General features: G+C 54.5%; 18 protein-coding genes, 1 long non-coding RNA gene, 1 other non-coding gene and 1 pseudogene across 39 annotated transcripts; 8 read left to right on the top strand and 13 right to left on the bottom strand.

The window, feature by feature from the left end:
- The first annotated feature begins 1,797 nt into the window (after positions 1–1,797).
- On the top strand, positions 1,798–22,632 carry BRSK1 (BR serine/threonine kinase 1). Of its 2 annotated transcripts, XM_066271006.1 has the most exons (19): positions 1,798–2,188; positions 3,621–3,715; positions 3,838–3,923; positions 5,683–5,823; positions 8,897–9,013; positions 9,095–9,128; positions 9,219–9,287; positions 9,582–9,728; positions 10,196–10,227; positions 10,540–10,710; positions 11,183–11,280; positions 11,457–11,616; positions 11,836–11,896; positions 12,368–12,737; positions 13,116–13,164; positions 13,248–13,371; positions 13,899–14,097; positions 18,510–18,599; positions 22,016–22,632. In XM_066271006.1, the coding sequence occupies exons 1-19, from the start codon at positions 2,053–2,055 to the stop codon at positions 22,171–22,173; spliced, it is 2,337 nt and encodes a 778-aa protein (XP_066127103.1). In that variant the 5' UTR covers positions 1,798–2,052; the 3' UTR covers positions 22,174–22,632. The 2 variants fall into 2 exon arrangements, with proteins under 2 accessions (XP_066127103.1, XP_066127104.1); XM_066271007.1 differs by lacking the exon at positions 1,798–2,188 and having other exon boundaries at positions 3,838–3,927.
- Positions 22,633–22,768: 136 nt separating this feature from the next.
- TMEM150B (transmembrane protein 150B) lies at positions 22,769–38,548 on the bottom strand. 4 transcript variants are annotated; one of them, XM_066271009.1, is made up of 8 exons: positions 38,512–38,548; positions 36,342–36,614; positions 30,452–30,525; positions 30,226–30,285; positions 30,071–30,138; positions 29,583–29,710; positions 27,075–27,258; positions 22,769–23,227 (listed from the first exon to the last, which is right to left on the bottom strand). In XM_066271009.1, exons 2-8 carry the CDS (start codon positions 36,342–36,344, stop codon positions 23,028–23,030), a joined length of 717 nt encoding a protein of 238 aa, XP_066127106.1. In that variant the 5' UTR covers positions 36,345–36,614; positions 38,512–38,548; the 3' UTR covers positions 22,769–23,027. The 4 variants fall into 4 exon arrangements, with proteins under 4 accessions (XP_066127106.1, XP_066127108.1, XP_066127107.1 ...); XM_066271011.1 differs by lacking the exons at positions 36,342–36,614; positions 38,512–38,548 and adding an exon at positions 31,448–31,571; XM_066271010.1 differs by lacking the exons at positions 36,342–36,614; positions 38,512–38,548 and adding an exon at positions 30,988–31,124.
- Positions 38,549–47,531: 8,983 nt separating this feature from the next.
- On the bottom strand, positions 47,532–47,667 carry LOC136332515 (U2 spliceosomal RNA; annotated as a pseudogene).
- An 11,617-nt stretch (positions 47,668–59,284) lies between these two features.
- On the top strand, positions 59,285–66,921 carry KMT5C (lysine methyltransferase 5C). Of its 2 annotated transcripts, none has more exons than XM_066271005.1 (9): positions 59,285–59,345; positions 61,378–61,602; positions 61,749–61,914; positions 62,229–62,338; positions 62,942–63,105; positions 63,212–63,231; positions 65,180–65,316; positions 65,421–65,590; positions 65,750–66,921. In XM_066271005.1, exons 2-9 carry the CDS (start codon positions 61,493–61,495, stop codon positions 66,298–66,300), a joined length of 1,428 nt encoding a protein of 475 aa, XP_066127102.1. In that variant the 5' UTR covers positions 59,285–59,345; positions 61,378–61,492; the 3' UTR covers positions 66,301–66,921. The 2 variants fall into 2 exon arrangements, with proteins under 2 accessions (XP_066127102.1, XP_066127101.1); XM_066271004.1 differs by lacking the exon at positions 59,285–59,345 and adding an exon at positions 59,817–59,953.
- Positions 66,922–72,518: 5,597 nt separating this feature from the next.
- Positions 72,519–74,280, bottom strand: COX6B2 (cytochrome c oxidase subunit 6B2). Of its 3 annotated transcripts, XM_066265239.1 has the most exons (5): positions 74,154–74,245; positions 74,009–74,062; positions 73,394–73,516; positions 72,764–72,864; positions 72,519–72,655 (listed from the first exon to the last, which is right to left on the bottom strand). In XM_066265239.1, exons 3-5 carry the CDS (start codon positions 73,497–73,499, stop codon positions 72,602–72,604), a joined length of 261 nt encoding a protein of 86 aa, XP_066121336.1. In that variant the 5' UTR covers positions 73,500–73,516; positions 74,009–74,062; positions 74,154–74,245; the 3' UTR covers positions 72,519–72,601. The 3 variants fall into 3 exon arrangements, with proteins under 3 accessions (XP_066121336.1, XP_066121335.1, XP_066121333.1); XM_066265238.1 differs by lacking the exon at positions 74,009–74,062 and having other exon boundaries at positions 74,154–74,280; XM_066265236.1 differs by lacking the exons at positions 74,009–74,062; positions 74,154–74,245 and adding an exon at positions 73,637–73,846.
- Positions 74,039–79,041, bottom strand: GARIN5B (golgi associated RAB2 interactor family member 5B). Its single transcript, XM_066266638.1, has 12 exons — positions 78,892–79,041; positions 78,574–78,728; positions 78,233–78,494; positions 77,978–78,002; positions 77,609–77,673; positions 77,416–77,522; positions 77,278–77,303; positions 77,035–77,180; positions 75,350–76,914; positions 74,745–74,790; positions 74,154–74,240; positions 74,039–74,062 (listed from the first exon to the last, which is right to left on the bottom strand). The coding sequence occupies exons 1-12, from the start codon at positions 79,039–79,041 to the stop codon at positions 74,039–74,041; spliced, it is 2,658 nt and encodes an 885-aa protein (XP_066122735.1).
- Positions 79,042–81,503: 2,462 nt separating this feature from the next.
- IL11 (interleukin 11) lies at positions 81,504–83,805 on the bottom strand. Its single transcript, XM_066265235.1, has 4 exons — positions 83,782–83,805; positions 83,503–83,589; positions 83,213–83,374; positions 81,504–81,942 (listed from the first exon to the last, which is right to left on the bottom strand). The coding sequence occupies exons 2-4, from the start codon at positions 83,530–83,532 to the stop codon at positions 81,772–81,774; spliced, it is 363 nt and encodes a 120-aa protein (XP_066121332.1). The 5' UTR covers positions 83,533–83,589; positions 83,782–83,805; the 3' UTR covers positions 81,504–81,771.
- A 5,320-nt stretch (positions 83,806–89,125) lies between these two features.
- On the top strand, positions 89,126–92,018 carry TMEM190 (transmembrane protein 190). The gene is made up of 5 exons (XM_066271003.1): positions 89,126–89,259; positions 89,941–89,976; positions 90,261–90,386; positions 90,476–90,560; positions 90,650–92,018. Exons 1-5 carry the CDS (start codon positions 89,136–89,138, stop codon positions 90,870–90,872), a joined length of 594 nt encoding a protein of 197 aa, XP_066127100.1. The 5' UTR covers positions 89,126–89,135; the 3' UTR covers positions 90,873–92,018.
- Positions 92,019–92,100: 82 nt separating this feature from the next.
- On the bottom strand, positions 92,101–97,056 carry TMEM238 (transmembrane protein 238). The gene is made up of 2 exons (XM_066271000.1): positions 95,833–97,056; positions 92,101–92,226 (listed from the first exon to the last, which is right to left on the bottom strand). Exon 1 carries the CDS (start codon positions 96,635–96,637, stop codon positions 95,840–95,842), a length of 798 nt encoding a protein of 265 aa, XP_066127097.1. The 5' UTR covers positions 96,638–97,056; the 3' UTR covers positions 92,101–92,226; positions 95,833–95,839.
- Positions 97,057–98,249: 1,193 nt separating this feature from the next.
- Positions 98,250–100,859, top strand: RPL28 (ribosomal protein L28). Of its 2 annotated transcripts, none has more exons than XM_066271002.1 (4): positions 98,250–98,378; positions 98,738–98,826; positions 98,926–99,049; positions 100,602–100,859. In XM_066271002.1, exons 1-4 carry the CDS (start codon positions 98,303–98,305, stop codon positions 100,808–100,810), a joined length of 498 nt encoding a protein of 165 aa, XP_066127099.1. In that variant the 5' UTR covers positions 98,250–98,302; the 3' UTR covers positions 100,811–100,859. The 2 variants fall into 2 exon arrangements, with proteins under 2 accessions (XP_066127099.1, XP_066127098.1); XM_066271001.1 differs by having other exon boundaries at positions 98,362–98,384.
- A 9,606-nt stretch (positions 100,860–110,465) lies between these two features.
- UBE2S (ubiquitin conjugating enzyme E2 S) lies at positions 110,466–115,443 on the bottom strand. Its single transcript, XM_066270998.1, has 4 exons — positions 115,188–115,443; positions 114,411–114,558; positions 112,169–112,359; positions 110,466–110,886 (listed from the first exon to the last, which is right to left on the bottom strand). Exons 1-4 carry the CDS (start codon positions 115,188–115,190, stop codon positions 110,557–110,559), a joined length of 672 nt encoding a protein of 223 aa, XP_066127095.1. The 5' UTR covers positions 115,191–115,443; the 3' UTR covers positions 110,466–110,556.
- TRNAA-GGC (transfer RNA alanine (anticodon GGC)) lies at positions 113,573–113,648 on the bottom strand. Its single transcript has one exon. It is a non-coding gene; the product is annotated as a tRNA-Ala (tRNA).
- Positions 115,444–122,666: 7,223 nt separating the features above from the next.
- SHISA7 (shisa family member 7) lies at positions 122,667–139,883 on the bottom strand. Of its 4 annotated transcripts, XR_010730552.1 has the most exons (7): positions 139,752–139,883; positions 134,517–135,238; positions 133,063–133,217; positions 131,563–131,628; positions 130,899–131,045; positions 126,043–127,476; positions 122,667–125,043 (listed from the first exon to the last, which is right to left on the bottom strand). XR_010730552.1 is itself a non-coding variant. In XM_066270995.1 (6 exons), exons 2-6 carry the CDS (start codon positions 135,185–135,187, stop codon positions 126,824–126,826), a joined length of 1,692 nt encoding a protein of 563 aa, XP_066127092.1. In that variant the 5' UTR covers positions 135,188–135,238; positions 139,752–139,883; the 3' UTR covers positions 122,667–126,823. The 4 variants fall into 4 exon arrangements, 3 of the variants coding, with proteins under 3 accessions (XP_066127092.1, XP_066127094.1, XP_066127093.1); XM_066270995.1 differs by having other exon boundaries at positions 122,667–127,476; XM_066270997.1 differs by lacking the exon at positions 139,752–139,883 and adding an exon at positions 138,490–138,565 and having other exon boundaries at positions 122,667–127,476.
- A 217-nt stretch (positions 139,884–140,100) lies between these two features.
- Positions 140,101–149,642, bottom strand: ISOC2 (isochorismatase domain containing 2). 7 transcript variants are annotated; one of them, XM_066265230.1, is made up of 7 exons: positions 149,501–149,641; positions 144,594–144,641; positions 144,342–144,479; positions 144,028–144,237; positions 143,631–143,701; positions 143,394–143,511; positions 140,101–140,508 (listed from the first exon to the last, which is right to left on the bottom strand). In XM_066265230.1, exons 3-7 carry the CDS (start codon positions 144,474–144,476, stop codon positions 140,428–140,430), a joined length of 615 nt encoding a protein of 204 aa, XP_066121327.1. In that variant the 5' UTR covers positions 144,477–144,479; positions 144,594–144,641; positions 149,501–149,641; the 3' UTR covers positions 140,101–140,427. The 7 variants fall into 7 exon arrangements, with proteins under 7 accessions (XP_066121327.1, XP_066121331.1, XP_066121326.1 ...); XM_066265234.1 differs by having other exon boundaries at positions 144,609–144,641; XM_066265229.1 differs by having other exon boundaries at positions 144,594–144,644; positions 149,501–149,634.
- Positions 149,643–152,538: 2,896 nt separating this feature from the next.
- Positions 152,539–158,366, bottom strand: C3H19orf85 (chromosome 3 C19orf85 homolog). Its single transcript, XM_066265226.1, has 2 exons — positions 158,194–158,366; positions 152,539–152,989 (listed from the first exon to the last, which is right to left on the bottom strand). Exons 1-2 carry the CDS (start codon positions 158,364–158,366, stop codon positions 152,539–152,541), a joined length of 624 nt encoding a protein of 207 aa, XP_066121323.1.
- A 10,122-nt stretch (positions 158,367–168,488) lies between these two features.
- Positions 168,489–177,034, top strand: NAT14 (N-acetyltransferase 14 (putative)). 2 transcript variants are annotated; one of them, XM_066270992.1, is made up of 4 exons: positions 168,489–168,568; positions 174,382–174,610; positions 175,326–175,433; positions 175,955–177,034. In XM_066270992.1, exons 3-4 carry the CDS (start codon positions 175,362–175,364, stop codon positions 176,501–176,503), a joined length of 621 nt encoding a protein of 206 aa, XP_066127089.1. In that variant the 5' UTR covers positions 168,489–168,568; positions 174,382–174,610; positions 175,326–175,361; the 3' UTR covers positions 176,504–177,034. The 2 variants fall into 2 exon arrangements, with proteins under 2 accessions (XP_066127089.1, XP_066127090.1); XM_066270993.1 differs by lacking the exons at positions 168,489–168,568; positions 174,382–174,610 and adding an exon at positions 174,704–174,910.
- On the top strand, positions 168,563–174,122 carry ZNF628 (zinc finger protein 628). The gene is given in 3 exon segments (XM_066270991.1): positions 168,563–170,809; positions 170,811–171,503; positions 171,505–174,122. Coding segments are annotated over 3 exon segments (3,219 nt in total). The 5' UTR covers positions 168,563–170,767; the 3' UTR covers positions 173,989–174,122.
- An 873-nt stretch (positions 177,035–177,907) lies between the features above and the next one.
- Positions 177,908–200,129, top strand: SSC5D (scavenger receptor cysteine rich family member with 5 domains). The gene is made up of 14 exons (XM_066270990.1): positions 177,908–178,001; positions 178,528–178,554; positions 178,867–179,175; positions 179,322–179,441; positions 179,635–179,748; positions 180,060–180,368; positions 181,264–181,581; positions 181,794–181,970; positions 183,190–183,507; positions 185,027–185,587; positions 185,662–185,976; positions 186,125–186,304; positions 193,154–193,306; positions 198,260–200,129. Exons 1-14 carry the CDS (start codon positions 177,977–177,979, stop codon positions 199,687–199,689), a joined length of 4,356 nt encoding a protein of 1,451 aa, XP_066127087.1. The 5' UTR covers positions 177,908–177,976; the 3' UTR covers positions 199,690–200,129.
- An 8,223-nt stretch (positions 200,130–208,352) lies between these two features.
- Positions 208,353–213,512, bottom strand: SBK2 (SH3 domain binding kinase family member 2). 2 transcript variants are annotated; one of them, XM_066265224.1, is made up of 4 exons: positions 213,444–213,512; positions 212,282–212,554; positions 210,455–210,657; positions 208,353–209,700 (listed from the first exon to the last, which is right to left on the bottom strand). In XM_066265224.1, exons 2-4 carry the CDS (start codon positions 212,550–212,552, stop codon positions 209,107–209,109), a joined length of 1,068 nt encoding a protein of 355 aa, XP_066121321.1. In that variant the 5' UTR covers positions 212,553–212,554; positions 213,444–213,512; the 3' UTR covers positions 208,353–209,106. The 2 variants fall into 2 exon arrangements, with proteins under 2 accessions (XP_066121321.1, XP_066121322.1); XM_066265225.1 differs by lacking the exon at positions 213,444–213,512 and adding an exon at positions 213,306–213,400.
- Positions 213,513–214,307: 795 nt separating this feature from the next.
- SBK3 (SH3 domain binding kinase family member 3) lies at positions 214,308–220,583 on the bottom strand. The gene is made up of 5 exons (XM_066266637.1): positions 220,574–220,583; positions 220,148–220,323; positions 218,991–219,141; positions 218,120–218,322; positions 214,308–216,074 (listed from the first exon to the last, which is right to left on the bottom strand). The coding sequence occupies exons 1-5, from the start codon at positions 220,581–220,583 to the stop codon at positions 215,373–215,375; spliced, it is 1,242 nt and encodes a 413-aa protein (XP_066122734.1). The 3' UTR covers positions 214,308–215,372.
- Positions 220,584–233,434: 12,851 nt separating this feature from the next.
- Positions 233,435–236,001, top strand: LOC136329254 (uncharacterized). Its single transcript, XR_010730168.1, has 3 exons — positions 233,435–233,504; positions 233,858–234,038; positions 235,753–236,001. It is a non-coding gene; the product is annotated as an uncharacterized lncRNA (long non-coding RNA).
- The last annotated feature ends 3,211 nt before the right edge of the window (positions 236,002–239,212 follow it).

The raw sequence follows: 239,212 nt of genomic DNA, 5'->3' as shown, positions 1-239,212 counted from the left end.
AAAAATACAAAAAGAAAAAAAGGGTAAATGAGAAGAAAAATTACAGAACACCAGGAGTAAACCAGGACCTCTAAGGCCCTATAAAATCTGCTTCCCCTCACCCCTTTTTGTCTCACTCCTTACCCCCACCCCACCCCCTCCAGCCACACCTGGCCCCTTCCATGTTCCTACAACACCCAGTGCACTCCCACCCAGAGCCTTCACACTTCCTGTTTCCTGTCAGCACTGTTTCTAAAATACCGTGCTCAACAAACACTTCCTGTACTACCCCCCTTTCCTGCTTCAGTCTCCTCTTTAGCACTGATCACAGCCATCTAATGGACCACATATCTTGCTTGTTTCTTTTGTTTAATCATTTGCCTCATCCACTAGAATGGGAGGGCAATAGGGCAGGGATCTGAGTTGGCCCTCACCCCTTACAAACAAACAACCATGCCTGGTGAGAGTTGGCACTGAGTGGAGGTACATGGAATGGAGCTGCTTGACTAGGAAACGGGAGGCTCCTAAGTATACTTGGGGGTTAAGCAGATGCCCCCACCCATGGGTACATGATGTCAATACATGGGAGTCCTGGATGACGTGGAAATCTAGCCAAGCAGATCCATGCTCATGACCCATGGGTGTGCTAGAGTGGGGACGTACAATTATATGGGGGCCTGCATGAGAATCTAGGGGACCCTGTGGTGGGCACAGAGAATACACATGGGTCTAAAAAAAATACACAGGGCCCTCAGGGGGCTTCTGGATGTTTCTCTGTAGGCACACAGAAGATCCCAAAAGGAGACAGAGAGTCAAGCTGATTTGAAAACACCTGCCCTGGACCGGGAGGGCCTGTGGGTCAGAAAAGGAGATCTTGGTGGGAGGGGGCTTGGGGGCCTGGGGAAACAGAGTGAGTCTAGTGGGCAACTCCCCAGATTCCTTCCTTCTCTCTGCCTCTGCCTCTGCCTCTCTCTGCCCGTCAATTCGTCCCATTTCCCCCGGCACCCAGGCCTCCACCTGGGTGTGTACCGTCTTAGATTCCTTTGTCCCTCTTTCCGCCGCTCTTCGCACGTCTCCCCGTTTCTTTCTCTCCAGTTGTTTTCCGAACCTCTCCTCCCTCCACCTGTCTCTCTTTCTGCCCCCGCCCCCCGCCCCCCCGCTGGCTCTTCCACACCTGGCTCTCCGCCTCTCTGACTCTCCTTCACCTGCTCCCTGTCTCTCTCTGCCTCCCTACAACCCTCTCCCCAATCCTCTTCTTTCTCTGCTTCCCCGTTCTTTCCTTCTTTTCCGTCTCTGCCCCTCTCGGCCGGCCTCCTATGGCCCCGTCTCGTGATCGCGCCCCCGGCCCAAGCTCTGGTCCCAGCTCTCCCACCCCCCGCTCGGGTGGTCCCCATCTCTCTCGCTGCCATTTCTGTCTCTGTGTGGGACTTCACGTCCCTTTTGTGAAGCTGCATCCCTGCCGGTCGGCCGGCTGGGCATCTCTCCATCCTCGCTGCTCCGGCATCCGTCCCTCCCTCCCTGCATCCCCCCACCTACTCACCCTCCCTCCAGCTCCCAGGACCGCCCCCTGCCCCGCTCCCCACCCCTCCGAAAGGGTTAACTTTGGGGAAGGGCCCGGAGTCCCCGGATGGTGATGTCAGCGTGCGGGAGAGAAAGGACGAGGTGGCGGGGGGAGGCGGAGAGGAGGAGGAGGCGGAGGAGAGAGGGCGCGTGGGGGGGCGGGGGGGACCGCGGCCTGCAGCATCCGCCGGCCCGAACCTCAGACCCCCCCCGACGGGGGGAGGCACAGGAAGGGGGGGGCGGCCGGGAACGGGCTGGGGAGGGGGGGCCGCGCTGCCCCCCCGGGCCATGCTGACTCCCGGGGCCTGACCCCCCCGGGCCTGCCCCCCCTCCCCCAGCTTCGCGGCCCGCCGACTGGGGGGGGCCCAGCGCAGCCCCCTGGGGACCCCCGGAGAGGTGGGAGGCAGCCGGGGGGGCCGGGACGGAGCGGTCGCCGGCCCCCACCGGAGAGACGGGGCCACCGGTCGCAGGGGGGGCGGCCGGGGGACTGGTCGGGCCGGGACCAAGGGCACCATGTCGTCTGGGGCCAAGGAGGGAGGCGGGGGCTCCTCCGCCTACCACCTCCCGCACCCACACCCACACCCACCCCAGCACGCCCAGTATGTGGGCCCCTATCGGCTGGAGAAGACGCTGGGAAAAGGACAGACAGGTGAGCCAGGGGAAGGGACACTTGGGGCGTTGGGGGGCAGAGGGCGGGACTCGGGTGTTCAAAGGTCAGGCAGACCCCAGGGTCCCTCCCAGAGAAGGGACCTGGGGTCCGGACTGCCTGGTCCCCAGGATGTAGGGTTGAAAGGTCTGAGACTCTGGGGTCCTGGGCAGGACCAGGTGGAGGAGGGTCTGGACTCCTGGAGGGGACTGGGACCCAAGGGGCTCCCACCTGATTGGGGCAGAGGTTGCAGGGGCTGCCGCGGCTGTGGGGAAGGGAGGCTGGCCTGCGGCCGGGCCGGCAGTCCTGGGAGTGGAGGTACTTGGCGCAGTACAGCCGCAAGCAGGGGTGACACGCTGGAGCAGCTGCACCAGGGAAGCTGCTTCCCTCTGCACTGGCCTCGGAAGGCCCCGTGAGGATGACAGGGACTGAGGCTGGACAATGGTGTCCACAGCATCTTCCCCCTTCCCCTGCATGCTAGCGCGGTGTGGGGACCAGGGAGAGAGGTGGAAGGTGCAAAGGAGAGGCAGACACCCCTGCAGTGGCTGTGGATGGGTGGTCACCCTTCGCTGTTGCTAAACGCTGGCCACCAGTCACGGCCTTTTCCTGCCCGGTGGGGGTGGGAGCTGAACACCTGTGTCCTGGGGTTGGGTCCAGGGTCTCGGTGAAACTGAAGGCCAGGGCCCGAGGTAGAAGGAGAGAGAGTCAGACTACAGATCCTAGTGATGAGAGGGTGAAGGTGTTCCTGAGCTGAATCCCTGAGTTATGGGGAGGAAGGGGCCACACGCCTGGAGTCTGAAGGAGGAGGGTCTGGGGGCCTGGACCCCTGGGTCTGAGGGAAGAGGGTTTATTGTTGGGGTTTCCCTAGGAAGCAGCGTATCCTTGGGGTTTGCATGCTTCCAGCTACAGATGCAATGAACAGCAGATCAAAGAAGGGGACTGAGAGGTCAGGGTTTGGGAGAAAGTAGAGAAGATGATTTGGGAAGGGGACAAGTATGAAATTACATTCCTCAGGAGATGTGAACTCTCCAGAAGATTGAAGTCCAGACAATGCAAGGAAGTGGTGGGTCAAAAGGGTGGGGGAGAGGGAGAAAGTTGAAGGAGGCAGTTGAGGAAGACCAGACTATGGAGACAGAGATGAACTTACACGGAGACCCGGAGGACAGAGAATCTGGGTGAGAATCAGTGGTTGTTGTGGGTGGATGGACAGCTAGGAGTAACAAAAATTAAACACCAGGGAGTGTGGGGAGAAGCTGTGTTGTGGGCATGGCAGCTGTGGGCCCCGAGGACTTCAGGTCAGAGTGATTCAAGCCACTGCGAAACAGCCAGCTGGGGTAGGAGGAAGGGATGAGGTGGTGAGTGGGGGGCACTTAGCAGCCTGAGTGGGGGAGGGTGCTCGGGGAGCACACCCCACACCTTCAGTTCTGCACCTCAGGGCTGGTTAAACTTGGGGTCCACTGCATCACGGGCCAGAAGGTCGCCATCAAAATCGTGAACCGGGAGAAGCTGTCAGAATCGGTGTTGATGAAGGTGGGTGTGTATGTGTTAGGGGAGGGGGACACTTTGGAAATGGGGGAAGGAGAGTGGCCATTCTGACCTCTATTCTTCTGTCACCATCACCATGACCGCTGCCCCCCTCCAAAACTCCCCAGGTGGAGCGGGAGATTGCTATCCTGAAGCTCATCGAACACCCCCACGTCCTCAAGCTCCATGATGTCTACGAGAACAAGAAATATTTGTAGGTATTTATAGACACCCAGCCCCCCCATGCATCCTTCCCATGTTCCTAGAGTGGGATCTTTCTGGAAACAATGTCTAGCGGGACCTGGGGAAACTTGAGATCTCCAGGCTGGGCCTCGGTAGGCACAGTCCCTTCCCTACTGCACAGGGACACCCTCCTGTACACACTTAATCCTGATTATTCCCACACAAGACCTGGCTTGATGCTGAGGGCCCAATGGACCCCAGCGACTGGACTGCCAAGCCTGAGCCCGCCTGAATGGGGAAAAGAGGCTGATCCAACCCCCTTGCATGCCAGCTCATTTCCAACCCTCCTGAACTTCAGGGAATGGTCTATACTAGATAATCTGGATGCCCTCAGCCGGACCCAATTTACTAGGAACAGACTCCCCCGTTTGCTAGGAAATGGGGCTGAGGGACTCCTGCCCCTTCTAAACCCCAACTCAGGCATTGGAGACCTCCTCCACCCTCAACATGACTCTGGGCACTATGACTGGACATCCCAACAATGGGACTCCTTCGAAGTTCTGAGTTCCTATCTCAAAGTCAATTACCCCCTTAAGAAGGTTGGGGGTGGCATACAGCTGTCCAGGCTGCTGACAATAGGCCTTTTGTCTGGACTCTAGTGACCCAAGGGACAGCTGGGCTGCAGGAGAGGAAACAGGCCACTGCCCCACCACACAGTCCAGGGTGAACTAGCTCCAATATCCATCAGATGCTTTGGGGTGGGTTTCCCAGTCGGGAAGCTGCCAATGCCCCAGGGGCTCATGGGAATTGTAGTCCTCAGGTTTCCCCAGGTGTGGCTGTGGCTACAGGAGTTGTCACTCCCAAGGAGAGTTCTGCTTCCCAAAGGACTCAGCCTTCCAAGGATGTACAAAAATTGAGCTTTTGTTTCTCAGGGGCTTATGGTAGTGAGTGTTTTAACCTCCCAGAGACTCCTGGGATTTGGTGTCTTTAGAATCTAGGTGGCGGCTGATGGGAATAGGGTCTAGGTCCCGGAGCCTTATGGGAGTTGGTAGTTTTTCCACTTCCCTGCAGCTGATGGGAATTGTAGTCTTTTCCTTCACAGAAGTTGGCTTAGATTGGTACACACTCTGCCATGATTATTGCCAAGAATTAGTGAGAATTTGAGCTTCTTCATCCCAGAGGCTTATGGGAATAAACGGCTTGGCTTTCCAGGGGCTAATGGGTGTGTGTGTGTGGGGGGGTCTTTATTTCCCAGAATCCTATGATAATGAGGGGGTTGTCTTTACCCTCCAGGTACTAACAGAATTGCCATATCTCCTGAAAGAACTAGGAGTCAAAGTGTTTGTACTCCTGAAGTTGACATAATAGTATCTACTGCCCAGGGCAGATAGCAATTGAATTTTGGCTTCCGATAGGCTGATAGAAAGAAAGGGCTTTATTTCCTAGGAACCTAGGAGATTTGGGATCTCTGATTACTTATCTCCTAAGCACAACTATAAGTCAAAGTGTTGACCTGAATTGGACATGAGTATCTCCCTGATGCCCAGGGCTGATGGGAATTGAGTTTCCATTTCCCAATGGCTGATGGGAATTGGAGTCTCTTCCAAGGACTGATGGGAATGGGAATTCATTCTTCCCAGAAACCCATGGGAATTGGGGTTCTTTGCTTCCAGGGGCCAGTGGGACTGAGGTCTTGTGCTGGGGGTCAAGGGACTTGATGGAAGGGGAGACCAGGTTCTTTGGTCTTCCACATGCCCCTTCCAGCCCTCTGCCCACTCCATGTCCCTCAGGTACCTGGTCCTGGAGCATGTATCTGGAGGTGAGCTGTTTGACTACCTGGTAAAGAAGGGGAGACTGACCCCCAAGGAGGCCCGGAAATTCTTCCGCCAGATCGTGTCTGCACTGGATTTCTGCCACAGCTATTCCATCTGGTGAGGGGCACAACCACTAATCTGCTTCCAGTCTATGGATTCATTGTTTGGGACATTTCTTAGAATCCTATCATATGTGGCCTTTTGAGACTGGCTTCTTTCACTGAGCAAAACGTTTTCAGAGTTCATCCGTGTTGTAGCAGGTGTCAGGGCTGCATTCCTTTTCATAGCTGGGTAATATTTCATTGTGTAGATTGGCCATATCTGTTTATCCATTCACCACTTGATGGACATTTTGGTTCTTTCTCCTTTGGCCTATTATGAGTAATGTGGACATTCGTGTGCAGGTTTTGTTGTGTACCTGTGTTGTCTCTTCGGTACAGACCTAGGAGTGGAATTGTTGGGTCTTATAGTAACTCTACATTTAGCCTTTTGACTGGTTTCCAAACCAGCTGCACCATGCAACATCCCTGCCCGCAGTCTATGAGGGTTCCAATCTATACATCCTCACCAACACTTGTTATTATATGGCTTTTTTTACTATATCATTGTAGTTTTGACTTCTATTTTCCAGGTGACTGATGATGTAGAACATCTGTCCGTGTGCTTATTGGCCTTTGGTAGATCTTCTTCAGAGAAATATCATGGAGATCCTTTGCACATTTTTCATTTTTTTTTTTTTTTTTCTGAAGCTAGAAACAGGGAGAGACAGTCAGACAGACTCCCGCATGCGCCCGACCGGGATCCACCCGGCACGCCCACCAGGGGCGATGCTCTGCCCACCAGGGGGCGATGCTCTGCCCATCCTGGGCGTCGCCATGTTGCGACCAGAGCCACTCTAGCGCCTGGGGCAGAGGCCACAGAGCCATCCCCAGCGCCCGGGCCATCTTTGCTCCAATGGAGCCTTGGCTGCGGGAGGGGAAGAGAGAGACAGAGAGGAAGGCGCGGCGGAGGGGTGGAGAAGCAAATGGGCGCTTCTCCTGTGTGCCCTGGCTGGGAATCAAACCCGGGTCCTCCGCACGCTAGGCCGACGCTCTACCGCTGAGCCAACCAGCCAGGGCATCTTTGCACATTTTTAATTGATTTATCTGAATTTTCATTACTGAGTTGTGAGAGTTGTTTATTCTAGGGACAAATCTTATCAGATGTATATTTTTCAAGTATTTCTGTCCTGTCGATGACATGCTTTTGTATTTTTGTACCTGTCTTGTGAAAAGCAAAATTTTAAATTTTGATAAAGTCTAGTTGGTTGATCTTTTTTTTTTTTATGGTTGATGTTCTTTCTGTCTTATTTGAGACATCTTTGCCCACCTCAAGGTTGCTAAGGTTTTCTTCTAGAAGTTGTATAATTTTAGCTCTTGTGCATAGGCCAAGAATCCATTTCAAATTAATGTTTGTATATGGTGTGAAGTAGGGGTTGAGGGCATTTATTTTTTCATGGGCACAAGAGAGAGGGGACCGACAGGGTCAGACAGACAGGAAGGGAGAGAGATGAGAAGCATCAGTTTTTCTTTGCAGCACCTTAGTTATTCATTAATTGCTTTCTCATATGTGCCTTGGTCGGGGGGTTCCAGCTGAGCCATTGACCTGTTGTTCAAGTCAGCGACCTTGGGCTTGAGCCAGCAACTTTGAGCTCAAGCCAGCGATCATGGGGTCATGTCTATGATCCCACGCTCAAGCTGGTAAGCCTGCACTTAAGCTGGATAAGCCCGCGTTCAAGCTTGTGACCCAGAGTTTCAAACCTGGGTCCTAAGCATCCCAGGCTGACCCTCTATTCACTGTGTCACAGCCTAGTCAGGCACTTTTTTTTTTTTTGCATATGACATCCATATAAAAGATTGTCCTTTCCTCACTGACTTGCCTTCAGTTCTCAAAACAAAATATTAAATATGAACCCTTTATTGATTAATTATAGTGAAAAATGGATGCCTTCAGCTTGTCTTTTGACCTCCTCTGTTTGCACCCCTTCCTGTCTGGGATGGGTCTTGGAGATGGGATGGGGATCAGGGTGAGGGTGTCTGACTTGGGGGTAAAGCTAGGTGGTAAAAAGGCAGCCCATTTAAATTGTCAACACCTCCCTATTGACAAGACTATTAAAACCCTGACATTAAAAACACTGACCTGGCCCTGGCCGGTTGGCTCAGCAGTAGAGCGTCGGCCTAGCGTGCGGAGGACCCGGGTTCGATTCCCGGCCAGGGCACACAGGAGAAGCGCCCATTTGCTTCTCCACCCCTCCGCCGCGCCTTCCTCTCTGTCTCTCTCTTCCCCTCCCGCAGCCAAGGCTCCATTGGAGCAAAGATGGCCCGGGCTCTGGGGATGGCTCTGTGGCCTCCGCCCCAGGCGCTAGAGTGGCTCTGGTCGCAACATGGCGACGCCCAGGATGGGCAGAGCATCGCCCCCTGGTGGGCAGAGCGTCGCCCCATGGTGGGCGTGCCGGGTGGATCCCGGTCGGGCGCATGTGGGAGTCTGTCTGACTGTCTCTCCCTGTTTCCAGCTTCAGAAATATAAAAAAAAAAAAGAAAAAAAAAAAACACTGACCTCTAGGGAAGCCATTATCAATATTTAACAACCAGGATGACCCAGTTACTGACCATTTCCAACAGAAACTAGAATCCCTGGGTCCACCCTTCCCCCAGACATTAACCCTTAATATTTGGCCCCAAGGAAGATAGGGAGTGGGTCCCAAAGGAGAAATCAGTGATAAGCTTGAGGTGGCAGTATTTTTTTATTACTTAGTAAGGAAATATTTTAATATTTAAAGAGCCAGCTGAATATCAGCGACGCTTACCTCAAAAACTCTCATTTTGTGCATATCCAATTTTAGTATATGTGCTGCCGAAGCGAGCACTGCATATCCAAATATTTGTGGATAAAAGAATATGACATGTGGGGTCTCCTATAAAATAATCCAGTAGAAGGAGAACAAATATGTAAATGAGAGACCCATCCTGAGTTGATCATGGGGGAGGCCGGAGGATGACTAGGTACAGGGGGCTTCCCCATAGTCTTCTCACTACTTTGGGGCATGAATGATATTGTCTATAATCATAGTTTCCAGATGTGTCCCCCTCTGAGAGATGGTGGATGGGGCCTAGGCCTCCGGGAGACCTGAGCCCCACCTGCCCTGTTTCAGCCACAGAGACCTGAAGCCGGAGAACCTGCTTCTGGATGAGAAGAACAACATCCGCATCGCAGACTTCGGCATGGCCTCCCTGCAGGTGGGAGACAGCCTTTTGGAAACCAGCTGTGGGTGAGTCCAGACACCCCTCCTGAGTCCCCAGGGAAGGGTGAGAAGCTGGCCAGAGGCTCATGCTATACATCTCTCCCTCAGGTCTCCTCACTACGCGTGTCCAGAAGTGATTAAGGTGAGTGTGGAGCAGAGGGAGGGAGGGAAGGAGGGGAGGAAGAAGCAGGATGGAGAGGTGAATATCATGGCTGGTCCTGCTCCCTTCCAGGGGGAAAAGTATGACGGCCGTCGGGCCGACATGTGGAGTTGTGGCGTCATCCTCTTCGCCCTGCTGGTGGTAAGATGCCCCTCACCCCTGCTGCCCCATTTCAAGAACAATCCTTCCTGGTGAGAGCACAGAACAAAAAGTTCTGTCCCACCCCAGGGCTTGTCCCCTAAATATTTCATTGGTATCAGCATATGTGTGGTGGTTGGGTGGGGGTGGGGGTGTATTCACCAGCAGACCAACATCCCAGAGCGAACTATTCAGTCACAGAACTATGGGATGCTCTAGGGGTCCCCCCAAGTGGGATAGGGGCCGCTAGGAAACCCTTGGAGAACTTGGGACAGTGGCTGGTCATTCGTCACCCAGGGGGCTCTGCCCTTCGATGATGACAACCTGCGGCAGCTGCTGGAGAAGGTGAAAAGGGGCGTCTTCCACATGCCCCACTTCATTCCTCCAGACTGCCAGAGCCTCCTGCGGGGAATGATCGAAGTGGAGCCCGAGAAAAGGCTCAGTGTGAGTTGGGGTTGGGGGGGCCGGGACCGAGATGGGACAGGGGAAGGGATGGTGGGTGAGGAGGACAGAATCCCTAGGGGAATCTTGAGGATGGGTTTCCAGGACCGGCCTGTCAGTCTCTGGAGTGACAGCGAGGAAGGGAACACCCTGAAAAATCTGTCACTCCAAAAAGGGATAGACCAGGCCGGCTCTGGGAGGGCGCATGCGCAGACTTGCCCGCCCAGGCAGGATGCCACTGCACCTGAAAAGGTACCCAGCCTGGCGGGTCCTCAGTATCCTGCTCGCGAGTGTTCAAAGCAATACGCTCAATCGCCACTCGGGGGAGACATGAGCTATATTCCTGCCCTTGGTAATGAAGAGGGGGTTAGGGGGCCACTGTTAGGGACCCCCAGCACCACCCCATCAACTTTTATGGCAGCCAACTGTGACCATGCCTCACTTCTCTTCCCTACCATCCCCCCTCACAGCTGGAGCAAATTCAGAAACATCCCTGGTACCTGTGAGTATGGTGGGGGGACTGGACACCTGGCTCCCTAGGGGGAAGAAGGGAGCGGGGTCCCAAATACCAGAGGCCCCCACCCAAAGCAGGATAGCCGCAGCTGGCTAGGGAGGGGGGTGCTGAGGTTTCTGAATGACGAGAGGCGAGGTACCGGACCTCTGGGTCCTAGGGGTGAAGACAGAGGTGTAAGAGAATCAGGTCTGAGGGAGGGTGGGCGCTTAGACTCCTTGCATTGGGGGGGGGGGGGGGGAGACTGGGATGAAGGAGAGGGTTCAAGTTCAGGTTCCCTGTCATGTTTCTCCCCCTCCCTAGGGGCGGGAAACATGAGCTGGACCCGTGCTTGGAGCCAGCCCCGGGCCGCCGGGTGGCCATGCGGAGCCTGCCGTCTAACGGAGAGCTGGACCCCGACGTCCTAGAGAGCATGGCTTCGCTGGGCTGCTTCAGGGACCGGGAGCGACTGCACCGTGAGCTGCGCAGCGAAGAGTAAGACACCTGGTCCACCTACCTCCCTTGGACAACCCGCTGCGGGAGGGGCGGGAGGGGGGGGGGGCTGGCTAGGCGCAGGCGCAGACTCTCCAGACCTAGTGTCTTTCAAGTCTCACATGAAGCTGTTCCTAAAGGAACCACAAGGGGGCAGTAGGACCAGCAGGGAAAAGACAAACACTGCTGAAAAGTATTAACAGAAGTTGAGACAGATTTAGACGATGCCTCCCATAGTACTTACATAGAGTAAGTGTTCAAATGTTAGATATTATTATTATTATTATTTTGAATAAAGGGAGATTGAGATGTACACCAAGACAAAGGAACCAATCATTTTGATACCTAGCAAAATGTCACTCTATATAGAAATACTGGATGGACCAATCCCCCAGAGAGCCACAGTTGCAGGGAGTGGCTGAGACCAACCACTGGAACCTGACCTGTCCTCCTAATCATCTCTTACCTCCCCTAGAGAGAACCAAGAAAAGATGATCTATTATCTGCTTTTGGATCGGAAGGAGCGGTACCCCAGCTGTGAGGACCAGGACCTGCCTCCCAGGAATGATGTTGGTGAGAAGGCAGGATCACCCGGAGTCTAGGCCCCAGACTTTCTGGAGGGCGGGGGGGGGGGGGTCTGCAGGACCTGTGTGACTTTAGTCAAAACTCTCTCTACTCGGGCCTGAGTGTCCCCATCTGTCTGAGGGCCACGTGCAGCTGGACAAATCAGTCTTTTACTCTGCACTCAGACCCCCCTCGGAAGCGTGTGGACTCCCCCATGCTGAGCCGTCATGGGAAACGGCGGCCAGAGCGGAAGTCCATGGAAGTCCTGAGCATCACAGATGCAGGTGGTGGTGGCTCCCCGGTGCCCACCCGACGGGCCCTGGAGATGGCCCAGCACAGTCAAAGGTGGGAACCCTGCCTCCCACAGTGGGACCCTCAGTCCTGGTTGGGGAGGGAGTCAGGTTTTAACCCCAGCACCACCTCCCTGGTGCTGTGTGATTGGGCCAAGTCACCTGCCCTCTCTGGGCCTCATTTCCTCATTGTGGAGGAGTAGAGAAAGAAGAGGACGTCTGAGCTTTTTGAAACCTACCCTCCTGATTTTTTTTAATTTTCTCCTGAAAACAGATCCCGTAGTGTCAGTGGAGCCTCCACCGGCCTGTCCTCCAGTCCTCTGAGCAGCCCAAGGGTAAGGCCAGACCCCCCCACCCATGAATAGAGAAGGGGTAAGAGGGGTGAAGACCCTGTGGAGCAAAGATCGAACAGCAGAAACTACAGTTCCCGTCAAGTCTAGAGACATTTTGCCTCTTGTCCTCCAAACGGCCAAAAGACCGGAAGCCTCATTAGTATTTTAGTCCATTGGCCATTTCCACCTCCATACGGTTGGGTTTTCAGTGTGTCTTAAGTGTTTTCATTTACACATTTAACCGACGCTAAATGAGCGCCTACTGTGCCCCAGTTTTTGCTGGGTTTACAGCAGTGAGCGTGATAAGAAACGTCCCTACCCTCCCCCTAACAATGGGGATGGGAAGGGGGAGGAGAAATACTAGGATTACAAGGACGAGATCGCATTGGGCCGCCTGCGTGAGTGTGTACAAATGGGCGCCCAGCGCCTCCTGGGAGTTGTAGTCCGTCCTCACCTTCCTCCACTCCTCCGCAGAGTCCAGTCTTTTCCTTCTCACCGGAGCCCGGGGCTGGAGATGAGGCTCGAGGAGGGGGCTCCCCAACTTCCAAAACACAGACGCTGCCTTCTCGGGGTCCCAGAGGTGGGGGCGCCGGGGAGCAGCCCCCGCCACCCAGTGCCCGCTCCACGCCTCTGCCTGGCCCCCCAGGCTCTCCGCGTTCCTCTGGGGGGACACCCTTGCACTCGCCCCTGCACACTCCCCGGGCCAGCCCCACTGGGACCCCGGGAACGACACCACCCCCAAGCCCCGGCGGTGGTGTTGGGGGAGCCGCCTGGAGGAGTCGTCTCAACTCCATCCGCAACAGCTTCCTGGGTTCCCCTCGCTTTCACCGTCGCAAGATGCAGGGTACGGGGTCCTTTGTGGCTCAGGGGCTTGGAGGGCTAGCATCTGGGTTCCGGGAGCAAGGTGTTGGGACCCGGATTCCTATATCGTAGGATGAGGTGGGGGTTGTGAGCAGAGATACAGGTATTGGGTTGAGAGGAGGCGGGGCCTCCCTCTCTAAAGGACACGCCCCTTTGGTACTCTGGCTCACTTTCCCATTGGTTCCTGGAAAGCCCAACCCCAAGGGGCGTGGCCTAAGGCGGGGCAGCATCCCTTGCCATTTGGGGTTTAGCTCCTGGGCGGGATGACTGGGTCTCAATGGACCCCTTGGTTGGAGGCGACTGCTGGCCTGTGTGCTGCTCGTGAGGATGATGGACAAGTGTTGACCTCTCCCCTCCCCAGTCCCCACCAACGAGGAGATGTCCAGTTTGACGCCAGAGTCCTCTCCAGAGTGAGTGAGACAGGGAAGGTAAGGGATGGAGGGGGTTTCTCGTTCCCTTAGCCCCCTCCTGACCCTCTCACCTCCATCCACAGGCTAGCAAAACGCTCCTGGTTTGGGAACTTTATCTCCTTGGACAAAGAAGAACAGATATTCCTTGTGCTAAAGGACAAACCTCTCAGTAGCATCAAAGCGGACATCGTCCATGCCTTCCTGTCGGTGAGGGGCCGGGGTCCCCACACACCCTGGCCACCACAGAACTCCAGTTCGTAGCAGCCCCGTGGTTCACCACCATGACCCTAGCCTAACTTCCTACTACTGGGGCTCATGGGATTGTTAGTTTTCCAGCCAGAGTTGGGTTTGATCATTCTGGGAGCAGGGAGGCAAGACAGGTTTGTTGTGTCCTAGGGCCTGGAAGTGATAAAATAGGACCCTAAGTAACAATTCCCCATGTATTAGTATCCCCTGAGGACTGGTGACTTGACATTTCATATCATTTCTTTGGGAATCAGTTGCTCAATCATTCATCTTATTTAAACCTGTTCATAGTTAGGGCCAAAAACACAAATCCCAGCAGGCAATGGGGCATTCTGCTGCCTTTCCTTTTATACTGTATATTTTTTTTTTGCCCTAGTGGATGATGGGACTTGTAGTTCCTTGGGCAAAGTCAGCTGTAGGGTTGGTTTTCCATTCCCCAGAACCAGGTCACTAGCCTCACTCCCTTCTTGTGCTCCCACCTCTTTCAGATCCCCAGCCTGAGTCACAGTGTGCTGTCACAGACCAGCTTCAGGGCCGAGTACAAGGCCAGCGGGGGCCCCTCCGTCTTCCAGAAGCCTGTCCGCTTCCAGGTGGACATCAGCTCCTCTGAGGGACCAGAGCCCTCCCCGCGACGGGATGGCAGTGGCGGTGGTGGCATCTACTCCGTCACTTTTACTCTCATCTCCGGTAAGCTTCTCAGGACTAGACTGTTCCGGTGTTTAGGATGTGTAAGACATCTGAGATAGGAGAGCAGCCCAGAGGGCAGCGTGAAGTAGGAGGAGATTGCACCCAGCTAGGCCTATGTGAGCCCAATCCTCGTCCATACTCACTCATCATCTCCTTCCCCCTTTTCTCATCCACTTTTAATCTCGTAACAGGATTTATGACGTGCTTTACTCAAACGATTTTTTTATATAAATTTTATTTTCTTTCTATTTGTTTTTTTTTTTTTTCTTTTTCTGAAGCTGGAAACGGGGAGAGACAGTCAGACAGACTCCTGCATGCGCCCAACCGGGATCCACCCAGCACGCCCACCAGGGGCTACGCTCTGCCCACCAGGGGGCGATGCTCTGCCCCTCCGGGGCGTCGCTCTGCCGCGACTAGAGCCACTCTAGCGCCTGGGGCAGAGGCCAAGGAGCCATCCCCAGCGCCCGTGCCATCTTTGCTCCAATGGAGCCTTGGCTGCGGGAGGGGAAGAGAGAGACAGAGAGGAAGGAGGGGGTGGGGGTGGAGAAGCAAATGGGCGCTTCTCCTATGTGCCCTGGCCGGGAATCGAACCCGGGTCCCCCGCACACCAGGCCGACGCTCTACCGCTGAGCCAACCGGCCAGGGCCTATTTGTTTTTTTTAATTAGTGAGAGGAAGGGAGGCAGAGACAGACTCTCGTGTGTACCCTGACCAGGATCCACCCAGCAAGCCCAGTAGGGGGCGATGCTCTGCCCATCTGGGGCCTTTGCTCTGTTGCTACCAGAACCATTTTTTTATTTTTTTTTCTGTATTTTTCTGAAGTTGGAAACGGGGAGGCAGTCAGACAGACTCCCGCATGCGCCTGACCGGGATCCACCCGGCATGCCCACCAGGGGGCAATGCTCTGTTCATCTTGGGGCGTAGCTCTGCCACAATCAGAGCCATTCTAGAGCCTGAGGCAGAGGCCACAGAGCCATCTTCAGCGACCGGGCAAACTTTGCTCCAATGGAGCCTTGGCTGCGGGAGGAGAAGAAAGAGACAGAGAGGGAGGAGAGGGGGAGGGGTGGAGAAGCAGATGTATGCTTCTCCTGTGTGCCCTGGCTGGGAATCGAACCCGGGACTTCTGCACGCCAGGCCGACGCTCTACCACAGAGCCAACTGGCCAGGGCCTACCAGAACCATTTTTTAGCGCCTAAGGCGGAGGCCATGGAGCCATCCTCAGTGCCCAAAGCCAACTTGCTCTAATCCAGCCATGGCTGTGGGAGGGGAAGAGTTGAGAGAGAGAGAGTGAGAGAGAGAGAGAAGTGAGTGGCAGAGGGGTGAAGAATATGGGTGCTTCTCCTGTATACCCTGACCAGGAATTGAACCTAGGGCATCCATATGCCAGGCCAACGCTCTGCCACTGAGCCAGTTGGCCAGGGCCATCAAACTTTTTTTTTTTTTTTTGATGTATTAGCAATCACTCACTTTGCAGAGAGAAAAACTGAGCTCTAAAGAGGTAAACGGACTTGATCAAAGTCACGCTGCACACTATGACAGACCTGTGCTCTTCTTGTGACTTTTTTTTTTTTTTTCAGGGACAGAGAGAGAGTCAGAGAGAGGGATAGATAGGGACAGACAGACAGGAACAGAGAGAGATGAGAAGTATCAATCATCAGTTTTTTGTGGCGACACCTTAGTTGTTCATTGATTGCTTTCTCATATGTGCTATGACTGCGGGCCTTCAGCAGACCGAGTAACCCTTGCTCAAGCCAGTGACCTTGAGTCCAAGCTGATGAGCTTTTTGCTTAAGCCAGATGAGCCCGTGCTCAAGCTGGCGACCTCAGGGTCTCAAACCTGGGTCCTTTCGCATTCCAGTCCAACACTCTATCCACTGCACCACTGCCTGGTCAGGCTCTTCCTGTGACTTTAAGACTGTATATCAGAAGAGCAAAAACATAGGGTGCCGCTTTCAGGCCATTCCTACACCCAGAGCAGACATCACCAATCGACCACCTCACTTTTTCCTGTGAGCTCAGTCTAAGCCAATCAAGGGTTGGCACAATAGAACCACAGAAATGCCTTGTTTCCAATTCTACTTTGTTCCTGAGTTCTGATAACAAGAGATTGGAGAATTAGGGATACCTCTATTTGTTCTCCTTGTCACCAATCTTAATGTCACAACTGGAAGATGAGCTTGCTTCCAGAGTTTCTAAACCAGGCTGCTGTGGAACACTGGGGATTGTTATATTACCAGAATGAATTATGGCTTCTTTTTTGAAGACTAATAGGCAGGCTGTGGCCAGATAGCTCAGTTGATTAGAATGTCATTCAATGTGAAAAGGTTGCAGTTCAATCCCTAGTCAGGGCCCATACAGGAACAGATTGATGTTTCTGTCTCTCTCTCTTTTCCTCTGTCTCTAAAATCAATCAATAAATAAATGTTAGGCCCTGGCCCATTAGCTCAGTTGGATAAGAGTATTGTCCCAAAATGACAAGATCGCGGGTTCGATCCCCGGTCAGGGCACCCAAAGGAAGCAACCAATGAATGCATGACTTGAGTGGAACAACAAATGATACTCTTATGCTTCCCCTCTCTCTCCCTTCCTCTCTCTGTCTCTTAAAAACTAAAAAATTGCCTGACCAGGTGGTGGCGCAGTGGATAAAGCGTCAGAATGGGATGCGGAGGACCCAGGTTCGAGACCCCAAGGTCGTCAGCTTGAATGCAGGCTCATCTGGTTTGAGCGAAAGCTCACCAGCTTGGACCCAAGGTCGCTGGCTTCAGCAGGGGGTTACTCGGTCTGCTGAAGGCCCGCGGTCAAGGCACATATGAAAAAGCAATCAATGAACAACTAAGGTGTACCAACGGAAAGCTAATGATTGATGCTTCTCATTTCTCTTCGTTCCTGTCTATCCCTCTCTCTGACTCTCTCTGTCTCTGTAAAAAAAAAAACAAAAAAACAAACAAAAAAAAAAAACACTAAAAAATTAAGTCCTGGCCAAACAGCTTGGTTGGAGCATTGTCCTGGATTGCAGAGGTCGCAGGTTCAATTCCTGGGTCAGAGCGCATACAGGAGCAGCTTGATGTTCCTGTCTCTCTCCCCCAGCCTCAAAATAAATAAATAAATAAATAAATAAATAAATAAAGACATTTTTAAAAAGAAAACTAAGAGGCAGAAGGTTCTCAATTATTTATTTATTTATTTATTTATTGTGACAAAGACAGAGAGGGACAGATAGACAGGAAGGGAAAGAGATGAGAAGTATCAATTCTTCATTGCGGCACCTTAGTTGTTCATTGATTGCTCTCTCATATGTGCCCTGACAGGAGGGTTTGGGGGGCTGCAGCAGAGCAAGTGACCCCTTGCTCAAGCCAGCAACCTTGGACTCAAGCTGTTGAGCCTTCCTCAAACCAGATGAGCCCTTGCTCAATCCTGCAACCTCAGGGTTTCGAACCTGGGTTCTCCACATCCCAGTTCAACACTCTATCCACTGTGCCACCACCTGGTCATGCCAGAAGGTTCTCAATTTTAAGATTTTCTTTCTTCCCGTTGATTTTTCTTACATTTCTGGCTCTTCGTGACCTCCACTAGACATTATTAAGTAATAGAACCTATTTAAATAGAAAACACCATTACTGGCCTGACCTGTGGTGGTGCAGTGGGATAAAGCGTCGACCTGGAACACTGAGGTCGCCTGTTCGAAACCTTGGGCTTGCCTGGTCAAGGCACATATGGGAGTTGATGCTTCCTGCTCCTCCCCCTTCTCTCTCTCTCTGTCTCTCTCTCTCACTCCTCTCTCTCTAAAAATATCAATAAATAAAATATTTTAAAAACACCATTACTGTAAGTCTACCGTTACTTAGCTCCATTTACAAAACCATGGATTGATGGCTGGCCCCAAAAGAATGGGAAGGAGTTGAGTTCAAAAGAATAAGGATCGCAGACAGGGATTATAGACACGACTCCATGGTCGCTGGCTTCAGCACAAGATTCCTGACTTGTGCAAAGGGTCACTCGGTCTGCTGTAGCCCCCTAGTCAAGGCACATATGAGAAAGCAATCAATGAACAACTAAGGTGCCACAACGAAGAATTGATACTTCTCATCTCTCTCCTTCCTGTCTGTCTGTCCCTCTCTGTCTTTCTCTCTGTCTCTCTCTCTGTCCCTGTCTCAAAAAAAGAAGATTCCTGCCCTGGTTGGGTACCTAGGGTGATTAGAGCATCATCCCATTTGGGGGTTCAATCCCTGGTCAGGGCATGTAGAACAGAGCTTTCTTTCTCTCTCTCTCTCTCTCTAAAATCAATCAATACGTTTTTAAAAGGAGAGAGAGAGAAAGAAGGAGAGTTGGGTGGAGGGACTGGTTTCCACAGGGTGGAAGGGCTTTCTTTGTCCCTGCCAATCCCCAAGTCACCCTGTTTCCCTTCCCTTTCCAGGTCCCAGCCGTCGGTTCAAGCGCGTAGTAGAGACCATCCAGGCGCAGCTGCTGAGTACGCATGACCAGCCCTCCGTGCAGGCCCTGGCAGGTGGGCAACAGGGCACTGAGGGGACACTTCGTGCTGGCCTGGTGACCGAATGCTGCAGCACTCGGTGTGCAGGCGGGGCTTTCGCTGTGGAGACGTGAGCCCCCCACCCCCACCCCACCCCTGTCGGTGCTTTAGGGCCTGACCCGCAGAGCAGTGAGTAGGTTCCCGGAGAAGCGGGGCTGGCTTTGGGGAGCCCAGCCTCACCTGGGAGCACTGCTCTGTGCTCTGGGGGCTGTGGATTCGTAGATGCCAGCCTCGTCATCAGGGAGCAGAATACCCTAGCAACCAGAGACAACCAGAATTCCTAAGTAAAGCATCCTACTCAGCCCCACTCCTGAGATATGGTAGGAAAAGGGGTCCCCTAGTTCCCAGGCTGAAACGGAGCAAGCAGATAGCACGCCAGCCACAAGGCAGGAGCCCAGGTGTCCTTGTCACAAGAGAAGGCCAGCTGCCAGGGTCAAGCCTGCTCAAGAGCAGTGGTTCCAACTGGGGGCCCATTTTGCTCACATCAGAAATGACATGGTTCATATCCAGGTGTCCCAAGGGCCAGGCCATGCTCCCTCCTGGAGGCTGGGGGTCGGGGTATCTGGTCTGCCTCTCCAGAGGCTACAGGCCCAAATTCCTTTGCTTGTCTCCCCTCTTCGCAGCTGGTGACATTGCACTTTCTTTGTATTTTTCTGAAGTAAGAAGTGGGAGGCAGAGAGACAGACTCCCGTATGTGCCTGACCGGTACCCACTGGGCATGCCCACCAGGGGGCAATGCTCTGCCCATCTGGGCCCTTGCTCCGTTGCACCCGGAGCCATTCTAGTGCTTGAGGGTAAAGGCCATGGAGCCATCCTCAGCGCCCGGGCCAACTTTGCTCCAATGGAGCCTTGGCTGCAAGAGGGGAAGAGAGAGACAGAGAGGAAGGAAAGGGGGAAGGGTAGAGAAGCACATGGATGCTTCTCCTGTGTGCCCTAGCCGGGTATCAAACCCGGGACTTCCACACACTGGGCTGATGCTCTACCGCTGAACCAACCGGCCAGGGCTGACATTGCACTTCTTGAAGGTCACATCTCTTGTTGTTGCTGACCTCACCTGGGAAAGATTCTTATAAAGACCCATCAAATTTACTTCAGATAATACAAAGTGACCTCACCCTCTCTGAGCTTTAACCTTAGTCACAACTGCAGAGTCCCTTTGGCCTTATCATGTCACATAGTCCCAGTGCTGAGCATGAGGAAGTGGACATTTTTGGGGAAAGCATGGTTTACCTGACCATAGCTCCCCAGGGGACATCCGGCAATGTCCAGAGACCTTTCTGATTGTCTTGATTTTGGGGGGGAAGGGAGTTTCTATTGGCATCTTGTGGGTGGAGGCCAGGGATGCTGTGAAACATCCCGGGGTCCACAGGATGCCCCCACACCTGGCCCCAAGTGTCAATAGCAGGCAGGGAGTGGAGAAACCCTGCCACATGAGTCTCCACTGGGCCTGGATGCCTGGAGCAATCAGAATTCAAGTTAGGCCCCCTGAATCTTTCTAGACCTCGTTGCCATGGCAAGACGGCCTTAAAAGCCAGGGATTCACAAGAGGGCACACTCTCAAAGATAAAGGGCCAACCTGGTGCAGGGGGTCACCTTCTGTTCATCTAATGACATGGTTCATATCCAGTCCTTGTTGCTATGACAAGGACTCCAGCAATCAGTGAGGGTTTTTTTGTTTTTTTTTACAAAGACAGAGTCAGAGAGAGGGATAGATAAGGACAGACTGACAGGAACGGAGAGAGATGAGAAGCATCTATCATCAGTTTTTCGTTGCGACACCTTACTTCCGTGGTAGTCAACCTGGTCCCTACTGCCCACTAATGGGCGTTCCAGCTTTCATGGTAGGCGGTAGCGGAGCAACCAAAGTATAAATAAAAAGATAGATTTAACTATAGTAAGTTGCTTTATAAAGATTTATTTTGCTAAACTTAGCAAAAATCCGACATAAAGTACTTGGTAAGTAATTATTATTATATGCTTTAACTTGCTATAACTCTGCTTTATAAATTTTATAAAGTTACTTCCCTACTTTATAAATCACCATTACTGTGGAACCGGTGGGCAGTTAGAAAATTTTACTACTAACAGAGATACAAAAGTGGGCGGTAGGTATAAAAAGGTTGACTACCCCTGCCTTAGTTGTTCATTGATTGCTTTCTCATATGTGCCTTGACTGCGGGCCTTCAGCAGACCAAGTAACCCCTTGCTCAAGCCAGCGATTTCGGGTCCAAGCTGGTGAGCTTTGCTCAAACCAGATGAGCCCATGCTCAAGCTGGCAACCTTGGGGTCTCAAACCTGGGTCCTCTGCATCCCAGTCTGATGCTCTATCTACTGCACCACGGCCTGGTCAGGCAATCAGTGAGTCTTAAAGGGGCTGGTCCCTGCTAGGGGATCTCAGATACTGTTCTGGGCCCTATAGAAATTGCTTAATGAACAAACTGACAACCCCAGTCCTAGTCTAGGGAACTGTGGCCTCACCAAAACGGTGACCCCAGTCAGGTAGGTCTTATGGGTGGGGGGGGGGAGACCCCTGGGCAATCTGTTTTAGGTTCTCCAGGCCCCATGGATGAGGAACATACCCCCTAACAACCAGAGTAGTGGAAGGGAAGGGGGGACCCTCTGACTGTGACATGTGGTACTCAAATCTCTTACCTGTTGCCACACAAGCTGTCCCTTTGCAAACAGTGTTATTATAACCAGAGTCTCTGAGACTGTCGTCTCCTGAAGTCACACAACAAGGTCTTACTCAGACAAACTCAGCCTGGTTTCCAAAGCCACAAGGGCCAGAGGGGGTATAAAAGATATGACCTGGGCCCTGGCCCATTGACTCAGCGGTAGAGTGTCAGCCCGGCGTGTGGAAGTCTCAGGTTCAATTCCCAGCCAGGGCACACAGGAGAAGCACCCATCTGCTTCTCCACCCTTCCCCTTCTCCTTTCTCTGTCTCTCTTCCCCTCCCGCAGCCAAGGCTCCATTGGGCAAAGTTGGCCTGGGCATGGAGGACAGCTCTATGGCCCCATCCTCAGGCACTAGAATGGCTCCGGTTGCAACGAAGCAATGCCCCAGATGGGCAGAGTATCACCTCCTGGCGGGCATGCTGGGTGGATCCCAGTCAGGCGCACATGGGAGTCTGTCTCTCTGCCTCCCCACTTGTCACTTCAGAAAAAAAAGAAAAGAAAAAGACATGTCCTGCTCTCGGGTTGCCAGGCCTGGTTGCTGACCAGTGTCCTGTCCCCCTAGCAACCATGTTGGGAGGTTGGGCCTCAACACATGTTACCAGAGTACCCTCCCTGAAGTGTGGCAGTCTCAGGGCTGCTGAGACCCGTGGGTAGCCGGAACCACCATGCTGACTGCACAGCCCCGGAGCCCATGCCAAACTGCTTCCTCCCCCACAGACGAGAAGAACGGGGCCCAGACCCGACCAGCTGGAACCCCACCACGGAGCCTGCAGCCCCCGACCAGCCGCCCCGACCCCGAATTGACCGGCTCTCCCCGCCGAGGCCCCCCCAAGGACAAGAAACTCCTGACCACCAACGGGACCCCTCTGCCCTGACCCCAGGGGGCCGGGGAAGGAGGGGAGCCCCCTCCACCCCCCTTCCCTGCCCCCCAACTGTGAATCTGTAAATAGGGCCCAAGGAATACATAGGGAGGGGGGAGACACAACAAACCTGGCCTTGCCCTGCAGGGATGGGGCCCAGGTGGCTGGCCGTGCCCAATGTGGGGGAGGGGGTGGTTCTAGGGGGGGACTCAGGGTGGGAGCTGTTTCTATTTTATTTATTGATTAATTTATTATTTTATTTATTGATCAATCTCTCTGTGGGATGAGATGGGGAGGGACAGGGGCTGGTTGGGGTGGCTTAGCAGATCCGGACGGACAGGGCCATCTGTCCTTGTGTCCTCCCCAACAACGCCCCCTTTCCTGGGCTCTCCTCCCCCTGATCCTGCCCCTCCCCCTCCCCCCACGACCTTCTGTACGGATTTGCTCTCCGGAAGGAATTCTGATTTCGCGTGATCCTTGCCTGCGTCCATGTTTCTGATTCCGCCGGCGGCATAAAAAAAGAAAAGAAAAAGTTAATAATAACCATAATAAATACCCTTGATCAGGGATGGTTTGGCTGGCCTTGGCCTCTCGCTTCCTGGTGGCCCTGACCACAGGGGCAGGACCAGATGGCAGGGACAGAAGGGCGTGAAGATGCCAGCCAACCGGCTGTTTGCAGCCTCACCAACAAGAGCACACCGCTAGGTGTCAGGTGGGGCAGAGATGGCACGTCCCTTAAAGTACGTCCCCAAAAGTTAGTCCCCAAAGGTTCATCCGCAAAGGTCCATCTCTGAACGTTCATCCTGGGGGCGTGGAGGGGTCCGGCGATTGGCTTCCATGTCCTCAGCCAGTAGAAGGCCAGGCCTGGGTCAGAACATCTGGGTCTGCAGGGAGGCAGGTGAGGCAGGCGGTTGGCTGAGGCTGGGTCGAGGCTGGAGGCACAGTGTGCAGCCACTCACACCAGAGAAGTCCACAGCCAGGAGGCCAAAGAGCGCGAAGAGGAGCATGGCCACGGCCCACTCGCAGACGGCAGAGGCGGAGCGCAGCAGGTTGGTGTGGAGAATGACCACTTTACACCAGGGTCAAGGGCACACTGCCATGGCAAGGGTCAGCCACGGGGGGCAGGCAAGGCTGTGTCTGGGTGCTCTCCTGTGTGTGGCATGCTCACCCTGCCCCCATGGGCGTGACCTCTCTGGCTGGTCATCCTTCCCAATGGCTCCCTGACCTCTCTCAAACAAATGTCCTCTGATCCTGTCTGCATCTCAAACTGTTTCCCAGATATCTACCCCAGTGTGTCCCTTCTGTGTGTATGATGTTCCCAATATCCGGAAACAGCCTCCTGTCAGCCTCCCCTGACCCTGGCTCTGCAGTCTCCCCACTTGCCTGGGCCATTCAACCAGGCACGTTGCTTCTACCTTCCTCAACATACACAGCCCACCACCACCCACCCACCCACCAGCCTCAGGCCTGCAGGCCTCAGTTCACTCCCACACAGAATCACATCTTCCCCCTAAAATATCTTCCTCTTGCCCTGACCAGATAGCTCAGTTGGTTACAGCATCATCCCAAAGCACAGACGTTGCTAGTTCAATCCCCAGTCAGGGCACATATAGGAACAGATGGATGTCCTTACTCTCTCACTAAAATCAAACAATAAAATTTTTTTTTAAATATCTTCTTCTTGGCCCCGGCTGGTTGGCTCAGCGGTAGAGCATCGGCCCAGTGTGTGGAAATCCCAGGTTCGATTCTCGACCAGGGCACACAGGAGAGGCTCCCATCTGCTTCTCCACCCTTCCCCCTCTCCTTTCTCTCTATCTCTCTTTCCCTCTCACAGCCAAGGCTCCATGGAAACAAAGTTGGCCCGGGCACTGAGGATGGCTCTATGACCTCCACCTCAGGCGCTAGAATGGCTCCAGTTGCAATGGAACAATGGCCCCAGGTGGGCAGAGCATCGCCCCCTAGTGGGCATGCCGGGTGGATCCCAGTAGGGCGCATGCGGGAGTCTGTCTCTGCCTCCCTGCTTCTCACTTCAAAAAAAATACAAAATAGCTAGCCTGTGGTGGCGCAGTGGATCAAGCATCGACCTGGAACATTGAGGTCACCAGTTCAAAACCCTGGGCTTGCCTGGTCACGGCACATACGGGAGTTGATGCTTCCTGCTCTTCCCTCCTTCTCTATCTCTCTCTCCGTCTCTCTTCTCTAAAATGAATAAATAAATAAAAATAATTTTTAAAAAATACAAAATATATATATATCTTCCTCTTCCTGGATGCCCCCACCTTCATGACAGCCCCACCATGCACTCACGGGCCCAGAATCGCCCTAGCCAGCTCCCTCATGCCCAGGGTCGGCTGGTCACCCCCAGGCTGCTCCTATCTGCCTCGCTTGTCTCTTTTTGGCCCTTCCATGTCTGCAGGTCTGCCCCGTCCTGCCTAGATTTTTTTGAACCATTCCCTAACTACCGGAGAACACGCACCAGCTCCAGCCAGCCTAGCAGAGACACCTCTTATTGTCTGGAGCCAGCTCTGATTCACTCCTGCGAGATCAGATTAGACAGTTCATTCAAGGCTTGTGAGGCGCTCCATAAGCCCAATACCATCCCTGACCCCATGGACCTTTAAAGCAAAAGAGATGTGTCAGCACCCAAAGAAGCTGCATATCTCTGGCACTGACCTGTCCCTCCCCTGCTCACGAGCTTTCCATGGCTCCCTCTTGCCCCAAGACAGAAGCCCAAGGCTCTAAGCCCTCCCTGCCAGCAACCTCCTCACCTCCCTCCCCTCCCCCAGAGCTGAATTTTTCACCCTCTGTGGGCACACACCTGCGGTGTCCCCGAACCTCCCAACCCAGGCCCAAAGCAGGTGTTTCAGCAGAACCAGCTTATCTGCTACATCTGAGACTCATCTCTGTCGGACGTCCAGCCCTTAACACACTCAGCTGGCAGTCTTTATGGTCCATCCCCCACTTCTGCAGCTAAGGAACAGTTAAGCCCCCACAGAAGGAGGAGCCTGCAACCAAACTGGTGGGGACTTTAGAAGGGGCTGGGCTGGATCTCATCAGCAACAGGGCCCAGCAGCAGAGGAGAGAGGCTGGTTTGCAGCCGGAGTAGCCCTTCCCACCTCCTCCGTGCAGATCAGGTTGCTGCTCTAGAAAATGAACGAGTCCACTTAATACAACCAACACAGGTCCTCGGCTGATTTCTGTCCCTGGGCCTTGGGAACACCGGCATTCCCTCAGCCTTTCTTCTGTCATCGTCCCCACAGAGGGTGGCCGTCCCCAACACCGGGTCTGCAGCCCCTCCTCTCCCTCAGAGCTCTTGACCTAGCAGTGACAATCACCAATATGATCAAAGTAACTCTGAGGAAGGAGAGGCAGGCCCCCTCTTCCCTAAGAAGGAAGAAATGAAAAGAATACAAGGGAAAGGAGCCAGCAGGGGTAACCGAGCCAGCCAGTGATAAATTAACTGTATCCCATAGTTACAATAGAAAGCAAGAATAACAGGATCTGTATGTAACTATGACCAGTGATCTGGAAACTTCTTCCCCCTTGCTGACCCCACCGAAACTTTCCCTCCCTTCTCCTTGAGTCCCGGGAAACCTTAAACAGAGAAATCACATGCCCATTGCTTAGATATTGTAAAGGTATATGAACTGTAAGAAAATCAACTTCGGGGAGCCCATGTTTTGGAGCGACAAGCTCCACGTGCTCCACTGGCTTTAATAAATCCTACTTCCTTCATTAAGTTGTCCTCCTTTGATTCCTACTATAACTCCATTTTACAGACATGGGAACTGAGGCTCAGAGATTGATTTGACTCACCCAGAGGCGTGCCAGGGCTGGGTTCCAGGGTGACTCAGAAGTGAGTTGGAACTGAGGTGCCACCCAGTGGTGTGGTGGTAAACATTTAACCACCAGCTCTGATTTGTGCACTTGCCACTTCCTATGATGTAAATACTGCCAACATAGCCATTTTAAACTACTAACACTGACATCACCCAAGGTGGAGTTGAGAAGAGATACATACAGACTACCCTTGAGAGTGCATAAGAGGGATCTGAAGCCCACTACGAGCTCCAGCATTGAACTTCATGGTGGGTCTTGGCCAAGAGACTACCCCTGTCTGAACCTCAGTTTCCGGTCTTAGCCAGCATGATGCCTGGCACAGAATGGGTACCCCAAATGATTGGTTTATCATCATCCCGATATTTATTGGTCATTCACTATGTGCCAGGCACTGATATAAGCACCTCGTGGGTCTCATCTCTGTTCCTTACAACCTTAAGTTAGCTCTGTGATCATCACCATTTGATAGATGAGGAACTGAGGCAATGAAAAGTAAAAACTAAAAAAAATACAGCTGAGCCTGACCAGGCTGTGGTGCAGTGAATAAAGAGTAAGATGGGAACACAAAGGACCCAGGTTTGAAACCCTGAGGTTGCTGACTTGAGCGTGGGCTCATCCACCTTGAGCGAGGGGTCACTAGCTTGAGCGTGGGATCATAGACATGACCCCATGGTCGTTGGCTTGAAGCCCAAGGTAGCTGGCTTGAGCAAGGGGTCACTGGTTCTGCTGTGCCTCCCAGTCAGGGCACATGTGAGAAAGCAATCACTGAACAACTAAGGAGCTACAACGAAGAATTGATGCTTCTCACCTCTCTCCCTTCCTGTCTGTCTGTCCCTATCTATCCCTCTCTCTGACTTTTACTCTGTCTCTGTCAACAAGAAAAAACGAACAAAAAAACAGCCGCGCTTCCCACAGGGGACAAAGTGGTATTCCCACCCAGGCAGCATGGCCCTGGGTCGGCACTCTGTGACAACTGTCCTATAATGGGGCTGACAAAGGTGACGGCATCCATGCTAGCACAGAGCAGACTCCTTACCCATGAAGAGCCACCCCAAACCCTGCCCCCATAAGGATACTGGTCACCATGAGGAAGGTGCAGAGGCTGCAGAGGACCAGGCGGAGTGGCCCGATCCACGGGGCCCCGGGTTGGGGCAGGCTCTTCATCCGCCAGGAGAGAAGGAGCTGCAGCCAGAAGTAGAGGTGGCCCACAAACAAGGCGAAGAAGGCCCCTGTCAGGTGCGTGGCCTGCTGGTTCTTTTGCTAGAAAGGGAAGCAGGGAGAGTTGAGGGGAAGAGCTGTGGGGAGGCCACAGGGCCATGAGGCAAGGAGTGGCCCCCTGATCAACCTCATGGTCAGTGACCGACAATGACTATGCCCAATGATCGATTCATTGATTGCATTCATTGGTTATAGTCAGCTCCAGGAGAATGGTCATTTAAAGCTGTTATTCACTGCTGGGGCCTCAGTGCCTAAAACAGTGCCTGGCACATAACAGATGCTCATATATATTGGTGAAATAATTCTTTCATTCTCATCCAGTGTGTGGGAGAGCAGATATTGTGGCCAAGGAGATAAAGATCAGTTCTGGGGCCCTGGCCAGGCAGCTCAATCGGTTAGAGTACTGTCCCAAAACGTCAAGCTTGTGGGTTCCATCTCCTGTCAGGGCACACAAGACAAGCAACCAATGAATGCACAACTAGGTGCTTCTCTCTCTGTCTCTCTCTCCCTTCCTCTCTTTGCCTCTCTAAAATCATCAGTAAATGCTTTTTTTTTTTTTTCTGAAGTGAGAAGCCAGGAGGCAGAGAGAGACTCCAGCATGCACCTGACTGGGATCCACCCCGCATGCCCACCAGGGGGTGATGCTCCGCCCATCTGGGGCATTGCTCCGTTGCAACTGCAGCCGTCTTTAGCACCCGGGTCAACTTTGCTCTAGTGGAGCCTTGGCTGTGGAAGAGGAAGAGAATACAGAGAGAAAGGAGAGGGGGAAGGGTGGAGAAGCAAATGGGCGCTTCTCCTGTGTGCTCTGGCTGGAAATCAAACCCTGGACTTCCACACACTGGGCCGACGCTCTACCACTGAGCTAGCCAGCCAAGACCTAATCAGTAAATACTTTTTTTAAACTATATTTTAAAATCGGTTCTGGAATGGCAAAATTCTCTTAAACCACTCAATGGTTTTTGTTATTTATTTATTTTTGGCTTACCAACATATCGTATATATTATGGTAATATTTTAAAATATTAAAAATTTCATAAGGGGCCTGACCTGTGGTGGCGCAGTGGATAAAGCATTGACCTGGAATGCTGAGGTCGCCAGTTCGAAGCCCTGGGATTGCTCGGTCAAGGCACATGTGGGAGTTGAGGCTTCCTGCTCCTCCCCCCCTTCTCCTCTCTCTCTCTCTCTCTCTCTCTCTCCCCTCTAAAATGAATAAATAAATAAATAAAAAAAATTTCATAAGGGAAAACGTCTAAGAAAGGCTCCTCAGGGGAGTGATGTCATAGTTAAAGAAAAAGTAAGGTTGAGCACAGGAACAGGGGAAGGAGTGAATGAATGGCTATGCAGATGTCATGGGGGACCTGTGGTGACACTCGGGGGCCGTGTCTGGTCTGAACATCCTGCGGTTTCACCAGCCTCCATTCTCTCACCAGGAGAGGTTTGGAATTGGAGACATCAGTGTAAAATGAAATGATAACAGGCCCTGGCCAGTTGGCTCAGCAGTAGAGCGTCAGCCCGGTGTGTGGAAGCCCCAGGTTTGATTCCTGGCCAGGGTACACGGGAAAAACACCCATCTGCTTCTCCACTCTTCCCCCTTTCTCTCTCTCTCTCTCTCTCTCTCTCTTGCCCTCCTGCAGCTAAGGCTCCAGTGGAGCAAAGTTGGTCAAGGCGCTGAGGACCGTTCCATGGCCTCCACCTCAGGCACTAGAATGGCTCCTGTTGGAACAGAGCAACACCTCGATGGGCAGAGCATCACCCGCTAGTGGGCTTGCAGGGTGGATCCCGGTGTGACACATGTGGGAGTCTGTCTGTCTGACTCTCCCCCATCAGTGTAATTTCTCCGATCACATTCATTTATTCTGCAAAGATCTACTGAGCTTCCTAGTTAGGCACGGGGGTTCTAGAGTCTGTAAAATCTGGGTTCATATCTGAGAACCACCTCTCTGTAAGAGTTGGCCGCAAGGGACCCACCTAGGGTTCTTGTTCAGGTGGACCAAATAAGGGCAGAAATGTAAAGCCTAGTGCAAACTCAACCAATGTGGCAAACATTAAGAAAGAATAAATATGTCAAAAATTCTACCATTAACGGGATGGAAGATGACAGAGCATTACCCCCAACCCCCTAGGGTGCAACGAAATCATTATAAAGAGCCTCTCGCGAAAGCTCTGTCCGGACAAGTCTTCAAGTCACCCCGCACCACCATGGGCCAAGACCCATCAAGAAATACAAGTCCCAGGAAGCTATGCGGGGCCGAGCCCTCGAAAGAAGCAAGCCTGCGGCCCTGGAGGATCCTGGGAGTTGTAGTCCCAGACTCCACAGGCTGGAACCCCCGGCTAGGCGACGCTTAGCCCCCGACTCCGCGTCTCACCTGAAAATTGCCCACCACGGAGGTGCCCAGGGCACAGAGGAGCCCAGACCACAGGATCAGCTGGTTAAGCCACTTAGCGACGCCCCAATCCCGAAACTGGTGATAACGGAGAATGCAGATCCAGGCGGCTGAGAGGACAGGGCAGTGGGCAAGAGACCAGATCCTGGAGTTGTGGTGTGGGAGAGACTGGGGTGATCCAGGGGTGGGGGCCCTATCCCGGACTTAGGAGAGGAGGGGCTGGGCGTGAGTGGACTCATAGGTCTGAGAAAAGAGAGACTGGAGGCCCAATTCCTGGGTATGATGGAGGAAGAGGAGGCGGGAGGGCTAGACTCCTGGGTCGGAAGGAGGAGGGGCTGGGAGTCTGTACTCCCGGGTCTGAGGGAGGAGGGGCCTGGGGGCCTGAACTCTCCAGTCCGAGGGAGGAGGGACTGGGGTCCCTTGGCTGGGAGGGGCCAGTCCTTTCAGGGGAAGGTCTGGGGCATAATTACCCAAGGCAGCTCCCATGTTTAGCAGCTGACTGAAGATGCAGCTCTGAGGGGGGTATGAGCCACAGAGACTGAGAAAGATAAGGGGTCCACATGTGGCTCCATACATCTGGGACCTCCCCTTTCCTCCTTCTGAAGGCTCCCAACGCCATAAGTACCTGATATATGGGATGCCTTCCGTGAGGTTCACCGTCCTGTTGGCCACTGCAATCGCGAAGCTGAAGGAGAGGAAGACATCAACTGACAGCAGCTTTAGAGACAACTTTTCTTTCTGTTACCCACAGAAACCAGACTGCTACCTCCCTCAGACCCGGCAGTCCAGGGGGCCGCCTGCCCCGCCCCTCCTCCCTCAGAACTAGTCATCATTGAGCCCAAAACACTCACACGGTCCAGATGCTCGCAACAGCCCAGAGAGCCAGGAAGACAGGCAGTAGGGACAAGTAGCCCCACATTCCCAGCTGTGTGGAGGAAGGACAGGTCCACTAGTGAATCTCTTTCTTTCTTTCTTTCTTTCTTTCTTTCTTTCTTTCTTTCTTTCTTTCTTTCTTCCTTCCTTCCTTCCTTCCTTCCTTCCTTCCTTCCTTCCTTCCTTCCTTCCTTTCTAATCCCACTCCTCTTCTTTCTGTCTCCCTTCTTTCTCTCTCTGTCAGGTGAGGAACGAGCCCCAAGAGTCTAGGTGCATCAGATCAGAGGCCACCTGACTTTGAGGCCCCCACTGGCTCCCCGGCAGAAGTCTGGGCCTGATATAGGTGGGGTGGGGGTGTCTGCTCAGACGAGGCCAGCTCTCAGCCTGCAGCCACCTACCCTAACTTTAAATAGCCATGAACCCTCACCTTGACGTTTCTCCTAGCAGCCCTGCCCTCACCCAGCTTGTCAGAGTGGGATGTCTGCTGGAGTCTGGGTTCTGCCAGGACGCTCACCTGCCGGTCTCAGATCCGGGCTCTCTCAGTCCCTGGACTGCGACTGCCTGAGAGGTTCAGGCAAAGGAGGGCAGGGATGGGTGGGGCTCAGATAGACAGCCTTCTGAATAGCTAAAGTCCACCAGGCGGGAGCAACTTATAGGACAGTGCGTGTCAGGACCAGAGTGACCTCCCACTTTGTAGGGACCTCACCCCAAACGGGAACTTCCGGTCTGCTCAGTACCCAGGCAGGCCCCGTTAGTTTCAGGGCACCCCCAACTTCCTTCCTACCACATTATAGGTTCAGTATGCAAACTTCTCTAGTCCTTACCCCGCTGCCCCCAGACCCAGAAACCAGGATCTCCAGCTCTCTCTGGCCTTCCTACCTGGGGGGGGGGGCAGAAACCCAGGCCCCCAGGCCTTTCTAGAACACCTGCAGTCCTTTTTAGTCCCCCAAGGTGTCCAGCTGCCCAGCTCTTACTTCATGGGGACCCGGAATCGAGGATCATAGCCTGCAGTTCCAGCTCCCTCCTGAGTGCTCTTTCTGTCCTGGGACTGCAGGGTGTGGGGACCGATAACCCCGCCTCCTTCCACCAACGTGTCCCCTCTCCCTTCCTCTCTCTGGGCCCGATTCTCCACCAGTCAGCAGGGCGTGGTAGGAGGAAGGGAGACCTCAGTGGTGACATCTCCATCTGAAAGCCTTCCCAGAAAGCAGCAGCCTTCTCCACCAAGACCAGGGCTGCGCTCCCCACGAGGCAGACCTCCCCTTCCAGCTTCCCCTTCCAGCTTCCCCGTACTGGGTCCTCGAGTGTGTGGGCTTCAGGCTCCACCTGCTTCTTCAGGATCCTGGGGTCCAGGCCCCCCGGCCTCCTCCATCAGACCCACAGGTCCGGGATCCCCAAACACCCCCCTCAGACCTAGGGGTCTGAGTCTCCAGCCTCACCTCCCTCCCTCAGACCCAGAAGTCTGGGCCCTGGCCTCCTCCCTCAGACCCAGGACTCTAGCCCTTAAGCAGTGCCTGCTCCCTTAGTATCCCACCATATTTTTTTTAATTGAGGCAATATTCACAAAGCGTAAAATTAACCATTTGAAAATATACAACTCAGTAGCACCTGCACAGTGTTGTACACCCACCGCCTCTGTCTAGTCCTGGGGCTTTTGCATCTGCCCAGAAGGAAACCTCATACCCATTAAGCTCTGCCCCTCCCCCTTCCTCCTGCCCCCAGCCCCTAGCCATTACCAAACTGCTCTCTGGGTCTACGGATTTGTCCACTCTGGACATTTAAATATATATATATATATATATATATATATATATATATATACACACACACACACACACACACACACACACACACATACACACACACAGACACACACACACACGTGTGTGTGTGTGTATATATATATATGTATATATTTTTAATTGATTTTAGGGAGAAGAGAGAGAACAAGGGAGGAACCAGAAACATCAACTCATAGTAGTTGCTTCTCATATGTGCCTTGACCAGGCAAGCCCGGGGTTTTGAACCTCAGCATTCCAGGGTGACGCTTTATCCACTGCACCACCATAGGTCAGGCCAGACATTTTAAATGAATGGGATCATACACGCCCTGGCCAGAGAGCTCGGTTGGTTGGAGCTTCGTTCTGAAGCGCAGAGGTTGCCAGGTTCAATCCCCGGTCAGAGCATATACAGGAACAGATCTGTGTTCTTGTCTCTCTCTCTCTCTCCCAGCCTCTCTCTAAAAAGTAAATAAAGAAATAAAATCACATGTCTTTTGTATCTGGCTTTTCAGTGAGCACCATGTTTTTGAGTTTCTTTTTTTTTTTTTTTTTTCATTTTTTCTGAAGCTGGAAACAGGGAGAGACAGTCAGACAGACTCCCGCATGCACCTGACAGGGATCCACCCGGCACGCCCACCATGGGGCGACGCTCTGCCCACCAGGGGGCGATGCTCTGCCCATCCTGGGCGTCGCCATGTTGCGACCAGAGCCACTCTAGCACCTGGGGCAGCGGCCAAGGAGCCATCCCCAGTGCCCGGGCCATGTTTGCTCCAATGGAGCCTTGGCTGCGGGAGGGGAAGAGAGAGACAGAGAGGAAAGCGCGGCGGAGGGGTGGAGAAGCAAATGGGTGCTTCTCCTGTGTGCCCTGGCCGGGAATCGAACCCGTGTTTTTGAGTTTCATCCACATTGTAGCATGTAGCAGTGCTCCATCCCTTTTCACAGCTGAGTAAGAGCCCATCGAGCCCATCTCTTTTGGGACACAAGTGTCTGAGGCCCAGCTTTCCTTCCTCTGTGCGACACGGTTTTTGGAGCCCCCGCAACCAGGACTTCAGGCTCTCAGCTTCCGTGAGAGTCAAGATGAGAAAGCAGAGAGACAGACAGACAGTACCAATATTTCTGCCATTGGAAGGAGATCTCACCCCTGCCCTGAGTTCCCAAGCTCGAGAGCAGACACATGTATATCTGCCAGTTAAAATACAAGATGTGGCCTGACCTGTGGGGATGCAGTGGATAAAGCCTCGCCCTGGAACGCTGAGGTCACCAGTTCAAAACCCCAGGCTTGCCTGGTCAAGGCGCATGTGGGAGTTGATGCTTCCTGCTCCTCTCCCTCACCCCCAAATGAATAAATAAAATCTTAAAGAATACAAGATGTGCCCTGGCCGGTTGGCTCAGCGGTAGAGCGTCGGCCTGGCGTGCGGGGTACCCGGGTACGATTCCCGGCCAGAGCACATAGGAGAAGTGCCCATTTGCTTCTCCACCCCCACTCCTTCCTCTCTGTCTCCCCCTCCCCCCTCCCCCCCCCCCCCCCCCCCCGCAGCCAAGGCTCCATTGGAGCAAAGATGGCCCGGGCGCTGGGGATGGCTCCTTGGCCTCTGCCCCAGGCACTAGAGTGGCTCTGGTCGCAGCAGAGCTAAGCCCCGGAGGGGCAGAGCATCGCCCCCTGGTGGGCAGAACATCGCCTCTGGTGGGCGTGCCTGGGGGATCCCGGTCGGGCACATGCGGGAGTCTGCCTGACTGTCTCTCCCCGTTTCCAGCTTCAGAAAAATACAAAAAAAAAAAAAAGAATACAAGATGTGCTCTGGCCAGGTTGCTCAGCTGATTGAAATGTCATCCCAGTATACAAGGTTGTAGGTTCGATTCCTGGTTAGGACACATATAAGAATCAGCCATTGAATATATAAATACCAGATTTCCCCATGTATAATTATGACACCTTAAGTTTGGGGCCTGAAATTTAGAAAAAAAAAAGTATTATATAAAGTTATTGAACTCAAGTTTTATTCATCATAAAATTCCTACAACTCCTCATCACTGTCAAAACTTCTATCCGTTAGCTTGTCCTCATCTGTGTCTGATGACAAATCACTGTCTTCATATATTGCCTCCTCCTCAGTTCCATCTATGGCATTTGAAATGCCACAACCACTGTATAAGATGCACCCAGATTTTAGACCTCAAATTTTTCGGGGGAAAAAAAGGTGCATCTTATACATAGGGAATAAGATTTCCTCTCTGTCAAATCAATTTTTTAAAAAGATCTTGTTAAAGTAAAAATACAAGGTGCTACAGCCAACATGGTCCTGGTCATCCCCCATAAGAAGAAGAGGCTGACTAGTAATGGTGACCGGTGTGTGTGTGGTTGCAGGACAAGGTCAGGTAAAGATGTGCCTAACCAGGCGGTGGCACAGTGAATAGAGCATCTGACTGGGACGTGGAGGACCCAGGTTTGAAACCCTGAGGTCACTGGCTTAAGCACGGGCTCATCCAGCTTGAGCATGGGGTCACTGGCTTGAGCATGGTATCATAGACATGACCCCATGGTCGTTGGCTTGAGCCCAAAGGTTGCTGGCTTGAAGCCCAAGGTCACTGGCTTGAGCAAAGTGCCACTCGCTCTGCTGTAGCCCCCTGGTCAAGGCACATATGAGAAAGCAATCAATGAACAACTAAGGTGCCACAACAAAGAACTGATGCTTCTCATCTCTCTCCCTTCCTGTCTGTCTGTCCCTATCTGTCCCTCTCTCTGTCTCTCTCTATCTCTGTCACACACACACTAAAGAAGACATGTGTGAGTTTGGGAGCTACAGAAAGGCTTTCTCAGTAGCATCCAGATGTTCCCCAAAACCTGGCCTGTGAGGGCTTAGAGCCTTCGTCTGCTGGGTGATGGAGTGTGGAACCTACCAGCAAAAATAAACTGGGACCCAGAGCTCTTGATCACCATGAAGGACTTCAGACATTATCCCAAAGGCACTGGGGAGCCATGGAATGTTCTGGAGCAGGAAAGGTGGAGAGGAGCTGACACTGATGATGTGTAGACAGAAAATAGACATCATGATAATAACGATTAATGCGTCTTTGGTGCTAGCCCTGAGGTGTCTTTGTCATATTTATGGGCCAGGTTTCCTATTTCTTGTGGAAATATAATTCCTGGTGAGGTTTTTAATATTGATTTTATAAAGAGAGAGAGAGAGACAGAAACACCAATCTGTTCCTGCAGGTGTCCTGACCGAGGATTGAACCCACAACCTCTGCATATCAGTTCCTAGTTTCTTGACTAAAAAGTATATGGAATAGTTCCAAAGTTCGCACACCCAAGATAGACCCAGAAGGTCTCAAAGATTTCACCCGTGAGACCTGAGTTTGAACCCCTGTCTCCGCCAGATATGAGTTGGGTGCCTGTATGAGTTTCCTGTGGCTGCTATAACAACATACCCCAAATTTAGTGGCTGAAGCCTGACCAGGCAGTGGCGCAGTGAATAGAGTGTCAGACTGGGATCCGGAGGATCCAGGTTCGAGACTCCAAGGTCGCCAGCTTGAGCGTGGGCTCATCTGGTTTGAGCAAAAGCTCACCAGCTTGGACCCAAGGTCGCTGGCTCGAGAAAGGGGTTATTCGGTCTGCTGAAGGCCCATGGACAAGGCACATATGAGAAAGCAATCATTGAACAACTAAGGTGTCACAACGAAAAACTAATGATTGATGCTTCTCATCTCTCTCCATTCCTGTCTGTCTATCCCTCTCACTGACTCTCTCTCTGTCTCTGTAAAAAAAAAAAAAAATAAAAAAAATTAGTGGCTGGCATTTATCAGCTCACCATGCTGCAGGGCAGAGGCAGAAATGGGCCTTAGGGGCTGGCATGAGGTGTCCAGGGGGATGGTTCTTCCTGGGAGCTCCAGGGCAGAATCCTTTCCCTGGCCTTTTCCGGCTCCTGGGCACCCGACTCCCTTAGCGTGTGGCCCCTTCCTCTGTGTGCAGAGCACCTCACTCTGACATCTGCCTCTGTTGTCACATCACATTCTCTAGCAGCGAGCCCCTCTTTCACTAATAAGAACCCTAACGATGACATTGGGCTCACCCAGGGAAGGGTCATCTTACCATGTCAATGTCCTTCCTTCAATCTCACCTGCAAGGTCTCCTTCTGCTAAGTGAGATGCCATTGTCACAGGTCCTGGAGATCGGAGGTGGATACTTTGGGGGCCCTGTATTCTGCCACCTACAGTCCCCTTGGGTAGGGAGGGGCTTCCATTTCTTCCATCTGCAAAGATGGTGCGGCCAGACTTGCCTGGGTTTGCATCTCTACCTCTGCCTCCTGCTGGTGGTATGACCTGGGGCATATGGCTTCTTCTGTCTGAACCTCAGTGCCCTTATCTGTGAAATGAGGATAAGAAGAGTCACTACTGCAGAAGGCTGTGGGGCAGAACTCAGGGGCCAATCTGTCTCCCGTGCTCTGGGCAGTGTCTGATATGCCTAAGAGGTAGCTGTTGTGAGCATTGCCTTTCTCTGGGGGTGAGTGGCAAGAATCAAGTTAAGAAAAAAAAAGGCACAGTCTACCTTGGATGTGTGCCTGGCACATAATAATTGCTGACTACTGGGCGAGCCTGACCAGGTGGTGGTACAGTAGATAGAGTATTGGACTGGGACGCGAAGGATCCATGTTTGGTACTTCGAGGTTGCCAGCTTGAGCATGGGCTCACCAACTTGAGTGCGGGGTCGCCAGCTTGAGTGTGGGATTATAGACATGACCCCATGGTTCCTGGCCTGAGCCCAAAGGTCGCTGGCTGGAGCCCAAGGTCGCTGATTTGAGCAAGGGGTCCCTCACTCTGCTGTAGCTCCCTGGTCAAGGCACATATGAGAAAGTAATCAATGGACAACTAAGGTGCTGCAAGGAAGAACTGATGCTTCTTATCTCTCTCCCTTCCTGTCTGTTCCTATCTGTCCCTTTCTTTCTTTCTTTCTTTCTTTCTTCCTCTTTCTCTTTCTTTCTTTCTTTCTTTCTCTCTCTCTTTCTTTCTCTCCTTCTTTTTCTTTCTTTTTTCCTTTCTTTCTTTCCTTCTTTCTTATTTATTGATTTTTAGAGTAAGAAGAGAGAGAGAGCTAGAGGGGGAGGAGGGGAAAGAGCAGGAAGCATTAACTCATATTTGCTTAGAAACTCTAATTTCAGATTCCAGGTCGACATTCTTTTTTTTTTTTTTTTTTTTTTTTTTTTAAGATTTTATTTATTCCTTTTAGAGAGGAAAGAGAAAGAGAGAAGTGGGGGAGGAGCAGGAAGCATCAAGTGCTGTATATGCTTTGACTAGGGAAGCCAGGTGTTTGAACTGGTGACCTCAGCATTCCAGGTCAATGCTTTATCCACTGCTCCACCACACGCCAAGGTCAGGCTCTGGTGGGCGTTTTAAAATTTGTGGGTTAGTCTCTACCCTTTGTCCACTTGCAGGCTAGGAACCTGGACTTTTCTAGATCCTTCTAGATACTGGGGGGCCACGGGCCTAGCTCAGCCACAGGGAGAAAGCTGTGGCCTTCCTCAGGGGAAGATGTTGCGATTTCATGTTTAGGAAAGGGCTTCCAGTTGGGGGTAAGGAACTACTTTTCCCAAAGTGGGTAATGTGTGGGGGCAGGACAAGCAGTCCAGGGATCTAGGTTTTGTTGTCTGTAAAAGGAAGAATTGTCTGACCTGTGGTGGTGCAGTGGCTAAGAGCATGGGCCTGGAAAGTTGAGGTCGCCGGTTCAAAACCCTGGTCTTGCCTGGTCAAGGCACGTGTGGGAGTTGATGCTTCCAGCCCCCCCCCCCCCCCGCCTTCAATCTCTCTCCTCTCTCTAAAATGAATAAATATAATCTTTAAGAAATATAAATGAAAGCAAGAATTATGATGTGCCATGCCTTGAGCATGAGTTCAGGCCACAACTCACTGCTGTGCCCAGCCCCTAGGAAACACCGTGTAAAGCTAGATACTGACACCCGCGGGCACTCCAGATGACGCCGTGTATTGATTGCTGAAGACCCAGCCACCCTCCAGCTCTGGTTTGCAGAGTAAACACCTGCTGGGCCTCACAGTCTTGCTTGTGACTTCAGGTCCTTCAGGAAGCAAACGTGTCACCAGCGTCAGGAGTACAAGGAATTTCTTGGGAAGAAGCCAGGGAAAGGTAAAATGGAGAGGGAACAGGGGTAAGCAGTGAAAGCCGTCAGGCTGGTACAAGGGTCAGCCACCTGTGCAAGGAGAGAGAGGAAGGATGACGTGGATAGAAAGGGCTTCAGACCCTGGCTCACCTCGGAGAGAAAAGCCCACCCAGCCCAATGTGTAGAGAAAGGGCTCAGATTTCCATATCCGTAGAAACAGAAAGTAGGTTGGTGGCTGCCAAGGGCTAGGGGGAGGGGAACGTGATTGCTTTAATCACTTCCTCTGGGGCAAATGAACATGTTTTGGAAGGTAGATAAAGGTGATGGTTGCACAGCAGGGTGACCAGAGGAGAGGCCCCCATATTGCATATCTTGAAAGGGCTGAAGGGATGGGTTTTCTTATGTGAATTTAGTCTCAATTTAAAAAAATAAAACAGCCTGACCTATGGTGGTGCAGTGGATTAAGCGTCAACCTGGAAGGCTGAGGTCGCTGGTTCAGAACCCTGGGCTTGCCTGGTCAAGGCACATACTGGAGTTGATGCTTCCTGCTCCTCCCCATCTTTTTCTACTCTCTCTCTCTCTCTCTCTCTCTCTCTCTAAAAATGAATAAATAAAATAAATAAGCAAGCCCTGGCCAGGTAGCTCGGTTGGTTGAAGCATCATCTCAAAGTGCAGGGGTCACCGGTTTGGTCCCGTCAGGGCACATACAAGAAGAGCTCAATGTTCCTCTCTCTCTCTCTCTCTCTCTCTCTCTCTCTGTCTTTCCCTTCCTCTCTCGCTGAATAAATAAAAAATTAAAAGAAAGAAAGAAACAATGCTAGAAGAAAAAAAAAAGGATTGCCTTGCCCTGGCTGGGTAGCTCAGTTAGTTAGAGCATTATCCTGATACACCAAGGTTGTAGGTTAGATCCCCAGTCAGGGCACATACAGGAATGAATTAGTGGGGCACCTGAATCCACGTTAACACAAAAAATTAAAATTAATAAAAAAAAATTTAAAAAGAAACAACTAATGAATGCATAAATTAGTGAAACAAAAAATTGACATCTTTCTCTCTCTAAAATCATTAATTTAAAAAAATTTAAATAAAGAAAAGATTGATTTTGGAGGAACCCGATGTGCATTATTGCTGTCACCAGCACCATCCTTAGTCATTGGTTGGGGGCTGCCCATAAAGAATGTGACTTCAAACCAAAAAAATATATAGTAGTTGCAGGTACTAAACCTGGAGGCTGTCGGCCAAATGCAATCATCCCAGGTGATCGGTTGTTTCTTTCTTACATTTTTTTCTTGTTTATTGCCTGACCTATGGTGGCGCAGTGGATAAAGCATCACCTGGAATGTGGAGGTCGTCGGTTCAAAACCCTGGTGTGTCCAGTCAAGATACATACAAGAAGCAACTACAGGACAGCAGCTACATAAAAACTAGGAGTTGATACTTCCCACTCCTCCCCCTCTTTCTTGCTGTCTCTCTTTTCTTTAAAATCAAAAAATGAAATCCTAAACTAATAAATTTTTCATTATTTATTGATTTGAGAGAGAGAGAGAGAGAGAGAGAGACACCACTTTGTTGTGCCTCTTATTTATGCATTCATTGGTTTAATACTGTTTGGCCAGTATTCGCAGCTGCCATCAAAGCCGCCTGGCCAATGCGGGTTCAGGTTTGATTCCAACCGATGGTAATGAAGCAACAGAGCCGAAAACTGGTGGTCCATTGTCCTTTATTCTAGAGTTGCACTCGGCAAGCGAGTAAATACACACACTGGGCTCCAAAACCCACTAGTTCAGTGCTCATAAAGCTACTGACTCATCTGAATTTTCCTAGAATCAAAGGCTTCCACCTCACCGATCTTAATCACCTCCGTTTCTCATCTCCTTCTCCTCAATGAACTGGCTTTTAATTCCCCCATTCCGTCATTTTGGCTGCGTCCTCCACGTGGCATCCTTGCCCTGCTCCAGCCTGGGCTCCTCCTCCTTCCAAGAAAGTGGCCACTCTCCTCCAAAATGACCTCCTAGCTCCTCTTTTTAAAACCTTTTGGGGCCCTGGCCGGTTGACTCAGTGGTAGAGTGTTGGCCTGGCGTGTGGAAGTCCTGGGTTCGACTCCCAGCCAGGGCACACAGGAGAAGCGCCCATCTGCTTCTCCACCCCTCCCCCTCTCCTTCCTCTCTGTCTCTCTCTTCCCTTCCCGCAGCCAAGGCTCCATTGGAGCAAAGTTGGCCCGGACGCTGAGGATGGCTCTGTGGCCTCTGCCTCAGGTGCTAGAATGGCTCTGGTTGCAACAGAGCAACGTCCCTGATGGGCAGAGCATCGCCCCCTGGTGGGCATGCCTGGTGGATCCCAGTCGGGCGCATGGGGAGAGTCTGTCTGACTGCCTCCCCGTTTCCAACTTCGGAAAAATACAAAAAAAAAAAACCCTTTTGGCCCAAAAGCCCATCCCCAACACACATTAGCATAACCACGCCCCTTTCCAAAGCAAGAAGGCAATTAATATTATCGCCTAAGCAAGGCCATCCATGTGGGCAGCACCATCTTTAACCTGAAGGGAAGGGGGGAGGGCGCTGTAGGGAGGGAGGCAAAGGAGATGTTGAGGGGAATATGGGGGAGGGGGATGCATTCGGGATGACACTAGAATCTACGTAAACACAATAAATTAAAATCAATTTTTTAAAAAGTTAGCAAAATATTGATATATCTTTTCTGCCCGACAATTACTGTGTGTGCTCTGACTGGGGATCAAACCCTCAACCTTGATGAATCGGATGATGCTCTAACCAAATGAACTACCTGGCCAGGGCCCAATCAGTTCTTTCTGTCCTCCTTCCTTCCTTCCCTCCTTCCATTATTTCTTTCTTCCTTCCCTCCCTTCCTTCTTTCCTTCCTTCTTTCTTTTTTTCTTTCTTTCTTTTCTTTTTGGCAATAAAGAGAGAGAGAGAGAGACAGGAAGGGAGAGAAATGAGAAGCATCAACTCCTAATTATGGCACCTTAGTTGTTCATTGATTGCTTTCTCTTATGTGCCTTGACCTGGTGGCTCGAGTTGAGCTAGCATCCCCTGCTCAAACCGACAACCTTCAGGATCAAGTCAGCAACCTTGGGATCCTGTCAGTGAACCCACACTCAAGCCAGAGGAGCCCACACTCAAACCGGCCTCCTCGGGGTTTTGAACCTAGAACCTCGGAGCCCTAGGTCAGTGCTCTATCCACAGTGCCACCACCAGTCAGGCTGATCAGTTCATTCTTGAAGGGAGCACCCCCATGGCTACCATACTTGCCCAATGTTACTCACTTGCTGAGTGGAGAGTCTGAGGTCAGAACCCAGGTCTGTGACTTTAAAATCTGGTACTTTCCAATATCTGACGCTTCCTCCTCAAATACCCATCCAGATATATACCCATCCAGCCTTCCACCAAACCATCCATTTATCTGAACATGTGGTTTTCCCTTATGCATTCATCCAAGTACAATAATATTTCATCCAACTGCCCACCCACCTGCCTCTCTATCCAATCACCATTCATTCAGATCTTCCTCCAGCTCTCCAAGGCTCTATCTAACCATTCAACTGATTCTCTCACTCACCCACGTTTTTGGGTTGTGTGTGTGTGTGTGTGTGTGTGTGTGTGTGTGTGACAGAGACAGAGAAAGACAGAGAGAGGGACAGATAGGGACAGACAGATAGACAGACAGGAAGAGAGATAAGCATCAATTCTTTGTGTGGCACCTTAGTTGCTCATTGATTGCTTTCTCATATGTGCCTTGACCAGGGTCTACAGTAGACCAAATGACCTCTCGCTCAAGCCAGCGACCTTGAGCTCAAGCTGGTGAGCCTTGTCAAACTAGATGAGCCCACGCTCAGGCCGGCAACCTCCGGGTTTTGAACCTGGGTCCTCCGCCTCCCAGTCCCACGCTCAATCCACTCCGCCACTACCTGGTTAGGCCACCCACGTTTTTTTCATTCCTTAATTCATTCTATCAGTTCCTTCTCTCCACATACCCTCCAGTCTATTAGTCCTTTTAGCCAGCCACTTTCCATTGATGCAACCCACTTAATCAAACCTCTGTATCAGCTTCCTGTGGCTGTTTTAACAAATTTCACACATCTAGCAGCTATAGCCAGAAACAGAAATGTGTTCCCTAATGGTTCTGGCAGCTAATATTTTTATTTATTTATTTATTTATTTTAGTCATTACTGATTTTAGAGAGAGGAAGAGAGAGAATGAGAGAGAGAGAGAGAGAGAGAGAGAGAAACATCTATCTGTTCCTGTATGTGCCCTGACCGGGGATCGAATCAGCAATCTCTGTGCTTCAGGACAATGCTCTAACCAACTGAGCTATCTAGCCAGGGCTTAATTTCTATCTTTTATTTATATTTCTCATCTTACTCTACTGGCTGTATCTTCAGTACAGGGCTGAATGCCATAGCAAGGGACATCCTTGTCTTGCTCTTGATTTCAGAGGAAACGCTTTTAATGTTTCACCATTAAATAGGAACTTGTTCTAACGCTGGCTTGATAGTTCAGTTGGTTACAGCATCATCCCAATATGCAAAATTTGCGGGTTCGATCTGCAGTCAGAGCACATACAGAAACATGATATTTCTGTCCTTCTTCCCTTCTTTTCTCTCTAAAATCAATACATAAATTTTCAATGAATTTGTTCTAGATTTGTTTTGTTGCGGTAGAATATTTATAATAAAATTTATCCTTGTAACCATTTTTAAGTGCAGAACTCACATGGTGTGTAATCATCACCACCTTCCGTCTCCAGAACGTTTTTATCTTCCCCAAACAGAAACTCTATATTCATTAAACACTAACTCCTCATTTTCCCTTCCTCTGAGTTCCTGGCCCCCACCCTTCTCCTTTCTGTCCCTCTGAATGGGACTCTTCTAGGCACCACCTATATGTGAAATCATGTCATATTTATCTTTTGTGTCTAGATTATTTCACTTAGAAAAATGTTTTCCAGGTTCATCCATGTCGTAGCAGGTGTCAGAATTTCCTTTGTACATTTTGTTTATTCACTTATGAGTTGATGGATATTTGGTTTAGTTCCACCTTTTGGCTGTAATGAATAATGCTGCAATGAACGTTCATGTGAAAGCGTTTGTGTGGACATTATTTTCATTTCTTGGGGTGGGGGGGAGGGGTGCCCAGGAGTAGAATTGCTGGGTCGTGTGGTGACATTTTTAATTTATTTATTTTTAGAGAGGAGAGGGAGAGAGAGAGAGAGAGAGAGAGAGAGAGAGGACAGAGAGAGAGAAGGGGGGAGGAGCTGGAAGCATCAACTCCCATATGTGCCTTGACCAGGCAAGCCCAGGGTTTCAAACCGGCAACCTCAGCATTTCCAGGTCGACGCTTTATCCACTGCGCCACCACAGGTCAGGCCGTGTGGTGACATTTTGAGGAACCAGTGGCCTGTTTCCCACAGTGCCTGCACCACTGTAGCTCCCCACCAGCAATGCACAACAGTCCAATTTCTCAACATCTTCAACAAGGCTTGGTGTAATCTTCCTTTTTAAATTTTTTTAATTTTTAATTTTTTTATTCAGTGAGAGGAGGGGAGGCAGAGAGACAGACTCTTGCATGCACCCTGACCAGTATCCACCTGGCACGTCACTAGGAGGTGATGCTCTGCCTATCAGCTCTTTTTTTTTTAAATTAAAAAAAAAATTTATTCATTTTAGAGAAAGGAGACAGAGAGAGAGAGAAGAAGGGGAGGAGCAGAAAGCATCAACTCCCATATGTGCCTTGAATAGGCAAGCCCAGGATTTCAAACCGGCGACCTCAGCATTCCAGGTTGATGCTTTACCCACTGCGCCATCGCAGGTCAAGCTATCAGCTCTTTTTCGTGTGTGTGTGACAGAGACAGAGAGAGACAGAGAAAAGAGACAGAGAGAGGGACAGACAGGAAGGGAGAGATATGAGAAGCATTCTTCATTGTGACACCTTAGTTGTTCATTGACTGCTTTCTCATATGTGCCTTGGCCCGGGGCCTACAGCAGACCCCCTTGCTCAAGCCAGCGACCTTGGGCTCAAGCTGGTGACCTAGGGGTTTCAAAACTGCATCCTTCATGTTTTAGTCCAACGCTCTATCCACTGCGTCACCTCCTGGTCAGGCACAACTGAGATCTTCTTATATCTTCTTATTGCCTGAGGTGCAGGCCATGGAGCCATCCTCAGCGCTTGGGCCAACTCGCTCCAATCAAGCCATGACTGCAAAAGGGGAAGAGAGAGAGAGAGAGAGAGAGAAGCAAGAGGAGGAGGGGCGGAGAAGCAGATGGTTGCTTTCGTGTGCCCTGACCGGGAATTCAACCTGGGACATCCACATGCCAGGCTGATGCTTTACCACTGAGCCAACTAATCAGGGCCGGCTTTTTAAAATATTTTTAGCCTGACCAGGCAGTGGCGCAGTGGATAGATTGTCAAACTGGGATGCCGAGGACCCAGGTTCGAGACCCCAAGGTCGCCAGCTTGAACGCGGGCTCATCTGGTTTGAACAAAAGCTCACCAGCTTGGACCCAAGGTCACTGGCTCGAGCAAGGGGTTACTCAGTCTGCTGAAGGCCCATGGTCAAGGCACATATGAGAAAGAAATCAATGAACAACTAAGGTGTCGCAATGCACAATGAAAAACTAATGATTGATGCTTCTCATCTCTCCGTTCCTGTCTCTGACTCTCTCTCTGTCTCTGTAAAAAACAACAACAAAAATAAATAAATAAATATATATATATATATATATATATACATTTTTTTTTTTTTCATTTTTCTGAAGCTGGAAACAGGGAGAGACAGTCAGACTGACTCCCGCATGCGCCCGACAGGGATCCACCCGGCACGCCCACCATGGGGCGACGCTCTGCCCACCAGGGGGCGATGCTCTGCCCATCCTGGGCGTCGCCATGTTGCGACCAGAGCCACTCTAGCACCTGGGGCAGCGGCCAAGGAGCCATCCCCAGTGCCCGGGCCATGTTTGCTCCAATGGAGCCTTGGCTGCGGGAGGGGAAGAGAGAGACAGAGAGGAAAGCGCGGCGGAGGGGTGGAGAAGCAAATGGGTGCTTCTCCTGTGTGCCCTGGCCAGGAATCGAACCCGGGTCCTCCGCACGCTAGGCCGACGCTCTACCGCTGAGCCAACCGGCCAGGGCTATATATATTTTTTTAATTTTTATTTATTCATTTTAGAGAGGAGAGAGAGAGACAGAGAGGGAGAAAGAGAGGAGAGAGAGACAGAGAGAGAAGGTAGGGAGGAGTTGGAAGCATCAACTCCCATATGTGCCTTGACCAGGCAAGCCCAGAGTTTCGAACCGGCGACCTCAGCATTTCCAGGTTGACACTTTATCCACTGCAGCACCACGGGTCAGGCTAAATATATATTTTTTAAAAAATTGACTTTAGAACGTAAGAGAAAGAGAAGAAGGAAGAGAGAGAGAAAAATACCGATTTGTTGTTGCACTTAGTTATGCATTCATTGGTTGATTCTTTTTTTTTTTTTTTTTTAGAGAGAGAGAGGGATAGATAGAGACAGACAGACAGGAATGGAGAGAGATGAGAAGCATCAACCATCAGTTTCTCGTTGCGACACCTTAGTTGTTCATTGATTTCTTTCTCATATGTGCCTTGACCGTGGGCCTTCAGCAGACCAAGTGACCCCTTGCTCGAGCCAGCAACCTTGGGTCCAAGCTGGTGAGCTTTTTGCTCAAGCTGGCAACCTCGGGGTCTCGAACCTGGGTCCTCTGCATCCCAGTCCAATGCTCTATCCACTGCACCACCGCCTGATCAGGCATTGGTTGATTCTTGCATGTGCCCTGACCAGGAGCAAACCTGCAACCCTGGCATATGAGGATGACACTCCAACCCATAGTGCTACCCTGCCAGGGCTTATATGTCTTTTTGATTAAAGCTATCTTAGGGGGTGTGAATGAGTATCTCATTGTGATTTTGATTGGTGTGTCCCTAACAGCGAATGGTGTTGAGCATCTATTCATTACTTGTTGGGCATGTGCATATCTTCTCTGGACAAATGTCTATTCAAGACCTTTGCCAATTTTGTAATTGTCTTTTTATTATTAAGATGTAAGTACTCTGACCTGTGGTGGTGCAGTGGATAAAGCATCGACCTGGAAATGCTGAGGTCGCCAGTTCGAAACCCTGGGCTTGCCTGGTCAAGGCACATATGGGTGTTGATGCTTCCTGCTCCTCCTCCTTCTCTCTCTCTGTCTCTCTCTCCTCTCCCTCTCTCCTTTCTAAAATGAATAAATTAAAAATAAATAAAATTAATATGTAAGTACTTAAGCCTGACCAGACAGTGGCATAGTGGATAGAGCATCAAACTAAAAAACAGAAGAGACCCGGGTTCAGAACACCAAGGTCACTGGCTTAAGCATGGGATCCTCCAGCTTGAGCGTGGGGTCTCTGGTTTGAGTGTGGGATCATAGATATGATACCATGGTCACTGCCTTCAGTCCAAAGGTTGCTGGCTTGAAGCTCAAGGTCACTGGCTTGAGCAAGGGGTCATTCGCTCTGCTGTAGCCCCCTGGTCAAGGCACATATAAGAAAGCAATCAATGAACAACTAAGGTGCCGCAACGAAGAATTGATGCTTCTCATCTCTCTCCCTTCCTGTCTGTCTGTCCCTATCTGTCCCTCTCTCTGTCTCTGTCAAAAAAAAAAAAAAGATATAAATATTCAGAAAAAATTTTTTTTAAAGATGTAAGTATCTTTGTCCTGGCCAGATAGTTTGGTGAGTTACAGCTTCATCCCAAAGTGCAAAGATTGCTGGTTTGATCCCTGGTCAGGGCACATATAGGAACAGATCAGATGTTTCTGTCTGTCTGTTTCTCTTCTGTCCTGTCTCTCTGAAAAAAAGTAATAATTTCATTTATTTATTTTTAATTAATTAATTTACTTATTCATTTTAAAGGGAGGAGAGAGAGAGAGAGAGAGAGAGAGAGAGATAGAGAGACAGAAGCGGGGAGGAGTAGGAAGTATCAACTCCCATGTGTGCCTTGACAGGGCAAGCCCAGGGTTTCAAACCAGCAACCTCTGCATTCCAGGTCAGTGCTTTATCCACTGGGCCACCACAGGTCAGGCTTAAAGTAACAATTTTTTTATTCTTTATTTTATTTTATTTTATTTTTTTACAGGGACATTGAGAGAGTCAGAGAGAGGGATAGATAGGGACAGACAGACAGAAACGAAGAGAGATGAGAAGCATCAATCATCAGTTTTTCGTTGCGACACCTTAGTTGTTCATTAAACTGATAAGAACAGATACTACACTTGATCTTAGCCAAAAGGCCGAGAAGCAATCTTAGTTGTTCATTGATTGCTTTCTCATGTGTGCCTTGACTGGGGGCCTTCAGCAGACTGAGTAACCCCTTGCTAGAGCCAGCGACCTTGGGTCCAAGCTGGTGAGCTTTTGCTCAAACCAGATGAGCCCACGCTCAAGCTGACAACCTCGGAGTCTCGAACCTGGGTCCTCAGCATCCCAGTCTGATGCTCTATCCACTGCGCCACCACCTGGTCAGGCTAAAGTAACAATTTTAAAATGATGTAATTATCCTTTATAATATATATTTGAATTAGCAGTACTACATGCTTTGCAAAGATTTTCTCCCATTCTAGGAGTAATAACCCTTTTGAGGGCTCTCTCTCCTTTATACTTTTTCAATTATAGTTTACATACAGTATGGTATTAATTTCAGATGTGCAACATAGTGGTCGGTCATTTATGTAGTTTATAAAGTGATCCCCAAGAAGTCTAGTCCCCACCTGACATCATCCATGGTTATTACGATATTATTGACTGTATTCCCTATGCTGGACTTTGCATCCCCATGACCATTTTGCAATTGCTAACTTATACTTCTTTTTTTCTTTTTTAAGCAAGAGAGACAGAGATAGAGAAAGAGACAGAGAGAGAGACAGATAGGGACCGACAGACAGGAAGGGAGAGATGAGAAGCTTCAATTCTTCGTTGCAGCATTTTAGTTGTTCATTGATTGCTTTCTCATATGTACCTTGACCAGGAGGCTACAACAGAGCGAGTGATCCCTTGCTCAAGCCAGTGACCTTGGGCTTCAAGCCAGTGACCTTTGGGCTCAAGCTAGTGACCATGGGGTCATGTCTATGATCCTACACTCAAGTCAGAGACCCCGCGCTCAAGCTGGATGAGCCCATGCTCAAGCCAGTGACCTCAGGGTTTTGAACCTGGGTCCTCTGCATCCCAGGCCAATGCTCTATCCACTGCGCCACCGCCTGGCCAGGCTTATACTTCTTAATCTCCTCATCTTTTACACCCAGGCCCCCAAACCTCCCTGGATCAGAGTTCTTTAGCTGCTGTTATTCATTTAATAATTCTGCATGTCTTTTTTTTTTTTTTTTTTTTTACAGAGACAGAGAAAGGGATAGATAGGGACAGACAGACAGGAACGGAGAGAGACGAGAAGCATCAATCATTAGTTTTTTGTTACGATACCTTAGTTGTTCATTGATTGCTTTCTCATATGTGCCTTGACCGTGGGCCTTCAACAAGCCGAGTAACCCCTTGCTCAAGCCAGCGACCTTGGGTCCAAGCTGGTGAACTTTGCTCAAGCCAGATGAGCCCGCGCTCAAGCTGGCGACCTCGGGTTCTCAAACCTGGGTTCTCCACATCCCAGTCTGATGCTCTATCCACTGCGCCACTGCCTGGTCAGGCTCTGCATGTCTTTATCACACGCCAGTGAGGCGCCAGGCACTGCCCCTGACGTTGGACATTCAGCTGTGAAGAAAACAAGGGTCCCAGCCCTCCTAGAGCTAATGGTCTAGCCAGGGGGAAATACAATGAACAAATAAACAGAGCCATATAGCAGAATGTCAGACTGGGTTACGTGCTATGCAAGGTCAGCTTCACGGACCTGTGACCGACCTGCCTCACCTTGGTGCAACGTCCTGCTGTCACCATCTTAAAACTTTTCATACATTTTGAACAAGGTGCTCTGCATTTTCATTTCCCTGTGGGGCCCCCAAATAGCTGTGCAGCCAGTCCTGGGGCTAGGATGCCATGGCAGAGAAAGAAAATGGCTGGGACAGGTGGACTCCTCCAACCAGGGCCATCAGGGAAGCTCCTGCCTGAGGAGGTGGCATGTGAGCACAGCCCTGAAGATATCTGTGGGTGTAGCTTTCCTGGCAGAGATGGCAGTGGAGGCAGACCTTGACCTGAGCGGGAGTTCAGCTTCCAGCAACCATGAGACAGTATCAGCATAAGAGCAGTAAGGAAAATAGTTAAAGAAAAGATTAGAGAAATAATAGGGAGGAGGGGAGTTATTAGGACATGAGATTTTTTTTTTTTTTTGTATTTTTCTGAAGTTAGAAGAGGGGAGGCAGAGAGGCAAACTTCCACATGCACCCGACCAGGATCCACCTGGCATGCCCACCAGGGGATGATGCTCTGCGCATCTGGGTCATTGCTCCATTGCAGCTGGAGCCATTCTAGCACCTGAGGTGGAGGTCATAGAGCCATCCTCAGCACCCAAACCAACTTTGCTCCAATAGAGCCTTGGCTGTGGGAGGGGGAGAGAGAGACAAAGAGAAAAAAGAGGGGGAAGGGTAGAGAAGCAGATGGCTGCTTCCCCTGTGTGCCCTGGCCAGGAATCAAACCCAGGACTTTCACACAGCAGGCCGATGCTCTACTGCTGAGTCAGGGCCGGACATGGGATTTTAATCTAGGAGTGTATTAATTAACTATAGCCACCTAAAACAACAATAAATATTATTATCTTCTTTGCCCCTTTCCATCCCTTACGGATCCTGTGGGTCAGGAATTCGGGAGTGCCTTAAGCCAGGTGGGTCTGGTTTGGAGTCACTCTCATCAAGATGTTAATCAGGGGCCTGACCTGTGGTGATGCAGTGGGATAAAGCATCGACCTGGAACACTGAGATTGCTGGTTCGAAACCTTGGTCTTGCCTGGTCAAGGTACATATGGGAGTTGATGCTTCCTGCTCCTCCCCCTTCTCTCTCTCTATCTCTCTCTCTCCCCCCTCTCTCTAAAAATCAATAAATAAAATATTATTTTAATTAAAAAAAAAAGATGTTAATCAGGGCCGCCTGACCAGGCATTGGTGCAGTGGATAGAGCGTCAGACTGGGATGAGGAAGACCCAGGTTGGAGACCCCGAGGTCACCAGCTTGAGCGCGGGCTCATCGGGTTTGAGCAAGGCTCACCAGCTTGAGCCCAAGGTCACTAGCTCAAAGAAGGGGTCACTTGGTCTGCTATAGCCCCCTAGTCTAGGCACATATGAGAAATCAATCAATTAACAACTAAGGAGCCGCAAAGAAGAATTGATGTTTCTCATCTTTCTCCCTTCCTGTCTGTCTGTCCCTATCTGTCCCTCTCTCTGACTGTCTCTGTCTCTGCCACAAAAAAATAAAATAAAATAAACTCTCTTTAAAAAAAACAAAAGATGTTAATCAGGGCCTTGGCCAGTTAGCTCAGTCACTTGGAGCTTCGTCTGGAAGCACCAAGGTTGCAGGTTGAATCCATAGTCAGGACAGATACAGGAAGCAACCAGGGAATGCACATCTGAAGTGGAACAACAAACTCCTTCTGTCTCTTCCTCTTGCTGTCTCTCTAAAAATCAATCAAAAAAATCTTTTGTTAATGAACAACTAAGATGCCGCAATGAAGACTTGATGCTTCTCATCTCTCTCTGTACCTGTCTGTCTGTTCCTATCTGTCCCTTTCTCTGTCTCTCTCACAAAATAATTAATAAATAAATTTAAAGATGTTGTTGCCTGACTTGTGGTGATATAGTAGATAAAACGTTGACCTGGTCCTCTGAGGTCACCAGTTCAAAACACCGGGCTTGCCTGATCAAGGCACATATGGGAGTTTGTGCTTCCTGCTCCTCACACTTCTTTCTCTCTCTCTCCTCTCTCTAAAATGAATAAATTTTTAAAAAAATTAAAAAAAAAATTTTGTTTTAATTTTGAAGAGTTTTATTGAAGGAGGAGATTTGTTAAATATGCCAGCTGCATATGGCTGACATGGGGCATCTGCAGACCCAATTCGTGTGTCATTTTTTTTTAATATCAATCAGGGCATAGTTGTCCAAGCGCTTGGTAGAGATAGAAAGGTTGTGTCCAGGTTGGCTCCCTCACGTGACCATCAAATGTTGGCAGGAAGTTTCAGTTCCTCTCCGGCTGTTGGCACAGGATTTCAGTTCCTTGACTCATGGACTTCTCCATAGGGTGGTTTCAATGATCTCTGGACGTGGCACCACGCTGCCCCAGAGAACAGATTCCAGAAAGAGCAAGGAGGAAGCTACATGTCTTTGATGAACTAGCCTTGAAAGTCCCCTCATTTTTGCAATATGCTTTGGGTGACACAGCTCAGTCTGATCCAGTGCAGAAGGGGCTACAGGAAGGGGTGAATCCTAGAACAGGAGATAGTGACTAGGGGTGATCTGGGAAGCTGGCTACTAAGATGGGAATCCATTGAAGAGCTTTGAGCATGGTGATGATGGTGATGATGGTGACAATGGTAATAGCGAGGTTGATGATGACAATGGTAATAGTGGTGGTGATGATATAGATACATGTGTGTGTATATCTGCACATGCATATGAATAAGAATATATAGATATATATATCAACATATAATATGTGATACTTCTATTCAGAGGCAGATTTAATGGTGGATGCACTGGGTGGCACCCTGAACCCCGACTTCTGCAGGGCCCTGCAAAACCCCAACTTGACACTTCTTTCTAACCACACCAAGTTTGGTTTCATATGTGCAATTTTAACATGAATAGTACATGATATTTTTTATTTATTTAAAAATATGATTAACATGTATTTTTATTTTCACTGTCTCTCTCTCTCTCTCTCTCTCTCTCTCTCTCTCTTTTTAAGGGGTCCAATATTATTTTCTGTGCCTGGGGCTTCAACTGACCTTAATCCATCTCTGTTTCTATTCTATTATGATATACATTTTGTTATTGCACAAATAACACATGAAAACAGACAGACAATTCCCTCCAACTATTTATTTATTTATTTATATTTTTCTGGAGTGAGAAGCAGGGAGGCAGAGAGATAGACTCCCGCATGCACCTGACTGGGATCCACTCTGCATGCCCACCAGGAAGTGAGCCTCTGCCCATCTGGGGCGCTGCTCCATTGCAACCGGAGCCATTCTAGCGCCTGAGGCGGAAGCCACTGAGCTAATTTTGCTCCTATGGAGCCTTGGCTGCAGGAGGAGAAGAGAGAGATAGAAAGGAAAGAGAGGGGGAAGAATGGAGAAGCAGATGGGCGCTTCTCCTGTGTGCCCTGGCTGGGAATCGAACCTAGGACTTTCACACGCCGGGCCAACGCTCTACCGCTGAGCCAAGTGGCCAGGGCCTCCAACCATTTATTTTTTCCCCCAGTTCTATTGAGCTATGATTGACAATCAAAAATTATGTTTCGGTTGTACAACGTGATGATTTGATAGATGCATACACTGTGAAATGATCTCCACAATCAAGCTAATTAACACATCCATCACCGCACATAGTTACCCTTTCTTAGTATGTGCTGTGAGAAAACTGGAGATCTATTCCCTTAGGAAATTTGAAGTGCACCATATATTATTAGTAACTATGATCACTATGCTGTCTGTTACATCCCCACCACGTACTCATTGGATAGCTAGAAGTTTGTGCTCTTTGACCACCATCTCTCCATTTTCCCTATGCCTCCAGCCCCTGGGAAACACCAGTCCACTCTTTGTTTCTACGAACTTGATATATATTTTTTAGATTTCACATATAAGTGATACTGTATAGTATTTGTCTTTCTCTGTCTGACTTATTTCACTTAGCATAATGCCCACTAGCCTGACCAGACGATGGCACAGTAAATAGAGCATTGGCCTGGGACGCTGAGGACCCAGGTTCAAAACGCCGAGGTTGCTGGCTTGAGTGTGGGGTCACCAGCTTGAGCATGAGGTCATTGACATGACCCCATGGTCTCTGGCTTGAGCCCAAAGGTCTCTGGCTTGAAGCCCAAGATTGCTGGCTTGAGCCCAAGGTTGCATAATTGAGCAAGGGGTCACTGGCTTGGCTGAAGCACCCCCCCCCCCGTCAAGGCACATATGAAAAAGCAATCAATGAACAACTGTTCATTCGCAATGAATTGATGCTTCTCATCTCTCTCCCTTTCTGTCTGTCCCTGTCTGTCCCTCACCCTCTCAATCTTACAATAACAGCAATCATAATACCTTCCTGGTTCATCTATGTTGTTGCAAATGGAAGGATTTTCTTCTTCCTCACAGCTGAATACTGTTTCATTGTGTATATAATCCATATTTCCTTTATTTTTTAAAATAAACAGTATTAAAATTTTTATTTATTCATTTTAGAGAGGTGGTGGGGGGAAGAAAGAAAGAGAGAAGGGGGGAAGAGCAGGAAGCACCAACTCCCACATGTGCCTTGACCAGGCAAGCCCAGGTTTTGCACTGGCAACCTCAGGGTTCCAGGCCGATGATTGATCCACGGTGCCAACACCGGTCAGGCCAATCCATGTTTTCTTTTGCCATGCATCTGCCGAGGGGTACTTAGCTGTTTCCATGTCTTAGTACGAATAATGCTGCAATAAACATGAAGGTGCAGGTATCTCTTCAAGATCCTAATTTAATTGATTTTTTTAAAGATGTTATTCAGCCTGGCCTGTGGTGGCGCAGTGGATAAAGCCTCGACCTGGAAATGCTGAGGTCGCCGGTTTGAAACCCTGGGCTTGCCTGGTCAAGGCACATATGGGAATTGGTGCTTCCAGCTCCTCCCCCTCTCCTCTCTCTCTCTCTCTCTCTCTCTCTCTCTCTTTCTCTCCCTCTCCTCTCTAAAATGAATAAATAAATAAATAATAAAATAAATTAAAAAAAAAAGATGTTATTCAATTTTCAGAGAGGAGAGACACACAGAAAGAGAGAGAGAGAGAGAGAGAGAGAGAGAGAGGAGAGAAGAGAAGGGGGAGGAACAAGAAGCATCAACTCCCACATGTGCCTTGACCAGGCAAGCCCAGGATTTCGAACCGGCAACCTCAGTCTTCCATATCAACACTTTATCCCACTGTGCCACCACAGGTCAGGACCTGATTTCATTGCCTTTTGGATATCCAACCAGAAGTGGGATCGCTGGGTCCTATGGCCACTCCACTGTTGATTTTCTGAGGAGCCTACCTACTGTTTTTCATAGTGGCTGCACCAAATGATGATCTCACTACCCGAGCACTAGGGTTCCTTTTTCTCCACATCTTCCCTCTAATCATTTAACTTACATATATGTTAATATATGAGTTTCCCCTCAAAATATGACTCTCCTGAATTCACTGTTTTATAACAAGCCTTTCTTCCTAATAATAAGCCACATACCACCGGGAGAGCTACCCAGCCCACAGTGTCCCTGTCCCTGCAGCTTGTGAATGTGTGGTCCCAGGAAGCCACCTAGGAAGGTGTCTTTTATTTTTAGTTCGTTTGTTTAATTGAATGTCTTGGGGTGACATTGGTCAAAAACATTATATAGGTTCCAGGGGTACAATTCTATACTATATCATCTGAATATTGTATTGTGCATTGACACTTCAGGTCAAGTTTTCCTCCTGTGTCATGGAAAGGGATCTTATAAGGCTTGCTTCTCCAGGGTTTCAGAGCCTTATGGCAGTCCTCTTTCCAGGGGCTTCTGACTCTGAAGGCCTGCACCCCAGCCAAGATTCCGCATTCCTAGCCAGCTCCCGTGTGATCCACAGGGCTTCCGTGGGGGTAAAATGATTCATAGAAACATTTGTTTTCATTTTTTATTGATTAATTTTAGAGAGAGAGGAAGAGAGAGAGCAAGAAATGGGGGAGGAGGAGAGAGAGACAGGTATCAACTCACTGTTCCACTCAGTTGTTCCATGTAGTTGTGCACTCATTGATTGCTTCTCCTATGTGTCTGGGCGTGCCCTGCAACCTCAGCTCACCTGGGCCACATTCTATACACTGAATCACCCAGCCAGAGTCCGTAAAACTACTTTTAATTTTTAAATTCATTTGATTGATTTGAAAGAGAAAGAGAGGGAAAGAGAGAGAGAGAGAGAGAAACATTGATTTGTTATTCCACTTATTTATGCATTGATTGATTGATTGATTCTTCTATGTGCCCTGACTGGAAATGGAGCCTTAGTTTATCAGAAGGACTCTCTAACCAACTGAGCTACCTGAACAGGTAAAATGATTTATTATTAAACCCTTGACTGTGCTGAGTCTTGGAATCTCTATTTTCACTACATTCCCTTGCTGAGGTAACTATTTTTTCTCTTTCTCTCTCTCTCTTTGTTTCGGTTATAAATACACACAAACTCATATTTACCATTCTTATCATCTTGAAGTGTACAAATCAATGGCACTCTATACATTCCAGAACTTCTTTATCTGGAAAGGAAACCCCCATGCCCATTCTCATCTTCCATTGGCCATCATAAATCTGGTTTCCAGCTGGATGGATTAACCAGTTGTGGAAATGTCTTAGAAATAGAATCATCCCTATGTGACTTCTGGTGTCTGGCTCCTTATACCTGGCGTGACATCTTCCAGGTTCAACCATGCTGTGGCATGTCACTGTTTCTCTCCGCCTCAGACGTAGCTCTGATAGTGCTCTCTGAAGATTGAGAACCAGTTGGGTCCCATGTGCGTGATGTAACCCAGAGGTTGAGGGTCTGATGGCCAGTTATAGAACCCTTCCATCAGGAGGATAAGCAACCTCTCTTTGCTCGTCTGTAAAATGGCCCACCCTCACAGGGCCATTTGCAAAGTGACTGGCATGTGCCAAGAGCTCAGTTACGTGTTAGAAATTGGATATGCTGGATAGTTGATCCAGTCATCCATTGTTGGACATTCAGGCTTTTCCTAGTTTTCTGGGTTTAAAAGAAAGCGGAGACCCACCTCTTTATAAATATGTTAACACTTGTCTAGTTATTTCCTTAGCATAAAATCCGGGATGTGGAATTGGGAGGTCAAACTTTTCTTTGTTTGATGAAATGCTTCCAACATGCAGAAAAAGAACAGATAGTGAATACAGGGACCTCACCACTTCTTCCGGACCTAACAAACAAGAAGTGACAAATAACAGTGTCTTGTGTAGCTTTCCTGATTGCATGCTTTCTGCCCCACCCCCCACCCGCTGGGGTCACCACAACGGCTCCAGCACCTTTGTCACACCCTTGCACATTTCATTTGTGAACACGTATCCACACACAACCTTTGTTTTCTGTGTTTTAAAACTTCTGCCTTCCATATTTGACCTGGGGCGACGCAGTGGATAAAGCGTAGACCTGGAATGCTGAGGACCTGGGTTTGAAACCGCAGGGGTTGCCTGGTCAAGGTACAAACGAAGCAAATAGTAGGAGTTGATGCTTCTCACTGCTTCCTGCTCCTCCTCTCCCCTTCTCTCTCTCTATATATATTTTTTCTCTAAAATCAATAAATAAAACCTAAAAAAGAAACCAACTAAAAAACCCAACTTGCATTCAGCTATACAGACTTTTGCCCAAGTTGCTGCACGTGGTATTCCAACACCCCTTCACTGCTGTATGGTGTTCCCGGTATGAATACTCCAATATCCATTGATCCGTCCTTCATGGGATGGGTCTTTAAGCCATTTCTAGTTTTTTTCACCGTTAAAAACACTGCTGTCTTGCCTGACCTGTGGTGGTGCAGTGAATAAAGCATTGACCTAGAATGCTGGGGTCGCTGGTTCAAAACCCTGGGCTTGCCTGGTCAAGGCACATATGGGAGTTGATGCTTCCTGCTCCTCCCCCCTTTCTCTCTCTCTCTCTCTCTCCTGTCTCTCTAAAAATGAATAAATAAAATCTTTTAAAAAAACAACAACAACAGCCCTGGCCGGTTGGCTCAGTGGTAGAGCGTCGGCCTGGCGTGCAGAAGTCCCTGGTTCAATTCCCGGCTAGGGCACACAGGAGAAGCACCCATCTGCTTCTCCACCCCTCCCCCTCTCCTTTCTCTCTGTCTCTCTCTTCCCCTCCCTCAGCCAAGGCTCCACTGGAGCAAAGATGGCCCGGGGGCTGGGGATGGCTCCATGGCCTCTGCCCCAGGCACTAGAGTGGCTCTGGTCGCAACAGAGCGACACCCGGAGGGGCAGAGCATCGCCCCCTGGTGGGTGAGCCGGGTGGATCCCAGTCGGGCGCATGCAGGAATCTGTCTGACTGTCTCTCCCCGTTTCCGGCTTCAGAAAAATACAGGAAAACAAAACAAAACAAACAAACAAAAAAACCCACAACAGCCTGACCAGTGGATAGAGTGTCGGACTGGGATGCGGAAGACCCAGGTTCGAGACCTGGAGGTCGCCAGCTTGAGCGTGGGCTCATCTGGTTTGAGCAAAAATTCACCAGCTTTGGACCCAAGGTCGCTAGCTCAAGCAAGGTGTTACTCGGTCTGCTGAAGGCCCATGGTCAAGGCACATATGAGAAAGCAATCAATGAACAACTAAGGTGTCACAACGAAAAACTAATGATTGATGCTTCTCATCTTTCTGTTCCTGTCTGTCTGTCCTTGTCTATCCCTCACTCTGACTCTCTCTCTCTCTGTCTCTGTAAAAACCCTGGCATGTGCTGAGAATAGAGAAATAAACTTTAAAAAAAAACAACAAAAAAACCCACTGCTGTCTTGCCTGACCGGCGGTGGCACAGTGGATAGAGCATCAGACTGGGATGCGGAGGACCCAGGTTTGAGACCCCTAGGTCACCAGCTTGAGCGCCTACTTATCTGGTTTGAGCAAAGCTCACCAGCTTGGACCCAAGGTCGCTGGCTCCAGCAAGGGGTTACTTGATCTGCTGCAGCCCCAATGTCAAGGCACATATGGGAAAGCAATCAATAAACTAAGGTGTCCCAACGAAAAACTAATGATTGATGCTTCTCATCTCTCTCCGTTCCTGTCTATCTGTCCCTATCTATCCCTCTCTCTGACTCTCTCTCTCTGTCACTGTAAAAAAACAAACAAACAAAAAATAAAAATAATAATAAAAAAACAAACAAACAAAAAAAACCCACTGCTGTCGCTAGCCATCTCGGGCTCATCTTTTTGTTCACGTTTGTGAGAGTTTCTCTGTGGTGCACGCCCGTGAACCCAAGCGGTAAACCTCAGATTCAGACAGGCGGATAGGACTTTTCTGAACAACTCAGGTTGGCAGAGAGTTTCTGCTGGCCGGCTCTTTCTCTGTGGCTGAGACTGCTTCTCTCCTCTGGAGCTGCGGCCAGTTTTTCTAGGGGGTGGAGCACCCGGGTTTGGGGTCTCTCAGAGCTGAAGGTAATCCCAGCTAAGAAAGGAACAATACAAACAGAGCGTGGAAGGCTGGGGAAGGACACCTGGGAAGGTGTGAAGAAGAACCCCCTCAGGGAGGCAGCAGTGTGTGTGGTCTTTGTTTTCTAGTTGCTTGCCTGAGGCCCAGAGAGGGCTAGCCACCTCCCCTACGACACAGAGCGATGGCACAGAGAAACCGTCTACTCCGTAAATCATATATACTGTATAGCAGTCAACCAAACAAAGACCGCCCGCTCCAGGCGCGGAGTTTATTATTCTGGGCGTAATTACGATGCATGGCTAATTATGTTTGCCTCTCGGACTGGAAGGAGGGGCGCGCGGTGATACTAATTCAGGAAGGGGGGGTGCCCCATGGGAGGGTCCCATAAATCAGGGCTTTCTCCAGAGCTTCTCAGTCTGCTTCTTTCCGACCCGCTCACCCACAGAGTGTTATTGTGGGTACTCCTGAAATTAAAAGGGGTATAGGGGGGGAGAAGGTGATCCAGCAGGGAGAGTGAGAGCCCTTTGTACCCGGGGTAAGGTTGTCAATAAAGTTTTGTCGCCTTGGCAACCGCAGGCCTCTCGGGGCGGTGGGGCGGCGAGGCGGGGCGGGGCACGGAGGTGCGCGCGCACTCACCTCCCCGCTCGGCCCTGCTCTCCGCTTGGCGTGGATTGAAGGTACCTTAAGAAAGAATAGGGAGGGAGGTCGCGACTTTTTTTGGTAACGGGCGGACATCTAAGCCAATGGAAGAATGAGCCCTTTCAAAGCAAGCCAACCGCATCCAAGTCCTGGAGCAGGCGGAGCTCGCCTTCTTTCCACTTGGACCCAAATAACCTGACCCGCCAACCCGAAAGACGGGGCTTTGGGCCAATGAGGGTGCCGACTTCGGGTAGTGGGCGGGGGTTACGTCTCCATGGTAGCGTCGGAAGGACAACCTCGGGAACCAACGGCGGCAGTTGGCGGCACGGAGGGGCAGCGCGGGCGTGGCGGGGTTTTGTCGGGGTGGGGGCCCGCCACTGACCGGGTTTTGTGGGGGCGGGCGGAGGAAGCAGAGAGGAGCTCCGCCAATGGGAGAGGCGCTAACGCCACAGCAACCGAAAAATGGCAGCGGCGTGGGCCAATGGCAGGCCGCGGTGGCCGCGGCGGGGCGGGCCCCGGGAGGCAGATGGGAGGCGAGCCGACCGAGTCTGAGGATTGCTGGAAGAGGCGGTGGGAGGTGGTAGAGGCGGTGGCTGCGGCGCGGTTGCCTGAGAAGGAGGAGGAGGAGGAGGAAAAGGAAAAGCGGGTGAGGGGCGGCACGGGACCCGATGTCTGCGCGCCCTCTCGGCCCCCGCCTTGGCTCTCGGTCACCCCCAGCCTGGACTGTCTTTCCGCCGTCCGGCCCGGCAGGCACCTCGTGTCCAGGCGCCCACGTTTCCCGGCCCCTAGGCGAGCGTCCTGCGGCTCCCAGCGCGCAGCCGGCCCTGTGCCTCCTTACCAGGCCCCTCCCGCAGCCTGTGCCTTCCCGGGCACCCTTCCTGCTCCAGTCTCTTCCCTGCATCCCCCCTGGACTCCCAAGGCCCTTGCCCTGCACCCTCCCTGCTTACCCCGGTCCCTGGGTACGCGTCTGCTTCCCCCAGTTCCTCCCTGGACCCTCCCTGTCTACCCAGGGCCCTGCCTGGGCCCCAGGCTCTGTCCTCGCGGCCTTCCCACGCTCTTCCCGGGGTCCCCAGGACTTCTTCTCCTGACCCCCTACTTCTCCAAACCCCTAGTTTCTGGGTCCCTAAGCTGTTTATGCCATCTCAGGGCCCTCCCTGGACCTCCACGCCCCTCTCTGTTTTCTCTGCCTGCACCCCAGGTCTCCCATCGGGTTTTCTTGGCCCCGCCCTGGGTTCCACCACCTGTGTCCCCCCTTGACCGCCGCCTCCAATCCCCTCCGTACGGCTTCGATTTGGTCTCTCTCCGCCTTGGCTTCTGCTTCTTGTCCCAGCGCCTTCCCGCAGCGGGCCTTCCCACCTGACACCCCCCTCCCGCCCTCCTGTCTTTTCCAGACCCCCTTTTCCAGCCGCCTAGCTCCCCCTTACTTGTCGTCCCCCATTGACTCTCCCTGAAGCGCCGTGGGTGTGGGTGCTCAGCAGGCCTTTCGTAGACAGGGTTTAGGGGTCTTGTTTTGCTAACTCTCTTCTTTATTCCCTTTTTTTCTGTATCTGTTCTGCCTCCCCATTTCTGTTCCTTTTCTCTCCCTTCCACCCCACCCCACCCCACCGCTCCTGCTGTGTCCTCCGAGTCCCTCCCTTCCCCAGAATCCTTGGAGAGGGAGCAGGTGCTGGGATCCCTCCTCCGCCTGCCTCCCCACCTCTCCTCTGGGCTGCCTGGGGCTCCGCGCAGGGCCTCCTGACAACTCCCCGGCCGCTGGGGAGGTGGAGCCTGTGGGGGGAGGCCTGAGGGGCGGCTTGGCTTTTCCCTAGGTGAAGGCCAGAGCTGGAGCTGAGCCTGTTGACTCCCAGTTAAGCCTTTGGGGTCATCCCGGACTGTCAGTCATAATCAGCCTTCCCGTGTGTGTCTGTGAGCTTTGGGTGTATGGTGCGGACATTGTGTCTGTCCTCCAATGAAGAGCACCCCCACTTCTTTGGGGGCCTCACCACTGCCGTCAGAAGGACTCGTTGCATTTCCCCTGCCCTGAGAGCCCCATGACGTCAGTGTGGCATTCCCCCCCCCCCCCATGTGCAGATGAGGAGACCGAAGGGCTGGACAGAGTCCCCAGCTGCTTATCTGTGGCTCCCCGCAGCGAGCGCAGGCCCTCCCCACCCTCGGCGGAGGGAGGCAGCATGATCCCTGGGGCACCATGGGGCCAGATAGAGTGACCGCCAGAGAACTCTGCGAGAACGACGACCTCGCCACCAGCCTGGTCTTGGACCCTTACCTGGGTTTTCGCACCCATAAGATGAATGTCAGGTGAGGCTTCCCCGGGGCAGGGTGGACCGAGGGCTGGAATTCCTTCCCTTCCAGGAGAAGCCTCCCCATGGCGGGTGGGGGCGGCCCCGGGGAGGCCCCGAGGGAATAGGCCGAGGCCCGGGACCCAGGCATGCCCTCTCCCCCAGCCCTGTGCCCCCATTGCGGCGACAGCAGCACCTGCGCTCAGCACTGGAGGCCTTCCTGAGGCAGCGGGACCTGGAGGCTGCATACCGGGCCCTGACGCTGGGAGGCTGGATGACCCACTACTTCCAGAGCCGGGGCCCGCGGCAGGAGGCTGCCCTCAAGACCCACGTGAGGGCCCCCCTCCCCCACTCACCCACCCACGTGTTCTCTCCCCTCACCTCAGGGCCCCTGGTACTGTGTCCTTCGCGCAGTGCAGCCCTCTGGGGCTCCCTGACGTCCTAACTATTGGGGGACCCTCTGAGACTGGGCTCAGAGACTGCTAGGAGAGCAGAGTTGGTGGCCCGAGAGGGGAAGTGCATTCCCCGAGATCATGCAGCAAAGTCAGTGGCAGAACAGGACTGGAGCCCAGGACAGACAGAAGAAAGGGTCGAGGACCACCCTGCCCCACCACCTCACCCTGCCCACACCCTCACCTCCCCTAGATCTATCGCTACCTCCGCACCTTCCTGCCTGAAAGCGGCTTTGCCATCCTGCCCTGTACCCGCTATTCTATGGAGACAAATGGAGCCAAGATTGTGTCTACCCGAGCGTGGTAAGAAGCTGGAGCTCCTGATGGGGAGGCTGGGAGAGACCTCTGTCCCTTCCCAGGGAGGAGGTGCCCATGTTCCTGCAGAGGAGGAGGTAGGGCCTGGCCCTCACACCATGCCTGTGGCCCCTGGGCTGGGGGGGACTGCCTCAAAGCCAGCACTGTGCCATCCTTTCTTGACTGTGACCTGACTAACCCCTGCCACATAGCAGGTGCTGCCGGGCAGGTACAGGGCAGGAAAGTGAGCAGGTCGGCTCCAGACAGCACGCAGTGCAGAGTGGACACACAAAGACTGACCAGGGCTGCTCCAAGCTTCGGTAGCTGGCCAGGGGATTCTGAGTGTTTAGGGGAGACAAGCTGAAGCTGGAACTCAGAGGATGAGCTGGGGGTGGGGATTGTCTTGTGGACAGAGGCTGTCTGTCAGCGGCTGTCAGGGCTGTTGAGTCCAGGGGAGACAATGCAGGGCGTCACCTGTCTGCCGCACATGGCCGGGAGGGGAAGCCCTGCCTGGTCTGGTGTGGAGATTAGGGAGGCAGACGGCCCAGTCCTGGCGAAGGTGGTCAGGGAGGCGCCAGCTCACAGGCCATGGCCGGCGGGGCCTCTTGGCAGGAAGAAGAACGAGAACCTGGAGCTGCTAGTGGGCTGCATCGCGGAGCTGCGGGAGGGCGACGAAGAGCTACTGAGGGCCGGTGAGAACGACTTCAGCATCATGTACTCCACTCGCAAGCGCAGCACCCAGCTGTGGCTCGGCCCAGCGGCCTTCATCAACCACGGTGCGGGGGGTGTGGCCCGGGGAGGGGGCAGGGCCGGGCCCTAGCCCTGCTGCGCGGGGTTCACAATCTCTTCTCTTCCCCTGCCCCCACCCTGCACTGTCTCCAGACTGCAAACCCAACTGTAAGGTGAGACCTGCTCCCCCTCCCCCAGGATTGGGCACGTGGGAAATGAGGATAGAAGGGCTTCCTGGTCAGTGAATACCCGGAATGGAAAAGGTCCATTCCCACCCCAGCGGGTGGTTTACCTGCGGCTGTGAAAGGAGGGAGGGAGGGATTCTGGCTCGAGTTACTGTTGGAACATGGGTTGCCACCTGCTGGCCGAGTTCTTCCGACTCTGAACTGAGCTAAGGGTTGGGAGTTTGGGAGGGGAGGAGCGTGTGCTGATGGAGAGATAGAAAGTGACCTTACAAAGGGGAATGGAGGGCAGGACACAGAATGCAATCATGTCAGGCGGCACCGGCTAGGCCAAGGGCTGCAGTATGGGATGGGCCCCTGGCCAGGTAGGAGCCACGGAGCGTGGGCCCTGGCCCTGGACCTAACCCCATTCCGCTCCCTGGTGTTGAATAAAAAAAAGAAAGAAAGTGACTCAGCATCTGGAGGGAGATGCTCATGGGCTGCACCCCGGGCAGTGGCAACAGCCTGCCAATGGCAGGAACACGGGGCTGAGCAGCGGGAACCTGGGGATTTGTGCTTGCTGGGGTGAGGCCAGAGAACCCTGGAGGAGGGGGAGGAGGAGAGAGCCCTCCAGGAGACAGGGCTGCCCGCACAGGGTGTGAGGTCGGGAGGGAGGTGGAGATCATGGCCACCAGTTTTGTGGTGAAGCCCAGGAGAGTGGGGAATGGAGGGGAGGCAGCCCCTTGGGTGCTCCCTGCCCAGCGTGGGCCTCGTCCTGCATCTGTGGGAGCCCCAAGGCATGACAGGGTTCTGGGAGTGAGAGTTGGATTTGAACCCCAAACACGCTGTCCTCTGGCCCTGGTTTCTTAGCTGGGAGCCGGTGAGAACTTGTTCCTAGCTGGTTGTGTGAGGATCCAGGTGCACAGTGCACACGGACATTTGTCTAAAGTGTTCTGGTGGTTCTGCACACCCCCTTCCATGGATTTTGAGTGGATGCTGTGCAGCCCTGCTCTAGATTTGGGCACGGATGCTGAGTAGGACAGAACATGGCGAGGCTCTATGAGAGGCTCTGCCAAGGCAGGTGACAGCCACCTGGAGCACGGGAGCTGGCGTTAAAGGAGGGAAAGGATTTTCCTAGGCATTGTAGAAGAGTGGGCGCGTGAGGGTGTCCCAGATGGAATCCATCACCTTGGAGGGTCAGGAGGCGTGACCGGCAAGGCAACTCTGGTCTGTTGTACTCACTCCACTGGGGTCTGCCCCCATGGGAACACCCACTGGGTGAATATGGGAGCGAGGTTTTTAGAGATCCTGGCAGCTAATGAGCTGCCATGAAGAGGCTGTGTGTAACTCACGAGGCAGGAGGTGACAAGGGGCTGGCTCCAGGTAGGGTGTTGGGGAACTGAGGAGACTGGGATGCACTTTGGAGGTGCTGGCCAGTGGCCTGGGACTAGGCATGTGGGTGGCCAGGGCCACTTCCAGGGTTGTGTCAGTCTAGAAGGGACAAGCAGATAGATGGGAACCACAGCCCTTTCAGGTGGGCGCTTTGGAGACTGGAGCAGGCAGGTAGGGGCCGCAGGCAACTGTCCTGGCCTGGGGCTGGACATAGGCCTGCAGGTTTAGACATAGACCTTCAGGGATAGGAGTGGGTGCATGGTGCAGGTTGGAAGGGGATAAGGAGCAGTTAGGGCAGCTCCAGAGTGGCAGGACTTGGCTGCAGAAGCCTGGGCCAGAGCACAGGGAGCGGGGGGTGGTCACTGCAGGGCCAGGTGGGGTTAGCTCACCCTCCTGCAGAACGGGAGGGAGCCCCAGACGTCAGGGGGTCAGAGGTGGCATGAGGGGGGCAGGCCCTGGGCATAGCAGCTTCCTCCCAGGAGCTCCTGGCCACTGTCTGTCCCAAGGGTAGACCCTTGGGGCCAGGGCGCCTGGGCAGGCCAGGGTGCTGAGCGTCTGGGGCCCCCAGTTTGTGCCGGCAGATGGGAATGCAGCATGTGTGAAGGTGTTGCGGGACATCGAGCCTGGTGACGAAGTGACCTGCTTCTACGGTGAGGGCTTCTTTGGTGAAAAGAATGAGCACTGTGAATGCTACACCTGTGAGAGGTGGGCACCAGGGTGGGGGCGGGATGGGGCGGCTGGTGGGAAATGGGAGTCCCGGAGGCCGGAAGTGTGACCTCCAGGCTGCCATCCCCACCCCCCACCCCCAGGAAAGGGGAAGGAGCCTTCCGCCTGCGGTCCCAGGAGCTGCCGCCACAGCCCCTGGACAAGTACCAGCTTCGTGAGACCAAGCAGAGATTGCTGCAGAGTCTGGGTAGTGGCCGGCTCAGCCCCTGGGCCTGCGCCCACCTGTCTCATCTGCGTGGGAACCTGTTCTGCAGTGAGCACTGGGCAGGGTGCCCATCCCCCTTTCCTCAGCCTTGTCTGTCCTCCCATCCTGTTCTTTGGAGTCCCCATAAGGTGGGGGAGGGAGGTAGCCTCTGCTTGGCCTACTCACAGGGTCACACTCTCTCTCTCTCCCCTCCCTCCACCTCCACAGCTGCCTGCCAGCCCCTGCGCCCCCCGCCCTGTGGCCCCCACCCCACTGCCCCGCCGCTGTGGCTCCAGTGGCTGCCACAGACCCCGTTGTGTGTGCGCCACCGGAAACGCCGTCGCCGCAAGCCCCAACGGGGCCCTGCGCCTCTCGTCCTCCGCACTGCCCGCGTCTCCTTGCACCGGTGGGGGGGCTGTGGCCCCCACTGCTGCTTGCGGGCGGAGGCCCTTGTAGCTCTGGGCCCGGCCTCCCGTGCCTGCTGGACCCCCCAGCAGGACTGGTACTGGGCCCGGCGTTACGGGTTGCCTACCGTGCTGCGTGTGCGCCTGAGCCGAGTGGTCCCAGCCCCACCTGCCGCTGCTGCCCTCGCCCCCGCCGGGACCCCAGGCCCCATCCCTGTCCCCGTCCCTGTCCCCATCCCAGTCCCTGTTCCCATCCCCAAACAGACTCTCGCCTTTGCTCCCTTTTCTCCACCCAAGCGCCTGCGTCTGGTGGTCAGCCATGGCTCCATCAACCTGGATGTCAACAGTGATGGGCTGGACAGGACGCCCTCTTAGCCCCCACCACCTGCCAGCCCCAAGTTTTTAGGGACGCTCTGCTCTTGGACCTCTAAGAGGGAGCTGACCCTTGACCCCAGCACAGTTCTGGCCAGGGGTGGAGTGGCTTTGGAAGCCCCCTGACCCTTTTGTGACTGCTGACCCCTGAGCCACCCCCACCCCAGCAGGGAGCCCTGGCCATTGCTGCCGTACACCCCCATACCAGCCCCAGCCTCAGGAGTGAAGAAACCAGTCCCTTCTCCTGCCCAGGGTGCAAAGCCATAAGGGGTGGGGCGTGCCTGGGGTTGGGGGGCCCCCCTGGCTTCTCAAGCCCAGGCCTTGGGCAGAGGGGGATGGGGGGGGCGGGGTAGCAGTTCCTGGAGACTGCCCTTGGAAGGGAGTGGGTTTGCCCTCAGCTCTGCGGTTGTCTGAGGTGGGGAGCAAGGTGGGGGGTGTCCACAAGTCCTCGCCACCCCCGTGGGTCTCAGGGAGGCCAGGTGCCACCTCATCTTTCTCATGGTGCTAATGCTGGTGCTACTTGGGGTATGGGGGCCCCCTCCCCTCTCCCACACCAGAACGGGATGTGTTGAGGGATTGGAAGCACTTGAACTTTTTGTTTTATTAAAACCTTGTTATAAGCAACATCCTTTCATTTTGATTTATGTTTTAAGGGGTCGTCAATTAGGAGGGCAAGACCCCTGGTTGGTCTGGCTCTGTGAGACCACACACATCTCAAGTGTCTTTAGATCTAGTTCGATACCTTGATTTTGCTGTTGTATCTTAATTCTCACTTTGTGGAAGGGAATACTAACAGGTGACCATGAGCAAGGGCTGCCTGGCCTCATGGAGGGTAGGCCGTGGGACTTTGAGATCTAGGGTGGGCTGCAGGACTCCATCTACCTACTCCATGTCAGATGGCCTTGCAGACGTTTCAGTTGTTTTGTTTATTTATTGGCAGAGAGAAGCATCAACTTGTTTATCCACTTAGCTGTGCCCTTAAGCGCTTCTTGTAGGTGCCCTGGCTGGGGCTCAGCCAGGACCAGCCCTGCAAAAAAGTTGACCCTGGAGATTGATGAGGCCAGACCATGTGCCTGCAGCACCTGGGGACCCTAAAGAGAGGGAGTGAACAGTGGCGAGGCCACAGGAAGACCCTGGTGGTTTAGAGCAAGTAACTTTCTTACTTTTAAGGTTCATTTTAGCCTGATCAGCAGTGGCACAGTGGATAAAGTGTTGGCCCGGGATTCGGAGGACCCAGGTTCGAAACTCTGAAGTTGCTGGCTTGATTGCGAGCTCATCTGGTTTGAGCAAGGCTCACCAGTTTGGGCCCAAGGTCACCGGTTTGAGTGTGGGATCATAGACATGACCCCATGGTCACTGGCTTGATCCCAAAGGTCTCTGGCTTGAAGCCCAAGATCACTGGCTTGAGCAAGAGGTCACTGGCTCGACTGGAGCCCCCCCTCCCAATCAAGGCCGATATGAGAAAGCAATCAATGAACAACTAAGGTGCTGCAACTATGAGTTGATGCTTCTCATCTCTCTCCTTCTTGTCTGTCTGTCCCTATCTGTCCCTCATTCTGTCTCTGTTACCAAAAAAAAAAAAATCTGGAACCCAAATAACACAGGTTAGAAACCAGTGGTTAGGACCTCCCCACCCCAGCATGGCTGCTATTGCGAGTGGCTAATTATTATTATTATTTATTCATTTTTTTTATTCTTTATTTATTTATTCATTTTAGAGAGGAGAGAGAGAGAGACAGAGAGGAGAGAGAGATAGGGGGGAGGAGCTAGAAGCATCAACTCCCATATGTGCCTTGACCAGGCAAGCCCAGGGTTTCGAACCGGCGACCTCAGCATTTCCAGGTCGACGCTTTATCCACTGCGCCACCACAGGTCAGGCTATTATTATTATTTAGAAATGAATAGGGTGACATTGGTCAGTAAAAGTATGTAGGTTTCAGGTGAACATTACTATTTTTTTTTTTTTTAATTTTTTTTTTTTTTTTGACTTTTCTGAAGCTGGAAACAGGGAGAGACAGTCAGACAGACTCCCGCATGCGCCCGACCGGGATCCACCCGGCACGCCCACCAGGGGCGACGCTCTGCCCACCAGGGGGCGATGCTCTGCCCATCCTGGGCGTCGCCATGTTGCGACCAGAGCCACTCTAGCGCCTGAGGAAGAGGCCACAGAGCCATCCCCAGCGCCCGGGCCATCTTTGCTCCAATGGAGCCTTGGCTGCGGGAGGGGAAGAGAGAGACAGAGAGGAAAGCGCGGCGGAGGGGTGGAGAAGCACATGGGCGCTTCTCCCGTGTGCCCTGGCCGGGAATCAAACCCGGGTCCTCCGCACGCTAGGCCGACGCTCTACCGCTGAGCCAACCGGCCAGGGCACTATTGCATTTGAACTGTTGATTGTGTTGTCAACCCATCACCCAAAGTCAAATCATTTTCATTACCATTTATTTGTCTCTCTTTACCTCTTCCCACTCCCCTCCTCTTGGTAACCACTTCACTTTTATTTTTTTATTTTATTTTATTTTTTTTTTGACAGACAGAATCAAAGAGAGGGACAGGAAGGGCGAGTGATGAGAAGCATCAATTCTTCATTGTGGCACCTTAGTTGTTTATTGATTGCTTTCTTATATGTGCCTTGACCAGAGGGGCTCCAGCAGAGCAAGTGACCCCTCACTCAAGCCAGCAATCCTGCGCTCAAGCCAGATGAGCCCACATTCAAGCCGGCGACCTTGGGGTTTCGAACCTGGGTCTTCTGTGTCCTCATTCAACCCTCTATCTACTGTGCCACCGCCTGATGAGGCCACTTTTATCTATTTTTAAAGATGAGCATCCTGCCTGGTCTCTCTACCCACTAGATGCTAGTAGCATCCCCTCAGTTGTGACAAAAATGTATCCAGATACCGCCTAATGTCCCCCGGGGTGGGGGCACAGCGAGCCCCTGGTTCAGAAGCTGTGGGCAGCAGTGGCGAGATGACAGGAGGGAACACCTCCAGGACATGAACTACAGCTGAGAGTGTTTTCTGCCCTGTGCCTCTTGGTGTCAGTCTTCAGGACAATGGCTGCCCTACCAGGGTTGCTGCCCCAGCCACCCTTACAAACGGCATCTTCCGTTTGTTGCACAGAGGTTGCATAGCTTGTGTGTCTGTCACTGGGTAGATGGCGTGTCAGAGGTTAATGTCTGGACCTGGGGCCTCCAGGTGAGGCTGGGCTTGGCCTCAGGAGCCCAGCTTGGTGTCCCAAGCCCCAGGGGAAGGTATGTGTGTTCTGTATGGGTGGGTCAAGGCGGGTGAGGACCCCATCATACACGTGGGAACCAGAGAGCAAGGTAAATGGGGAAGGTGGGTGGGAGGCAAAGGCAAGAAGGAGCCCTGTACTGTGCAGGCAGGATGCCCCAAGCCCGGACCCCGCTTGTCCCCTGGGTGGGGAGGGGGGTACTCTCTGACCCTTGTGCACTGTGGACCCGGTTCAGGAGCTTCAGGACTGTTAAAGGACTCGCTCATCCAGGTGACTCCCACTCTCTGATTCAATATTAGGCACCAGAAAGGGGCCACACTGATGCTGAGTTGCTGAGTGCTTCAAATTGTTTAGATGGACAGATGCCCTAAACATCCCCCACCCCCGCCAACAGCCTCCGCGACAGCAAGACTAGACAGAGCATCCCCCAGCGCCAGTGAAACACTTAGATGAATGGACCACAGAGTACTTAGGGATTTCATCTGGGGTCATGTGGTTGGTAAGCTGCAGAGCTGGGAGTCGAACACAGCCCAGAGTTCATCCCAGGCTCAGTCTGGGAAAGAGGCAGACACCAGGGAGGCCAGACCTGCCCCCGGGGACCAAGGGACAGCTAGCTAGCCGGTGGGATGGAAGGAGAAGAGAGGGACGGTGGGAGCAAAGGGCAACTGGGTGGTTTTGTGATTCTGACCCGAAAGCACCTGAGTCTAGATGGGTAGGAAGGAGCTGGATCCAAGGGAGGGATGGCGGCAGAGGAGAGGAGGGGAACGGATAAGTGGTGGAGGGTGGCTGGGGGGGGGGAGTGCTGAGGGAGGAGGAGGGGGAAGGAGAGTAGGGATGCAAGTTGAGAGGGAGCAACTTGTGTGTTCTCAGTTTCCTCTGACCGAGGACACTGCTAGGGAACAGGGAGACATGCGGCTGGCGTGGAGGGCTCAGGATGTGGCAGCCAAGGCTGGCCCAGGACCTGCGGGGAGGTGTCCAGAGCCAGAGTTTAGGGCCAGGAGTCAGCAGTGTTGTCAGTCTAGGCGGCTGGAAGCTAGGTTAGAGGCCGGGTGGGTCTGGCTCTGGCCCAGGCTCATGCATCCATCGGGCAATGGTGGCGACAGAGAGAACAAGAGTGTAGAAATGGCCTGACCTGTGGTGGCGCAGTGGATAAAGCATCAACCTGGAAATGCTGAGGTCGCCGGTTCGAAACCCTGGGCTTGCCTGGTCAAGGCACATATGGGAGTTGATGCTTCCAGCTCCTCTCCCCTTCTCTCTCTCTCTCTCTCTCTCTCTCCCCTCTGTCTCTCTCTCCCTCTCTCTCCTCTCTAAAAATGAATAAATAAAATTAAATTAAAAAAAAAAAAGAGTGTAGAAATGTCCCAGAAGTGGTCGAGGGATGGGAGTGGGGAGGTCCCGGCCAGAGAGGGAAGGAAAGAAGAAGGCAGAGAGGGACTGCTGGCCAGCTCCAGGCACGTGCTGCTCTGGTGAGTTCAAGAGGTAGGCCATGTCTGCACAGGTGTCAGCCTGGTGGGTCCGGTGTTACCTGGGTGACCTCACCGAGCTCTCAGCTGTGACCCTGTTCTATGACTCAGCCACCTTGCCTGCATGGTGCCACTGCTTGCTTCCTTCTTGTGTTGATGTGGCCTCTGTGTGCCGGAGGCTATCGGGAAATGGGGGGTGGGGCGTTCCCCGCCTGTAGTTTCCAGGCCTGTTTGCCCCTGTGCCTACCCTGTGCCCTCATTCGACCTCTGCCTCTCAGGTCACGGTCTGAGAGAGGGTCGCTGGGGGCCAAGGTCTCGGAGTGGAGTCATCCGAGAGACAGGAGATGGGACAGCACGTGTTCAGTGTGCCCTGGGTGGGGTGATGATGGCATGGGGGGGGGGGAGAGGGACTGGATGGAGCCCATCCTTCCCTGAGCTCATCCAGCCCCTCCTGTCGTCCCTGCAGATCAGGGGACGTTGCACTATCTTGTTTGCTGCTGAGGAGACAGGTGCACACAGGTTAACCCCTGGGTGGGACGGGGCCTCTCGAGACAGCTTCAGGCTGGGGGTCCAGGCTGCCCAAAGAGGTAGACAGCTTCAGGCAGAAACAGTCGAATCTCACCCTCCCTTGTCCAGGTGTCACAGCCAGCTGGCTAAGGCAGGACCCAACTCCGTGCATGCGTGTGCGCGGTCAAGGGTCACTCAGCCTGGGGTGTGCGGTGGAGGTGGCTGGAGAGGTGATATTTAAAGAGAGGTATCTGGGATCAGAAGAAATCTCACCATTGTTGGATGGGAGGCTGGCTGAGGGCAGGCCCAGTGCCCAGTGGGGTGGGACCTTTGAGCATCCAGGAGAGGTCTGTAGGGAAATGGAGTGACACGTGTCCAGGGAGGGGTCACCCCGTTGCATGAGAGAATGGAGACAGCTGCCCCTGGCTGTGGACGGGTGCAGTAGGGCAGAGGTCCTTGTGGGGAGGGCTCTCCGGACCGGACTGACAGGGACTGAGTGGGAAATGGAGGCACATGGCAGCAGGGGTGAGAAAGAGCATGGCACAGAGCACAGAAATGATCCCCAGCTGGTGAAGGAGGTGGGAGTAGGCACTGGATGGTCCTAAAATGAGCCCCCTCAGGACTTGAGATGGGATGGACTGGCACGGAGGAGTCTGGGAGGTAGTCCAGGTAAGAGTAGGTGATCTCGAGGAAGGAGATGGAGAAATTGAGCGACAAGTAAGCATGGGGACTGAAAGGCAGGAGCACTCTGGGACTATCCTTGTGGGCAAGTGTGGACATCCAGAGAGCCTAAGGTGACCCTGGGCTGGCTGCTGCTGCCTGCTGGAGGAAGGGGAGACGGGGAGGGAGTCTTGCTTGCTCCCAGTCCGGAGAGCTGACAATCCTCCCTCCATCCCAGCTCTGATGAAGCATAGTCCTCCCCGCCCCTCCCTCATCCTCAGAAGAGTCGTGTGGGCTCCAGGGCGCAGATCCCGAGAGGACGTTCTGGGGCCCCCACGGCGCACTGGACAGATAATAAGAAAAAACAGCGGCAACAACATAGCTTTATTTGCAGCTTTGAGACTGGGGGGGAGGGGCAGTCCCTCGGAGGAGCCGCGCGCTCAGATCGTCAGATTTTGCCGGGGAAGGTCCCCTTTTTGATCTGCTCGGTCCAGCGCTGCACCTGACATGGGGCGGGAGGGAGGCAGGGGCGCAGGCTCAACTCCACCCAGCCCGGCCCGACCCCTCGCCAGAGGCCCGATCGCCGACCGGCGCCCACCTGCTCACTCACCCAACTTATGGGGCACAGCGAGCGAAACACGTGGAAGTAATACTCGCATGGCTGCGTGCTCTTCCCCCGACGGTTCATGTTCTTAACGCAGCGGTGGTAGTCTGCGGGGAGAGACTGGGCGGTGGTCACGAGACTCCAGAATAGACCCCTCCCACCTCTCCAAGATCTGGTCCTACCTCCTCCGGGCCAGGACCCTGCGCTCCCTCGCCCCGCCCCTCCCCCAAGACTCAGTCACACTTCTCTAGAAAAGACCCGACCACTAAAGACTAGGCCAAGTCGCACCCTCACCAAGGTAGGTCCCACCCCGCTCCTGGCCAGGCCCTATCTCCCTCTCTCCCTCTCTGCCGCCCCGCTACTGCCTCGGTCCCGCCCACCCCAAGCCTGGTCCCGCCCACCCCAAGCCTGGCCCCGCCTTTCCCCGTAGCCCCGCCCATCCACGGGCCGGTCCCACCCCTACCGGATAGTGCGCGCCCCTTCGACCGCGGCTCGCTCCACCTCCCACCCCAACGGTCTCTGCTCCCTGCAGGTCCGGGCTCCTCTCCTGTCCGGTCCTCAAGAGTTGGGGCGCGCCCCTTCCTGCCTCCCTGTTTCACTCCGCTCCCCCTACCCTGCCCGCGAGGGCTCACTCACCCAGGAAGTTCTGGTAGCAGTTGCGGGTCTGGTTCTGGTTAGGGAAGCGCGGGTCGAAGGGCGGCGTGGGCCATCGCCCCTTTAACGGCTTCTCCAGGTGGAACATAACAGAGTCGGTAGCTCCTGCGGGGAGGGGGGCTCCGTGGGGCCCGAGGACCGCCCATCGCTCCGACTTACACTCAACTCCTCAACCCCACCCCATCCCCCGAAGCCCAGCCGCGATCCCACCCGTCCTGTCCTCACTAGGCTGATGTCAGCGAGTCGCTGGGTGGCCTGTGCGTGTTTTTCCGTCCGGGGTGCCGCTCGTCGCTCAATCTCGAGGGTTCCAGCCCAGGAAAACCACGACCCCTCGGCCTTATTGGCTGGGAACCCGGGAACCCAGCCAATGGAACCGCTGCGCTTGGAGCAAACGGTCTGACGCGGGGGGCGTCCACGTGGACCCCTCTTTCGGCCTCCCGTAGGTCCCCACGCATGAGCCCCCCTTGCGCGCGCGCACGCACTGAGGCTCGATTTCACCGTCACCGACTCGGGCTTTTAATCTCTGCGAGGTTGGGCCACCCCACGAGCTCCCCTTCCCCCCCAATATAAAAATGTATAGGTAGCTCTGGTCTCTACCGGAGAGTGAGCCCTGCCCTGCTTCTTCCCCTAGAGCCACATGGCGCCCGGGGCCTGCGGGAAGAGCAACGGGTACGGACGGGTGAGGTGGGGGTGCCCAGACTCGGGCCAGGTTTATAGCGGGTCTGAGGGTGGCAGGGGCTACCTGGCCACGCCGGGCTCCTCTGGACACGTTAGCGACCGAGATTAAGTTCCCGTATCGTGCTACTGAGGGCTCTGGGAACCGAGCTGGCTGGGGAGAGAGAGAGCAAACACGTGTTGAAGGAAAGAAGGAGTCCTGCTGCAGGAGCGGGCAAGCCTGAACTGAAACCCGAGTTTCCACCCGCCCCCTCCCGTGCCGCCCTGCCCTTCGGAGGTGTTTGTCTCCTGCCTTAGCACTATCAAGCCCAACTCTGGACCCTTCACCCCAACATCCCGATGCACTATTTTATCTCTTCCTTTTAAGAATCTCCTCTTGTGCCCACCACGTCGCACACCTGTGGCTTCTCCCTGTCTCTCCCTTTCCAGCTAGCTCCTTGGACAGAGCCCGTCTCATATTCCGTTCTTAGTGGGTACAGTATAGTTGGAAAATACACGTCACGTAAAATTGACCATTGTAACCATTTCAAAGTGGCGATAATTACATTCCCAAGGTCCCGCAACCACAACCTCTATCTGGTTCCAGAGCATTTTCATTACCCCCCCCCCCAGCCCCATACCCTTGAAGCAGTCACTGTTTCCTCTCTCCCTCCCAGACCTTGGCAACTGCCAACTTCCTTTCTGTGTCTATGGAGTCGCCTGTTCTGGACATCGGACACAAATGGAATTCACACGCTATGTAGCAGGCAGGCATTTGGGTCTGACTTGTTTCACTGGGTGTACTGTTTTTCAAAGGTGGTGGCGTGGTGATTCCCTGCCTTCTGAGCTCCCAAACCCTGCCCCTTCCAAGTCTTCATGCCCACGTCTCCTTCTTGCTCACAACCCCAGAGGTTCTTTCTCCCCGAGAGACCTGAGCCACCTGACCAGGCGGTGGTGCAGTGGATAGAGCGTTGGACTGGGACGCAGAGGACCCAGGCTCGAGACCCCAGGTCACCAGCTTGAGCGTGGGCTCATCCGATTTGAGCAAGGCTCACTGAGCCCAAGGTCACTCAGTCTACTGTAGACCCCCAGTCAAGGCACATATGAAAAAGCAATCAATGAACAGAACTAAGGAGCTGCAACGAAGAATTGATGCTTCTCACCTCTCCCCCTTTCTTCCCGTCTCTCCCTATCTGTCCCTCTAAGTCTCTCTGTCTCTCTTTCTCTCTCTCTCTCTCTCTCTCTCTCTCTCTCACACACACACACACACACACACACACACACCTGGGCCAAGGAGTGAAGACACGCTGTTTCTTCTTTGTCTTCAACTTGTTGGCCATGTCCCTCAGAGTCTCAATTTTCAAGAGCTTGGGTATGAGCGACTTCAAAGATGGCTCTGTCTTGGCCAAGGGGCCCTGGCCAGGTGTCCCCACAGTCTCCTGAGATTCTCGGTTGGGCATCTGGGACACCCTGGCCTTCATCTTTGAGACAGGGGTCAGCGAGATGGGGGACTGAACGTCCTCCCACCTCGTTTCAGGCAGAGCGATGGGGACCTGGGAGACCCTGTTCACCTTTGGGCTACCAGGAGCATGCTGGGAGTGGGGGTGCTCTCTGGAAGGCCCCTTCCAGTCCGAGGGCAGCTTCTCCGCTTTGACCTCTGCCCACGGATGTGAAGTCTCCTCCACCCACATACCTGTGCTCCCCTTTGCCCAGGGGCCCTGCCAGAGCCGCTCCCTGACCACCACCGGCATCCGCTGTGGCGTGGCCACCTGGCTGGTGTGGGGGAGACCTGGGACCTCAGTTGACGTAGCCAACATCTGGGTGCTTAAGAGCCAGGAGGGCAGACCAACCAGTTCCGGTCTCAAGGACACCTCTGTGGAGCTGGCCACAATCATCATCTTGGCAAAAGGGAGCTCCTCCACAGAGAAGGGCCTTCTTCGCTCCTGAGACACTCCCTCCGTGGTTAGCTCCCGCGTCTTGACCAACTTCTGCTGCTGCCTCTTCACCTTAGACTTGAAGACAGGCACGTCCAGGGATTTCTCTTCCTTCATCCTGTGGAGCTTGGCCTTCAAGCCATCCACAGTGATCTCCTGGGTTTTGCCAATCACAGCCCCCTTCAACTCCTTCCTGGTGGTGTTGAAGGGTGGCCCCCGGGCCACTTTCTGGTCCCGCATCCCCATGACCTTTGTCTCCTGGGCACCCACCACCAGCACCAGCTCTTTCTTCCCTTCAGGCTGGCTTCTCTCAGGCACGTTCCTGATAGGACTTTCCACAGGCCACGTGCCCAAACTGGCAGGGTCCAAAGTCATCTGGTACTGGGTGCGTGTGGTCAGAGCCTTTTGGGGTGGGGACAGAGGTTTCCGGTTGGGGACAGGGCGAGACACGGCCTTCTGAGGACTAGCCAGTGCACGTGGGGTCTTCCTGGATGCTCCAGGGATGACAGGGGCTTTCTGGGGAACAGAAGCGAGGACTGGGGTCCTCTGGGACTGGTCAAGAACGAATGGAGCCTTGTTTATCGCAAGGGTGGCAGGGACAGAGGGGTTCTTCTGGGAGGGCGGAGGCTGCAACCTCTGCATAGAGCACAGAGGCGTGGCCTTTTCATTGTGACCGGGGATGGAAGAGTATAGGTCATGCAAGTAGATGCTGGCAGAGTAGGGGGCCTGGTGGACGGAGTGGGAGGACAAAGTGCTGGATTCCGGGTCCCTCAGGTCTCCCACGTCCCCTTGCATATCCAAGGGACTGTAGGAGCCCGGTAAGGAAACAGCAGGGCTGTTCTCCCACATAGGATGGGATGGGATCTCAAACAAACCGTCAGGGACCATCGCCCCATCAGAATCAGGTAAGGAGCCCTGCGGGTGGAAGGAGGTGAGGGGAAGGCTGGTCAGGGCCATGGGGGCCTCTCAGACCCAGGGGTCCAGGCCCCCGGCCCCCTCCTACCTTGAACCCAGGGGTTCCCTCCTCCTCCCAACCTGGGGGTTCAGGCTCTCCGGCCCCCTCCTCCCTCGGACCCCGGGGTCTGGGCCCCAGCAGATAGCTGCCTTGGAAGAGGACAGCATTTGGCTGAAGGTTCTGGAAAAGATGCTGAAGATGGTCCTGATGGTGACGGTGGGCTTCTCTGGGAGGAGACAAAGATGTCTGAGCTCTCAGGGGCAGGGTCAGAGGCAGGAGGTCATCGTTCACGTCCACGGAGGCAGAGGGCAGGGTGCGCTCACCGGAAATTCGGATGTTGGTCCGAGAGCTGTGAAAACCGAGGTCTGGGGGGGGGCTGTAGGCGCAATAGGACGGGACTTGGCTGGGTTCCCCGCCCTTCTAACTCCACCGACAACAGGACGACACGGCCCCGAGCCTACGTTTTTTCTGCAGCTTTGCCCCCAGCGCCAGTATGCTCCAGCTGCGACCAGACAAGAGGCACGGAGTCGCCCACAGCCTGGGACTTGAACCTGCGCTTGACGGTGGTCTGGCAGCGGGACAGGGGAGAGAGGGGGCCATCAGGCGGCGGCGCCCCTCGGCCCCTCGCCCACAGGCCTGCCGGGGCCTGCTCACCTTGGCCTTCCTCTGTTTCTGAGATGTCCGCATCTTGTAAGGCATGCAGGGGTCAACAGTCATGGCTGCAAAGAGAGGGGGAGACCTGAGTCAGGCTCCCCCACACTGGGAAGGGCAATGGGAAAGGATGAGAGAAGACTCCTTGGGGCGGGGGGCGGGGTTGGGAGCGTGAACGGTACTCAAGCCCGGGGGTCGAAGTTGGGAGGCGTGGGCGGTGCTCAGGCCCAGGGGGCGGGGTTGGGGCGTGGGCGGTGCTCAGGCCCCGGACAGAGGGAACAACTAACGACGATGCCAGTGCTGGGCGCCCCACCGCGCCCGGCGGGAGAGACACCGAGATGCAGCAAACCCAATGGATGCCAGAGCCTTCACCTGAACATCTGGTGTGGGACTGGTCCTGAGGACGGAGAGGGGCCAGTCAGGAGGGGCACTTTATTCCTGGCTTCCACACCTCCCTCACTACCCAGCCTACGACTCCAAGCCCCCAGCCCCTCCTCCCTCAGACCAGCTGACCCCACCCCCAGCCCCATTCCTGGGGACCCTGGGCTTCAGGCTCTCGGTCCTGGTTCTCTTTGGAATCTAGAACCATCACGGCCCTCTGGGGTCTAGTGTGATCACCGGCCCCACCTTGAGGCGCCAGGTGGAGGCAGGAGGTGCCACCTGGGCCGCTAGTTCCGTCAGGGGCGTTTTCAGAGTCTTGGGGGCCCAGAAATTGGCCGGCTCTCGGAGCAGGTTGATGAGCCGAATCCAGCGGTCAAACAGAAAGGCCACCTCGCTGTCGGGGGCGTCCAGCTCCAGGTAGTAGTAGCGGCCTGTGATCAAGCGAAGCTTCAGGCGCCAGGCGGACAGGTTGTGGACGTAGAGATGGACCAGGTCCAGCGGGATCATCCTAGCGGGAGGCAGGAGATGGAAGAGGTCGAGCAGGGGATGGAGACAAGGGTGGCAGGGAATGGGGGGGATGGAGGCACCTGGTGAGGATGAGGTTGGTGCAGTTCCTGCTCTCGGAGGGCTGAGCGAGTAGCAGGAGATCTGGCAGCACGGGGCCGGGCAGGGAGGCAGCCACACCCATGGTCAGGTGGTTGGTCTTGTGGTGCACGTACACGGGGGCTCCTTGGCTGGTCACCTGCGGGGCCAGGGGCAGGGGCTGGGACCACTCCTTGCTGCGATGCTCCTGCAGCACCTCCAGATCGAGCCCCCACCCCCTGAACCCCCAGCTGCCCCAAATGCCCCAGCTCAGGAGGTCTGGTTCTGCCCCTCTCCACCCCAGGGCGCAGGGGGTGAAGAACCTGGACAAAGTCACTCTCGAACATGGGCAGCGGGCGGAGGGGCAAGTACTCGCCCTTCTGGAGGGTCTTCTGCAGCTGGCCCAGAGTGGGGACCCACTTCGGGGGGCACGGCAGTGAGTCTAGGTGCCTGATGTTCCGAAGTCTGTTCATGGCAGGTGCAGAAAGAGGGGTCACCCAGGGCACGGAGTCAAGGTTCCAGCACCCTCCAGCCCACTGGCCCAGGCCCCCCTGAGCTCAGTGGTTCCAGGGAGTGGAGCTTGCTTCCCCAAGGTTTGACCATGGTCCTGCGGGGGTGGTCTGCCGGGTCAGGGGTGGGGAGGAGCCTACGCTGGAGGGGCTTTGTGACCTCATCTTACACAGATAGAACTCTTCCTAGGAACCCTCTCAGGGTGGGGGGCCATGGGCTCCTTTCTGCCCTGAAGATGTGGCCTGGAGTCCTGAGGATAGGGGGTGGGGGCGGGGTGGGGGTGAGGGTGAGGAGGGCTGGGGGAGGGGTGGGGTCGTGAACCAGAACACCCTGTGGCAAATTCAAAATGGTAACAAGACAAGGCCCTCTGGGAGGGTCCATCTGGGATGTTGCAAATGGATAGTTGACCAAAAGGTTTCTGCCTCTTAAGAGGGGAGTCCCGAATACAGCCCTCCGCTATGACTAATCTTTCTCTAGACCTTGAGTAAGACATCCTCCCACAGAGCCTCAGTTTCCCCCTATTGAATACGTTTGTGTCCACGGTCACAGTTGCTGTGTATTGAGTTATACAGAAAGGGGCATACCTTTTGCAATGAGCCAGAATCACAAAAGCTTCTCCCTAGCTGTGTGACCTTGAACAGGCACACCCTCCAGCCTCAGTTTTGCTCGCCTGTAAAATGGGGTGTAATGAAGGCTCCAGGAGATTCTGTCAGTCAAACCCTGCTGACTGACAGCCCAGAGCAGGCACTCAATGGACGGATGGTCCTTCCAAGTCCCTTTCTGAGAGCTTATTTGGGGGCCAGGGGGGGCGACTGGTGTTCTAAAAATAGTGTTTATTATTTTTTAATAATATGTCATGCGAAATACACAGTCACTGTAGAAATTCTGGAAAGTACAAACAAATAAAATCACCCACAGCCTGACCAGGTGGTGGCGCAGTGGATAGTGCATCGGACTGGGATGCAGAGGACCCAGGTTCGAGACCCCAAGGTCGCCAGCTTGAGTGCGGGCTCATCTGGTTTGAGCAAAAGCTCACCAGCTTGGACCCAAGGTCGCTGGCTCAAGCAAGGGGTTACTCAGTCTGCTGAAGGCCCGTGGTCAAGGCACATATGAGAAAGCAATCGATGAACAATTAAGGTCCCGCAACGAAAAACTGATGATTGATGCTTCTCATCTCTCTCCATTCCTGTCTGTCCCTGTCTATCCCTCTCTCTGACTCTCTCTGTGCCTGTAAAAAAAAAAAAAATCACCCACAATCCCAGCCCATACCTGCTACCCAGAGGCGGCCATTGTCGACATTTTGGTATATTTCCTTCTAGGATTAAACACACACACACACACACAACCATATATACAGAGAAAAACACAAAACGGGGATCACGCTGTGGTTTGCAGCCTGCTCCTTGCACATCTGGAGCAGCCCCTGTAGCACCCTCTAGTGGTTGGGGACGTTTCATCACAGGATATCTAAATTACTTCACCATCCCTCACTGTTGGACACCTAGGTTGTATTTTTGTTTTGTTTAAATATTTATTGATTTTATTTTTTAATTTATTCATTTTTATTAGAGAGAGAGGAAAGAGAGAGAACAGAGGGAGGAGCAGGAAGCGTCAACTCCCATATGTGCCTTGACCAGGCAAGCCTGGGGTTTCGAACCAGCAACCTCAGCATTCCAGGTCAATGCTTTACCCAGTGCGCCACCACAGGTCAGGCCTAGGTTGCTTTTTTTAATTTGTTGATGTGAACACTGCCATCAGGAAGACCTTCAGCTTGCAGCTTTGCCCTGTGTGAGCACTGTCGGTCAATCACAGGGGAACCGTCTGAAGCCTTCCACTAAATATTTATTGAATGCCGTCCTGGCCAGGTAGCTCAGTTTTGTAGAGCATTGTCTAGATACGCCAAGGTTGTGGGTTGGATCCCAGGTCAGGTCACACACAAGAATCAACCAATGAATGTGTAAGTGAGTGGAACAAAATGATTGATGTTGCTCTCTCTCTCAAAAAATAAAAATAAAAAATATAAAACTAAAACAATCAATAAAATAAAATATTTATTGAATGCCTATGAAGTGCTGGGCACCCGGTGAGGTTCAGAACCTGCCTTACAGGACTCAGGGTCCCTGGGGCACGAATGGTCTCCCTTCTATGGCCTTGCCCACTCAGGATCCCTCGCTTTCCATGCCCTGAGACCCTCTGTGTCCAGCCCCCAACCAACAGTTCCCCAATTGAAACAGCTTCTTAGTGCATGTATTTGACAAATTTAATTTCCCTTTCTCCATCTCACAAAGGTTTTTCACGTTTTTATACAAAAACCCAGGCCTCCTCTCCCCCTCCCTCCCCACCCTAACACACAAAAAAGTAATAGTTTAATAAATAATATATATATACTCCTGCTCGGACCCAGAGGAGTGGGGGCCAGGGAGACACTGGGACCAGACTGCTTTAGAGATTCAAGAATCTGCATCCTTACTTAGTCCCTTCCCACTGGGGACCCCTGAGTCCACCTGCCTCCCACCCACCCCTTGAAATAAATAAGTATAAATAAGGCACAGATGTCCCCGCCCAAGTCTCCTGGAGGGACTGTCTCTAACTAGGGGGAGATTAGGTGGAGGGGGGTGGGTCCTCTGGCTGCCATACCCCCAGTCCCAAAATAAATAAATAAATAAGGTCTGGCGGTGGCTCTGGGTGGTGGGTCACAGCCGAGTCTTCAGCAACAGCAAGCCCCTCACCGCCCAGTCCAGCGTCAAGTGCAGCCCCCCAAGGATTGCGTGGGCCGCCCGGATACCTCCCCAGGCTGAGGACGGTGGGGCCAGGGGTGGAGCTGGTGGGTCAGGGGGTGCCTGTGGCAGGGCCAGGCGGGACATCTGTTGGAAGAGGACAGAGGGTTAGCAACAAGACAGTGGTGCAGCAGGGGTCCAGGAAAGGGTGTTTGGAACCTCTGTTGAATCAGGTTTGGGAGTCCAGGCTGCTCATTTCCAGAGTGTCCCTGGCCTTTGGGGTGGGTGTCTGGGTAGGGAGTTTAGAATGTTGAGTTCAAAAAATGGAGGCTGAAGCCCTGCCCAGCTAGCTCAGCAGTAGAGCATTGGCCGATGTGTGGAAGTCTCAGGTTTGATTCCCAGCCAGGACACACAGGAGAAGTGCCCATCTGCCTCTCCACCCTTCCCTCTTCCCTTTCTCTTTATCTCTCTCTTCCCATCCCGAAGCCAAGACTCCACTGGAGCAAAGTTGGACCGGGCACTGAGGATGGTTCCATGGCCTCTGCCTCAGGCGCTAGAATGGCTCCAGTTGCAATGAAACAACACCCCAGATGGGTAGAGCATCGCCCCCTGGTGGGCATGCTGGGTGGGTCCCTCTGCCTCCTTACTTCTCAAAAAAAAAAAGGGAGGCTGAGCTTAAAAGGTGGGGGGGGGGTCGGTCTTAAAGCTGGGGTTCCAGGGCTATGTCCAAAGGGTTGAGGGTGAGGTCTACAGAGTCGGGGCTGAGATCCTGGTGCTGGGTAAGGGCTGGGTACCGTGGACTCAAATCTTGTGCTGGGCCTGGATCTCAGGGCTGGGGTCTTAAATCTCAAGGACTCATGGGTAAGGGCTAGGGTCTCAAGTGTGGCAGTCACAGAATTGGGGCCTGGAATTGGAGCTACAGGGTCTTTGGGGTCTGGGCCAAGGATCTTAGGGTCTTAGGTCTGTGGCTTTGGAGCTTGGGAACTTGGAGTCTCAGGGGCTCACAACCAGGTTCTGAAATCTTGGGGACTTGGTGCTCAGGGTCTGGGGTCTTATAGTTTCAGACCTCAGAGTCTAGGTTCTTGTAGGTCTGGGGTTTGCCAAGTCAGGGACTCTGGTCCAGCATCTCAGGGTCTGGGAATCTGAGAGTCTGGAGGTTCAGAGTTTCCAGAGCTCAGGGCGGGGAACATGGTGGCTTGGGGCCAGGATCTCAGCGTCGTGGTGATGGTTTGGACTGTCAAGTCTTAGGACTTCCAAGTGAGAGTTCTGGGGGTCACAAGAGAGTGGGGTCTCTGAGTTTTAGGGGTTGAGATGATGAGTTTCCTGGCAGGATTTTGTAGCATGGGCCCTCAGGGTTTCAGCACCACACGATCTTGGGGACACTCAGGGCAAGGGTCTCTGAGCAGGAAGCTCTTACCAAGAGCTGCAGCCTGCGCAGTAGCCGGTCCAGCCGGGCCTGCAGGGCCCCCAGCTCGGGCTCCAGGGTCCGCAGGGAAGGGCCTCCCGTCTTGCGCAGCCACTGAACGTGCCTCAGGTAGGAGAACAGGTCTGCCCGCAGCCTTGTCAGCACGCCCGGGAGCTGGGGACAGGGCGCGGAAAGTGTCAGGAACACCAGACACAGGCTCCCGCCAGCATCTAACCGCCCCGGGACGCCCTCCCCCACGGCTCCGCTCCCATCTCCGCCCCGTCCCTCCGCACTGCTCTTACCTGCAGGGCTCCCAGCGCCCCTGCACTCATGGCCAAGGTGGGGAGGGAGTCCAGGTTGTGGTCTCCGTCGGCTGGGAATTTGTCTCTCTTGGAGGGGGAAAGAAAAAGCTTGGAGCGGGACTCTGCCCGGCTCTGCGGGGAGGGGCGTGTCCTTTCTTCCCCTCCACAGACCTCACACTCCTCCCGGCCCTGTCTGGGCAACCCGGGGAAGCCCAGATCCCTCCCCCGATTCGGTCACTCTCCTCCGGGCCCCCGCCCATCCTCTCCGGTCTCTCCTACCAGCTGTGCGGCCAGCTGCCGAGTGTCCGCCAGGAGGGAGCGCGTCAGCAGGACGGCGCTGTCCAGCTCAGCCCGAGGGTCTGGGGAAGCCCTCGGGGGGCCCGGAGGTGGCCCTGGGGCAGCGGCTCTATCTGGCCAAAGGCTCAGCGCGACCAGGACTAGGCAGCAAACACCTGTAGGGCGGAAGAAGGCGGAGGGCTCAGGGGGAACTGGTGGTCCGAGGAAGGAGTCCTGCGTCCCAGGGCGGAGCGCCCAGGGCAGGTTGCCGGCCGGCCGGGGCGGGCTTTCCTCTCCTTCTCCCGCTCTGGCTGCCCCGCCCGTCGGAGCAGACGCGGCCCCGGGCGGGTAGACGGGCCGGGCGTCTCCCGTCCGCCCCCGGACGCCGGAATCTGGGCCCCGGGGCGGGGCATGAGGGGGAGGCACAGGCCAGAACCTGCCCCCTCCCCGGGCCCCGAGAACCCGGGCCGGACTGAGAACGGGAGAGGGAGCCCGGGCCGGAGGCCGGGAGGCCCGAGACCCTCTCCGGGAGTCCCCCCCGACCCGGAGGTGGGCCGCGGAGGGCCGGCTGCAGCGCGGGATGCCCCGGCACACCTAGCCCGGAGAGCGGGAGCCGCCGCGCTGCGCCGGGACTCAGGGCGCCGTCTCTCGGGCAGCCCATCCCCCAGGGCTCCGCCCCCAGCCTCCCGCAGCCAATCAGCGCCCCCCGGGCCGCCTCGCTCCCGCCGCACACCCCCAGCCCGCCCCCGGGCCGCTCCCGCCGCTGTCCATCCGTCCGCAGCCGTCCGGTGGCCCCGTTCCTGTCTGCACCCCTGCCTCTCTCTCCCTCGTCCTCCTCTTCCTCCTGGTCCTCACCTCCTTGGGCTCTCTGCCTCAGTTTCCCCCGTGCAGCCTCTCTGTCGGGGGTTCCCTGAGTGTGTGTGTGTTTCTTGTCCCCGCTGACTCCCTGAGGCTCCTCCTGGGCCTTTGGGGGGTCACCTCGCTGCATCTGCCTCTGTGTCTGTCTAGTCTGTGCATCTCCATCCCCCGTTCCCTCTGCCCACCCCGCCCGGGCCTCTGTCTACCCGGACTCGCCTCGCCTCTCCGCGGCTACCTACCCGTCGCGCCCTCCGGCTCTCCTGTCTGGTCTGTCGGTCCGATTCCGCTGTCTGTCCGCACCCCACCTTCCCCGCCAACGGTCCCTCCCTCCCTCCCTCCGTGTCCTCCCCCACCCACCCGGGAACGGGAACCAACTTACTGTTCATGTCCCCACAGGGCAGGGGTTCCCCGGGACAGGGGGCAGGGAGCCGGGGGGCCTTTAACCCTTCCCTGTCCTCTGCCAGGGGAGCCCCTGGGGTCAGCTGGGCCTCGGCCTGGGGCGGGGAGGCATGTGCGGGGAGCAGCCTGGGCCGCGGCAGTGAGGGAGTGCGTTCGCCTGGGGGGTTATATAGGGGGCCGAGGCGGGCGGGCGGGGGGCAGGCGGCAGGGGAGGGCGGCCTGACACATCCTGACTCACCCTCCCTGCCTGCCTTTTCCATTCAGACGGAGCCCAGCGTCCTCGCAGGGCTCACGCCGCCTTTGCTCGGAGGAGGGCACGGAACGAAAAGTTGGAAAAGTTGAAAGGGAAAGGGAGGGAGGGGGGGTGGTCGGAGAGGGGCTGGTGAGGTCATTGGCGTCCCCTCCCTCCACCTCCTCGGCCGGCTGCCGCCTGCCCGCCCGGGGCAGACACACACGGCTGTAGCGCTGCGCCCTGGCTGCGGGCGGGGGTCGGTTGCACCACGACAGGCGGAGAAGTGGGGAGGCAGGGGTGGGGGGAGGGGCACTGGGGAGATGGACTCTTTGAGGGGGCGACTCCAAGGGGCAGATACATACATACATATATACATACACACACACACACACACACACACACACACACACACATATATATATAGAGAGAGAGAGAGAGAGAGAAAGAGAGAGAGAGAGAGACTAGGACCCAGGCACGGATTCAAGAGACACCTGCACAGATGGGGTCTTTAGGGCAGAGCTGCAGAGAATGAGAGATGATGGCTCACAGCTAGGAGATAGGCTGCAGGAGCAGAGAGGACCAGGGACTCCCAGAGGAGAGGTTCTGCAGTCAGCAATCAGAGAGATGAAGGAGGCAGGAGGGATTTGGAGAGACCCACAGTGACCCCCTGAGGAAGAGGCCCGGGTGGGGGGTGTGTGTGTGTGATAATGTCTCAGAGAGAGAGGAGCAGAGGACAGAAGAGACTCACAGAGACACCAAGGCCTGGTGGCAAATCAGGAGAGGCCGCAAGACACAGAGCGAGGGAGAGCTTTTCTCCAGGTGACAGGTTGGGACAGGAAGGCAAACGAGAACCAGAGGCAGGGATATCGGGCAAGAGAGACATGGAGTCAGGCCACCGTAGAGGGGGTACCTCCGGCCACAGCCTGCGACCCTCCGTGCCTCAGTTTCCCCTGTGAAACTGTGGGTCGCTGAGTATGCACACTAACCCATCCCCCCCAGACGCCTTGGTGTGGACAGAGTTCATTCATGCAACGCACATGTTCAGCTCCTAATGAATGCGAACCATTGCTGTTTGTGCTGGTTTTTATGAAGACACTCGGGGAGATGGAGAAAAAGAGGTGGCTACCGAGAGAGACACTGATGTGGCCTGTAGGCCAGACAGAGCAAGGGTGAGGGAACCGTGCAGAGGGCGGCTCAGCGGGGAACTGAGGGAGGCCGGCTTGTTGGGTGCCCTGCAGGAATGGGAACACACACAGACGCATTGGAGGATAGAGGGGGGATTCAGGGGACAGCAATGTTGACACAGTCCCACAGGGGGTGGGCGCCAGGTGTATGTGGTCGTGGTGAGACGGGGGCTCAAGGCAGAGCAGTGGGGGACCGAGACAGAACCCATGTCCGCAGGAGCACCCCACCCTGCTGCCCCAGGTAGGCAGGTAAAGATGGAATGGCAGTGAGGAGACAGAAAAGGTGACACGCAAAGCCAACGGTCTCCCTGCAGACCCCCCTCTCTGCCCTGGCCCCCAGACTGAGCTGAGCTGGCAGGGGGGCTCTGGGGATGAATGGCAGCTGGAGTCATCCCCCACCACTAGGGGGGCAACGGCTCAGGTCCCCAGGGAGGTGAGGTCACAGCCCCCCCACAGTGGGATATGACCTCATCGCCTCAGGTAAGCACACGCGCTCTCTCTCTCTCTCAGACTGTCACGGCCACCCTTTCCACAGCCCCCTGGGGGCCCTCCCCGGCCCCTGCTCCCACAGGGACCCAGGCCTCTGACCACTGGGTCTCCACCCCTCAGGGGGCCTGCTTCCGGCTGAGTCAGCGTGGGGGGCCCGAGGCTGCGTCAGTGAGGGGAGAACTGACGTAGCCCCCCCAGACTGGCGAGGGCCAGCCAAGGTGACTCAGGCCACCAGCCTGGGGGATGGACCGGCCTGAGGGGATGGGGGACTGGGCCTGGGGCCAGCCTGAGAGCAACAATAAGGACCTGGTCATAGAAGCCCCCAGCCCCTCCCCATCCCCCTTCCTCAGACCCAGGTGTCAGAAGTCCAGGCCTTAAACCCTGGTTTCCAGAAAGGTGGGGACAAATGTGGTCCCACAGTACAATCGGAGGAGTGCTCTGTTGGGGGAGGCCAGGAGTCTGGGGCCAGGTCAGTGGTCCCTGGGCAGCTGCAGGAGGCTACAGGAGAAGGGGTGGCATTGTTCAGGACTCCTGGGTCTTCCCCACAGTTGAGGACATTCGGGACACTTGTGTGGAAGGGAGGGCAAGGAGGAGAGAGGTAGGATTGGGGAATCCTAAATAATGACAGATGACGGCAAGGAGAAACAGAGACAGGGCACTGGGTGACAAGACTGGACAGATGCAAAACCAGTGACACCCAGAGCCGCAGAGAGACAAACTTGGAGGCTGAGAGGCCAACACTCGGGGCAGACGTGGGCCTGGGGCTTGGGGCTCTGAGGAGTGGTCAAGGACACAGTGGGGAGATGCCACAGGGACCTGGGGAGGGAGCCCAGGGTCCCCGTTCATGTGCTGGCCCCCAGGCGAGTCAGGGCTGGCTGGTATGAGGTCAGCAGGTCCCAGGCTGTGTGTGTCCGTCTGTCTGTCCCTGGGGGGTCCTGTCTGGCCTCTGGGGGGTGACGGGGCAGGCAGGCCGCAAAGGCAGCCCAAACCTGTCATTAGCGGTGAAGGTGGGGCCCCCCCAATCCCAAGCCGCGGTCCAGGGCCCGGCAGCCCCGCCCCCCCACCCCCTCCTTGATCCCTGAGGAATCCCGGGAATTGGAAGTGGGTCCAGATGATGTTGACACAGGAAACGGTCAGCAGCAGCTGCCTGGCCTCAGCCTCACAACCCCTCTGACCCCCACCCCAAGGCCCCCCGCCGAGCCCCCTCTGACCTGTGTCATCTCTGACGGAGGCAGCCCAGGGCCCACTCAGCCCCCACCAGGATGTTTACAGATTACACAATGGAGTCAGCCTCACAGGGTTTCCCGCGAAATGGGGTCTAGACTCCTGGACAGTTGCCCTCAGACCCGGTCTCTGGCCCTCTCCTCCCTCAGACCAGGAGTCCTGGCCCCCTCCTCCCCTTCTCTCTAATCCAGGTGTCCCAGCTCCCAGGTCCCTTTTCCCTCCAACTCAGGAATCTGGACACAAAGACTCTCTGCTCCGGGAGGGCTGAGCCCCTTCCTCCCTGAGCTGCTGCAAGGCTGAGTTGGGGTTCACTTGGGGTGAACTGGGGACTCCATCCCAACCCGGTCCCTGCATCAACAAGATGTTTGAGGACCTTCCATTGGACCCCTTTCTCTGCTGATGGGTGGGGAGACCGGCGCCCTCACCCCTAGGCGCTGAGAGCTACCTGACAGGTGTGGTCAGACTGCTCTGGTTACATATTCCCCATCAGGGGGCCCCCCCAGACCAGGAGACTCCTGAGCAAGTGTCCGACCCCCGCTGTTTCCTTGCCCTCCTCGGTCCCTAGTTGCAAAGGGGGCCTCCCTAACAGTGGGGCTGATCGATGTTTTCTGAGCCTCAGCCCCCCCTAGCCCCTGGTTACTAGGGGGCAGACCCTGGCAACAAAGTCTCTGTGAGCAGAGATAGGCTCTGGTGCCTATTCCTCAGGTCCTGTTAGGTAAAGGGGGACAGGTTTTAATTAGGTCTCCACTCACTTTCTACTCAGGTCCCTAAGGAGGCCAGACAGACCCGTACGCCACTCCCAAAGCCCCTTCCCACCTGTGTGCTAAGAAAGCAACTCCCTAGCAACCAGGCCTGACCAGGCTAGTGTGACACTGGCTTCCTCCTTTCTTTCGGCTGAGGGGGCTCCCTAGCAACAGAACTTAGAACTCGGGAGGGCTGCGGGGGGGGGGGGGCAGGTGGGCGGGGCCCAGATGGTTGCTGGGGAATGGCCTTCAAGGTCTCTCCCCACAGAGGCCCCAGGGGTCTGGGGAGGCGACATGGTGGGCTATGGGGTCCCAGCCTTGAGTCTCTTCTTGCTGATGCAGGGCTCAGTAGGTGAGGGAGACTGAAGAGAGAGCTGAGCGCAGGGCCTTTTATTTTTCTTTTTGTATTTTTCTGAAGTGAGAAGGGGGGAGGAAGACAGACTCCTGCATGCACCCCACCAGGATCCACCCGGCATGCCCACCAGGGGGCGATGTTCAGCCCCTCTGGGCAGTTGCTTCGTTGCAACCGGAGCCATTCTAGCACCTTGAGGCAGAAGCCATGAAGCCATCCTCAGCCCCTGGGCCAACTTGGCTCCAAGAGAGCCTTGGCTGCGGGAGGGAAAGAGAGAGAAAGGAGAGAGGGGGGAGGGTGGAGAGGCAGATGGGTGCTTCTCCTGTGTGCCCTGACCAGGAATCAAACCCGGGACTTCCACAGGCTGGGCCAATGCTCTACCACTGAGCAAACCGGCCAGGGCCAGGGCCTCTTCCTTCTTCTTCTTCTTTTTTTTTTTTTTTTTTAATTTTTTTTCTTTTATTCATTTTAGAGAGGAGAGAGAGAGAGAGAGGAGAGAGAGACAGGGGGGAGGAGCTGGAAGCATCAACTCCCATAAGTGCCTGACCAGGCAAGCCCAGGGTTTCGAACCAGCGACCTCAGCATTTCCAGGTCGACGCTTTATCCACTGCGCCAACACAGGTCAGGCAGGGCTTCTTCCTTCTCCATGCAGCACTTGACCCGCTCTATTTTCCTTCACAGATGGGAATGGAATCCAGGGATTCTTCTATCCATGGAGTGAGCAGTGGAGTCCTGGGTCCCCAAGGATGGGAGGAACCCAGACTAGACTTTTGGGTCCAAAAGGGGAGGGGCTGGGGACCTAGACTCCGTGGTCTGAGGAAGGAGGGGCTGGAGGAGTCTATCCTTGGTCTGAGGGAGCAGGGGTTGGAGGTCTGGAATCCTGGGTCCGTACAAAGCACAAGGTAGTCAGCCCCGGAACTTGGCCTTGGCATCCTGGTGCTCCACGGCCCCCCCGGGGGCAGGCTCTGTGACAAAGCCCGCCACGCGTGGTTGGTACCCAGGCTGTGAAGGAAACACGAGGGACCGCGAAAGCTGTGGGGGCAACGCGGCCATCAAAAACCCCAATCTCTGTCTGCGTCTACGATGCTGCTACCGAGACGGGGTCTGCTACCACCAGCGGCCAGACGGTGAGTGCCTGAGAGACGGGGGTCCCCGGGGAGGAAGCTGGCGGCAGCGGAACTCTGGGGTCTCAAACTCTTCCGCGCACTCTGTCCAGAGAACATGCGGATCAAACACATGTGGGCGCTGAGTTGGACGTGTGCTGGCCTCCTCTTCCTGATCTGCACCATCTTCCTGTTCTGGCGAGTGGGGCTGGGCCTCGGGCGGTCTCCCCTCCCCCCCAGAGGAGCCGGCAGGAGGGCCAAGGCTGAGCGTGTCCCCTCCCGGGCAGGTGGGCCGAGAGCCAGCACATGCTGCACCTCCCAGGGTTCCTGCGGGGCAAACGCGGCCCGTCCAGGACCGTCTCAGGGTTATCCCAAGGCAAACGGAAGGGCAAAATGGGGACCAAGTCGTCCGGGGGCAGCACGTCAGTCACCGTGCCTCTGAAGAGCTCCATGGACGGCTCTGGGATGAGTGAAGGAGGCGAGGAAACGGAAGGGGAGGATGAGGGATAGGGGAGCCCCCTCAATAAAGAGCTAGCACACAGACACGTGGTCTCTTTTCTGAGAACTGGAGGTGGAAGAGACTCAGAAGCAGGGAGTGTGGGCCAGGTACACGTGCTTGGGGCTGTGACCCCAGGAAGGGGGTGTGAACTGATTGGGTCTGAAAGGAGGGATCTGGAGGGGGGGTGTAAGCGGGGAGGATGTGAACTGAGGGGACCTGCATTGATGGGGGCCCCCAGGCCGACTAGGGGGGTCTGTGCTGTGATTATGGGGGACCTGGACTGAAGGGAGTCTTCAGATGAGGGAGGGTAGCCTACACCAGGCTGGGGGGGGGGGCTGTTACAGCCAGGGGTAGGCACCTCTCAGCTCTCTTCCCACAGGGAAGACACTCCCACCAATGTTTGAGCACAGCAAGGGTGCCTGCAGGACAGGAGCCTCCCCCACCCAGCAGACCACTTCAGCTCTGGTGGAAATTTCCCCAAAAGTGCTCCCGTTCAAGACTTGTCCTGGCCCTGGATGGTTGGCTCAGCGGTAGAGCATCGGCCTGGCGTGTGGAAGTACTGGGTTCGATTCCCAGCCAGGGCACACAGGAGAAGCGCACATCTGCTTCTCCACCTTCCCTCCTCTCCTTTCTCTCTGTCTCTCTCTTTCCCTCCCACAGCTAAGGCTCCATTGGAGCAAAGTTGGACCGGGCACTGAGGATGGCTCCATGGCCTCCACCTCAGTAGAATGGCTCCGGTTGCAGCAGAGCAACACCCCAGATGGGCAGAGCATCACCTCTTGGTGGGCTTGTCAGATGGATCCCAGTTGGGCACATGCGGGAGTCTCTATTTCCCCGTTTCTCATTTCAGAAAAATACAAAAAAAAAAAAAAAATCCCACCAAAAAACTTGTCCTAACCCTGGCTCTCCCTCCCTCCCCCTCTTCTTTCTCAGTGTCAAACCCACACCAACCTCCCCTCCCTAAGTTTTTACCCCAATAGATACCTTACAAGTCTTACTTAATCTATCCCTCCATCTGTCTGGGACGGCCCCACACTAACAGAGGGGCCCAGCCAGAGGGAGGTCTGGACTGAGAGTGTGGGTCTGGGTTTGAGATCCTGGTGAAGCCAAGCTCCTATGTCCCCAGTGGCTTTGGGATTCTCAAGTGCATGTCAAAGTGACCTACTCCACTATGGCCGCCCCCCAAGACCCCCCCCCCCCCAGCCCCAGCAATGTCCCTCCCACAGAGACAAGCAGAACTGGGAGGCAGCCATTTATCCAGGCGACAGAGGAGCACAGGTAGGCATCCTGATGGCCACATGATGTTGGGGGAAGCAGCACATCTCAGTCGAGTCCTGACAGGTGGAGGTGGGGCCGTGGGTTTGTCTGCAGGAGGGAGGGCGTTGTTACTGGGGAACCCAAACCCTTGCGTTCCCTGCACCTACCACCAAGTGGGCTGGGGGAGGCAGGGAAACCCCTTCCACCAGCTTCAGCCCCTGACCCACTGGACTCACACACTTGCCCATGGGGTCCCCATTCCTCCATGTCCTGATTTACTGCCATACGCATGTGACTTTAAGTCACCGGGACACAATGATACAGGTAGGGAATGAGAGACCGGGAGAGACAGAGGCACGAAGACAGAAAGAGAAACAGGAGACAGGGAGAGAGGCTGAGACAGAGACACAGGGACAGCGGAGAAAGAAGACAGAGAGGGGACAAATGACAAAGGGTGGCGATGGGTCTGTATGGCCACTCAACTAATTCTGGTCCCAGAGTGGGAGGGGAGAAAACAAAGCCAGGACCCACAAGTCTCTCTGTTAAAATTCAAGTTCTCTGGGCCCTGGCTGGGTAAGTCAGTGGATAGAGCATCATCCCAGCATGCCCAGGTCATGAGATCGATTTCTGGTCAGGACACAGGAGAAGCAACCAATGAGTGTACAATTAAATGAAAAAATGAGTGTATTTCCCCATGTATAAGATGCACCCTTTCCCGAAAAATTTGGGGTCTAAAAACTGGGTGCATCTTATATAGTGGTTGTGGCATTTCCAATGCTATAGATGGAACTGAGGATGAGGCAATATATGAAGACAGTGATTCATCCTCAGACACGGATGAGGACAAGCTAATGGAGGGGAGTTTTTAAAGTGATGAGGAGTTGTAAGAATTTTATGATGACTAAAACTTCAGTTCAATAACTTTACGTAATACATTTTCCCCCAAAGTTTCGGGCCCTGAAATTAAGGTGTATCTTATACATGGGAGCATCTTATACATGGGGAAATACAGTAAGTGAAACAATAAGTTGATACTTCTCTCTCTCTCCCCCTACCCCCCTCTCCCATTCTCTCTCTCTCTCTCTCAAATCAATGGAAAAGTTTTTTAAAAGTTCTCTGTCCTTCATGTGCATTATATGCCAAACAGTGTGTTAGCTCATGCTTCACCTATTATACAGCTTGTTCCTTCTTTCTGAAAGTGGTTTCCTCACCTGAACCACAGAACAAAGCCTATAATTGGAGGGACTATTTTCTCAATTCTCACAAAGGAGGGCATATGACTAGTATTGTTGTGGATATAAAAAAGAAAAGTTGATTCATCAGATATAAAGAATGTTTTAGGACACATTAGGATTTTATTGTTTTATAGAATCCCCATTTGAGAAACTGATTAGTCACTCATCCATCCATTTGTTCCACCTATCCATTCACCCATTAACAAACCCAACCATCCACTCATCCATGTATTTACCCATCTGCCCAAACCACCCAGCCGAACATCCATTTACCTATCTACCCATCAAACAATCCAATACATCCATCCACACATCCATCAACCAATTCATCTACCCACCCATTAATCCAACCACATCTACCTATCAACCAACTTATCCATTCTAATCTATCCATCCACCAATTGATCCACCAATCCACCCACCCACTGATCCATACATCCACTCACTCATCCATCAAGCAACTTACCTATTCATCCATCTTACATCCATCCATGCCATCTATCCACCAACTCATCTATTCATCTCTCTATCCACTACCTAACCACCAACCCATCCATCCATCAACTGATCCATCCAACTATCCATCAATTGATCTACGCATCCACCCATCCACCCATCCACCCACCTATCCATCAACTAACTAATTCATGCATGCATGCATCCATCCATGAACTCATCCATTCATCTATCCACCCACCCATCCACCAATCTCTTCATCCATCCATCCATCCACCCACCCATCCATCCATTCACCTATCCCTCCATCCACCATTCCATTCACCTATCCATTTATCCATCCATCTATCCATCCATCCACCCACCCACCTACCAGGTTAATCATTAACCTCTGATTTCCTGGGTTCACTTTTTGCTAGGAAGTGCTAAGAACACAGACCCCAGAGACCCAGGTCACACCCTCAAGGGACTCCCTGTTGGGTGGAAGAGACAGTACCAGCACATGCAGACACAGCACTCAATGACACAAGCAATCATGGGGAACCCACAATATGAAGACCCAGAGAAAGGCAGATGCGTTGGATCTTAAAGGACAAATGGGAAGTTTTCTGTGGAGGCCAGATAGCAGTGGCACTCCTGCTGCATGGAGGACATGAACAGAGGCCAGCTGGTGTGAAAGCCTGGCTGTCCATGGTCTGAGGGATGTCATCATGACTGCAGGGAAGGCAGGAGATGTGGCGCTGAGATATGGCAAGCCCACAAGGCAGTGAGCGGCCTGGGTTTAACCAGTGGGCCATGGGGAACCACAGCAGGTCTTTGAGCAGAGGAGTGCACAGTGGAGAGTGTGTGTTTAGGAAAGCGAATAGAGGGTAGTGGGGGGATAAAGGGAAGGGAAGGAGCCTTCCCCGCACCTTGGTCTGCGCCGCCATCACTCTCCCGCCTCAGTTGGTCATTCCCACTCTTTTTTTTTTTTTTTTTTCAGAGACACAGAGTCAGAGAGAGGGACAGATAGGGGCAGACAGACAGGAAAGGAGAGAGATGAGAAGCAATAATTCTTTGTTGCAGCTCCTTAATTGTTCATTTATTGCTTTCTCATATGTGCCTTTAAGGGGGGACTACAGTAGACTGACCCCTTGCTCATGCCAGCGACCTTGAGGTCATGTCTATGATCCCATGCTCAAGCCAAGCAACCCCACGCTCAGGCTGGTGAACCTGCACTCAATCCGGCAACCTCTGGGTTTCAAACCTGGGTCCTCTGTGTCCCAGTCTGATGCCACTCTTACCCCCTCTCTTTAGACTTTTTGTCAGAAGAATCTCAGCTGTGTGCCCTTGGACAAGAGGAGGCACCTTTCTGGACCTCTGGGGACGATAAGAGGAGTAGTGACCCAGTCACACTGAGGATTAGATAGGATCTGATGCGGCAGGGGGCTGGTGTGCAGGAAGGGACATCCAAGCTAACAGTGACCTCTCCCTGATCTCCTGAGGGGTGGGGAGTGAGGGGAGCAGGGTCTCATTGGTGTCTCTCAAGTCTGCACTCATACCCATTCTCTCCATCCTCTGGGACTCTGCTACTTTCTGCTTCTCTCCTTTCTAATCATTTTATTTTTTATTTATTCATTCATTTTTATTTATTCATTTTTACAGAGAAAGAAAGAAAAAGAAAAGGGGGGGGGGAGGAACAGGAAGCAACCACTCCCACATGTGCCTTGACCAGGCAAGCCCAGTGTTTCAAACCGGCGACCTCAGCATTCCAGGTCGACGACTGCTCCACCACAGGTCAGACTCTCCTTTCTCATCTCGACCTGGGCCTGACTCTCCCCTCGCTTCTTGCTTCTCTCTCTCTCTCTCTCTCTCTCTCTCCCTGTCTCTATCTCTCCATCTTTTTCGGTGTCTCTCTAACTCCATCTCTCCCGAAGCCCCACCGTCCCTCCCTCGCCTTGGTCCCTCCCTCTTTCCCCCTGGTCCCTCCATCTCTCCGATCTGTCCCCTCCGTCTCTCCCCGCCCCGCCTCCTGGCCACTCACCTCGGGCTCACTCGGTGCCGCCGGCGCCCGGCGCGGCGGGCGCCGCCTCGAGCGTGACGAGCTGCAGGCGCACGCGGCGGGAGCCGGCGCCGGGCGGCAGGGCTGTGCGGACACCCCGCCGCGCGCCCCGGGATCCGCGCGCCCCGCGCGTCCCGGCGGCGGAGGAGGCGGCGGGCGCCGACCAGCGGCGAGAGAGCTTGCGCGCCAGGCGGGCCAGCGCGGAGGGCCGCAGGCCGTAGTCGCGCTCCAGCTCCTGGCGGGAGATCTCGATGTTGCCCGTGTACCAGAGGATCCAGCCCAGCAGGCTCAGGAAGACAAGCAGCGCACCGGAGTAGATGAGCAGGTCGCCGAAGTCGCGGCCGCGGACCTGCAGCTGAGCGAACACGCCGGTCAGCAGCGCCGCCATGCCCGCCACGTCCAGCGCCACGGCCAGCAGCAGCGCCATCCGGCAGCGGCCCAGGCCGGACGCGGGTGCGGGGGCGCTGGTCGGCGGGGACGGTGTCCCCGGCGAGGGACCTGGCGAGGCGGACGCCACGGGCGCTGCGGCCATGGCCCCTGCTTCTTCGCCGCGATGGCTCCCGTCGGGGAGCTTTCCGGGTGCCGCCCGGCCAGGGGCGGGGTCGGGGACGGCGCCAGGTGTGCCCTGAGGCAGCCAGGTCATCCGAGCCCGGGGCTCTGGGTCCAGGCCGGGGTTTCCGTGCAGGGCCTGGGGGTTACGCATACAGGCGCCCCCCGGCGCCGGCACCCCAAGGAGCGGAAGCAACACGTGGTCTACATTCGGGACGCTGTAATGGAGGCAGGGCATGGCCTTGTTCGGCTCAGCCCGTTCCCATAGGCCTTCTGGACATCCACGATGGGGACAGTGGTGTCACAAACAAGGATCAGGCCCTGGCCAGATAGCTGGGTGGATTAGAGCACTGTCCCAAAGCCCAGAGGTTACCGGTTCAATCCCTGGTCAGGGCACATACAGGAACAGCTCCATGTTCCTGTCTCTCTCTCTCTCCCTCCCTCCCCCTTCCTTTCCTCTCTCTAAAATCAATAATATAAATATTTTTTAAAATTTAAAAAGTCTGACCTGTGGTGGCACAATGGATAGAGCATTTACCTAAAAAATGTTGAGATCCCTGGTTCAAAACCCCGGCTTGCTTTGGTCAAGGCACGTATGCAAAGCAACTATTACAAATTGATCATTCCCTCTCCTCCTACCTTTCTCTCTATCCTCTATCTGAAATCAATCAATTAAAAAAATTAAAAATAATTAAAACAAAAAAGGATCAGACGCCCTCGTCTCTAAAGCGCTCTGAGACGTAAGTGTCAGCAGTCATGGGCTCTGCTGAGGGGTCCCCTCACCCTGCCGGTCCCCTGGGGCCTCCTGAGCGCCACCACCTGGCGAAGGGACGGAAGGCACAAAGGTGGACCGGTCACGGGACTCTGACCCCACCGTCAGATTTAAGGTGCTCTTGAGGGAGGTGACGAAAGGTATTGTCATTGCTTTTGTTGGGCAGGGGACTCGCCAGGTCCTCCGGCACATCAGGCCAGGCTCCTGCCCCCTTCAAGATGAGCCTGAAATGAACAAAGTCCAAACGAACGGAAAATGAGACTTCCAGGGAGTCGCATGCTTGGAAGGAACATGGGCTCCAGGGGAGAACAGGGAGAGGCAGCAAGGCATGGGGCGGGGGCCGAGCGAACAGAGATGGGACCCTAAAGGAACGGAGGAACCAAGTTGGGCTTTCCCAGGCTAGTTTCTTTTCCTCCAACTAACTCGCCCTTTAGAGGAAACCCACGCTCCCCTACGTGGCAGTCTGCGAGAAGTAAGGCCTAGCTTCTCTCGACGCAAATCTTCCAAGTTTTGTTTTCAGAAGACCCTGAAGGAGGGAACCGAGGAGGCTTCCGGCGAGTTCCGAATGTGGCCGAAAGGGACCGAGTGTTTTCGAACACACCCGAACTGGCCATGGGCCAATCAGAAAGGCGGCCACCCTCCGAAGAGCGTAGCGGTTCCGAAGATTCCCCGAGCCAGCCGTCAGCGGCAATAGCCGAGGGCTTACGAAGAAGACCGGAAGCACCGAAGACTTCGGGGCTAGGCTTCGGTATTTAATTCACGCACTCCGAAGTTCATTCGTAAACATGAAGTGCTAAAATAAATGTTTATTGAGCGCTCATCCTGTGCCAAGTGCTGAGGGGAGCAATCCTGGGGAGAGGCCGCTAAGGAAAGGAACTTGGGGGGGGGACTCTCGAGCTGTACCCAATCGGAAACCCAGTCGTAGAGTTCCGGAAACAACCGAAGGGCCCCGGAACTGGGGTGTGGGGTGATGGTGCGTCCGAGAACAAGCCCTCGGGTCTCTAGCCGGAGAGTTCCGAAGGTTTCCGAGTCAAAGTGCGACCGTATAGCGGAAGTAGACGAACGTCTCCGAGCCACCCCGGAGAGGCAGTGTCAGGTGATGATGCGCGTGTGCCCAGACAGGAAGCGGAAATGCGTGTCGGTATGAAAGACGTCGCCCCGCCCCTTGCGTGCCTCTTTTCGTCTCCGGCTACCGCAGCGAGAGGAGGTGAGAGTGAGTTCTTCCACTTGTCCGCGTGGCCGTCTAGTCTTGTCCCAGTCGGTCTTTCTCGTGGCGTCCCACGCATCCTTGGCTGCTCCCCGGGTCCCGCCGCCCAAAGGCGCCGTGGGCTTCTCACGTTCTCCCAAGCAGTTCGTTTTGGCCCCTGAGTTCCGCCCCGCCGCCTTAGGTCACTCGCCCCTCCCCTCAGCAAATCCCTGGGTGCTGACGGCCTTCGGGCTGGACGCGGTCGCCAGGTCCCCACGCACACCCTCCCCGTGTTGTCCTGGCGAGGTCCCCGGACCCGGCGTTGACCTGCCTGCGTCTCCCCTAGGACATCTTCCAGTGCCCCTTCCTTTCCCTCACAGCTGCCGCCATGTCTGCCCACCTGCAATGGATGGTGGTACGGAACTGTTCCAGCTTCCTGATCAAGAGGAACAAGCAGACCTACAGCACCGTGCGTGGGGCCCGGACGCCTGAGGTGGGAGGTGGGGGGCGCCTACGCGGTGGTCTCCCTCTTCCTGACCCCCCATGCGTTCTCCCCCCCCCCCCCCAGGAACCCAATAACCTGAAGGCTCGCAACTCCTTCCGCTACAACGGGCTGATCCACCGCAAGACGGTGGGCGTGGAGCCGGCGGCCGACGGCAAAGGCGTGGTGGTCGTTATGAAGCGGAGAAGTGGTGAGCGTGTCCCTCGGCTTGGCCCACAGACAGCAGCTCCCACCCCCCAACGGGGCAGAGAGCTGTGGGGTTTTTTTTTCTTGTGTTGGGGACAAGAATCATTCTGCCACTCAGTCGAGGATTCCTGGGGATCAGGATGTTCCTCTGCGACGCTGGCTCTCTTCTCAGCCACCTCCCCCTCCACCGTGTGAGCTGGCCGGATCTTTTTTAACCTGTTTTGTTATCTGTAAAGTGGAGAAATGAATAAGACCTGAACTGTGTGCCCTGGTGGTAGTGATTAGCATTAAATTACAGGATTGCACCGTCCTGTGTTTTTAAACAGCCCAGATGGAACTGGATGTTTCTATCTGGCTGCTGATGGGAAAAGTTAAGCAAATAGATGAGCCTCCCTCCAGCTCCCACTTGTAGTAAATGACAGATGGTCTCTGAAGCAGCAGTTTGACTCCCATTCTGTGTAGACTCAAGCACCCCCCTGCTTCCCCCTTAAAAGGCACCTTAGATATAGGTGGACCATTTTAGTGTCTTAAAGTAGGTCAGGGTGTGTTCGGGGGGTTTTTTCTTTTGAGTTGTGTGATATCATACCTGGACCACATTTGTTCTTGTGGTTTTAAGAAAAATGAATGAGTTTTTTCCCAGTTCTCCAATGAGGACCAACTTCTGTTAGGGGTCAGGGGTCAGCATCTCGGAGTCAGCATCTCATTTCGTGTCAGCAGTGGCCAAGGCCTGCCAACTCCAGATCTGTGACTCCTGTCTGTCCTGGAGGGGGTTACCCTTCCTTCTCAGGAGCACAGCCCAAGAGCCCCCAGTCACTTGCACCAGTGGGATACTTCTCACGTTTCCACACTCTGCATTCTGGAGTGTTGGGTCCTAAAAAAGTATGTTGGTCTTGGATTGTTGAGTGTGGTCTTTTCCAGACTATCAGGACTGATGTGAGCAGTTAACGTGGGCCCTGCTTGGGGGTCTTGGCTGAATTCTGGGCAGTAGAGTTCAGACTTCGCCTGTGTACCAGGCTTCCTCCTTACCCCAGGGTCTCTGTGACTCCGTCACTTCAACATGGGGGCCAGGCTTCAGCTTGGCATTTAAGACCCTTGTTCAGAGCAGATACCATGGGCCCAAGAGGGTGGGGCAGGGGGAGCAGGGTGGCTACAGTGCTAGGACTGCTCGCTCTCTGCCCAGCATGGTGCCAAGTGCCCACCTTACCTCCTTCTGCCTAGAGAGAGGCAGCCTGGATTCTGACCACTCTGCTGTTAACGTGTGTGACTTTGGTTAGACGTCCCCGTCCATTGTGTCTGCTCTCATTTCTGTAAAGTGAGGTGACGGTGAACGCTGTGTCCTGGACACAGTGATGAGGAGATGTCTGTACAGAGCCCGTGTCCTGGCCCTGATGGTTGCCATGAGAGTCCTATAGATGCGTGTGGAATGGGGGCTGCTGCTGGCCTGGGCTCAGCCATGGTGTTCAGGTCCTCAGGTGCCACTGCACCCTCACACCTGGAAAGTGTACTAAAGGCCACAGCCATCCGACTGACTTCTGGGGCACTCCCTTTCCCACCAGGCCAGCGAAAGCCAGCCACCTCCTATGTGCGGACCACCATCAACAAGAATGCCCGGGCCACCCTGAGCAGCATCCGGCACATGATCCGCAAGAACAGGTACCGCCCAGATCTGCGCATGGCCGCCATCCGCAGGGCTAGCGCCATCCTGCGCAGCCAGAAGCCCATGATGGTCAAGAGGAAGCGCGCGCGCCCCACGAAGAGCTCCTGAGCACCCTCCCACCCCCACTGCCTGAAAAGCAATAAAAGGCATCACTCAGTCCACCTCTCTAGGCCTCCTGTTTTGTATTTTTCTGAAGTTAGAAACAGGGAGGCAGACAGACTCCCACATGCTCCCGATCAGGGGGCAACGCTCTGCCCATCTGTGCGATGCTCTGTTACAACTGGACCATTCTAGCACCTGAGGCAGAGGCCATGGAGCCATCCTCAGCACCCAGGCTAATTTTGCTCCAATGGAGCCCTGGCAGTGGGAGGGGAAGAGAGAGAGAGAAAGGAGAGGGAGAAGGGTGGAGAAGCAGATGAGTGCTTCTCCTGTATGCCCTGGCCAGGAATTAAACCCAGGACTTGCACACACCAGGCCAATTCTCTACCGCTGAGTTAGCTGGCCAGAGTCTTCCAGGCCTATTTGACCACAGCCCATTGGCCCTATGTGTGTGACCCAGGCCATGTCACTATAACGGCCAGCTTGTTCCTGGGGGACCTCCATACCCACTGGTAGCAAACAAGTCAAAGGGTGTGGGGACAGGAGGGACTGTGTCCAGCTGGGGGAGCCCAGTCCCAGTGTGTGCTTTGGTCCAGCGCCCCTGCTCTGGTGGGGAGAGCTAGGAGTTGGTGGAAGTTCCTGCATTCAGTGCATTGGAGATGACCTCAGTGAGAAATTTGTAAGTACAGAGTAAATAAGTCAAATCCTCAGAATAATCTAAGATTTCCACACTGCTAGAACATGACAGCTTCAAGGCCGTAGATGACTTTTTTTGGGGGGGTGGGGGGTGGATGAGAAACTTTAACTTGTAGTTGGGTTACTTTAGTTGTTCATTGCTTCTTGTATGTTCCTTGACTGGGGGGCACCAGTTGAGCAGTGACCCCTTGCTCAAGCTGGTGAGCCTGCTCAAGCCAGCAACTTGGATTGGGGTTTTTTTTTATTGATTTTTAGAGGAAGGGAGAGACAGGTACCTCAATCTGTTCCTGGATGTGCTTTGATGGGATTGAGCCAGAGCAGCCTCTGTAATTCTGGACAATGCTCTCATCAACTGAGCTGTCCGGCCAGGGCAACTTTGGGGTTTTTAAATCTGGGACCTTAGCATCCCAGATGGATGCTCTATTTTTAGATGACAATGTTTGATCCATGAGTCTAAAGGCCCGGGATCTAGATAGGTCAGCACAGTGGGTGTGGCCAGGTCCGCCCACCTGCCCCAGTGTGTGGCCTACAAAGGCGAGACTGGTGACCATCCTGGTCTTGATTGTCTGGACCCTGTCTGTGGACACTCATGATAGGAACTTGGGGGAGGGCTGTCTACCCCTCAGGAGAGAGGTGACCCTTTTTCAACCTGAAGGATGCAGGTGATCCTGGGGTGGATGATAACCGCTCCAGGAATGTCTTACAACTTGGTGGTAGGGTCAGCCCAGGGCCCCCATTGTGCCATGGCGGCTGGTTTGGGGCTACCAGTGCCCATCTTCAACTGTCTGAAAACAGGAGACAATGACAGCTTGTGAGTCCTTGCAACCCAACCCCTGGAGAGTAGCACAGGCCCACACAAGTCAGCCAGGGGGGTGGTGGCAGCCCCAGGCTTCCTGCCAACGGGCTCCCACATCATTCAACAGCCTGTTCTTGTCTAAGGACCTGGCCTGCCAATTTTCGACCTTCAGCTAGGCTGGGAGTGTGAGCCCCTCTGTCTGTCCTGCCACAGGCTGTCTGTCTCTCACATGCTCCTGGTTCTCCACAGGAGCCCTTGGGGACCAGCCACCCCGCTGCAGGCTCTGTGGGGTCTCGCTCTGCCTCTCAGTCCCACCTCAGCCTTTCCAGTGTTCCTATCCACCCTGCTACCCCTGACATTCCTGTTTCCAGAGGCTGCCTCTTGTTATGGCGTCAGACCTCTTGGGTCTTCCTCTAAGGCCTGTCCAAAGAAGGTTCTTGCCTTCTCACCCCTTGCTTGCATGCCTCAAACCTCTTGGTGTTTCTCACCACCTGTGATGACAGGTGTTCAGCTACCACCTTGGCCCCTAGGTTGGTGGCCTTGAGCAAGTCACTAGACCTCTGCAACTGTTGTTAAGATGCAAGGAGCTAATGATCACACAGGGCTGAAGACAGAGCCTGCACATAGCAAGAGCTTCTTAATTAAGTTAGCAGAGCATAAGTTCCATGAGAAGTTGGACCTTGCCTCTATTCTTTCTGTCCATGCCCAGTGTGTAGATATGTGTGTGTGTGTGTACATGTACACGTGTACACGTGTGGAGTGGCCATTTCTCATCCAAGTACCCCAGACATTTCCACCCCACAGATGTGGAAAGAGGCTCACATGTGGGCAGGTCACCGACATCACAGGTCCTGACACATTTCCTTCGTACCAACTGTGCCGGCCACTATGCCGGTAACCAAGGATCTAGTATCAAAAGGGGATTCCCGGCCCTGGCCGTTTTGCTCAGTGGTAGAGCGTCAGCCTGGCGTGCAGGAGTCCCGGGTTCAATTCTCGGCCAGGGCACACAGGAGAGGCGCCCATCTGCTTCTCCACCCCTCCCCCTCTCCTTCCTCTCTGTCTCTCTCTTCCCCTCCCACAGCCAAGGCTCCATTGGCGCAAAGTTGGCCCGGGCACTGAGGATGGCTCTGTGGCCTCTGCCTCAGGCGCTAGAACGGCTCTGGTTGCAACAGAGCAATGCCCCAGATGGGCAGAGCATCGCCCCCTGATGGGCATGCTGGGTGGATCCCGGTCGGGCGCATTATGGAGTCTGTCTGACTGCCTCCCCATTTCCAACTTCAGAAAAATACAGAAAAAAAAAAAGGGATTTCCTGTCCCGCCCTCCTGGGGACCCTGTGCAGAGAGGAGAACCCTGCTCCCTGTCCCCATTTCCTTGACCTTGAACAGAAAAGGTCCAGGGCAAAGGACTTCTCTCAGGACCCGTGTTCGGGTTAGGGGGCCAGGACCCTAACTCCACACCCAAACGAGGAGCTCCTGACAGCCACCTCCAACCAGTCCAGCCTTCCCCAGTGAATGGACCTGACCCCGCCTACCATTCCCATGACAGTCCCTTGGCAGAGCTGATGAGACCCACCACCACCTCACTTCCCTGCACCCAGACACCCGGGGCGCTTGTACTGGCCAAGGTGACACGTTGTGGCCTGCTCAGTCAGTGCGTCCAGGACATGTGATGCGAAGGATGACAACTCTGTGAAGGAACCAGGCGGCCAGGAGCCGGGAACAACTGTCATGCTGACACGAACAGACTTCCAGAGTTGCTGTTAAGTCAAAAAAAGCAAGGTGTGGGGGGGAAAAAAAAAAAAGCAAGGTGAGGCATGCTCTGTCCAGACCCCGCCAGTGGCTTAGCGGGATAGATATCGGCCGTATTTTTCGTTCCATAAGACGCACCTAGGGTTTTAAGGAGGAAAATAAGAAAAAAAAAAATCTAAACCAAATGGTGTGTTAAAATATTTAATAAAATACCATATTTTTTGGTCCATAAGACGCACGGGCATTTTCCCCTCCACTTTTGGGGGTAAAAAAGTACGTCTTGGCCCTGGCCGGTTGGCTCAGCGGTAGAGCGTCGGCCTAGCGTGCGGAGGACCCGGGTTCGATTCCCGGCCAGGGCACACAGGAGAAGCGCCCATTTGCTTCTCCACCCCTCCGCAGCGCTTTCCTCTCTGTCTCTCTCTTCCCCTCCCGCAGCCAAGGCTCCATTGGAGCAAAGATGGCCCAGGCGCTGGGGATGGCTCTGTGGCCTCTGCCCCAGGCGCTAGAGTGGCTCTGGTCGCAACATGGCGACGCCCAGGATGGGCAGAGCATCGCCCCCTGGTGGGCAGAGCGTCGCCCCTGGTGGGCGTGCCGGGTGGATCCCGGTCAGGCGCATGCGGGAGTGTCTGACTGTCTCTCCCCGTTTCCAGCTTCAGAAAAATGAAAAAAAAAAAAAAAAAAAAGTACGTCTTATGAAGTGAAAAATACGGTAAGTTTGCTTGCCTTTGTTTGTTTTTACCCAGAAAAGTATGCAAGCACCTGGTAAGGTAGGTTGTATGGATTCAGAGAACTGGATGTTGGGGAGAAAGGACTGACTGGGAGGGAGCTGTTTCTTTGTAGAAACTTGTTTTCCTTAAAAAATTTTTTAGCCTGACCAGGTGGTGGCGCAGTGGATAGAGCGTCAGACTGGGATGCGGAAGGACCCAGGTTCGAGACCCCGAGGTCGCCAGCTTGAGCGCGGTCTCATCTGGCTTGAGCAAAGAGCTCACCAGCTTGGACCCAAGGTCGCTGGGTCCAGCAGGGGGTTACTCGGTCTGCTGAAGGCCCACGGTCAAGGCACATGTGAGAAAGCAATCAATGAACAACTAAGAAGTCGCAACGCGCAACGAGAAACTGATGATTGATGCTTCTCATCTCTCTCCGTTCCTGTCTGTCTGTCCCTATCTCTGCCTCTGTAAAAAAAAAAAAAAAATTTTTTTTAAATGTTGCTGCTTTTTGAATGGGTAACATGCACAGGGTATTCCTGGCTCTCCTTCTTGAGACATAATTGCGGCTTCTAATGTGACCTACTAAAGCAGGGGTCGGGAACCTATGGCTTGCGAGCCAGATGTGGCTTTTTTGATGGCTGCATCTGGCTCACAGACAAATCTTTAATAAAAAAAATAACGTTAAAAATATAAAACAAGGCCCCGGCCGTTTGGCTCAGTGGTAGAGCGTCGGCCTGGCATGCAGAAGTCCCGGGTTCGATTCCTGGCCAGGGCACACAGGAGAAGCGCCCATCTGCTTCTCCACCCCTCCCCCTCTCCTTCCTCTCTGTCTCTCTCTTCCCCTCCCACAGCCAAGGCTCCATTGGAGCAAAGATGGCCTATGCCTCAGGCGCTAGAATGGCTCTGGTTGCAACAGAGCGATGCCCCGGATGGGCAGAGCATCGCCCCCTGGTGGGCGTGCCGGGTGGATCCTGGTCGGGCGCAAGCAGGAATCTGTCTGACTGCCTCCCCGTTTCCAGCTTCGGAAAAATACAATAAATAAATAAATAAATAAATAATATATACATAAAATATATATTATATATATATATAAAACATTCTCATGTATTATATAGTCCATTCATTTTCTACTGCTCATGTTCATGGTTGCGGGTGGCTGGTGCCAATCACAGCTGTCCTCCAGGACAACACCAAATTTTTATTGGATAATGCGTAATGTACATGGGTGGTTATATGGCTCTCACGGAATTACATTTTAAAATATGTGGCATACATGGCTCTCTCAGCCAAAAATGTTCCCAATCCCTGTACTAGAGGTATTAAATACACACACAACCAAGGATACACACATTCTGTTTTTAAAGATTTTATTTATTGATTTTTGAGAGGGGTGGGATGTCAAGCAGCACGAAGCATCAACTCGTAGTGGTCGTTTCTCATATATGCCTTGACCAGGCAAGCCCAGGGTTTCGAACTGGTGACCTCAGCATTCCAGGTTGATGCTCTATCCCCTGCACCACCACAGGTCTGGCACGCCTACTCTTTCAAACAAAATTTAAAGGAACCAAACAGAAATGGTAGCATATTATTCACACTGTGTGCATAGTGTCATTTCTTTTACAACCTGTTCTGGAGATTGGTCCATATCAGTACATAATGAGCTTTATGTTTAAAATATGTTTACTTAAAAATAAAAATAACTGTGAAGGAAGCACCCATGTCAGCCTCACCCAGGTAAAGCAGCTGAAGATCTTCCTTCCATCTTTCCTTCCTTTCTCCTTCCCTCCCTCCCTCCCTCCCTCCCTTCCTTCCTTCCTTCCTTTCTTCCTTCCTTCCCTCCCTCCCTCCCTCCATTGAGCTGGTGGTCCTGTATGTGCCCTGACCAGGGAGTCAAACTGGCAATCTCTATGTTCTGAGACAAGGCTCCAACCAACAAAACTATTGGGCCAAGGGCTTATTTTTTATTGATTTTTAGAGACACGGAGAGAGCAAAAGAGAGAGGGGAGGAGGAAGGGAAGTATTCATTTGTTGTTCCACTCAGTTGTTCATTCTTTGGTTGCTTCCCATGTGTGCCCTGCCGGGATCAAAACTGCAGCCTTGTCCTTCTGGGATGACACTTTTTTTTTTTTTTCCTGAAGTGAGAAGCGAGGAAGCAGACAGACAGACTCCCACATGCATCTGACCGGGATCCACCCGGCTGCCGACTAGGGAGCGACACTCTACCCATTTGAGGTGTTGTTCCATTGCAATCGGAGCCATTCTAGTGCCTGAGGCTGAGGCCATGGAGCTGTCCTCAGCGCCCGGTCCAACTTTGCTCCAATGGAGCCTTCCACTTGGGAGGGGAAGAGAGACATATGGTGAAAGGAGAGGGGGAAGGATGGAGAAGCAGATGGGTGCTTCTCCTGTATGCTCTGACTGAGAATCGAACCCAGGACTTCCACACATTAGGGCCAATGCTCTACTACTGAGCCAACCAGCCAGGGCCTGGGATGACACTCTTAACCAACTGAGATAACTGGCTATGGCTGTGTTGTATTATTTCTTGAATATATAAATATGTTTATACATGTGCAGTCAGGACAAAAGCCTGTGCTATTATGTTCAAGAATGTTGAGTAATAAGATGTGTGTTATTTTAACTGTACCAAACATTTCATGCCCCCACCAGGAGCAAATGAGTGTCTTTAGCTCTACAACTGTGTCAATACTTAGTATTTGTTTCTTGTTTTTGTTTTGTTTTATAAGTGAGAGGAGAGGAGATAGACAGACTCCCACATGCGACCAGACCAGGATCCACTTGGCAACCCCTGTCTGGGGCTGATGCTTGAATCAACCCAGCTATCCTCAGCACCAGGGGCTGACACTCAAACCAGTCGAGCCACTGGCTATGAGAAGGGAAAGGGGAGAGAAGAGGGAGAAGAGAAGCAGATGGTTGCTTCTCATGTGTGCCCTGACCAGGAATCGAACCCGGGACATCTGCATGGTGAGCTGACACTCGATCCACTGAGCAAACTGCCAGTGCCTATACTTAGTTTTTTTCAGACTTTGAAACTGTTGGATTTCATAGGAGTGTAGTGATATCAATTTTGGCTTACTTTGTGCTTTCCCAGTAACTAAGGGGGGTGAGTGCCTTTTCATGTGTTTGATAGTGATTTGGATTTCAAGTGCTTTTGTCCATTTTTCTTTAGTACTTTTAAATTTTTTTCTGAGACAGAGAAACAGGAAGGAAGAGAGATGAGAAGCATCAATTCTTTGTTGAACCACTTTAGTTGTTCATTGATTGCTTTCTCATATGTCCCTTGACCTAGGGGGCTGCAGCAGAGTGAGTGAACCCTTGCTCAAGCCAGCAACCTTGGGCTTCAAGGCAACGACCTCAAGGTTTCCAGTCTGGGTCCTTAGTGTCCCAGGTCGAAGCTCTATCCACTGCACCACCACCAGTCAGGCTTTCGAGCTTTTTCTTCTTATTATTATTTTTTTCATTTTTTTTTCTGAAGCTGGAAACAGGGAGAGACAGTCAGACAGACTCCCGCATGCGCCCGACCGGGATCCACCCGGCATGCCCACCAGGGGCGATGCTCTGCCCACCAGGGGGCGATGCTCTGCCCCTCCTGGGCGTCGCCATGTTGCGACCAGAGCCATTCTAGCGCCTGGGGCAGAGGCCACAGAGCCATCCCCAGCGCCTGGGCCATCTTTGCTCCAATGGAGCCTTGGCTGCGGGAGGGGAAGAGAGAGACAGAGAGGAAAGCGCGGCGGAGGGGTGGAGAAGCAAATGGGCGCTTCTCCTGTGTGCCCTGGCCGGGAATCGAACCCGGGTCTTCCGCACGCTAGGCCGACACTCTACCGCTGAGCCAACCGGCCAGGGCCGAGCTTTTTCTTATTGATCTGTAGATTTTAAAGTATTCTTTAGATTAGCCCTTTTGGGTTATATAACTTGCAAATATCTTGTCTTACTGACTTGCCTTTCACTCTGAGCAGTGCTTGATTAACAAAAACTTGAAATGGACTTTACACAAAGTGAAATACATCTGTTTTGAGGATATAGTTTGGCAAGTTTTGACCAATTTATGCACCCATGTGACCACAAAAATCAAGACCTGGAATATGTTTATCACCCCAAAAAAACTCACCCATGCCTCTCATTTGCAGCTCCCTGATCCCAGACTGCCAACAGTCTGCTGTCAGGCATTAGTGATTAGCTCGGCCTGTTCTAGAATTTCATATACCTGGGATCATTTGGCACCCTTCTGTATGAGGCTTCTGCGGATCAGTATTTTGCTAAGTGGCATCTCATTGTAGGAACTCACAATTCCTTGACTCATTCATCTCAAGAACATTCGGGTAATTTCCAGTTCTGTTTGTTTTTTGTTTGTTTGTTTGTTTTAATTCATTTTTAGAGAGGAGAGAGAGGGAGAGAGAGGACAGAGAGAGAGAAGGGGGGAGGAGCTGGAAGCATCAACTCCCATATGTGCCTTGACCAGGCAAGCCCAGGGTTTCGAACCGGCGACCTCAGCATTTCCAGGTCGACGCTTTATCCACTGCGCCACCACAGGTCAGCAGTTCTGTGTTTGTTATTAAGGCAGCAACCCTGAAATCCATGTACGGGCTTTTGTGTAGATCTGTCTTCCTCTTTCCATTTTATGGTCATTTTTAACCTTGTGCCCTGGGGCCCAGCACAGGGCAACAAAAGTGTGAATAGTGGATGAGAAACTTAAGCAAACCGCATTTCCCATGTATAAGATACTCCCACGTTTAAGACACTCCCATGTATAAGACACTCCCACATATAAGACGCACTTTAATTCTGGGGCCCAAAATTTGAAAAAGAAAGTATTACATACAAGTTATTGAACTCAAGTTGTATTCATCCATACAACTCTTCATCACTGTCAAAGCTCCTATCCATTAGCTTGTCCTCATCTTTGTCTGAGGATGAATCCGTCTTCAACAGTGAATTCAAAAACAAGCACGAAAAAGCGAGAAATGCAAGTAAAAAAAAATCTACAGCCACTGTATAGGATGCACCCAGTTTCCAGACCCTAAATTTTTTCGGAAAAATGTGCATCCCATACATGAGGAAAGAGTGTTGTGGCCACCTCATCATGTGATTAGTCAAGAGCAAATCTTGTCAACTGGGCCCTAATCTTGTGCATTTGAGGCCTGAGGGCCAGGACCCCAGACAGCTTCCAGAGCTGAGGACAGCCCCCAGAACTGAAATCCACCATGACCTTGAAGAGGACTCGAGAAAAGAACGTGGCAGGTGGAGACCCCACCTTCAGCATGAGACCCAGCCGAGTGCCCGCTGAGCACAGACTCTTACCATGGATGGGGTTGGTTGTACTGGACCAGGGCTTGGTCACTTGTTGCTCCCAGGAACATGCTGGATCTGGTGTTGTGAGAACAGAACTTTGCTCCGCTCCAGGACAGATGGACAAAGCTCATCAGAGGAAGCAAGAACCGTGTCCTCAGACTTGTCACTGCGTTGGGCAGGCCCTAGGACCCGCCCCTTACCACCCCACTTTAGATGGGAAATGTGATGTGAGGGGCTGTCAACCCTCGCTGCCATAGAACAGAGGTGGCTGCTGAGTGCTGGACTATGTGTGGACTTGAAGGTGGGGTACCAACTGCATGAGCCCGAGGCAGAGGCTGGTACCTGGTACTAAGAGGCACAGTGGTCGCTTGCTTTTCCAACTTTATTTAGAAAAACAAATCCAGATCCCCGTGCCCCGTCCCCTCCCCCACCCGAGCCATAACTTAAATAACTTAGAGACAGAGTCGAGGGTTGGGCAGGCATGGGGAAGGGAGAGCCCACTACAGCCGCCGCAGAGCCCGCTTCTTATCCGTCTTCTTCTTAGCCGCCAGTTTCTTGTCCCGCTCGCCTGCATGCTTCTTGGCCATGGGCCCCTCGGCCCCTCCAAGGCCCCCAGGGGCCACAGGGTCAGTGGCGGAGGCAGAGGCCACACTGGCCAGGGACCGACTGGCCTCGGGCAGCCCACTGCTGGGCCCGCCGGCCCCACCGTGAATCTCCGTGAGCAGGCGGGCGCGGGCCGCGTATTCCTCGTAGTTCTCCAAAAGCAAGCGGCCTGCCTCCTCATTGAGGGCGGACTCAGGGTTAGGGTGGATCAGCAGGCACTTGATGGTCTATGGAAAGAGAGCCCAGAATTAGGGGGGCAGAGCTCAGAGGACCAGTGATCCAGGGAAGGGACTTCTCCAAGGGTCCTTAGGAGATGAAAGGCACAATCTAGGACACACGCCTGGGCCTGTTGGACTGCAAACCTCCCCTTACCGAACCACAGAAAGATGCGTAAACCCAGGGCTGTCCCTGGTTTTAACAGGGATCCCAAGGGCAGAACCACAGACTCTGGCTTGGCTGGGCCACACCAGAGAAAGGCACCAGGATGTCAAGGGCGCCCTGCCTCCACCTCCACTGACACCCCAGAATGTGCCTGGCCTTGAGCAGGCAACAGGACCAGCCCAGCCTGTAAACAGGGGCAGCACCCCAGCTCAGCATCCATCACTGATGATGACCAGGGACCCACGACTGACCCTAATTCGGACCACGACCTACAACCGGAAGCCCCTGTTGTAGCCCCCCCCCCCCCAGCCCCGGCCAAGGCTGACAAGAGTTGAGGCATGGCCCCTGCGGACCATCAGGACACCAAGACAAAAAGTTACTCTGTGAGCTCATCTCCAGTGGTGGTGTCCCCTGGCAGCCCCCACTGACACTCCAGGGAGAAGAGGGAGAGGGTTGGGGATCTGAATACCTTGGGGCTGAATTCACCCCTATGCCCTGCAGCAAACACAATTCCCTGTCCTCCCAACCATCTGCCCAAGGGGCTCATTAGAAATTCAGTTTAAAAAAATGTCTTAAGCTGTGAGGGTGTGGGAAGGCAGCAGGTGATCTAATGGTTTAAGTGGCCCATGGGGGACCACCCCTGCACTGCTCTCCCCCATTTAGACTTGACAAAAATATTCCCACTCTGGCTGGCTAGCTCGGTTAGTTTGAACATCATCCCAATAGAGAAAGGTTGCGAGTTCAATCCTGGGTTGGGGCACATACAGGAACAGACTGATGTTTCTGTCTGTCTCTCTCCCTTTCTCTTTCTTAAAATCACAAGTTCCCAGTTGGGCAAAATCACCCCTAATTGAAAAATAATGGTTCATGAAAACATTCTGCAATTACAGGGTGATGAATGAACAAACTTGGGAGACTACTAAAACACCAGCTTTATGTCCTGAGTCAACAGTGTCCTAGTACACCCACCACTTGTTTTACAGCATTGCCAAATCTTTTAATTTTCCAAAAAAGCTGGAAACCTGGATTTTTACATGAAAGCCCCCATCAACCTCAGTCTATTTTAAAAACACAAACAGGGAACAGACATCACTGGGGCGCCCAGGCCGTGGCCGGCCCAGAACTCACCAGAAGCACATGCCGGATGCCCAACTCGGCCGTCCAGTCCCTCTTGAGCACGTTGACGCAGATCTCGCCATTGGCGCCCACATTTGGGTGGAAGATCTTGGTCAGGAAGTAGCCCTTGGGCGGGGAGGCAGGGAAGTCCTTCCCCAGCAGGAGTTTCATGCGGAACAGGCCTCCAGCGTATGGGGTCCCCTCTGCAATGCGGGGCAGGGCCAGGTCAGGGGACACAGGATTCTGGGTCACCCGGGAAGACCCCAAAGTCCTATATGCATGTTCTGGTTGGGAGGCAGGGGCCCAGCTGCCTTCTCCACCAGACTGGGCATTCTGGTGGGCAGGACAGGGTTAATTCTAGGGGGCCACAGGCACCTGCCTCTGAGTTAGCCCCAACTCTGGCCCCACTTGTACCACCATCAAACCCTGGGCTCCGCCCCTGGACGCCTCTTCTCTCCCTAGTGAAGGCCCTGGTTGCATGCCCTGCCCAAGAGGCACAGACACTCGCACCCACGTTCTTCCTGGAAGAACATCTACTTGGAAGCCATGCAGGCAAATGATGAGGCAGGTTTGCCAACTCCACAGTCCTGACCTGGTCAAAAGGCCAGGGGTGCATTCGAGGTCTGTGGCCACTCATGCCCCATTCCCAACACGTGATCCATCAGCAGCCCAAGCAGCCAGCCTCTAGATCCTTGGACCGTCCCTACCTTCCTGGTCCAGCTGAAACACTTCCCTGCTCACCTTTACCAGTAGTGGTCACCCAGCCTCCAGCTTCTCCCGCCCCCATACCCTCCCACCCAGGCCACTGAAGTCAAAGTGAGCTCTGTAGAGACCTGTCACACCTGCTGTAACCCCACCAAAGCTTCCTTTCCAAACTCCCTACAGAGGTCTACAGGCCCTAAAAGATGTGCTTCCTAAAAGCCTCACTGCTCTTTTTCTTCTTTCTGTTCCTACAAAGCAGTGGTCCCCAACCCCCGGGTTGCGACTGGTACAGGTCCACAGAGAAAGAATAAATAACTTATGTTATTTCCATTTTATTTGTATTTAAGTCTGAACGATGTTTTATTTTTAAAAAATGACCAGATTCCGTTACATCCGTCTAAGACTCACTCTTTTTTTCTTCTTTTTTTGGTATTTTTCTGAAGTTGGAAACGGGGAGGCAGTCAGACAAACTCCCACATGCGCCCGACCAGGATCCACCGGGTATGCCCACCAGGGGGTGATGCTCTGCCCGTCTGGGGCATTGCTCTGTTGCAACCAGAGCCATTCTAGCACCTGAGGCAGAGGCCATGGAGCCATCCTCAGCGCCCGGGGCCAACTTTGCTCCAATGGAGCCTTGGTTGCGGGAGGGGAAGAGAGAGACAGAGAGGAAGGAGAGGGGGAGGAGTGAAGAAGCAGATGGGCGCTTCTCCTGTGTGCCCTGGCTGGGAATCGAACCCAGGACTTCTGCACGCCAGGCAGACGCTCTACCACTGAGCCAACCGGCCAGGGCCAAGACTCACTCTTGACGCTTGTCTCAGCCACGTGATACATTTATCCATCCCACTCTAAAGGCTGGTCCGTGAAAATATTTTCTGACATTAAACCGGTCCGTGGCCCAAAAAGGTTGGGGACCACTGCTACAAAGCACCTCCCCACCTTCCAAGTAGCACGTCAGCAATCACCTGAACTGTCACCCCCACCTCACCAAGTTTTCCCTGTCCCCACTCCTGATGGGGCCCCCTTCAGTACACACTCTCGTAACAACCTGGCTTACTTTGTAGAAGTTTAACAGAAACACAGTGCACTTGAATCAATGCAATAAATCACTGCAGGACGAAACCATCACACGTAGTCACTCATTATCACTGTTATATCCCGCAGTGCCGTGTCTGACAGCTGAGGCCACCAGCCAAGTCTGCCCTCCAGGTTGTGGGTGATGTTCTCACCACCTGGCACCCTCTCCACCCCACCCTTCAGGTCCTGGGGAACCTGTGCTTGACAGCTCTACACCAACCCCGGGTATGGCACTCATTAAATGCTCCCATGGAGACCAAGACTCTCTCACTTCACTTTCAGGAACACAGACAACAATTTGTCCTTTTTAGTGACCTGCCCTGCAGACTGAGCACCAGAGGCGCGCCTGTCTTGACTACCTCGTCCCCAGGTGTGGACAGAATCTCCTGTGTAATGAGAGCTTCCTGCTCCCGTCCTAAAAACGAAGAATGTAAGAAGGTAGCAAGTATGCCCCTCCCTGCCCCATTCCCACACTCACCAGGGCCCTCGATGGTGACCTGCAGGTCGGTGAGGTCCTCTTCGTTGGGAAAGACCTTGATGCCATCCGGCGGGTCCGTGGTCAGCGTCGTCACCTCCTTGTAGACCAGGCGGATGACGTGGGGGGGCAGGTTCTCCACGTTGGAATTCTGTGCACAGAGAGGTGGCTCTGGGTGGGCAGCAGAGCCACACAGGGCGCCCTCCAGGACGCTGTGGCCGCTCTCCTCTTGAACCCTGATGTCTGGTCTTGACCTTGATGTTCTAGGCTGCCAAACTCCCCTGGGTTTGCAGACCACCACCCAAAATGTTCAGGACGGGCCGTCCTGGGCTCAGAGTCCCCTCTAGAAACGACGGCGGTTCTCCAAGAGCGCTGGCGGCAGATGCTACTCTTCCTAGCAGCCCCCTAAGTCCGCTCGCAGCCTCGCATAGGCCGCCAGCGATGCCAGCCCCCCCTTCTCCACCTGTGAACCCGGCTCCGGTCCGGCGATGGCGGCGGCGCTGCATCCTTGCTCCCGGAACTCCCACGATCGCGCCACAAAGCCCGGACAGCCCTCCCGTGCAGTGCCCCGGGGACCAAGCCGGGCCTTCCCCCCTCCAAGGAGCCTGCGGGCCGCCCCGGCTCCCGCCCCGCCGACAGGAACGCCAGTGGGCCCATCTTCAGCCCAGGACCCTCAGGCTGGGCCTCCAACCCCCTTAGATCACCCGAAGCCCCGCCTCCTCCTCCGCCTCCTCCAGGGGGCCTCCCAGCGCCCCTCCCGGGCCTGGCCACCGCGCTCACCATGACTGCGGCCGACCGGGGGCGGGTCCCCCCGGCCCCCTTCCTGCGTTCTCTGCGCCGCCGGCCGGGGCAGGGGGGCCCAACTGCTGCCGGTGCGGCCCTGGCGAGGCCCCGGCGGCTCTGCTCCGCTCCCCGCTGCCTCCGACGCCTGCCTCGCACTGCGTCCGAAGATACAACTCTCCCGGTTGCCGGCCGCACGAAGCCGGCCGCGCGCGCACCGTCGCGTTTTTATACTGTCCGCAAGCCACGCCCCCTCACGACCTCGGAGCGTCGTGGCGCGACCCGTGACGTCAGCGCGTATGGTCCTCGGCGCTCGACGAGCTCGGTCCCCTATCTGTAAGCTTCGAGCAGAAGAGGTAGAAGTTGGGGAGCGGGGCAAGCACCGGGCCGACCAATGGGGACACGCGAGCGTGGAAATGGGGACCCCCGGGACATAAGGGCGCCAAAAAGGGGTAGTAGAGAGGTAAAGAACGCGAGAGGTGACTTGACTGTTGATTGGTCCGTTTGAATGAGACGCCGCCACAGTCCGGAGGATGCACTCGTTCTTACGCTCCAGAGCTCGTGCCCGCGACTAACGGTCGGCCGGAAGGCTGGGCGGGGCGAGAGCAGGAGGGACTTGGGGGGGGTTTAAACGGCTGATGGACGGCGCTCCAGCCAATAGGAACGCACACTCGTTGGATGGCGTCACGAGACTCGCACGGACCAATTCTTGCAGGAGAAGGGGATAGCGGAGAGGCGTGGCGATCGACCAATAGGAACCCTGTCCAAGCCGCATACAGCCAACGAAATCAGTTTGTTTTTGTATATGCAGATGAAGTAGCCGCGGGGTCGCCCGCGCCTCCTCCGCTGGTGGAGGGGTTGGGCGCTGGGGATCAAATCTACATTTTTCCTGGAGGTGCCATTTTGTCTTGGGAGTGACCTATGACCTCTGTGTCTCGCGTTGTAGAAGTTCCGAGACCAGTCAGGGCAGCTTTGAAACGCATGGACCCCCGTCCCTTCCGTGTGTGACCCCAGACCCTGGCCAGGCCTCAGTCACGAGTTCCCGGGCCTCAGTTTCCCCACGTGGGAAATGGGCAATGGGGATCTCTTGTGATGGCCGAGAAAAAGGAAGCATTCCAGCCTTCCTCAGGGCAGGGCTACTTCTGGGACTGACCCAGGGTTTTGAGGTCTTGAGCCTCCAGACCTCCAGCAAGACTCACCTTACCTGTCTGCAACTTGGAAGCATGGTGGTTGGGACGGCGGAGCTCCTCCAGACCTAACAAAGTCTGAAAATGGAGACCCGTGCTGATGCCAAGAGAGGAGGAGGCCACGGGGTGGGGGTGGGGGCAAGTGGCCTCACTGGCTCCTCTGAGCATGTGGGCCGCGGTGCCCACTCATCCCAGGGAGTCGAGGCCCGTGTGGCTAGTGTCCTGAAGAGACCCCTGGCCACCAGCTTCTGGGCAAGGAGACAAGATGTGGAGGCACCAGCCATAGTGACATCCAAAGTCATGGAGGCTGGGTGTGCAGACACCCGCAACCTGCCCTTCCGTCTTCATTTGCTGGACGTGGGCCATTCAGCCCTCTTTTTTGTGTGTGTGACAGGGACAGAGAGAGACAAGAGAGGGACAGATAGGAAGGGAGAGAGATGAGAAGCATCAGTTCTTCGTTGCAGCACCTTAGTTGTTCATTGATTGCTTTCTCATATGTGCCTTGAGAGGGGGGAGGGGCTACAGCAGAGCCAGTGACCCTTTGCTCAAACCAGAAGAGCCCGTGCTCAAGTTGGTGACCTCATGGTTTCAAACCTGGGTCCTCTGTGTCCCAGTCTGATGCTCCATCCACTGCGTCACTGCCTGGTCAAGTCTAGCTTCAGAAATTAATCATGTTTTCTGTTCATCTGTATTGAATTACAAAGAAACACATGCTTGGAGAGAAAGCCTCGCGCTCACTGCAGTGCTTGAAGTGAAAACAGGAGCTCTGTCCAGCCCTCAATCACTGCCACCGCCACATTCGCAGCCTTCAGGCACCTGCTCGTGACCTGGGGGGTGTCTTCCTCCCCACACGCCCTCCCTTGGCCGTGTGTGTGTGTGTGTGTGTGTGTGTGTGTGTGTACAGGAGCGGCTCAGTGGTGTTCCTGTATGGGATCACACCAGGCTTCTTTCTAGCATTCTTTGGCTGACGGGCCTTTTTGCCAGTACTGTCTGACTCACGGAGCGGCCGTGAGAACCCATGGACATTTATCTTTGGGCACAGCTGTGAGCTTTTCAGGAGGAGAAATTCCTAGAGGAAATTCTGGAAGTGGGAGCCCATGTTTGCAGTTTTGCCAAGTGGCCCTTGGCAGGGGCTCTGCCTATTTGCATAACCTTCCAGGATTGCCCACAGTCCAGGACTGCCCGTATAACCCTGGGGACGTCCAGGTTAGTAGATGAGAAAGAACTGAGTGTATCAAAACATATTAATATTAAAACTGGGGCCCTGGCCCGTGGCTCAGTGCATAGAGCGTTGGCCTGGCATATGGATGTCCTGTGTTTGATTCCAGTCAGGCCACATAGGAGAAGTGACCATTTGCTTTTCTGCCCTCCCTTTCCCCCTTCTCTCGTTCTTCCCTTCCTGCAGCCAGTGGCCCAGTTGGCTTGAGTGTGGCCCTGGGCACTGAGGATAGCTCAGTTGGCATATATCAGCCTCAGGTACTAAAAATAGCTCAGTGCTTGAGCACTGGCCCCAGATGGGGTTGCTGAGTGGATCTCTGTCAGGGCACATGCGGGAGTCTGCTTCACTATCTCCCCACCTCTCACCTAAAAAAAAAAATTGGAGCAGGGTTAAAGGGTCTGGAGGGGATTGTAGACGAGAGGTCAGGGTGAAAAAAGGAAAAAAGATGTAAGGGAGGCCAGGAAGTAAGTTTTTTTTAAATCTTGAGAAGACCTTTCCAGGCAGAGGAAGCAGCCAAGTCAATGTCCTGATACAAAAATGAGCCCTAATCTTAGCGGTCTTCAAAATATGTGCAGGGCGTGGGCAAACAAAAGGCCTCCCTTTTCATTTGCATTTCCTGCCTTCCCAGGGAGGCTGGGCATCCTTTTGAGGGTAAACGTCTCCATGTTTATTTCTGAGTCCACTCCCTGTGGTCGCTAGCAGGTCGTCTGCCCAGTGGTGGCCTTAATAATTTGCAAGCATGTTGCCTGCCCCATTCTGTGGCGATTAATTAAGAGGAACTACTTTCCCTCGTGCTGATGAGTAGAGGATAGAGCCGTCCCGTGGGATGGTCCAAGTGCGCCCTCTAGCGACAGACACACCATCTGAGAGACACATGTGGCTCTCATCTCGGCGGAAAACCCTGAAACGCCGGCAGGGACTTCGCATTGGAGAAAAACATCCTTGAAGGCACCAGGGTTTTCTTGAATGCTTGTGAGACCGGCAGGTGTAGCGCACGTTAACATTATGCAGAATATTAGCCCTGGCCAGTTGACTCAGTGGTAGAGTGTCAGCCGGGAATGTGGATGTCTCAGATTCAATTCCTGGTCCGGGCACACAGGAGAAGTGCCCATCTGCTTCTCCACCCCTTCCCCTCTTCTCTCTCTCTCTCTCTCTCTCTCTCTCTTTCTCTGTCTCTTTCTTCCCCTCCCACAGCCAAGGCTCCATTCAAGCAAAGTTGACCCTGGGTGCTGACGATGGCTTTATGGCCTCTGCCTCAGGCACTAGAATGGCTCCCATTGCAAAGGAGCAAGGGCACCAGATGGGAAGAGCATTGCCCCCTAGTGGGCTTGCTGGATGGATCCTGGTCAGGGCACATGTGGGAGGCTGTCTCTGCCTCCCCTCTCACTAAAAATAATAATAAAATAAAATAAAATAAATAAAAACATTACACAAATTAGTGCCCGATACTGGTGAGGGTAGAAGCAAATGGACGTTCTCACATGTGTGGGCTTGGCAGGGCTCTCAGGATTGTAAGCTGGTGTTGCGGAGCACAGTTTTCTTTATTTTATTTTTTTTAATTTTTTTTGGCAGAGACAAAGTCAGAGAGAGTGATAGGGACAGACAGAGAGGAAGGGAGGGAGATGAGAAGCATCAATTCTTTGTTGCGGCACCTGAGTTGTTCATTGATTGCTTTCTCATATGTGCCTTGACGGGGCGGGGCTACAGCAGACTGAGTGACCACTTGCTCAAGCCAGCGACCTTGGGCTCAAGCTGGTGAGCCTGTTCAAACCAGATGAGCCCTTGCTCAAGCTGGCAACCTCGGGGTTTCAAACCTGGGTCCCCTACATCCCAGTCTGATGCTCTATCCACTGTGCCATCGCCTGGTCAGGCAGAGAGCAAAGTTTTCAAAATGCCTCCGCCATGCCACCGGGACGGTCACCTCCTAGGTGCTCATTGTAGGGGAAACAAAGTGAGCGTGTCATGCGGTGTGCACCAAGATGTTCCTCAGAGGGCTGTGTATGGCAGTGTAGAAGGGGAGCAAATACCAAAGGCCTAGTGATGGGGACTGGAGTAACCATCACTCTTTGTATTCAGAGCGTGGACTACTCTAGAACCACCGGATATGAGAGCAAGTTTGTTGTCGAACTCACTGGTGTCTCAGAGACTCGAATGAAAGTGCTGGATCCTCTCTCCCTGACGATGTGTGTAAATACTCATTAGCAAGAGTAATGGCGACATTTGAAAAGGATCATTTGGCAAACACCGTCATAATCAGACTCAGGCAAGAGAAGCGACTCACGGAGGCTCAAAGCAGCAGGTGAAAGTTTGAAGAGGAACAAGAGAGCTACGTGTTGTCCGAGTATGTCCAGAGCACTTCCTAATTATGGACGGGAGGACGGCCCCTTCCTGATGCCCTCGCCAAGGCACAAAACTTCAACATGGACGTCATCACTGTTCGGTTCTTGACTCTGATCTTTATACTCTGGCTGTGTGAGAGAATGCCCTTGTTCTTCAAAATGTTTTTTTAGGGGTTCAGGGGTATGATGTATGTAACTTACTCTCAAATGTCTCAAAACAAAAACAAACAAACAAACAAAGACTTCTGTGGTAAGAAAACCATAAAGCCCTGTGATGAAAGGTTCACAACTGGTGAACCGGCAAAAGACCTACAGCACTTCTTGGACTTCTTCCTGGAACTGTTCTGCAAATTTGGAAACATTTCAAAATAAAAGGTTAAAAAGAAGTGGAAATAAAAGCACACGCATCCAACATCTGGTGTAGATTTCAAAAGTTGGCCAATCCGTCCCCGTCAAATGAAGAATAACAGGCCGGTCAGCTCAGTCAGCTAGAGCATTGTCCCAAGACTCCAAGTTTGTGTGTTTGACCCTGAATCAGGGCATACGTGGGAAGTGACCAATGAACGCGCAGCTTAAAGGGAACAACAGATGAAGGCTTCCCTCTCTCACACTGTCTCTCTTGCTTCCTTTCCCTGTCTCTTGCTCTAAAATAAATAAGTAAATAAATAAATAACAACAGCTGCCCTGAGACTGATCTATCCACACAGCGCAGTTTCAAATCCCACAAATGCTTCTGTCAGATCTCATCCTTGACTTGTCCAAGTGAGTATAGCCTATGTGGATCCGGCCGCTTTTTTCATGTCTGCCTGCCTGCCTGCCTGCCTGTCTGCCTTTTTCTTTTCTTTTCTTTTTTCTTTTCTTTTCTTTTCTTTCTCTCTCTCTCTCTCTCTTTCTTTTCTTTCTCTCTCTCTCTCTCTCTCTCTCTCTTTCTTTCTTGAGAGGAGGGGAGGCAGACAGACAGACTCCCCCATGCGCCTGGAGCAGGATCCACCCGGCATGCCTCCCAGGCATTGCTCTGTTGCAACCAGTGCCATTGTTTTATCGCCTGAGGTGAAGGCCATGGAGCACCTGGGGCCAGCTCGCTCTAATCAAGCCATGGCTGTGGGAGGAGAAGAGAGAGATAGAGAGGAAGGAGAGGGGGAAGGGTGGAGAAGCAGATGGACGCTTCTCCTGTGTGCTCTGACTGGGAATCAAACCCAGGACTTCCACACAGAGGCCGACACTCTGCTGCTGAGCCAACCTGCCAGGGCTAGGCTGCTTTTTTCTTGATTGAACACAGACAGAGTGGTTGACTGGCATGCAGAGGCCCCATTGAATGAAAAACACACATTTATGCCTCGGCATTGCAACTCAGAGTGGACATCAGTCACCCTACAAAAGAGAGGGTGGGATGCCAATCGTCCATCTCACGCTTGCTCCTGGGCATATGCCCAGTAAGGAGAAGGGCTGTCAAAGCCTTCACCATTTACATTTCAGCTTTATTATTATTTCATAAGAAAGTAAAAACAATTCAGAAATGCGCCTGACCAGGTGATGGCTCAGTGGATAGAGTGTTGGACTGGGATGCAGAGGACCCAATTTGAGACTCTGAGGTTGCCGGCTTGGGAGTAGGCTCATCTGGTTTGAGCAAGGCTCAAGGTTGCTGGCTTGAGCAAGGGGTCACTCGCTCTGATGTAGCCCCCTGGTCAAGGCACGTATGAGAAAGCAAACAGTGAACAACTAAGGTGTCGCAATGAAGAATTGATGCTTCTCATCTCTCTCCTTTCCTGTCTGTTTGTCCCTATCTATTACTCTCTCTGACTCTGTCTCTGTCACAAAAAAATTAAAAACGTCGCCTGACCTGTGGTGGCGCAGTGGATAAAGCGTCGACCTGGAATGCTGAGGTTGCCGGTTCAAAACCCTGCACTTGTCTGGTCAAGGCACATATGGGAGTTGATGCTTCCTGCTCCTTCCCCTTTTCTCTCTCTTTCACTCTCTCTCTCTCTCTCACTCTCTATCTCCTCTCTCTCCTCTCTAAAATGAATTTAAAAATAAAAAAGTCACTGGGGGTAGGCTCCAATCCCATATGACTGGTGTCCCTATAAAACAGGGAAGTTTGGGCACAGACAGATGGGGACAGAAGGAAGAAGACATGTAGAAGAACACCAGCCACTGCTAGCAAGCCATCAAAAGCTAGGACAAAAAGGCAGGAACAGATTTTCAGACTCAGAGGGAACCAGGCCCGTGACACCCTGACCTTGGACTTATAGCCTCCGGAATTGAGGGACAGTGTTTTCTGTGCTTAAGCTGCCCAGTGTGTAGTATTTTGTTACAGTAGCCCCAGAAAACTGATATGTTGCCCCACTAATAAAATCCCCCAGGTAATTCAAATATAAGGGGGTGCAAACAGAACCTGCCAGCAAGTGCTTAAGTGCTCAGAGGTAAGAGGCATTCTTGGGAAGAAACTGAGGACTTTTTTTTTGACAGAGACATAGAGAGAGGGTCAGATAGGGACAGACAGGAAGGGAGAGAGATGAGAAGCATCAATTCTTTGTTGTGGCACCTTAGTTGTTTATTGATTGCTTTCTCATATGTGCCTTGACTGGGGGGGGGCGCTACAGCAGAGCGAGTGACCCCTTGTTCAAGCCAGCGACCCGGGGCTTCAAGTCAGCGACCATGGGGTCATGTCTATGTTCCCACACTCAAGCCAGCGACCCTGCGCTTAAGCTGCCAACCTTGGGGTTTTGAACCTGGATCCTCCACGTTCCAGTCTGACAGTATCTACGGTGCCACCGCCGGGTCAGGCAGAAACTGAGAACTTAAGGCCCCTTCCACACACACCCCCATGCCTGACTTCTCCCTTGGTGAGGATGCAGGGAGGCAGCCCTGACCACCCAGGAGAACACTTAGGTGCCCGCCCCCACCGTGGCCACATGGGGAATCCCTACTGACCCACAAACACCCAGGTGAAAATCCCTCCCTTCCCAACAGTGACTTGGAGCTTGGGAATCAGGAAAAACATCTGTTTATTCCAAAAATACCAACTTGCAGCTCAGTGGGCTGTTCTCACCAAGAAACTGGTGGTGGGGGGGAAGAGTCTAATGTTGGGCTAGGGGTGGGTGAGGAGGGAGGCAGAGCTGGGGAGGGTCTTCTGGTCCAGAACTGTTTGTCTTCTTGTCTCTGCAGCGCCCCCCACTGCCCACTGTCAGAAGGGCAGGTGTGTGTGTGTGTGTTTATGGAGGAGGGAGACTCACATGGTGAGGTTGCAGCTCTGGGAACATCCGGGGGACTTGGCAGGACATGCCCACTTCCTCACCTCCTTGAGACCTCTCCCGCTATGGCTTATTTAAGATAAGAGGTCAAGGCCCCAGGGTCACAGGCTGACTCTGGCTGAGTGAGTGGGGGCCTGGAGGAGGGGAGGGGACACAACACCTGGAATCTAAGCCAGGAGAGAGTAAGTTGAGGGGGGGCCTACAAAAGCAGGACCTGGAGCCCCCCCCCAATTCCAGGGGCTGGAGAAAGCTGAGTGCTCTGTGTGTGTGTGTGGGGGTAAGCAGAGGTGGGGGGCAGTCTGGGAGGGGCAGGCGCTGAAGCTGGCTCCTCTGGGGGGGGGGAGTTGCAGTCTGCTGGAGGGGCACCGGGCAGGGGGAGGCCCTAGAAGGGGTTAGAGAAGCCCAGAAGAAGAGCGGTAAGTAAGCATAGCATTGAACACTAGGCCTACGCAGATAGGGCTGCCCCCTCTCCGTGTTCCCTCAGGATCTGTGGGGCCAAAGGTTTTGCAGGGATGAACTGAGGTGCCAGTATGTGGGGTAAGGGGAGACAGGAGGAGGGAATGGTCCAAAGGAGGGGGAGAGGTGCCCCCACCTCACCCTGGGGACTGGGGGAGGGGGCATGTAGCCCTTAAGAGTGGGGGGAATCGTTGCCCCCACAACATGGCTATGTACAAAGAGAATTGGGTGATAGCAAATTCGCGGAAGCCCTGGGGGGCTCCCTGGTGTGTGAGGGGAGAGATGAAGGACAGAATGCTGCTTCTCCGACTGTTGGGATGATGCAGAGCTCCACACCCCCGGACCCTCCATGCAGATGGCACCGGCAATGGCATGGCCCTCCAACTCTGCTGGTCCCAGGAGCAGGCCAGCGGAGGACAGGATTGAAGGCCCCAGGGATGTTAGCAGCTGTTGGCCTAGCCCACGGGAGCTCTGAGGAGTGTCAGACCCAAGCCAACACAGTGCTGCTTCAGGTAGAGGTCCAGGGAAGAGGGATTGGGCCAGGGGCAGTGAAGTTACCCAAGGACCGGAAAGCACCCACCTACACACACACACACACACACACACACACACTCTCTCTCTCTCTCTCTCTTTCTCTCTCTGGTGATGACAAGAGGTCTCCATGATAAGAGGTCTCCATCTTGACCCTGTCACCGATCAGAGACTTGGGCAAGAGCAATGAGTTAGGAGGGGCCTGGATGCTCTCACCAGAAGGGCCACAGGGGCCCTGGCCAAGGCCAAGTCTGTGGTGGGGTCAATGCAGGTGTCAGCTTACAACGGGAGCGAGGCAGTGAAACCATCAAGAAGGGCCACAGGAGGATGGTGTTTGTGCTGGGTTCCCTTAAGGGGAAAATGGTAGGTGCCATGTGACCCCCCAGAAGACAATTGAAACACAGTTGTCATGGTACTTGCTCCCAAGATGATGGATCCTGGAAGATAATACATGGTTGAAATGGATCCTGGGAAGTGATGACACTATTTTGGGTGTTGTGGATCCTAGATGATGTCATGGTTGTGGTGGATCCCAGCAGATGATGACACTATTGGGTGTCATGGGTCCTGGGGACACCATTGGTTCTCATGGATGCTGGGTGAGGGTGACACCATGTCTGAAGTATATATCCTGGGAGGTGATGACACCATAGCTAGGGTGGATCCTGGGGTGTGAAGACATTATGGTTGAAGTGGATCCTGCAAGTTGATGACACCACAAGTATCAGAGACTATGGGAAACAGTGGCATCATCAGTCCTAGTGGATCTTGGTAGAGGATGTTAGTATTGGCCACAGTGGATTCTGGAAGGTAATGAAATCATCGGACATGGTGAATTCTTGGAGATGGTGACATCATCAGCTGTGGTGAATCCTAGGGGATGATGAGACAATCGTGGTGTTGAATCTAGGAAGATGATGACACCATGGTTGTAGAGAATCATAGAAGATGGTGACACCATTGGCTATGGGGGAACCTTGGGAGAAGATGACCTATAGGGTCATGGTAAATCCTGGAAGAGGACGATACCATAGTTGTGGTGGGTCCGGGGAGGTGAAGACACCATAGGTCATGGGGAATACTGGAAAATGATGTCATCATTAGGCATGATTGGCATTGGACCCCAGATGCCATGACATCATGGGTGATGGGAGTCTATGGTGCTGAGGATGTTATCAGTAAGATCAATAGCAGGCAAACCCCACCCTCCCTGACACCAACAGGAGGCCAGGACTTTGTTGACAGAGGCCATGATGTCCCTAGTTATGGCAGAGAGGAGTGGCACTGGACTTTGGGACACCTATGAGTCTCTGACTCTAAGAGTCTGGTGGGCCAGGGCAGCCTCCTTGAGAGGAGAAGCCGGTCTGGGAGTGCTGTCCTCCAGGAATCACACAGGAGGTGACGTCACTGTGCAAGCGTGGGACCCAAGGCCCGACCTCTCTTTAGAGGGAGGGTCAATCTAGTGTAGATCATGTTGGGCATATTCCTGGGATCTGGGGGAAGGAGTGACCACACTACATTATGGTGGGACAAGGCAGAAACTGGTGACACCATCACAAGGGACAGCCCTCCAAAGTGGGCAGTGGCTCTGGTGATGACATCATAGCATGGGGGCAGACCCTCACGCAGGAGTGGGGGGGTCCTCATTGCAAACAACCTAGGACAGACCATCACCTCTGGGGAAACCTTTCTAGATGGGGCAGCCTCCCCAGTGATGTTACATCCTTCTGGTGACAGCTCAGGGCAGAGCACTTTCTTGTGGACTCCAGGCATGTCATGCCCTCTTATGAGGCGGCCGCAGCAGAGAGGTGTCGCATGACATCCTCTTAGAGAAGGCAGAATCTGGTGGCGCCATCACAGAAGGACTCTCACCTCTGGTGACGCACCCTCTGGAAGAGGCACAGTCCCTCCCCCATGATGTCATAGGGCAAGGCACCTTCTCTGGTGATGGCACCGCAGGAAGGAGGGGGCGTCCCTGTGATGATGTCATGGAAAGAAGGCCTTATGTCTAGCGAGACACACTTGGGGAGGTGTTCTCCCCTGGAATGTGTACCAGCAAGATGGCTTTGTAGTGATGACATCATAGAAAGAGGCATCTTCTCCAGAGGAAAGGATTTTCCTGGTAATGATGTCAAACGAGGCTTCTGGTGCCAAAGTTGATGTCAAAAGGGCAAGACTTGTTTCCACAGTGACCTCACAGGAAGGAATATTTTCTCTAGCATGACGTCATAGAACAAGGCATTGTCTCTGCTATGACGTCACAAGAAGGAAGTCTTTGTGATGATGTCATGGATGGCCTCAGGGGTAGGCCCATCATTCTTCTATGATGACCCCTTGAAAACGTTTGGTCCCAGTGTGGACATTGTGGCCAGTGATAATCTCACAGGCAGGCCTCTTCCTCTGTGATGACGTCATGGGAAGGAGGCCTGGCCTCAAACAGTGACATAGGAGGAGGGATTGTATGTATCTGCTGTGACATTCTAAAAGGAGGCCCTTATCTCCGGTGACAATTTCATTCAAAGCAGTGTCTTCGGAGGCAGCCCGCCGCCCTGACCACGGAGGGTCCTGCGCCCTGGAGTATGTGTGTGTGTGTGGGGATCCAGGCCGAAATGGGGGCCCGCGAGGTGGCAGCCCCAACGCCCCGAGCCTGGCCTCAGACAGTCACCTCGTTCTTGCTGGCAGTGCGCAGGTGTTGGGGCAGGTGATGGCCGGGGATGAACTGCAGCTGCTCCAGAGTGCCCTGGCGCTGGAAGGGCGGCCGGTGGACCAGCGTGCCCCCGCCCCCGCCGGCGTCCGCCAGCCAGGCGGGCTGCGGAGAGCCGTGCAGGCCGTGGTGGTGGTGGTGCGCGTGCAGGCCAGGCGTCGGTGGCAGCCCATGCAGCGGCGTGGGGGGTCCCCCGGGCCCCACCAGCAGGTTGGAGTGGGAGGCAGCCAGGCCGGCGGCGGCGCGGGAGGCGGGATCCGGGGGCAGCGCCGGGCTGCGCGGGGGCGACAGCAGGTGCTCCCGACTCTGGCGCAGGGCCTCGGGCGACGACAACAGCAGGTGCTCCTGCGACACTAGGCGCGCGCGCGGCAGCGTGAACTCGTAGCGCGAGCGTCCCGAGTCGCCGAGCAGGTGCTCCTGGGACATGACCCGTCGTGGGTTGGGCGCGGGCGCCAGGCCCAGCTCCTCGGGGCTGCCCCAGCCGTCCAGGCGGTAGCCACCCCCGGTGCCGGGCCGCCGCAGTGTGTGCAGGGGCAGCGTCCCGCGGGGCATCTCCCCCAGGTGCCACCGCTTCAGGTAGGCCTCGTCCAGGTCCTTCTCGGCTGGGGAGCAGGTGACAAGGCACAGAGGTCAGTCCCAGCCAGCCCAGACCCGTCCCCTTCCCCTGGCTTCCCACGCTGAACCCATCCCCCCACGGGGACTCCTGTATCACCCAGAACACTCTAGCCCAGGGGTCCCCAAACTTTTTACACTGTCCCTCAGACCGTTGGAGGACTGGACTATAAAAAAAAAACAACTATGAACAAATCCCTAGGCACACTGCACATATCTTATTTTAAAATAAAAAAACAAAACGGGGCCCTGGCCGGTTGGCTCAGCGGTAGAGCGTCGGCCTGGCGTGCGGGGGACCCGGGTTCGATTCCCAGCCAGGGCACACAGGAGAAGCGCCCATTTGCTTCTCCACCCCCACCCCCTCCTTCCTCTCTGTCTCTCTCTTCCCCTCCTGCAGCCAAGGCTCCATTGGAGCAAAGATAGCCCGGGCGCTGGGGATGGCTCCTTGGCCTCTGCCCCAGGCGCTAGAGTGGCTCTGGTCTCGGCAGAGCGACGCCCCGGAGGGGCAGAGCATTACCCCCTGGTGGGCAGAGCGTTGCCCCCTGGTGGGCGTGCCCGGTGGATCCCGGACGGGCGCATGCAGGAATCTGTCTGGCTGTCTCTCCCCGTTTCCAGCTTCAGAAAAATACAAAAAAAAAAAAAGGGAACAAATACAATATTTAAAATAAAGATCAAGTAAATTTAAATCAACAAACTGACCAGTATTTCAATGGGAACTATGGGCCTGCTTTTGGCTAATGGGATGGTCAATGTCTGGTTCCATATTTGTCACTGCTAGCGTAACAAGTGATATGACGCACTTCTGGAGCTGGGAGGCGTGCGTCCCATGTCACTGGAAGTAGTACTGTACCTGAGCGACGCCACACTTTGCAGTGCTCACGCTATATCCACTGCGCCACCGCCTGGTCAGGCCCAGTGCTTGTTTTTGAGGAAGTATCTCCCCTTCCTTTTCATCCTGTAGCAGTGTTTTTCAAACTTGGAGATGTGGCCCCTACGTGGGTTGTGAAGTCAGTTTTCTGGGTCACGATAGGCATTTTGAAAAAAATGAAGCTAGGCCTGAGCAGGTGGTGGCACAGTGGATACAGCTTTGGAATGGGACACTGAGTACCCAGGTTCAAAACCCCGAGGTCGCTAGCTTGAGCATGGGCTCATCCGGCTTGAGCGTAGGGTCACTGGCTTGAGCCAAAGGTTGCTGGCTTGAGCAATGGGTCACTTGCTCTGCTATAGCCACTCCCCACCCCCGTCAAGGCACACATGAGAAAGCAATCCAACAAATAACTAAGGAGCCACAATGAAGAATTGACACTTCTCATTTCTCTCCCTTCCTGTCTGTCTGTCCCTCTCGCTGTCTGTCACACACACACACACAAAGAAAAAAAAGAAGCAGTATAGAAAATTCTTTTTTTTTTTTTTTTTTTGTATTTTTCTGAAGTTGGAAATGGGGAGGCAGTCAGACAGACTCCCACATGAGCCCAACCGGGATCCACCTGGCACGCCCACCAGGGGGCGATGCTCTGCCCATCTGGGGCGTTGCTTTGTTGCAACCAGAGCCATTCTAGTGCCTGAGGCAGAGGCCATGGAGCCATCCTCAGTGCCTGGGCCAACTTTGCTCCAATAGAGCCTTGACTACGGGAGGGGAAGAGAGAGACAGAGAGGGGGAGGGGTGGAGAAGCAGATGGGTGCTTCTCCTGTGTGCCCTGGCCGGGAATTGAACCTGGGACTCCTGCACGCCAGGCCGACACTCTACCACTGAGCCAACTGGCCAGGGCCTTAGAAAATTCTAATTATCAGAAGGCATCCCCATAATAAGGGAATATGGTGAGTACTGGTTCATACATTTTTTTCAGTTGTGTGTATTACTGAAATATTAGTGGATGAAGTGACTTAATCTCTGGGATGTGTTTAAAAACAATTCACCAGGCCCTGGCCAGTTGGCTCAGAGGTAGAACGTCAGCATGATGTATGAAAGTCCTGAGTTTGATTCCCAGTCAGAGCACAGGAGAACTAACCTCTACACCTTCCACCACCTCTCTCTCTTCACCTCCCACAACCATGGCTCAAATGATCAAGTTGGCTCTGGGCACTGAGTATGGCTCTATGGCCTGCCTCAGGTGCCAAAATGTCTCAGTTGCCAAGCAACAGAGCAGCGGCCCCATATGGGCAGAACATCAGCCCCAGAAGGGGTTGCCGGGTGGATCCTGGTTGAGACATATGCAGGAGTCTGTCTCTTCACCTCCCTGTCTCTCGATATATAATAATGCACCAAAAGATGGGATGGAGGGAGGAAAGATTAACAAAATCTTGCTCATTGTTAACACTGGATGATAGGAACATGGGGGTTCATTGGACACTTTTCTTTTTCTTGGGTATGTTTGAAAATGCCTTCTTTTATAAAGAGAATTTTAATAAAAATTTACTTGAGCCAGAGGATATAATTGGAAGTAAGATATCAACAGATTGTGATAAATGCTTTCAAAAATGTTCTAATAACAAGTTCCAAAGCTTTCCTGTACTTAAGAATGTACAAATATTGCCTGACCATGCGGTGGCACAGTGACCTGAACATTGACCTGGGATGCTGAGGTTCAAGGTTCAAAACCCCGAGGTTGCCAGCTTGAACCTGGGATCATCGACATGACACCATGGTCGCTGGCTTGAGCCCACGGTTGCTGGCTTGAGCAAGGGGTCACTCGCTCTGCTGTAGCCCCCTGGGGTCAGGGCACATATGAGAAAGCAATCAACAACTAAGGTGCCACAACGAAGAATTGATGCTTCTCATCTCTCTTCCTTCCTGGGTTTTTTTTTTTTTTTTTTTTTTTTTTTTTTTTTTGTATTTTTCTGAAGCTGGAAACCGGGAGAGACAGTCAGACAGACTCCCGCATGCCCACCAGGGGGCGATGCTCTGCCCCTCCGGGGCGTCACTCTGCCGAGACCAGAGCCACTCTAGCGCCTGGGGCAGAGGCCAAGGAGCCATCCCCAGCGCCTGGGCCATCTCTGCTCCAATGGAGCCTTGGCTGCAGGAGGGGAAGAGAGAGACAGAGAGGAAGGAGGGGGAGGGGGTGGAGAAGCAATTGGGCACTTCTCCTATGTGCCCTGGCCGGGAATCGAACCCGGGTCCCCCCGCACGCCAGGCCGACGCTCTACCGCTGAGCCAACCGGCCAGGGCTCTCCCTTCCTGTTTGTTTATGCCTCTCTCTCTCTCTCTTTCTCTCTCTCTCTCTCTCTCTCTCTCTCTCACACACACACACACACACACACACACACACACATTACTTCATGTAATACTGGAACAGACCTAAGGGAGCCTCTAAACCTCTCGAGGTTTGTTGGGCCACTGTCCACGGTCTTGAACCTATAGGCCTAGCCCTGACCCCGCCCTTTCGCTCCGGCTCCTCCCCCTCCGGGGACTCACCCAGCCTCTTGAGGGAGGAGTAGCGGTTGAGTTCGGATTTCACAGCAGCCTCGTAGGACGGGGGCAGATGCGAAAGGTTGTGGAAGGACCGCGAGCAGGATAGCGTGGAGTAATGCAAGGAGGGGCTGGGTGGGGCGACTCTCCAGTCTGCCGGCAGAGGGCGCAGCTAGGGTGAGTCCGGCCCCTCCCTCCTTGAGACCCAGGAGTTCCCGTTTCCACAGCCTCCCTCAGACCCAGACTTCCAGACCTCAGCCCCTTTGGGGAATTAGAAATCTGGGATTCTAGCCCTTCAAATTCCCGTTGTCCAGGTGTCCCCTGACCCCCACCGCGATGTCAGGAGGCAGGCTCTTTGCTGGAGGAGGAGGAGGACTTGTCACAGGAGAGGGCAACTGGCCCTTGCTCAGCACAAGCTGGGTGCTGTGCCCCAGGCTGGGGAGGGGAGTAGACTCCTGTATCTCCCCACCAACACGGGTGGGAGAGAGACTTGACCACGTCCAGTGGGCAAACTGGGAAACCGAGGTTCACTTTGTTAACTGGCTACACTGTGAGGACAGGCTCACAGGGTCTCCCACCTGCTCTGTCCCAGGCACTAGGCTTGGGCTCCATCAAGAGGGGGTTAGGAAAGGAGCCCTGTCATCCCCACCAGCCCAGCCCTAGTCCGTACCCAGAGTGGTGCCATGGTGCTTGGGGCTGTTGACATTGAGGTGCAGGTAGTTGTGGTGCAGGTTGTCTGTAGGGACCAAGAAGGGAGGTGGCGTCACCACCATCTCCTGCTCCCCAGTGAGCGCTGCTGTCTCGGTCTCTTAGAAGGCTCCCCCGCTTACATCCACTTGGTCCCCAGCTCTGGAATCTTGACCCTGACCTGCTTCTCCCTCCTGGATCATCAAACCAGCTTTCTGGCCATTGGCCAGCCGTGTCCAAGATCAGCCCCACCATGGTAGTCTGATACCCACAGCTGCCCTGGCCCCTCTGCTGGTCGGCACTCTTCCCATGTTCTGTCATCACCCTCACTCACCCCAGGGACAGTTGAAGCCAGCAGTGGCATTTGAAGCCTGTGCAACTTGGTCCGAGCTGACATCTCCCACCCCTCCTCTCAAGCCACACTTCTCCATGGTGCCTGACTGAACCTAACTCAGTCCTGCCACAGGGCCTTTGCACATGCTGTTCTTGCTGCCTTGAATCCCTGCCTTTGCTCCCCCTCCCACCCTGCACCTTTGCCTGAAGAACTCCTACTTGCCTCTCAAAATCCATCTCAAATGTCTCTTTCTTACTGCTTCTCAAAACCAGTTCAGGCCTGTCCTTCACGGCCTGGACTATCATCCCAGCCTCTCCCCTTCAAGAAGGATATAGTGCCCCCATCTATTTCTGACTTTGCTCTAAACTCCTCTGTGGCTCCCCATGGCCCTCAGGACCAAGGTAGGGCTCCTCAGTTCAGCCTGGCACTCAAAGTGTCTGTCCACCCTCTCCCTGGCCTCCCTAGCTTGGCTCCGGCCACCCAGAGCTCCCCCATTCTGAGTGACTGCCCTCACCCTGCAGGCCACTGCTCAAGCTGTATTTCCTGGGGGAGTCTTCCTCTTCCCATCAGACAAGACCCTTTCAGCCAGTCCCAATCAAGAGTGCTTGACGCACTCACCGTGAAATACAAGAATAACAACAAGAACTCACGTTTATGCAGTGTGTTTCCTGGGCCAGGCATGGCTCTGAGCATGCTGCTCATTTGTTCATTGGGTCTTCAGAACAGCCCCAGCAGGGGGCTACCCTATGCTTGTCATCTTATGAATGAGGACAAGAGCTGGCCCCAGGACACACGGGTGCAGAGTCAGGGTGCCAACCCTAGGCGGTCTGCCCTCCCCCCCAAGTTCTAATTCAATAGTTAGGTGTGTCCTGATGTGTCGTTGACTGTTGGGTGGTCTGACGTGGGGTTTGTTATTTGCACACTGGACCCAAGAATGTCTAAACCTAAGTCACCGTGGCGTCCACAGCGCCCACCCGCGGGGTCCACGGGAACTAGGGGGGGAAGGGGTTTTCTCACTGCAGAGACTGGGAGGCTGCGGTTGGGGGCGGGGTAGGGCAGTCAGAGGTGGAGCCACCTGGATAGGGCGGGGCTACAAGGATGAGGGGGCGTGGTCAGAGGCGGCCGCCACCGTTCCCGGGTTCCACTTACCGAGGTTGGAGGACTTCATGGTGCTGTAGAGGTTCTTGGGTGTCCTCGGAGTCATACTATCCGGACCCCCGATCCCCGCGGACAAGGAGCTGCTTCGTGCCCGGTCCGGGCGGGTTGCAGGTCCTGCCTGATGCCTCAATATGTCCACCAGAGCCCTAAAGGTGGCAGAGGGATGGTCAGACGTGGCTTGAGGACCGGAGTGGAGGGAGGGACGGAGGGCCCAGCCTTCTTCCCCCTTTCTATTCTCACCTTAGGGGTAATCTGTTAACTCAGCTCAGCTGGGCTTCTCGCCTTTGGCCACGCCCCTCGCTGTCCACCCAAAGGTTCCTGGGACCACACTTCCTGCTTCCCAATTCATTCGGACCCTACCTACACCGTCCACCCTGCGGTCCCGCCCCACCCTGACTTGGGTGGAGCTCCATCCTGTTTCTTCTGCAGCCTCCCCGCCCCAGGGATAAAGGGTGCCCCATTCACCCCCAATTTTAGAGTCACCCTTGACTTTTTTCCTTTTCTTCACGTTCCTCAGCAACCTTGCAGATTCGACCACCAAGATATATCCCTAACCTGGTCACTCCTCACCACCCCCGCTCTCTCTCACTGGATCCTCGCTACGGTCTCCTAAGCAGTCTCTGGCCCCTTGCAACCTTGTCTCCTGGTGTAGCCTGAGTTCAGGACCCCTCCAGACGGTTCCCCATTACTCTCTAGCTGTATGGGCTCCTTCGCTGTCTTGCAAACACCCCGCCACAGGACCTTTGCAATGACTGTTCTGTCTGGAATGCCATTCCCACAGATATCTGCTTGGTTTGCCCCCTTCCTTCAAGTCTGCTCAGAGAGGCCTTTCCTGGCCACTTCATATAAAACAACAGCACCCCTGCCCTGACTCTTTAGGCTGCTCTATTTTCTTCGCACCTTTTTATCAATATCTAATGGTATATCGCATCTTTGTTGCTTGCTTACTATCTCCACCACTAACTTTTTCTTTTTTGGCCACTAACTTTTATGATAACAGCAGCCAACATTTTTTGAGGGCTTACCGTGTGCCAGGACGTGACATGAATCAACCCAGTTCATCTTTATTACAGTCCAAATGAGTGGGGAACATTTATTAGCCCCATGGTACAAATGAGAAAACAGAGGCACAAACAGGTTAAGCAAATTGCCCCGGGGTCACAGAGCCCACAGGCAGTGGACCTGGGATGGGATTGTGTTTTGTTTACTCCTGTATGCCCAGCTCCTGGCCCACAGAAAGTGCTCAAGAAGTATTTGTTGGATGAACGAGGCGTGAGCCTCCCCAACACTCAACAGCCAGGCGTTCCCAGGCTCTTGTGGTGGCTGCCTCCTTGGTCTCTGACAACACCCCAATCCCTGTAGTCTGCCCTCCCCGAGGATAACGCCTTCCAATTGCCCAGGCCCGCCCGCAGGCTCCCTACCCTCCTGCCAGAGCGCGCACACACCTGGGCACGTTGATATCCCGGTGCGCCCTGGGCGCACGGGACGCCTTGCTGAAGGCCACTTTGGCTCCGACGCCTACGGCCAGGGCGAAGCTGATGACCCCGCACACTACGTAGGCCGTGCTGCCCCCGGGGCCCTCGCCCCCACGCACCCCGGAGCCCCCTGCCCGGCCCCCTTCCAGCCACCCGGCCTGGCCGGGCCCGGGCCCCCCGCCCGCACCCCCGGTGCCCCCGGCCAGCGGCGGCGGCGTGGTGGCCCAGCGCGGCGTGTCGTAGTTGGAACAGGAGGCCTGCGCCAGGCGCATGTGGCGGTGCTCGCAGCAGAAGCGGTAGTGGCAGGTGCCGCAGCAGAAGCGGTAGGAGCCGGTGCTGCAGTTGAAGGTGGCGTCGTACTGGCCCATGACGTCGTAGTAGCCGTGGCAGAGCTCCGCCGGAGGGGGCGCCCGAGCAGCCGCGCCCGTCCCGCTCGAGGGGCTGGTCCTGGTGCCGTTGGAGCCCGGGCCCACTGCGTCCCCGCCACCCGTGAGGACCCCGGTTAGGCGCCGCAGGTGCGCCAGCAGGCCCGGAAGCCGGCCTGGGGGCTCCGCGCTCGTAGCGTTGGACGGGCGCGCCTCAGCGTGGCTGGCCGTCGAGGCCAGGAGCAGGAGGGTCCCGAGGAGCTGGAGGGCCGGCATGGGGCACGCAGGAGGTCGGACGGGGCCGCCAGGCTGAATGGAGGACCTAGGCTGGAGCGGAGGGTGGGAGAGAGATGTTTAGAGGTGAGGAAATGTGGAGACAGGTAGCTAGAGAGGATGAGGAAGGGAGGCGAGGGCAGGTAGAGGGATGGAGACAGAAAGGATGGGGAGGGGGTAAGAGGCATGGCCCCAACGTTGTCGGCCCCACGGGGCAGCCGAAACAGGGAGCGAGGGAAACACGCCTAAACCGGACCGGAATAGAACAGAATGACAAAGGACAACGGTGGACGGAAAGGATCAAAGGAAGTGCTGGATGGAGAGAAAAGACTGGGAAGGAGACATCAGAGAGGTGGACAAAAAAACAGGACCAATGTGACAAAGGGAGAAGGAACTGTGGAAGTGGGTGGTGGAGAGGAAGAGGTGAGATGGGGGGAGAGAGAGGAAGATGGGGAGATTGGGAGGGGAGAGGTCAGGGCCATGCGAACAGGAGGGTGGGACAGGTTAGCGGGGACAGGAGAAAGGGGTGTGGGTGTGGGGAGGAAAGGCAGAGAGAGACTGAAGTTGGGAATCTGTAGACCAGGCTGGTAGGGAGTTCAAGGTTCTCAACCTCAGCACTGCTGAGTTTTGGGGACCGATGTTTAGCAGCATCCACAAGGCAGGTGCATTAGCCTTCTCTCCCAAAGTCGTGACAGCATAAGATGCCTCCAGGCACTGCCGGATGGCTCCTGGGGCACAGTTGCCCTTGTTGAGAACCACTGGCTTAGACTCTTACGGTCCTCATTTCCCCCCAAACGCTGATTTCTTTCCCTTATCTAGATCTAGGGACTTCAAACCTCAGTATCTGTGTAAGTGTGTGTGTGTGTCTGTCTGTCTGTCTCTCTCACACACAAACTTCAAACGAGGGCACCAAAGTTCCAACAGGTCCCCTCATTCACCTGAGCCCCACAGTCCCCAAGCAGTGGAGTGGGACTTGAAACTCAGGCCTCAGGGTAGCGCCACTCACAAAACATGGATGACTTAATCCCACACAGGGAAACACTTGGTGCGCGTGCACACGCGCGCACACACACACACCCCTCCCAACAGTGGCACATGCACACAGCAGTGTGGATTCTCTCTTTTTTGTGTGCGTATTTTTCTGAAGTGAGAGGCCGGACGGCAGACAGACAGACTTCCACATGTGCCTGACCAGGATCCACCTGACATGCCCACTAGGGGGCGATGCTCTGTCCATCTGGGGCATTTCTCTGCCTTAACTGGAGCCATTCTAGCACAGAGAGGGGGGGAGAGGGAAGAAGCAGGTGGGCGCTTCTGTGTGCCCTGGTCAGGAATCAAACCCAGGACTTCCATACACAGGGCCAACGCTCTACCATTGAGCCAGCCAGCCAGGGCTTAGCAGTGTAGATTCTTTCATTCATCTCTGGCTGAAACCAAGAGGGGCTATCCTTTCTAAGGTGTGCCAATGGGTGGCATCCATCTGTGGAAAGGGGCACCCTTTTCAGACTCACACAAGGGTGCCATCTGCCTGCCGAACCATTGGTGCTGGGGAGCAGTACAGGGCCAGGGGTGTTTGCCTCATTGGCACAGACACGCCCCTGCCATGTTTGATCAAGTGTGCATGGCCAATCCTTGTTCTGTGCCAAGTCTTTCCTGGGCTCTGGATACAAATTCTCCCTCTGCTGATAGAGTTCCATTGTCCCCTCCAACTGCACACATATGCACACACACACCCAGGGAGACACAACTCCCAGCCATTCCCAGTTCTGGGGGGGGAGCAGTGGCGCACATCCTTTCAAACCTAGCAACACACCAGTCACAACAGACAGACACACACACACACACACGCGCGCGCGCGCGCGCGCTCAGCCTCTCTAGGGATGAAGAAACCCACAGCTTCCTGCTCCTGCCTCACATTTTCCAATGCAATGCAGGGCAGCACCTACTGGCGGGAAGGGGACACACACCTAGGGACAAAGTGGCCCATCCAGACACAAGGCTATAGGGGCACAAATTTGTCCCTTAGCTCACACAAAACTAAGCAGACACACAAGAGAACGTACACACACAACACAGAGCACAGGACACCCACAATGTATGTCACGGATGCAACACTGAAGGACACCCAGGGCCATCCTGATGGTCTACCTGGAGCCCCTTCACAGCACACACATACACAGCTCCACGCGGACACGCAGCCAGGCACATCTGCCTGTTTCAGCCCGGATGGGCACAAGAGACCCAAACATGATCTCAGACATCGTGACACATTTGGATCACACACAGCTCAAGAACACGGGCAAGGACCTGCCCAAGCTGGCTGCATATGAACACACAGCTGCACACATGACAGCCCCCAGTCACGCAACCTTGTGGGCGCAAACATACCCTCACCCAGTGGTGGAGATTCTGGGAGTAGGAATGTGACAACCCCCTCTACACACACACACACACACACACACACAGTCACACCCTGGCCCCCACCCTCGTTCACTCACACAGAGACACTTTTCTCCTCCACAGGTGGAAAAGAAGGGGGCCCCTGAGCCCCCCTCTCCTCATTCTCCTCACCTTGAATGCCCAGCAGCTCTGGACCAAGGTCTGGCTGTAGGTGCCCTAAACCCCCTCAGCCCTAAGAGACACAGGTGTGTGGACAGAGAACAAGGAAGCCAGCTGGAGGGAGGGGTCCCCCAATAGGTCCCACTGGGTGGGTCCTCGTTCTTCTGGAGAACCCCCTGCCCCACCTGCCACCCCGCACAGCACTTGGCCCCAACTTCCGGCCCTTAGCCCCTTCCTGACCCTGCCGGCTGGAGGTGGGAGCCGCGGCTAGGTGGGGCTAGGTGAGCTGACTCCGGAGTAGCCCCGAAGCAGCAGAGATGGAGAGGGAGGGAGCAGGACCCGGGGAGGAGGACAGAGAGGGCCAGACAGGGGGCCAGAGATCCACAGCGGGATAGAAACCCAGAAAAACAGTCAAAGCCCTTGCGCCAGAGAGCTGGGGGCTGGAGGGGGGGGGGTTCCGCATGTGGCGGCGGAGGGGAACTGAGGGTCGCGGTGGGTGGCGGGCGGGGGCCGAGCGCACCAGGGCCGAACGCAGAGAGAGGCGCCCGTGAATATCGGGGGGGGGGAGTGAGGGTGGATTTGGGGCAGGGAGGTGGAAAGCCAGGAAGAGTAGGCGGGGATCTGGGTTCAAGAGGAGGTGGACCAGCAGGTGGGAGAAAGTGGAAGGTGAAACGGAGGGGTGGGTAGGGGGAGCGGTGGGCTGGAGGATCCGGCGTTGCCTCTCCCACCCACCCCCCAACTCCCACCTCGCTGCCCCGAAGGCGAGGACTCTGAGGTAGAGACGTGAACTCTCCCCCGACGCCGCACTCGGGCGGAGTGGAGGGGGAGACCCGGTCCCTGCGGCCCCTCTCCGTCGGCCCCCCAGGTCCCTAGGCCTTGCTATCGCTTGTCGCCCTGTGCGTCCCTCCTCTCCGGTCCGGTCTCTCTCGTCGACTAACGGGATGTGTCCTTGGGTCTTGATCTTTGTCGGTGTTTCTACGCGTCTCTCTCCTCGCATATCTGCGTCTGTCCCACGTCTCTGTCTCTCGCTGCCCCCTTCCCTGAGCCTCAGTTTTCCGGGTGCCACCATTCCCCCTCCCTTCCCTCTGCTCCTCTCCGTCTGACTGTCTGTCTGTCCTGCCTCTCTGGGTCTCCCAAAATCCCCATCGCTGTCCCCCTGTGATTCTGTTTATTTTCCCAGGTTTTCTGTCTAAAGATCTGTCTTTCTGAGTGTCTCTGTGTCTTCCCCAACTCCGGACCCCCAATCTCCCTCCTGGACCACCTCTTCTCTCTTCTCTCTCTCTTCTCTCTCTCTCTCTCTCTCTGCCCGGTTTGGAGGAGCGGAAAGGGGGGGCGCTGCGGCGGGAGCTGTGTTCCCAGCACAAAATAGACTCCTGTTGCCATGGCGACGCGAGCGCGGCCTCGGAGACGCGAAGCTTCAGGCTGGGGGGTTGAGGAGAGGGGACACCTGGATCCGGAAGGCGGGGGCCGGGGGCGCAGACGCCTGGTTCCAGGGGTTCCTGGAGGAGGGAGACTGGGTCTCCTAGATCCCTGGGGAAAAGGGGCACTGGGTGCTCTGACGCTGGGGTTCCAGCCTTCTGCGAGGGGGTCTGGGGTCCCGAGTTGGGGAACACTGGTTCCCCAGTGGGGGTGGGCTGGCGGTGAGCTCTGACGCCTGGGTTCTTGGAGGACTCAAGGGTGGCCTTCTCCGGTCCCCAAGGTTGGGGGTGGGGTGCGGAACAAGGACTGCGAATCTCTCCTGGGACTAAGGAGACTTGACAGGTAAGGGGGTCCGTCAATTCCCGACTCCCAGATTTCCAAGGAGCTGCAGAATTCTGGGAGCCCCACCATGTGGTCCCCCCCCCCCGACTCCTGCATCTCAGGAGCACAGGGACCCCTCTTGGATGAAGCCGTCTGTCCTTCCTATCCGTTCATTCACCCACCTGCCTATCTCCTTCCTTCCTCCCTCCCTTCCCCAGGTCCCCCGTGCCTCAGTTTCCCCCTCCGCACCTGGTGCTGTTGCGCTCACCTCACTTTCCGAATGCGGGACCCTTGGGGATTCTGGGGTGGCGGCAGCGTGGGGGGGCCGGTCGGGGGAGGCAGAGCGAGCGCGTGTCTGCAGCCGGCTGGGCTGGGCGTGCGTGCGCCCGTGGGGGTGGGGGCGGCCAGCAGCGCGCGGGGCGACCCTGCCGGCAGCTCTGTTCGGTGCAGATGTGATCACGCCAACCCTCGCCTTTGCTTCGCGCGCGGGCTGGGGCTGAGAAGAGGCACCTCCCCATTCCCACCTGCTGGGGACCCTGCTTCCCCTCCCCCGCCCCATCCGCAGCCCCCCAGTCGCCTCCGGGGTAACCCCCCTCCCAAATCCCAGAATGGTTCAGTCCACAGCCACATCAATGTTTATTCCGCGAGTCCGGGTCCCACACAGTCTGCGAGACTTCCTCCCCCTCCCTTCCTCCCCACCACCCAGTGAAGTGGCCGGAGCCCCGCCCCACCAGCGCAGCTCAGCGAACGGCTCATCCAGCTTCCAGGAGACTGATTTGCATTTCCGGGAGCTGTGGCCCAATGGCAAGGCGGCAACCGCTTCCCCTCTCGAGGGGGCGGTACTCCCGGTGGACTGCACCACTCTTGGGATCCAAGGATGGGGGGGGCCCGGGTGACAGAAGGGAGGGGAGGTCGGTCTCCCCCTTCAAGGCAGAGTGGGGAGTTCAGCGGAAGAGGGGGTTCTGGCCTTGAAAGAGGCCGATCAACCCACTGTCCGGGGAGGGCTCTTTGATGATCTTCTGGATCTGTAGAGGGAGGAGGGGGGTGGTCAGGGTTGCCTCTCTCTTCCTCTTCCTTGCTCTGTTGGTCGCAAATGGCCAAAACCAACAACTTCCTCTTCTCAGAACTTTTCCTGGGGTCCTCCCTTTCAACACACCCACCCACCCACCAGACTTAGCTCCTGATCACCTGCTATCTTGGTGGGCTTTGCTGGCTTGGGCTGCTAAGAAGGATGGGGTTGGTCCTGGGACTTCCTGTCTACACCTCCTTAAATCATCTCAACTCTTTCACCCTCCCACTCCCCAACCTAGCCCTGGCCCTGCCCCTTAACTCCAGGCTTATTTATCCAACTGTCTCTTCCATGTCTGTTGCCACTTGACCTCTCGAAAGTTCAGTCTGTCAGTAGATGACAACCTGGGGCCCTTCTCCACTGCCTTGTCCTGGAGTCCCACATTGCACTCATCAGTCATCCCCATAATTGCCTCCAGAAAGTAAACAGAAATAAGCAGGGCCTGACCTGTGGTGGTGCAGTGGATAGAGCATGGACCTAGGAGGCTGAGGTCCCAGGTTCGAAACCCCAGAGGTCAGCAGCTTGAGCACAGACTCGCCAGCTTGAGCATAGAAGGTCATCAAAATGATCCCAAGGTCGCTGGCCTGAGCCCAAGGTTGCAGGCTTGAGCAAGGGGTCACTGGCTTGGCTGGAGCCCCCAACCTCCGGTGGTCAAGGGACACATGACAAGAAATCAATGAAAGTGATTTCTAAATGGATGCAACTAAAGTTGATACTTCTCATCTCTTTCCTGACTTTCTCTCAAAATAAGTAAATAAATAAATAAGCAGAGCCTGCATCCCCACTGCATCCACTCTGACGTCCCTCCTGACACCTGACTGGGGCCAGCTCCTCTGCACAAGCCCCTGTTACTGCCCCTCACAAAAATCCCCAATCTATGGGAAGACAGGGCCTGGCTGGCCCCTGCCTCCCCTCCCCCACACTAACCCGGCACTCTCAGTACCTGGTCATAGTCCCTGGACTGAGGAGGTCGGTTTCCCTGCCAGGCCTTTGCACTAGCTGGTCCCTCTACCAGGAACGCTTTTTGGGTAACTGGCTGCTCCTCCTCCCTTCTGGTCTCCACCTCAAGGCCACCTCAGAAAGGCCTCCCTGCTGTGCCAATCTTATTTCTCACAGTCTGTCCCTTTGCAGCTCCAGGCCGCAGTGCATAATGGAATGTTGATTGGCTATTTTTTTTTTGGACAGAGACAGAGGGAGACAGAGAGAGTCAGAGAGAGGGACAGATAGGAACAGACAGAAAGGGAGATGAGAAGCATTAATTCATTGCGGCACCTTAGTTTCTCATTGATTGCTTTCTTATATGTGCCTTGACAGGTAGCAGAGCGAGTGACCCCTTGCTCAAGTCAGCGACCTGGGCTCAAACCAGCGACCATGGGGTCATGTCTATGATCCCATGCTCAAGTCAGCGACCCCGTGCTCAAGCTGGTGAGCTTGTGTTCAACCCAGTGACCTCGGGTTTTGGGGTGTTTTTTTTTGTATTTTTCTGAAGTTGGAAAGGGAGAGGTAGTCAGACTCCCGCATGCACCCAACCGGGATCCACCCGGCATGCCCACCAGAGGGCGATGCTCTGCCCATCTGGGGCGTTGCTCTGCTGCAACCAGAGCCATTTTAGCGCCTGAGGCAGAGGCCACAGAGCCATCCTCAGCGCCTGGGCAAACTTTGCTCCAATGGAGCCTTGGCTTCGGGAGGGGAAGAGAGAGACAGAGAGGAAGGAGAGGGGGAGGGGTGGAGAAGCAGATGGGTGCTTCTCCTGTGTGCCCTGGCTGGGAATCGAACCCAGAACTCCTGCACGCCAGGCCAACGCTCTACCACTGAGCCAACCGGCCAGGGCGACCTCAGGGTTTTGAACCTGGGCCCTCCACATCCCAGTCTGACGCTCTATCCACCGTGCCACTGCCTGGTCAGGCTTGATTGGCTTTTGCTGTCACCCCAAGACTTGCCACAGTAGCTGGCACAAAGTAGTAGGTGCTCAATAAAGGCTCAACAGAACTGAGAGAAAAGGGCAGAGCTCAGGGGGCCAGAAAGGCCAAATTTAGACATGTCCTGTGATCCAAGCCAAGGGTGTGCAGCAGTGGGAACAACCTGGTCGGATCTGGGGACTAGGAAAGCCACTAGGGGGTAGAGTGGGCATGGAGGCTAGGCCTGAGTGCCAGAGACAAGAGGAGGCAGGTGGAGGGCTGCAGAAGTCCCGTTTACAGGACTGTTCTTTCTTTCTTTTTTTTTTTTTTTTGTATTTTTCCGAAGCTGGAAACGGGGAAGAGACAGTCAGACAGACTCCCGCATGCGCCCGATCGGGATCCACCCCGCACGCCCACTAGGGGGCGATGCTCTGCCCCTCCGGGGCATCGCTCTGTCGCGACCACAGCCACTCTAGTGCCTGGGGCAGAGGCCAAGGAGCCATCCCCAGCACCCAGGCCATCTTTGCTCCAATGGAGCCTTGGCTGCGGGAGGGGAAGAGAGAGACAGAGAGGAAAGAGAAGGGGAGGGGTGGAGAAGCAGATGGGTGCTTCTCCTGTGTGCCCTGGCCGGGAATTGAACCCGGGACCCCTTGCACGCCAGGCCGACGCTCTACCACTGAGCAAACCGGCCAGGGCCTCAGGACTGTTATTTCTCATTACTGCCTGGCTCCCTCCGGGCCTCACTTCACTCCAAAGTCACCTCCTCCCACACCACCCTGTGCAAACCCCTCCCTGTTCCCTCTCTATCTCCCCATGAGAACTGAGCCCCCTCCAGAGGTGGTGGCCTTCTGAGTTCCCAGATATGTTCTGCAGAGGGGGGTGGGGGTGTGCTGTGAAGACATCTGGCTGGTGTAAAGGAAGGTGGGGGTTTGGGGGCCAGTACCTCCTTGAACTTGGGGTGTGCAGCATCACCCACAAGCTGCAGAATGAGCCCTTCACTGGTGGAGAGGAAGGCACCACTCTGTCTCATCCGGGCTAGTGCCACCAGCCGGTCCACCTGGCTGCAGGGGGAAGGTGGGGGGGGGAGCTGTCGGCGCTGTGGTCCCGACACCCAGGCCCCTGGCTCCTCCCGGGCGCCCTGCCCACACCCCATGGGCACCAACCCTTGTGGGCCCCTCACCTGCGGGAGGAGCAGGCATCCACCACCACGTGGACCTGCAGCCCCCGGTCCAGAAGGTCCAGGGTCGTGTTCTGGGGGACAGAGAGAGGTCAGGGGCCAACCCCAGACAAGAAGAGGAGTCCCAGGTGAGGGGCTGGGATGCAGCGCTGGGGAGGGGGGAGGCTCCGATCAGGGCAGGAGGAACCAGGTTCCAATGGGATTCGAGGGCATGATGGGAGACCCAGGTAGGGTAGGGTCTCTAGGGAAGATCAAGTCTCAGGTCAGGAAGGGCTCAGGGTCAGGAATAGCATCATGCTGGGAAGGAGAGAGGGTAAGGAGTGAGGAAAGAGTATTCTTTGCAGGCTGGGAAGGTCTGGGTGAGAGTGGGGGTTCCCAGGGCTGAGTTGGGGGGTCTCACCAGGATGCAGGCCTGTGCCTCGATGCCGCAGAGGAGCACAGAGTGCAGCTGTGGCCGCGCATCCAGCTCCCGCCGCGCTGCAGGCACCATGCTGAAGCAGGTCTTGGACAGGGGCTGCAGGCCCTCAGCCCCCAGCTCGGGCACTGTAGGGCCCAGGCCTTGTGGGTACTGCTCTGTCAGCACGACTGGCATCTCTAGCAGCTGGGCCACCTGTGCGGGTGGTGGTGGGGGAGCAAAGGTCTGAGCCCAAGGGAGGGGTCCGGGCTGAGGGTGGAGGGTCTGGACCCCCGGTCCGAGGGCGTTGGGGCCTCTACCTTGAGCATGCGGGCAGCCACAGAGACGATCTGGGGGAAGTATGCGACGTGGCGGAACTTCTCTTGCATGTCGCACAGGAAAAGGATGGATGATCCAGGGAGGACCCGGCCCAGGCTTGACATTATAGCCGCCATGCCCTGAGGGGGCACAGAGAAGCCGGGTCAGGCGGGGTGTGTGTGGTTTCTCTGCACGTCCTGAATCCATCCATGCACTTAGATCCTGGAGGGCTCCCCAAACTCCCTTCTACCCACCTGCAGCCTTCACACCTGCTTTCTGCCAGGTCTGAAACACGCTTCTTTCTTCTTATTTATTTTCGAGAGACAGAGACAGAAAGAGGGACAGATAGGGACAGACAGACAGGAAGGGAGAGAGATGAGAAGCGTCAATTCTTCAATGCAGCTCCTTAGTTGTTCATTGATTGCTTTCCCATATGTGTCTTGACCAGGGGGCTACAGCAAAGTGAGTGACCCCTTGCTCAAGCTGGTGATCTTGGGCTTCAAGCCAGAGACCATGGGGTCATGTCTATGATCCCATGCTCAAGCTGGTGACCTTGGGGTTTCAAACCTGGGTCCTCCGTGTCTCAGTCTGACACTATCTACTGCGCCACTGCCTGGTCAGGCAACACACTTCTTTTTTAATGTGTCCTATTCAACCAGGAGGTCAATTTCCCAGGACGTCTCCTGTGGCCCTGTCCATCCCTGATATCCCAGCCTGGCTCCCTGGAGCCCCGGGAAGCCTTCTTTCTGGAAGGGTATGAGAATTTTTGCTGTCTCCCTTACCGATCGTCCCATCACATCTCAGGCTCCAACTGTGACCCTCACCCCACTCTCAGGGGGAAAGTAAGGCCTGAGTCATGATGTGACCCAAACAAGGGCCCCCTTCCAGTAGCACAGGGAGCACGATGTGATTTCTTTTTTGTTGTTGTATTTTTCCGAAGCTGGAAACGGGGAGGCAGTCAGACTCCCGCATGCGCCCGACCAGGATCCACCCGGCATGCCCACCAGGGGGCGATGCTCTGCCCCTCTGGGGCGTCGCTCTGTTGCATCCAGAGCCATCCTAGTGCCTGAGGCAGAGGCTACGGAGCCATCCCCAGCACTCGGGCCATCTTTGCTCCAATGGAGCCTCGGCTACGGCTGCGGGAGGGGAAGAGAGAGACAGAGAGGAAGGAGAGGGGGAGGGGTGGAGAAGCAGATGGGCGCTTCTCCTGTGTACCCTGGCCGGGAATCGAACCCGGGACTCCCGCACGCCAGGCCGACGCTCTACCACTGAGCCAACCGGCCAGGGCCACGATGTGAATTCTGAGGAAAAGTGAGCCACAATCTCACGAGCTGTGCTTTCTCCCTCCTCATGGTCTTGGTGGGTACAGCGGCTGCGTTCTGGGGGCCTCCAAACCAGCTCTCCCACTTGACTTCTGAAACTCAGTTTACCCAGGTTGAACAGGCAGCTCAACTACCTTCCAGATATCAGAAGGAAAGGCTGTTGCACCATCTGGTGCATTCGAGTTCAGCCACGGACCAGTAGGAGGCGCGGAGACATGCTACATCATGGGTGGGCCCTAACACGTGCTCAGTGAGAGGCTGGTCACTAAAGGAATCCACGTGTAGGACACGCCACAGGGGTCAAATCCATAGAGACAGAAGGCAGATGGGTGGTTGTCAGGGGCCAGGGGTGGGCAATGGGGGTGAACGGTGACTGCCTCATTGGGTACAGAGGTGAGTTGGGGAGAGGAAATCGTTCTGGAACTAGAGAGCAGGATGGTTGTACATCATGAAGACATACAAATACCACCTAAGTCAGGGGTCTCAAACTCGCGGCCTGCATGCGGCCCGCTGAATAATTTTGTGCGGCCCACAGACTAATCCACGAAGTTCAAAATATTTTGGATAAAATTAAGTAAGCCTGTGGATTAGTCTGCGGGCCGCACAAAATTGTTCGGCAGGCCGCGAGTTTGAGACCCCTGATAAGTGTACACTTTAAAATGGCAAGTTTTGTTGTGTTGTTGTTGTTTTTTTAGTGAGTGGAGGGGAGCTAGTGAGACAGACTCCTGCATGCGCCCTGACAGGTTTCCACCCAGTAACCCCCATCTGGGGCCAATGCTCGAATCAACAGAGCTATTCTTAGCACCCAAGGCTGATGATGCACTTGAACAAATAGAGCCACTGGCTGTGAGAGGGAAAGAAGTACAGAAGGGGGAAAGAGAAGGGGAGAGAAACACATGATTGCTTCTCCTGTGCCCTGACTGGGGATCAAATCTGGGACATCCATACGCTGGGCTGACGCTCTACCCACTGAACCAAATGACCACGACCAAAAATGGCCAGTTTTATGTGGTGTGTATTTTACCATAATTGGAAAAAGAAAGAGCAAGGGTGGGGCTAGAGGAGCTGCCTGCCCAGCATTCCTTTCACAGGGCAGCCCTGAGAATCAGAGGGTGATTTGCCCAATGTCCCACAAGGACCACAGGCTGTCTGCCTCTCGCTGAGAGCATCTGGGGCCCCGGGCTCCTCAGCGTCTCAGCATATCCCTGGGTCACGCTTGTGTCCTTGGGTCCCTGAGTTGGTGCACAAATGGGGTTCCAGCCAAGACTTGGTGTGCAGCTCCCCGTCCTTCTACAGGCTCACCCACTGATTCCTTAATTTACTTGGGAAGTGGGTGACCCTGCAGATCCGAGGGAGGGAAGGACAGCTAGGCTCACAGGGTCACGGCTGACCCTCAGAGGAAGCTGTCAAGCAGGGTGATGCATACGTAGTATTTGGGGACCATTGTGGCCTCTGCCCACCTCCCATGGCCTACCTCAGGGCCTTTGCTTATGCAATTCCTTCCACTGAGTGAATCTTTTTTTTTTTTTTTTAACAGAGACAGAGTCAGAGAGAGGGAAGAGAGGGACAGACAGGAAGGGAGAGATAAGAAGTATCAATTTTTTGTTGCAGCTCCTTAGTTGCTCAGTAATTGCTTTTTCATATGTGCCTTGACCGAGGGGCTACAGCAGAGTAAGTGACCCCTTGCTCAAGCCACCAACCTTGGGCTTCAAGACAGCGACCTTTGGGCTCAAGCCAGTGACCATGGGGTCATGTCTATGATCCCATGCTCAACCTGGTAAGCCCATGCTAAAGCCGGATGAGCACGCGCTCAAGCTGGTGACCTCGGGGTTTCGAACCTGGGTCCTCCGTGTCCCAGTCTGATGCTCTATCCACTGTACCACCGCCTGGTCAGGCCACTGAGTAAATCTAAACGTCCAACGTTACGGTACTGGTTTTGTAAGTTATGGTACATCCATACTATGAAATTCTTTGCAGCCAGGAAAAATGACAAGGCAACTCTTTAAGTAACAAAATGGAAAGATGTTCAAAAGATGTTAACAGTGAAAAACAACATCAACAAAAAGCAGAACAGTGTATAGCAATGTTACCATTTGTGCCCCCCCCCCAAAAAAAAAAGAAGGGGAAAGAAGTGTGTGTACTGCTACTATCTATGTCCACTTTCTCGGGCAGGCCCGGACACAGCAGGGACTTCAGGTGGAACGGGCCATGGAGGGACAGAGTGGGAAGATCTGATTTTCACCATGCACTCGCCTGTTCCTTTTGAACTATGGACAATGTGTAACAAATAGGTTGTGTAGCCAGGAATAAATACAATGCAATAAGAGATGTCCATAAAGTGAGGACCCAGCAAAACCGCATCTGTGGCGTTAACATTATGATAATGGCTATCTTTCGTGGGGGTGGGGGTGGGGGACACTGACAAAGGGGCACGTAGCTTCCAGGGTATGGGGGATTTCTACTTCTGGATGTGGATGACGTCTACGCCAGAGCGTTAGTTTTGTGAAAAGTGCTTTGAGCCATGCATGTATTTGTGATTTGTACGTTTTTCTGCATAGGTGGTATAGACTTCCATGAAAAGTCTTCAAAATGTAAAATAAGCCCTGGCCGGTTGGCTCAGCGGTAGTGCGTCGGCCGAGCGTGCGGAGGACCCGGGTTCGATTCCTGGCCAGGGCACACAGGAGAAGCGCCCATTTGCTTCTCCACCCCTCCGCCGCGCTTTCCTCTCTGTCTCTCTCTTACCTTCCCACAGCCAAGGCTCCATTGGAGCAAAGATGGCCCGGGCGCTGGGGATGGCTCTGTGGCCTCTGCCTCAGGCGCTAGAATGGCTCTGGTCGCAACATGGCGACGCCCAGGATGGGCAGAGCATCGCCCCATGGTGGGCGTGCCAGGTGGATCTGGGTCGGGCGCATGCGGGAGTCTGTCTGACTGTCTCTCCCTGTTTCCAGCTTCAGAAAAAATGCAAAAAAAAAAAAAAGTAAAATAAAATGGGTAGGCACCACTGGTTGCTGTGAGGCTGGCCTGGAGGCCCAGGGACGTGGGGGTCACAGAGGAGGGGATAGGACACAGAGATTCAGGTGCTGGGTGGGATTGGTTGTAGGGGACAGAAAAGGAGGAAGAAGCTAAGAAGCCCCAGGTTTCTGGTCCATGAGTGGCAGGCAGGTCCTGGGGATCAACCGGCGACTAGGACAGGGAAACTGGATTTGGGGAGAAGATGAAGAATTGGGGGAGGGTGTGTGTGTGGGAATGTGTGGAGGAGGTCTGGGCTGGCGACAGGTTTGGGGCTGCCGTGGGGGAGGGGGGGATGGCACAGTCCAGAACGGACAACTAGACGGAGGGGGGTGGGTGGACGGTTGGGGGTGGGGAGAGTCCAAGGCCCCAGGAGGCAGGGTAGCCCGAGGTGGGCGCTGGGGTTGCTTAGACCCCACACATGGCCTTGGGGGACACAGCCCTGCAGGCCGGACTTCCAAGCTGCGTGTCTGAGCCTCAGTTTCCTCCTTGGAGAAATGGGGGGGTCAAACCCACTCACCCACCTGCCCACCCCACAGGGAGGAGGCGAAGCTTGGCCCGGGATGCAGGGAGGGCGGGAGCGACACGCGGAGGGTTCGAGTCCTTGGCCAGCTAGTTCTTCGGGGCCCGGGCAGTATTCACCCTTCCCCAACCCCCCAACCTCCTAGGCTGTGGGACCTCGGCCCGGGACGTCCGGGCAGAACTTCAGTTTCCCCACTCGCGAGGCGGGAAGGTCGGTACCCCCGCCGTGCCGGGCGGGCCTTACCCTGAAGGCGCTGGGTTCGAGCCCCGCCACAGCCCCTCCGCGGGTGAGTCCTGGAGTCACTCACCTGTCGGAGTCTGCACTTCTGCCGCGCAGGTCCTCCCACTCAGTTCCCAAGGCTGTTCACAGTGAAGCAGGGTCGCGACATTTGGCCCAGCCCCTGCGCGGCCCGCCCATTCTGGCCGAGGCGCCCAATCGGCGTTCGCTCAGCTCTGTCCTGCCTGCCTCCGCCGCTGCTCCTCCCCCGACTGTTAGTCCTAAAACTGTGACTGGCCCGTCCAGGTGAAGAAAGGCAGCGCTCCCAGCCAATGGGTTGCCGTAGAGGGTGTGATGGAGGGTCCGCGGCGAGGCAGCGCTGTGAGCTCCAGGAACGCGGACACAAGTTGAGGAGGTGGGTGGCCGCCCCGCCGCGAAGTACCGACCAGACTAGGGGAGGCTGAGGTTTCAACCCCAGCCCTTCTGTCCGCGTTAGGCATAAGCTCAAAGCGTGTCGCCAGCAGCTGCTAGTTGCAAGTTGAGGTTACGCAAATCACAAGAGCCTTGCCCCAAGCCCATTTCTGTCCAGTTGTAAAAATAACTAACCAGATGTGAATCGTGATGGTTTATCTGCATTCCAACCGCAGACTGGAAGGGACCTACCCTCAGGGCGCGACTGAACCGCGACAAGACGAAGAACACCGTGGGAACGTTTGCCGGACCGATGCACCTGCTAACCGGACGCCTGCCACCTGCGCGCAGACCTGTTTGTCCCCTAGGTGACCTCTCCCCCTACCTGTGCTCGCGGAGATGGTCATCCTTTATTGGAATAGTGAGGATTTTTTTTCATGCTCTCGTGACCCCCCGGGAGTGAGGTGTTTTGTGTGTGTGTGTTTTTAATGAAATTGGTTCCAGTTCCAGTTTTATTAACTTAAAATCATGTTTGTTTGATAACCAATGTATGGAAACACAAAGAACATACATTTGCCTTTTTTTTTTTTTACAGGACAGAGAGAGAGTCAGAGAGAAGGATAGACGGGGACAGACAGGAACGGAGAGATAAGAAGCATCAATCATTAGTTTTTCATTGCACGTTGCAACACCTTAGTTGTTAATTGATTGCTTTCTCATATGTGCCTTGACTGCGGGCCTTCAGCAGACCGAGTAACCCCAGCGACCTTGGGCTCAAGCTGGTGAGCTTTTGCTCAAACCAGATGAGCCCTCGCTCAAGCTGGTGACCTCGGGGTCTCAAACCTGGGTCTTCCACATCCCAGTCCGATGCTCTATCCACTGCGCCACTGCCCAGCCAGGCACATTTGCATTTAAAATTTTTATTTATTTATTTATTTATTTATTTATTTATTTATTTATTTATTACAGAGACAGAGAGTGAGTCAGAGAGAGGGATAGACAGGGACAGACAGACAGGAACGGAGAGAGATGAGAAGCATCAATTATTAGTTTTTAATTGCGCATTGCAACACCTTAGTTGTTCATTGATTGCCCTCTCATATGTGCCCTGACCGCGGGCCTTCAGCAGACTGAGTGACCCCTTGCTGAAGCCAGTGACCTTGGGTTCAAGCTGGTGGGCTTTTGCTCAAACCAGATGAGCCCACACTCAAGCTGGCGACCTCAGGGTCTCGAACCTGGGTCCTCTGCATCCCAGTCCGACGCTCTATCCACTGCGCCACCGCCTGGTCAAGCACATTTGCCTTTTTTTAATGTTGCCTTACACATGTACGATTGTACTCAGGATGGATAGGAGACACAAGGACTCACATGAACATTCCTACTACTCAAAGGGTTAGGGCACGACCTCCCGCCGCACAGACAAGCCTCCAATCAATATTCTTCTTGATCCATTGGATTCCCCCGTGACTTCTTTCCGAGGGTACCCAACAGTCTGAGCAGAAATGATAGCAACCCAGCAAAGGGTTAAAGGTGGAGCCCCCTCAGTCTCCACGGTCTCCTCCAGACAGACAGCACCTGCCTACCAGGGTGTTGTTCACAGAAGGCAGACTGTGCTTGGAAATGGGGTGAAGAGAGACCGAGTGAGGACTTCCCATAGTTCGCGGAATAAAATCCAAATGATTCCTAGTTCAGGGTCTGCCTGTATCAACCTGTCGGACCTCACCTGTCACACTTCCTGTGCTCACTCCGCTCCAGCCATGCTGGCCTCCACTTCTGGTCCCAACTGCTCCACCCCAGGGCCTTTGCATGTGCTATTCCCTCAGCCTGGAACCCCAGACCTTCTCATGACCAGCCACTCAGTAAGTTCACAGTTTTATTATTTTCTTCACTGCACTAATTCCAATCTGAAATTGGAAATGGATCTCGCGTTTAAAAATGTATGAGTGTGCGTGACATGAGTTGGTGGCATAGTGGCTAGAGCATTAAAAAGGGATGCTGAGGAACCAAGTTTGAAACCCTGGACTTGCTGACTTGAGCATGGGATTCTAGACATGACCCTGTGGTCGCCAGCTTAAGCCCAAAGGTTATTGTTGTCTTGAAGCCTAAGGTCACTGGCTTGAGCTCAAGGTCAGTGTCTTGAGCAAGGGGTCCCTGGCTCAGCTGGAGCCCACTGCCAAGAAACATATGAGAAGCAATCAATGAATAACTAAAGTGATGCAACTAGGAGTCGATGCTTCTCATCTCTCTCCCTGTTTGTCTCTGTCTCTGTCTGTCTGTCTCTCTAAAATACAGCTGTATTCATTTATTGTCAGTCCCCTGACTTGCCTCCCCACAAATATGAACTCCACAAAGGCAGAGATCTTGTCTATTTTATTCGTGGCTGCATCCTCATCAGAGAGTAGTTGTGCCACGCATCTTTGAGAATAAGGGACAAGAGACCAGACATTCGGCAGAGATGAACCAGGGCCTCATTCGGCCTGAATGAGGACCCTGAGGAGAGGGGGCCGGGAGGAAAGAAGGAAGAGGGTGGGGGAGGGGGAGAGTTAGGAGGCAAGGGGGCATGGCTGGAAGAGGCAGAGGTGAGTAAGGCCTTGTCTCAGGTGGGAGTCTGGGCTTGGGCCACTACCTCAGAGGTTGCCAGGAGAGGGCTGGGGGCTTGAGAGGTGTCACAGGGTACCTCTGGTTTGTCTGGGGCCAGAGGTGCATTGTGATTGGGCATCATGGGAAGCAGGTCCCCCAGCCTTCAGGGATCCCCTGAGAATGGTGGACACAGGGCACCTCCCACCTGCCCACCCAGTCTCCCTCAGGAGCCATCAGCATGTCCCCTGTCCCCAGGGCATGCAGGGGCAGGGGATCGTAGGAATGCAGGGCCTGCCTGAGGTCTGGCTGGCCCACGGCATGATGGGGCAGGTCATGTGGCCCTGAGGGACACTCTGGGGTGAATGCAATGTTATCAAAGAGGTCCAGGGTGGAGGCGTCTAGGGCAGCAAGGCTCAGGCTGGGGCTGGCGTGAGGTGCCTCGGTGGGGGCCACAGCACGAGCCACCCCCAGAAAGGGGGATGGAGGTGGCGGGGGTGGTCTTGGGGTTGCTGGTTTCTGAGGAGGTGCCTCCTGGGACAAGATGGACAGGGCCAGGTGCTGGGTGGCCGCTTCAATCTTCGCAAACTGCCTGTGGAGAGATGGATGTTAGCTGGGGTGATCACGGAAGTCTTTCATCCCAGGCATGGTTTCTCCTTCTCAGCCTCCTGATTTTTTCATCTTTGTGCTAGTCTCTCTGCCCCGGGTTCGCCTGCATGAGCCGGACAGTTCCCTGTGACTCCGTTCCCAGGGAAACTGCAGAGCTGTGGGGTCTGTACCTGGCTGCACCCAGCACACCTTGGCCAGCACATTTGTGACATTTAGATTTGTTATAACCCCATTCCAACACACAAAAGTAAAAAATGTCGCCTGACCAGTTGGCGGTGCAGCAGATAGAGCATCAGCCTGGGATGCTGAAGACCCAGGTTCAAAACTCCGATGTCACCAGTTTGAGCCTAAGGTTGCTGGCTTGAGCAAGGAGTCACTCGCTCTGCTATAGCCCCCCTCCCGGTCAAGGCACATATGAGAAAGCGATCAATGAACAACTAAGGTGCCACAATGAAGAATTGATGCTTCTCATCTCTTTCTCTCTTCCTGTCTGTCCCAATCTTTCCATCTTTAACTCTCTGTCTCTGTCAAAAAAAAAAAAAATCACAGCATTATATGCAGTACATACATGGCTCAAACTTGAACAAAGTATTTTGAAAACATGGATGAAAGGCCTGACCAGACTGTGGCACAGTGGATAGAGCATCAGACTGGGACGTAGAGGACCCAGGTTCAAAATCGTGAGGTTGCCAGCTTGAGCGTGGGTTCATCTGGTTTGAGCAAGGCTCACCAGCTTGAGCCCAAGGTCGCTGGCTTGAACAAGGGATCACTCCATCTGCTGTAGCCCCACCACCACCGTCAAGGTACATATGACAAAGCAATCAATGAACAACTAAGGAGCCACAACAAAAAATTGATGCTTCTCATATCTCTCTCTTCTTGCCTGTCTGTCCCTAGCGCTCTCTCTCTATGTCACAAAAACAAACAAATGAAGGAAGAATACTAAGATGTTATGGACAGTAGAATCTAAGCGATAGTACATGAGTGGCCACCAGGTTGAGATTCTCAACAAGAACACCTGGAGGGTCTATAAAACCACAGGGTCCTGGACCCCTAAGTTTCTGGTCCTGCAGGTCTGAGCTGGGGTCTGAGAATCGGCATTCCTAACACGTTTCCAGGAGATGCCGAGAACTGGTCTGGGCGGTGTGAGGCTGCTGGTCTGGGGACTGCCTCTAAGAACCACTGCCTGGACTTCGCTGTGGCTTTGGAATGTTTTGCAAGAAAAAGTAAAAAATCCACCCACCTGGGTGGGAGGGGTCTCTCACAGGAGCTGGCCTGAGTGGATCCTAACGGGAGAAGGCGGCTATGGGTGGGAAGATGTGGGAGGAGCTTGCCTCTGACCTGGATTTCCCCTGCTGAGCCTAGGCGCCCAGGGGAATGAGCCCCCAAGCCATTCGGTGGGTGGGCTGGGTCTCAGGGAAGCGGAAGGCGGAGCGGGGCACGGGGTGAAGATGTCGGAAGATGTTATAGCAGATCCCAGCTGGCCCTGGGGTCAGGGAACATGCAGTGGGGGGGGGGCACACAGGGAACCCAGGCGGTGAGGGGCGGTTGTTAGCACAGGGTCCAGAAGAGTCAGGTGCAGGGAACCCAGCTGGATGCTGAAGATGCAGCGTCGCCCTAGAACAGTTCATGAGGAGGGCTGGAGAGGCTTTAGAAGGCCCAATTTGGAGAGACATGTATTTTCCTCTTCAGTGGTGGGTGTGTGGTGATGGCGAGCATCTTGGATGTGTCTAGGGCTGGGCATCCTGGTGGAAGAAGGTGGTGGCATGGGAGAAGGGGGTAAGGCTGGACCAGGCTTCCATTGGTTCAAATTTAGCTCTTAGACCTGCTAGGGCGAGGTCCTGGGCTGGCTGGGAGGATGAGCTAGTTACAGAAAATTGGCTCTTTGGGCTAGTCAGTTGACCTCTCTGAGCCTCAGTTTATTCACTCAAAAATGAGGGTTACTATCTACCTCCTAGGGTTGCTATGGGGGATTGATGAATTCATACTCATTGTAAATGACTATTATGAGTTAGCACTAAAGTGCATAGGACACTGTCTGGCACATGTTAAGTGTCTGATAAGAGTCAGAACACTGCCTGGCACATATTAAGTGTCTGATTAATGTGGTCATTATTCTCAACATAATCACCACCATCATCACCATCACCACCACCATCATCATCATCATCACCATCACCATCATCACCATCGTCATCATCACCATCATCACCATCATCACCATCACCATCACCATCATCACCATCACCATCACCATCATCATCATCACCATCACCATCACCACCATCATCATCACCATCACCATCATCATCATCACCATCGCCATCATCACCATCATCACCATCATCACCATCATCACCATCACCATCACCATCATCATCACCCTCATCATCATCATCACCATCACCATCATCACCCTCATTATCACCATCACCATCATTACCACCATCATCACCATCATCACCATCATCATTATCATCATCTCCAACATCATCACCATCAAGTCTCTGAGAGGCTGTCTCCAGGCAGGATTGCAAAGTGCTACGGAACATGGACTCTGACTACTTGGAGTTGTGTCCACTCACTGGCTGTGTAGCCTTGGGCAAGCCATCAGATCTCTTTGAGCCTTCTTGTCTGTTATAAGGTTAAAGACAGAACTTGCTGAGAAAATTTGTTGGGAGCTTTGAGTAACACATTGTTGTGGCCTCGGTACAGTGTACTTGGCATACAGCAAGTGCTCAAACAATGGTTACTGTCACAGGGTGAGGGAGGAGCACAGGTAGGGTGGGTGGTGTGTAAGAGGCAGGACAGGGTCCTGGCCAGTTGGCTCAGTGGTAGAGCATCGGCCTGGCGTGCAGAGGTCCCGGGTTCGATTCCTGGCCAGGGCACACAGGAGAAGCGCCCATCTACTTCTCCACCCCTCCTCCTCTCCTTCCTCTCTGTCTCTCTCTTCCCCTCCCGCAGCCGAGGCTCCATTGGAGCAAAGATGGGCCGGGCGCCGGGGATGGCTCCTTGGCCACTGCCCCAGGCGCTAGAGTGGCTCTAGTCACAACAGAGCGACGCCCTGGAGGGGCAGAGCATCGCCCCCTGGTGGGCAGAGCATCGCTGCCTGGTGGGCGTGCCGGGTGGATCCCGGTCAGGCGCATGCGGGAGTCTGTCTGACTGTCTCTCCCCGTTTCCAGCTTCAGAAAAATACAAAAAAAAAAAAAAAAAAAAAAAAAAAAAGAGGTCAGGACAGGCTTGCGTAGAGACCTGAAGGAACGGAGGTCCCCATTCACACTCCCAAAGATAGGGAAGGGCATCGTTCAGCAAAGGGAACAGCATGTGCAAAGGCGCACAGGCTGAATGACAGAGTGCTAGATGGGGAGCAGGGACTGATGAGGCCTTTGTCCTGAGGGCAGAGGGATGCCACTGGAGGTCCTTGAGCAGAAAACGGGCCAAATGCAGCATGTGGGTTAGAAAGGCCTGTCTGGGAGCAGCCAGTTCTTTGCTGCCTTCCAAACACCCCACAGTCAGGCCATGTCTCTGCACCCCAGCCCCCACCCTGGGCTGAGCTGCCATCACCCTCACCTGGTCTCTCCCTTCCACCCTTGTCCCCTACACAGTCTGTTCACTCAGCAGCCAAAGGATTCTTTCAGATCCCTGCCCCCCGTACCCCCACCCCCCACTTGCCCACAGTTTTGCTCAGAGCCCAGCTTCCTCCAGAAGCCCATGAGGCTTCGAGGCAGGTCCCTGATTCTTTTGAACCCTAATTCCGTCCCCTTTTCACTCTGCTCAGCCACATCAGCCTTCTTCTTCCTCAAGTTCCTGCTTCAGGGCCTTTGCATGTGCTGTGCTCTACCTGGGAGTCCTTCCCCTTAGCCATCCACAGGGCTCCTCTGTTCCCCAGGCCTCTGCTCACATGTCAGCTTCTCAGTCACCTGTCCCAATGACACATTACCTAATATGCTAGTCCTCTCCTAGGACACGCTCCACAGCATCTACCACCTTTAGCGTGCCACATAATTTTTAAAATTGAAGTAAAACTCACATAACTTGAAATGAACCATTTTATTTTATTATAGGTGACAGGAGGGGAGATATTGAGGCAGACTCCCTCATGGGCCCTGACAAATCCACCTGGCAACCCCATCTGGGGCCGATGCTTGAGTACTGAGCTATTTTTAGTGCCTGAAGCTGATGTGCTCACTATCCTCAGTGCCCAGGGCAACACTCAAACCAATCAAGCCACTGGCTGTGGGAGGGGAAGAGGGAGAGAAGGGGAAAAAGGGAGAGAAGGGGGAAGAGGGTTGGGGGGAGAAGCAGATGGTCGCTTCTCCTGTGTGCCCTGACTGAGGATTGAACCCAGGACGTTCATAAGCCAGGCTGATGCTCTATCCACTGAGCCACCAGCCAGGGCTAAATGAACCATTTTAAAGTGTGCAATCTAGTGCACACTGAATTTAAATTCAGTGGCATTTAATTTTTTTATTGATTTATTTGAGAGAGAGAGAGACAGAAACATGGATTTGTTGTTCCACTTAGATGTGCATTCATTGGTTGCCTCTTGTATGTGCCCTGATAGGGGAATCGAACATGCCCCCTTGGTGTATTGGGAAAATGCTCTAACCAACTGAGCTACGCGGCTGGGGTTTCAGTGACACTTAACGCATTTGAGATGCTCTGCAACCACCACCTCTAACTAATTCCCTAGCTTTTCATCACCCCAAAGCAATCACTCCTCAGTAACAGTCACACTCCCACCACCACCCCAGCCTCTGCCATCCTCTGATCTGCTTCCTGTGTCTGTGAACTTGCCTGTTCTGCACATTTCAGACACGGGCACCCACCAGACACGCCTTGTGAGTCTGGCTTCTTTCCCACAGCAGCCTGTTCGCTAGGCTTGTCCACATTGTAGCGTTACACGTGTCACGTTTCCTGGCTACTGCCCCCGGACCCCCCCCGACCTGTCCCCACTGGACAGGAGCCCATGAGGGCAGGGACAGTGCACGGCTCAGTTCCCTGCTGGGTTCACTCGCACCATGCACGCAATCAGTCTCAGTCTGCACTCGATAAACGCACACTGAGTGCTGACTGCATCCAATCCTGGGAGCCACTTCCTCTGTCTGTTCTGTCTGGGCCTGGTCTGTCCCCACCCCATCCAGGGCTCCAGCCCCTCCCACCCCGCTGTCCCTGCTACCCCCTCACCTGCAGATCTGGTTGTGCAGGAACCTCCTGTGGTTGGGCCTCCTTTTGGGGGGCCGGGTCCTCCGGGGGTGCAGAGTGCGCAGCATGTGGGCCGCCGCCCCGCTCACAAAGGCGCACAGTTCCCGGGGGCCCGGCTCGGGAACCCCAGTGGTGGTGGGGGCCCCGGGATGCATGGCCTGGGTGATCTGGGGGTACCTTTCTGCTATACTCCTGCCGATCAGAAAGCAACCACCCCCTCCCCACCAAAAAAAAAAAAAGAAGAAAAAAATCTGTGAGGAGAGAGGAGCTGGTGGCTCAGAGATGTGGAGGAAGATGAGGAGAAATAGTCTTTGCAGGGGGCAGGGTGACTCTGGACAGGAGGGGGCGGGGAGGTAGAGCCCCAGAAGTTAGGACCAGGCGTCTTTCCTGTGCTCCCCTGGTCCCTGAGTCCGGGGAGCTGGACCCTGAGGTTTAAGAGACAGTAAGTAGGTGGGTGGCTGATATAGGAAGGCAGAGAGTGGGTGGGTGGGGGGACTTTCTCCGCACCCCCCCTTAAGGGCTCAATTAGCACATAGTTGCCCCTGGGATATGGGGCAGTGTGGCCGAGGTGGTGCGGCAGGGAAAAGCGCCTGGAGATTGCCAATTAAGGTGACAAAGGCCTGGGCGGCAGGGACGCGAGGCCAGGAGCTGAGTCAACTGCTGCACTTAGTATTGAGGACCCTTAATTGGAGGAGGGGGGAGCGGTGGGAGGCTTGGGTGCTTGCTAGTAGGGGAGCGGAGACAGCCCGAGAACCTTGCTGCCCACCCACCTCCAGACGCAACTGCCCTGCCTTCCTTCCCTCCCTCTGCTCCTGGCCCAGCATTCTGGGGAAACTGAGGTTCAGAAAGGGGCTTGTTGTGTCCCAGGTCTCCAGCTAGAGGACAAATTGGCTTCTAGAGCTTGGACCCCTCGAAGCCTGCATTGCACGCCCACGTGCAGAGCCAGGGAGCAGGGGAGCAGGAAGGGGGCACCTGCAGGCTGGGCCTGTTGACTCAGGTGGGTGACACGGTGGGAGGAGGCTGTTTGGGGTGCAGCCTGGCTGAGGTTGAAGGGTGGGAGGAGGTAACACAGGCACGGTTTCCCCGAAGGCATTGTGCGGAGGGACTGTTGGGGGGCGGAGGCTGGTATTTGGGGAGGCAGAGAAGGCTGGGGCAGGCCGGAGGAGGGCCTGGCAGGCTTCTGAGGCTTCTGGTAAGGTACCAAAGAATGGAAAAATTAATATTAATAGTTTAGGAGAAAGAGTCAGGTTTCTTGCCCTCTCCTTTCTGTAGAGAGTGAGGGGAGAGGAATATGGGAGTTTCCTGGCTTGCAGAGACATGCTGTGTAGGAAACACCCCCTTTTTTACTAGGAAGCTTAAAGGGCATTTTATAATTTAGGCTAAGCATACAGAGAGATTTTTAAAATGATTTTTTTATACTTGTATGTGATTTACACAAGGTCAGGATGGCCGATAGCATTGTATTGTAAATGAAGAGGAGAAAGGAGACTTGGATTCCCTCCCTTTCCACTCCCCTTCTCAGTCAGATAACCAGGGCCATCTCCTCCACTTGAGGAGCTGGGGCACTGCTCTGTTGCAACTGGAGCCATTCTAGCACCTGAGGCGAAGGCCATGGATCCGTCCTCAGTGCCCGGGCCAACTCTGCTCCAATGGAGCCTTGGCTGCAGGAGGGGAAGAGAGAGAGACAGGAGAGGAGGAAGGGTAGAGAAGCAGATGGGAGCTTGTCCTGTGTGCCCTGGCTGGGAATCGAACCCGGGACTTCCACATACTTGGCCAATGCTCTACTGCTGAGCCAACTGGCCAGGGCCAATATATTTTTAAAATTTTATAGCATTCTGTGTTTCATTGTGGCGATGACGTATTCACAGCTGGCAGCTCTCACTTCCGAAGGAGCCCTCACCACTCCCAACTTCTCCTCCCAGCCAAAGGTGGTTTTCCACCATCGTCTTTTATAACACGCTGCTGCTAATTTTATCAGGGGATAATTGGGGGGGGGAAGAATATTTATAGTGAGCATACTTGGAAATATTACCTGTTAATAGTTAATAACCAGAAAACTACAAAAAAATATATATATCCCGGTCCCACTACTTGGAGACCTCATGTCTGATCTAAGCCTCAGTGACCTCAAAGGTCAAGCTGAGATAAGGAGGTCGCACAGGGGGAACTGTCCACGCCCATGCAGCAGGTGAGTGGCTAAGCAGAGGTAAGAGTCTTGTCAGCAGGGTCCCTGGGACCACCTCCTTGTGGTCAGGGTCAGTCCTGTGGTGGCAGCCTCCAGAGCCAGCAGCAGGCAGCCAGGGACGTTGCCAGAAGTCCAGTTACTGTGTGCTTGTGTGAGCAGCAAGGGGCAGTGAGGGCAGCAGCTCTAGGTTGACCAGATGTCTGGGGTCACCCTCCCTTGCCCAGTACCAGGAATGTCACTTCAGAGGACAGGGCAGCTGTGGGCACTGGCTGTGGGGGTGTTGGTATGTCAGACATCCGTGTCAGGGACATCATAGGCCTTGCTCATCTGTCCAGTTGCCTCCAGGGTTCTCCTGCCCCTCATCTCCTGGACTCTGCCTCTCGGCCTCTCTGATCACCACCGTCTGCAGTCCCTCCTCCCTGCTCTTCTGTTCCTTCCAGGGAGTCCTGTCCTCTTCACTGTCTCACTGATCACACCTCTCACCCTCGTGTGCCCCTCTGACTTTGAATGCATTTGTCTCTTGGCCTCTCTTTCTATTCCATCTCTTTGTCTTGGCCTGGGCAGGTCGTGCGTGTATGTGTGCGTGTGCGTGCGTGTGCATGTGTATGTGTGCATGTGTGCTGGGTTTCCTGTCCTGGTGCTCTCAGGCTGGGAAGGGAAGGTCCCTGGTCCCTTGCAAAGGGCTGGTGGGAAAAAACCCTGGGGTCTGTGGAGGATTGGAGGCTAGGCCCTGCACGGCATGGCTCCAGGGCCTGCTCACACCCACCAGCAGGAGGAAGGGGCAGTATCTACTGGCCACCTCTGTGCCTCTGTCTGCCAGGCCAGGTCTGGCACCCAATCCGGTGCCACTGGCCCTGCAGGCTCTGACCTGGGACGCTCCACCAGGGGGCGCCAACGCCCCGGGCTAGCGCTGGGAGGCCCCGCGCAGCAGTTTTTGGCCGCACTTTGGGTCCTTCTCCTCCGATCTCCCGTCTCCGGTCTTCGGGGCTGTTAATAATCACCAGCAGCTTGGGCCGCCCTCATCTGGTATGTGTAGAGGAACTGCCTTTGCAGGTAGTGGAAGCTATTCATTCACAGGCTCCTTTCTCGTATCCTAGTCCTCGCAAAGGGTGTGTGTGTGGGGGGGACAGTCATTCAACAAACATTTCCCCGAGCACCTATTGTGTGCAGAAACTGAGGGTGCAGCTGTGAGCAAGACAAGTCCCGCCTGTCCCTTCAGGACTCTGGGAAGGATGTGAAGATGCTGAGACTGCAGAGTAGTTGGCAGGCTGGGTGTGGGAGGGGGCGCTGTTTCAAATGCAGAAGCCCTCTCTCTGAGGAAGTGACCATTGTCTTGCAACCTGAGCGCCAGAGGACGTAGCCAGGAGCCTCCCAGGCAGAGGGCACTGTGGGTGCAAAGGTCCTGAGGCAGGAGCAAGCTTGACTGGAGTGAGAGAAGGAGCCATGAGAAAAGGTGAGGGCAGAGAAGCGAACAGGGGCCAGAACCACAGAGCTCTGTAGGCCAGCTAGGAGGTGGGTGATGAGGGCAAGAGGGAAGGGGAGCCTGACCAGGCGGTGGTGCAGTGGATTGAGTGTCAGCCTGGGACGCTGAGGACCCAGGTTCGAAACCCTGAGGTTGCTGGCTTGAGCGCAGGGTCACTGGCTTGAGCATGGGATCATCAACATGACCCTGTGGTTGCTGGCTTGAGCCCAAAGGTCTCTGGCTTGAGCCCAAGGTCGCTGGCTTGAGCAAGGGGTCACTGGCTTTGCTGTAGCCCCCTGATCAAAACACATATGAGAAAGCAATGAATGAACAACTAAGGAGTTACAAGGAAGAATTGATGCTTCTCATCTCTCTCCGTCCTGTCTGTCCCTGTTTGTTTCCCCTACCTCGGTAAAAGTAAAAAAAAAAAAAAAAAGGGAGTGAACAGGAGCCATGGAAGGTGTGGGGGCAGAGGAAGGGCCTAGACCAGGGGTCCCCAAACTACGGGCCCACGGGCCGCATGCGCCCGCCGCACTTCCAAAAGGGGCACCTCTTTCATTGGTGGTCAGTGCGAGGAGCACATTGACCATCTCATTAGCCAAAAGCAGGCCCATAGTTCCCATTGAAATACTGGTCAGTTAGTTGATTTAAATTTACTTGTTCTTTATTTTAAATATTGTATTTGTTCCCTTTTTTTTTTACTTTAAAATAAGATATGTGCAGTGTGCATAGGGATTTGTTCATAGTTTTTGTTATAGTCCGGCCCTCCAATGGTCTGAGGGACAGTAAACTGGCCCCCTGTGTAAAAAGTTTGGGGACCCCTGGCCTAGACTTTGGACTCTGCCCCCAGCCTCCTTTACAGGCTCCACAGTACTGTACCTGGAATGGAAGACCCCACCCCCACCACCAAATCCCCTTCCACTCTGAGGGCGGGACCCAGACAAGGCTCCTCCCTCCCTGCCTCCACCAGGCTCTGGTCAGCTACATCTCTCACCCAGTTCTGGGAGGACTTTGTTTCCATAAAATGCACTGTCAAAACTTACAGACAGATGGCAGATTCCTGTTGTCCCCAACTTAGACTTCAGAGGGGACAATTCTGTCACATTTGCTTCACATCTTTCCTTCTGAGACGGAATGTGACTGCATTGGGAGATAAAGTCTTTAAAGGGATCACTAAGGTGAAATGAGGTTGTGAGGGTGGGACCTGGTCCAATCTCAAGGGTGTCCTGAGAAGGGGAGATTAGAATACAGCCACACACCGAGGGGCAGTCACGCAAGAACACGCAGAAGACGGCCGTGTCCACAGCAAGAACAGAGGCCTCAGGAGGAACCCACCCCGCTGGCACCGTGAACTTGGATTTCCAGTGTCCAGAAATGAGAGAGAATAAATGCTTGTTGTTTAAGCCCCCCCAGCCTGGGGCACATTGTTATGGCCGCCTGGGCAGCTAACACAAGAACTGTACCACTCTGGCCGGTTGGCTCAGCAGTAGAGTGTAGGCCCAGTGTGAGGATGTCCTGGGTTCAATTCCTAGCCAGGGCACACAGGAGAAGCGCCCATATGCTTCTCCACTCCTCCCCCTCTCCTTTCTATCTCTCTCTTCCCCTCTTACAGCCTGGGCTCCATTGGAGCAAAGTTGGCCCGGGCGCTGAGGATGGCTCCATGGGCTCTGCCTCGGGTGCTAGAATGGCTCCAGCTACATCGGAGCAACGCCCCAGCTGGGCAGAGCATTGTCCCCTGGTAGGCATGCCGGGTGGACCCCGGTCGACGCATGCGGGAGTCTGTCTCTCTACCTCCCGGCTTCTTACTTCGGAAAAATACAAGGAGAAGGAAGAAGAAGAAAGAAGAAAGAAGAAAGAAGAAGAAGAAGAAGAAGAAGAAGAAGAAGAAGAAGCAGCGTACCAGTCATTCTGGGTAACAGATGACCACAAACGCAATGGCTTAAGGCAACACATGCTGATTCTCTCACACTTCTTGTGGGTTGGGAGTCCAGGCACCTCTCTGTTCAGGGCCTCACAGGCTGCAGCAAAACGCTGGCTGGGGCCCCCTTCCAAGGTCACGTGGCAGAACTCATGTCCTTGTGTCTTGGAACGCATGGAGGCTGTCTTCAAGGCCATTGGGAGAAACACTGATGCTTCTCATCTTTACCCTCTAGGACTAATTTTATTTATTTATTTATTTAGTGAGAGAGAGAGAAAGAGAGAGACAGGGAAGGAGAGAGATAAGAAGCATCAATTCTTTGTTGTGGCACCTTAGTTGTTCATTGATTGCTTCCTCATACGTGCCTTGACAGGGAGGTAGGGGGGTGGGTGGGGGCTCCAGCCAAGCCAGTGATGCCTTGCTCAAGCCAGAGACCTTGGGCTTCAAGTCAATGACCTCTGGGCTCAAGCCAGCGACCTCGGGGTTTTGAATCTGCGTCTCAAGCAAACGCTCTATTCACTGCACTAGGCCTAATTTTAAAGACGTTAGCTGATTAGATTGGGCCCACCCAGGAAATATTCCTGTATCAGTCAGGGTTCTCCAGAGAAACAGAATGAGTAGGATCTGTATGTCTCTATATCTATATTTCTCTATCTACAGAGGAAGACAGAGGTGTTATAGATATTACATTATATGTATAAATAGATCTGTTATACAGCATTGGCTCATGTGATTATGGAGGAGTCCTATGCCAAGTCCTAAGACTCAAGACAGCCAGGGCTGTAGTTGCAAGGTCCGAGAACCAGAGAGCCAGTGGTCTGTAGGCCTGAGCCCTTAGGTACACCACAGGCAGGCAACAATCAACGGCCCCACTTGAGTAGTCAGGCAGAGAGCAAATTCCACCTTCTCCCACCTCTCTATTTTGTTCCACAGATTGGATGAGGCCCCCCCACAGTGGTGCTTTACACAGTTAACCAATTCAAATGCTAAAATAAACTCAGAAACACTTTGTTGACACCCTTAGAAATTTTGCTTGTTTGTTTGTTTGTGACAGAGACAGAGAGAGTGACAGATAGGGACAGGCAGACAGGTATCAATTTCTTGTTGTGAAACTTTAATTGTTCATGGATTGCTTTCTCATATATGCCTTAACCGGGGGTATACAGCAGAGCAAGTGACCCTTTGCTCGAGCCAGTGACCTTAGGTTCAAGCCAGCAACCTTTGGGCTCAATCTAGTGACCCTGTACAGGCTCAAGCTGGCAACCTCAGGGTTTCAAACCTGGGTCCTCCACGTCCCAGTCCTATGCTCTATCCACTGCACCACCGCTGGTCAGGCTGTTTGTTTGTTTTTTATTTTTTATTTATTTATTGATCTCAGTGAGAGAGGAAGGGGAGAGAGAGAGAGAGAGGAACATCAGTCTGTTCCTCTATGTCCCCTGATTGGGAATTGACCCAGCAACCTCTGCACCTCAGGACAATGCTCTAACCAAACCCAACTCTCCATCCAGAGCCCCAGAAATCGTGTTTCTTTTCTTTTTTTTTAAAGATTTTATTTATTCATTTTAGAGATTGGAGAGGAAGAAGAGGGGAGGAGCTGGAAATATCAACTCCCATATATGCCTTGAGCAGGCAAGCCCAGGTTTTTTTTATTTTATTTTTATTTTTTTTAATTCATTTTTAGAGAGGAGAGAGAGACAGAGAGAGAGAAGGGGGGAGGAGCTGGAAGCATCAACTCCCATATGTGCCTTGACCAGGCAAGCCCAGGGCTTTGAACCGGCAACCTCAGCGTTTCCAGGTTGACGCTTTACCCACTGCACCACCACAGGTCAGGCCAGAAATCGTGTTTCACCAGAACACTGGCCATCCTGTGGCCCAGTCAAGGTGACACATAAAATGAATCGTTACACTTCTTTTTGATCAACTCAAGGTCAATTGAGTAAGAGCCTTGACTTCAAGTGCCAAAATTCCATCACCTGTGTCAGGTAACATAACCTGACCCAGGAGGAATGGCCATTGTATCCAAGGCCTGCTCATCTAGCCAAAGGGCAGGCACTTGTTATACAAGGACACAGCCTACTGGGGGGCATCACAGAAGGTGGCTGCCTCTGGACGAGGGGATGATTTAGAGTGTATCCGTCCAGGTCCATGTTTTTGTACTTAAAACAGAGGGGTCTGTGTTCCCTGTGCACTGTGCTCCCCGGGGAAGTCTGGCTCCCCCCAGGGGTGGGGTGTCTCCCCTGGCTCTGTGCCCCAGGCAGCTCCACGTGCTCATGACAATGACTATGAGACCCACCACGTCAGCCTGGGATGGGGGACAGCTCTGGAGTACAATACCCTCCCACTGACATCACTTCCTGGCTCTGTGCCTGATGGAGAGATTTCGGAGGGCCTTTGTTTACCCTCAGTGAACTGAGGATCACACACCCCTTCCATGTGGAGAGAGGCTAGGCAGCCCAAGTTGGGGCACCCCCACAGGAACCCTGTTGGGGTGGGGGTGCAGGCCAGTCCCCTTGACTCCCTCCCACTGGGGTGGCCGGTGGCATGACCCAAGACTCCTCTTGCCCCCGTTCACACTTGCGTAAAGCACACCCCTGTGTTCTCTGTTCCTCTTGTGCAGAAAGGAATCTTTTATTTTCAGTCTCTGGTCCTAGGCCTCCTGTCTTTGCCCTACACACTTCCTCTGGCTGGGCGCACGTCTTGCCACGGCCTCTAATCCTCTCTTCTTTGGTGACCGCAGGCTGTGCCCTCACCAAGGCAACAGAGTGGCCAAAACCAGACTCAAATGTCCACTGCAGAGAGAAGGGAATGGGTTGGTGGTTGTGGTGGTGGGGGGCAGGGTTCAAGTACCTAGGGGCCAGGAGCATGGGTGGGGGTATGTGAGTGGGACCTACTCACCCTGTGTGCAGGGCACACAATATGGTCATGGCCAGCCCTTTGGAGCTGGATGGTCCCAGAACCTGGGGACACATCATGGGTGCGGTGTGGGGGGCGGCTAAGAGACGTGGCCTGACAAGGGCATCATAATAAGTAAAGGTGCAGGGACCCTCTGCTCTCCTACCTCCCCTGTACCATTTGGGACAGGCAGGCAAACAGGAGCTAGCTGGGGCTTTCCTCACTACTTTGGGGTCCCCGTAGCCTGAGGCAAGGGGTGGGTGTGGGCTCTGTACTTCTGGCACACAGATGAACACAACCACCTGGGAAGGAAGCACATTCCACATCCATGCCCCCGTCGGGCATGGGCTCCTCCCTCCATCTGGAAGCCAAGGTTAGGGGGCGGGCCTGGTGTGTTGGGCAGCCCCAGATGTAAGTGGGGTAGGAGGGGAAGGGGCTACTTCCCGGCTCTACCTCTGGCGCCTGCTCCTTCTCCTCCTATCTTCCATTCTCCACCTCCTTTCTGGTGAGGGAGGTAGAAACTGAAGGGAAAGGAATGTTTTGGGTCGAGCTGGCAGCCAAGGGTTTTTAAAGGCACGAAGTCACGGGGCCTTCGTCAAGACCAGGCAGGAACAGGTCCAGATCAGCTCAGGTCAGGTCAGGACGGAGTTCTCCACTTCCCTGCGGGGCTTGGGGAACTGAGGCTGTGAAAACGCCCCCATTCAGCCAAGAGTACTGCCTGCTCCTGACCAGGCCCCATGCTGGTTGTTGGGGACACTCAGGTGGTAGAGACAGACCTGTCCCTGCTGTCATGGAACATGGATGTTCCATGCCTCGGGGGCTTCCCAGTAGCAGTTGAGAAGTGATGGACGAGGGGTAGGAGAGGGATTTCTGTTCTAAGAAACCGCATGTAGACTGGCCCTTTGGCTGCAGGGGAAGGACTTGGAGCGGTGGTTGTCATCAGGGGACATGCGGCCATGTCTGGAGACAGATGTCACAAGGTGTAGGGCTGGGGAGCTGGGCAGAGATGGGGTGCCACTGGTCTTTCTGGATGGAGGCCAAGAATCCTGCTGACCACCCTATAGGGCACAGGACAACCCCCATAGCAAAGGCTGTCATCAAGCCTAATGTCACTAATGCCGTGATGGAGAAACCCTGAGATGCATAACCCGCAAAAAAGTCGGTGTGACTGGCAGGCCGAGGCTGGTGGGGACTGAGCTTGGAAAGCAGGGAGAAGTCTTGGTCCTGGAACTCTGCAGTGTCCACTTTCCTACACAATCGGCACGCGTGCACACAGCAGGAGGCCCGAAACCGCGAGCACGTGTGACCTCTGCAGATGGCAGTCCCTGTGCTTGTTTCAAGTCTGGGAGAGAGAGCACCCAGGACGTGTGCGTGGGGGATCAGGCCATGAGTGACCACACCCTGGTGGTCGAGGTCTGTTCGAACCGCACCGTCAAGGAAGGGCTGTCTCACAGACGCGAGAGAATCAATACTAATAAAGGGGAACGCGCGACCCCGCATCTAGAACCAACTTTTGCCAGCTTTGGGCTGACCCCTACGACCGCCACCAGGACAGGGCAGTCGGGATCCGGGGGAGAACTACAACTACCAGGATTCCTTGCACCCCGGAAGCCCGGGGAAGAGCCGCGACGGCAGGAAGCCAATGGGAAGCGCGGGGGGCGAGGCTTCGGCGCACGTGGCGTCCTGACGCACCAACGGCGACGTCGGGGTTTGTGTGCGCGAGTGGCCGCTGGTAAAGGTTGGGTGCCTCGCGCTGGGGGCCGTTGGGAGGGAACGCGCCCCCGCCCCCCCCCCCTCCCCGGCCCCCACTCCTGCACCACCGCCGTAGGGGCCTAGCCTTCCCGTCGGCCCCTGGGGGAAAGCTCTGGGTCTCCGCTCGTTCCCCGGGTCGGGGCCGCAGGTGAGAGAACGAGGGGGGGACCGGCGGGCGGAGCCGTTGGGGAAGCGGCGAGCGTGTAACCGGAAGGGATGTTTTAAAGGGATGGGCGCTATTCGCCTCCGACGTTTATCGGCCGGGCCGGCTCCGCCCTCTTTAAGGGCAAGGGGCCGCTCTTAAAGGGGCGGGGCAGGTTTGGCAGTATGCGGGACCTTCCGGCTTTCACCCCCCCCCCCCCCCACCTAAGAGTGGGTTATCTCTTTAAAGGCTGGTGACAGTGTCCAGATGTTTACAGGAAAAGCTTATGAAATCCAGATGGCTTCAAAGCAGTCCCTAGTTTAGCTCAACCAAGGTGGAGCTGGGATTCCTCTTGAAAGGGGAAGCCGGTCTGATGGAAGGGTGTGGTCCGTCCTTTTGGAACGGGTGCTCTTTACTGGACAAGTCGGGCTCCCGGCTCTTCTAGAGCAGGATGTCTCTTCCTTAAGGCATTCCCCGGCTTTTCTGAAAGACACGAGCAAGCTTCCTGGAATAACTGTCTCTTGAAAGGACTTGCTGATTATATTTTAAAGAGGACTTATGCATCTCTTTAAAGGAAATTTTATGACTTGTCCAAACCGGATGCCCGCACTTTGTTCAAAGCAGGATACGTTTACTGAGTATGCTCTGTGCCAGGAGAATATTCTCGGTGCTGGGATGCAACAGTGAATAAGATGTTGCTGGGATCTAGCGGGTAGGGGCCATAGGATGCTGATACACACCCTATAGTGCGTGATATAGCCCCCTGGACACTGGTCCAGCCCCAGATCGCAACAGTGCTGAGACTGGGCAAGCCTACCTAGGAAGTAGTTAGACGGTTATAAACACTATGGAGAAAACATAAAGGCCATGAGGGGAGTCGGGGGAGGACTGATTGCCAAGTCTAAGATGGGAAGGAGTAGGTATTTACAGCAGTTTTGAGCTGCTTTGCCACAAAGGGGGCAAAGGGGTGAAGAGAAATGAGGCAGTAGCTGGAGGGGTAGGTGGGATGAAGGCTTTTTGTTTGTTTGAAAGATGGGAGACACAGCTTATGGATACACTGGTGGGAGTGGTCCAGGAGATGAGAAAACATTGATGTAGGTGGGGATTCAGGGTCCACAGCCTCAGAGACCAGCAGTGGGGAGGGGACAGTGTGGGTTCCTCAGGCTCAGCACCAGTGGCATTTGGACTGGATCCCTCTGCCCTGGGACACTATCCATGTGGAGCAGCACGCTGGGTCTCCCTCCTGGATGCCAGGAGCACCTGCTCCTCCAGCCAGCAGCCTCACAACCAGAAGAGTCTTCAGGCATTGTCCACTGTCCCCCTAGGACAGAGGTGCTGTGTCTGGGGGTCCCCAGCTGCCCCCATTGAGAACCACTGGCGTAGTGGTTGGGACGTGGTAACGTTCCCTTTTAATGGCTTTTATTTTTTCTCAATGCGAAGAGCAATGGTGGGGTCACCTGCTGAGAGCAGGAGGAAGGGGAAGGAGAGAGGTCTGAAGGGAAAAGAAACATGCAGGTATCAGCTGGGGGTGGGGGTGGGGGGATGGACCAGCGGAATGCAGATCAGGGGCCAGTGGTGTGGAGCTCTGCAGTCCATGGGCAGGAATTTAAAGGGAGACCCAAGCCTAGCAGTTCCTGCTGGGTAGTGGGAAGTGAGGAGTCAGTTGTGGGTGGAGGGTACACATAGCCAACAAGGTCAGCGCACCAGAGAGCTAGTGTAGTTTAGGGAATTTTGGTCAGGGTACCCAGAGAGAGCAGGCAGACAGGGCGGGCAGTGGCGGAGAGTGGGGAGCTCACAGAGGCTTGAGTTACTGTAAAGGTATTGAGGGTCTCGCATTGGGTACAGGTGTTGAGCCAGGGGCAGGATGCATCCTTTTAGGGAGAGGGGTTAGGGGTCTGAACCCAGGGTGCGGAAAAGACCCTGGCCTTCTGCAAGGACACTACCCATCTTCAGAGCACAGCCTTACAGGGCGGCCCAGCCTTCTCAGGCCTTTCCAGAGTCCTGGAGGAGATGGCTGACCTCCGAGGGCTGGGAACCCGCTTGTCCCAGTTTACCGGAAGTTTAACACCGGAAGTCTTATATCCTGCGGCAAATCTGGGCCACGAGGGGCTCTAATCCTGACCCCGGCATCTGCCCTTAGGATGGGCTGGAGAGATGTGCCTGCGTCTGACTAGGCAGCCCACAGGTTTGGGGTTGTGATGACTTATGTGCGGGTGGACGGGGGAGCCGCCCTCCCCTGACCCAGAATTCCCCCCCAGGTGTGATGGTCGGCTCCCACGGTGACATGGCGCCGGCCTCCACCGCGGAGGGCTCCGGGGAGAAGCCGGGCCCCGCGGCCCCGGCCCCGGCCGCCCAGTACGAGTGTGGGGAGTGCGGCAAGTCGTTTCGCTGGTCCTCCCGGCTCCTGCACCACCAGCGCACGCATACAGGCGAGCGGCCCTACAAGTGCCCCGATTGCCCCAAGGCCTTCAAGGGCTCATCAGCCCTGCTTTACCACCAGCGGGGCCACACGGGCGAGCGGCCCTACCAGTGTCCCGACTGCCCCAAGGCCTTCAAGCGCTCATCGCTGTTGCAGATCCACCGCAGCGTGCACACGGGCCTGCGGGCCTTCACCTGTGGCCAGTGTGGCCTGGCCTTCAAGTGGTCGTCACACTACCAGTACCACCTCCGCCAGCACACGGGTGAGCGGCCCTACCCATGCCCAGACTGCCCCAAGGCCTTCAAGAACTCGTCCAGCCTGCGGCGCCACCGCCACGTGCACACGGGGGAGCGGCCCTACTCCTGTGGCGTCTGCGGCAAGAGCTTCACCCAGAGCACCAACCTGCGGCAGCACCAGCGTGTGCACACGGGCGAGCGGCCCTTCCGCTGCGCGCTCTGCGCCAAGACCTTCACGCATTCGTCCAACCTCCTGCTGCACCAGCGCACGCACTCGGCCGCCCCCCCCGGCCCCCGGCCCACCGGCTCCTGGCCCACCACTGCCGCCGCGGGAGCCAGCCAAAGTCTTCTCTGACGCCTACCTGCACGCCCCCAGCCCGCCAGGGCCGCCCCAGCCCGCGCCCCCGCCCGTAGTGCCCGAGCTCTTCCTGGCCGCGGCCGAGACCACGGTGGAGCTGGTGTACCGCTGTGACAGCTGCGAGCTGGGCTTCGGCAGTGAGGAGCTGCTGCTGGAGCACCAGCCCTGCCCGGGACCTGAGGTGGTGCCCGCGCCACAGGAGGACCCCCCAGAGCCGTCCAAGGCCCCCGCCCCGGCTCCCGCCCTGCAGCCCACTCCTGCCACCACCGCCCCCAGCTTTGCCTGCCTGCCCTGCGGGAAGTCCTTCCGGACGGTGGCCGGTCTCTCCCGCCACCAGCACAGCCATGGGGCAGCCGTTGGGCAGGCGTTCCGCTGCGGCAGCTGCGATGGTGCCTTCCCCCAGCTGGCCAGCCTCCTGGCGCATCAGCAGTGCCATGTGGAGGAGGCGGCGGCCGGGCGCCCGCCCCCGCAAGCCGAGGCCGCCGAGGTCACCTGCCCGCAAGAGCCGCCGGCCCCTGCTGCTCCCGCCCCGCAGCCGCCCGTTCCCGCGCCCACCTCTGCAGAGCGACCCTACAAGTGCGCAGAGTGCGGCAAGGCCTTCAAGGGCTCCTCAGGGCTACGCTACCACCTGCGGGACCACACGGGCGAGAGGCCCTACCAGTGTGGAGAGTGCGGCAAGGCCTTCAAGCGTTCGTCGCTGCTGGCCATACACCAGCGCGTGCACACGGGGCTGCGGGCCTTCACCTGTGGCCAGTGCGGCCTGACCTTCAAATGGTCGTCGCACTACCAGTACCACTTGCGGCTGCACAGCGGCGAGCGGCCCTACGCGTGCGGGGAGTGCGGCAAGGCCTTCCGCAACACGTCGTGCCTGCGGCGCCACCGCCATGTGCACACTGGGGAGCGGCCCCACGCCTGCAGCGTCTGTGGCAAGAGCTTTGCGCAGACCTCCAACTTGCGGCAGCACCAGCGCGTACACACGGGTGAGCGGCCATTCCGCTGCGCGCTCTGCCCCAAGACCTTCACGCACTCGTCCAACCTGCTGCTGCACCAGCGGACGCACTCGGCCGAGCGCCCCTTCACCTGCCCTGTCTGCGGCCGCAGCTTTGTCATGGCCGCCTACCTGCAGCGGCACTTGAGGACTCACACCCCCACCGTGCCTGTGGCCCCTGCGGCTGCCGGCCCCCAAGCCCCCGCCCCGTTAGCTGCTGCCCCGGTGCCTCCGGCTACCCAGGACGTCCACGTGCTCCCGCACCTCCAGGCTACCCTGTCCCTAGAGGGGGCAGGGGGCCCGGCACAGGCCCCGCCCCTGGGCCCAACAGCTCCCAACTCTCAGACGTTCCTGCTGGTGCAGACTGCACAGGGCCTGCAGCTCATCCCCAGCAGCGTGCAGCCCCCGGCACCACCGGCGCCCCCCAAGTTTATCCTGCTGCCATCGTCCAGTGGTGGGGGCGGCCGGGCCAGGCAGGGCCTGCGGGCCATGGGAAAGGCTGGGCAGGGGGCTGGAGTCGTCTGGCTACCTGGGCCTGGGGGCCTGGGGGTCCAGGGTGCAGGCAACGCTGGGGTGAACGGGGCAGGACAGAGCCTCATCCTTCTGCAGAACGTGGGGAGCGGGGAGGCCGGGCCACCAGAAGTGAGTGGAGTCCAGCTCCAGCCCCTCCGGCCAGCCCCGGAAGTAACCACCGTTCAGCTCCAGCCAGCCCAGGAAGTGACCACGGTCCAGCTCCAGCCAGCCCAGGAAGTGACCACCGTCCAGCTCCAGCCTGCCCAGGAGGTGACCACCGTCCAACTCCAGCCAGCCCAGGAGGTGACCACCGTCCAGCTCCAGCCTGTGGCAGGCCAGCTGTCTAATCCCAACGGGGCAGCTGTGACCACGGAGGCCCCCAACCTGTTGGTGGTTCAGAGTGGGGCGGCTGAAGAATTGCTGGCAGGCTCCGGCCCTGGGGAGCCAGGCCACAGCGAGGCCACCACTGGCATGGTCCAGGATGTGCTCTTTGAGACGCTGCAGACGGAGGAGGGGTTGCAGAGCGTCTTGGTGCTGAGCGGGGCGGATGGGGAGCAGACCCAGCTCTGTGTGCAGGAGGTGGAGACCCTCTCCTCCGGGCTGGCAGAGCCGCCGGCCCCTGGGCCGCCAGGCCAGAAACTGCTCATCATCCGCAGCGCCCCAGCCGCCGAGTTGCTGGAGAATGGCAGTGTTGGGGCAGGTGCCACCACGCTGCAGCTGCTGGCCCCACCACCGCCCAGCCCAATCTCTGCCCCTGCCGCTGCCCCTGCTGGCCTTCCTGCGGCTCCTGCCTCCCAGATGGTACAAGTAGTTCCAGCAGGAACTGCGCAGGGGAGTATGGCCTCACAGGGGCTGCCCTCCATACAGATCGTTCAGACTCTTCCCGCAGTCCAGCTGGTGCACACGTTTTGAGTTGAACCACTGGAACCTATTCCTACACCTCCCATCCAGAGAGGACCCCAACTCCCTGTCCGCCTGGGCTGGGCTGAGGGGGGTGGGCAGGAGAGCTGCAGGCAGGGCTTGCTAATAAAGACCACAATCTCCTTTCCTGTGGTTTGTTTTATTGGGGGCGGGGCAATGTTATGGCCATAGCCACCACGTGGAAGCCTAGAGTCTTCTCTCTTGCATCCTGGCTTGAGTGACTGGCTCTGTGTCTTGGGGCTCTGTTTACCCTTAAAACAGGGATGCAGTGGGTAGTAGGATGGGGAGGCGGTGGGATCTAGAATCCTGGTTTACCACTTGCTCGCTCGCTGTAAGTAACCCCCCCACACACACACACACACACACACCTCCCCTCATCTGAAGAGTGGGTGGCCGGAACCAACGTAACGAAGGCCGCTAGGCACTGAGATCCCCATGTTGGGCGAGTCTGGAAGCCAGAGGTCTCCTGAAGGTGACGCAGCGCCTCGGGGCTGGAGCCCGGGCACCAATGAGAATCGATCCGCTCTTATTATCGCCGCCGCCCCCACGCTCTCAGGCTGCTTAGCAACCAGGAGCCAGAGCGGAGCAAGTTAGCACGCCTCTCCAAGCACCGGTAAGTACCGCTCCCCACCCCGCCGGAGTGGGTTCCCGTTGTCCTTTGGGTCCCCTTTCTCCATCGTTCCTTTTCTTTCCCCCCTACACCTCCCCGGGCAGGGTCTCCGCGCCCTGCCTGAGCACCTCCTCAGCCCACCCCTACCGAGGAGATTGGCAACACTTGCTAAGGCCAAACGTGGGTGCCTCCCCGCCCCCAACGTTTGCGAGTCTGACGTCACTTCCGCCCACGACCCCCTTTCTGACCCTGCCCTCCCACACCTATCCAAGGATCAGAACCGCTCGTTAGGGGTGTTGGCAGGTCCTTGTCCTGCGGGGACTGTGGGAGAGGGGCGCTGGGGTGTGGGTGGCACGGTCCATTCCCGGGGGGGGGCCGGGCGGGAGTTCGTAGACACCTCCTCACAGGGCAGCCCCGGAGCTATGAGGGAGCCCCGTGTTGCTAGGTGTTTGTGTCCACTTGGCATTTTTTTGGGGAGGGGGTGATCGCTTAACACCACAGGAGTGGAGGGGTCGGATCCTAGGAGATGTTAGGAAGGTCAGCGGGTGGAAGGGGCCGTCTGTCCTGCCTCGTCCTGCCTTGGACCTCGCTCAGGGGACCCCGAGAATCCTCACTGTCCTCATCGGGGACATGCTGCTGCTAGGCCCTCACATCCCCACACCAGGGCGCTTGGGAACCAGCGGTGCCTTCCAGATGCCGACCTGCTTGTTTTCACTAGCTGCAAGCCTGTTCCCTTGGGGACGTGGGGGCTGCCATGGCCCCCAGCCACCTGTCAGTGCGGGAGATGAGGGAAGATGAGAAGCCCCTGGTGCTGGAAATGCTGAAGGTGAGGGCGGCAGGGTCACTCGTGAACCTGTGGGCCGAGTGGCTTGGCTAACCGCTTCAGCAACGGCTGGTGCCGTGGGGGACCGCCTCCTACCCCGCACTCATCCCAGCAGAGCCCTGGGGGCCTCAGCCCTGTACTTGAGCGCCCCCCCCTCCAAGCTCCTGTCTTGCTGTCCAGAGCATGTCCATTTTCTGGCCTGAGAGCAGTCTCCCGTCCTGTTCCGGCCTCAGCCTTTCCTGATGCCTCCCACCTGTCCCTGTCTTGAATGAGGCATCCCCAGAGTTCCTGATTGATTCACTCGCTCACTCACTCAAAGCTTGGTGTGCCAAATGGGGTATTTACTGGTGCCTAGAGCAGACGAAGACGGGGTCCTGGCTCCACCTGTTCCTTCTCCTTTGGGAGCTCCCACCCTGGGTCCTTCCTGGATTGGGCCCACCCCTTCCCTAGTCCTTGGTGCTCACGGGAGCCCCAGTGTGATGGAAGACCAGGTTCCCTGGCTCTGACGATCCCTCCCCCCACAGGCCGGTGTGAAGGACACAGAGAACAGAGTGGCCCTCCACGCCCTGACCCGGCCACCCGCCCTGCTCCTCCTGGCGGCTGCCAGCAGCGGCCTGCGGTTTGTCCTGGCTTCCTTTGCCCTGGCCCTTCTCCTGCCTGTCTTCCTGGCTGTGGCAACCATGAAGCTGGGCCTGCGGGCCCGGTGGGGCTCGCTGCCTCCGCCGGGCGGCCTGGGGGGGCCCTGGGTGGCTGTGAGAGGCTCAGGTGATGTGTGCGGGGTCCTGGCCCTGGCCCTGGACTCCCATGCTGGGGACGGGGCCCGGGTCACCCGCCTGTCGGTCTCCCCCTGGCACCGTCGCCAGGGCGTGGGCAGGCGGCTGCTGGGCTTCGCGGAGTCCCGGACGCGCGCGTGGGCGGGGGGGACGGGGGAGCCGCGGGCTCGCCTGGTAGTCCCAGTGGCCGTGGCGGCGTGGGGTCTGGCAGGGATGCTGGAGGGCTGCGGCTACCAGGCGGAGGGCAGCTGGGGCTGCATGGGCTACACACTGGTCAGGGAGTTCAGCAAGGACCTGTGACGCCCACCTGAGCGCCTCCTGTGCGCGGGCACTTCCCATCCTCCCCGTGTGACTCGATCCAACCAGAGGGCCCAGAAGCTCTGAGGTCTGTCTGTACACGCGGTGAACTTGTCAGAGAGGTCAGCCTGTATCGTGCACTGCCTCCGTCCCGTCCGCATTGAGAAATCTCTCCTGGGAAACGCGCCTGCAGGGGTGGGTGGGTGTGTGGGGGGTGTGGAGGAGAGGAGGCTGAGCAAGTGTGACCCCCAAGGATTAGTTAGGACGTGGGGCCACGACCAGGCCCCTGTGGAGGGGGTGGGGTTTGGTGCCTGTGCTTAAAGGGGTGATTCTGGGGCTGGAGGGGAAGAGCAGAGCCTCTGCTGGGGAGGCTGGTCTCCCAGAGAGGGGGGACACAGAGGGGGTGAGCGGTGAGTACACCCCCCCCACCCCCGGCTGCTCAGCGGCCCCGCCCCCTGGGCGGAAGGTGGCGGCCAAGAGGGGTGGTCAGGCCCATCTGGTTTTTCATACACCCAATTGTTAATAAAGTCTGAAAGGAACAGTTCCGCGCCTGGCTCACTGTCTCTGATGCCTTTTCCAGTCCCGTCTCACCGCCGCCGCCCGCCCCCCCCCCCCCCCGCCTTCCGTCTGTCCGTCTGTCTGGCTCCTCCTTTCCCCTGAGTTGACATTCACTGTCGGTGGGGGTTCTAGGGGGGGGTGATGTGAGCTCACGGCAGGCAGCCCCGCTCCCAGCCAGGCCTCTGACTCACGCTCCCCATTACCGAAGTTTTCCGCCTCCCAGCTGCTCCGTTCAGGGTGTGCGAATGTGTGTGAGTGTGCAGTCGCCTTCCCACCCCGGCCTAGACCTTTGGGTCTGCCTGTCCCTCACCCAGTTCCCAGTGTTCAACCACTGCTCCCTGAAGTGGGTTAGGGGCTATGCATCCAACTCTCACCAGAGGGGAATGGAGAGAGGGTGTCCTTTCCCACCCAATCCAGGAAGTCCTTCTTGATGTCTGGCTGGAAACCCTCTTGCTGCTGAACCGTGATCTCCCCAAGCCCAGCACTTCCTGTGAATCTAGCCTCCGGCCCCTCCAGCCTGGTCCCACCGCGCTTCCCCAGCTGAACAGGAGAGCAGGCAGATGAGTGGGCACCCTGCCCACACCGCCTCCATGTGCGCCCCTTCCCTGCAGCCTGCCGCCCAGGGAGCCTGGCCTGGGAAGCCTGGCCAGCGCTGTGTGGGTGTTTGCAGTTGGACACCCTCCCTCCTGCCCGCATCCCCCCCCTTCTCCCCAGGCTTCAGCCGGCTGGCCGGCCCCCTCCCTGCCCCCACTCCTGTCTGTCCCCTGCTGCCTCCTCGGCAGCCTCTGGCTCCTGGCAGAGCATCGGGGCCAGGGAGCCTCAGCAGGCGCTCCCCCCCGCCCGCCCTCCCTTCCGTGCTGCCTCCCCTCCCCAGCTCCCATTCCCTCTCACCCCATCCCTGCCCCAGACTCTGCAGACATGAGGGTCTTGGCCTGCCTCCTCGGTGAGTGACCCCTTCTTCCTGGAGAGGACTCGGGGGCCTAGGCCCCACCTTGTGACCCCTGAGCTCATCCACTGGAGAGACTCAGACTTCCGGGGTCCCGCTCCTGGTGTCAGGGGATGCAGGACATCTGCCCTCCTCCCCTGCATGACTCCCCAGGGAACCCAGCCTTGTCCACGCCCAGTGCCACTGTCAGAGGAAACAGCCTAGGGACCTGCTTTCCTCCAACGCTAGCCCTGACCCCTTGTGGAGGTTTGCCCACCATTTGACCTTTAGCCAGGCCTTTGGGGAGCACCAGGGTCCTGGTCTCCAGCCCTGACCTGTGTCATCTGGGGGCCCCTTCTTGGCCCAGAGTCCTGGTTCCTTCCCAGCAGGGGGTTGCTAGTTCAGAGGTGCAAGGATTTGTGTGTGTGTGTGTGTGTGTGTGTCCGTGTGTGTGTCCGGGTGTTCAAGACTAGGGTCCTGTGCTGGAGAGAGGACCCCTGGGCCTGCCCCTCACTGTGTCCCACCCCTCCGACCTCCCTTCCAGCGACTCTGATGGGGATCCAGGCTGTGGGTAAGTGGCCCCCGAACATTCCTCCATCTGGCCTCACCCAGCTTTAAGCCCCATACCGTTTCTAGCCTTGCCTTCCCCTGGGCTCTGGCCACCGCTCCCCCCAACTGGATATGACCTTGGGCACCTTTCCCCTGGGTGGCCAGCCACTCACTGAAAACAGGAACCAGGGTCTCTTACGAATGCTGTCCTGGGCACCCAGGAGTGGGGGGTCCCCCACCACACCTGTAGGACAGTCACACCTGTAGGGCAGCCCCTGACCCCAGGGCCTCCAGGATGTCAGAACATTTTCTCTGTCCCCTCCTCACCCCCCAGAGCGGCTGCGTCTGGCTGACGGACCCCACGGGTGTGCAGGCCGGCTGGAAGTGTGGCACAGCGGGCGCTGGGGGACAATTTGTGATGATGGATGGGACCTACGGGATGCAGCAGTGGCCTGCCGGGAGCTGGGCTGTGGGGGTGCGCTGGCCGCACCTGGAGGGGCCTTCTTTGGGGAGGGCGCGGGGCCGGTGTGGCTAAGCGAGCTGGCTTGCCGAGGCAGCGAGGGGCGGCTGGGCCTGTGCCCCCACCGCGGGTGGAAGGCCCACATCTGCTCCCACGAGGAGGACGCGGGTGTCGTCTGTGCTGGTAAGGACCCCATGTCCTCAGCCCAGTTGCTCTGAGGGTCCAGGGGGGGGCCCTCCCTCCCCTCCAGGACCCTGACATCTCCCTGCTCAGGGGTCCTGCCGGGCCTCTCACAGGGTCCACCCCTCCATAGTCTCCTGCTCCCTCAGGTCAGCGTGTGGCTGACTCCAGGAACATGGACGGTTCACCTTCGCTCATGGATGTAGACCTATGGCCGGGGCTGTCTGGGGAGCTGAGCCCCAGCTCCGAGGAGCCCCCTGTGATGCACCGTAAGTCCACCTGCCCACACCCCCTCCTGCTCAGCCAGGGGGAGAGGGGCCTTCCCATCAGAGAGTTGGTTCAGGGGACAGACAGGTGCCCAGCTCCTGCCCAACCCTAATGGCCCCCATCGCAGCCCCCCAGGCAGCAGGAGGAAGGGGCAGCAGCTCCTGATTTATAGTTCCCTGCTGCCTCTTCTCCCAGCGCCCCACCCAGCTGGGACCCCCCAGAACAGCCCCCGGAAGAAGAGCCCCCGGCCGCCCAAGCAGGCCAAGTCCACCAGGTCCCCTCTGCTGACGGCCGGAGCCCCCCGCCAGGGTAAGTCCCCTCCACAGACCTGGATAGGACAAGACCCTAGACAGGCTGGATCTACCTGGACCCCCCAGGTGTCCTGTGAACCTGTGGCCCTCGGGGAGTTGGAGTCGGGCCCCTGTTCCCCCACTGCACCCATGGAGGGAACCAGCTGTCTGCACCTGGCACCCGGGCACCCTGCCCCTCTCCCCTAAATGGCCCCTGCTGGCAGGTGGGTCTCAGGCCTCTGCCCTGTCTGGGGCGGGTGTTTGAACCCACTGTCCCGCCTGCCTCATACAGACCCCTGTCTGTTCCCCCTTCTCTTCCCTGCCTTCCAGAGCGGCTGCGCCTGGCCTCGGGCCCCCATGGGTGCGCGGGCCGGCTGGAGGTGTGGCACGGCGGGCGCTGGGGGACAGTGTGCGATGATGGATGGGACCTACGTGATGCGGCGGTGGCCTGCCGGGAGCTGGGTTGTGGGGGCACACTGGCTGCCCCTGGAGGGGCCAGATTTGGTGCGGGCTCCGGGCCCGTGTGGATGGATGACGTGGGGTGCGGAGGTGGCGAGCAGGCCCTGCGGGACTGTCCCCGGAGCCCCTGGGGTCGGAGCAACTGTGACCACAGCGAGGACGCAGGGGTGGTCTGCACAGGTGTGTCCCCTGCCCCCCCTGGCCTGGACCCTGGGTCTGTCCGCTGCGTGGCCAGGTCCTCAGGGTTACCCAGGCCATTAGGGCAGGGTAGGGCCCAGAGCCGGGGGCGGGGCCATGAAGGGAACACACCTGTGCCCGGAGGGAGGGCCCTTCACAGGAGGTAAGTTGAGGCTTCAGAGATGGCTACATTGTTGGGAGGAAGTGGACCCCACTGAGGTGTCTGGGAAGCTAGCGCCTCAACACCTTTAATTCTCAGTGACCCAGTCAGGGGAGGCTCCTGTCCCTTAGGAGATGCCAGGGCAGGTTTCTGGCTTTGCCGCTCTGCTCTTCGCCCCGGAGCACTGACTGGGGGGGGGTGTGATTCCTTTCTCACTGGCACGTGGGGATAGCTCTACGCCCCCCAGTGACGTCCCACTATGCTCCCAGAAGGCCTGACACAAGTGCTTCCTAAAACCAGCAAGAGGTTACCATCTGGACCAGCAGTTCTCCATGTGGAGGGGAGAGGAGGCGTGATTTTCCCACCTCGACTGCAGGGGACACCTGCAAAGTCTGCAGACATTTTTAGTTGTCATAGTTATGAGTGTTCTTCATCTCTTGGGGGTGGAACCCAGGGCTGCCGCATGCATGTTCTGGGCAGGGTCCAGGATGTTCCTCTCAGACAAGGCTGGTCCCCCGAGGTGTCGGTGGCTCTTACCAGGAGGGAGCAGGAGTGGGGAGCCAGGCCAGGGCCAAGGGTGCCCTGGGCAGGCAGGGACATGGGGGTGGCTGGCCAGGGCTGGACTCTTGGCCAGTGACTCACCACTTCAGGGCCTTCTCATCCCCAGCATCATCTGGGGCTGAAGCGGCAGAGGCTCCCATCTCTCTGTTTGCCTCTCTTCCCCCTCTCCATGTCCAGGCCCTGCCCCGCGGCTGCGCCTAGCCGATGGCCCCCACGGGTGCGCCGGCCGCCTAGAGGTGTGGCACGGAGGTCACTGGGGTTCCGTGTGTGACGACGCCTGGGACCTCCGGGATGCCGCAGTGGCCTGCCGGGAGCTGGGCTGTGGGGCTGCCCTGGCTGCCCCTGGAGGGGCCTTTTTTGGGGAGGGGGCTGGACCCATCCTCCTAGACGACCTGCGGTGTCAGGGAAACGAGATGGCCCTCCGGTTCTGCCCGTCCAGGCCCTGGGGCCAGCATGACTGTCACCACCGCGAAGATGCCGGGGCCGTGTGTGATGGTGAGGATCTCCAAGGGAAGCCAGGCGGTGGGCATGCAAGGCCAGAAGTGGGGGGCTTGCGTGTTCTCCTCAGGTACCTAATGTCTGTTCAGACTGCCTATGCGCCCCTTCTGATCCGTGGAACCTCATTCTACCCCAGTGGCCTGGGGCAGAGGGTGTGGCAGCTGTGGGCAGTTCTGGACGAGCGGTGACCACCTCTTCCCCTGCTTCAGGCATGCCTCTCGCTTATATCCCACCCACGGACTCTGAGGTGGGCAGCAACAGATCCACATTTCCTGGGGCAGCGTCCAGAGCTCTGCCCCCAACTGTGCGCCCGGCCTCAAGGACAGCAGGCGTTTCATCTCTGTCTACTTCCTCCCCTGCCCCTTGGGAACCAGGGCCAGAGACTGGTGAGTCCGTCCTGCTCCCCCCAAAACAGGGCCTGGGCTTCTGTTTCACCCCCTGTTAGGTCCTGGTGCCTTTATCCTCTGCTCAAAGACTGTCTACAGGGACAAAGAAGGGAGGGACAGGTGTACAGGGCCAGTGCTCAGAGGTCTCACTTGCTTTAATGCTTTGTGGTCATGTCTTGAAATGCATTATTTTAAAAAATTTTTTTCTTTGAGAGAGAGAGAGGAAGGGATAGAGATGAGAAGCATCAACTCGTAGTTGTAGCACCTTACTTGTTCATTGATTGCTTTCTCATATGTACTTTGATGGGTGGGGGATTTACAGCAGAGCCTGTGACCCCTTGCTCAAGCCAGTGACCTTAGGCTCAAGCCAACGACCTGGGGATCATTTTGATGATCCTATCCTCAAGCTGGTGACCCTGCACTCAAGCTAGTGAGCCTGTGCTTAAGCCAGCAACCTTGGGGTTTCAAAACCAGGTCCTCAGCGTTCTTTTTAGAGAGGAGAGGGAGAGACAGAGAGAGAGAGAGAGAGAGAGAGAAAGAGAAGGGGGGAGGAGCTGGAAGCATCAAGCATATGTGCCTTGACCAGGCAAGCCCAGGGTTTTGAACTGGCAACCTCAGCATTTCCAGGTCGATGCTTTATCCACTGTGCCACCACAGGTCAGGCGATGCTTTTTTTTTTTTTTTTTTTTTTTTAATGTATTTTTCTGAAGTGAGAAGCAGGGAGGCAGAGAGACAGACTCCTACATGCGCCGGACCAGGATCCACCTGGCATACCCACCAGGGGGCGATGTTCTGCCCATCTGGGGTGTAGCTCGGTTGCGGCCGGAGCCATTCTAGCACCTGAGGCAGAGGCCATGGAGCTGTCTTCAGCGCCTGGGCCAACTTTGCTCCAATGGAGCCTTGGCTGTGGGAGGGGAAGAGAGAGATAGGAAGAAGAGGGGGAAGGTTGGACAAGCAGATGGGCACTTCTCCTGTGTGCCCTGGCTGGGAATCGAACCTGGGACTTCCACACACTGGACCGACACTCTACCGTTGAGCCAACCGGCCAGGACCTGTGGTTGGCCCTTTATTCCTGCACCCAATGCCAACGATGGCACAGCACAGGCCTCAGTTAAATGCTTACTGCCGGGAAGGAAAGGCGGATGGAGAGGAGTCAGAGGAGGATGCAGAGGGTGGACGGCATCCCCAATCCTAATTCTTTGGGTCTCTTCCACCCCAGGGTCCCCCCAGTTGCGGCTGGTGGCTGGACCCAGCAGATGCTCAGGCCGGCTGGAGGTGTGGCACGCCGGGCGCTGGGGGACGGTGTGTGACGACAGCTGGGACCTGCGGGACTCGGCTGTGGTCTGCCGGGAGCTGGGCTGCGGTGGAGCGCGACCGCTGGATGCTGCCGCCGGTCGCTTTGGCTGGGGTGCTGGCCCCATCTGGCTGGACGATGTGGGTTGTGCAGGGACGGAGAGGTCGCTCTTTGATTGCCCTGCCACTCCCTGGGGGAAGCACAACTGCGCTCACAATGAGGATGTTGGCATCACCTGCACTGGTAAGGAGCCCTAGCCATCCCTTGGTTCTGGGAAGGCTTTCTGGAGGAGGGTACAGGAACTAACATCCACACTAATATGGACTGAGCTTCTGCTGCTTCTGCTCCTGCCCTGGGCTGGCTGTTTTCACTCACATGACTGCATTTGCACCTCACAATAAGTCCCGGCTGGTGGATGATATGTCCATGAAGACTCTGAGGTGCAGAGAGGTTGAGTAAGTTGTCCAAGGTCACACAGCAACTAAGTGGCAGTGCTGGGATTCTTCTTCCTCCTCCTCCCCTAAGAATCAGGGAAACCTCCCACATGGGGGGTGGGCTTTGTCCTCCCCAAGATAAAAGGAAAGGGACCCCAAGATGTGGAGGGAAGCCAGAGTGAAGGCCCCCTGCAGTAAATTCAGGGCTCCTGTTGGTTGTTCACTCGCCAACATTTACTGAGTGCAGAGGTGGATTAAGGTTATTTGAGGCCCTCGGCATGGAAGATAATATTGAGCTCCTTACATTGGAAAAAAAGTGTGAAGTTTGGGTTTTGCGGGGCCCTTCGGAATTTGAGGCCCAGGGTGCGTGCCTGGTATGCCTGCCATTAAATCTGCCTCTGGTGAAGTGCCAGACACTGAGCTACATCCTCAGAATGCAGTGAACATGGTCGGGCCTTTGAGAGGCTCACAGCTCACAAGGGAACAGATGCACCAACAAATCACAACAACCTGTGCGACATGTTAGAATCTGGGAGGTCCTTCCATAATTTTCTGGAAGGACTCACAGAAATCAGAAACGCTGTCACACTCGGGGTTGTGGTTACTTGCAGCAGAAGGACACAGATGACCATCGGCCGAGAGAGGAGGAATGGGAGGCAGGGTCCAGGAGAGACGGGCGCTGTCCATTCCTGGGGAGTCCAACACCGCACGGGCTGGGCAGGGAAGCTCTCCCAGCCTTGGTGTCAGAATTCTTATAGAAGCTTTTTCAGACAAACAGTCCGACAAAGGAGGCACTCTTATCAGGCAGGACGTCCCAAGGGTTTCGGGTCACCCCCAGGAGCCGGGGACGGTCACCCTTTGCCACACACAGGTGCTAGTCAGATTTGGAGTGAGTAGGTAGCTGCTGGACAGATGGAGTCATCCATTCTGCCTGAAGGCCCTGTGCCTCTCCTCCCGGGGACCACAGGAGCCACAGAAGGACTTTAGGCTGTGGGGTGTGACCTGTCAGATCTGGTATGCCTCCCGTGGTTGGTGAGAACCTGACAGGGAGGAAGGGAGGCTGCAGCCAGGGATAGGAGAGGACGACTTAGGTATAAAAGGCAAAGGGTGAGCCCAGGAGACAGGGGACAGGGTCGAGTTTGGCTGGCCACAATGTGCCCAGTGTCAGGCACAGAGCTTGGTTCACAGGAGATGCTCAGTAAGTGTTTGTGACAAGAACGGATGAATGAAAGGGGGAGCTTAGTGACTGACTGGGGAGAGGGAGATGGCCTTAGCACCATGGGGGGGGGGTGTCTGCCACCATCCCTGTCTCCCCTTCCACCTGCCAGGGACGCCTGGCCTGGACTCCATCTCAGACCCCTTCAGCTGGAGCTGGATCCCTAGCCTGGGCAGAGACCCAGACGCCTGGCTTTCTGGGGAGCTGGCCACCAAGCCCTCTGCAAGGCTGACTCCCAGCGTTCCTGAGAAAACCACGAAGGCCCCTGGGAAAATGCCCAAGAGCACAAAGAAGTGGGTGACCAAGCACGCAAAGAGGCCGACAACTCAGGCCTCAGTGATGCCAACCACTAAACACTCCCGGGTCCCAGGCACCCAGGGTTCCCCAGAACTGACCTCCCCGGCCTCCCCAGACCTGACTGCCGAGCCCCCGCACAGGCTGACCTCACAGACTACCTCAGTCCTGACCCCCTGGCTCCCTTGGGAACGCGCCTCTAAGATGGTGACAATGCCAACCACTCAAAATCCCCGAGAAATGATGACCTCTGAGGCCACCACTAAGCAAATCCCTCCATTCCCTGTGGAGCCATCAGCTGAGATTCCAGCAGAAGGTTCTCCGGAGTCATTGGAGGACCCAGCCCCCTCTCCTGCTGGGGGCACCCCCAGGGTATCAGGTGAGTAGAGGGTGTGTCAAGGGGCTGGGCTGACCCAAGGTTACCCATCCTGACCTGGGGCCCTTGTACTGCAGGACCCTTCCGGGTCCGTCTGGCTGACGGGCCCAACCGGTGTGCTGGCCGGCTTGAGGTGTGGCATGCCGGGCTCTGGGGGACAGTGTGTGATGACAACTGGGACCTACGGGATGGTACTGTGGCCTGCTGGGAGCTGGGCTGCGGACGAGTTCAGCCCCGTGTGGGCAAAACCCACTATGGCCCCGGGACGGGGCCCATCTGGTTGGATGATGTCCGCTGCAAAGGGACTGAGACCTCACTGAGCGAATGCCCTGCTGGGCCGCGGGGACAGCACAACTGTGACCACGAGGAGGATGTGGGGCTGACCTGCACAGGTACTGGGGGACATTGTGCTGTGGGGGGCCCAGAGTCAGGGTTCCATGAAATCGGGGGACCCAGATTTGCTCTGGCAGGGGACTTTGGGGCAGTACCAGGGACCTCTGAGGCTGGACAGGACACAGACCCCACCCGATTTCCCCCAAGGCCATGCCGACAAGGAGAACTATCCCCCCTGGACCTGGGACCCCACCTCGGGAGAGGACCTGGCCAAGGGGACCACAGCAGCAGGGCTTCCTGGACACGCTGTCTCCTGGGGCAGCACCTGGAGCCCTGGGACCCCCTCCCCAGCTGAGAGGCACCATCCGGGCCCAGGTGAGGAGCGTGGCAGGACGGGGCGTGGCCTCCATGCATCCCCGCGCCCCCCACCCAACACACAATGCCCTGGCTCTGTCCCTATCGCCCGCCTTGCGACCCTCGGGTCCCTTCGGGAAGGGCCACACACCCCTTTCCTTTTCCACGAGCTCTGCGCGCATGCGCACACTGTGCCATCTCGACTAAGAGGGGTGGGGCGAAGGACCGAGGGCGAAGGACTGAGGCCTGGGAAGAGCGAGCGTTCATCAGCCTAGTGTCTTGTGATGTCACCAACGTGTTGAGCTTCTGATTGGCCGGCTGGCTCACGCCCGCGGTTACCGCCATTATAAAAGCCGGGCAAAGGGCGCTTCGGTGCTACAGAGTGGTTGCTGCCATGGTGCACAGGGAAGAAGAAGAGGCCCCTGGAGGCTGCACAACGTTGCGGGGGTGGGGGCGTACCCAGGTTGTGGATCAGGGTTTATCCTGCCTAGTGTATAGCGGGGTAGCTCCTCCGGGCAGGGTAACCAGGATTCCAGCATGCCAGGACTTTGGTTCGCTGCCTCCCTATCCGAGAGCGCCCTCTCGTGGCGGGGTCGGTCAGAGGGCGCAGGCAGCTGTGGAGGGGGCGCCTTTGGGATCCCCTTGGTGGGGAAGAAGGCGGCCTGGGAGCATCCGTGCAGGACGACACCCTGTGCAGGGGAAGACTGGGGACAGTGGCACGTACAGCCTTTGTAATGGGAAATCTTGGGAGGGTGGTGAGTGGGACAAAGGAGATGTGAGTCCCTAGTCTCTCTAGAAAAGTGACCTTGAAAAATACGACTCTTCCTCTGAGCTACAGTTTCTTCCTCTGGGGAGAAAGAAAACCAAACAAGGGTCAAGGAGAGCTCATTCACTCAGTGCTAGGCACGCATATCCTAACAACTGGGCTACATAGGTCCTGCCGTTAACACCTACGTTTAATGTAGGGAAACTACGTGGCTCAGAGAAGTGACCCTTGATCTCGGGAGCCACACTTGAGATCTATTTTTAAGGATTTCACACCTACGTTGCTCAGGGGATTGAGAAAGATAACTGAATCTCTGAAGTAAGGACGGACATGAGTTCTGGCGTCCAACTCCCTGGTGGCTCCGCTGGGATTCGAACTAGCCGGGTGACTTCAGGTCCCAGGCCAGCGAGCCAAATGTGTGTGAAATTGTTGAAAACCACAAAACATTGGTTGTTAAGAGTTTTGTTTTGTTTAGTTGGAAATGAACAACAGCTGCAGGATCCCAGGGAGGGAGTGATGATTTCAGTTGAGCAATGTGGAAAAACCTCACAGAGGAGATGGTAGGATTTGCACCAGCTGACACCAGGAGGGAGGGGACCCTCAAAGCAGCCAAGGCTGGAGCTGAGGAAATGGCATTGCCAGCTGGGGATGTTGCTACCTCCACTAGACTTTTGGCTCTGTCGCATCTTTAGCTACTGTGGTTTCTATGGCTGCCATAACACATCACACGTTTAGTGGTTTAAGGCAATGCAAGCTTATTTTGCAGTTCCGTGGGGCAAAGGTCCGCCAAGGAGCTCATGGGGTTGTGTTCCGTCTGCAGGCTCCAGGGGGGATTGGTCCCCTTGCCTTCTCTCACTGCTAGAGGCCACCATGGTTCTTGGTTTGTGGTCCCTTCCTCTGTCTTCAAAGCCAGCAACTTGCATCAACCTTTTTTTTTTTTTTTCCCTGTTACTGTAGCAGGGAAAAGTTTTTCCAGTTCTAAGGATTTGTATGATTAAATTGGACCCACTCAATTTAATATAGGATCATCTCTTCATCTCCAGGTCTGAACCCTTGGTCACACCTGTAAAGTCCCTTTTGCTACATAAGCTAACACATAATTCACAGGGTCTGGGGGTCAGGGCATTAGTATACCACAGGGTCTGTGTTGTAGAGACTTGGCAGACTTTTTATATATTTTTTGAATGAATGAGTGAATGAATGAGAGGCCACAGTGTACGTTCAGACAGAATACAGAAGGTGAAGGTGGAGGCTTATGAAGTCGGGATTTTCACTTTCCATCTTTCTAGAAGCAACACTCCCTGAGCCTCCCCACGTGGGGGAATTTAAAGACGCAAATGTTGATCCGTGTCTCAAGTGTCTGCGGTGTGGCAGGCATGAGTACCCATCCCTGGGGACACATAGCAATGGTGAGCAGAGCGAGGGAGGGGAGGCTGTGTCAAAATTTAAAGTAGGATGGTCAAGGACAACATACCAACACCTCAAGGAGGAGAGGGAGAAAGTCAGGCAAAGATCTGGCTGGAGAGTATTCTGTACAGGGGGAACAGTGTGTGCAAAGCGCTGAGGTGGGACTGTGTTTAGCTGGATCAAGACACAGCAGCAAGTTCAGCGGGGTGGAAGTGCTGTGGTTGATGGGGTGATGGCTGGAGATGAGACCTGTGGTCCATTGGCTGGGGTTGGGAGCCTGGAGGGAGGATTCCAGGCAGAGGGAGCAGCATATGCAAAGGCCCTGGGGTGGGACTTTGGGAGAACCGGGTGGTTGAGGTGGAGCACATCAGGCAGGGGGGAGTGATGGGTGGTGAGGACCAGACTCTATGTGCAGTGACAGGCCATGGAGGACCATCTTAAGCTGGGCAGCACATGACCACATGTGCCTTTGCAAAGCAGTCAGTCAGGATGGGGCATGGGAATGCATGCAGGGAGACCATGAGGTCCTTGGAGAGGTGATTGTGGCCTCAATGAGGGTGGCTGGGGAGACTGAGAGAAGTGCACGTGGTCAAGTTGTATTCTGGTGGTGGAGCTGATGCGGTCTGGTGATGGGGTGAGGACAGGGAGGGAGGGGATTGGGGAACACTGCGGGGGGGCACTGGCTCCAGAGCAGGGGTATTAACAGGTGTGCTGGCGATGTGTGTGCACCCCCAGATGGAGACATTAGATACGTGGTCCTGGAGCCAAGGGGTGCCTGGGCTGCAGACGCAAATAGACCGGATGGAATTTGAAGCTGTGGGAAGGGATGAGGCCGGGCAGATAGAGAGCCGTGTTTAATAAATTTTCGCACCCTGCTGGGAAGGTGGGGTGACTCATGGGCTTGGGCTATCACAGTTTCTCATGGCTGCATGAAGTCATGCAGAGGGGAGCGGGTCCTAGGTTACATGCAAGATTACCTTTAGTGCCTGACCAGGTGGTGGCGCAGTGGATAGAGTGTCGGCCTGAGACGCTGAGGACCCAGGTTTGAAACCCCAAGGTCACCAGCTTGAGCTCAGGCTCACCAGCTTGAGGGAGGGGTCGCCGGCTTGAGTGTGGGATCATAGACATGACCTCATGGTCGCTGGCTTGAAGCCCAAGGTCGCTTGCTTGAGCAAGGTGTCACTTGCTCTGCTGTAGCCCCCCCCCATCAAGACACATGAGAAAGCAGTCAATGAACAACTAAGGAGCCGCAACAAAGAATTGATGTTTCTCATCTCTCTCTGTTCCTGTATCTTTTTCTCTCTCTCACTTAAAAAAACAAAAACAAAATTACATTTAGAAGTCAAAGGATAGTAACGGTAATAGCTGCTCATGGTCATTGAATACTCCATGTGCCAGGCACTGTCTACGTGGCTTAATTTGCTTGCTCCCCAGAGAGCCTTATGAGACAAGTACTATCCTTAGCCCCGTTGTACAGAGAAGGACATTGAGGTAGAGTGGTCAGGACAGCAGAGGATGCCCTCCACCCCTCCAGCCACGGAGACTGGGAAGGAGCAGGTGATGGAATTAGTTCTGAAGAAGTGGGGGGCCTCAAGCAGGGGCGGGCCGTGAGGTGAGATCGGGAGGCCTGCACCCCGACAGAACACAGTCCCCACCTACCACTCGAGAGAACTGCCCAGGTCCGAAGCCAAGTGCTTTCCCTTCACTGTGTGACCTTGGGGAAGCTCCTTGCCCTCTCTGGGCTTCCATAGGGTCTCCTGAAACAAAATCACAGCTCCCCTGCCCACCATCTTCCCGTGAGATTGCCAAAGGACGATGTCTGAGCACCCAAGGTGGGCAAGGGGACCGCACCCACTTTGGAGGACACTAGGACAACACCAAAGGAGACCCCAGGCCTCCCACAGCGATGCCGCAGGCTGGTGCTGAGGAATTCTTGCCCGTGAGTCCAAGGATGAGGACAAGGGTTCAAGGGCTTCACCGCCGCCATACCTGTCACAGCAAAACCTCGGCCACGCCCTAACCCCCCACCAACGGAGGCATAGATACATCAATGCTTGTCTATTCCACATACAGGTACAGTATCATCCAGAGGTTAACACGAAGGAACTAGAGGTCTACATGTTTAATTCAAAGGGCCATGTATCACAGGGCAGGCCCTGCGACTGCCCCCCCTGGGGTACAGGCCATTGTGGTCCCCATTTTATAGGAAACTGAGTTGCGGAGAACTGAAGTGAGGTGCTCACCCCGCTGGGAAGGGGCCAGCCAAGAAGCAAGCTGCAAGACGATCTATGCCGTGTACACGCGGCGGTGTGCTGTCTGAAGCTAGCTTAGGAAGCCAGAGTGTGCAAAAGCCATGTGGAGCCCTACATGTATAGTTAAAGCACAAAGATGGACTGGCGGATAAGCTACTGTATTTTTCGCTCCATAAGATGCACCTGACTGTAAGACACACCTAGGGTTTTCATGGAGGAAAATAAGAAAAAAAAAAATTCTGAACCAAATAGTGCGTTAAGATATGTAATAAAATATACCACAATAATATTTCAACCATGTAAACTCAACAGCAGTATTAACAACCATGAGCACTGTTATTAACAAATGAGAAGAGACTTTAACGTTCAGATATTCTTCTAGTTGTCCAGGAACCCACAGCAGCTAAAAAAAAACCCAAAAAACCCATTTGCTCTATAAGACACACGGGCATTTTCTCCTCCACTATTCAGGAGGGAAAAAAGTATGTCTTTTTTTTTTTTTTTTAATTTTTATTTATTCATTTTAGAGAGGAGAGAGAGAGAGAGAGGGGGGAGACAGAGAGAGAGAAGGGGGAGGAGCTGGAAGCATCAACTCCCATATGTGCCTTGACCAGGCAAGCCCAGGGTTTCGAACCGGCGACCTCAGCATTTCCAGGTCGATGCTTTATCCACTGCGCCACCACAGGTCAGGCAAAAAAGTATGTCTTATGGAGCGAAAAATACAGTAAGTTTTGGCCCGTGGTTTCCCCGATGGAGAGAAGGAGTGTGATTTGGCCTCTCAAGGGCCCAAGGAACTAATGCAATGCTGCTTTTTCTTAAAAAAATTTTTTTTAATTTATTGATGTTTAGAGAGAGAGGAAGGGAGAGACAGAGACACACACAGAGAGAAACACTGATTTGTTTGTTCCACTTATTTATGCATCCGTGGGTAGATTCTTGGATGTGCCCTGACTGGGGATCGAACCCACAAACTTGGCATATCAGGACATTGCTCTAACCACGGAGCTACCCGGCAAGGCTCAGAGCAAGGAGTTTCTTCAGTTGAGAGGGCTAGCCGCAGAGCCCAAAGTGACCACGGCAAACACCCCTGATGTCTTAGACACTGTTTTTCTGCCTGGCTTTGTATGCAGAGTGGGGAAAATGTCTTCATGGGCTCACTTGGGTGGAAAACGAAGGGGAAGAGTGGGGCAGAGCTGGTGGGAGCTGACCAGGTGGAATGCAGTGTGGCGAAGCACTCTGTGGTGGCTCAGCTTTGTGAGTGTACAAGAAACCACAGTCTCGCGTACTTCAGGTGTGTGAATTGTATCTCGACAAAGCAGTTGTTAAAATAAGTGTTTTGATCTACTGAGCTAGAGGACTGAGTTATCTTTCTGTTCTCTATAAAATGGTATGTATACAGTTGTCCCTCGCCATATCGCGGTTTGCTTGACGCGGTCTCACTGTGTCATGGATTTTTAAATTATATCTAACTTTGTGTCACAGATGTTTTGCTATATCGTGGGATTTTGCAGTATATGGTATTTTTATATGTTATTTTAATAATTTTTGCAGTAAAATAAGCATTTTTTGTGACAGAGTCAGAGAGAGTCAGAGAGAGGGACAGACAGGAAGGGAGAGAGAGGAGAAGCATCAATTCTTTGTTGCGGTACCTTAGTCGTTCATTGATTGCTTTCTCATATGTGCCTTGACTGGGGGGCTCCAGCAGAGCGAGTGACCCCTTCCTCAAGCCAGCGACCTTGGGTCCAAGCTGGCGAGCCTTGCTCAAACCAGGTGAGCCTGCACTCAAGCTGGTGACCTTGAGGTCTCAAACCTGGGTCCTCCACGTCCCAGTCCGACGCTCTATCCACTGTGCCACCACCTGGTCAGGCTAAAATAATCATTTTCTTACCTAAAAAATTGAAAACAATATACAAAGAGTGTGGGAAAGGTTCATAACAGTGTGGGAAAGGTTTATAAGGTATGGGGAGGTTTTATAAAGCCTTAAAAATATATGTAAATAAAATAAATATATATAAAGTCACTACTTCACAGATTTTTGTCTATCGCAGAGGGTTCTGGAACCTCACCCCCACGATAGACGAGGGACCACTGTACTACATACATTGTAGAACTATATGTTATAGACACTTGGCAGGTAGAGGTTGTCTAAGTGTCCTCAGCCAAAAAACTTAGGGAAAATAATGTTATGGAACTATTTCAGGTAGTTTAGTAATAAAGATATTATAGGGGTATTTTTTCCCCTGGGGGGAAAATTTACAGAAATGAGCTAGTTTAGTTCCAGTCTCTTTTGTTGGTAGCTGAGAACATCCCAACAGAGTCGCCAAGGTGGCTGCAAGGTCAGGGAGGAAGTCAGAGTGCTGGTCTAGTTGGACATGATCAATCCTGACCTGGGGCCCAGCAGGAGCAGAAGGTCAAAATCAAGGGGAAGGGACACTCAGTTCTCCCGTATCTTCTAAGGTGATGAGCCTTCCAGGACGTGGGGCATGCCTTCAGGAGGGGCCTTGGCCAAGGGGACCCCCACCACCGGCGTACCTGGACCCACTCTTACCACCGGCACCCCAAAGAGTCCAGGGTACCCATCACCAGCTCCCAGGACCCGCGGAGACACAGGTGAGGCCCGTGGCTGGCTGAAGGGATGAGGAAACTTATGTGGTGTGGTAGAGAAATGGGCTCCCAATTCCCCAATGGTGACCCAACTCTTACCCCAGAGAGACCCAACGTGTGAGGGGTTCATACTAACACACCAGTGGCCAACTGGGGGCTATTGGCAATCTTTGAAGATGGCTCGGATCATCATACCTGGGAAGCTGGTAGGCAGGAGGCCAGGAACGTTGTCACACAACCTACAATTCCTGGGATAGCCCCCCACAACAAAGAATCGTCCAGTCCCAAATGTCAATGGTGTCCAGGTTCAGAAACCCTAATCTACCCTATGCAAGTCACTTGGACAAATCAGCAAGAAAGTGGTAGGAAAGCCCGTAAGAAAATGGGCAAAAGCAATGGACAGGTTATTCACAGAAGTGGGAGCCCAAGTGACCAATGAGAATGCATAGAAATGTTCACACTCACAAGGAGTCAGAAAATTAGAATTAAATTTTTCCATGACAAGCATGGAAAAAATTACAGGTAACACCATGCGTGGGTGAGGATGTGGGGAGACAGGCATCCCCACTGGACAGAGCTCTTTTGATTAAAAAAAAAGAAAGAAAGAAACAAAAACAATCAAGCCGTATTTTGTGATGTTAAATAGGATTCTAAATTTTGACTCGGCAATCCTGCTACTGCAGAGAAATCCTTGAAAGGGCTCTCCAGGGGACATACATGAGTATGTTATTTGGAACATCGCAATATCCGGGAGTTGGAGTCAAGCTAAATGGCCAACACTAGAGGAGTGGGTAAGAGAAGGGTGATGCGTCCACAGGGTGGAATTCTATGCAATAGCTAAAGCAGCCGTACACACAGCAACATAGACAGGTACCAACCACATAATATTGAAGGAAAAAGTAAGGTGCGGAATGAGGTCTCTCACAGAATGTTATTTGCAGATCTGCAAACCCCAAAATATTCATACATACATACTAATATAAATACATACGTGCATTTTTTTAATTTATTTTTTTTAGCCAGAGACAAACGGACACAGAGGAAGGGAGAGAGATGAGAAGCATCAGTTCTTCCTTGCAGCACTTAGTTGTTTATTGATTGCTTTCTCATACTGCCTTGACCAGGGGCTCCAGCTGAGTCAACAACCCCTTGCTCATGTCTATGAGCCCATGCTCAAGCCAGCGTCCTCAAGGCTTTGAACTTAGGTCCTCAGCGTCCCAGGCTGACACTCTATCCACTGCGCCACCACTTGGTCAGGCCATATGTGCAGTCTATATTGTATAAGGACACATACTTTTTATTATTATTATTATTATTATTATTAAGTGAGGGGGGAGGCAGAGAGAGACACCTGCATGCACACCTGACTGGGATCCACCTGGCAAGCCCCCTATGGGGGGGATGCTCTGCCCATCTGGGGTCACTGCTCCATTGCTTGGCAACTGAGCTATTTTAGCACCTGAGATAAGGCCATGGAGCCAACTTCAGTGCCCTAAGCCAACCTGATTGAACCATTTTAGCCATGGCTGTGGGAGGAGAGGAAGAGAGAGAGAAAAAGAGAGAGAGAAGGGGAGGAAGAGGGATGGAGAAGCAGATGGGTGCTTCTCCTGTGTGCCCTGACTAGGAATCGAACCTGGGACATCCACACGCCAGGCTAATGCTCTACCACTGAGCCAACCATCCAGGCCAAGGGACACAGATATGTTTAAGGACATATGTCAAGTCCATTCATAGAGGTACCTATGGGAGAAGGTGAAGGGGTTGGAGATTGGGGACAAAGAGGAGAAAAATAAAAATAAAACAAGAAGAGACATTATAGGGACTGTTGGTTAGCTTAGCTCACTGCACCCTGAGTCTGAAACATTAAAAGTCAGTACCAGCCTGACCTGTGGTGGCGCAGTGGATAAAGCGTTGACCTGGAAATGCTGAGGTCGCCGGTTCGAAACCCTGGGCTTGCCTGGTCAAGGCACATATGGGAGTTGATGCTTCCAGCTCCTCCCCCCTTCTCTCTCTCTGTCTCTCTCTCTCCTCTCTAAAAATGGATAAATAAAGTAAAATCAAAAAAGGTTAAAAAAAAAAAGTCAGTACCTATCTAGGTATCTGAGCCCTGAAAATGTCTAAGTAAGCTGAGAGTCTTGAAATAATAAAAAAACAAAAAACAAACAACAGTTAATATTTATTGAGCGATATGCAATGGGTCAGGCACTATTTTAAGTACTTTGTATACTTTACCCCTTTCATCCTTGTAACACCCACATGAGCCCTGCGATGTGGGTGAGATAATTATGCCCATTTCACAGATGAGAGAGATTGAGGCACAGACTCCGATGGCTATGACAGGATGACTAATTGTGAGAGCACTTACTATATACTAGGCATTATGCTAAGTGCTCTGTGCCTACACCATCTCCCTGAATCCTAAGGATAGTTCTGCGTGAAAGGTTCGAGGCTCGCGCATGATTTATAGTTTACAGATGGGGAAGAAAGTGGGAGGGGAGGCAGGTAAGTGACTTGCTCACAGTCACCTAGGTAAGGAGCAAGGAGCTGGGGTTTCAACCCAGGCAGCCAGGCTGGAGGCCAAGCCCCCCACCCAGCTGCTTCTCCAACCTCACAGACAGATGGCAGGGTAACAGATGTGCACCTCAGAGACCCTATAGGAACCAGTGGGATTCCCTAGAGCTACCAACACAGGTGGCAACTTCAATGTGAAAGAAATGTGAAAAAGGAAACATTTGGTTTCTCAGCGGAACTAGCCCCATTTCACGGGACCACACAGGACAACACAGAACACTCCCATCACCAAGAGAGTGATACTTAATGGTGTGGACTCTGGGTACAAAGGACTTGGGTTCAAATCCTGTCCCTGCAGCTTGTGAACTGGGTACACGTGTGACTCTGGGCAAGTTGCTTACCTTCTCGGCCTGATTCACCTCACCTGTAAAAAGGTTAAAATTCAGGCCCTGGCTGGTTGGCTCAGTGGTAGAGCGTCGGCCTGGCGTGCAGGAGTTCCGGGTTCGATTCCTGGCCAGAGCACACAGGAGAAGCGCCCATCTGCTTCTCTCCCATCTGCTTCTCTCCCATCTGCTTCTCCACCCCTCCCCCTCTCCTTCCTCTCTGTCTCTCTTCCCCTCCCACAGCCAAGGCTCCATTGGAGCAAAGTTGGCCCGGGTGCTGAGGATGGCTCTGTGGCCTCTGCCTCAGGTGCTAGAATGGCTCTGGTTGCAACAGAGCAATGCCCCAGATGGGCAGAGCATTGCCCCCTGGTGGGTATGCCCGGTGGATCCCGGTCGGGGCAGTCTGTCTGACTGCCTCCCCGTTTCCAACTTCAGAAAAATACCAAAAAAAAAAAAAAAATAGCCCTGGCCGGTTGGCTCAGCGGTAGAGCGTCGGCCTAGCATGCGGAGGACCCGGGTTCGATTCCCGGCCAGGGCACACAGGAGAAGCGCCCATTTGCTTCTCCACCCCTCCTCCGCGCTTTCCTCTCTGTCTCTCTCTTCCCCTCCCGCAGCCAAGGCTCCATTGGAGCAAAGATGGCCGGGCGCTGGGGATGGCTCTGTGGCCTCTGCCTCAGGTGCTACAGTGGCTCTGGTCGCAACATGGCGACGCCCAGGATGGGCAGAGCGTCGCCCCTGTGGGTGTGCTGGGTGGATCCCGGTCGGGCGCATGCGGGAGTCTGACTGTCTCTCCCCGTTTCCAGCTTCAGAAAAATGAAAAAAAAAAAAAAAAAAGGTTAAAATTCAGACTGACCTGGAAGAGAACGAGGCTTCTCATTCAGGCCCCAAATTTAGGGGCCACCCAAGCCCTCAGTCATCAAGATAAGTAACATCTTAATATGATAGTTTGTAAAAATAAAAATTAATGCAAATAAAAAAAGTTAATGCAAAAGTAAACCACAGTGAACTAAATATCAAAATTTTAAATAATGCCCTAGCCTGATAGCTCAGTTGGTTAGAGTGTGGTCCCAATATTCAGAGGCTGAGAGTTCGATCCCTGGTGGTCAGGGCACATACAGGAACAGATAGATGTTTCTGTCTTTCTCTTTCCCTTCCTCTCTCTCTAAAGTCAATAAATACATTAAAAAAAATAATAATAGCCTGACCAGGCAGTAGCACAGTGGATAGAGCATCAGACTGGGACACAGAGCACCCAGGTTCAAAACTCTAAGGTCACTGGCTTGAGCATAAGATCATAGACATAACCCCATGGTCGCTAGCTTGGGCCCAGGGTTGCTGGCTTGAGCAAGGGGTCACTCACTCTGCTGTAGCCCCCCTGGGGTCAAGGCACATATAAGAAAGCAATCAATGACCAACCAAGATGCCACAGTGAAGAATTGATTCTTCTCGTCTCTCTCCCTTCCTGTCTGTCCATCTCTCTCTGTCACTGTCATACACACACACACACACACACACACACACACACACACACAGAATAAAGGCAGGATCCGACCTACCTTACCAGACCTCCCCCTGATCTCGGCTCTGTTAGAACCCGTCTTGGGTTGAAATCTGACGTTCTGTTCATCGTGGATCTTTTTTGCATTACATTCGATTGTTTTAAAATACGGCATAAAAATAGTGATCATGATTTCTGAGATTCCCCCTTGCGAACCCTCCTGCACCACCCCACATGCTTCTGCATCTCGCGCACCCCTGCCCCTTCCTGCTCCTTCATGCCATCGTGCATCTTCCCCACGTTCCTGCCCCCTCCCGCATCCCACGCTACCCCCACCCCTCACGTGCCGGGTCCCACTACCGCCCCCACCTGCGCGCGTATCCTCCCGCAGCGGAGGCCGCCAGGTGGCGCCTGGAGACATCAGAGGAGGCGGGCAGGTGTGGGGCAAGTGGGCGGGGTGAAGTCTGCCGGCAACCAATGACGTCACGAGGCTCTGCGCCTTCCCATTGGTCGTCCGTGGAGGGCGGGACGGACTGACCTCAGCGGTCCATCTTTCTCCTCCTGCAGGTTTTGGGAGGAAACCGTGGCCCCAGCGGCGGCTGCCCAGGCCCACGGCGTCCAGAACGGCGTCCCCCGACCCTTTCCAGGGCCCAGCACCGACCTCCCCCTCGGCGCCACAGCGCATCCCCTACGCAGCATCGCCCTCGACGGAAGTGATCTCTCATCCGCCGGGCACTTGGCCGTCTGGCCCGGACCCCGCCTCCTGGGAGAACTCGGACCTCACGTGGACCACCCCTTTGTCCACCCTGGATGCCGCCACCGTGGCTCCAGCGCTGACCCTTGACCCTTCACCCACCCTACGTCCCACCTTGCCCAAAGAGCTGACCTCTGATCCCTCTGCACCAGCCGCTGTGGCTGACTCTTCTTCCCCTTCCTCGGGGCTGACCCTGGAATCTGATACCACCGCAGGCTGGGATGCAACTCGGGACCCCAACACAGTCCCAGAGCCTTCCGGGTCCCCAGACCCTGCCACGGAGCCTCCCCCCACTACCACCCCTTCCTTCGCCATGAGCTCTTACCCCACCACGACCTCTTTCCCCACCCCTGCCCTTCACCCCACCACAACTGCTCAACAGACAGCAACCTCTGACCCCGTCACACCCCCTTACCCTGTTACAAACCCTCACACCACAACGACCCCTCACACCACCAAAGCCCCTGACTCTACCACCACTGTTCACACCACCTGGACTCCTGACCCCACCTCCACCCCTGCGATCACCACTAAGTCCCTCCTGACTTCTTCAGAAACAGAACCTTCCTTTCCCGTGTCAGCACTGGCAGCTAAGCCCAGCCTGCGCCCCCGGTTCACCTTCATGAGGGCCCCTTCCTCTTCCACATACCATAGGTCCAGCTTGGAACCTCCTCTGGACTCAGAGTCCAACCTCTCCAGGACCTCTTCAGCCCCAAGCATGGACACAGCGTCTGCTGAGGACTTGGAGCCACCCGGACATCACGGCCTAAAATTAACCCCTCCATCTCCTCCTCAGACCCCACACTCGGACTCTGACCCTGCTGGGACCCCTGACCTCCACCTGTCTCATATGGCTCCCCCCTTAGATCAGCCTCCTCCTGACAACCTCACTGTAGGGCCAATGCCTGCTCAGAGCCCAGGCCCCCTCGGCCCATGTGTGGCCTCATTGCCACCACCTGTAAGGGTCATGGCTTGTGAGCCACCTGCCCTGGTAGAACTGGTGGCTGCTGTCAGGGACATGGGTAGCCAGCTGCAAAAGCTGACTCAGGCCCTGGAGTGGGATCAACGGGAGCGCCAAGCCCTGGGCCTGGGGCTGGCTCAGCTGGTGGAGGCTGCCCAGGGTCTGGGGCAGCTGGGTGAGGTGGTGAAGAGACTGGCAGAGGCGGCCTGGCCCCCCAGCCCGCCGGCACCAACCACCACCACCCCAGCAGAGGAAGAGAGGCCTCTGAGGGGGGACGTGTGACCCCCACCTGGGACATGCAGGGTTTAAGACATTCCTAACCAAAAAACAACAACATAAAAGGAAAACCAAAGTATCAAATTAAAAACAGGATGTGGATGACATTTCCAGGGGGACTAGGGGAACCCTGGAGAGATGGAATATCAAGACTGATCTGTTTGTGAATACAGCAGGGACCGTGCAAGGTGGTGAGGATGGTGATGATGATGATGGTGATGGTGAAGATGAGCGTGGTGGGGGTGGTCATTGTGATGGGTGATGGTGATGAGAAGATTACAGCAGTGATGATAGAGATGATGGGTATGCAGATGATCATGGTGGCAGTGATGGAGATCATGGTGACAAGGATGACAGTGATGGAGGCGATGGTTAAGAACAGGGGTAGTCAACCTTTTTATACCTACTGCCCACTTTTGTATCTCTGTTAGTAGTAAAATTTTCTAACTGCCCACCAGTTCCACAGTAATGATAATTTATAAAGTAGGGAAGTAACTTTACTTTATAAAATTTATAAAGCAGAGTTACAGCAAGTTAAAGCATATAATAATAATTACCAAGTACTTTATGTCCAATTTTCGCTAAGTTTGGCAGAATAAGTCTTTATAAAACAACTTACTATAGTTAAATCTATCTTTTTATATTTTGGTTGCTCTGCTACCACCCACCATGAAAGCTGGAACGCCCACTAGTGGGCAGTAAGACCAGGTTGACTACCACTAGTCAAGAAGATGCCCATGGCCTGGGCCAGTTGGCTCAGTGGTAGAGCGTCAGCCTGGCATGTGGAAGTCCTGGGTTTGATTCCTGGTCAGGGCCACAGGAGAAGCGCCCATCTGCTTCTCCACCCTTCCCCCTCACCTTTCTCTCTATCTCTCTCTCCCCCTCCCACAGCCAAAGCTCCATTGGAGCAAAGTTGGCCCAGGTGCTGAGGATGGCTCTATGGCCTCTGCCTCAGGTGCTAGAATGGCTCCAGTTGCAATGGAGAAACTGCCCAGATGGGCAGAGCATCACCCCCCGGTGGGCTTCCTGGGTGGATCTCAGGCGCATACAGGAGTCTGCCTCTCTGCCGCCCTGCTTCTCACTTCAGAAAAATACAAAAAAAAAAAAAAAAAAGCACACAGTGGTGATGGCCATGATGGTGGTGGTGATGTTGACAAAGATGGCACAATGGCACTGTTGATGGTGGTGATGACACCCCGTCATCACAACAGGGCGGGAACCTCTGCCTTGGTTATAGATGTAAATAAGAGGAGAGCATGTCACGGCGTGTGCACACACTCCCCCCCCAAAGTGTCTGTTGAACACACGAGCGCATAACAATAACTATGCCTAGTATTCACTGGGTGCCGCCAATGGCTTGGGTTCTGTTTTCAGGGTTCTGCATGTGTGTTATGTCGTCTTATCTTGGTGAACGTCCGTCTGCTGAGGAGGGTCCCGTTTCCACAGCTCAGCAGAGAGGCATGAACCTGGGAGCCCCAGTGCCTGAGTTGAGGGCCTTGTGGGTGTGAACCCAAGATGGTTGCTTCACTTTTTGGTCCGAGTCTCCCCGACAATACAAGGGGATATAACCTTGGCTTGACTCTGATGAGGAATGGAGGCGTCCACATGCCTGCCCCAAGAAGCACTTAGCACAGGGCTGGCTCTTGGATACATGCTCATCGTGTGATTGTTTTGCCATATCCATCCTCATCTGACAGCTCGGATCACCCAGGCCGATCTGACCCTGGAGCAATTGCTCGCAAAATAGTTTGTGCCCAAGTCCAACGTTCCTAGGTTCAAGGCCTTGTCCCGGCTGTGGGACTCGGGCAGTCCCTTTACTTCCTCTGAACTTCAGTCCCTTGTCTCCCCGCCCCCACCCCGCACGATGGAGCTGTACTTGTCCTGGCCTCCTGAAGTAATTGTGCAGGGAAGGATAGGGCTCAGCGTGTACGTAGCGTGTGCTCCGTTCACCCGCATAGATCGCAAACACTCTTCCTGGCCAGACTGCTCTCCGCCTGATGCAGTGTGAGCTCTTCATACCTCCCGTGGTCCCTACGGCCCTTCGAGGGATGGACAGACTTAACCCCCATTTCAGGAGGAAACTGGGAACCCCGGCCCCAGAATAACGCAATGCAGATTTCCTTTGACTTTGGCCTTGGGTTCCAGGGTTTAGATTTGTGGGACGGCCCCTCTCTGGGTGAGCCCCTTCCCCCTTCTCTGTACCTCAGCGGACTGGCTTGGGCGACCCCATCTCTGATCTGGGCTCCTGTAGCCTCAGGCAGGAAGGAGCCTGTCCCCTCTTTCTCTGATCTCCAGTCTGAGCCCGGCTCAAAGGTCTTGGAAGGTCAGGCAGCTGGCGCCCCTGCGGTCTTGCAAAGGCCAGCGGGGTCCAGTTACTCACCCCGGGGGGGGAGGGAATAATATATGGGGGTCCAGATAGATGGACCATCTGCCACTCCTGCCAACAGGCCAAAAAGCATATCCCTGTTCCCGAGGCCTCGTTAACCCTGGAGACTTAAATAACTCCTGACCCGGTAAGGGCTGAATGGACGTCTTTGGCCTGCCTTCCCTTTGCCCTCCTGGGTCCTCGGGGGCCCGGAGGACGGTGCTCCAGCTAGGGAGCAAAGGGTCTCCTCTCTCTCCCATTGCTAGAGCAGGGCAGGGGGACTCTGGCTCCGAGTCAACCTAGGGGACCCAGCTGGGGGTTCATACTCCTGGTTGCTGTCCACGATCCAGGGTTGCGGGGGGGCTGTCGGGGACTCTGGGCCAAGGTCCCTCCACCCCCTGCCACCTCTGCCAGCCCTAAAGAAGCGAGTGCTTACTTATCTGGTCACACTATCCCTGTTTGGCCAGGCGGCTAAGCCCAAACATCTGGCCCTAGGGCCCGAGGCCAGGCAGGATGCATGGCCAGCCCCCACCTCTTGCTGGACCTGACCCCGGGCACCTCCCACGGGACAGCTGAGCCCGTTGCCTTGCGCGCCAGCTTGCTACAAGCTGAGAACAGTAGCTGCAGAGGCCTAGCGCTCTGGACAGATGCAGAGAAACATTCACAGTGAACTCTCTCTCCTCTCTCTCTCTCTTTCTCTCCCTCCCCTTTCTCCTTCCATGGTTTGCAGAGGCCTCCCAAGGCCAGAAACACTTCCCCTGTAAGTGGGCTGCGGCTGCGTGTGCCACTCATGGCAGGATTCATGCGCTGCTGCAGTCGAGGTCCCTGGTGTCTCCTTGGATTTTTGATTGTGTGTTTGTCATCGAAGCCAATGGGACAAGGAGGCGTGCGAAGTCCAGCTTCCCAGTGGGCTCTGGTGGCCCGATTCCTGGCCTTCTGCACTCAGGCAGGGGTCTCGAGTCCCCCACCCCCTTGAGGGTCTGCCAGCGAGAGCCACACTCAGTAACAATTAGAGAGACAGGCAGAGAGACTGAGTTGGGGACGGAGACAGAGACAGGGGAGGAGAAAGCTTTTTTCCTATTGTGAGTGTGTGTTTTAAATAAGAAACTTCACATTTTCACTTTGCACTGGGCACCCACAAATTTTTTAGCTGGTCCTCGGTGCCAGTGTGGTGTCCACCAGCTGGGGGAAGCCCAGAAGTCCCTTGACAAGCACCATCCTGGATGTGTTTGTTTGGGGGGAGGCTACATGAGAAGGTTTGGAAATAAGGCAGAGCTGGGTTTGCATCCAGACCAAATTTCCTTTCTTTTCCTTCCCTTCCCCTTTCCCTTTCCCTTTCCCTTTCCCTTTCCCTTTCCCTTTCCCTTTCCCTTTCCCTTTCCCTTTCCCTTTCCCTTTCCCTTTCCCTTTCCCTTTCCCCTTCCCTTCCCTTCTCTTCCCTTCCTTTCCTTTCCTTTCTTTCTTTCTCCCTCTCTTTCTCTCTCTCTCTCCTTCCCTCCCTCCCTCCCTCCCTCCCTCCTTCCCTTCCTCCCTTCCTTCCTTCCTTTCTCTTCTTTCTCTTTCTCCCTTTCTCTCTTTCTTTCTTTCTTTCTTTCTTCCTTCCTTCCTTCCTTTCCTGAGCTGGTGCTGGGTTGAAGGGCTAGTTCCTGGTGAATGGGTCCTGAGTTCAGAGCTATTAGGAAGGCAGGGCTTTCCTCTACTTTTTTTTTTTAATTTATTTATTCATTTATTATTATTATTATTATTATTATTATTTGTATTTTTCTGAAGCTGGAAAGGGGGAGAGACAACCAGACAGACTCCCGCATGCGCCCGACCTGACCGGGATCTACCCGGCACACCCACCAGGGGCGAGGCTCTGCCCACCAGGGGGCAATGCTCTGCCCTCCAGGGCGTCGCTCTGCCACGACCAGAGCCACTCCAGCGCCTGGGGCAGAGGCCAAGGAGCCATCCCCAGCGCCCAGGCCACCCTTGCTCCAATCGAGCCTCAGCTGCGGGAGGGGAAAAGAGAGACAGAGAGGAAGGGGGGGTGGAGAAGCACATGGGCGCCTCTCCTGTGTGCCCTGGCTGGGAATCAAACCCAAGTCCCCCGCACGCCAGGCCAACGCTCTACCACTGAGCCAACCGGCCAGGGCCGTCCTCTTCTTTTTTTAAAGATTTTTTTTTATTGATTGATTTTATAGTGGCAGGAGGTGGGGAGGTGAGAAGTATCAACTCATAGTCGCTTCACTTTGGTTGTTCTCTGCTTGCTTCTCATCTGTGCCTTGACCAGGCAAGCCCAGGGTTTCAAACTGGTGACCTCAGCATTCTGGGTCGACACTATCCATGGTGCCACCACAGGCCAGGCAATGATTTGATTTATTGATGTTAGAGAGAGGAGAAAGAGAGAGAGAGAGAAGGGGGGAGGAGTGGGAAGTATCAACTCCCATATGTGCCTTGACCAGGCAAGCTGGGATTTCGAACCCGCAACCTCAGCATTCCAGGTCAACGCTTTATTCACTGCGCCACCACAGGTCAGGCTTCTTTTCTTTTTATTGGCAATGAGAGGCTTGGTGAAGGAAGAAAACATGATCAGGAAAACTTTGGACATACCTGGTTTGTTTTCTTTTAAAGCAGCCTCCAGTTGAGGTGACATTTACATGCCATCCATTTCACCCTTTTTATGTATACAGTTGTAATATACTGCTCACAGAAATTAGGGGACATTTCAACGTGAAGAGGAAGCAATAAAAAGAAAAGAAGAATTTGATGGGTTTTTTTATTATTAAACAGAAACATCAGAAAAGCAAAGGACACATCAAAGAAAGTTGTGCAATTATGCAAATGAGAGGCAAAACCGACTCTGATTTCACTAGTGAAAACTATCTGCCCATTCCCTGATTCCTTCATTTTTGTGAGCAGTGTATATTCTGAGGATTGTGCAATACTCATAACTTTTCCACCACCATCGCCATCACCAAGGAGAACACCTGGACTCATTAGCTGTCAGTCCCCATCTGCCCCCTCTAGTGACTCCGCCCCTGACAGTCACTAATGTTTCTCAATGGATTTGCCTATTCGGGACAGTTCATGTAAGTGGAATCTTGTCACGGATCGTCTTTTGTGACTCATCTTTTGTGACCGGCTTCTCTCCCTTCAAGAATATTTTCAAGGTTCATCGTGATGCAGCACGTGTTGGGTCTTCTTTTATATATATATAAATATATATATATGTGATTAATATTCCATTGTATGGATGAACCACCTGATATGTATGTATCCATTCATTTATTGACGGACATTTGGGTTGTTGCCAGTTTTGGGCTGCTGTGAATAACGTTGCCTGTGAATATTCATGTGGATGTAGATTTTCATTTCTTTTTAGTGTGTGTGAGGGGGAGAAAGAGAGAAGAGAAGTGGCCCTGGCCGGTTGGCTCAGCGGTAGAGCGTCGGCCTGGCGTGCGGGGGACCTGGGTTCGATTCCCGGCCAGGGCACATAGGAGAGGCGCCCATTTGCTTCTCCAGCCCCCCCTTCCTCTCTGTCTCTCTCTTCCCCTCCCGCAGCCAAGGCTCCATTGGAGCAAAGATGGTCTCTCTTCCCCTCCCGCAGCCAAGGCTCCATTGGAGCAAAGATGGCCCGGGCGCTGGGGATGGCTCCTTGGCCTCTGCCCCAGGCGCTGGAGTGGCTCTGGTTGCGGCAGAGCGATGCCCCGGAGGGGCAGAGCATCGCCCCCTGGTGGGCAGAGCATCGCTCCCTGGTGGGCAGAGCGTCGCCCCTGGTGGGCGTGCCAGGTGGGTCGGGCGCATGTGGGAGTCTGTCTGTTTCTCCCCGTTTCCAGCTTCAGAAAAATACCAAAAAAAAAAAAAAAAAAAAGAGAGAGAAGAGAAGCTTCAGTTTGTTGTTGCAGTACCTTAGTTGTTCACTGATTGCTTTTCATACATGCCTTGACCGGGGAAGGGGGGGGGCTACAGCAGAGTCAATGTCTCCTCCCTTGAGCCGGAGACTTTGGGCCCAAGCCAGCAACCTTGGGCTTTAAGTCAGTGACCTCTGGGCTCAAGCCAGCAACCACAGGATTCTGTCTCGGATCCCATGCTCTGCTCAAGCCAGTGACCTGCGCTCAAGCCAGTGAGTGACCTCGGTGTTTTAGACCTGGGACCTCAACATCCCAGGTCGGTGCTCTATCCACTGTACCACCCCCAGTCAGGCAATGTGGATATGTGTGTTCATTTCTCGTGGGCAGATGCCAAGAGCGGAAATGCTGGGCCACATGGTAGTTCAGTGTCTCACACATAGAGAAACTTCCACAGTAGCTGCCCCATTTCTTTCACTCCGACACTGGGAGGATTCCAAGGTGTTCACGCCCTCCCCAACAAGCACCGTTGCCTGTCTTTTGATGATGACCCTTTGGTGGGTCTGAAGGCTGCTGCAGACCCAGTTTTCTGTCTTTTTCAACCTGCCCCCTCTCCAGTCTCCTCCAAGGGAGGTGCAGCCATCTCACCAGCACATGAACACACACTCACACGACTCTTGCACTCTTCCACATGTATACCCACCCGTACACACTTCCTCAGAGTTACATGCACACTTCTGTCCATCCCCATGCTTACTTACACACACACATTCACTCACATTCTCACATGAAGATGTACACTCACTGTCTCACGCTCACTCCCACACTCCCTCACACTCACACTCATACTGTCATATGCATGCTCACACGTACACACATGCTTACTCACATGCCTACTCTTACATTCACACCCTCATGCTCACACACTCATACACTTACAGCAGACTCACACTGTCACATGAATACACATTCATGGTAACACACCCTCCTACACTTGTACTCACACTGCCAGTTCCCGGCGTGGGGCCCCTTGACCCGCTGATGACAATAGGGTAGGATGCTCTGCTGTTTAAGAGCTGAGCCCTGCCCAGGAGCTAGCTGGCCTGGGTGTGAGTCTCACATCTGCTCTGCCATGCTGTAAGCACAGGCTGACACCTTGGTGGCCCTGGGCCATCCCTGCCCACCTGTGACAGTGATAGTGACATGGGTGGCTCTGAGGGGTGAGCTGATGTGCCTGCCTGGAAGCCACTTGAGAAGGGATCTTGTTGGCACTAAGCATTCTGATTAGTGTTAGGCATCACTCCATTACCTAGTGTTTCACTGGCATGGCCCCACCCCCTAGGGCCCTTCCTGGGAATTTCTGTCCTCCCTTGCCCCTGGTGATTGTCACCTGCCAGTTAATCCTCAGCTGCTGCCACCAATTAACACCGTCTGTGGCCACCCCTGACCCCTGCTCATCTCCACTCACCATTACCCGCCTCCGCCCTCTCCACACACCTCCAGCTTTTTGGGGACACATTCTTGGCCTAGCTGCCAGGGCTATTTCAGATTCACTGATAAGACGGCAGGAGGTCCTGATCATGCTCTTCTACCATACCCCCTCCTCCACGAACCTCACCTGGATTGTCCAGGACAGGGGCCTGCCGGTGTCTCCAGTTCTCTGAATGGCACCTCAATTCAAAGGGCCCCTGGGGTCATTCTGCATACGCTTTCATCATACACAGCGCTGCTCCTGTAGGCCATAGCAGGGGCACTGGGGTGTGTGTGTGTGCCGGGGCCAGGGACAGAACGACACTTGATCCAGCTCTAGTTTGTAGCCTTGCACTAGGCTGGCGGCCAAGGAGGGCACGGAGAGGAAGACAGAGTGTTTGCAAACAGGGCGGCTGCCAGGAAGGGGCCAGGGGGAGAGGGGGAGGTGTGAAGGGGCAGCAGCCCAGCTGGTGGTGACTGACAGCCACACCAGCCTGGGTGACTTCTTCCCCTGCCGCACACGCACACACATAGGCACACACACACACACACACAGAAAAAATTACACACACTCTGACCAGCTCCTGCACATGTCCTCCCACAGTCGGACACTCTCAAGCTCCCTTGAATCGTCTTCCCCTCACCCACCCAGACAGACGCACAGAAAGAGGCCCAGATGACCCCAAGACAAGCAGCGATGGCTACAAACGTGGGCCCAGAGCCAGCCTCGGGCGCTGTCACCCTGCGGGGCCATTTCTGCCATTTTGTCTCTCTGCCCCTTTGTCTCTCCCTTTCCCTGCCTGTCTACCCGCCCCCTCATCTCTCTCTGTCTCTGTCTCCATCTGTCTGTCTCTTTCTCTTCCTCTGTCCCTGTCTTCCTCCCTCTCTTGCACAATGCTGTCTTCAGTGCACGCGCGCGCGCGCACACACACACACACACACACACACACACACAACATCCCTCTCTTTCCCAAGCCGACAGTTTGACAACGCGGAGACCTAAGTGCCAGCCAGATGGACTTTATTTGCAGAAGGTGACCGGGCTCAGAGGAGAAAGCATTTTATCTACAGGGTAACAGCCAGCACGTGGGCGGAAGGGGAAGGGCACAGGGTGAGAGAGACCCGGGCAGAGGAGAGACAGGTGAGGAAAGAGGACCAGGTGTGCAAAGCCACCAGGGTCCGTTCATTCAACAAGCCTTTCCTGCCCACCGGCGACAGCCAGGACGGCCCCAGCCGCGCGGGACACAGTAGAGAGAGCAGGACAGGTCAGGGGCCCCAACACCCAAGGAGCTCGGGAGGCCCCAGGAGGACGCAGAGTAACCACATAGAGTCTGTGGTGAAGGTGGAAGGGAATCCGTGTAGCAAAGGAGAGGCGGGTGGGGACAGACTCCAGGTCAGCCCCACCCCCACTGCGTTGCTGCCCAGGGTGGGGAGGAGCGGCCCCAGAAGGACTGAGGGGTAAGCGGGTCAGGTTTGCACAAAGTGAGGGGCCCAGTCAATGGCACCACATGCAAAGGAGGCAGCAAAGGCCCTGGGGTAGGAAACTGGTGGGCACAGACATATAGGGACCCAACAGACCCCACCCGCTAAGGAAGGGGGACAGAGAGGACAGAAAGGGAAAACAATGAAGCCGCGACCAAAAAAGGCAGAAGAGAAGCCAAGAGCCACCCTACAAAGCCCAGGAGACCTCAGGATATAGGACCAAGTTGATTTTCCCTGGCTTCACCCTACCCCCGGGGCAAACGTGGGCCCAGGCCCTCACTCTCCAGCCTTATTGTCTCCCATATCCACCTCTTCAGCCTCCTCCTCCTCCCGCTGCCTCCAGGGTCGCTTCAGGTAGCTGTGGACGGAGCTCACCGGGCTCCTCTTTCGGGGGTGGGGGTCCAGCAGCCCCCAGAGGAGAGCATCGGCCACGGGCGTCAGGCCAACCCAGGGCTGGGGCCGGTCCTGGGGCTGACCCTCGGCCCGCCAGATGAGGAAGTCCTCATAGAAGGGGTCGGACTCGGCCAAGGGCTGGTCCCAGGGGAAGTAGCCCGTGAGAAGGCAGAAGAGCAGGACCCCCAGCGCCCAGGCATCCAGGGCTGGCTGGATGGGCAGGCCCTCAGGCAGTGGCGGGGGCACACACAGCTCTGGGGCCGTGTAGGGGATGGGCAGCCCAGTCAGGCGGAGCAGCGTCCCGCGGGGCCGCGTGTGGCCGAAGTCAGTGAGCTTGACCCGCCGGCAGGCTGGGTCACACACCAACACGTTCTCGGGCTTGAGATCGCGATACACCAGGCCGTGGGAGTGGATGTACTCCAGGGCCAAGGCCAGCTGGGCCGCACAGCGCTGGGCAGCTGGTTGTGGCAGGCCCACCTGCAGGGGGGACAACACAGGGTCACTGTCCCTCCCAAACCAGGGGATCCGGTGACACAGCTTCTCCCCAGCCCCCAGGAGAAGGAAGGGCCTCAAACAGGGTGGCCCGGCCTGACCAGGCGGTGGCGCAGTGGATAGATCGTCGGACTGGGATGTGGAGACCCCGAGGTCGCCAGCTTGAGCGCGGGCTCATCTGGTTTGAGCAAAAGCTCACTAGCTTGGACCCAAAGTTGCTGGCTTGAGCAAGGGGTTACTCGGTCTGCTGAAGCCCCATGGTCAAGGCACATATGAGAAAGCAATTAATGAACAACTAAGGTTTCGCAACAAAAAACTAATGATTGATGCTTCTCATCTCTCTCCATTCCTGTCTGTCCCTATCTGTCCCTCTCTCTGACTCTCTCTCTGTCTCTGTAAAAAAATAAAATTTAAAAATAAATAAATAAATAAATAAATAAATAAATAAAACAGGGTGGCCCCTGTGTGAGCCCTGGGGTGACCCTGTGGAGACCAGTGAGGGGTGATGGGTTCTACTGTGACCTCGTGAGGGCAGGTGAATTCAGAGGGTGCGGTGTTGGCCCCAGATGGGACAGGCGACTCCCCCTGGAGACCCCAATGAGAGGCCTGTGGGAACTGGGGGTGTGCTTCATGGTCTGGTGAGGCCCCACCCCAAGCAGCGAGTAACCCTGAGTCCGGTTTGCTCAGGACTGTCTCTGTGAGACCCAGTGGGGCCCCCAGGGAGGATCTGTGCACCCACCTTGGGCTGAATGAGGGCAATGAGGTCCCCATGCAGGACGGGCTCTGTCAGGAAGCTGTAGGAATTGGCAGACTCGATGCCAATGCCGTAGGCGCCCACGATGGCCGGGTGCGTGCCCAGAGAGAGGCCCACACAGAACTCGTACAGGAAGCCACGGAGGGAAGTGGAGGCCTTTGGGAGCTGTTTCAGTGCCAAGGGTGTGCCTGGGGGCAGCAGGGACAGGAGTTGGAGACAATGAGGACCCAGGGTTACCCCTGCTGGCCCCAAGCACAAACCTCCCTCCCGAACCCACTCTAAGCACAGCCTGGCCACCAAACACACGGTGGTGGTAGCGCTAATCATAATAACAGTAGCTCTGCTCTGTTTGAGCCCACGGACTCGGAGCGGAGGAAGGAATGTATATCACCAAAGTTGGACTACTCAGACCCTCCAGGGACCTAGTGTGGCCCCTGGGTCCAGCAACCCCATGCCAAAGAACTGGGTCGGATCCATGGCAGCGGGGGAAGACACTTTGCTCTGGGTAGTGGATCCAAGGAAGGCCTTTTTAGGAAATTCCATCACTGTGTGGAAAGACCTCCTAGGATGTGAGAAGTCCCCGAAGACGGGAACTCTGGTGTTTGCAGTTTTGCGGCCACCCCCTGTGGGGGCCCAGCCTCTCCCGCCCATCGGGGAGGCCGTGTGATCGGGGAGGCAGTGTGGAGCGAAGGCAGATCACCCTCTCCCCTTAAATGTTGACTGCCACCCACCCCTCCACTCTGTCCCCTGCTGGACGCAGCAGCAGCAGCAGCAGCAGCAGCTGAAGGCAGCTGGCATCAGTCAGGGCGCGTGGCACTTTCTGTTCTGCTGAGCTGGGTCCATCTGTACTGACGGCCATCCCATCTGTGTTCTTCCCTGCCCTGCCCACCCCAATGGCAGCACCCAAGGGCATTCAGGGGTACGTGAAGGAAGCGTCAGTGGATGAGGCGCCTTTACAGCCTCTGAGTCCAGACCTTGCTCCTGCTTCCGAGTTCTGAGGTGACCTGGTTCTGGGTTGACCTTTCTCCTTGTTCTGGGCTGAATGGCGACCCCTCCCCCATACTGCAGGATGTGATTGTATTTGGAAATGGGTCTTGAAAGAGGTCAGATGAGATCACAGGGTGGTGGTCCCTGGTCCACTTTGAGGACATCAGGACCTGGACATGTACAGAGGGATGACCATGTGAGAACACAGGGAGGAGATGGCCGGTGACACACCCAGGACAGAGGCCTCAAAGGCAATCAACCCCACCTACATCTTGACCTTGGACCTCCAGGCTTTGGGGTGGCCAGAAAATACATTTCTGATGTTCCAGCCGCCCTGTCCATGGTCCTGTGTTGTGGCAGCACCAGGAGGTCCAACTCGAATGCGGGCTCACAAGCTCCCATCTGGGTTCCCAGCACTACCCAGGGTGGGGAACTCAGAAGGCCAGTCCTGCCTGACAGTGTTCCGTCCACAGTCTCCTAGCTTTGTGGGGAGGACGGAGGGTGTGTGCACCGTGGGCTGGGTGTTGAGCCTTGCTAGGTGCCTGGCTCACAGCCTGGCTCCGAGCCAGCCCCACGGTGATTACTAAACTGGCCACGTGTGAAAGCCACAAGGGGGGACCTCTCTGCTCCCCATGGTCCCCACAACTGCGGCCTTGACATGTGTTCAGAGAGGACTTTCCAGGAGCACACACGGCTTGGGGGGTGAAGACAAAATGGGATTCGGGTCTGCGGGCTCCGCAGCCTTGGCTGGCCTCCACCTGGACCCACGCTGCTGGCCCCTGCAGTCACCCACCCACCCCCAACCTGTGTCCCCAGGCCTGGTACCTTTCTCTCGGTGGATGACCAGCAGGACCTGGCCGAAGCGGCCCTGGCCCAGGGGACGCATTTGCTGGTACAGCTCGTCCACCTCAGCTTGGACCAGGGTCTGGGCGCTGAGTGCCATCATGTCCTCCAAGGCCAGGGCCGCCTCCTGGCCCTGCCGCAGTTCCTCCGCTGTGAGGCCCCCCAGGCTCTGGTTATCTCCATCATCTCCGTCCACTCCGTCCTCCGCGGGCCCCTCCTCCACTTGTTCCTCGTCTGACTGTTTGCCGGGCATGTCTGCCAAGCAGAGCACACAGGGTGACTCCTCAGGGGCCTGGCTACCAGACTGGGGTCCGAGAGAGGCAGGGCTGGGGGCTGGGACTCCTGGGTCTGAGTAAGGAGGGTCCGGGGCTGTAAGATTTAGACCCCAGGCTTCTTAGAGGCTTGGAAAGACCGCTCCCAAGAGCTTGTTCCCATCTGGGACCCAGGTGTCCCCCAAGCCCTAGTGTCTGCAGCCCTGCCCTCTCTGGCCCCCCGGGAGCAAAGAACACCTGTTTGCGCTTTAGGAGATAGAGGCCGCTTATCCACCCCCCAGGGCCCATGTCTGTTTGCTTTGGAAACAAGATGGGGGTGTCTCGAGTTATCTGGTTCATCTTTCAGCCTTGGGCCACCGGGTGACTCTGGGGGCGGGGGTGAGTGACATCTGTGATCTCGAGCTTGACCTCACTCCAACTCATAACTGGTTCCCCACTCCTCAGATGCGTCCAGGGAAGAGGGAGACTGAGTCACGATGGGAAATGCCAAGAGCCCACCAACCTGCCATCCTCAGATGCAGGAGTACAGGCCCCCGGTCCCTCCGCCCTCAGACCCAGGAGTCTGGGCCCCCTGTCCCTCCTCCCTCTGACCCAGGAGTCCGAACCCCCTGTCCCTCCTCCCTCGGATCCAACAGTCAGGCAGCCCCTCTGTCCCATCTCTCCTGTTACCTCTACAACTCACACATCTGGGGACCCCCAGACACGATGTCCCTAACACTCAGCCACTCGACCACCTTAAGGTCCGGCTGCAGCTCTCCGGAGGGACCCAGGACTCTGACCACTGGCCTGGCTTCACTTCCAGGTGTAGCCCACCTCAGGTCCCTTCGCCCTGGCCTCCTCCTGACCTGGGTTCCGACCTCCAGACCTCTCACCTTCTCCAAGGCTTGCCTGACCCTCCGGCTGCCCGCTGTGGTCAGTGTCCAGCACTTAGAGCCCATGCCAGCGGAGGACAACCCAGGAGCGAGACCCCGCCCCCACCTAGGGTCCTAAGCCCCGCCCATAGCACCGCCCCCCTCTACCCCACTAAGGCCAGAGCGACATCGTGTGTTTACTCCCAGAACAAGCTGCGTTGGGACAAATGGCCCAGACTCAGGATCTCAGTGTCTCCTCCTTCAAACCCAGACCACCGGCCCCTCCTACCTCGGACCCGGGGGTTCAGACTCCAGGTCCCGCCCCCCTCAGACTTGCGGTCCAGACCTCCCGTAGAGGATGAAGTCATCTGTCTATAGATCCCCTGCCTGGACCCCACCCAGCTGCCCATCAATGCCCCATTGACAGGTCAGACACACTTGTTGGGTGAGGGAGGTCCTGGGAACAAGACACGGGGGAGGGGGTCCCTTGGGGAAAGGATGAGACAACAGGGATTCCAGAACGATGTGGTGAGGGATGAGCTCAGACTTGGGGCCAAGGGGCAGCAGGTGCTGGAGCAACTGGGAAGAAAGAGGCCCGAGGGGAGGGAAACAGCAGGGTCCAGCCTGAGCCCGAGCCCGCTGCCTTCCCGGTGGAAGTGGGGAAGCTAGGTGGGTAGTGATCGAGGTCTCAGGGCGGAGGCTCCCACCCCTCAGCCACCTAATAGCGACACGGCAAGATGGGAACTCAATTCTTTATACAATACGCTTTTATTTTGGAAGAAGTTTAGGTTTTGAGAATAGTTGCAGAGATGGTTGTGCTGAGCACTCTCGGGACCCTTCGCCCAGGTCCCCCGCGGGGTCAGTGTCTCAGTCAACAGTGCCTTTTGTCCAAGCTTGGAAAGTCACGATCCGACACACCAGGTGTCCTATCTCCCCGGTGTTTCCGCCAACAACCTACCTCCCCGCCCCCCCCCAACCCGGAGTTCAACCCAGGACACCACATTGTGTCGAGTGGACCCACTTTTCCTAAATCTAGAAAGGACGCAGGATGGATTCCCACGAGGAAGCATCGTCCCGGCGCCTGGCCCGGTGGGGTCTCTGGGACGCGGTCCTGCCTGCGTCACCGGTGGATGGGGACCCATCCAAACCAGCACGACCTGAGCGTGAGCGGTCATCCACCACGTGCCCTGTGTTGTCCGAGCGGGCACAGGGTCACCGGAGTGTGGGGAGAAGGAGAAAAGGTGTAGAAATAAGAGACCAAGTCCACGCTAGAGCGCCTGAGAACACGGAGACACTATAACTCAGATAGAGTCCCAGTGGGGGGCTTCTGCCAGTGCGGCTCTGGGAAGGCGTTCTTGGGAAGGTCACAGGGCGTGCAGGCACCTGCTGGCAGGTAGCTACAAGTAGCCGCATGTGCGTGCAGATTTAAACCCACAAAGGATGCATGGCTTCCTCGGTGTCATCCGGATGGAAGGAGCCCAGGGACAGGGGAGAGAGGCAGGCAGGCAGAGGTCGAGGTTTCTGTAGTGTTGGATCCTGAAAGCCCAGATGGGGTGCCGAGGACAGTGGGAGTCTCGCAAGGTCTTTAGCAGAGGAGTGACCTCATCAGAACTGCATGTCCTCCCATCCAGTGTGGCCCCCACCAGGCGGAAATGTATCTACAGGGGAAACAGCACCTTCCTCCAAACAGACACATTCAGGACAGAAGGGAAAGGAAGGGTGCTTGAGGGAGGAAGGGCTGGAGCGGGGTGGGGGGGTGGGAGGTGGACTCCTGGGTCTGAGGGGGGAGGGGTTGGAGATCTTGGAATCCCAGGTCCTCAGCCCGACCTCCGACCTCCGGTGGGGAGAAAATACATCCCATCTCTGTCATCTCAGGAGCAGCTGTCTCTGCATCCAGGTGGCCATGGAGGCTGGGGGAGGGGCCTTTGGCTGAGGCTCTGGCCACCTGTCTCAGTCACCTGGTCTGGGAGTTCCCCCATCTGTTCCCATCCTCTGGCCACCTAGGTCATCGTCCTCCTCCTCCTCCTCCTCTGTCCACTCCTCCAAGCTTGACCCCCCCTCCTCCTCCTCATCCTCCCCAGACGGACTCCCCAGACCCCCAGGCTCCCCTCTGTTCCCCTCCAAGCCCCAGTCATCCCCCAGGAAGTTCAGGACAGCCAGGGCAGGGCTCCTCGACTCCGGATCCAGGTCCAGAAGCCCCCGGAGCAATGCCAGAGCCGGGGCTGCAAACTGGTCCCAGGGCGGCGGCGGTCGAGGTGGCTGGGGCCTGGTGGTCATCCAGCCAGCAAAAGCCTCGAACTTGGGGTCGGGGGTCAGGGCCACATCCCAAGGGAAGCAGGCCATGGCGGCACAGAAGAGAAGCACCCCCAGGCCCCATGAGTCCAAGGACGGTCGCAGGGGCAGGGTGGCAGTCGGCAGCAGGAGACAGAGCTCAGGTGGGACAAAGGGCAAAGGCCCTGGTGGGGGAGGAGTTGGACTGCCCTCAGGCCGGGTCAGACCCAGGTCTCCTAGGGCCACACGGCTGCAGGCAGGGTCAAAGACCAGCACGTTGTCTGGCTTCACATCTGCGTGGACCAGCCCTCGGCTATGGAGGAAGTCCAGGGCTCCAGCTAGCTGGGCCATCACACGCTTCACCAGCGGCTCGGGGAGGCCCTGAGGTCAGGGAGATAAGGTGAAGGTCAGGGTGCCTTCTCTACTTTTCTTCTTGGGTTCCAGAATCCAGAAGCCCTGACCGGTGACTACCTCTAGTGTTCCCAGAACCCCGCACCCCCGCCGCCGATATCTTCTCGAGATCATCCACAACCACAATGGGCACCCTCATTGATACTGCCATAAAGCAAACCCTGAATCTAACCAGAGGCTGCTTTAGCTCCCGTCATACCTGCCCTGAACACTAGTACTCAGAACCGTTCCTTACATTTCTTACTCACTTTCTCCAAACGGACGACTCAGATCTCCAGTGAGAACACAAACCCCTCAACTTAATTCTGTTCTTTGTCCCCCACTATTTTAGATCCCGTCTCCTACTCAGACCTTGCTCTAAATGTCCATAGTTCACGTCATCAGTCCATTGATAAAGCTATCCACCCAGCTAGCCAGCAACCCATTCATCAAAGCAGTTATCTACCCAACAGTCTCTTCTAGTTTCCACTCAACATCCATCCCACGGCCAGCCAGCAATCCAATAATTTATTCAATTACTTAATATCCAAAATCCATCCACTCAGCTCTTCTTCCTTCTTTCCACCCTTACTTCCATCCACCTTCTTTCTTTCCTTTCTTCCATTTACCCTTCCTTCCTTCCTTCCTTCCTTCCTTCCTTCCTTCCTTCCTTCCTCCCTCCCTCCCTCCCTCCCTCCCTCCCTTCATCCATCTTTCCACCCTTTCCTCCATCTACTCTTCCTTCTTTCCTTCCTTTCTTCCATCTGTCCATCCATCCATCCATCCACCCTTTCTTCCTTCCTTTTTTCCCCACTCTTTCTTTCATCTATCCTTCTTTCCACCTACCCTTCATTCTTCCCTTTCTTCCATCTATCCATCCATCTATCCACCCATTCATTTACCCTTCCTTCCTTCTTTCCTTTTTTCCTTTCCCTTCCTTCCTTCTTCCTCTCCTCCCTCTCTCCTTCCCTCACTTCCTTCCATTAATCCCCAACCCTATCTCAAACCCAAAGCCTATCCCCAACCTTAGGTTTTGCCCTAATCTTTTTTTTTTTTTTTTTACAGGACAGAGAGAGAGTCAGAGAGAGTGATAGATAGGGACAGACAGGAATGGAGAGAGCTGAGAAGCATCAATTATCAGTTTTTTGTTGTGACACCTTAGTTGTTCATTGATTGTTTTCTCATATGTGCCTTGACCGTGGGCCTTCAGCAGACTGAGTAACTCCTTGCTCGAGCCAACAACCTTGGGTCCAAGCTGGTGAGCTTTTTGCTCAAGCAAGATAAGCCCACGCTCAAACTGGAACCTCGGGGTCTCGAACCTGGGTCCTTCCGCATTCCAGTCCCAAGTTCCATCCACTGCGCCACCGCCTGGTCAGGCTGCCCTAATCTTCATACTCAAGTCTCTCTAAAACAGCGGTTCTCAACCTGTGGGTCGCGACCCCGGTGGGGGTAGAACGACCAAAACACAGGGGTCACCTAAAGCCATCGGAAGATGGCGGCCCACAGGTTGAGAACCGCTGCTCTAGACCTCCTGGATTCAGCCTCACCTAGTCTCATTTCTAGAGGAAACCTCATGACAGCCCATCTTCAACTCAATCTGCTCAATACTCAGCCCTCTCTGCCTTACTCCACAACCCCTTCCACACTCTTCTCCACACCCATTACCAATTATCATCAACCCCAAGCTCAGCCCACTCATTCCATGCGTGCCCACACTCCCTGTCTCATGCGCTAACCGGACCGCCATCTCTGTCTCCGTCCCTGCCCCCTTTCACCAGACCAAATGCATCCGACATCCCAACCCCAACTTCTTGCCCATCCCAGCTTCTCTTTGGATGCATTGGGGTTAAGGTCAGCCATGAAATGGCATGGAGAATTAGAAATAAAGAGGTCACTTGGCGAGGAGGTTGGGAGTGGGGTGGTGGGGAGGGGTTAGGGCAGGGGGGCTAGGTTGGGCACTGATTTTGTGTCAGGGTCTGAGCTAGAAATGGGATTTGGGACAGAGGGGCAACCTCTGTCTCCTGCCTGCCTCTCACCTGCTCCTGCAGCATCCCGCTGAGGTCCCCAAAGGGCGCGTACTCCTGGGCCAAGGCAAAGTGCCGGGGCGTCTGCAGGGGTTCTGCCAGGGTCTGGAGCAAGCCTGGGTGGGAGGAGACGCAGCGGCCCACACAGAACTCCCTCAGGAAGGTGGTTCTCAGGACTGAGTCCCGACGTAGCAGCTTGAGAGCCACAACCTGACCTGCCGGGGGTGGGGTGGGGAACAACATTAGGGCCCAAGGAGACTCAGGGCGACTCTGACCTTGCCGTGCAACCTCCAGCAGGTTGTTGCTTCTTCCCCCTTTCTCTGGGTGGGCTCTGGTGCATCTTGGAAGATTGCAGCGCTCCTCACTGTCTGAGAGCACTGTTGGAGAAGGGTCCCCCCTTGGGGCTCTCCCCGGGATGCTTTCCATCTTGGTGACTTCAGAGAACCTGACTCTGGCGGCCACAGTGGCGGGGGCTCTTAAGAGTTGGCCTTTTTTTTTTTTTTTTTTTTTTTGTATTTTTCTGAAGCTGGAAATGGGGAGAGACAGTCAGACAGACTCCCGCATGCGCCCGACCGGGATCCACCCGGCACGCCCACCAGGGGCGAGGCTCGCTCTGCCACGACCAGAGCCACTCTAGTGCCTGGGGCAGAGGCCAAGGAGCCATCCCCAGTGCCCGGGCCATCTTTGCTCCAATGGAGCTTTGGCTGCGGGAGGGGAAGAGAGAGACAGAGAGGAAGGAGGGGGGGTGGAGAAGCAAATGGGCGCTTCTCCTATGTGCCCTGGACGGGAATCGAACCCGGGTCCCCCGCACGCCAGGCCGACGCTCTACCGCTGAGCCAACTGGCCAGGGCCAAGAGTTGGCCTTTTTGGCGGCTGAACTCACCCCCTTGGCGAGGCCGGGCCAGGAGCACGCGGCCGTAGGAGCCGGAGCCAAGCTTTCGGATGAGGCGATACTGAATGCGCAGGTTCCTCACGGGGGTCACTCGGGCGGCTGTCAGCTCCACCAGCCGCTGGAGGGCTGTGGCTGTGTCATCCTGCAGGAGAGGAAGAAACAGAGGTGAGTCCTGGCCCTCGCTTAGAGCAGGGAGAGAGAGAGATGGGAGGCAAACTCTAGGGCTGATGTGAGGGGTCAGAGGATGGGGTCACTGTCCCCAGAGAGTAGGATGAGTCACAGTGACTCACCCTGCCTCAGGCCACCTGCTTTTTGTGTCCTGCCAGGGTTTGGGGTGATTCTCTCAGAGATCTCACCCGCCGCCATCTTGGGGAGCTCCCCAGAAGATCTCAACTTCAACTGGGGCTGCAAACTCCCCCCACAACCCCCTACTCCACCCATCTCTCTCTCTCTTCCTGTGTTTCATGTTCTTTGTCCCTGAGCCCATTTCTCTGGGGCCTTAGGTCTTGCTGAGTGTCCTTGGGTTGGTGTTATTCTGGATCTCTGATGGCTCTCTGTTTCCCTGTCTTCTGTTTCCTTCTCTGTCCCTCTGTGTCTGCTGTCTGCCCTTTGGCACCTCTATCTCTGACTCCCTTTCTCTCAACACCTGTCTCTTGGTCTCTCTGTCTCTCTCTCTTCCTCCTTTGTGTCCCATTTCTCACCTCTGGGTCCCCATCCTCATGGTTCTTGGGGTCCCTGAGCTCCATCTCAGGGTTGCCTGGCGTCAGTGGGCCCTTAGGCTTCCCCCTTTGTCTGGGATCCCTGAGAGGCAACCGGCCTTAAGGCTGCTGGGCCCCACAGGTCCAAGGTCTAGTACCTCGTCTGAGAGGTCTGTCTTGCTCTCTATCCGTGTCTGTCTGAGTCAAAAGATTTCTCTTCCTCCACCTGGCTCCTCTCTTCTCTCTTTCACCCTTTGGGTGTCTGTGGGTCTTGCTCTGTATTATCCTACTGTTATGTTTTCCTCCCTCTCAGCCCTTCTTCTACTACCTAACATCTAACCACCCTCCCTGTCCTTTGTTCCAGCTCACGGTCTCTGGGGGGGGGGTGTCTCCCTGTCCTGACTCTGTTGGCCCTGGCCCCTCTTTCTTGTCTGCACACGCTGTCTCGACCGATGTCAGTGCTGTCTGTGATGCAGGAGGTCCCCTTCTCTGCTTCCCCTCTCCTGCTCTACTTCTCTGTCTCTTCACTATGGCCTCCTCTTCCCCCGTGTCTCTCCGTGTCTCTCTCCTCCTGTCTTTGTTCCTGACTTTCTCTCGGAGCCTTTTGTCCCTCCCTTTTTTGGGGCCTGAGACAGGGCTGTGTGTGTGACAGCTCAGAGACGTCCCATCCCCCCACACACACACCCCTCCCTCACCCCCTCTGACCTGCGGCCCCCCTCCCTCCCCCTTCCAAACTTAGACCAGCCTGGAGTCTGGGCTCTAGTCCCAGGACAGAGGGGACAAAACATATTGTGAACCCCCAGGGGCCAGGCTGGAGGGCTGTGGAAAAAGGGGAGACAGGTTCCTTCACAAAACCTTAGCTGGGGTATGTCACACAGAGCGCCATGCGTTCTGGTCCCTCCCTCCATGGGTGGGGAGTGCTGGCCTTGGGAGCCAGGGAGACCATTCCCAAAGCCATACACTGGAAGGCCAAGAGTCCAGGCCCCCAGCCCCTCTTCCTTCAGACCTGGGAGTCCAGGCCCCCAGTCCCCTCCTCCCTCAGACCCGGGAGTCCAGGCCCCCAGACCCTCCTCCCTCAGACCCGGGAGTCCAGGCCCCCAGCCCCTCCTCCCTCAGACCCAAGAGTCTGGGCCCCCAGACCCTCCTCCCTCAGACCCGGGAGTCCAGGCCTTTAGCCCTGCTCCCTCAGACCCAAGAGTCCGGGCCCCCAGCCACTCCTCCCTCAGACCTGGGAGTCCAGGCCCTTAGCCCTGCTCCCTCAGACCCAGGAGTCCGGACTCCCAGCCTCCTCCTCCCTCAGACCTGGGAGGCTCAGAGCTCAGAGATGCGTGAAGAAAAGGCTTCTCTCATGTCCTCAGCACCTGCTCTGAGCCTGGCTGATCGGGGGAAGGGGGGTGCTTTTACGTGGGATCCTCCTGGCCACCCGATAAACGTGGGGATTTAGCCCCAGTGTACAGAGCAGGAAAGTGATGTTCCGAGAGACAGATGGCCTTAGGCACGGCCGGCCGGAGGGGTCAGAGGTGTCTGGGACGTGGGCCAGGCTGACTCACGGCCCTGACACTGGCCGGCTCAGTTTTCACGGCTACTACAACCTACTATTAATAAAGACAGCAACAACCGTCACTGACACTTTGGAAGGATCCCCGGAAACTGGCTTCAGCATGGGCCCCCAGGCACCCGGGCGGAGGGGGTTGCTGAGGGAGAATTTCTTTTGCTCTTCAACCTCTTTGAGGTTTGATTGTGCAAAACTGCTCACACACAGAAAAGTCGAAAGGACCACAGGAAACACGCTGGGCCACTGACTAGACTTTTACCAACGAGAACTTTGTGCAGTCCTTGTATGATATTATGTTTTCTTGGAAGGGGGTATTTTAAAGTAAATCACAGCTGATGGAAAAATTTGGGGATGAAATGCCCCATGATGTTTGCTTTAAAATATTCCTGCGGGGCCTGGCCACAGAGCTCAGTTGATTGGAGCATCAGCCAGAAGCACATAGATTGTGGGTTCGATCCCCGTCAGGGAACACACTGAAACAGATCAATCGATGTGCCTGTCTTGTCTTTCTCTCTGGCTAAAGCCAATTCAAAAAGAAGAAGAGGCCCTGGCCGGTTGGCTCAGTGGTAGAGCTTCGGCCTGGTGTGCAGGAGTCCAGGGTTCGATTCCCGGCCAGGGCACACAGGAGAAGTGCCCATCTGCTTCTCCATCCCTCCCCCTCTCCTTCCTCTCTGTCTCTCTCTTCCCCTCCCGCAGCCAAGGCTCCATTGGAGCAAAGATGGCCCCGGGCGCTGAGGATGGCTCTGTGGCCTCTGCCTCAGGTGCTAAAATGGCTCTGGTTGCGACAGAGCGACGCCCCGGATGGGCAGAGCATTGCTCCCTGGTGGGCATGCCGAGTGTATCCCGGTCGGGCACATGCGGGAGTCTGTCTGACTGCCTTCCCGTTTCTGGCTTCGGAAAAATACAAAATAAATAGGAGGAGGAGGAGGAGGAGGAGGGGGAGGGGGAGGGGGAGGGGGAGGGGGAAGGGGAGGAGGAGGAGGAAGTCGCCCCATGGAAGAAAATGAAGGCTTGCATGGGGTGGGGATCCTTGAGAATAAGGAATTTCCTTTCCCTTTTTATTTTTTGGTCATGCTGGAAATGTTTCCCTCGTTAAAAAAGCTCAGTGACCAGACATCAGAACATTGTGACCCTGACACGGGGGTTCACGGCTCTGTGAGACTCAAGGCGCTCTCCAGCTCAGCCTTGGTGGCTGTGAATCCTGGGGCAGGGCGTTAACTCCCAACAACCACCTGCTGTCCCATCCGTCAGTCCGTCCATGTTTAGTTGTCCCCGGTTTTCCCAAAGAAGCCCTGATGGCTGCTTGAATTGAGAGTCAGTAACTTTCCCTACTCAGCTGCGGGGGGTACACTATCACTCTAACCTTCTGGACTACTTGACATTTCCTCCTAGCATATGTTCCCGTTCAAAAACTAAAACAAATGAAATAGTGCAATGATGAATGTTCCATGCTAATCATGTGCCAAGCCCTGGTTTGTTTGTTTTTTAATTCATTCAGGACCTTGTGGGTTCCTCCCTGCAAGCCTTGCACTTGTAGAACAGTGGTTTGCAGTTTACTGATGGGGACACTGAGGCACGGAGAAACAGAGGCATTGGGCAGCTCACAGCAGGTGGGCAGAGCCAGGGTTCCCGGAGGGTCAGGGGACTCAGGGCTGCTCCCTGCCCCCCTCCTCCTCCCCCTGCCTCCTCCGCCGCCCGGGTTGCTGAGTGAGACAGAATCCCTGTGCCGAATGGACCTGAGTTACTCCCTGGGGACTTGGGGCCCTGTAGGCAGCTGCAAAGGATCGTGAGCCAGGGCCAGAGGTCAGGCTGCAGAGCGGCCCCCTGGGTCCCTGGAGGCAGGATAATGAGGTTGCTGCTGACCCGGGCCCTCCTCAGCCCACCCAACACACACACACACACACACACACACACACACACACACACACACACGCCCACGGAGAGGCTCACTGATGATCCGGGGAGCTTTGCACCTCCCCATTTAGCAATGCCACTCTGTGGGGTCACCCGGAGTGACCTGGGGAGGCAGGTGTGGGCAGGGGAGGCTCCAGTCTCAGCTCCAGTGCACACACCTCATTACAGCTGGCCTCTCAGTCTCCTGCCTCCCCGCCCCACCTCATGTGTCTCCTGCCCACCAGCCCCAAGGGCTCTTTCTGTGACCCCTACTCACTGTCCCCCTGATCACGGGCTCTCCAAGTATTCCGCTGCCAACATGCCTCAGTTTTCTCCTTGGGAACTGGTGTGTGTGTGTGGGGTGATTGCAGTTCCCACCCAGTTTATTATTCTTAAAGAAACATTAATGCCTGACCAGTGCTGGCGCAGTGGATTGTGTGTTGACCTGGGATGCTGAGGACCCAGGCTCAAAACCCCGAGGTCACCGGCTTGAGTGTGGGTGGGATCATAGACATGACCCCATGGTCGCTGGCTTGAGCCTAAGGTCTCTATCTTGAGCAAGGGGTCACTGGCTTGGCTGAAGACCCCTCCCCCCATCAAGGCACATATGAGAAGCGACCAATGAACAACTAAAGTGCCACAACTACGAGTTGATGCTTCTCATCTCTCCCCTTTCCTGTCTCTCTGTCTCTCTCGCTTGATAAAAAAAAGGAAAAAAAACATTAGCATCTATAATATATTACATACATCATTGTATTGTGCTTCACAGGTGTTATGTTATTTTACAGATTGAAGGCAAGACCTTACAGCCGCAAAAAGCACAATTCCCTTTATTGCTGTGGTCTGGAACCTAACCCTGTATCTCTGAGGTATGCCTGTGTGTAACATATTGCATGTAACACAATAATAAATGTGTCCTGACCAGGCAGCTCATTTGGTTAGAGCATTGTCTCAATATGCCAAGGTTGCAAGTTCAATCCCTGATCAGGGCACTTATATCAACCAATGAATGTATGAATAAGTGGAACAGCAAATCAGTCTCTCTCTCTCTCTCTCTCTCTCCTTTCCTCTCTCTAAAACTCAGTTTAAAAATAGAAAAAAATGTGATGTGCAGCCCTGGCTGGTGGCTCAGTGGATAGAGCATCTGCCCAATGTATGGACGTTCTGGATTCGATTCCCAGTCAGGGCACACAGAAGAAGCAACCATCTGCTTTTCTCCTCCTCCCTCCCCTCCTTATCTCTCTCTTGCCCTGCTGGCTCTATTGGTTCAAGCATGGCTCCGGGCACTGGAGCTAGTAGCTCGGTTGGTCCCAGCACCTCAGCCTCAGGGGCTAAAAATAGCTCAATACGTGAGCATCAGCCCTAGAGGGGGTTGCCAGATGGATCCCAGTGAGGGTGCATGTGGGAGTCTGCCTCACTATCTCCCCTCCTCTCACCTAAAAAAATATAAAATAAAATAAAAAGTTATGTGCATTATCTTGCATGTAATTATAGTATGTATTATATATTATATATAGTAGAGTATATATAGGGTGAGGGAATAGTAGGGTTACAGTTGTTCGTATGAAAAATAATAAAATAATAAATAATAATCAAAGAATAAACTCTGTTTTGCCTACTCACAGTGAAGTACACCTACTTTTGCCCCACCCTTATTTTATATATTATTTATATAGTTTATATTTTTCAAGTAAATGTAATGAACAAAATATAGACTGAAAGATACATTTAAAAAAATGAACTCACCTGACCTGTGGTGATGCAGTGGATAAATCATCGATTGGTAATGCTGAGGTCGCCGATTCTAAACCCTGGGCTTGCCTGGTCAAGGCACATAGGAGAAGCAACTATGAATTGATGCTTCTAGTTCCTCTGCCCACCTTTCTCTCTCTATAGCCTCTCTTCATTTTATTTATGTATTTATTTATTTTAGTGAGAGAGGGGAGGCAGAAACAGACTCCCACATGCGCTTGACCGGGATCCACCCGGCATGCCCACCAGGAAGAAATGCTCTGCCCATCTGGGCTGTTGCTCCGTTGCAAACAGAGCCACTCTAGCACCTGAGGCAGAGGCCATGGAGCCGTCTTCAGTGCCTGGGGCCAATTTGCTTTCATCAAGCCATGGCTACAGAAGGGAAAGAGAGAGATAGAGAGAGAAAGAGAGAAGCAAGAGGGGAAGGGTGGAGAAGCAGATGGCCACTTCTCCTGTGTGCCCTGACCTGAAATCAACTCGGGACTTCCACACACTGGGCCAACGCTCTACTACTGAGCCAACTGGCCAGGGCCTTTATTCTTTCTTTAAAATCAATAACTACAATCTTCTTTAAAAATTAACTCACACATCAAAAAGTGGGCAGTTGACAACCCACCAGCTCTCCCAACCCACCCTTGGGTTGAAAAAGAGATTTAAAAAAGAAAAAACAAAAACACAGAGATGTCAAAGTATAGCAGAGGGAATATAGTCAAAATATTGTAATAACTATGTGTGGTGGGTGCTGAAAATATCGGTGGGATCAATTTGCAAGGTATATAAATGTCTAACCACTATGCAGTACACCTGAAACTAAACTCTTGAATGTCAATTGTATTGGAAAAAAATTTTTTTTTAAATTTTTAAAAGAGAAAAAGTGATAATGTATTATTTATTGTGTCTGGAAAGGTCAAGACTATGAAGTAGTAGGTGAAGCTATTCAGCCGTGAGCGGCTGGGAGTGTGGTTGTGAAGGCTGCACTCCGGGGTTCACAGGTCGTGTTATTTTCTCTCTACTGTACCGTGTCCCTTGGCTCTTACATACATTGAATAAATATTGTTAAATAAGATCATGGGGGAAAGCACCAGACATAACAGCTAGAAAAGACTGATTGCTTGATGGTGTTACTATTTTTTTAAAAAACTATTGCTTACTGATTTCAGAGAGAGGATACAGAGAGAGAAAGGTTGGGGGGAGGGCGGGGAGCAGGAAGCATCAATTAGCGGTAGCAGTTGCTTCTTGTACGTGCCTTGACCAGGCAAGCCTGGAGTTTTGAACCGGCAGTCTCAATATTCCAGGTTGACACTTGATGCGCTGAGCCACCGCAGGTCAGGCATGGTATTACTATTATTAACAAGTACTCTTCTTTCCTGGCTGGCTGGAGCATGGTCCTGATATGCCAGGGTTTTGGGTTCGATCCCAGGTCAGGGCACATCTAAGACTCAACCAATGAATGCATGAATAAGTGGAACAACACATCAACATTTCTCTCTCTCTCTCAGTCTCCCCTTCTTCTATAAAATCACTAAATTAAAAAATATATAGGCCCTGGCCGGTTGGCTCAGTGGTAGAGCATCGGCCTGGCGTGTAGAAGTCCCGGGTTTGATTCCCGGCCAGAGCACACAGGAGAGGCGCCCATCTGCTTCTCCACCCCTCCCCCTCTCCTTCCTCTCTGTCTCTCTCTTCCCCTCCGGCAGCGAGGCTCCACTGAAGCAAAGATGGCCCGGGCGCTGGGGATGGCTCCTTGGCCTCTGCCCCAGGCGCTAGAGTGGCTCTGGACACAACAGAGCGACGCCCCAGAGGGGCAGAGCATCGCCCCCTGGTGGGCAGAGCGTCGCCCCCTGGTGGGCGTGCCGGATGGATCCCAGTCGAGCGCATGCGAGAGTCTGTCTGACAGCTTCAGAAAAATACAAACAAAAAAAAATATATATATATACACACACACACACACACACAAACAATCCTCTTCTAGCCACTATGATGGGCAGGCATCCTTGCACAGGAAACTCATTTAATCCTTCCAAGATTCCTGCAGTGGAGGTAATAGTATTTTCCAAAGCAGGACAGTCCACATATCACCCCTCATTGCCTCTGACCAGATTGCAAAGAATGTCTCTAACGGTTCCCTATGCAATGGACTATTTCAGACATACATAACCCCCCCCAAAAAATACCCTGAATAATATGTCATAAGCCCCTAACTGGCCACCGCCATCCAGTTGAAGAAATAGAACTTTTCAAACAGGCTCAGAACTCTCTCCAAATCCCTCTCCCTCCCAGAAGTAACCACCGCCAGTCCCTAGGGAGGTGTCTGTTCATGTCAAAAATGCCCTTGCTACATATGCACAAACCTATTAGCGCTATAGAGTTTCGCCTTGCATGTCGTTAAACGCTGTATAAATAGTATCAGGCCTGTGACCTTCCCCAGCTGCCTCCGTCCTCATTAGCGCAACCCCTGTGTTTGTGACTTTCCTCAGCACCTGAGCACGAAACTCCCAAGTTCTCGCCTTTGCAAAAAGACGGGCTATTTATTCTGTTCTAGCATGTGATCAGGCTGTGTTGGACAGATCCATTCTTCTGTAGATGGACGTTTGATTTTTTTCCTCAACACTCTATGCTCTTGCAAAGCAGGGGTGCAAAGGCTCTTCTGACACGTGTTGACTTGTGCTAAGTGGCCCACTATCTCCCGATCGTTGGCCTCCACGTGGAATTCCTGGGTGGGGGGGTATTGGAGGGGAGAACGTGCTGCTTCCTTGGCTACAGCCGCATAGCTCTCTCCACCGTGGTTCTATCTGGCACGGGCTTTCTATTTTATTTATTTAGTTCCTAGGTCCCTTTGAGGATCTGAAGAGAGCTGGCGGCGCACGCGTGCGCACACAGGCATACACAGTGCTGGACACAGAGGCCACTGGCCAGGCGGGGCTCTTCGGCAGTCCTGGCCACTGACCACGTGGCTGGTAGGTCCTGATTAAGATGTGAGCATAAAATAGACGGGGGATTTCAACAACTTAACACGAAAAAAGGGCGTGTAAACGATCTCCCTGAGGGAGCTTTTATTAATCACAGGATGACACAATGTTTCGGATATACAGTCGATCTCTGTGTATTCATGGATTCCCTGGTCCCAGACACGCCCACCGCAGAGAGGTGGGGAGAGGGGAGGGATGGGGGTAGTCACCCCCAAATCCCCAATCGCAGCATGGCGTGAAATTTGAGCCTCTGGCCATCATGTTCTCAGCCGAGGGGTGAACAGAGGACGGCCCCACTGTCATCCTGTGAACGCATCCCTTTGCAGTTGTGCTTCATGTTGGTGGTTTTTTCTGTCTGTCTGTTTGTTTTTTGAGAGAGGCAGGGAAAGAGAGAGACAGGAACATCAAGCTGCTCCTGTATGCACCCTGACTGGGGACTTGAACCAGCAACCTCCTCGCTCCGGGATGACACTGCAACCAACAGAGCCATCCGGTCATAGCTTAATTTTATTGATTTTTAGAGAGACAGAGAGAGGAAGGGAGAGAAAGAGAGGGGATAGGGAAGGAAAGTATTCATTTGTTGTTCCACTCAGTTGTGCATTCCTTGGTTGCTTCCAGTGTGTGCCCTGCCTGGGGATCAAACCGGCAACCTTGTTTCGGGACAATGCTCTTAACCAGGACAAGGTTTTGTGGTTTCAAGTCGCCCCCAAACTGAAGTGCCATGTGGCACCCTCACCACAGGAAAGCCGGTGTGTGCCTCGCGGAGAAAATCCGTGTGTTAGCCGAGCCTCCTTCAGGCACAAGTGGAAGCATCCTTGACTGTGAGTTCCGTGTTAGGGAATCAACAGTAAGCACTAAGTAAGGTTTTTTTTTCTTTTTAATTATTGATTTTAGAGAAAGAGGAAGGAAGAGAGAGAAACATCGACTTGTTTTTCCACTTATTTACTCACTCATTGGTTGATGCTCGTATGTGTCCAGATGGGGTATTAAACCTGCAACCCTGGCGTATTGGGTTGATGCTCTAAGTGAGCCACCCCAGCCAGGGCCTAAGTAAGACGTCTTTACACAGAAACACACATAAAACGGCTAGGCAGTCATCAGTTAATGAATACGTGGAGACTGAAGGCTTGCAGGGACCTAACCCTGTGTTTTCCCAGGGATGATGGTTTGGAATCTCTAATCCAGTATTTTCTGTGACTAGATAGACCAGAACTACAATGAAGAAGAAGAATTGATTATATGGAGGAAATACCAATGATCCAAAAACAGGAATACACTGTCCTGAGTGAAATAAAACATATTATCCAAACTGTTTCCATTCTGTCACCTTCATCAGAACAGGTAGTACCCAGCCTTCAGTTCAAATGGAAACACAGTTTGGCAGCCAGCAGCCAGGGATTACAGAGCAGACCTGCTGGGTCTCTCGAAAAGTCTGGGCTAAGAATCATTGCACTCTAGGCCCTGGCCCGATGGCTTAGTTGATAGAGCGTCGTCGTTCCCGAGTACTGAGCTCGCAGGTTTGATCCTCCATCAGGGCACATATGGGAAACAACCAATGAATGCACAACTAAATGGAACAACTAAGTGGAGCAGCAAGTTGATGCTTCTCTCTCTCTCCCTCTCCCTTCCTTTCTTTTCTCTCTCTCTCTCTCTCTCTCTCTCTGAAATCAATGGGAAAACTAAGTAAAAGTCATTGCATTCGGCTCTGGATGGTTGGCTCAGTGGTACAGCATCGGCTTGGCATGCTGTGGGAGACTGCAAGCGGACAGGGTCCTTAAAGTTTAGATGTATGGGGGACAGAGGTGTGGGGGACTGGCAGTGAGCTGATAGGGTCCTTGATGCCCACCCCCCACCCCCACCTCATTTGCTTGATTAAGTTGCTAAAGGATAAGCTTTTCCCCACAACCTCTGATTGTTTCCTTAAGTTGCTAAGAGGCGATTGACATGCCCTTCCTCTCACCCTTTGTTTGTTCTGCTGTTGGTTGATTTCAGTTATGCATGGTGGGGGGATTACTGTTTATGCCTTAAAAGGATTCCTGTTTATGCCTCCGATATGTAACTCTGTATGGGAGACTTCCTTATTTTGCATAGGGCTCTCTGCTCTATAGAATACAGCAAACCCCGGGGTTTTGCTTTTGCTCTGGCTTGCCATCAGCTTACAGAGGCTTCCCAATGCCATACTTCTTTTCTCTGAGTTTATTTCTTCATTCCATACCGTTCTCACTCAGGACCTGGACGTTGACTAGCCACGCTGTTTCATGGCAGCGTGTGGATGTCCTGGGTTTGATTCCCGGTCAGGGAAATCCCACTCCTGCAGTCATGGCTCGATTGCTTTGAGCACATTGGCCCAGGAGCTGAGGATGGCTCTGTGGTGCCTATGCCTCAGGTGCTAAAAACAGCTGGGGTGCTGAACAATGGCCCAAAGATGGGCAGAGAATTGCCCAGTTGGGGGCTTGCCAGGTAGATCCTAGTTGGGGCACATATGGGAGTCTATCTGCCCTCCTCTCACTTGGGGGAAAAAAAAAGAATCATTGCATTCTCCACCTTCACGGGGCTGCAGGCTGAAGTCTTGGTGCCACCTTCACCTATGTGGATTGTCCCCGGCCTCCAGGCCCCCATCCTCTCTCCTGGAGTGCTTCGCCCACCATCCCTGAAGCCATCTTTTTAGCACTCAGAGATGTTTGTCTCTTCTCTCCTCTCCTCAGAGGAGCCTCTCCTGGCTCCGAGCTGCCCGGGATAGAGTCCACGCTCCCCAGCCTGGCCCCCTGAGCCCTTTCGGAGCTTGCACCTGCCACCCTGCCCACCTCACCCAACACCCCTGTCCCAGGGAGGGACTCACGGCTGGGGCCTGCTGGACTCCCTCTCCCCATCCTCGGGACATGGGCGTGCAGTGGGGAGACTGACGTATGGCCGAATGAAGTGCATTTGTAATGGCTTCTAAATCCGCGTGATGAACGATAATTATAGCAAGTATTTACTGAACTCTGTGTCTTCCCAGCCCTGCGCTAATCCTCAAAACCCTATTATTAGCTCCATTTTATAGTCGAGGAAAAAGACACTCATGGAGATTCAATCTCTTGCTCAGGGTTCCGATTCGGGTCACAGGCAGAGTTGGGACTCACACCCCAACTGGGAAGCCCCCCTCCTCACCTGCCCCCCTCCCGGGCCTCTCTGCAGAAATGTTCACAGGCCCCAAGCTGGGACAGACCTACATCCGTCCCTCTGGGTGGTGACAGCTCTGATTTTCATTCAAGTTCTGGGCTGAGGGGAAGGAGGAGAAGCAGAGAAATCCGGTCCCTGCCCTGGAGAAGTCTGGAGTTGACTTATGAACCAGGACACAGGCAATTATCAAAGCAGGGTGTCCCCTGTGCAAGTGGAGGTGACAAAATGGAGCCCCAGAGGCGACTCTGAAAAATCCTGATAGGACCATGGGCGGGGAGGAAGAAGCCTCCCACAAAAGGACAGGAATGAGTGGGATTCAAATGAAAAGGACCATTAGCTAAATAATTGTGGAGCGCCCACACGCTCCCTACGGAGGCATCAAGCAGGTGTGCAGTTCCTGGGGATACAGCCGAGAGAGCACAGGAAGCTATGGGGTGTTGCCCAGGGCTGGAGGGGATGGGGAGGGGGGTGATGCCCAGGGGTGTGGTCTTTCTGTCTGGGCTAACGGAAAAGTTCCAACATGGATCAAGGTGATGGTCGCACACCAAAAGCCACTGAGTCGTGACCTTTAAGCGGGCAAATCATGCAGTTGTAAGAATTCTATGTTAATCAAGATGTCCAAAGACTCCCCTGTCCCTAGGGAGAGGTCACAGGGAGGGTGACAGATTGGATGCCCAAGTCATTTTAACACCCCACCCCCCACCCACCACATCACACCACTGTTTTCAGTAACAGTCATGGAATAGCCATCAGTGTCACTTTCTTGATTTGCATTCTTTGTTTCTTTTTTTAATTAATAAATTATTATTTTTAGCCCTGGCCAGTTGGCTCAGCTGTAGAGTGTCAGCTCACTGTGTGGAAGTCCCGGGTTTGATTCCCGGGACCTCCACATCTGCTTCTTCACCTTTCTCCCTCTCTTTTCTCTCTATCTCTTCCCCTCCTGCAGCCAAGGCTCCATTGGAGCAAAGTTGGCCCAGGCACTGAGGACAGCTCCATGGCCTCCTCCTCAGGCACTGGAGTGGCTGAGCATCGCCCCCTAGTGGGCTTGCCAGGTGGATCCTGGTTGGGTGCATGTGAGAGTCTGTCTCTCTGCCTCCCCCCTCTCACTAAATAAATTAAAATAATACTAATAATAAATTATTTTTAGAGCAGTTTTAGGTTCACAGCATAATTCAGAGGAGTACACGGAGAGTTCCCATGCACCCCCTTCCCCCCACATGCACAGGCCACCCCATTATCAATGCCCCCCACACCTGATGGTAATTTCTCACAGTCAGTGAACTTACACTGACACGTCGTGATGACCCAAAGTCCACAGTGGACATGAGGGTTCACTCTTAGCATTGTACATTCTCTGGGTTTGGACAGATGTATAACGACAGGTGTCCACCATTCCCATCTCTCACACCGAATAGTTTCACTGCCCTGCAGACTCTCTGTGCTCCACCCATGCCTCCTCACTTTGCTCAGCTCCTGGTGATCGCCACCGTAGCGGCTGAGGATGGCACCCCCTGGCTAGTTCACGGTTTCGGTGAGAGGCAGGAGCCCTGGTGGGCCCGGCCAGGGGTCTCTGCTCGGGATAAATGGTGAGTTCCTGTTTCCTCCCTGGCTGTCTGCCAGCACCCCTTGAGTTTCCAGAGGCTGTCAGCCTTTCTCACTGTGTGGTGTCCCCCTCCCTGCCCCCCACCCGGCTTCAAACCCAGCTGGAGAGGCTCTCCATCCTCTTGAATCCCCCTCACACTTCCAGTCTCTCTCTCTCTCTCTTCAGGAAGAGCTCCATCCTGTTAAAGGCGTCCCCTGATGAAGCCAGGCTCACCCAAGATCGTCTTCATTTCCTGGGGTCAGCTGATAAGAGAACCTCGTAGTTATGGGGGCCCCCGAAGGGGAGAGTGGAGAGGGGTCATTCCCAGCCAAGACAGTGGTCTGTCCAAGGCCACCCTCTGAGAATGTATGGCTTGAGCGAGGGACCGCCAGCGGCCGTTCCCATGGGACCAGCAGCTAAAGCGCGGATATACCTGGCACCAGCGATGATGAATGGTGGCTGCAGATAGTATCCCCTCAGAGAAGTCTAGAGGCATCTCAGCTCTCTTTCTCACTCCCCCGGCCCTCTCCTTCCTGGTGGCCTTGGGTGGGTCACTTCCCTCTATCTGACTCCACATCTGGTTCCATCAATCTCCCCCGCACCCCGCCACCCCTGGGTTCCTTCTTGAGACACAAGAGCTGATCAGGAGGAGGGCCAAGGCCCAGAGGTGGGAAAGAAGAGCAGCGGGCACTCAGGTGGCTGGCTGAGTGGCAGCAAATATTTATGGAGCGCCAGGCCGTGCCAGGCACCGAGCTGGGTGGAGCAAGATAAGGAAGCTCCCAGGACTTGGCCTCTGGGGTTGAATTCCAAACCCCCGGGCCCAGGAGGCCGGGAAGAGGGGTGGATAGCGCTGCGGGCCTGTAGCCTGAGGGGGTGGGCACAGCTGTGCAGGAGCAGGTGACCGCCCACGGGGAGCCGACTAGTCTCTCTCCAATAGGGGTCTGCGCTGCTCTCCCTCTGGGGAGCACGCCCACGCCCACGCCTTTCCATTCCCCCATCTCCTTCACCTGCTCGCGGGCGTTCCCGAAGCTCTCAGGGTCCCCACGAGACTTGCACCCGGGTAGCAATGGGCAGCGGCAGCTCGTCCCAGAGTCACCCCCTGCACCTCTTTTCTCTGACTTCCCAGCGAGCTGAAAGCAGCCCCAACCTAGACCTGGGCTCTCTCCTGTTGCACCTTCTACCCTAAGCCCTTCCTTGTGTCACCTGCCTCCAGCTTTAATAAACGTCCTTTCTTTTTTTTTTTTTTAAAGGAGTCTCTGCTCCCAGTTCACAAGCTCTGCTGCCTGGCTCATTCAAATCACTCCCCCTAGAAACCTCCCTTGGTCTCCGGCTGGAGTCCCACTGCCAGCCTGCCACCCTGCAGCCAGGAGCCCCTGGCCTGGCCCTCTGTGCTGTGCTGTGTCCTCTCAGGGATGCCCGGCGTCAGAACAGGTGGGTCCCAGCAAAATCAATAACGCTGTGTGGGACAGTAACGTAGATCTGTATGAAATGAATAACATTGGACCAGACCAGAATACGAATGTATTTTTATAAAATAAATAACATCATGTTGGACTCTAATAGATATTTATATAAAACTGATAACACCGCCTGACCAGGCAGTGGTGCAGTGGATAGAGTGTCGGACTGAGATGTGGAGGACGCAGGTTCGAGACCCTGAGGTCACCAGCTTGAGCCCAAGGTCACTGTCTTGAGCAAGGGGTCACTGGCTCTGCTGTAGCCTCCCCCTCCTCCCGGGTCAAAGCACATACGAGAAAGCCATCAATGAACAACTAAGGTGCCGCCACAAAGAATCGATGCTTCTCATCTCTCCGTTCCTGTCTGTCTGTCCCTATCTGTCCCTCTGTCTGTCTCTGTCACACACAAAAAAATTGATAACACCATATTAGATTATAATATACTTCTATGAAACTAATAATGTCATATTGGTTTACATATTTATATAAAGTCAACAATATTACATTAGACTAATATATATTTATATAAAATTAATAGCATGGTATTGGACTATGCTATGTTTATATAAAATAACATCTTTTTTTAGTGACAGACAGACAGACAGGAAGGGAGAGATGAGAAGCATCAGTTCTTTGTTACGACACCTTAGTTGTTCATTGATTGCTTTCTCATATGTGCCTTGACCAGGGGGCTACAGCAGAGCAAGTGACCCCTTGCTCAAGCTAGTGACCTTGGGCTTCAAGCCAGTGAGCATAGGGTCATGCCTATGATTCCACACTCAAACCAGTGACCCCGCACTCAAGGCAGAAACCTTGGGGTTTGAGCAGGTCGATGCTCTATCCACTGCGCCACCACCAGTCAGGGTGACATAACATCATCTTTGACGATAACCTGAACTGTTAAATATCCGCAAGTCCATACAAATACAAACAGATGATTTTTGTGTTAAATATTTATTTATTGATTGATTTTAGAAAGAGAGAAAGGGGAAAGAGAAAGAGAGAGAGAGAAACGTTGATTTGTTGTTCCATTTATTTATGCACTCATTGTTTGATTCTTGCATGTGGCCTGACCTGGGATGGAACCTGAATCCTTGGCTTATTGGGATGACACTCTAACCAACTGAGCTATTTTACCAGGGCTACAAATAAATGACCAAATAAATAAATAAACAGGCAGAAGGAAAAGGGACAGAAGAATTTTTTTAAAATGTATTCAGGAGACTTCTTTCCCCAGAAGATGGAAAGTCCCCTCCCCTCCATGTGGGCTATGTTTAGTGACTTATTTACAAAGAGTAGGGCCTGACCAGGCAGTGGCACAGATGATAGAGCATCAGACTGGGACGCAGAGGATGCAGGTTCAAAACCCCGAGGTCGCTGGCTTGAACGTAGGATCATAGACATGACCCCATGGTTGCCGGCTTGAGCCCAAGGTCGCTGGCTTGAGCAAGGGGTCACTCGCTCTGCTGTAGCCCCACTGGTCAAGGCACATATGAGAAAGCAATCAATGAACAACTAAGGTGCCACCACGAGGAATGGATGCTTCTCATCTCCCTTCCTGTCTGTCTGTCTTTCTCTCTGTGTTTCTGACCAAAAAAAATTAAAAAAAAAAAAAGAGTAGGGTTTGGAAGGGGGAGGGCCCTCTTTGCAGTGGAGAAACCTGCAAACCCCAAGTCGTTGTCCACCAGGTGATCAAAGTCAACATCTATGACAAGTCACGTGGACGACAGGCACCCAGAGAGGAGGCGGTGAGCCGCGTTGCTTCCTTCACATGGTCTCTCTCCCCAGGACTCCTCCAAACCACCAAGGTCACCAAGAACCAAGGCAAGTGTGAGAAATGATTCGGAGTAGACGGTTAGAGGCCATGTGGGATCCCAGGCAAGGTCCCGGAGCAGGAAACAGATGTGATGGGGAAAGAAATGAAATCCGATCACAGGGTGGCATTTGCCGGATGGTCATCTGCCCGTGTGGGTTACTTGGTTTTGCCAGATGGACCATGTTCACAGGACACGATAACGTCAGGACTGTCTGGGTAAGGGTTTCACGGGATGTCTGCATTACCCCTGGAACTTCTCTGTAAATTCAAATGATTCTAAGAGGAAAAGGTAACTTTAAAAACAAAACAGGAGAGCTTAATTTTTGCCCTGGAGAAAGGGGTTGGTGTTAATCAGGTGTAGGTACATCTCAAAACCTGACAGACAGTAACACGCGAAACATATGAATTTCCCTGCATTTAAATGTTGCCAAGGACAAGAAGCTGAAATAAATATTTGATAGCTCGTTGTGATAGGCATGCTGAGTGTTTAGGGGCAACACCCACTGGTATTTGCAAACTGCTTTGAAATGAATTTTTAAAAGATAGATGTATAGGAAACCATCTGTAACTTCTCCTCAGTTTGGCTGTGAACCTAAAATCACTTTAAATCGTAACATTTATGAATTTTTGAAGAGATAGATAAAGGATGGATGGAGGACAGGTTCATTATGAAGCTAATAGAGCCAAATGCTAATTGTAGAGTCTGGGGGGGGTCAGCATATAGGTGGTCACGCTATAGTTCTTTCCATTTTTTTCCATGTTTTCTAATTTTTGAAAAGGGGAAGTGAAATCCTGCTGGCCTCAGCATGAGTTGCTCTGAAGCTCCCTTCCCCATCTCACTTGGAGTAGAAACCCAGAGTCCCTATGAGTCCCTGCAGGTCCAGACCCCCATCCCTGTACTGACTTCCTCCCGCTCACTCCTTCTTCCCTCTCACACTCCCTCCAATTCCGTGAGCCTCTTTGCTCCCTGACCACATCAGTCAGATTCCCACCCCAGGACCTCTGCATCAGCTGTGTCCTCCCCTGGGACATAGCCCCAGGTATCTATGAGGCTTCTGCTCTGACAGAGCTGCATGTCACCTCCATAGCATGCTTCTCATCCTGAGCTGCTTGAGCATTCACTTGCAGCCTATGTTCTGTGTTTGTGGGGTTGGTTTTTGTGTGTGTGTGTGTGAGACAGAGACAGGAAGGGAGAGAGATGAGAAGCATCAATTCTTCGTTGCGGCACTGATTGCTCTTTCCTATGTACCCTGACCCAGAGTGGGGGGCTCCAGTTGAGTGGGTGACCCCTTGCTCAAGCCAGTGAACCTTGAGCTCAAGCCGCAACGGTGGTGTCATGTCTATGATCCCACACTTAAGCCGGCAACCTTCGGGTTTCGAACCTGGATTCTCTGCATCCCAGTCCGATGCCCTATCCATTGCGCCACCGCCTGGTGAGGCGATTGCTGCCTGTGTTTTTGTGTCTATCTCTTTCCACCAGAAATGGAAGCTCAGTGTGGGGAGGGGTCTGTCTCTATTTCATTACCCTGTGGGAGATCAGCACCTAGGACAGTGCCCATCACACAGTGGGGCCTGGATCATTGTCACATCAATGTCCTGAATCTGCTTGTTTCTCTGTGTTTCCCTCCAGAATGTAACCTTGTCTATTCGTCCATGGACGCTTCTCCCACCTCTAATCACAGCCCTTTGCATGTATTACGTCCTCAATCAAGAGTTTTAGGTTGGCCTGACCAGGCAGTGGTGCAGTGAATAGAGCATCAGACTGGGATGTGGAGGACTCAGGTTCAAAACCCTGAGGTCGCCAGCTTGAGCAAGGCTCCCCAGCTTGAACGAGGGTCACTGGCTTGAGCCCAAAGGTCACTGGCTTGAACAAGGGGTCACTCAGTCTGCTGTAGCCCCCTGGTCAAGGCACATATGAGAAAGCAATCAATGAACAACTAAGGAGCCACAATGAAGAACTGATACTTCTCATCTCTCTCCCTTCCTGTCTGTCCGTCTGTCCTTATCTGTCCCTCTCTCTGTCTTTCTCACACACACACACAAGATCTTTAGGTTGAACGAACGAAAGAAGGACTGAATGGGATGAGAACAATTCCTCGGAAAAGGGTTAAGAGCACAGGCTTTGAACTGCAAGTCTGGGTCTACTGCTTCCTAGCCATGTGACCTTGAGCAGGTCAGTTCTCATCTCTGTACCAGAGTTTCTTTCCCAGGAAGCTCCCCATGGTGATATATAGGGAACCCTCATACATCGCTGGTGGGACGGTACGTAGTACAGTCACCCTGGAAAACTGGACATTTCTGAAACAGTGTATTATAATCTCCCATGTAGCCTCGCAATTCTGCTCCCAGGAACCGGCCCAAGAGAAACAGCACCATATGTCCGCAGAGAGACTTGTACACTTATGTTCATAGCAGCACTACTGACAATGGCGGAAGGGTAGGCGTCACCCAAACATCCATCAACAGGTGAATGGATAAACAAGATGTGGACCAGCCATACAATGGAACATCATCCAACCATAAAAAAGGAACGAAGTACTGATACAATTGACAATGTGAATGGAATCTTAAAAGACATTAGGCTAAATGGAGGATGCCAGACAGAAAAAGGCCATGTGTAGTGTGACCCATGTCTATGAAATGTCGAGAGAAGGCACATCTAGAGAGACAGAAAGTGGGCTCGTGGTTGCCTGAACCCAGGGCTGGGAATGGGAAGTGACTATTAATGCTCACAAGAGACCTTTTAGGGTAATGAAAATGTTCTAAAATTGGGTTGTGGCGATAGTCCCACAGTCCTGTAAACAGGCTAAATGCCATTGAATTGTACATGTAAAGTGAGTGAATTTTGTGGCATATAAATACTACCTCAACAAAGCTGTTTAAGACACACACAAAAAAGCCAGCCCTGGCCACGTAGCTCCATTGGTTAGAGCCTTGTCCCAATATGCCAAGGTTGCGGGTTCGATCCCCAGTCAGGGGACATACAAGAGTCAACCAATGAATGCATAGATAAGTGGAACAACAAATCGATGTTTCTCTCTCTCTCTCAAATCAAATAGTACATTGGAGACACAAGATAAAAACTCAGAGTGTGTTTTGTATTATTATTATTCACAAATGTCATTGAGATCATCATATATGTAAGACTTCAGAATCATCACCACCACTTGTTTGTCTTTTTTTTTTTTATCAGTTCCTGTATCTGCTCCAAATATCTGGACCTCCCTTGGTTGTCTCACCCTGGGTTCTGAACTTTGTTCTAAGGCTGTTTTTCTCCAGAGGCAGCAAATCCCTAAGGATGACTTAGCACGTGGGATGAGGGACCGTGGTGG

This window comes from Saccopteryx bilineata, chromosome 3 (genome assembly GCF_036850765.1).
Source record: "Saccopteryx bilineata isolate mSacBil1 chromosome 3, mSacBil1_pri_phased_curated, whole genome shotgun sequence".
Lineage (NCBI taxonomy): Eukaryota > Metazoa > Chordata > Mammalia > Chiroptera > Emballonuridae > Saccopteryx > Saccopteryx bilineata.
This window is presented reverse-complemented; position numbering and strand designations above follow the sequence as displayed.

What these genes read in the sequence shown, in the direction of transcription:
- NAT14 (XM_066270992.1), top strand. Translation starts at nt 175,362, where the DNA reads ATGGCCCCCAGCCACCTGTCAGTGCGGGAGATGAGGGAAGATGAGAAG. An exon ending in TGGTGCTGGAAATGCTGAAG is followed by an intron (nt 175,434 to 175,954) that starts GTGAGGGCGGCA and finishes CTCCCCCCACAG; the next exon opens with GCCGGTGTGAAGGACACAGA.
- TMEM238 (XM_066271000.1), bottom strand. Translation starts at nt 96,637, where the DNA reads ATGCCCTGCCTCCATTACAGCGTCCCGAATGTAGACCACGTGTTGCTT.
- KMT5C (XM_066271005.1), top strand. Translation starts at nt 61,493, where the DNA reads ATGGGGCCAGATAGAGTGACCGCCAGAGAACTCTGCGAGAACGACGAC. An exon ending in ACTGCAAACCCAACTGTAAG is followed by an intron (nt 63,232 to 65,179) that starts GTGAGACCTGCT and finishes TGGGGCCCCCAG; the next exon opens with TTTGTGCCGGCAGATGGGAA. An exon ending in GCGTGGGAACCTGTTCTGCA is followed by an intron (nt 65,591 to 65,749) that starts GTGAGCACTGGG and finishes CCACCTCCACAG; the next exon opens with CTGCCTGCCAGCCCCTGCGC.
- BRSK1 (XM_066271006.1), top strand. Translation starts at nt 2,053, where the DNA reads ATGTCGTCTGGGGCCAAGGAGGGAGGCGGGGGCTCCTCCGCCTACCAC. An exon ending in GTCCTCTGAGCAGCCCAAGG is followed by an intron (nt 11,897 to 12,367) that starts GTAAGGCCAGAC and finishes ACTCCTCCGCAG; the next exon opens with AGTCCAGTCTTTTCCTTCTC. An exon ending in ACGCCAGAGTCCTCTCCAGA is followed by an intron (nt 13,165 to 13,247) that starts GTGAGTGAGACA and finishes CTCCATCCACAG; the next exon opens with GCTAGCAAAACGCTCCTGGT.
- SSC5D (XM_066270990.1), top strand. Translation starts at nt 177,977, where the DNA reads ATGAGGGTCTTGGCCTGCCTCCTCG. An exon ending in CGCAGGGGTGGTCTGCACAG is followed by an intron (nt 180,369 to 181,263) that starts GTGTGTCCCCTG and finishes CTCCATGTCCAG; the next exon opens with GCCCTGCCCCGCGGCTGCGC. An exon ending in TGTGGGGCTGACCTGCACAG is followed by an intron (nt 185,977 to 186,124) that starts GTACTGGGGGAC and finishes ATTTCCCCCAAG; the next exon opens with GCCATGCCGACAAGGAGAAC.
- SBK3 (XM_066266637.1), bottom strand. An exon ending in CACAGACAGCACTGACATCG is followed by an intron (nt 219,142 to 220,147) that starts GTCGAGACAGCG and finishes CCTCTCCTGCAG; the next exon opens with GATGACACAGCCACAGCCCT. An exon ending in GCGGGATGCTGCAGGAGCAG is followed by an intron (nt 216,075 to 218,119) that starts GTGAGAGGCAGG and finishes CCCTGACCTCAG; the next exon opens with GGCCTCCCCGAGCCGCTGGT.
- TMEM150B (XM_066271009.1), bottom strand. An exon ending in GTTGCGAGCATCTGGACCGT is followed by an intron (nt 30,286 to 30,451) that starts GTGAGTGTTTTG and finishes CCTCTCCTTCAG; the next exon opens with CTTCGCGATTGCAGTGGCCA. An exon ending in AAACATGGGAGCTGCCTTGG is followed by an intron (nt 29,711 to 30,070) that starts GTAATTATGCCC and finishes CTGTCCTCTCAG; the next exon opens with CCGCCTGGATCTGCATTCTC.
- COX6B2 (XM_066265238.1), bottom strand. Translation starts at nt 73,499, where the DNA reads ATGTTCCACCTGGAGAAGCCGTTAAAGGGGCGATGGCCCACGCCGCCC. An exon ending in CTGCTACCAGAACTTCCTGG is followed by an intron (nt 72,865 to 73,393) that starts GTGAGTGAGCCC and finishes CTCTCCCCGCAG; the next exon opens with ACTACCACCGCTGCGTTAAG. An exon ending in CGCTGTGCCCCATAAGTTGG is followed by an intron (nt 72,656 to 72,763) that starts GTGAGTGAGCAG and finishes GCCCCATGTCAG; the next exon opens with GTGCAGCGCTGGACCGAGCA.
- ISOC2 (XM_066265228.1), bottom strand. Translation starts at nt 148,538, where the DNA reads ATGGGGCGATGCTCTGCCCATCCTGGGCGTCGCCATGTTGCGACCAGA. An exon ending in GGAGCCTTGGCTGTGGGAAG is followed by an intron (nt 144,480 to 148,403) that starts GTAAGAGAGAGA and finishes GTGCCCCCTCAG; the next exon opens with GGCATGGCGGCTATAATGTC. An exon ending in GATGCCTGCTCCTCCCGCAG is followed by an intron (nt 143,512 to 143,630) that starts GTGAGGGGCCCA and finishes TTCCCCCTGCAG; the next exon opens with CCAGGTGGACCGGCTGGTGG.
- RPL28 (XM_066271002.1), top strand. Translation starts at nt 98,303, where the DNA reads ATGCGTGTCGGTATGAAAGACGTCGCCCCGCCCCTTGCGTGCCTCTTT. An exon ending in GGCTACCGCAGCGAGAGGAG is followed by an intron (nt 98,379 to 98,737) that starts GTGAGAGTGAGT and finishes TTTCCCTCACAG; the next exon opens with CTGCCGCCATGTCTGCCCAC. An exon ending in CGTTATGAAGCGGAGAAGTG is followed by an intron (nt 99,050 to 100,601) that starts GTGAGCGTGTCC and finishes CTTTCCCACCAG; the next exon opens with GCCAGCGAAAGCCAGCCACC.
- SBK2 (XM_066265224.1), bottom strand. Translation starts at nt 212,552, where the DNA reads ATGCCCGGCAAACAGTCAGACGAGGAACAAGTGGAGGAGGGGCCCGCG. An exon ending in GGTCATCCACCGAGAGAAAG is followed by an intron (nt 210,658 to 212,281) that starts GTACCAGGCCTG and finishes TGCTGCCCCCAG; the next exon opens with GCACACCCTTGGCACTGAAA. An exon ending in TTGCCCTCATTCAGCCCAAG is followed by an intron (nt 209,701 to 210,454) that starts GTGGGTGCACAG and finishes TCCCCCCTGCAG; the next exon opens with GTGGGCCTGCCACAACCAGC.
- TMEM190 (XM_066271003.1), top strand. Translation starts at nt 89,136, where the DNA reads ATGGTTGCTGGGGAATGGCCTTCAAGGTCTCTCCCCACAGAGGCCCCA. An exon ending in GCTGATGCAGGGCTCAGTAG is followed by an intron (nt 89,260 to 89,940) that starts GTGAGGGAGACT and finishes TTTCCTTCACAG; the next exon opens with ATGGGAATGGAATCCAGGGA. An exon ending in GGGATTCTTCTATCCATGGA is followed by an intron (nt 89,977 to 90,260) that starts GTGAGCAGTGGA and finishes GTTGGTACCCAG; the next exon opens with GCTGTGAAGGAAACACGAGG.
- GARIN5B (XM_066266638.1), bottom strand. Translation starts at nt 79,041, where the DNA reads ATGAACAGACTTCGGAACATCAGGCACCTAGACTCACTGCCGTGCCCC. An exon ending in CGGAGAGCCTGAACCCCCAG is followed by an intron (nt 76,915 to 77,034) that starts GTTGGGAGGAGG and finishes TTCCACCCGCAG; the next exon opens with GGCTCCTTACCTGATTCTGA. An exon ending in GAGGAGCCCGGCGTGGCCAG is followed by an intron (nt 74,063 to 74,153) that starts GTAGCCCCTGCC and finishes CTCTTCCCGCAG; the next exon opens with GCCCCGGGCGCCATGTGGCT.
- UBE2S (XM_066270998.1), bottom strand. An exon ending in GGTCACCATCGAGGGCCCTG is followed by an intron (nt 112,360 to 114,410) that starts GTGAGTGTGGGA and finishes CCCGCATTGCAG; the next exon opens with AGGGGACCCCATACGCTGGA. An exon ending in GCATCCGGCATGTGCTTCTG is followed by an intron (nt 110,887 to 112,168) that starts GTGAGTTCTGGG and finishes CTCTTTCCATAG; the next exon opens with ACCATCAAGTGCCTGCTGAT.
- C3H19orf85 (XM_066265226.1), bottom strand. Translation starts at nt 158,366, where the DNA reads ATGCATCCCGGGGCCCCCACCACCACTGGGGTTCCCGAGCCGGGCCCC. An exon ending in CTGCACAACCAGATCTGCAG is followed by an intron (nt 152,990 to 158,193) that starts GTGAGGGGGTAG and finishes ATCTCTCCACAG; the next exon opens with GCAGTTTGCGAAGATTGAAG.
- SHISA7 (XM_066270995.1), bottom strand. Translation starts at nt 135,187, where the DNA reads ATGCCGGCCCTCCAGCTCCTCGGGACCCTCCTGCTCCTGGCCTCGACG. An exon ending in CATGAAGTCCTCCAACCTCG is followed by an intron (nt 131,629 to 133,062) that starts GTAAGTGGAACC and finishes TGGTCCCTACAG; the next exon opens with ACAACCTGCACCACAACTAC. An exon ending in GCACCATGGCACCACTCTGG is followed by an intron (nt 131,046 to 131,562) that starts GTACGGACTAGG and finishes CTCTGCCGGCAG; the next exon opens with ACTGGAGAGTCGCCCCACCC.
- IL11 (XM_066265235.1), bottom strand. Translation starts at nt 83,532, where the DNA reads ATGAGTGCAGGGGCGCTGGGAGCCCTGCAG. An exon ending in GGGCGCTGGGAGCCCTGCAG is followed by an intron (nt 83,375 to 83,502) that starts GTAAGAGCAGTG and finishes CCCTGTCCCCAG; the next exon opens with CTCCCGGGCGTGCTGACAAG. An exon ending in TGCGCAGGCTGCAGCTCTTG is followed by an intron (nt 81,943 to 83,212) that starts GTAAGAGCTTCC and finishes CTCTTCCAACAG; the next exon opens with ATGTCCCGCCTGGCCCTGCC.